This window comes from Phalacrocorax aristotelis, chromosome 4 (assembly GCF_949628215.1).
Source record: "Phalacrocorax aristotelis chromosome 4, bGulAri2.1, whole genome shotgun sequence".
Classification (NCBI taxonomy): Eukaryota; Metazoa; Chordata; class Aves; order Suliformes; family Phalacrocoracidae; genus Phalacrocorax; species Phalacrocorax aristotelis.
The window spans coordinates 18741744-19030101 of NC_134279.1; the positions used below are offsets into that span (position 1 = coordinate 18741744).

At 38.2% G+C, this 288358-nt stretch overlaps 4 protein-coding genes across 24 annotated transcripts; 2 read left to right on the top strand and 2 right to left on the bottom strand.

Moving 5' to 3' along the window:
• Window positions 1-4996: 4996 nt before the first annotated feature.
• Window positions 4997-37917, top strand: OTUD4 (OTU deubiquitinase 4). 6 transcript variants are annotated; one of them, XM_075090472.1, is made up of 22 exons: window positions 4997-5161; window positions 6638-6721; window positions 9794-9844; window positions 11744-11790; window positions 15688-15760; window positions 16250-16331; window positions 17110-17254; window positions 19217-19274; window positions 19660-19777; window positions 19998-20062; window positions 22690-22790; window positions 24224-24348; window positions 24452-24632; window positions 25830-25995; window positions 27369-27489; window positions 29533-29588; window positions 30137-30295; window positions 30876-31014; window positions 32091-32170; window positions 32246-32360; window positions 33153-33193; window positions 35224-37917. In XM_075090472.1, the coding sequence occupies exons 1-22, from the start codon at window positions 4997-4999 to the stop codon at window positions 36466-36468; spliced, it is 3417 nt and encodes a 1138-aa protein (XP_074946573.1). In that variant the 3' UTR covers window positions 36469-37917. The 6 variants fall into 6 exon arrangements, with proteins under 6 accessions (XP_074946573.1, XP_074946575.1, XP_074946570.1 ...); XM_075090474.1 differs by having other exon boundaries at window positions 30137-30220; XM_075090469.1 differs by having other exon boundaries at window positions 32091-32360.
• A 2094-nt stretch (window positions 37918-40011) lies between these two features.
• ABCE1 (ATP binding cassette subfamily E member 1) lies at window positions 40012-56589 on the bottom strand. Of its 4 annotated transcripts, XM_075090479.1 has the most exons (19): window positions 56260-56395; window positions 53666-53724; window positions 50430-50597; window positions 50035-50120; window positions 49419-49516; window positions 48916-49033; window positions 47383-47520; window positions 47158-47227; window positions 45985-46081; window positions 44932-45021; window positions 44209-44330; window positions 43343-43564; window positions 42797-42856; window positions 42654-42712; window positions 42372-42482; window positions 42135-42277; window positions 41921-42043; window positions 40558-40669; window positions 40012-40314 (listed from the first exon to the last, which is right to left on the bottom strand). In XM_075090479.1, the coding sequence occupies exons 3-19, from the start codon at window positions 50530-50532 to the stop codon at window positions 40267-40269; spliced, it is 1800 nt and encodes a 599-aa protein (XP_074946580.1). In that variant the 5' UTR covers window positions 50533-50597; window positions 53666-53724; window positions 56260-56395; the 3' UTR covers window positions 40012-40266. The 4 variants fall into 4 exon arrangements, with proteins under 4 accessions (XP_074946580.1, XP_074946581.1, XP_074946579.1 ...); XM_075090480.1 differs by lacking the exons at window positions 53666-53724; window positions 56260-56395 and adding an exon at window positions 56452-56589; XM_075090478.1 differs by lacking the exon at window positions 53666-53724 and having other exon boundaries at window positions 56260-56429.
• On the top strand, window positions 55816-171532 carry ANAPC10 (anaphase promoting complex subunit 10). Of its 11 annotated transcripts, none has more exons than XR_012660242.1 (6): window positions 56477-56617; window positions 62853-62969; window positions 64346-64436; window positions 65217-65337; window positions 83916-84047; window positions 168493-168548. XR_012660242.1 is itself a non-coding variant. In XM_075090487.1 (6 exons), exons 2-5 carry the CDS (start codon window positions 62855-62857, stop codon window positions 168553-168555), a joined length of 390 nt encoding a protein of 129 aa, XP_074946588.1. In that variant the 5' UTR covers window positions 56477-56617; window positions 62853-62854; the 3' UTR covers window positions 168556-168580; window positions 171251-171532. The 11 variants fall into 11 exon arrangements, 7 of the variants coding, with proteins under 7 accessions (XP_074946585.1, XP_074946588.1, XP_074946590.1 ...); XR_012660239.1 differs by lacking the exon at window positions 168493-168548 and adding an exon at window positions 93329-93716; XR_012660241.1 differs by lacking the exon at window positions 168493-168548 and adding an exon at window positions 86133-86686.
• HHIP (hedgehog interacting protein) lies at window positions 148688-227860 on the bottom strand. Of its 3 annotated transcripts, none has more exons than XM_075090477.1 (14): window positions 227013-227860; window positions 220019-220214; window positions 212688-212844; window positions 211718-211919; window positions 176614-176765; window positions 176017-176190; window positions 174475-174618; window positions 173441-173562; window positions 171270-171393; window positions 170459-170589; window positions 169779-169860; window positions 159128-159276; window positions 156684-156808; window positions 148688-155805 (listed from the first exon to the last, which is right to left on the bottom strand). In XM_075090477.1, the coding sequence occupies exons 1-14, from the start codon at window positions 227277-227279 to the stop codon at window positions 155791-155793; spliced, it is 2040 nt and encodes a 679-aa protein (XP_074946578.1). In that variant the 5' UTR covers window positions 227280-227860; the 3' UTR covers window positions 148688-155790. The 3 variants fall into 3 exon arrangements, with proteins under 3 accessions (XP_074946578.1, XP_074946577.1, XP_074946576.1); XM_075090476.1 differs by having other exon boundaries at window positions 156680-156808; XM_075090475.1 differs by having other exon boundaries at window positions 148688-156808.
• Between the last annotated feature and the right edge of the window lie 60498 nt (window positions 227861-288358).

Here is a 288358-nt window from a genome sequence, read left to right on the forward strand (position 1 = left end):
TACTCTTATCCTTCTATATTTAAGCCCGATCCATCACCCACTAATGGCAACAGAAATCTTCCTAGTGACTCAATTAACTGTTAGGCTTAACTATTTATGCTACCTCTGATGTCAGGAAAAGTGTATTTTTTCCTTTCAACAGGCAACATAATCTCTCACTATCTCACTGTTCAATTATTTTGTATATTTTTTAAAGCTTCTGCATGAGGGGCATAACTACTTGTAGATGTCAGTATGAACACAACCTGAATAAGAAACTGTAAACATTCATAAAAAGACTCTGAGTAATCGTGACTTGTCAGAATGCACACATCTATCTGATGGGGAACCATTTTTACCACAGAAGGTTTAAACTAAAACCTTGAACAGGCTGTTCAGATTTGTAAAAAGGGGTTTGCAACAACTCTGGCATCCTTGGTCTCTCAGGTTGAAGTTTGACAGGGATCTGGCCTGGTACTACACCAGTACCAAAACCTGTCATCTCTTCTTCATCTATTTTCTCTTTCACACCTTCTTCCTCTCTTGTGCTGGTGTTTGCGCAGCAAGTGCACAACAAAATGGTTCAAAGACCACTCAAAAAAGACGACTCTCAGAAGAAGACCACTTCTTAAAGAAGAACACTCTCATTGAAAGTTATTGCAGGGGAGCGCTTGGCTCTCAGCTGGGTTGGTTTTCTCAGTGAGCTTCACTGTCTGGCACAAACGGGCACCATCAGCTTAAATGTGTACTGTACTGTAACTTTGCAAACCTAGGGCCAGGTAGGGATAACCAACTTACACTGGATTGGTTTTTACCCTACTCAGTTCAGAAGTACTGTTCACGTGCTAACTTCTATTTAACATGCACAGAAAAGGTAGACTGAATTGCACCTTACCAGAATAGCCTAATGGTTTATATAACCTCATATTCTATTTCAATCAAAACCAGTCATTTCAAAAAAGACAATCTCATCATCGACTACTAAGCAAAGAGGCAACATAAAAAGAATTTTTTTAACTGTGTCTCCTTAAGTATCAGGCTCAAGCCTCACCACTACTAATATGCGCGCTAGCTAGCTTGATTTATTTATTTATTAATTTCCTCTAAACATTTTGGCTTGATCATGTGTTTGAGTGATGAGTTCCTCACCTGAATAAGCATTTCATTTTATTTCTTTTGTTTTCCAATTTGGATTTGCTACATATTTGCTTACTCATAACCTCCCCGCTACTGATCTGCAGATATTTTACGTATTACTTCACGCCTGTTACAGCATTTCTCTGCGCTGACTGTTTCTGTAGCTGCACGCACGTACCGAGGGCACAGTTTAAGAACTTCTCCCTTTGGGGGCGAGGCCGGCTGACTGCCAGCTCCCCCCTCTCCTGTCCCACACCTGTGCTTCTGGGCCGTTAACTCATTAAAAAAGAATTACCTGTCAGAAAAACTCTTAAAAATGTTTCCCGTCGCATCCCGCAGTCGGGGAGGGGGGCTTACACCTAGGCCGAACTGCTGGCGGGAGCGGTGCCACCTCAGCGCGACCGCGAGGGTGACCGCCACCTCCCGCCCGGCCTGCGCGGCGACAAACCCAGGCACTGGGCCCTACTGGGTAGGGGGGGTACACGTTCCCCGGGCTGTACCACTGCGTGCCCCCTGCGGGAGGGGACATGAGGCGACTACCGCTCGCCTCGGCACCGTCCGGCTCCTTAAAGCCGCTCACCGACGAAGCCCAGAGGGAACGACCTCGCGCTAAACGCCGCTCCCTCCTCCAGCACCTGGATTTTCTCCCCGGCCGCCTCCAACCTCCCCTGTGCGGCAAATGGTACGAGCCGCGGCAGCCCGCACAGGTGTGGTCGATGGGACAAACCAACAGCGGGCGGAGGGGGAGCGTGGGGAAGAGTGATGAGAGGCGGTGAGGCGGGCGGACGAGACCGGGACGGGGCTGGCAGCGGCCGCATCATCGGGGAGCGACGCGAGCGGAGCGGCCGCCGCGGGAGATTGAAGTGCCTGCGCCGCCGCTGGGGCCACGGCCAGGCCAGGCGGGGGAGGCGCCGCTACCGCCGTTGCCCGGGGGGAGGAGGAGGCGAGGAGGACGAGGGGGCCACCCGCCCCTGCGCTGGTAAGTGCGCCAGCCTGCGGGTGGGGGAAGGGTGCGGGCCCCGCGGCTCCTCAGGGCGGGGAGCCTGACCCCACAGCCCCGGCGGCGGCGGCTGCTCCTCGTGTGCCGGCGCCGGGAGGGCCGCCGAGCCTGAGGCAGGGCCCTCCTGGCTCCGCTCCTGCTCCAGGAGGCCGCAGGGCCGCCCCTGCCCGGCTGCCGGTCCCCGGCCTGTGCCGAGCCGCCCAGGCCAGGCTTGCGGGCCGGGAGAAGGCTCCTGGTGAGCCGGCGCTGTCAGGCGGGAAAGAAACTGGGCGAAAACTGGTCTCCTCTCCACAAGGTTGCGGCTCGATGAGTAAAGGCGGCCCTCCTTCTTTGCTGGCCCAGGTGTTGGCACCACGCTGTGGCAGGCCGTGAACTGAATCACAAAACTGGTCTTAGTTTAAAAATAAAGCTGGGGTTTTTTGGTTGTGGGTTTTTTTAAATTTATTTTTCAGCTTGAGTCAGCTTCCTGAGCTGATTCAGTGTATGGGCAGCAGGAGCACTTGTGTGAGCAGCAGAAGTTGGTGCAGAGGATGAGCTGGTGGCTGGGGCTGCTGCTTGTGGTAGAAGTGCTGCTTGAAAGTGTTAATAAAGCTACTTGCTAATTAGAACATCTGTAATAACTCATGAGTTGTAATTTGGCCATTCTTATCTTGATGGAGCATTTACTTTAACGTTGAGGTATTCCAGATGTGTTTCGGTTGATGCATTTCTCATTATGCCTTAGAAACCATGTGTGTACAGGCTAGATTTCAGCAAGAACTTCACCTTTTTAGAAGTAGGTTACTTCTTGTATAGCAGTACTTTGGGGATTAAAATCTGTGGGTCGCTGTTGCCTGATTGACTTCAGGAGTCAGTTGCAAAAAGAGCAGGCTTTTAGGCTGCTGACAGCTATATGACTTAATTATTTTTCTTCTGGTATTCACTTACCAGAACTGCATTTACGTTCTGCTACATACTGGATGACCTCGTGTGTACAGGCATTTGTGAGTCTAACAGATGTGATGAAAGGCATTTGCCCTTCCCCTAGCCGGCCTTTAGAATCACAGCGACAAAAGGCTCAAATATGAGGGAAGATAAACTTGTGAATATGTTAGAGGACAGTTCTGCCTCTAACTGTGACAAATAAGGGGAGGAAAAATGGAATATTCTTAAGGGACTCTGCAACTGGACACTACTTTGATAGGTCTCAAAAGCATCCTGTGAAATCACTTTTATCTAAGAAGAAGCACCTCTCATGTGCAGGACTCTGCTAGTCTGTGTTTCTTTGGTGAGTATGGTAGCAGAGTCAGTGGCAGCAACTGTTCATAGTTCAGTCTTGATAGATGACCTTTCTCAAACTTCTCACCAGAAGATGGGCTTTCCCTCCAGCCCCTCGCTGGTGTTTTTACCTCCCATTCCTCCTCTCAAACATCCCCACGCTGCCTCACCAGCTTTCTGTGTCTTGGAGGTTCAGATGCTACCAGGGCTTTGTTTTCACTTCTTTCAGTTTCTATTCTCCTTGCCTACAGAGATCCCTGGGTATTTGCTTTTGTTTCTAGGACACCAACTCCTTTCTGGCAAACTTGGGCTTCTGTTAGGAAAAAGGGGTTTGATGCTGCTTGCACAGAACTGCTAGAGGACTTTCTCCTAATTCAGCCTGGCTTGTAACTTCTGCTTATTCAATCAGTTGTTATATACAGATCTCAGCTCCAGTCACAGCCCTCCCTGGGCTTGTTGCTCTTGGCTGAAAGTGAAAATCATGGTTTTCGTTCCTTCTGTGTTCGCCTTTTTTTCCTGCATCTAAATTCATTCGAGCTAAGAAGTAACTGGTAGCATTTTTTTTATCGCTGGTGCTACTGAGAGCTTTGTCACTCTCCCTCCTAGGCAGGATGCATAACCATGGTAAAAAAGCCTTACAAGTTTGGAAAGCTTTCTTTTCTTGTCACAATTTGCGCACCAAAACCTTCTAAAGCCTGTTTACAATGCCAGGCAAAATTTGGTTGTGCAGTTATAGTAAAAACGTTTGCTGCTTCTGGCCTCTAAGAGTGGTATACGGGAAAAGTAGTATATTAAAAGTGTTGAATGGCTATGGCTTTATTTTAATCCCTTTTTAATGAAAGCCTCCTTTTACTATCCCACTTTTATTTCTGTCTTCCATCCAGCAGGTGGATGGATTTCAAACAGTCTTACAATCTCATCGGGGGGGGGGGAGATGGACCCCAAAACGAGAACCCCCGCCTAGGAGTGCATTAGGCGTCGGGCATCCCCGTGCTAGTTAGGAAGCTCCAGAAGCTGTTAGGGAATGAGTTGAGCCCGACGGGGTGCAGGGCTGGTAGCCTAGCACCGCCGGGGGGGGCTCCCGCGTCTTCCTCCTCCTCCGGGACTACCGCTCCCAGAAGCGCCCGGGCTGAAAGTGAAAATAAACGCCAGGTTACGATTCTTCCCCCCCCTCCTCTCGCCGGCGGCGGCCGCACATGTCCTTTCTCTTTTGTTTTCCGCCCGGCAGGCCAGCCGTGCGCCCGGGCTGCGGGAGACGCCGCCGCCGCCGGGAATCGCCGCCCCGGGGGAGCCCCGGGACCGGGACCCCGCCGCAGCCGTGCCCCGCAGCTGCCGCCCGGACCCTCGGAGAAGCGTAGAAGAGCCGTTTTTTATGGAGCTGGAAGCCCAGACCGCGGAGTAAAACTTTGCAGTTTCTCCCCGCGATTCCCACATGCAAGTTGATAACGTGAGACCGGCTGCTTTTCTCCTTGCTGCTGCTACCTCGAGTGCTGAGGGGCCAACGCTCTCCTCTCCCACCTGCTGCTGCTTCCTTTGCCCGGCCCCAGAGCCGCTCGGCGGGCTTACCTTGCCATGTGGGGCTAGGGGAGGTGCGGCCACTCTCCCGAGCCTGAAGCGGTGAACATGGAGGCGGCGTGCAAACCCGACGGCGGGGAGCAGAGTCATCGGGGCGGCGGCAGGGACGCCCCCGGGGACGCCGCTATGGACTGCTACTTGCGATCTCAGGGCTTGTACAGAAAGAGGGTCGCCAAGGACGGATCTTGTCTCTTCAGGGCTGTGGCCGAGCAGGTAACCGCTTACACAAAGCTACTTCCCGTGAAAGTGGGGGAAGCGGATCTCGTTAGTGCCTGGTAAATGCAGGCGAGCGTAGGGTGAGGTTACACAGTCGTGTGCCAGGGGAAAAAAATAGTTCCAGTCTTGCGGGTTGAGGGGGAGTTCTGTGTGCACGGCCGCCTTCTGTCACCAAGAAATTGTGACCTGTTTTGACCTCCCACTGCTGCCTCAGAGCTTTTTTCAGTCTAAGATCTCAGCATTTGCGTACAGCTGCTTTGTACGAGACTATTTAGGAAATGGAATTTAGTGGAAAGAACTGAAAGGCCCTGTTCTTAGTTTTCTTAGTTAGTTTACTATAAAACTGGAAAATTTATTTTCAGTTCTTCCTGTTGAATTCCCCTCCCCCATTTCAGTGTTACTGTTAAAGGAAAAAAGTGACAGCGTCATCTTGCCTTAAATACAAACAAACAGCAGTGGGAGCTCTGGTGCTTCTGATTGTGGGAGCCCAGATTCCTGTGCTAATTATACACAGTTCACTTTTTTTTTTTTTTAAAAAATTGCTTTCCCTGCTGAATTTACAAGTTCAGGCAAGCAAACACTATTGATCTGAAGTAAGTGGGATTTTCTATTTCAAGGGAATAATCGATGAATAAACACTGATACTCTGATGTTTTTAATTAACACATATAGAAGGTTTCTCCCACACTCCAGTGTACACAGAACTTTTTTCAACTATTATATTTTTAAAATCCCATTTTTATTTTTTTAAAGGGAAGGTCTTTAATTCAAATTTCGCCTAATCTCTGTGCTCTTCATACAGAAAAAACGGAACTGAATTTTGAACTGTTTTAAATTGAGGGTAGTGCGTAAGGGTTGCAAGAGAGGCTGCAGCTTAAATTGGCTGGAACATACCTATGTTGTACTGAGGATGCAAAGACACGTTAGAGGTAACTCTGAACCTATGATGAAAGTAGTATTTTTCCAGTAGAGGTTTGAACAGGAGGTAGAATGCAGGTGGTGTGTTGGGATCTGAATTCCTGGTTTCCAAATCAGTGTTTGGGCAACAGACCTATACCTCTTAACTTTAAGAGAAAGTAACTCTGCGCTGTCTTAGATTTCATTGGGTTTCATTTGAACAAGTACACATTGGTAGTTGATTTCCTCGTACGCTCCTGCGGTAACTTCTTCGATCAATTGGAGTCCTTTACAAAGGAGTTGGTTAAAGAATGACAGTAAATGCTATTCCTTTAGCTCAGTAAATCCTTATAAAATTGAATACTAGTAAATATGTGAATCCTGCAGTTACTTAATTTTTGATTAAGTAATTGGTTTCACCTGCATATTGTTACCGAATGAATATGCATTTTAAATATTCTTAAAAATAAAACTAGAGTATTTCCAAGCCTGTATTTAGACAACAGTCATTAATTATTTGTGTCATCAAAAGTCCTAAGAACCAGTGTAAATTTTCTTCTGTTTCTCCTTTTGTAGGTGTTACACTCTCAGTCGCGGCATATGGATGTTAGGATGGCTTGTGTAGACTATCTTCGGAAGAATAGGGAGAAATTTGAAGCAGTAAGTATTTTTTGTTTTCTTTGTGAGCATTTAAAAAAAATGTTACTTTGTTCCTTCTGCTTTTCTAAGGCATATTCTCTAGTTTGTGACGGTATTTGTCATAGCTATATGCTACTTGATGCTTTTTAAAGTGAGTGCTCTTTAAATTAATCAGCACGTATGTGGTAGTAACTCATTTCATATGCCTGGAGAAAGACCTGTATATTGCTGGGACTGGAGGGATATGAGGTGGGAGGAGTTTTTAGTGCTTATTAAAAAACACAACAAACTTTCTTAGCCTTTAATAGTCTGTAGTGGAGCTACTAAAATCTGGATTTTATTTTAGTATAATGCCTATTTTAATAAAGGTCATAAAATGTTTTTATTGTGCTATCTAATTGCTTTCACAGTATATAAGGGATTTGACTGATGAGATAGGTGAAATTTGGTTCAGGGTCTGCAATTCATTATACAGTGCCACTGTGTTTTTTTTCTAAATATCTGTAATGAAGTTCTTCATCAGCCGTGGGCATCAAGTATTTCAATATTGATCAATATTTGGCCAAAGTTGTTCAGTGTTAACATTATAAAATCCTTTTTTGTCTTCTTCCTTTTAAAAGAACACAAATAATGGCACTCCTGTTTGCATGTCTTCTAGTATGCATACCATTTAACCCATTTCCAGAATAGCCAAAACAGGAGTGTGTGAAAGCATTTTTAACTAGAGGATTCGTACTCAGCTCTCTTCTGTTCCAAATTTACCCAGACCCCCCCCAAAAAAGGCAGTTTTAGATGCACATTGGCACAGGGAAGGGAAGGAAAGCAGGAATAAAAGGGTGTGTATTTCTGACAAAGTGCTCTATGCGCAAATGTGACTGATCGCTGTTAATGTGGATGTTGTCACAAATGAATGACATAAAATACAGTGAATCTGTTGGGAGAATGTAGCTCTTACTTGGCTATTTCCATCTGCCAGTACTGTTTGTTTCTAGAGCATCTGAGGACTTACCAACTCTTAGATCTCTCTCTCTCTTATTTTATTTTTTCACTGCTGACTTTTTCATCCCTTTCTTTCCAGAATTATCCCACTCACTCCAATATTTACTTCTGTTTTCTTGTTGCATTGTGTAGTTTTTGGAAATACCATGACCCTTCTTGACTGTAAATGTGTGGTGTTTCCCCTCGCCAGTTCTGACACCTTCTTGGCCTGGTAACTGCTTTGTCAACCCAAGCTGGTTTTATTATCTTCGTTTCTCTCCTCCAAACTCCCAGTCTCACTGTTCTTTTCCCCTCAGACATGATCCAAATGATATGACCTCTCCTCTATCTATATTTACTGTCCTTCTGAAAAGTCTCTTCTGAAAAATTACATGAAATTTTTTAGGTGTTTCATGTACGAGGTTGAAGTGTTCCGTATCTGTTCTCATTTCCTAGTGTTCCTACTCCCTTAGGTACTGCTGATCTCCTTTGCTCCCCATATCTCTTACACTACTGTGTGTTTTCCATCTGGAATATAGCATTGTTGCCTTCTCTCTCTCTTAAAAAAACCCAGACAAAAAAAAAAAACCCAAAAAACAGCCAAACCACAAACCAAAAAAGCCCCAACAAAAACCCCAACATCCCCCCCCGCCCCCCCCAAAAACTCAACAACAAACAAACAAACAAAAAAAACCCTAAACAACAAATGCCTCTTTCCCTAACCTCTTACTTCAATTATCTACTCATCTGCTTTCTTGGTAGTTACGCTCTGTTGACGTGTACTGGTGGTACTCATTGAAGTTCCTCTTCTCTCTGTCTATTGTAACCACTTCAGCTTGAATTTCTGTCTCTTTTGTTCCACTGATACTGCTATAACCAAAGTTTCAGGTGACTGTGTGTAACCATCACCTTCATTTTCACCCTCATCCTTTCCTGAAGTGTTATCTTTGATTGCTGCTGTCTTACATTTATTCTCTTCAGTTTCTTATGAGAACTTTCTGGTGCCCTTCCTTTCTTTGTCCGTGCATTACCTTTAGGTCATTTAATTTTGACACACAAAACAACTGCTGTCTATGATTGTGTTTTACTGATCCATCTTTTAACTTCATACCTGATTGCTTCTGTCTAAATTAAAAATTTTGGCCAGACTTTTTGATTCTTCTTATTAACCACACTGTCCAGCCAGGTTCAGAATGGCTAAAGCAGAACTTTTAATCTTGCTACTCTGCTCAGTTTTCTTTATTACTTTGGTTCTTAATCACTGTGGGGAAAGAGGCCATCCAGATTATAGCGTAAGTTAATAATGGGAATTATTTCTTTGTTTGGACCTCTGTGGATCTGTATTTTAACTAAACCAAGCAGATTATGTCTAAATAGTGCTTTTAAAATACAGCCTTTCTGTTGGCCATCATGGCTGAAACACTTAGAAGTTAACACCTCTCAATTACTGCAGCATCCTTCTCTGGCCTTGACAAATTGTGAATTTAGCCTCTTGGTGTGTGTTAAGGAGTGCAGCTGAAGGATTGCTTTCTTAGCTTGGTGCTTACAGTGTAGCCTGATTGTTTGCATCCTTTCACTGAAAGTAAAAGTTTGAAGTGGTACAGAAAAGAGGAAAAAATGCTTTATGACTTGCCTATACTACGTCTTATCGCTACTTGGGTACCACAGAAACGACACTCCCGATTTCTGATTGTCCTTTGCTGGCTATTTCTTTTAACAAGATGCTTGAATAAGCCCACACATGCTCTGTCCAGTGATGCCGTGCACACCTGGGACTAATTGTACATAAACATATACACATACTTAACAGCATCTTTGCTTTCTCTCGGATATCCTGTTTGGCTGCTGGATTTCTTTTTGCGTGTTTTTTTTTCCCTGTTTTTGGATTGTGTAATGACTCCAAAAGCTGTGTATGTGGTTGTGTTCTGGAATGCAGACCATTTATTCCCTCATCTCTACATCACTTTATACTTAGATTGTAAGCTCTTTGAGAGCAGGATAGTCTTAAATTTCCACAGGTACGTTCCCATTGGTACAGTGGGTCATAGACTGGGGATTCCATATGCTACGCGAATAAAAATAACTAATCGTTACTATTTTTTTCTTTAAACACAGTTCATTGAGGGGCCATTTGAAGAGTATTTAAAATGTTTGGAAAACCCACAGGTATGTTAAGTTTGATTTGTAATAGAAAGCAGTACTTTTATTGAAGTTGATGGGTAATGAGATTTTTTTTTTCCCCCTCACAAATGTCTTTGAACTTAAGAGGTCTCTGAATTATGTGAATATGTACTTTTATGCAGGTACTCTCTATTGTAAGATGATTTGAGGAATTTTTTTCTGTCTTGATTTTAAACCTGTTATTCCTCAAAATTGTGTCCAAACCTTTCTAGTCCCTGCTAATGCCAGGAAACATAGAGTGGCTAGCTTTTTCTTGAAGACAACCTTGAATAAAGGTCTCGAAGTTTAGGTGATGAAAAGACAGTTACTCGTGTAAGGGATATTATGAACAGTAGCTACAGGCTCATATGACGATACTGATTTGAAGCAAAAAAAATTATTTTTTCACCCTAATTTAATTCTAGTGTTCTTACTAGGGAGTTAACAGTTTGCATAAAATGAGGCGGGGGGAAAGCGGACAATCTAGTACAATATTGCAAAATCTGTCATTTTTTTTAAGCTTTTGTACATAAAGTTTATTAAATTTTCCTCTCCTAGAAATCAAAGCATGGCTTTTGCCCCCCTGCTCCCACCACGCCTACAGCATCCCTAAGTAGAATGGCTAACCTGATGGTTGTTTATTTCAGTTTCCAAAATGAATGGTGGAAGAAGGAAAAAAGTGGATGTTATCCTGTTCTGCTTCTGTGTTGCTTTGTTTATTCCAGGATTTTTAATTGCAAAGCTTTGTTAGTCAGATCCTGAGGTTATATGCTCTGCTAAATGGCAAATCATGTTCTTTTCCACTACAACTTATTCTGCACTGAACTATGCCAACATGAATGGTTTACAGCACTGCAGTGTGTATAGCAAAATGTCTTTTTCATACGTGTCTACTAATGTTTAAAAAATATTTTTGAAGAATAAAACATACAGTAGCTTTTTGACAGATCAGATGAATTAATATTATTCTGTATTTGAAAATTCCCATGACAATTTGAAAAATGATTAAAAAACTTGAACTGCTACAAATTCCTGCCCCAAACTTAATTTCAGTCACTTTTAATTTCAGTAAGAATTTAAAAAAGAAAAAAAAAGAGAGAAATCTAGTCACATCATACTGGAAACACAGTACAGGGGTTAGGCTGTAACAGAAGAAACAACTACTTTTCTATGATTTGAGTCTGGGTTATGGCGTTACTGACATTTCACTGTTTAACAGCTTTAAAGGGCAGATTTTTGGTCTTTCTTCAGGTATTGATATACAGCTGCTTGCTTGAGAATGCAACTAACTGTTACAAGTTTATTTTGGCTGTTGGGAAGTGGTCTGTCCACTTTGTGTTGGAGCACTTCCCAAGACTGTGTCAAGACATTTGTATGGAAGTTATCTGAGGCATGAGAGTTAAGCCTCAGGGTTCTTTTTAGAGTTCATCATGGCTAAAGGCCCACAAAATGAGGCAGTTTTGAAGTTAGAGGGTAACATTTTTAAAAGCACTTGATAAATCTGACATTCGCTTTTGTCAAAAGCCACTTTTGAAAAGCCAGACTGCTGGTTGTTTAACAGAAGAAGAAGAATAAAAACACTGTATTACCTTTCAAAATCATATTCTTTAATGGTAGATCTGTATTCATGTGATTGTTTTTAGTTCTCTCAGTTTTCATACAGATCAGTTTCTACTTTGGGAAAAAAGCCCTCTAGCTTGTACCCCTTAACCTTACTGGAATAGTTACTGTTATTTCAAACAACCTTCAAATACAATCAAAGTGTCTCAGTTGAACTCTAGACTCAGTGGTGATATTTTTCTTTTTTTGAAATGATTTCTTGCTTCTCTTGATCTACATACACATGAGGAAGTATAATAACTGTATGTTTGACTGAACTTAATTTTCTGATTTTTTTCAACACAGGAATGGGTTGGACAAGTAGAAATAAGTGCCCTTTCTCTAATGTACAAGTAAGAAAGCCTTTTAATATGTTCTATTGACATCAGTTTAGTTGTCTTGTTAGTTAATCAGTTGGAATAGCAAAGATGGAACTGTATGTTATACCATAGTTCTCCAGAAAATTATAAATATGCTTTGAAAATTGCAGCTGTCAAGGTATTCAATAAAAATAGAAAAGTGAGCTTTGAAAATGACATTTAATTTGTGATTTGAATACGGGTTTGCAATAGTGTCATATATCTCATCTGCACAACTTACTGTGGGTAGAATCGTACTGTTTGTGTATTGTTAATTTTCATGCTACAATTTTTCTGTTAAAATGGCTTTTCTTCCTATTTCTCACCAAGGCTTTACTATCAACCCTATTGCGAAGCTGTGCGCTGTACCCATTTCTTTATTACCTCTGTACAAATGCTGTGGTGTAGCTTAGTGATACGAGTATTGTGGGCTGTATGCCAGAAAGTCGTTCTCACACCTCCCCTGGTATGAAGTTGTATGTACTGGTATAAGACTACCTGGTGTACTGCTCTAGCTTATTCTCATTTCTGTATAAATCTTCTGTTTTCCCCTGTATCAGTATATATGAAACAGTATGAGTTTGTCAAGGGCCGTAGCTTGCGCTGTGCCTAAGGAATGTTTTGGTATTTGTGTAGAGACAAACACTCCTCTTACTGATGAACAGTTTTGCTGATGTGTTTTTACTAAATATAAACCTATATATTAATCTTTTCTTCACAAAGTGGTATGAAACAATGTGCTGAATATTTTTAACCGCTTTCCAATCACTGTGTAAGGGAATGAGCAATGTACAGCATCTTCTTTCTGCTGTTTGTAAACCAGTTAAAGTCCATATTTCAAAATACTTACTGTAAACTAATGACTTCTTTTGTACTTTGATGCAGTTGATAAGAGGGGAAAAAACCTAGTTAAATTACTTTCAGGTACTTAGATGACCGCTAAGTGTGGGAAATTGCATGAAATTCTGTCTTTGCATTTTCTGTGGTTAATGGGGCAATTCAGAGTTTCATGTGCTGCATGGGTGGAAGAGGACTGAACTGAAAGTCAGTAAGGTTTGGCTCAAGAGACTTAGAGAGAAGGTCTGACGGATTGAGCTGGGGTGTAGAAAGACATAACTCAGTTTAAGTCAACAAAATTGCATGCTTGATTGGAACTGGGTGGTCGTGACCTTCTGTTTGTTGTATTTCTGGCCATGAGAAATGCATTCTTATGACATAGAAGCATTTAATTAATGATACACCTGTATCATGGACCACAGCTGATAAATGAATACAGAGACAAATCCTGGCTGATAATAGTATTTTTTTAGTTTCCCTTGGAAGTGTGAGGAGGCTTATGGCATAGTTAAAATTATAGGAAGTGTTTCACTGTAGAGTTGAACACATGGCAATTGTTTTCGGAAGACTGACTTCCATTAAAAAGGCTATTTAAGGGCTTTGGGAAAGTAGGAATGGTGATGGAGATTAGGGGAAAGAGTTGCTTCCCTTCCTGAATGCTGGCAGACTGAAGGAAAGTAGAAGTATGACTTTCCTGTTTGTGCCAAGTGGATGGTTGAGAGAGTTTCAGACTTTTCAGGCACAGGATAGAAGTGTAGTGTGAGTAGGTTTGTTTTCATTTCCACTCCTCAGATCTGTCAGAAGTGTAACTTAGTTATCTGGTAAATTTTCCTTGCCTCCCTAAAGCGGTTGCGTCCCTGAGCTATAACATTCTTTTCCTCTCAGAATTGCTTTTTCTGAGCTGTTCTAGAAAGTTGTGTTTGTTTTTAGTCCAAAAGCTGCACCTGTGAATATATTCAATAATTTTGCAAGACTAATTAAACTTTTGCTTGTGTGAGAGAGGAGGAAGGAAGTGATAAGCTGCTGAGCAAAGAATTCAAAGGGAGGATTACAGATAAAAGAGAGAGAAAATAATTAAATTTAAAATCATGACAGAGATTGATTATAGCAGAAAAACAAGTAGCAAAGATCAATAGTCTTTCAGTTTTTAGAAAAGAAAAAACCAAATAGCATGTCATGTCAGTATCCGTTGTGGATTTTCGTGTATTTGTCACTGTCGTGGTTTTAGCTGGGATAGAGTTAATTTTCTTCACTGCAGCTGGCACAGTGCTGTGCTTTGGACTTAGTATGAAAACAATGTTGATAACACACATGTTTTAGTTGTTGCTGGGTAGTGCTTATACTAGTCAAGGACTTTTCTAGCTTCCCAGGCTCTGCTGGGTACACAGGAAGCCGTGAGGGGAGGGGGCACAGCTAAGAGTGGATCCAAACTGGCCAAAGGGCATGACATTACATGATATGGAATATCCCAATATATTAACTAGGGGGAGCTGGCCGGGGGTGGGCAGCAATTGCGGCTCAGGGATGGGCAGCGTCAGTGGGCTGGTGGTGAGTGGTTGCATCGCTTATGGGTTTTTTCCTTTTTTTCTGGGCTTCATTTCTCTCTCTCGTTATTTTCCTTTTTTTTTATATTATTATTATTAACATTATTATTGCTACTATTTTATTTTAATTATTAAGCTGTTCTTATCTCAACCCACAAGACTTCTTGCTTTTGCTCTTCAGATTCTTTCCACTGTCCCACTGGGGTGGGGGGAGTGAGCAAGCATCTGTGTGGTGTTTAGTTGCTGACTGGGGCTAAACCACTACAGTCGCTTTATATCCAGTTCAACTTTTTAGGCTTTTTTATCTCACAAGATGAAAAAAGAATTATAAGTATGGAGTGTAAATTCTAAATTTGCTTAGAGCTTGTAGTAGCTCAACTCTTCATTTATGGTATTTTTAATTCTCTTAAATGTAATGAAGTACCAGAACATAGTTTGCAGTGATAAAAATTTACCTAAACCTGTTTTTAAAAACTATGCTGGACTGATACCCTTGATGATGAGTATCTGCCACCATTGCAACAGCATGCTATCTGCTGGTTGGGTCCAAGCTTCCCAAAAAGTTTGTTTCCATTCTTTTAGTCGAAGAGACAACAAAGGGGTTTCTTTGCCATTTTAAATCCAGCAATTTGAGTCTAATGAATACAACATGGTGTTCGACTCCACACTTGCCGGAGTCTTTATCCAAAGAGAAGGAGAAACTGAGCTTTCTGAATGTTCTCTTTTTTTTTTTTTTCCCTCCGGTGTATTATTCATTTTTAAAAAGGAGGAAAAGATTCTTCTTGCTGCACATGAAAAAAACCTGAGACACATGGAAGGCATGAGGTTTTCAGAGGTGCTGGAGGCTTGCTTGCAATATCTGATCCTCAGGCAATCCCCACTGATGATCTGTTGGGCTTTCAGTGTGCTCCTTAGCATGCCGTGGCAGCTGGACCACCATTTGGGAGCAGAAACATTGTGTGGACCCTTCTGAGCATGAGAACTTGGCTTGGTAGGCAAGAAGAGTTTCTGAGCACAGATGTGGGCTGCTCTGTTAACTGGCCTCTGTGCCCAAAAGGGTTCTAACACACATGTAATAAATCTGCTAGTGCAGGTCTCGCATAAGTCATTGCTCACCTTCTGGAAACTTATCACTGTGTCCTGTCTCTGTTCATAAAACCAGCTTTCTCTTTGTTCTGGTAGGTTTCCAAATGGCAAAGTGTAATGAATTTCTCCAGGACTGGGGAGCCGTCATCCTTCTAGACACAGCTCCAGAAAGCAGTGTCTGGAAATTTGTTTTACTTGTCATTAGCCCTGTGCACATTGTGCCAGCACATCTTATTCTAGTATTTTCTTTCATAAAAGTAAGCCTTTTTTTTTTGACCAGTGGTAGTTGTACTCATCATCTTAAGTGTTGTTTTCTACTAGGTGTTTTCTGTAGTTATTTATGTTCCTTGAACTTGACTGGAATATTCCAACTTTTCTTGATACTGACTTTTAAATGAATTATTCACTGCTACTTTTTTCTCAGGAAAGATTTCATAATATACCAGGAACCAAATGCTTCTCCTTCACATGTAACTGAAAATGGGTTTTCTGATAAGGTAAAAAAATTTTATGGCTATTGTGAAAGGCTGAATTAAGACTACTTTATAAATAGCAAGTAGTTTCATATAAGTTTTATTACTCAACACAAATAAATATTCTGAGAATTCGGTTCTAACAATTTATTTTGTACATATTTAAGGCACCTATTCTGTTAATACATGTAGGGCTTCTTTTTAAATAGATGGTCCATATTTGGGGTGGCGTATATCTTCCTAGTAATCTAAAATTCTGTAAAAATCAGTGTTACAAGCACTAACTCGCATAGCTACCTCTGTCTTAAATTCTTTTTTTATTTTCCGTCAAATTCTTTTTTTTGTTTTAAAGGACATCCACTAAATATTTTTATTTTTTTATTGATACTCTGAGATCCTGAGAGATAACAAAGCACATTGGTACATTAAAAAAACCTGAATTTAAAAGGTAGTGCTCCTATGGAAAATCAAGTGAGGTGCAAAACCTAAAATATCTGTGTGGTTTTTTAACAGGTATTGCTGTGCTTCTCAAATGGAAACCACTATGATATTGTTTATCCCATGGAGTATTCAGAAAAGGCTGCTCTGTGCCAGTGTAAGTATTATATCGGTTAGTTAAAAGCATGTATTTTTACCAAAAATCTTAAAATTATCACTATCAGGTTTCAGGAGAAGGCTCTGTATGACAGTTTATTATAGTCATTCTTTAGCAGCTTAGTTTTCCATTTGAATTGTCAAGGACTGTATGATTTTGAGAGCTGATTATATACCAAGAGGAGAAGACTTACCTGCCTTTTTGAATCTGGGTGGTCTAATATAAACAGAAAATGTTGGTGCACTAATTTATAATCTGTTCCGTTGTCTTTGGTAAGCATTCTAGTGTTAATTTTGTGTTTCAGACTATGTTAGCAAACTAGTTGTTTATATTAAAATTATCTTTACATGTGTAACTTGTCACAGAAATCATGGGGGTTACCTGTGCAAAAAAACCCCCATCTTCATGGATAATTGTTTTCTTTACTGGATTGCAGAAATGCCCAAAAGTCCTCATCAGGTTTGATGGGTCACTGTGACACTCCCTACAAGGATTCTTGTTCTTCATGAAAACTCTGTGAATGTGCAGAGTTACAAGGCTAAGGCCAAATTTGCCTGTCAGAAGACCTGATTTCTAGTAGTCTCGTGCATACCCATAGTGGCTGCAGCTGGTTTTGCTTCTAATGCCTTCACTGTTTCAGTTAATACATCAAAACAATACATCAAAAAGCTTGCTTGCTTTGATTGAAATAACTTGAAATGCATCTGTAATGGTGGTGTAAAATCTGATTTACCTTGTAACTGATTTTGCCCTTCCACTTTCTCCTCCCCTTCCCCAGCTCTGCTGTATGAGTTGCTGTATGAGAAAGTATTTGATACAGATGTAAAGAAAATCATAGCAGAACTTAGTGCTGTTGGTGTAACAGAGGAAAGTAATGGTAGCAGTGAAGTATCTGCTTCAGATTCAGATGACGACAACTACAGGTAAATGCAATTTAAAAGTTAACGTAAAATGCCTGAGTAATACATGTTAAATGAGTTTTCTGAATTTCTGGTGGGTAGTAGAATCTAACGGTTAGAGTTCAAAACCTTTACAAATTACTAAGAAGAGAAACACAAAGAGGTAAGGTTAGAACTGTGAAAGAATGAGATATGTTATCTTCGCTGTACCTAAATATGTTATCTTTGCTGGTTCCTCTGTTTTTCCTGCGGTCTAGCTTTGGGACTCTTTATGTAATGGAATATTGCCATTGCAACATGTCCCTCTTCCTGTTTAGAACAGCAGAATCCCCCGGGGGAATTGTCAGTGTGCCAGTCGGGCATGGTAAACTCTATGAGAATTACTTGGCTCACTCTTGCAACTGAGTAGAGTCACAGGAATCTAATCCCCGTTGTGTTGCTTCCACATCTGGGGGCTGAAATGGCTGCTTGAGGTGTAGCTAATGGAGAAATACAGGTGCATCTAGCTCCGTTTTGTTCCTTGATCTTTATGAAGTCATTATATTTGTGGGTTTATATTCCTTCTGCTGGACCTGGATGCTCTAGCTAGCTTTGAAATTTTGACCTGCTGATTCCTTTTGCACAGTAAGTCTTTGACAGTGCCATTTTTGCATTTACATATCGGCAGTTTTTCTTCTGTTTAATACTGTTCTTAAACCCCTGGCTTGTGTGAAATTCCATTGAAGCCACGGAGATTATGCTGTATTAGTGCATCATGTCACCTCTTCCCGCTGAACGTTGTTAAAGTCCTTTCTGGGGGCTCTGCTGTAGTCTGTGTGGCATGTGGCAGAAGAAATTCTTTGAGATGTTGGGAGCTGATTTTTTTTTTTTTAGTCAAGCTGAAAACAACAGAAAGGAAGATGATGGAAATCACCACTGAAAGAAAACCAAGTTCTGGGAAAGGGATTAAGCTTCCTTTCTTGTTTGGGGGAAAAAAAATACTAGGGAACATTTCCAATTAAAATACAAAGTATTTCTGCCTTGGGGAACAATTATTGTAGTTGAATGTCAAGAAAGTGGAAACCTTCTCTGTTCCTTTCTGTTCTTGGAGCTTTCCTGGGCTTCATATGCAGTAGCATTATTCTGTATCTTTGGGATTCATAAGAAAATATACTGCTAACCTCCACAGTACCTTTGTAAATGAAGGTCATATACTCACTTGAGACTATCAAACTCAATGCTTTTGATTTAAACCATATGTCTTATGATGCAAGAGGTAGTGTGTGTGACTCTTGACCTAGTTAACCCAAATTACAAACACTTTGCTGTGTTATGAAGTCTTAAATTTTTTGCTTGTCTTAAAGTTGACTTCAGCTTATTTCATTACCTAGCTTTCCAGAAGATCTTGTTTTATAAGTGTGAACTTTTCAATTATATTGTTATTAAATGTAATACTTTATTTTGGTTTTGGGAGAAGTTAATGCTGACAGTTGCCTACAACTGCTGTAGGGGAAAAAATACTTGTTTTTTCTCTGTGGAAAGTGATTTTCCAGCAATGTCAGGTGTAGAAAATAAGTGCAAATTAGAGTGCCTGATGCCATTTAACTAACAGTGGGTTTTGGTTTTGATTTTTTTTTTCTTTTAATGTCTGCTTTTGCTATATTTTCCTTGCAAAAATTTTCCAGGAATTTTGTTTCCGTTGCCTGTGGCTCCCCCCTTTTTTTTCTTAAGCAAAGGCTAAGCCAGTATACGTAAGTTAGACTTCCTAAAACTTGTACTTAGAAACAAATCTTACTTTTAGCCTTATATGATACAGAAATGTAGTTATTGTTTTAGACTTAGCTTTGTTATTTTAAGAGATGAAGATGTTCTGTGGTATGTTTATTGTGGAAAGATATGTAGGGAGTGGTGGTTTTAGTATTGTTATCTGCTTCCAAGATGTTTCTTACCTGATTTCCAGGCCTTATTAATACCATATTACCACAGCTCGTTTCTGTCCTTTTGCAGAAGTAAAGCTACAACAGTTAGTGATATGAATGGATTGAAGTCTCTTTCTGGCAACAAGGTATTTGTATTTTAAGATTTATTTTCTTCCTAATAACTTGTACTCTGCTATTTTTTTCCATGTTTAGTGTCCATGAGAGAATACCAAACTTCTGGTTTTCCTAACATGTAATACCTTAAAAACTATTTATTTCTTTAAAAAGCAATGTTTGCTTTGGATGTGCCAAAAAGTGGATAGTGTCCTCTTTAATGCTGTTTAGTTCTTAATTTTGTTCTATTATGGTTAAAAAAAACCCTAATGAATTATTTTTTCAAAACTCTTTATGCTTTATGTATTTTCAGCTTCTTTATATTTCAGTTTAAAGCTTGAGCACTGTGACTGAAAAATGGAAGACTGCACATCTTTGTGTAGTTGACCATTTACCACTTTGTTTTGTTTTGTACAGCACCTTAAGAGCAACGGGAATCCTGCTTTGTTGGTCCTACCTAAAAAAGTTCTTAAATCGCTCAATCCATCAGTTTACAGAAATGTTGAATATGATGTTTGGCTCCAATCCAAATGGGGTAAGTAACCAAATACTTAAGTTCCACCTCTTGCGAGCTGATGTATAAAGTGAAGCTCTCTTAAAGAACAGTAATGCAGATGGCAGCGTGGGTTTAGGCAGCGGTCGTCTTCACATGGGTCAGTTCAAGAAGGGCGTGAAATCCTGGTTTTCATTTTATCAAGAAAGTAACTCTTTTGGTATTTTAAACTAACAGCGTATTTCTGCTAATGTATTTACAGATCAGCAAAAACAAGATTTTTCTATTGCTGCTGGCATGCAATACTCAGTTGGAGATAAATGTAAAGTAAGTAGTATTGAATTGTAGTGTATAGAGACATTACATTTTGCTCAAGATGCCCATTTTCCCTCTTTGTTAATTGTTCTGATGCAAAACTACTACTTTATAAATATTCTTTGCTTGTGTCTTCCAACTGTGCATATGCTCATTATTTAATTGGTGGTGGTGTTCATGACTTAGATGTAAAAAAGACATGTAATTGAACTGATCAGATGTTCTGTTTTACTGCATTAAAAAGACACAAGGTTAACTTCAAGAGTATGTTTGATAAGATGACAGTGGGCCTTAATGTTAGGTATGCAAATACGTTTGTGCAGGCTTGCCTCCGTGGTGAGTCCTTGCTCAGTGTGGTAGATTGCTACCCTCTGTGTGAGGAGTCCGTTTAGGGCAGTTTACTTGGTTCAGGCTAAGCTCTGTTCTCTTCGTGGGCTCTGTAAGCTCGCTAGTTATACCTGTGATGTGCAAAAGTGTGGGGTACTTCTGTTTTATAAAACTCATCGTTATCTCCGCTGCACCTTTTGCTGATGGCTGCGCTTCCTTTATACTGCTGCTTGACAAAGGGTTTGCCTGCGTACAGTTGCATGCTGAAGAACAAAATTTGAGTGTTTTCTGTCATACAGGCTTTTCTTTGGAGAGACCAAAACCAACATCACAGTTCTATATATTAGTGTTCAACTCTGGAGATAATTACTACTGTTTGTCAATTGGCTTTGTTCTAATAGTGTTAGTTTTAAGTAATGGAATACAGCTCGCTTTAGTTATCATAGAATCATAGAATGTCCGAAGTTGGAAGGCACCCACAAGGATCATCAAGTCCAACTCCTGACCCTGCACAGGACAACCGCAAAATTCACACCATATCTCTGAGGGTGTTGAGTAACTGTGTAGTTACTACAGTTTGGAAGTTTTGGGTGATTTCTTTCTCTTGACATATTCAAAGTGTGTGACACAATTGGTCTTTAAGTTCTGTTAAAATTTGAGTATGTATTGCTGCTTAAGAAGAAATAACATTTGCCATTCAGTTCCATAGTAATCAAAATTTAGATTAATCTACTTAGGTGTGTTCACTAAGTTGGTGGTCCTTGGCTAAATACTGTCCTTTCTAGGACATTTGACCATCTACTAAGATTATTAGCGTGAAAATACTCAGTTAGGTCTGTGATGCAGCATGGGGGCTGCTCCAGTTTGTACTTTTTCTGTTTGTGCAATGGAATTAAGCATAGTGAATAAATTGCAGGAAAAACATCTCTAAACTTGAAAAAACAAGCAAACAAACAAAAAATACAAAAAAAACCCACCCCACCCCAAACAAAAAACCCCATATGTGTTATTGATTATTTATTGCTTGATAGTACAGGCTTAAAATTTGTTTTTCGGACTCTAAGGCTGTCTTGTGTACTATTTACAGTAGTAATATATATACAACTGGCATTGTGTGTGTATATATATTATATAACAACTGGGCTTGTTTAGACTGGAGAAGAGAAGGCTGAGGGGAGACCTTATTGCTCTCTACACCTAACTGAAAGGAGGTTGTAGGGAGGTGGGGCTTGGTTCCTTCTCCCAAGTAACAAGGGATAGGATGAGAGGAAATGGCCTCAAGCTGCATCAGGGGAGGTTTAGGTTGGCTATTAGGAAAAATGTCTTTACTGAAGGAGTGGTCAGGCACTGGAACAGGCTGCCCAGAGAGGTGGTGGAGTCACCATCCCTGGAGATGTTCAAAATATGTGTAGATGTGGCACTTCAGGGCATGGCTCAGGAAGCATCGGGGTGTTGAGTTGATGGTTGGACTTGATGATCCTACAGGTCTTTTCCAACCTTAATGATTCTATGGTTGTACGGTTTACTAAAGGGTACAGATATTATTAGTAGAAAAACTCTGGTAATTGACAGACTCTCTGTGAAATTTTACATGTATGTGGCAAGACAGTAAATATATGGGATAAAAACATGAGAAGGGGAGATGAAGTAAATAGTGAAAAGTGGAGTTGACCATAATACCACCACTGGAAAGCCAAATGTTGTAGCAGACATTATGAAATTTATTTTATATTTAACAGAGGAATGTTAACGACATGGAATGTCAGTCAGACAAGTAACCCTCTGCTCATGTCTGAACAACTTTTTGGTTTTAAAAAACTTTCCGAAGAATAAGTTCAGAAATAATTCGTGTTCATTATGTCCTTAAGCTAAATTTCACTGAAGTTAAAATCCACATAAAGAAAAGAAAAAATCATTACTAACAAGGAAAAGCTTTGTGTTTTATTTGAAGAGAAAGGGTTTTCAGTAGAGCTGAAAAGCCTTGATAGACTGATTACTTTTAACTTTCTCGTGTAGTTTTGAAAGCCATGTTTCATTAAGTAGTGTTACCTGGCAAGGTTACTGTTTGTGTGTGTGTGGTTTTTTGTGTTGTGTGGACTTTTTTTTAAACAGTATCTTATTTCTTTTTTTAAGAAGCAATATGGATTGAAGATTTGCTTTCGATATATTTACTGAAATACATTATGATTATTTCTTAGATTTTCTGTTGCCCAGAGGAAAATTTCTATTTTAACACTGCCAATATTTTAGTTACATCCTCTCATTGACATCTTTGAAGCTAATGCACCTTTTTTTTTTCTGTTTCCTTATAGGTGCGCTTAGACCCTAATGGGAAATTTTATAATGCCCATATTCAAGAAGTTTGTTCAGAGAATGGGCCAGTTGTTGTATTTGTAGAAGAGCTTGGAGCAAAGTAAGTGCTTAATCTCTTTTGGAACAGAGTGCCAAACTGAACCTTGGTAATGGCAGCATTACTTTAGGTCAGAGTTCATTTCAGCCCCTGAAGTGTATCTACTACTTTACTTGAAGCAGTACTGCCGCAAAATTGTTACGAAAACAGTATACTAAATAAAAAAGGGAAAAAGGGGTTCTGCATTCATTGTCACTTGAGACTTTTCTTTAGTGCTAGGTAGTCTGGATATTACTTGCAGAGTAAAACAGTAACTATATGAGTGGTCTTTTTTTTTTTTTGTTGCACAAGAGTCAATAAACAGATTGAGACTATCCTAGTTAAATGTTTTGTTGTGCTTAATAATTAGATGCTAGATTTGTGACAAACTTTTAGTATTAAAAGGTCCATCAAATCACCTAGTTTCTCTGTTGGTTGAGTAGCTCTGCCTGATTTCATACAGAGTGTGACAAGTTGCTGTTCAGATCAGTGTCATCTTTGCCCTACCTTGGGACAAACTAACTCTTTAAAGTTGTTGTTGGGGGTTGTGGGGTTTTTTGTGTGGTGTTGGTTGGCTGTTTTTGTTGGTTATTTTTTTATGGTGGTACTGGCGGTGGTTTTGGTTGTTTGGCGGGGGTGGGATTTTTTTGTTTGTTTGGGATTTTTGGAGGGGGAGGTGGTTTGAGATATCTTCTTGAGCTCTGCTATAAGTTCTCTAACTCTTCTGGGGCAAAAAAAACCCCACAGTTGAGTGTAGTTTGGGAAAAGTAAACACTTTCAGTCAAGGTAAAGGAGGGAAGGAAAAAGATGCCCATTAATCTCATGCAACCTCCTGCTGTTGAAAACCAAACCAAACAAAACCACCAAACTCAAAACAAATTAACCAACCAAACAAAAAAACCAAAAGAAAATGTTGTGAGATCTGAAGACTGTCTCACAGTTTGTTCCCTTTGTAAGTTGAGTTTTAACCTGATTTGAACAGTCTTATTATAGACTTGAATGTCTTCCTTTCAAATAATGTCAACAGTTGCTTGGATGTCCTACAGCATCCTCAGTTAAAAACAGTAATTGCTCTGGGATATAAACCATCAATATAATGTTTTTCAATCATGTCTGTTGCAGTGTTCGTGGTAAGTTTATCTGGGTATATTTTCTCTGATTATTCTCCTTTTCTGTCTGCCCTGAAGACCTTCTAATACCTACTTCACAAACGGCTGATGATTCTTTACTGGATAAGTTTGCATCAACTTATCAAAGAGAGTTTTATTTAAAAAAAAGAAAAAAAGAGAAAAGGTTTATTCTTCTACACATTGCTTGAGTTTAATCATAAAGAATAAAGGACTTCGAATGCAATGTTCTCAAAAATTGAAAGATCCATCAAACATGTGGTATTAATTTACGCAAGCCCAGTCTGGTCTTTAAGCTGTTTTTTCCCTCCATAATTCCTTGTTTTTTAGGCATGCTGTCTCACTGAAGAGCCTTAAACCTCTTCCACAGGCCTCTCCTATGGAGGGCTGGAACACTGTGCCAGGGAAGAAGATAAAAAAGTTTTTCCCAACATGGGGGCAGAATGCTCAGCCTGGTAGGATTGTACCTGTCTCTGTGTGGCAGAATGTTTATTGTCAGATGTTTTGTCCCAAAGAGCTTAAAATTATTAAAAAAAAAAAATCACATTGTTATCACAGATGCAGATTGCAGAGGGCCAAAGAATCAGAGCAAGTCAATAAAACCCCAGTCAGCACTACCTCCTCGTCTTCAGCATACTGTGGGAACCAGGCAGCATCAGTTCTTATGTTCTGGACCCCAACCTCATCAGACCTCAACTGAGCAAAAACCTCCAGGCAGGAATCCTTCCCAAACTGTAAGGTAAAACTGCAAATAACATCTTCCTTACCTTGAACTCTAGCTGAGCTTCTTGGAGCCCAGGTGCCTGTTTCAGATGCTTCCAACATGCTGTTTTGAAATTGCCATTGAATTCTTAAGAAGTGTTCCAAGTCTTGAATTATTTTTCCTATGCTTCTGTGTGTTCTTGTTTTAACCTTTTTCAAGATTGCTGCCATCATGAGCTCCCACTTTTTTTCTTGCATGGCAGCATCTCTCCTGGAAGCAGTGTACACAAAACTGTAGTGGTTCTTGGAAAGTGGATGTTGGGGTTTTTTTTTCTGGTTGGGGTTGAAGTAATGTTGCATGTAGAGCTTCCTGGGTGTGGCTAAGGTCATCCTCAGCTTCTGCAGAACTTAACATGAAGCAGACCTCTATGACATGACTGATCACTTGAAGGAGTATGAGAACAGCACTTTGCCTGCACCTGTTGGTAGTGATTTTTTTGATTCATTGTGCTGCTGCAACAGAGTTTTTTTGGCTTTAGCATTGCCACTCTTCTGTCCTAGCTAAAAGACCATTCTCTACTTTGCTACAAACCCAAACTCTTTATCGTCTGTTCTGTCACTCTTCTCTATCGTAACTCACTGTGGAATTAGCGGGGCTGGGGTGTCTCTGGAGTCAGCCACGTGCAACATTTTAAGGGCATTTTTCTTCCACCTTTAATCTAAATACTTGAGTATCCTAAAATGTTTAGTTAAGTAATCCAGAAAGGTGAAACACTGATGTTAATTATGTGTAGTGATGCTTCACACATTGAAAATTATAATGCATTTTACCTTTTGATGTTGTATTTACAGAAATCTTCTCCAGCTTTCTCTTGCATGTTCATAGATAGCAGATGGGGGGTGGTCAGTTTTCAGTTGGCACAGAAATGGATTGGGTCACTTGATGTAGGCATTTGGGTTTTAACTATGATCTAATAATTACCATTTGTTATAAAGTCTTTCAAAATTATATTGAACTGAATAAATCATGGACAAAATCCATTCTTACCTGTACGCATAAAATTTAAGGAAGGGAAACTTGCAACAGGCAAAGGATTTGGTGTATGTGGAATCACATAAGCAGTACTATATAATTATCTCCTTTCTCCCTTCTAAAACATGAGTTTGTATTGTGTTTGCTACTGGTGAATTTCTTCGTCAAAGTGATCCCATTTGATTTTTTTTACCTTCACAGAAAACCAGACCGGGAGAGAACCGAGGATCTGAACCACGGCAGCAGAGACTGTAACTACTTTGGCCTGTCTCCAGAGGAACGCAGGGAGAAACAGGCTATAGAAGAATCTCGTTCGCTTTATGAGATCCAGCAGAGGGATGAACAAGCTTTTCCTGCTCTTTCCAATGTATGCCTCTTTTCATTGTAATTAATAGTGCATTTTTCATACTTGTCCATGAACCTTTAATTAGCAATTGTTGTTTTGCTGTCCTTGCATTACGATACAATTCAAAAGTTAATGATATCTTCTTCACACTCACTTTCTACATAGAAATACATGCATCTACAATGCTTTATATAGTCAAGAGAAGACACATACATAGTAGTTTCCCTGGGAATAATTATGTCCACCATACACAGTTCTTTAGCCATGTAAATATGGTAGACCCGTGAGCTTTTGAAGCTATGGGCTGCTTTCTTCATGTTCCTTATTTCTTTGGAAGGCTTTGCACTCCCTTATAGTTACTCAGATGTCTTGTATGGTGGGATCAAACTTCGAGGTGAGGACAGAACTTGCTCTGAAGTACAGTTTAATTTCGCTGAGAAACAGCTCAGCAAAATGGCACTGTGGTGCTTTACTTAGTACCAGAGGTGACTAGGTGATTGTTTCTTATTTGGTTCACACAAAACCTGTTTTATTTATAAGTGAATTTTCTTACTAGCCTGAGAACTAACTTACTGGTGTGCAGACTTGCCTGGTGTCATAAGTAATGCAAATTCTTTGTCAGACTTGCTCTTTTACCATTGTGGAGCTGAGCTGGCTTCAGTGGGGTTGTCTATGTCTGAGGGAAGAATGTTGCCTTTAGATTTTAAGAGATTATTCTATTGATGCAATATTTAAAGAAAGTAGATTGGGCTCTCAGTACCTCCAGGGAGTGAGCAGCTTCTGTGGGTAAAGAGCTGCTGTCTACATACAAACGTATTCTAGAGAGGTGTGGGGCTTTTTGGATTTAAATCCTAGGGCAAACAGAAACAAGAACCAAGCTGGGAAGAATGAGTAGGTGAAGGATGGGCCTTAAATGTCTTGCTTTGTGGAAGTGACTTCCTTCTTTCAGTCTCGAGCAGTAAATACTTATATTGGTGTAATTGAGAAGAAATGTACGGCTCTTCTGTGCTGCAGAGAGCAGACTAAGACCGATGCCTAACGAACAGGGGTTGCTTGCTCTCTCTGAGCTGTGATTAACAGTACATGCTATTTGCTCACCTGCAGGAGGAGGATGTGATTTAAAAGTGGATATTGTCTGAGTGAAGCAGTTTTTGTTTATTATGTAAACCAATGACATAAATGCTTTTAAAGGACACTTTGCAAAATTTAGCAATGAATGGAGTGAGTGAATCTGAATTTATGATCAAGACTGCTTCTCCTCCCCCACCCCTCTTCTGCCTATCACGGAGACAAATATGTCTCGTGAAAGCATAATAGTATAGTATCAGGTGATGGCTAAGTGTCATCGGACTTCTTACATAAATTTATATTTCTGCTTTCGTAAACTTCTTTAGAATCAACCAGTCTGTCAGGCTGCTACACAGACTGTGGATAACTTAAACCAGAAAAAGTTCTCAAATAATGAAAGAAGAAATAGCAAGTGGACAGCAGAGGTAGAAGAGCAGAAGGATAAAGGTAAAAATAAAAATTTTTAGATCAATCTTTTTATTTGTTCGTTTGCTTGTTTTTTATTACAGCCTCAGAATTTTCAAGATGGGGCATCTGTTTATGCAGTGAGGGGAAAATTACCGTAAGTAATAGTGCCAAACTAAGCTAGGCTCAAGGTGGCAAAAATGTGGGTTGAGAAGAAAGTACATGTTTTCCTGCTTTGTGGATGTGGCTGAGGGAGCAGGATCCTTGCTGGGGTTTCTGTAGTAAATGGGAAGAGGAATGATAGAAATGAAAAGACTATCAGAGCTACCCTAAACTAGATCCTGTTGAAATTCTAGTGAGTGTGGCAGAAAGTGCCAGTGGGAGACCTATTAAGAGTGCTTACAGGAGTCAGTTAAGAGAAAAGCAGGTAAAAGTATTCAGTGTGGCACGGTTAAGAATTAGCATAGAGTGGTACAGAAAGAGGGAAGAAGATGGTGTACAGGAGAGTTGAACATACACTCACAAACACACACATCCCCCCCACACCCCAGGTTACAGTAGAAAGAGCTGTCACAGGTCAAAACTTTTTTGGGTTTTCTCCCTCCCCCCAATCTGCTATAACGCTCTTTAGCTTCTCTTTATTGACTCTTAAGTTTTTTCTCTTTTGTGAGGGAGTGGAACATGGCAGTAATAGATGAAACCTGTAGCTGTCAGGATGTAGTAAATATTTGCTAAATGCAACTGATACTATTTTTCAGTTAGTTATTTTTTGTCCCGTCGGCTCTGCCATAACTGAACACTGAATTTAATCTTGACTTTTTCCACTTTTTTCTGACTAAATAATACAAACTCTTTAGCTTCCTCTTAGAAGCTATTCCTTCCCTCTGTTTTTTGAATGTTTTTTGTTCCCTTATCTCTGGCAACAGCAAAGATGTTGCTGTTGTGTATTTATGGTACTTGTGCTCCTTAGTCCCTCTTACAACATGTAACGCCTTCTGGAATGTTGTCACAAGGGCTAATGTTACCTATTTTTCATTCTCCAAACATCTGAAAACTTGTTTCATTTGAAAACTTGTTTTATCAGCAATACAAAAAAGAATGTAGAGAAAATTCTTTATTACAGTGTCATGATCGATTTCACTGAAGTGGGTGGCATGTACAGCTGTCGGTGGTTTTTGTGACACTCTGGATTGTGTCCCCTCTTCTGAAACTAGGTTAAAAACGCTATGGGAATAAACTGTATTACCTTCTGACTATTTAGAGATTCCTGTTGGTACTTGGGGAATTGGCAGTAATTCTCATAATCAATATTGTTTTAATTTACATAGCTGTCTAGTTGTGATGGTACATATACTAAGCTTTTAAAAAATACATATCTGTCACGCAGCTACTATTAAACTTACGTGCATGAATTTGATTGACAAGCAACGGTGACCAGACTTGAACATAAGCTAGAGTGTGAAGAACTTGTACAGATCTTATTATATGAAAATTATGCCATAACTGTGTTTCAGCACCATCTTCCCCACTAGGTGTTTGCTGGTGCTCGAGAAATTAAACTTTCTGCATCAGTCTGAAAACTTTCTAGATCTTTTTAACCATTGAAATCTTCTAAACAGATCTGTCTTTTACTGACTCAAAAGTAGACAAGACTTGAAGCTTCTGTTTTCTTAAGACTTGAAATTGAATATGCAGATTAAAATATTTTCTCTTTAAGTGAAGTACAAACTTCATTCTTTTTCGCTAGGAGGGATTTAGGATGAATGATATGTGTGTTAATGAGACAGCTACACTTCTTTCCTGCTTCCCTCAAGCATCATGGAAATGGTTAACAAACATCAGTAAAGAACTGTAGAGCTTGAAAACCCAGGTTGAAGTAGCTGCTCTGTTACTGCTCTAACACTGTTTATTTTAGGATGCTTTGATCTTTGATTAAAAGTTGAAGTTTTTCTGAAGTAATCTATGCTGAGGTAGGTTTTGTTTTGAAGGTTTAACTTTGGAAAGACAAACTTGTAACTGGCTTAAGTTGTGATAGCCATAAATGGTGTAATGGTTCATTTACTAGGTTATGTCTTGGTGTTACAGAGTCAAATTCCAGACAGATCCACTTAAGTCAGAAGCTTGAGCCAAATTCATCTGAGGTAATCTTAAAGAAAAGACCAAAATCTTTTTTAATGTTATTGCTTCTCTGATACATGATTAGCAGAGCAATAGCTGCCTTTAGAGCTGTGATTGCTGCTGCTGCTTTACAGCTTTTAGTGAAATATTTCTAAGGTTGGAGGCTTGTATTGCTGTCAGCTTTCCTCAGCCCCTGTAACCTGTACTTACAGTCTATCTCCGCAATCTGAGTTCTCAAATCTGGGCTATCGAGAGCAATTAAGAATCTGGATTTGTAATTGCTTGTACAGTCTGTACTCTCGGTATAAGGGGACCACAGGAGATTTGATGTTTACTAATAGCTACTGTGCTAACAGACCATGATCTCTGAAGTTCGGTGAAGATTTATGGCCTCTTGTTGGCTTTTAACCTTTGCTGTCCTTTCAATGAGCAAAATGTTACACTACCATAATAGTGATTGGGTGTTTAGCCCACTTTGTATGTAGTGTGGTTTAATATCTTTGAATGCCTCTTTGAAAAGTAAATCTTACTATTAGACTAGCTGTGTCTGTTGTTTCTAACTTTGCTTTAGAAGAATAGTCAAGATGAGAGTTATCCAAAAGCATCATCTCCTTTGGAACAAGTAAAAACCGATTCTCCGATTCTTGCTGAGCAAGTAAGAAATGTTTGTTTGATTTCAAAGTTTTCCGGTCAGGAGACTTCAGACAAAGGGGAGCTTCATCACAGCCACGTATGTATTGTAATACTGGCTTTGAATTACATAGTAATTTCTATGGTGATAATGCTAAAATTTAATATTTACAGTTGGGAATCTTGTTATGTCCAACAGAAAGAATGTAAAAGGGGCAAACCTTGATAGAAAAGTGAAAGTATACCCTTTCTCAGAGAGAGGCGTTATTTAATATCTTTCTGCTAAGATAACCAGGCTTTTGACTTTAAATTCTTTACCTTTGCTTTTTCAGGTTTCTCCAAGGTTATTGGTAATTGTCGGTGAGGGTGGCTTTTCTTTTGGATGGGAGATAATTAAATTTAATGTTTGTGGAGGTGGTTATAACAGTGATGGCACTCTGTGGTACAGACACCTTCTGGACAGAGCTCAGTGCAGAGCTCTTCACACAGTGATGTAACATATCTCAAACCTCTCTTACGCATGCAGCCTGATATGTTACTAGTTGATATCTTGCTAAGATGATGGTGGTACTCTGATTTCTAACAAAAAAGGCTTGATGACTCAGTATTAGCCAGACACATTAAGGGTCACCAACAATGGAGATTTAAAGTAATTTCATGTGATATCTTTGTTTTTACAGAACCTGACAGAATGCTTACCAAGCATAACTCCAACACCTTCCCCAGTCTTTTCTGAGGTGCATTTACCTCCAGCAGTGCCTTCTGTACCAGCCATTGTGCCAGCTTGGCCAAGTGAGCCAACAACCTATGGACCAGCAGGTTTGAAGAAATATTAACATAAATCAGAAACTACTGACTCTGAAAGAATACTCCAACTGTCTTGCTAAATTGAAGATGCCTTCAGGAGACACGGTTTCATATAGCTTCACACTCCAGAGGCAGACATTTATAGGAATATAGTTTCTCACTGCTGAAAGCTAGTGAGAGTTCTAGTAGATCTCTGCCCATATGTATAGTTCGCTTTACTCCCTACCTGAAGGTGGGAGAGGAATGTGTATTTAATTCTCCTTTTCTCCTGAGTGGGATAGCATTGAGTTTTGAGGGGCTTATCCTGACGATCTGCTTAAGGTAGAACACATTGTCAGCATGTTGAAGCTTGGTACGCGTTTGTGCTCTGTCCCCCACGTAATTGGCTCCTTGATTCACCAAGGACTCAGCTTGGGTCTGGTATGTCTGGAACTAGTGAGGTCCATCTGGCCCTGAGCTGCAAAGCCAGTGTGATGTTTTTTCTGCGCTGTGCATATCTTCTGTTATGTGGAATTTGCTTAGATTCAGTATTGCTCATTAGATCAGGTGCTGTATTTTCTCTCCCACTGTTGTGTTTCTGTGCAAGAACTAGCTTTCAAGTCAGGTACTGTGTTCACATGATACAGTAATAATCCTGTCATACTTGCCCGCATCTGTGACAGAAGATGCATAGTCCAGGTAACCTGAGCTCAGAGTTGGAGTTGACTGTAAATGACTAGTCAGAATAAGAACTGCAGATTCACATAAAAGCTACAGTTCCTCCCTTTTTTCCCCTTCCTATTTCCTACTGGTATTCATAATTATAGAAGTAAATATTGGAAGGGTTTAGCTATTTCTGGAAGGTTCAACTGTTTCATTCTTTCTGAAAACTATTCTATACATTTAGCTAAATCTTCTTTTGTAACATCTCGACTCAAGAATTTCTTCCTGTGTCTTCCTGAATACCGTTTTTTTCCTTCTGTCTTTTGAAACTTGCTTTCCCACTGTCATTTTCTTCTGAGATTGCATATAGTTGAGATCTCCCTCCCTTCCTCCCTCCCTCCCTCCCTCCCTTCCTTCATTATATGTATATTTTTCCCTCCCCTTAGGTATTCCAGCCCAAATACCTGCTTCTTCACTGATGCCAGCCCCAGCAACGGGACCTGACTCTATTGTGTCACAGGCTCAGGTAACATCTGCTCCAGTTGCTGGAGTTCCTGTGTCGCTACAAGCAGTTAACCAGCCTTTAATGCCTTTGCCTCAGACTCTGAATCCTTATCAGGATCCGCTATACCCTGGATTCCCTTTTAGTGAAAAGGGAGAAAGAGCTGTTGCACCCTCTTACTCCCTGTGCAATACTGGGGAAGACTTACCTAAAGGTGAGAAGCTAGAAGAAACTCTGGATTTTATACCATTTTTCCTAATGGGTTGTCTTTATCTACATTTTAAGAAGAGAAAAATTCTTTGGTCCTGTTAGTCTGTGTCAAAAGGTCTAATTGCTGTCATTCCGTGATTCAAGATGTGGGAGGGAACATTGAATAGGGTTGTAACTCTTTAGTTTGTGTTGCTAACACTGTGATGATTTTAAGTGGTTACACCCGGAAATCTGATAGGATCATTTTGTGGTTCTTAGCTTGACCCACCATAACTTGAGGTTTTGTGAACGTAAAGGATTTTCTTTGGAGAACTGCTTCCTTTTACAGTACCAGGTTTTCTCTTGTAATGAAATGCCAGGAAGTTGTTGAACAGTTTGTTACTGGTCTGGGAAAATACAGGCTTTGACCTACTGCAAGTATGGACTATGCCCGTAAAGAACATATCATGTCTGACTGCACAGTGGTGTTTGTTTACTGAACTGTTTCTTTAAAAACTAGAAGTTCAGTTCCACAAACTGTGAAAACTGAAGTTTTAACTGCAGTTGACTCTAGATATCTTACTGTGGCAAAACCCCCCCCCCCCCCCCCCCCCCCCAAAAAAAAAACCAAAACCCACCAAAAAAAGCAAAACAAAACTCCCCAAAACCCCAAATAAATCAATCAAAGACATGCAAGCAGTAACCTGATGTCAGTGTTTCTCTACTCAAATGGCACTTTATGCAGGGACTAATTTTTGTATCAGATGAAGTGTAATATTTTAGGTCTTCACAGATCTCTGTTTTTTTTTTCCTCTAGATAAGAATATTCTTAGATTTTTCTTCAATCTTGGTGTGAAGGTAACTCTTCAAGCTTGCTTATGTTTTTGTTTGTTATGCTATAAAATTTGCCTGTATTTGGTAGTGCTTAGAGTGCAGAAGTTCAGTTGCTGCAGCTGTACACTTCAAGTTCATCTTTAAATTTGAAATACTTCCATACTTTGTCTGGGATCCCAACAGTGGTCCACATTGCAATTCAAGTCAATGACCTGTGACAGTGAGAACTATCGGCTTCCAACTGTGGCTTATGTGGTCAACACATTGTGCTGTACAAATTCACAGCATCTACAAACGTTGTGAGTTTGAAGATGCATTCTTTTGGAAGCAGTGTATAGTAAAAGATGGTCAAACTCGGAGGGCTTTTTCTGTCTGTGTACTGGCAAAGCCATTATGCTACAAATACCCTCTGTGTCTTTCCCTGTGGACACTCCCTTAAGCAGCCTGCACGTCTGTCCTTTCTGCTCAGGTTAAGGACAACAGTATTTTAATTTTAACCTTCTAAGCAGTTGTAGTAGTGGTTGATGTGTATATGTGGTGCAAATCTGTGTGTGTGGTTGGGGAAGAGGCTCATCCAAAAAGGCAATATTTTCCATTTCCTGGTAAGGACTAGTTGTTTGCTTTGTTTCTCCCCTCTGCACATAAAAACGTTCCTTTTTTACCTTCTCTGACTCATCCTGTCAGGCAAACTACTTTGAAAAAGGTGCTGAGCGGTCTCAGGCTTATTCCATGACTCTGGCCATATGTAATGATTTTCTTTTGTGTCTGTGTATGGAAAGGGGCAATGTTCAGCACAACTTACTAAGTAAATTTACTTTTAATAACTGTGTGCCCAATACCAGTCTCCTTGCTTAACAGAAGATCCTTAAGTCATTAGCAAGTGTAACTGCAGTATATTTAAACAGCATTTGTTTCATAAGCCTACATATATTTGGGACTTTCCTTCGTGGTACTTTGTATTATTTAGGATATAGTCTGTCATTTTGGTGCTTCGGCACCATCTACTGGTCAAGTACCATGTACTAGTAGTTGTGCTCCTCAGCTGGAGACCATATGGTATGGTAAGACTTGGGAACTACTTTCTGCATTACCCTGTCCACAGCTTTGGTCCCAGATCCTGCCATATGGGTATCCACACCCTTCCAGCTGCTTGCTGAGAGTGAACTGACCAGCTCCTGTTGAGAGGAGGTCTCCGGGGGTTCTCACTTCTCAGGATGGTTTGCTCTGGGGACTGTTTCTATAGGTGGCACAGACAAGACTATGCCAGGTTTTGGGTTCTGCCCTCGACCTACTCCAATGTGTTTTTTTTTTTTTTTTTAGACAGCCTTGTGCCTTTAGCAGCCTTGTGTGGTGTTCGATATGGCCTGAAATGTGTCTATTTGGCACACTGCATTACAAAAACATCCTACAGTGTTGCTCTTGGGCCTGTTGCTCTGTACCATAGCACAAACACAAAGCCTGTGTTTATGAACTTTAACTCTGAGCAATGTAACTGTAAGCCACTGTGTGCCAGTTAATTAACATGGAAGGAGAGGAAAGCGAAGCAGGTCGCCACCTCAGATGGGTGATCTCGGTGTTGTGAACATAGCTTGTGTTAATAACAGCACAGAAAAGGTTGTTGCTGAAAATAGTGTGTGTCCATTGTGTGAATCCCACTGGTAGCTGGAGGGTGTGTTGTATATTCTAATGAAACCTCTCCCCCTGCTTTATGAAAGGGCTTCTAAGAAAGCTGATCTGTGCGTTGTGTGTATGTATATGGATTTCAGTCTTTACAGATTGTCCTTGGAAATGATCTAACTTTGGGTCTCAGTGTAGTAGCGTTTTTTTGTTGTCTGTTGCCTATTGCAACTGCATTTGGAAGGAAAACAAAAAATGGGAACATCGTAATGGAGTCCTAGATATTTAGAATTGAGGGCAGTACCTGTAAATAGAATTAACCTTTACTTCCTGTAATTAACTGTTTCAAAATGGTAAATGATCTGTGTGCTATTACGTCTGTCTGAACATTCAAAAGACCAAATACTTATTTCTTCCCCCCCCTCCCTGTCTTGCAGGCATACAGTTGTCCCATGTGGGCACCCCATTCTTACTTGTACCCCCTACACCAGGCCTATTTAGCTGCTTGTAGAATGTACCCAAACGTGTCCCTTCCTGTGTATCCGCACAACCCCTGGTTCCAGGAGGCTCTGCCAACTCAGAATGAAAATGAAACTGCACGAACAAACAGGCACTTTCCTGTTCAGAGCGAGGCCAGATCCAACGGTCAGATTCCACAGGCTGATAGTAGATCACCATCACTCCCTCTCATTATACCTGCAGCTCCGGTGTCGGAAAGTCAAGGACAGGTCTGTGTAGAATCGGAGAATCCTGTGCAAGCTCTTCATGTAAACTATGAGGAGTCTATGAGAGGGAAAAGTATGTTCCCACAGCCACCCTTTGGACCCAATCACTTTCTGGGAGCTGTTCCGATAGCACCTCCTTTCTTTCCTCACTTTTGGTATGGGTACCCAGTTCAGGGTTTCATTGAAAACTCAGTAGCAAGACCTAATGTTGTTGTGTCGCCGGAAGACAAAGAGGCAACAGCTGGCACCTCTGCAAACGTGTATGTGGCTAAAGAATGCAGCCCTCCAGTTCCCGTAGTAAACTGTGCAGAACAGCTTCAGAAGACTAACAACAGCAGCAGCTCAAACACCACACCATTCCCTGTGGCTGGCGCCAGCAGTGAGTGCAGTGCCCCAAAAGAAACTTCAGCTAGGGCACCTTGGTTGGAGCAAACTTGTCCTTCGGCTTCTCCTGCTAAGCAAAAACCAGCTGGGCAGCAGAATCGTTCACCGCAACCGCAGGGGACCGAGAGGCAGACAGCAGTGCCCAACACTCTGCCACTGTTGGCAGAACCGCTGAAAAATGAACTGAAAAATAGCATTCCCAGTCGGAAGGAGAAGACTGATAAAGGTAGAGATTCCAAGGGAGCTGGTAACCCGCCGGCAGAGAGCAAGACACAGAAACCGAGGGAAGAGAGCTCGGAAGATGAGAGCGAAGTTTCCGACATGCTGAGAAGTGGTAGATCCAAGCAATTTTATAACCAGACTTACGGAGGAGGCAGAAGGCCTAGAGTTGAGTGGGGCTATTCCAGTAGGGGAGGATACCAGTTCCAGAGAAACGAGGAAGCCTGGAAAGGACCACCCAGCAGAAGCAGGGATGAGGGCTACCAGTATCAGCGGAACTTTAGAGGGAGGCCATATAGGAACGACAGGAGACGGGCAACGCTGGGAGATAATCAGAGGGGGCATCAAGCATAGAACTGAGAATTTAAAATGCAAAAAGTAATCTGAAGCAGCAGTTTAAGATCTTAATCTTTCTTTTTAGTAAAGTTCAAGGATATGCTTAACTTCGAGCGAGTAAAGACTAGGAGGATGTGAACTCCTACCATATGGGTTTTGGGGTGGAGGTGGATATTAGAGTTTGTTTGGCTTAGCATTTTTTCCTCAATGTCAGATTAGAAGAAAAACAGTATAGGTTTAGTGTTTGATAATTTTTCCCCCCACAAAGGTTTGGGATTGTGATAGAAGATGGATACGTACGTTTAAGATTGATATGTACGTTTACTAGAGTGACAAATTATAGCATTTGATGTGATCTAGATTCTAAAAATTGACAGTAACACTTCACCAAATATAAATGTATATTTTATCATACAATGCCTTAGTTCTGAACTGAGCTAAAGGAATTCTCAGCCTACTGCACTGTTGTCTTTGATATGCTTCCAACCCAAAGGCCTTTCATCTCAAAAAAAAAAAAAAAAAAAAAAAAAAAATCTGTCAGACTTGAATGTTTCTCTTTAGTGTTACACGTATGGCAGCCAGCTAACCCTGTGTCTTAGGTATGTTGTATATAGTTCTTTTCATATTCATAGGGTATATTTTTGAATTTTAAAAAGCATTTATTTCTTGAAATCAAAATCAAGACAAGCAGTCCAGAATAGCTGTGTATGAATTGATAGTAATGGCTGTTTCCACCAGGAATTCTTAATGCTGGTGTGACTAGAATGGTGCCTATGCCAACTGAATAATTACAAAGACAATAAAAATGTAGATGCTATGCATTTCCAAAATAATTCTGCATCTGTTATAATAGCAGAAGTTTTTTTAATGCCACTTTAACACTAATGCACTGACAAATCCTAGATATTTTGTGAGGAGAGACGCATAAAGTACATGTTACTTTTTTTTTTTTAAGTTTGTATGATTGAGCTACTGTTCAGTATTCTTTTGTTGTTGCACTGTTGATGCAAATTTATGTTTTGCATGTACAACTCCTTGCTGGAACTACTTTTAAAAGCAAGATGGAGAGTCTTGGTGTGCTCTGCTCTTCCCTACAATTCAGAAGAAAGTGGCTTCTGCCTTATATTTTTACACTGTGTGTCAGAGTTCTGATGCTGTTTCTTCTGACCCCGATAATGATCTCTGCAGTGTTCCTGTTGCCTTTGCAGTTTGGATGTTCAGCTGTCCAAACTCGGAGAGTGCAGTGTGCACAGTATTCACTCAGCTCCGTTGCTCTGTAAAAATTAACTGTTGTGTATATTTTTATATCTCTGTATATACTAATGTAGGTGATGGTACCCTTTCATTCATGTCTGAGGTTGTACACCCTTGATCAGGAAACTTGAGTGATAGTTATGTGATACAGAATTTCTTTTCAGATGCATGCCATGTATAAAACCCTACTTAAAATAAACGTTTGTCTTTTCACTTTCTTTCTAAATTATATTTACATATTTGAAACTGGCACCGTGACATCAAATGTATCGTTTTGTTCTGATGGAGCCACTTGTAGACAGCAGCAGAACTAGAGAGTTAATCCGTAGGCAAGCTGCAAACTAAGAGGGGACATAAACTGGATTTCTAGTTCTTATTCAAAATGGGAGTGGTAGGGGCTGTGCTGTGGGCTTTCTTGTGTTTTTCTGTCTGGTGGGTTTTTGTTTTTTTAAGTCTAAATACTTTTCAGGAATGTATTCAGTATTTTGAAAGGGATCATCTTCCATCTTTCAGGTTGAGAACTAAGCAAGCACTGAGGGATTTAACAGTTGATACCACTGAGGTCCTCTGTTAACTACTTAGAAAGATGTAAAAGAGGCTTCTTGTCACCTTTCCTGGGAGGCCCTAAAACATAACTCCAGTTGTAGCCCAAACCTGTCCAGCAGTTGCTGAAATAGCCATTCAGTACTAGAGCAGGCATTTAATCATAAGCTTTGTTGCCACGAACAAAGGCAGTACACTTTCTACAGCAACATTTTAGGAAACAATGGAAAAGGTGGGCATGGCAGTAACTGGTAGGGCTGTGCTTTTAGAATTTACTTTTAAAAATTGACTTAAACTATTTAAGCTGGGCCTAGGGCCTGCCTTGCTGCTGTAGGACAGATAAGGACTGAAATGTGCTGATGTGGTACCTTCTCCACCTTCACTGTTGACAAAGGAACGATGGTTTCCTCTCTTTTTGCTGAAAGACTTGTAGATTGATCGACCAAACCCTTAGGTCACAGGAACCTACTGGTTAGTAGGGGACTGTATGTAATATTTAACATGTAATGAACTGAGATATGCAGCTTCTGGTATTTGCTAAACCACCTCTTTACCTTACCCTAGTTAGGACTGATTAACAGAAGATGCAGAACCCAAGTCCAAAATGATTTGTACCCATCTGCATGACGTAACTGTAAGTTTTAGTTAGCCTTTGGAAGCCTTCGTCTGCACAGATGGTGGTGGTGTAAGGCTGTATCCATTACTTGTACTTCTTCATGGAGTGCCTCCGCTGGCATAACGTAGATGGATTTCTGTTGTCAGTTAGACATAATGTAGAGGGTATGTAACACCTGATACTGCCAAGGTTATAAAATACCCCAGTAACACACATAATGGCTTGGGGGTGGGAGACGAGACAAGCCACTACCTTATCCTGTAATTTTGAGGCAAAAATGTAAATAAATGTTTTCTTTTATCTCTTAAAACATTTTTCACATGCCAATGAAGGCAGAACAGACAACTGTTGCATGGAACATACCCTTCCTTACTATTAAGATCTATAGCTGAAAGTTATTCTTACATGTCTGCAAGACTTACATAAGTAACTAGGAACCCTTAAATAGAGGCACTTTTCCCTCTGGCTCCCTGAAGGGCCTTACTTCATATGGAAATTGATTTTTGACAAGCTATTTTTTATTTACCTTCATTTTTATCTATAGTAAGGATCTAGGCAAAAGTAATTCTTGCATCTTAACCTTGTAAAAACTTTAAATCTTTCCAGCACTTAGAGGTGGAGGAATGAGTTGGAAAAAACAGTCATTAGCCTTTCTTAAACCTACCTGGTAAAGTTACAGAAGATTGAAATGATTTTAGTTTTCTTTAAGACTTTAACTGATTATTCTCCTGTAACTAGGTCTGAGAAGATGCACAGGGACAGATGACTAAAAAAGGTGTAGGTATCTTCCTTTATATTGTTGTACTGTCTTTTGTGCGTTCTCTTCTACAGTATGAGAAAAGTTGTGCAAGACATCATCATATAAATATACATGCTTTTGAATTAGTAATTCAAGAATTTTTTGCACTGTATCACAGAAGAGCTGCATGTTAGGAAAAGATTTATTTATGAAACCCTCATCCAATGGGATTCAACCTTTTTAAGATAGGAGGTGCTTCTCTAGCTTGATGTTCTTGGTAAGCTTCCCTCTTATACAGAAAACAGCCTCAAAGATTTTTAAAATGAGGAAGTGCAGTCAGTACTTGGTATGTGACTACAATATATTGAATCGAAAACCTGCCTTAACTCTGAAAAATCAGGAAACTCACTTGCACAATTTCAAGGTGATCTATTTGGAAGTTATTACACTGAAAATAGGGCTGTGTCACCAAAATATAGAAAGTGGCAGTTTTACTCAGACTAGGATGTGCACTGCTACTGGTCTCAGATGTTACACGCAGCAAGAGATTTTTAAGCTCCAAAAGATTAAGTGTTCTAAAACGTGATTGAGCCTTCTCATCCACAAATGTTTAGATTCCAATATGCGTTGCTATATGCCAGTTAAAGATGCTCACATTCAATATTTAGTCATCCAGGAAAAAGTAGTTTCCACTCTTCTTTTGTTCCACATCCTTGGGAAAAGAGAAAAGGTCAGTGTTACTTGAAGTAGCTTTTGGCAGACTTCAGCACAGCTGAAATGAAAGATGCTTATCTAAACTCCTTTGCACTTTCTTTATACTCTTACTACTCACTTCATGTACTGTTTTCCAGCACACCAAAACTACCAGGTTAGTCTTCATTTTGCTCTTTATTTTAAAACCTGGCTTATATTGAACAGTCGTGGCTTCTTTGCAGTAAAGGTGCTTCTCTCTTACCTTGATTGAATTGAGTTTGTTTATTCTTGGTCTGTAATTGTTGGGGTCTCTTCTAAAAGTGATTTCAAGTTGAGATAAAAACTTATTCATTCCAGCCAAAAGAGTCTGTGGACTGTTAAGAGAGAAGAACATTCCAGCTAAATTTTCAGACGTTCTATACTGTGCTGATTAGAGGCAGCTTTGATCTCCCTCCTGAGCTCATTCAGGTCTGGTAACACAAATGGGAGCTGTATCTGACATACCAGGACGTGCATTTTCAGTCAAACCATGAGTCCAACAAAAAGTTTTAACTACTATGCCCACCTTCCAGCAGTATCTCAGCATGGCACTACACATCTTCAGACTGCTACCTTTACATTCTTTTTACTCTGTATCCTAATGTCTGTGAGTGAGGGCACACTTACAGTGAAAGAAACCAGAGTTGCACTACTAGCAAGACACAACAAAGATCGTAAGGTATACTGATGCTGAGAAACGGTTATCTGATAGTCATTTTTTAATTCAAATGAGTGTGTTTCTTAAGAGGAACACCATCAAAACCAGGCTAGCAGTGTGTTGTAAACGTGTTGCTAGATCAATGCATTTTACTTCATCTGACTCACATGAAGTATTTAGTAATTACTGTCTGAAAGCCTGGTTTCGAATGAAGCTGCTCATCAAAAAGTCTCTGTAATTTACATGTAATTATTTACAGGAACAAAAGTAGACATCTCAAAAGGGGCAGCTTTGAAAGAGTAAAAGTCATAGACAAGTACATTATATATTGCTGTCAAGACTTGTGCTTCATCCCTGGAGGTATTTAAAAGAAGGGTAGGCGTGGTGCTTGAGGACATGGTTTAGTGGTGGACTTGGCAGTGACAGGTTAGCGGTTGGACTCGATCTTAAGGGTTTTTTCCAACCTTAACGATTCTATGATTCACAAGATTTGCACACAGGTACCCTTAGTACGCTGCTTTCCTTTAACACATCTGAAAGTTACTTTCATAAGCTTAGTTTACAACTCATCCTTTCTTTCGTTCCTTAAAATCCATGCCACTTATTTGTTCTCCTCTGATTGTAATTTAATTGGTGTGCAGTTGCTTAAGGCTAGTTTAAGCCAGGAGCTGTCTAGTTTTTGAGAGCCTGGCTACATTCTCCAACTATGCCCCAACTCTGTGTGCCTCTAAGAGTGGTCAATCCCATTTTCTTTTCCTCGCTTCAAAACAAAAGTCAGAGCCCTCAGGACATGCCTGGATCACTTTAAATGCATCTTAAATTTCCATAGGCAGGGATGCTTCACCTCATTTTTGTTGATGCTTCTGATAAACAATTTATTCCTATGTTGTCCTCGGTTATCTTGCTTACTAATGCAAAAAAGTCTTACCTGTTCGCAACGGTGTTCTTGGAAGGAATACCATCAAAAACAATCACACGATCAGCAAGGTATGTAGCCATGATGAAGTCATGTTCTACTACAAAAGCTGTTTTTTTAGCATGCAGAATGAAACTGAAATAGGAAAAAAAAAAAAGAGCTAAATGTAAACTTACTGTAAAGCTACTGGAAGCTTCAGTTATTTCTCCCATCATGTATACTTTACCGTTTAATGACTCTAGCAGCCATTAGACGTTGTTCAGAGTCCAAATATGCTGAAGGTTCATCAATTAGGTAGACATCTGCAGGTTTACCAAGACAAAGAGCTAATGCAACGCGCTGCAACTCACCACCAGACAATGTTTGAACCTATTGGGGCGGGGGGAATAAGGCCATATTTAGTTCAGGTACAGGTAGAGAATCAAAGAAGGGAAGTGAGGGTGTTGTCTCAGGCAATTACTACCTCCTGGTCAATGATGTTTTCTATCTGAAGGGGTTTCATTACATCAGTTACAAACTGGGGGTGCGTATAGGCATCTCTGATCTTCTCATGCAGTAGCTGACGGACGCTTCCCTGTTAAAAGAAAAACATTGCCACTCAGTTTTGTGCACCACACCACAAGAAAACAAGAAGAAACAGAATTAATAGAGCTTTTTTTTCCAGGCATAAGGAAATTCTACCCGTGTACTATGAACATGCTTTTTGTAGCAAACACAGTATTTCATAAATAAGGCTTAAACATACTGTAGATTTAGGGCTGATCTTCTGTGGTTTGTAGCTGACATTTAGAACTGGAACCTCGCCTATAAGAAGATAAAATTTATAATGAAAAGAAGAACCTTTCCAGTATCTTCAAACTAGGTTTCAACTAAGGTATTAAGCAGTACCTCCTTCATCAGGTGTAAGTCTTCCTGCAAGCATTCGGATAAATGTAGTTTTGCCAGTTCCTAAAATAAAATGCAATTACATATTACTTCAGACTTTTTAGTAACTTGGGCCTCTACCAATTAAATCACTGACACAGAAAATAAAGACTTAATAAAGAATACATTTTAAAATTAGACTGCTTAGAGGATTCCTATATTCACTTCCAGCAAACAGCACTTGCTATTACTTGCTTTTTCAAATGCAAGAGACATCTGAAGCTACAATAGTCTAGACCTGTGGCTCAGCTCACCAGGTCAATCCTCCTCCTGCTGATCGATGGTCTTAAAATGGGGTAACAGACAAACACAATGGCATCATTAACATTCAATAACTTCAAGTTCCCGCTATTTAGACAGCAATCTCATGGCGTGACATCTTCACAAGAAAACAAGCAGTTCGACCTGATTCAGAATGAGTAATTTTGAAGCCTGGCTCTCAGACTGACAAAGGGCTTTATGAGTGTACTGAGGGCTGTACAAGCAGTTTCCAACAAGAACTGCACTTACCATTTTCCCCTAACATCACCATGATTTCAGAATCAGTAAATTCTCCAGCTACTATGGATAGTTCAAATTCTCCCATCTTTTTTTTCATTCCTGGATATTTGTACATACACATCTTTTTAACCTCTTCTTCATTAGCTGTCTCAGCCACTTTAAATACCAGAGATGCATCTCGAAACCTTAGGTTTTCTGTTGGAACATAGCCATCTAAGAAAATGTTTATGCCTATGGAAGGAGAAAAAAAGATCCATTAAAAAAGGTCTAAAACAAAGCAAGACAAGATGAATTTCAGTTCTCGGCTGTAAATTCCCATCAAATAAGGAGGACATTGGATTTGAAATGGCACATTAAAAGAGGCAACACCAGCTTGGATTTGAAAATGTGTATGTTACACAAGTTGAATAAAGAAAAATCTTACTAAAATTACAGAAAGGCTATAAAAGCTCTTTCTGAAAACCTAGTGTCAGTAATGCGGGCAGGGCTTAAAGAAACTGTGCTGTTGGACCCATTCACACAAAAACAGTTATTCCTGAGCCTCAGTGCTACAAGTGTGGTCAATTCAGTTGAACACTACATACCTCTGCACCGTGCAAACTGTCTCCTGCCCTTTCTCTACTATTTATAGGGTCTTTTGTGTAAATCCACTGTTTACAAGGGCATTTCATAATTAAGACATTGGGGTTGAGTTATAAATTTAGGATCATGTGAAACAGAAATTCTGCACAAAATCAAACAGTACTTTTTTAGTTACAGAACTGTAACAGGGAAAGGCGTGTTCACCTAACAGACAACTTGCATTTTGGTACCTTTTTTTCCTTCCATAACATTTTTTTTGGTAAGTTTAAAAAGAGAAATATGGCAAGAATTACCTTCTCTTACGCTGAAAGGCATAGTAACAACACCATAAGCGCTTGGCACACCATACAGGCAGCAGATAAAGTCAGAGAGATAATCTAACACGCTTAGATCATGCTCTACAACAATAATGTACCTGAAAAATAGAGCCAGAGAGACACCTTTATTTTGATACAAAACATTTTTTCTTTCTTACCTAGTCTTGCATAGCAAAAGTTATCAACATGATTTTCATTTAATATGGTTTCTTATCTTTGTACTAAAATAGGACAGAGTTCAAATCCCTGCCAGGCACTTTTTTCAGACTGTCCAATAAACAGACACTGTGAATGACAAGTTGAAAGTTCATCTTCAGTCTAAACTGGCAGCTTCTCTATGTACAGCAAGTGGAAGGATATTGATTGACTGGAGTGAAAAATACTTAGCATGTTTTAAGGAGGGGGGGAAGAAAACCAAACAACTTTGTGAGAAGGGAATGGAACAGCGATACTCTGGCGAAAATACAAGCACCCATATTTTCACATTCTTATTACAAAATGCTGAAATAGTACAGAAATTATAGGAAATAAGTTTCCGAAATGCAAAGGAATAGAGCATTACTGACTTGGAATATTTTAAACACCCATTAGCATACCACACTGCGAGGTCACCACTTCTAGGGAGATGGCCTCGATCTTCCCTCTGTAAACAGGCACCTATTACTATAGTCCAGCAAAACATGTAAAGTTTGTATTTACCTGTCAGGGTTTATTAGGGATCGAATAGTGATGGCAGCCTTCAACCGCTGCTTGACATCTAGGTAGCTAGAAGGTTCATCAAACATGAAGCTAGCCCCAAAAAAAGAATGAAGTCTTAATGAATGCAAGCTTTCTACATATTCAAACCTAATACTAACATTTTCACCATTAAATACACAGAAATAAAAAGTTATCATTATTTATATTGAGACACAAAAAATGAGAATTATGCACTGACATGTGCCTTGAATCTCTGATGACTGTCACGTGAAATTGTTAAACAGTTCGAGTTAAGTATTACTTTGCCAAAAGCTCTGACAATGTTATGAGAGAGCAGCAGTTAGGAAACCCATGCACTCAGTTCTGATTCAGCTTAAATGTAATGTGAACTGAAAAGTGCAAAAGTACTTTAGGAGACTGGAAGAAGGACATTTTCCAAAAGAGAAAAACAAAACAACAAAACAAACAAGAAAACCCACCTAAAACCTGCACCAACCAAAAAAACCCCAGCCAAAGAAAAGAACGACAACCCAAAGAAAAAATGTTTTTTTTTAAAAAAATCAAAACAAAACCCCCCAGACCCCATAACTCTTCTGATCTTGTTTTCTTGGTCATAAGGAGGCAGGAAACAGCAGAGACTAGACAGTAATTCCCTGGCTGCAAGACAGGAAGAGAGGGACACAAGTTCCCAGAGGTGGGGAAGCATCTGCCCATTTCTTACTCAGAGAGGCCAAGTGCGATGTGCTGTCAAACAGGATACATTTACGTGGGGGTGGGGAAAGGATATGAAGTTGTAATGCTGGAACTTAACATTGGCATCTGATATTACCTATTTCCAGTCAGATGAATTAAAGCATAAAAACCCCAGAGATTATATATGGAGTAAATATGGATCTCAGGTGCTGAGTTGGCAAAAACAATTTTTCTAAAAAAATCCTTTTGTTTAAACATTTCAAACAAAAGTATTAATTCTAACAATAAACATAAATTAGGGGACTATATTCTGAGACAGATTATTAGAAGCAATGTGTAACAGAAGTAAATCAAACATACATATCAGCCTTCTGAATGCAAACAACTGCACAAGCAAATCTCTGAAGTTCTCCTCCTGAAAGATCCTCAACATTTCTTTCTTTCAGATGGGTTAAGTCTGCAAATAAGTGGTTAATTTTAGATACGTTTTAACCGACACAACAATTCATATCTTTATTACCTACAGAAACATGTATAATCACAGCAGACATCCTACACAGAGGAAAAAACAGAAAGAAGTAAAGTAAGTGTTCAGTTTGTATAGAAGCATCATAATGCTATTCGTAAGTCACGCAAGTTACGGCTTCTCTACAGCATCAGCCGATTAATTTGTATCGCTGCTTCTTATCATGCAGAAGGATTACATTTCTATTTGGTTTTCCACCATATATTTGGTAAAGATTTCTGGTCCTAAAAAGAAACTCTACCAGTTTTAAAAGTGTTTCTTGTTAGACCTGGCTGAAGAGTTCTGATCTTCAGGCAAATCAAGTCCCCAAATGTTACAGCAAATGGGTGGAGCCGCTGTTTTCGCATCAGCTTTACGAACAGCAAATTTCATGAATATGCTGTTTCATTAATAAGTTAAGAGGGACTCAAAGGCTGTGCTCTTGGTGGTACAATGCAGCCCCACCTTTACCACCCAGATCTACCGAAAAGAACCCTGTTGTTAATCTAGTGACACCTAAATTAATGCCTACATTTAGTAACAACTGAATACAAAACACCTACAAAAAATTACCAGGGCTGGACTATGGAGATGTTCTTATTAACTGCATTATTCTCAGAAGTCAGTACTACTCCCATTATAATTAGCAACATACAGGGATTTTTTCTATATGCAATGGTTCTCACAAGAGGGTATGGTAAGATTCTGCCAGAGTTGTAAGCAAGCAAAAGCAGATGGTATCTGGAATTTTTCCAGATTTAAAAATAAACACTTTCTACCATGAAACAGAAACTGCATTAGATTCTGTTAAGTTGCACGTATCAATTAGTTTGCCTTTGCCACTAGAAAGTATTGTTTGCATTGGTTCAGATATGCTTACAGCAAGCCCCGGGCTTTAAGATAAAAAAGTAAAGATGCTTTCTCTTTTTTTATTGGTATAATTTAAATCTACTATCACATTAGTAACTTTTTTTTTTCAGTAAATATTAATTTCCCACTTTGAAGTCTGATGTCACAAAATTACTTACCAAGCTGCTGACATACAACAGTTTGTGTCTTAGTTTCATCCTTCCTATCCAGAATTGATCCCACTGTTCCCTGCGTGATAAATACCCCCCCCAACATCATTTCAACATTAAAAATTTAAGACAGTAGTGGATTTTTGACATTGAATTATGCTGCTCAATAAAATCTTTAAACACAGGAGAGCAGGAGAAGCTCCCAGCTTCCTATTAGCTCATGAAATTTCTCACCTTTGCAGCTTTAGGGATCTGGTCCACGTACTGAGGTTTAATGATAGCTTTCAAGTCATCTTCCAGGATCTTGGTAAAATAATTTTGTAATTCAGATCCTCGGAAATAAGTCAAAATTTCTTGCCAGTCAGGTGGATCCTGTGACAAAATTAAAGCTGGTGTTTACTTACACCATTCTAAAACCATCATAAAAACCATCTTACTTTAAAGTTCTGATCAATACAGCAAATAGAATATGCTTGCAAGATTTAAAAAAAAAAAAAGAAAAAAAAGCCTGGACAAAAGCTAGTTACGAAACTGTTATGTTGCCTCTGCAAAGTTTCTATTAAAGAAAAACAGAAAAATTACAAAACCGCAAAATGGAGGGCAGAAGTTCAGCTTTTTTTTTTCCCCAGGTGTCACTAGCCCTTTCAAGAGAAAGCATTTTAAATTTGCACCTAGGACATCCAAAACTATGTTTAGGCAGTTAAGAAGCTATGAGTGAAACTACTTCATGTGGAACATGATAGCATGGATTAGTGTAACTGCACTTACTAACTACCTGATCCAGCCAATCCAAAGCAAAACAGCTGGACTGATAAAAATCAAGTTGCACAAAAGACACAGTAAAATTTAACCATTTTCTCTGCTTCTAGCAAACATTTCCAAGGAGACAGAAGGAGATGACAAAGGGAAAATGACAAAAAAGAAACTGTTCAGAGCAATCACCCAGTAAAAAGTCCCAACTTGTACAGTTTCGTCTTACACAGCATACTACTCTGAATGGTGCAGTTAATTATTTTGATGGTAAACAGTACGGAAACAGAGTGACACAGCCATATTTCCAAAGGAAGCAAATACACAGAGGAGATGCTTCATAAGTTTTAGAGCAGAAGCAACATGGAAGGTTCAATTCATACCACGTGTTTCTGTGGTCATAATGATTTGGCTCTTCACAGGAAAGTCTGATTTTGGAAGCATGGTAATTCAATTAAGTACACATTCAGAAAGTCAAAAGTTTTGCTATTTCTGCAATACTATCACCTGAAACAAGAAGTCCACAAAATAATATAAACCAGACTTGAAAGACGATGGAAAAATGTAGCTGGGAAATGATTATTTCTTGGCAGTTTTCAGTGGCAGCCATGAAATTAATACTTTATTAAAATGTTACTCTTACAGGTAAAGAAACTGATGAAGAAGGTTTGAACACAATTGCTCCTACAAGTCCTTCCTGACGGACAAAAGTGAGCATCAGAATTCAACTGTCACCATGAAATTTGACTTAGGACAGAGACCTACCTCTGATATTTGTCTTTAGTGAGTTCCAATTATGATTAGTATCCTTATCTTTCTTGAAACATATACAGAATTTACAAAAAAAGCCTTTGTTAACAACATCCTTCTACTACTGTGCAGAGCAGGTCACTGGCTATTAACGGGAAGTGCCAACATCCTCACAAATTCTATCGTGTTCACAGATATGAAAATTCAGTGACAAAATATAGACACAGCTATCTATAATGCCAACTTGATTTTATTGCTGGTACATACATCATATTTTCCAAGATTTGGCTTCTGCTTTCCTGCTAAAATTTTCAAGGCAGTTGATTTTCCAATACCATTGGTTCCAACCAATCCCAGTACTTCACCTGGACGAGGGATAGGCAACCTGTACACAACATCGACAACTTCGGATTACATTAATGCCATCAGACACCAACATTTGGCGGTAAATGTTACAACCTGCATTCAGACTTTCTGATTATTTCAGTGTACTTTGTTAACGTGCCAATATTTAATTCAAATTAAATCCATATTCCTTAAAAACAGAAGATCATAACATTTAAGAGCACTCTGTTCTTTAGACAGGAGCTCTGTAAATCGAGCACCAAAATTTTATTTTATTACAATACTTTTTAACAGGGGAAAAAGTAATTAGCATTCAAAAAGGAAGCTACTGAGGCAATAACCAAGAACAGCTTGATACACACTATGTTTAGACTATCAAAAACTTAAATTTTGTCTCTTTTACGTTGATTTGAAAAATAAAATACCTGTGAAGTTTGAAGGCATTGGCACAATATCTATGTGTTGTTTCTTTCTCCAGGTTGCTAGGTAAGTTAACAATTGACAAGGCTCCGAAAGGACATTTCTGTAATTGAAATAAATTCAGAGATTACTAGTGCGCACAAACAATTTATTAGCAAAACGTTATGTTCTGTACTGCACCCAGCTGTGTATTTAAATATTTTTAAACGAACTTTTACCACATTACTTCACTTTCATTTACACAACTTCCCAAAGAAGTTTTATACCACATTTTTCAAATTAAGTAGTTAGCAATTTACACTGACAGTCTAAATTGCTAACAGGGCACACTGCATATATTCTCTAGCTCTTTTACAAAAACATTTTTCTACTGCTAGGTGTCAACAGCCACAAACACACAAGCATAACCAAAGCCGCAAACAAAAAGTTGCAGCCCACATCCTGCAACCCAAGCAGTTCAGCAAAGTGACACAGGACTTCACTTTCTATACACGATAACAGTTAACAAAGTCTGATTATTCAGGGAAACAAAATCAGTTCTGAAGTTACAGTATGCATTAATAAATATATTAGCATAATAAGGAAATTTTATCACTTCAAATAAAGCAGCCTAATGTTTACCTTGATACAAATACCACAACCAATACAAAGTGTTTCTGAGATCCATGCTATTTTGCTCTGTGATGTGACTTCTATGCAAAGTTTTCCTGGTGAAAAAGAATAAGATTAACTCAAGAAAGTTTCTGATGAATCAGAATTCCTGCCAGTACTACTAAACCCCACAGAGAGACATGTAACTGATTAACATTCACTGAAGCTTCAGATCATCTGAAGACCTGAAAAGTGGCCTTATTACTATGAATTGTTCATGTGTTCGGTGATACTTCTAAAGGCTTTATGAAACAAAGCATGAACGATAAAAAACTAGCAATTATAAAAAACTAGTTCTTTCTAGTAGAACATTATTTAAAACTTCTCCAACTGCTTAAATACTTGGTTAAAATTACATCTCTTACCCATTCGAACCACAGGACAACTCTTTTTGCATTCTTGACGGCATTTCTTTGGCTTACACTTGTCATGGTTGACAATAGCAATTCTTGTTAATTTGTCTGCCATAATGCACAATTGAGGGTTAAAAACATACACCAATTAGGAGGAAGAATAGCGGGAATCTTCCAGATCTTAAGGGAAAAAAAAATCCAAAAGAGAACATAATTACTGACAGCACAGAGAACACACACATCTGAAGTTACTTCTAGCAAAGTCAAGAGATGAAAAAAGCAAAATTATTTTTTTTCCCCCCTCTTTTAAGCAAGATGGCAAACTGAGTAAAGACTCAGATGCAAGTAGTATGGGTACTGACGTGTAAATAACTGCACAGATCTTTAACATCAGCTTTCCATTCCATTACTATTTCTCCACTGTAAAAACTGTGACTATTTTTGAGAATGTATTTGTTTCCAAGAAAAGCATGTTGTGGTAAGAACAGAAGAATCTATACTGCTGCAAATTTCAGTTTCAGAAGCTGCTTTGTATAAAGTAACCTTGTGCATGCTACAGCATCTGGTAAAATGAAATTGTGCCTGCAACTACTACTCCAAGAATCTGATTATAATATTCATTTTACAAACTGTATGCCAACGTTCTATATTAAATGACTAAAATACTGTAAAATTTAAACCAGTTTTCAAAGTGAAAATTTGTAGTTGCATATAGAAAAGTAATCTAGGCAATGTGAACAGACATACATGATGATGCTTGATTCTTATATCTTGAGTTTCATTAGTATTTGAATAACTACACTTACATGCTGCATTTCCTAATGTGGTATCAATAACTATAACATACTCCAATAAAAATAAGTAAGAGTCTTTATAGAATTATTTTTAGAAGAGAAAGCTCTCAGAGTACTAGGCTATTAAATACTCCTGAAATCACAAATAAATGCACTCGAAGTGAAATTACTACTTGTATTCCTCTACATAACTGTCTCTTTCCTCGCTTGCCTATTTATAAGGCACACTGACAAGCACTGGATTCTACTGGAAGTTTATGTGAACAATGTTAGCAGAAGGGAGGGAAGGACAAAGAATTTTAAATTTAACTCTTGATAGATAAAATAAGGTGTAAGGTATTTTAAAGTACATTTATATTTCCTTTACCATATTCACACATAGTACTGAGAATAACAATAATAACGACTTTATCTTCCTTTGAGCAACACACACCTAAGGACAACTGCCTCCACTTGCTCCTGCTCCAGAACAACAAAGACAGCTGCATTATGAGGCTCTCAGAAGTTTACAAGATATTACAGATTACAAAGAGTTGGTTTGGTGTTTTTTTTTTTTTTTTTTTAAGGCTAACGAAAGACCATAAATAAAGTAAAAAGCATCCCCCGCTCAATACTGCTAAATACAGTGATGGCAGCCCTACAGATGATGCCAATTCAAAGCCATTTCAATTCAGTGCAGTATGTATCAATAGTTCAAAGGCGTAACTGGGAAGGAGTCTTGAAATGCTTCAGTTTTCCACATAGTCCACACGTCCGCTTCCTTCCAAGAAAAGGATTCCAACATTTCTTATTAAAGAAAGTATTCTCTGTGGCATGTCCAGTTCATCTTTGCTCCACCAAACTAAAGTATCCTGCAGTGGTTTAGAGACTATTTACTACATACAGCTGTTATACGAAGAGAGGCTGTGACTTCCAATCTCCTGAGAGAAGCAAGAATACAACAGGTGTACGGCACATTTATCACTTTAAACTCCATCCTTCCCTAAACCCTCCTGTGAACTTTAGTCAGAAGGAATCCTACAGATACCACCATAATATGAAAGAAAGGAGGAGAATGGCATCTAACAGGGAGCAAAGGTCAGAAAGGGATATGTTATTGTATCTTTAAACCCATCATTACAATAGCTATTTTAAGTGGTTCCTTATAAAATCAGTAGTCTTATTCTGCTTTTCAATTTCCAAAGTATTTTTAAATTAATGTCTAAAGATATTCTTCACCAGATATAAAAGAATGTAATACTAGTCATGCTACCAACCTTACTGTGGCAAATTTTACTTTTAGTATTTCCATTTTTTTCCTTTAATCTTTTAACATATCCTAAGCCAAAACGTCCTAATAACATACTTATGTTTTCAAATAAATGACTGAATATTTACAAATATTTAATAAGTCATTTTATAGTTCTGTATCGTCAGAACAGATTGACAAAGTAGGGTTGAACACTGCAATTACATCCACAGACGAGGCCAAAGGCATGGAATATTGGGTCTGCAATTCTCACTTTAATACATTTTTCTTAGAAAAGAAATTAAGAAACTGAAAGCCTTATTCTTAAAAACTCTAAGGATGTTTGAGTCAGGGTAATTTTCTAGGAGACAGATACTACATTTTGCCAGTGCTTCAAATAAAGACACATTCTTTGCGAATACATCCCAGTGCTTTTCATAAAAGTCCTATAGTTTGTGGTGCATAGAGTATTTGGGGGTGAATCACTCAGTCTTTGGTCTCCCAAGGGCAGTGCCTAATCTGGGTCAGCCCTTTCTCCAACAACACTGGCCAGTGTGGCTAAGTACCCTGAGCACAGAGACCATACTATCTGCTGGGCAGGGCTCTCCCTGCTAGTTATCTTAGCTCTAACCAGCATGCAAACTATTTCTGTGGGTTACAAGAGCAAGCTCTAGAAGACGAAGCTGCCGTACTTCGGGAGGTTGCCTGCCCTATCCAACCTCCCAAACCTCTGTTGAAGGTTACTGCCTGAGCAGTACAGATAGACCAGACAATCTCTCCACTCAGACACCCACCCTTCCAGCCTGGTATTTAGCTTAAAGCAGCAATGCAGGAGAACGGGACGGGGGTTGCTCTAAAAGACCAAGTCAAATATGGCTTGGAACAATCAGTTTTTGCCACCTACCTTAGCAAGCTTTCCACCCAGTCCTGGTGGGATAATCAGACTAAAGTTTACACTACTACCCATTGGTATGTAAGAAAACAGCCTAAGATTTTTTTTCTTCTAACTTACTTATATGGGAAAATGCCCATCTGTGGTGAAGAGTTTTAAAGGGGCCACAAAGTATAAGTACGAAGCAGTTATAGAGTACTTGGTAGGGGAGAATAGGACTCATGAACCGACATGGAGACATAAACTCATGCTTCCCCGCTCCCATCTACATACTGGAAGCATCAGTTCAGCCAAAACTCTCCAGCACCTTTTAACCCATTTTCTGAAAAAATACCTGTGACTTCTGTCACTTCTGCAATATTTCCAGGACTGTCCTGATGCCTATGATGATAACTGTCCATGAGAAAAAAAAAATTCTACTTAGAGCTGACAACGTTAGAGCAAATTAAACAACACTGTCCATAACCAGACTGAACTCAAGTTACATATTTATATGCAGTTACTTCATTACTACATTTAACTTAACATACTGAACAGGATCATCTGATTTCAAGGTGCAGTCAGCAGAACTCTGAATACACTGAACACAGGTCAGCAACACATACAGTATAGCACACCAGTAATTGTTAAGTACAGTCAGCAGTTTAAGGGCAGGAGAAACTGGTATTCAGAAGCATTTAAGTTCATGACTATTTCTCTTTCCAAATCAAGAAGAACAGAACAAAAAACAATGTACGAAAATAATAATTGTTACTAACTACAAGAATAAAGCATTATTTTGAATTGATAAATTCTGATGGGGTGACAACAGAAAATCTTTCCAGAATGATGGACTGATGACACAGTTGAAAGAACGAGAGAAGGAATAACAACTGCTAGCAAAGAAGTTGTTCTAAAAAGCTCAACGGTATCATTTATTGAAGCCAAAAGCTGTCCATTAAGTCCAATTATGACACAATACAAACACTAAAACTTGTCTAAAAATAAGACACAAAACACGTTATCACAAGCATTTTAAGTTAGCATTCTTAGGCTGACACAGCTGCTGCTCCTTCTGACACACCAGAAGAAATTAGAAAAAAAAAGTACATAAGCAGACCTTGCTAACTTGCCACAAAAGGCAACAGTAACGGACAATCTATAGAACAAATACAATGTACTTGCATTAAGAATTTTTATTTCTTTCACAGGCATTAGAGTTATATTAGAGTTTACTAAGTCAAGTCAATTATGATCAAGAAGGATTTGTAATTGCAGTGAATTATTCAAACTTGAAGAAGGATTAAAAAAGAAGGTAAATGAAGACTGAAACAGCCAGAGTCAATTTAATTAAAGTATATGAAGGCAAGATTTATGTTCGCAATTGAGCCATACTTTAGTTACTTTGCAGAAAAACAGTTAACATTTTATTAAATCACACTGCATCAGACATCAAGATAAATGGATAAGTGGAAATAAGTGAGGATAAGCAATATTTGCACTTTCCTCTGAAAATAATTAACCCAAGAATTATCTCTGAATCCATTGCTAACAGACTGTAGTCACTCCATAACAAGAAAGCTAGGAACTAAAATACCCAAAGAAAATTGAAATGAAAGAAAAAAACCCCAGATTTTCAAACTGCATATGGGAGATCATTACAAGTGTCAAAGCAGAAATAACAGTAAATGCTACAAGACGAAACAAAATCTTCTAAGAATTAAGAACTGGTCTATGTTTAAGGTTTTGGCATTTATTTTAGAAGCTGAGACAACATACAAAAAGAAGTTTAAACGAGCCCCAAGTCTCCTTACAGTATTTAACTCATTATATTACTCATAAGGCACAACATGAATATGAAAATAAAGACAATGTTAACATGAAAAGCATATGGTCAAATATACTGACGCAGCATAACGAGTGGGTGTGTTTAGCTGGTTCTGAACAGTATTAATTATCACTCAATCTTTAACATTTCCTTTTAACACGAAGTGAAAGGCATGAGAATAAACCCATAAATTAGCAGTCTACCAGACGAAAATCAAAGAAGTATTTTAGGACTAGAGTTTAGGAAACCATAGGAGAGAAACTTAAATTAGAACTTGAAAACTGACACAGAAACTTGCAGGTGAAATAACTAAGCTCATTCCAGGGAGGAAAGGCTACCGCGGTCCTGGAGAAAAGCCCCGCCGAGTTTTTCTTTTCGTTTTACACATACCTCGTAAAAACCAGCCTTACCCTACTGCCTTATCAAACCTGCAAGAAGCCTTGATCTCCTCGCCCCACGAGCACGTACGTGGACGTTACCTTTCCCCAAAGTAAGGCAAAACGTGACTTTTTTCCCCCTCCAGAAGAGGAAGTCCCTGCTGTCCGAGGAGAGAAACACCGGCGCCCCTTCCCCGCACCCGGCAGGGCCCGCCCGGGGGCTCCGCGCCAAACCGGTTCCCGCGGCGGAACCCAGCGGCAGAAGGAAAGGTTTTCTCCTCGCCCCGCCGCCGCTGCACGACGCAGCAGGACTGACAAAAAAAGCCAAGCACTGAAAAATGACGTACAACCCGCCGGAGACAACGAAGCGCACGTGGGGGAGCGCCAGGCAGGGACGGGCCGCCCGCCCCACGCGGGACGATCGTTACGCCCGGGCCCTGCCCGCGCCGGGAGCCGGTCACCGGCCGAACGGAGCCACCGGCCCGGCGGGGGAACGGTAACAACTCCGGGCCCCGCAGCCCGCCCACCGGGCCCGGGCGAGAGGCGGTGGGCGGGGGCGAATCGCGGGCCCGGCGCCGCGGGAGGAGGCCGGCCCCCCGGCCAGCCCAGCGGCGGGGGCAGCACAGGGAGCCGCCGCGGGCTCCGGGAAGGGAGGGACCCTTTCCCTATTCCCCCCTCCCCCCCCCCCCCCCCGTACGAGGACGCCGGTACGTAATCCCACCCGCCCCATCAGAGGCCGCTTACCGGGAGACGGGGGAGGGAGCACGGCGCCCCCGCTCCCTGGCCGGGCCGCAGCAGGGAACGGCGTGCCCTGTCCGGCGGGCCAGCACCAACGTGCTCCCGCCGCCGCCGCCACCCGGCCAAGATGGCCGCCGCCCCCGCAGGGAGGGGCCTGGGTGCGCACCATAGAGAAGAGCGAAAGGAAGAGAGCCTCACCATAGAGAGAACGTCCGTTCAGAGAGAGAGCGGCACCTCCCGCCGCAGGGAGGGGCGGGGCGGGGCACGGCGCGGCGCGGGCGGCATCAAGCTGCGCGTTAGAAGCGCGACGGGTTGGTGACGCCATCTGCTAGTGACGCCGCCGGAGAAGCACGTTACGCTCGAGGTGGGTCTGCCTTCCCGCCTCCCCGCCCTCATCCCGAGGCGCTCTATGAAGTCGGGGAGGGGGCCGAGCTGTTAGGACCCCGCACCGCCTCGGCGCTGAGGGGAGCCCTGAGGGGGCGGCAAGCCCCGCCCCGCGCCCCCAGCGCGCGCTGGGCTCCGCCTCTCCTCACCGGGTGCACGCGGGCACCTGAGGGCAGGCTCCGCCCCCTCCCGCCCCTCTCGCCGTTCCCTTTTAAACCGAGCTCGCGCAGCGCGTGGGGTCGGGCTTGGGTGCGGCGGTGGCGACTTCAGCCTCTGGCAGCCTTTCGTCCGCGCTGAGGTGGTCCCCGCGGCCCCTTCGCCGCCCCCTCACCCGCTGCGGCGGCCCCGCGGATCAGGTGGGGACGTCGCTCCGCGCCCGCCGGGGGGCGGAGGGGAGGGGAGCGGGGGGCAGCGGCGGCCGCTCCTCCCGCGCATCGCTTCGCCTCCGGGCGCCCTGGCAGCCGTTGGGGCCGGGCTGGGCAGGCCTCCGCTGGCTGGCCCTGTGCGCCGGCTTGGGGCGGGGGTTGGGGCTGGGGCCGCCAAACCGGGAGGATCCCCCGGTCTCTCCCTTGGCGCGGTGCGGTGCGCTTGTACCGACCCCCAGCGGAGAGCGGGGCCTGGCCGTTAAGTACGGCCGATGCCTTCCGTGAGTTGGCGTTGCTGATTTATTTCCAATGTTTAAGTGTTTTGTAGGTCTGGGGGTGACCTAACATACTACAATGTTGTAAAACGAAGTCATTATACTTAAAACCGTAATTAAAAGTCCTACAGAGATGTTGTAGGGGAGGACTACTGAGGAGGCCTGGGTGAAAGCAGCTCGATTTGTCAGACTGGCTTCACCCTCTGGTTACTGTGTTTTCTAAAGACTGTTTTCAGTTAACACAAGCATTTATAAGTATGTGCTTGCATCTTTAAAGAACACCTTATATCCATACTGGGCTTGTGCAAAAATACATATTTTTTAAAAAAATATATTTATTTATATGTGTTAAGGATGCTTGTATAAAATTGCTAATGTAATTCTCTTGTGCAGTTGCTCTCATTACCTTATCTTTATCGTTTAGGTTTGTGTTCGTGACAATGAAAGATTGAAGTAATTTTCACTAGTAGGTTTAAAGCAGTATGCTGAAGGCAGAGGAAAAATAGTAGGTGTTTAAAATTGTACTAAGAGAATAATCTGAGGGATCAAATGTGCAGGTGAGCTAGTTGTTGAAATAGCTTGCTGCTGAACACTTACATCGTTATTAAAGATTAAGTAAAGGTTAGTAATTTGAACATTCAGTGTTACTGTTTAGTCTTCCATCTGAATAAAAAATGGGAAGCATAGTAAGACTAGTTTCTGGATGTATCTTGAGATCTTTAAAGGCCTTAAACCAATAACGGTCTATCCAAGGAAAATGAGAGCAGGGAAAAGAGCTCGTGAGGCAAAATGAGGAGTGCAAGTGTGAAAGTCAGGGAACCTAAGGTGTGCAATCCCCTTCTGTTAGGAAGAACAGGAAAAACAGTTATAAATCATGGATGTTGTGAAAATGCTGGAGTAGTCAATGTAGCCTTTGTTCAGTTTTTTTGGAGAAGTTGTAGTCAGATACTTGCTAAAACTTATTAAAATTATATGATGGGAATGTAATCAGAGTAATAATATATAAAAAAAAGAACAAAGCTAGCTGAGCTTTGTTTTTGATTGTCTTCTACTTACTGATGAATTCTCCTCCCAAACCACGTTTCCAGAATCTTTCAGAAGAACAATGTGCAAACAGAAGATTGCCTAGTTTGGTTTGTTAAAAGCAGTCTGGATCAAACTTTTTTGTTTGCAGTAGCCAATTCAGTTAATGAGGAAGGAATACAAGTGGTTTGTCTTGAGTTTTACAGAGTTTCTGCCATTGTCTGGGTTGACGTTAAAAACAAGATACTGAAATGTGGTCTAAAAATAATTTTTGTGAGATCTTGTACAGCTCGTTGAAAAACTGCTTTTGAAGCTGACTTGTAAATAATTCACTTTTAAACAGGGATGTCATGAAGTGTCTTCTGGGGAATTCTGTTTTGAATGTATTTTCAATTTTTTTTTTTGTAATGGTGAGCACAAAATAGGTATGTTGCAAATAGAAGGATTGCAAACACTGTACAGCTCGGGGTCAGAATTCAAAATGATCTTGAGGAGACTGATAGCATATTGGAAATCAGTGTAATTAAACTCAGTTAATAAGAACTGAGGAAAGAAAATGTAGGGAGGAAAAATCAGAGGCATAATTAGTGGCAAGGGTATTGCTGAATAGCAAACAGTATCCCAAAAAAGCATTTTTGCATAGTAAATAAATATTGATAATATGAAGTCCTTTCAACTAGTCAAATATTATTTTGACATGTTGACAGGTGTGATTAAATAGAAAGACAAGGAAAGTGATTACTTTGCTCTGGTGAATAAGGGTCTTAGCTAAAATGGTATGGCTGGTTTTTTTAACCATAGTATGTAGATCTCTAGACTCTACAGGAATGTTAGGTTTATAAAACTTGGTTTGTGAGGGGAAACTTGAAAGGCATGGGCACAGTAGAGAAGAAACTAAGAGCAAATTTGATAAGTGCCCTCCCATCTATAAATGAGTTGCTATGTAAAGGCTAGTGATTAACTAGTCTTTGAGTTCTCTGTAGAGCAGGAGAAGAAATCATGTTTGTTTTTTAGAAGGTAGTACTTGGGTTGGATGTTGATGTAAAACATTTGGCTTTTAGGTTGATGAAACACTGAAGCTGGCTATCCACAAAGATTGTGAAATATCTTTTGTTGGAGAAGAAAATGGCTGGACAGACATCTGTTGAGGACAGTCTGGTCTCTTAAAGGTCCTTACAGATGTGCATTCAAGAAGTTCTGTGCATACTAATGTGGTGTAGATAGACATTTTAATCCGAGAAAACTGCTGTGGAATCTGCAAAAGTTTCCTTGAGCCTGGAGTTTTTACAGAGCTTTAGTAGGAAAGGACAGTGATGTGTGTTTCTCTTCAGTGTGTTGCAGAAGACTATGTGTGTGCTTAGTGAAGGGTTTGCTTTCACTTTTTAAAGGTGTCTTTCACTGGTATACTGAGAATGACATGTCTGTTTTGATTGTGCAAGGTAGACTGTTGAACCATTTAAATCCCTTTCACTCTGTTTATAAACTGTATGTTTGTTAAAACATCTTTAATGGCTGCTGCTTCACAGGGATGTTCTCTGGAAAAGACCAAGGTTCTTTGAGGAAGATGCTGAGGGGTAGAGAGCTCAAGGAGTGAGGGGAAAAAAAGCTTAGCTGGCTTCTTTTGTTGATCAAAGGATGTGCATACCATATAGTGGCAATTGGCAAAATGAAAGTGTGATGTTGATCATGTCATTAAGACATTAATATATTAATGTTGTTAACAAGAAAACAGCAGCCTATTACTGATCTGTTGGAAAATTAGAGGTGTTTCCAGCCAGTACTTTTGTAGATGCAGTATGTCTTTCCATTTTTCAGCTCATGTCAAGGTGAAGGGCTTCTAGATGGATTACTTGGTTTTTATGCAGCCTGAAAAAAAAAGAAAAACCAATTCTCATTCCATTATCATCTTGAGCTAAGAAAATGTTTTGTGTTTTATTTGGTGACTTAAATTACTTTTAAGTGTTTGTGTCTTGTCCAAAATGAGGTGGTACGTACTTCTGGTAGTAAAATGTCCAAAAGTGTTACTTGAGTGAACTAGCTTGCTGCTGTACTATTTCTCCCTTCCTTTCAGCTTCCTGCTTTTAAAATTCTTAGCTTTGCTGAAGCTTCCCAATACTCTATCCAGAATGTATTGTTACTACACTTGTTTAAACAGTTCTGTCATGAAAAACTGACTTGATAAATGTTTGAACTAATGAGCTGAACTAAACATTTTCAGTCTTTCGCATCACTAATGTGCAATTAGTGACTGATTTGCCAGCAGTGGTTTAGAGTTGAAATCTGGATCTTGAGTAGCTTTGCCTGTTGGATAGAAGGAAATAAGCTCAGTTTAAGACAGTGGATGGTGTTTCTTGTGGTATATTTCAGACCCCCAAAGTATATACCTCAAACTCTTGTGAACCAGTGCAACACAAACCTTGGCAGTGTTAAGTTTTGTAGGACTTCCCTGTAGCGCAGAGTTTGGACTAGTGGTCAATTTTAGCTTTAAAAGTCACTAGTCCAGGAAAATAGTCTCCCCAATGCTTAATAAACATAATTTGAATTTTGATGTTGGAGAGCCTTTGGACTAGATTGTCTTTAAAGGTCCCTTCCACTCCAAACCATTCTGTGAAAAATGTTTTCTTTTTCCAGGAGCTGTGAACTAAGTGTGTTGTAATTTTTTCCACGACTGTTTCAAATTCTTAGAGGTTTAGAATACTTGTGACATTGTTTTAATGAAGTAGCTATCAATAAATCTAAAGTTGTATTAAGTAGCAACTGAAGTTAATTATTTTCTATTCTGGTCTACAATTTGTTCTGCATATTAAGTGGTCTGTGGTGTAGCCAGTTCAGTACAGAACAGCTACGTTTTAAAGAGCATATTGTAAATACCTGATAAAAATTTTAAAACAGACAATGCAATGTGTAAATACAGTGACTAGAGAAGTTTTATGTGCTAGTGTCTAGTTGTAGGAATGACTAAATGGATTGCCTGTTTAATTTTTTCAGTAGTTTGATTTTTTTCAACAAAATTTTTCAGCACAGGCAAGGACTTTAAAACATCTTGTTGCATGAGTCTTTTTTAATTGGATGGCATTAGGATCAGTATATCTGTGAATTATATGAATATATATGATATCTGTAGGGTTAGATGTGTAGTATTCAACCCAGTTTTCTGAGAGGATGGTGTTTGAACAAGTCTTTGTGGTCTTCTGTGACACTTGCTGTTGTCAGTACTTAGGTGTCACAGCACATGTAGTTATTTCTGTTTTCTGTTAGTTAGGACTCCAGTCTTGTATATGAGAAAGTAGTAAAAAACTCTGGAAGTCTATCTCAAACCTTTGTTTACAAAATGGGGGGGGAGGGGGGGGGAAGATTCAGGCAAGGGCCAATAGGAAAAAATTTGGTGTGGACAGCAATTTCCACAGATATCCTGTGTCTGACAGAGGTTTTAGCTGCAGAGTTATTCTTACATAAGAAGTCTTGTCTCTGCCTTGTATCACTTCTGTGGTGGGTGAGGTCTGGATCCTGTGTCTACCAGCTCAGTTCAGTACCTCATTTGCTATCTAGGAGAGATACTGGAAGACTTTCTCTGAGACTTAGCAGAGCATAATATGATGTCATGGATGTAAGCAAAGGATTAGAAGTTACTCTAATTCCCTGACTCTTGAGTGCTTTACATTTAATTTTTAAGCTTTAATGTAGTTCCTTGCATGGAACTTATGTTTCCTTGGAATATTTTTTTCTTTAATTGAAAAAAGTCTTTTAAGCTGCTTCCTAGGAAGTAGTAAGGTGCTGTATACTAAATGAAAATCAGCAAGATTATGTTGTAGTATATATGGCAGTAGTCTAGGTCTTGAGACTGAGTGCAGTTACTTAAGCAGTGCAAGTCATAGGTTAATGATTCTAGATGAAGTTGTAAAGTTAAGGAAATCGACCATGGATAAATGTGTCAATAACCAATCCTACCAAATTGGGAACTATATGATTTTTTTTAAACTCTCATTTCCTATGTTTAAGGAGAAGTATCTCCGGGAGAGGAGGACAGGCTTGCTTTAGCTTCTGAATGGACTTCTGGACTTGCAGATTAAGAAAACTTCTCAGTGTGTGTGCGGGGGAAGTGAAGTTGTGTTGCTAGCTTTTAAACCACCAGGGTCTGTTTTGTTTGTTTAAGAAATTAAAACCATAAAAAAACCCCCAAATCCTGAAACCATGACTAACTGATACTAATTAGAATAACTAATTAGAATGATACAAGCAAAATATATCTTATGAGTGTTCCAAGTGTGTATTGAATTTTTAAGGATGCAAAACTTACATGTATGTGGAACCTCTTATTTAAAGATATATTTTACTTTTTACATATTATTTGATATATATAAATAAAAAGTTCTACAGACGTGCAAAAATGTATGCATATGTCTATGTGTATATGTATAAACCATATATTCTTAGATTGTTAATATAAGGCTGAGGGCAAAGAATTAAAGTGTCTATATGAACACACACAACCCTTTAATTTTCCCATCAAGCTAAAAATGTATTGACTAACCCATTTGTTTTCTCTTGCTAGAAATGACTACCCCAAACAAGACACCACCTGGTGCTGATCCAAAGCAGTTAGAGAGGACTGGTACAGTTAGAGAAATAGGCTCACAAGCAGTTTGGTCTCTTTCATCCTGTAAGCCAGGTAAAATCACAACAAATGATATAAAAGCTGAATGTACATTTTCTTCTTAGAATATGTAATGTTTTATGTTTTGATAAGATGACATACAGAGTGTAGCAGTACAACTGCTGTAGTGTAAGCTGTGTAGGTGCCGCTACAAGTAATTTTCGCCTAGTCTATATTTGATGCACTATGAAAGTATATCAGAAATCCTACAATGAAGAAATCTCATATTAACAAAACAGATTATCTACTGATTTTATACTAACTTGGTGTTTTTTTTACTTGCACAGTGAACAAACTAAATGATGTGAGCAGAAACACTCAGCACTGTGTAATTGTATGCATTTTGCCTGAGTATGTTTGATTTTTAACATTAAAAAAACCACCCATGCAGCTGGGTGACCTAAATGTTTTGTCCAAACTTTGTGTGGACCTGGCAATTAGAGTGTAGCTCCCTAAAATTCTGCAAGTAAAATGAAGCTATTGCAAATGGTCCTGAGGTGCAGTTAATGCTAGCTTACACCTGCTCAAAATATCTGAAAATCTGTGTTCTTTTCATTTGAGGCAGTTGAGTTGCTATTTCGGAAGTATCTCTTGGGAATTACATTGCTGCAGCGTAGAGTCAGTGATCCCTTTATGTCAGAGTATTGTGCTCAGGCTGAATGTCTTTGGTCTGATATCCTGATACCTTACTTGGAGAAAAATATCTAAGGTTTAGTCGCTTCAAACAGAGTGAAGATTTATTTTTTTAATTGCAGATTAAAAATGTATTAAAAATGCAGCTAGTGTGGGCAATCAATAAACGGATTTGATTGTTAACAGGGCAGGTAATGAGGGAATGGAAGAATAAACATTTGGAGTTGTTTCTTTAAATATGACAGCATTAACTTTCAGGAATACTGTTTTTGGCATGTATTGTTTATTCTAGCTACTAACTTGAAAAAGTAGAAATATTTCAGGAGACCACTTGAAAAGAAAATGTTATATTTGGCTAAAATTTTATAATGAATGATCTAATGATTTTCCTTTAGTTCAGCAGTTAGAATAAGTGGAAAAGCCTAACCATTAGGTATTGTTCTTGCAATTAGTATGAATTACTACTTAACCATTTGAAATTCCAGGGCATGTTGAATGGCTTCAAACCCCACAGACTTACTTCAACAGGAGGTAAGAATGTAAAGACACTTGAGTACTGAGTTTTGATTGACAGATTCCCATTTCACTTTTGTGTCACAAAAGCATAGGCATAACTTGGATATCTAGAAATGTTAGGAATATATCCTTATAACTTAGGATAAATACTTCCGTTTGTAACAGCTGAAGAAGAGTTATGACTGTGATGTGTGCATCGTGGAAATGGAATATTTAAGACTACCACGTTTTATTTTTCTTAGGATTTGGAGTGGATCAGTTACGAGATGATAATCTAGAAACTTACTGGCAGTCAGATGGATCACAGCCTCATTTGGTGAACATCCAATTTAGGTATTAAAAAATCCCTCTTATACGGTTAGGGTCTTTTCTATAACTCTTTATTGATTAGTGTTTACCAAGATAGGATTTTTGGAAGTGCAAGGGCTCCTGGGTTAATCCTGTTAGCGAACTGGTAAGAAGCCAGTTAGATAGCATTTATAAAAGTGAGATTTTCAAATGTTATGGTTACTAAATGCCTAAGTAAGCAACAAAAAGGTATGTTTAATAGTATGTCATTTGTAACAGTTTCACATTTACCTACTGAAGGTGACATTTTTGTCCTGACTTTTTGTCTGAGTGTAATTTGAAGGGTAAAAGACTGTTTTTAAAGTAATCTTGTATGACTTAAAAACTCATTGAGAAACCTTTTCCTGTTCTGTGTAGGATGCTTTCAGCCCTTTTTCTTTTAACCAAACCCTTGAGGTTAGATGTTTTTCACCTTTTTTATTTGCTTTCTGGACAAATAGAGTATTAGAGCCCATATTTGATAAGCTCCATCACATACATGTGCTTATTTGGCCTCTTGGCCTTTTGTGGTTTTGTTGTGACACTTCTGAAGGCAGACAAAGGAGAACAGTGAAAATCAACTCTGTGTGCATAACTTAATGTGGAAAACCACGAAGTTTAACAGTGGGGTTCTTATAAATCAGTAGACATACTTGTATTAAGTTTTAGAACATTTAAATGCTCAGTTATTACAAACTACTCATCCTGAATATTTTTGTTTATTCTCAACTCATCCTGAATATTTTTCTTTATGATGTTTACATAGCTTTTTTTTGCTTCTTGCAGAAGAAAAACAACAGTGAAGACATTATGTATTTATGCAGACTACAAATCTGATGAAAGTTACACTCCAAGCAAGATCTCTGTCAGAGTAGGAAATAATTTTCATAATCTCCAAGAAATTCGGGTAGGTCAATGATGCTTTACTTTCTGTCTTAAAATAGTCCTCTCATTAGAACATCTGACATAGTAAAATTGTTTTTGCAGGTAAATATGGGATTGTGCTTTGTGAGGGTGTAAGTGGCTGGGTTTATTTTGATGTTTGCTTTTAGTTTTTATCTTGTAAATTTACTAGGCTGATTTCTGTTTTTATCAGGCTCTATTACCAACGTGGTTCTCATAGACTTGATATATAGATGCTGTAATGGAATAAAGAGTGGGGTTTTCAAGAACAGGGCTGTTTAAAATTTGTTAAAATTTGATCTCATTTAAAATATCTGTAAACCCTATGCATTGCACACGTCAAAGGGGAGACGTAGCTTTTAAATACTTGCATTTTTTTAGACTTTAAAAAAAAGACATGAATTCAAGTTTTCATGAATGGGTTGCTCAGCTATTGAGTCTCACTAGTAATCAGAATTTAAAACTACAGGTTTTAGTTATGGCTGTGTATGGTGCATAAATATCTTTGGAGTCTGGATTTCATTTTTGGGAGGCTGCAAGTACTCTTAATAACTAGTAGCATCTGATTCAAGGCTCACTTTGAGATGCTGGTAAAAAGAAATTGGGACACAAGGCCTGATCATCAGTTATGCAAAGGTTTCTTTGTATTCTGATGGTTAGAGAATCTTCATGTGAGACGTTGTTACACATTTGCTAATAGCTGACTAGCCACTACTGATGGTGAGAGCTGGGGGAATTGCAACACTAACTTTTCCAAAATCATATACAAAGCAAAAAAGATATCAATTTAAATTGGAAATCCGATCTGAGTTACTATCAGATGTATTAATAAATTATGTTTTACTTTTGAGTAGAGTTTCTAATCTTTTGGAATGCTTTTTTTACTACTGGACAGTCAGTGAGATGTAGAAATTTTGGAACGGATGCAGTATTTTTGTTTCTAACAATATGCAAAATCCAATTTCCATTTCTGTAGATATGGCATTTGATGCTTAAGACTTCGAATGAGGCCTAGATTTGTAGTGTTTTAATGTTTTCATTTACAAAAGTGTAATAATCAAACCCAGTATTTTTTCATGGTGACACTTCTAGCCAGAAAGTTTCTTTGAGCAACTGAAATCTCAAAACTGAATGAAATATTTGAGTTGCTTTAACTGCTTAGTTTTGCTAGCCTTTTGATAAATAGTAAGAGCAGATTTAAAATAATCCATGGTCTTTGTAGAAGTCCACTGTGTAAATTAATGAAGTTACTCATGAGCAGGTGTCTTTCTAATACTGAGCTATGATAGGCTCATGTTTCAGATTCCTCTTCTCTGGAGCTCAGCAGCTACTGGCTGATATATTAGGAAGGTTTAACTTACCTCCCATATAAGGGAGGTATTACAATAATAGAAGGATCAGAGTGAGGAGAAAAGGAAGGTGCTAAATAGTCGTTTGAATTATTGTTTCGGGTTTTTTATTGTTTTTCGCTTTGGTTTTTAGTGTTTGAAGCCCCAACAAGAGCACCTTACATGTAGAAGGTTGTAAATGCAGTGGGAATATAAAGTGTAGTAAGCATGTATGCCTGTATGTTGGTGCTATGTATCTATCTGTATCCTTTCAAAGATTTGTGATGTCTCTGAAGTTTTGACCTATACTTTTATTCTAAATCTTAAATGGAAGGGTCTTGACTCTTCTTTCAAAAGAATATTTAAAAATGAATCGCATTATTTTGACTTCCATCAGCTGCAAATTCTGTCTTTTAATCTTCTTAATTGCATCGTAGTAATTTGGGAGTTGGATGCTCTGTAACAGTAATAGCAGCTGGATCTTTTCCTTGTAGGCTGTGGGTCTGTTTTCCGAGTGTCCACTAGATGTCATCGTTGTCCTTAATTATCAGTTTGGTTTTGTGCTTGTAGTCTACTTGTCCAATAGCTAAACGATTATCCTTTTATAATAATGTTTAGTACAACATTATACATATAGCTGCAATAACTTTCTTACACAGTGGTAAATGTCCCCTTTTGAGGGTATATGTGTTATTAAAGATCTATAGAAACAATAAAATGTATAATAAGCTATTGGTCTTCTGCAGTTTCTCAGGCAATGTTTCTTCAGCTGTTTTCTTGCTAAACACAGGATTCTATACATAATGTATTTAGTTAGAAAAGGCACTTCTAAATGAACCAAGTTACTGGTGTCTCTTATAGTACAATAATATGACTGTAGTATGTTGCATGAGAGCAGTAATTCTTATGTGTGCCACATGCTCACATGCTTTTTTACTTCAAAACTGTGATGAAAACATGGCCAAGCTGCTTACTAATGAGGTACAACACTCTGATGCTGTAAAATACTAGTGACTTTGTCGCCACTGTGATGTTAAATATTGCTATAAATTTTCATATTTCCTAAACTACTTGATACTCAGCATGTGTTTCTTAAATTTTCCTTCAGTCCTGAGACTTTTGCTTTTCTTCAGCTTCTCTGACACATAGGCAGGTTATTAAAGCAGTGTGAACTGTTAGGAGCTCTTTAGAGAAATCTGCTTAATTATACAATGATTCCATTGGCTTCGGGACTGATTAACTGGGCGGAAAAATCCAGCTAAATCATTTTATATTTTTCCATGGATGCTTGCCCAGCTCATAGTGTCTAATGAAAGTCCTATGATGCCTCCATGTGTTCTCCTCCTGATGGTCTAAGTTTTGCAACAATGCAATGTGCTGTTAGGCTAGGTTTTATCACTGATATAAGATTAGCTTTAATTTGTGGTCTAGTATGTTGGCATGTCCTTTTTGGAACCTGGGATGAAATTATTTTCTGAATAAAAGTTAGTTGTGATTGGTTTTTTTTCTTCCTCTCTGAGAAATGAGTCACTTGTATCCCATCCTACGGGTGAGAACAGCCATCATAATCTGCAGTATTATTCCGTTGCTCAGCTGGAGGAACTACAGTTGTGTGCAGTAAGCCTTATCGTCTGACTTAAGTGTTTTTTTTATCATAGCTGTCAAGCTTGGAGAGCAAATATTTTCTCATTTCCAGTCTCAGAGTTCTCCCACATAATGGTGCAAACAGTCTGGATGGACAAGATAGTATATAGAGGCATTTTTGGAACAGTATCCAGACTCTTAGTATATGATTAAAGTTATTACTCTTTCTCACGATATGAAGCTAACCCACTGCAACAAATGTGAGTGAAATGTTGGCTGTGAGAGATTTCTGGTCTGTTCAAATAATGCTCACCTGCTTGTTGTCTTTGTACCTCTCCACGGCATTTAGGTCATCAGTAGTTCATCTTGCCATGAAAAGATTAAGTGTTATGATGCTAAGTGAAGGTAGGAATTCAGGTTATAGTCACTTAGTAGTTTCAGTGTCTTCTGCTGTCAGCCTGTAATGCAGCAACTTTACACAGCAAAGCAAGACACCTGTAAACTCTTGTATTAGCCAGTTCTACATCTTTGCATATAAAAGACACTCTGGGAAGGTGTGGGTGAGACTTTCTGAAAATAGTTATTCATGTGTTGCATTAGTTCACATCTGAGAAGCCACTGGTGTTTAATCCCAAAATTAAAGTTGCTTTAAGAGGCAAAACCCTCCTGAAAGAGACCAAGTCCTCTATTCTGCTGTGCCCTGCAGAGGACTCAACAAGAGAATATGGCATACATGTTGTGGCTGTATCTAGGTAAGATGCAACTAGACAGGTATAATTTGCTTCCTATTCCAGGAGGAGTTAGTTCTTCCAGCACCCATTTTGGACTTTCCCATGATTTTTGGTCTGGAGTAGGATGTATTTTTCATTTAGTTGTTTGTGTATTTCAGAGAAACTGGGAAGCTTTGTGACAGGACCAAATGATTGCTAGTGCATGGCATTGCTATATGTACTCTGCTTTTCAAATTGCTTAAGGCTAGTAATAATCCCTATGGCAGAATGGATGTACTAATGTTCAGGCCTAAAAGGGAATGATCAGAAATACCCCTTTGGAGGGGGATAGACAGACATGGGATGGGCCAGAGGCTTCTGACTGTGAATGTGCTATGTCTATGCAGTAGGGCAAATCTGCAGACAGAGAGCATCATGGCTTTGTGTAACCTCAGTAAGCAAGGTGTTTGCTCTGTGCTTCTTTTGGAAGCTGTTCAGTCTGAAACAATGCTGCTGGAGCAGGGTAACTTAACTTTCCTTGTTAACAGCCTTTATAGTATGGAATGATCTATCACTGGGCAGCAGTGGATAGCCGTAATGTAGGGAAAAGACACTTTGTTACTGGAGCTCCTATGTAGCAGCTTTGCATCAAAGAGTGATACTGACTATTGAAGGTTGCTTTGGAAGAGGCCTGCTTTAACTCAGTTGCTTGTACACTTTCCACCTGGAACAAAAGCCTGCTTCACCTTTTCAACAAGATGCAGTTCTCAAGGTGACTTTGAAGACACAGGTGAAAGCCGTGTTACCTTAAGTCTTTGGCAATGGTGTGAGTCCTTTGTTTTGACTTTTTGTTGTCTTTTGTTGAACTGCTGTCTGTTTGTTTTCAGTTTTTCTAGCCCTTTTGGTCTTGGTGCTTTGTAGCCAAGTGCTCCAGAGCTGTCAAGAGCAGAGCAGTCTCCCCGGTGGTGTGTCATTGTGGCCGAGCACCACGGACAGGGCCACTTCTTCACTGATTTGAGAGATTCTGCACTAGAGCAAGGAGCTGTCAACCAGAGGAATGCCCTAACTGGGGGGCTTCTCTGAGAGGCAGTTAAGGAAGTCTGATCCTCTTTACTCCTACACTGTCCAGTGGTTGTAATGAAGAGGCTGGACTTGTCTAGACATTTTCTGAAACTCAAGAGCCAGCAATCTCAACCTGTTTTCTGTAAGCGGAGTAAACTTAGATACCGAGGAACAAGAAGATACTAACTTGTCATAGGACTGTTGCAAGCTAATGAAACAAGAAAATGGACTGCTTCTGTGTCTCTGATCAGACATCTCTAAGGTGCATTTTAAACTTCTTTCCTTTGAAGATAGAGTACTGAGTTGTTATTGCTTTATTTAGATTCCTGACTAGGCTTCAAGTACTTTGGTTGGTAACTGTTCCTCTGTGTTCTTTCTACCATATAAGAAAAGATGCATTTCTGACCCCTAATTATTCCTTGGGTTCAAAATGTCCATTAAAAATATTCAGTCTGCTTTCTGCAAACTACACTTGATGCTAAGAAAAGACTGAGTAAGCTTTAGTTTTACAGAATTTCAAGCTGTAGTCTTTCTCATCTGTCTCTAGGATGCTCTGCAGGTGAGGTGGTCATATCAGCTTGTTCACTTTGATTTTTTATCTTGCTGCTATGCTAGTTGGACATGGATTTAGTTCATCAGGATGCAGACAGTACCTGTTCCTTACACCTAAAACTTACCAATACTGGCAATCTGCACAGCAGGGGAGTAGAGTGATCCCCTGGTATTGGTTAGTTATGTGTTGTGATGGATGTCAAGGGTAGGAGTCAAGTTTAGGAAGCAGGGTTATTTCCACTTGATGCAGTTGGTACTCCATAATTCCACTTTCCAGCAGAGAGGATATTTTTGTGAGTCACCAGCTGGGATGTTCACATGAACCCCACTTTACAAAAGAAAGGCTAATTTAATGACATAACATCACTGTTCCCTGCCAATGTCATCATCACTGTAGATTATATGACCTGCCCATGATTCCTATGCTTATGGAAATCAACTAATATATGCTTCAAACTGTGGAAATTATGAACAGGCTTGTGATTTCCACCACCCCCACCCCACCCCCTCACTTTTTGTGCTCTGGAATAGTAATACATTGAAATGGAGCTTACTATGTAACTATAAGAAATGCAGTTACTGCAATAGCCTTTTTTGCATACAAAGTACGCATGCACAAATCATGAGATCCACATCAGATCTAGAAGAATTCTGAAGAACAGAACATTATTTTGGTCCACACATCATCATAAAATTGTTAAACATTTTTCTTACCTTGCTCTGAAATGGTATTTTAAGAGAAATAAAATCTCTTCTGTTTGATCTTAGAAAAAAAGAGGCAAACTAAACGTTTTTATGCTGTGGCATGTGTTACATGTAGAAAGACAAAACAAGAAAAAAAATGTGTCCCAGCATTCAAAAATGAATCTATGAAGGAACCTTTTCTTTCCACAGAGGGGCTCAATTAGGCAAGGGTACATTAAAGAGGCCCTGTATTTTTAGTACTGTCAGTCTGACTTTACCTTCTGAAGCAAAGGAAAACCCATGTGAAAGAAAGTAACAGCAGTTCTGTGGAAGGCAGGAACTTGATGAAGCACAGAGCTTTCCTCGAGGGAGCTCAAGTATATAAAAGCTAGGAACTGATCGAAGCACAAAATTTTACACATATGTGAAAACCTCATCTGGAATTATAACCCTTTTCATGGTTATTTGATCTAAGTTCTACCACAGAAAAGAAATTAGAAAATGTGTATGACTTTTCTTGTAAAAATGAAAGAGCTTCTCTCTCCACTGCCAATGAGAAAAGGCAAGATAACTTACTAATCAGTTTGACACTAATAAGATGTGTTATGCTGTGTAATACCTGTTCTGTAGCAAGTGTTTGGTTACATGGTTTCATCTTTCTTCTGTGGATGAAGTTCTAGTAGGAGGATTTGATTAGATTTCTTAAAGCTTGTTCGTTATGTATTATACTTCTGAAAAATTTTTACAGGTATGGATGGTGTAAAACCTGAGGTTTAAAGAAAAAGTATGTTATCAATGCAGGGAAACTGTCCTCCAATATGATGGGGGAATTTTTCAGAGGCTTTGATGCAGACCTCCACTAGCATATCCTAATTACAATACTATCAACAAATTCCAGTCCTTTCTATGGCAAACAGGGGCAGATTGCAGATAATGCTTTGTATGTGAGAGGGGGAGCACCAAATACTTGAACTTTTTATATTAGTTTTTTTTTTAAAAAGTAGGGATAAAATTGTAGCCTTAAAGCAAGTATAGAACAGTATAGGAAACCAACTGCAAATTTAGATGAGCGTATTCTCCAATACTCTTTTGAAGTATGTAGGATGATAATGCTCTTGTAAAATGGTAATAGTATCAGTCGTCTTGTAAGAAGGTTAAGTGATTTGCTTGTAGTCTATGCAGTTTTTCTATGCTATTGAACCAATATCCCAGGTCAAAGTCAATATCGGGTTGTATCCAGTTTACACCTGACTGATTGAAACTTGTAACTGTGATGTTCGTTGGTACCAGGTTGTGAATGCTTGACACTTTTGTTCAAATGAATTAGTTCTGTGTAGATTGTATAATTTACATCTACCTAAAAAAAACCCCACAGAACCAAGGTAAATCACCATATACACACTTATGTATAAAGTTCCTTCTTCAGTTAAGCCAAAATAAAGCACTCCCCTTTGCAGTCATTCAAATCTATTTGTTCATGACTTTGTTATACTGACCCAATTTTTCTGGGTAACATTTTTCAGAAAAGTTATTTGTTTTCAGTGGTGCTTTAGTATTGATTAAATAGCTATTAGAGGTTCAATATATTGTGTATAGTCCTGTGTTGTTCACAAAGTTTATTGCTTGATGGAATCCATATTTCCTTATTGATTATCTCTGTCTCCTGTACTACAGACTTCCCAGGTGGTTTCAGTAGGCTTTTCAATTTTTGTAGTTTTGTATAATAGCCAAAGTGGTAGAATACAGCCGTGAAAGATTGCTGAGTTTCCATGATAGTTTTCTTACCTTCTTTATATCCCTGAAATCCTTCAGGGAACACTTGAATAACGAAGAGAAGTGTACTAATAGACAAACCCCTTTACCATTCTAATTAGGAATGGTAAAAATGAGGAATCTCTTCTTTGCAAGAAGATTTTGTATGAAGGGAGTACATGTGTGTGTTAAAGTTCAGTGAGACTATGATCTGTCATTTTTCCTCCACACACATTTTTGTCAGGGCCATGGCTGTGTTGCTGACCTACAAAAATTCTCATTAGAGCTGTGGAATAGTCTTTTTTTTAGCACTACCAATTCCTGCAGCTGATTTCTAGCCCCCCCCTTAGTCCTGTGCTTCTGGCTTTTGTGAAACCATTTTATGTAGCCTTTAACCCTTAGCACTACATATAGCATCTCTTTGTTTCTTTTAAACCATGGCTTTTTTTCTTTTTAATGCCTGGATAGAGCAGAGATGCTGATCTGTCTCTCTTTGATAGCATTACCAAATTTTTGGAGGTCCTAGGGAGATCAATTAAATGTCTGTGTTTTTCAGCTCCTAGGAATTGGTCCAAATATGTATATTTAGGTACAATAGATCATATATATTTAAAACAGTAGCGCCCCCGCCCTTTGCTCCCTGAAATTCAAGCTGTAATCAAACTTATGTGCTATCAGGCTGAGGGAAGGAAAAGCATGTTTTTCTTTTACATGCCCAGAATGTAGTGTAAATCCCTGTGGACGGTCGTGTTTACAAGGGTAACTGTCTGCATTCAATTGTGGGTTATAAAAGTGCTTGCTTGAATAAATACACTGAGCTATCAGACAGAACAACCAATCGTTCGTTGGACTAATTGACCTTGTCAGTAGAATAGAAACACTTGCAAATAAAATTCCCATTGCCAGCAAAGTTGCAACCGAAAACCCCTGAAGAAAGTGTGTATGTCCTCTAACTATCTTGGAATGCAATGATTCAAGCAGCAGACATGTGGGGTTGGGGGTGGGGGGAATCATTAACCAAAGAAGTTTTATATACCAGCATTTTTCAGTGATCTTTTTTTCATAGCATGAGGTTATATGCGTTCCTAAAATCATTAAGTAGTTCACTTTCCACACTGAGTTATGTTTTCTAACAATTGTTATTACTTTACAAGAGTACCTGAGATATTGTATTATTTGTTTTGCTGGTCTGCTTTTATTATAATGTACCCTTTTCAGAAAAGGCAAAGATGCTGTGGTTACTAGCCAAACATGTTGTAATGAGGGTGGAGTATGTTTGTCATTCTACAGTGATGGTTGACTTACATGAATGCCAGAGTCTATAACCACACATACTGTGGCAGTTTATCTTTTTGAATATATTAAAATTGTGTAACAATGGAAAAGAATCACAGTAAATAACAGAATATCTGGTCTTCTAATCAAAAGCATGATGGAACCATTTCTTTTACTTTACCAGTGATGAGTCATGTATCTCCTTATTAAAAAAAGGAAACTATTTCGCTCCAAAAATAAGTCTTCACAAATGAATTAGTCATATATCAGAGATTTCCTTTGAAAAAGTTGGATAATATCACACAGGTGGAAGTAGTATTTAAAAAAAAAAAAAAAAAACAAAAACAGTGAAAGACATAACAGGCTTCACTGTGTACTATAAAAACATGATTTTATTTTGGTTAGAAAACAAAACAGGAAAAATGGCATTTGGAAAAAAAAGTCTGAAAAACAGTCTAGTTAGCTGCTAAATAAACTTCAGAGATGAAGGTTTAAAAAAAGCACCAAGATTTGTAAAAAGGGGGGGACAGCGTATTTCACCTTAAGTAAGGGACAATGTGTAATAAGGGATTTTGTGGTTTTACAGCTCGGTGCATGTGTTTGAAAGCTGTTCTCTCAGCAACGTGGGTGGCAGGTTATGCTACCATATAATGTATTGTAGTTGGCTCTCCACACTTGTCAGGGTTAGCGTTCAACCATTCGGAAAATTTTCCCATTGTTCTATCATGTGAACCGAGGCTAGTGTTGAATTCCCAATAACCTTCTGCAGGAAAAAGAGGTTTAATTAGAAAGTTTGAAATTTGATTACTTCTGTTATTGTCTTAATGTACTTCTCTAAATTAGATACTTATCTGCAAATGCAGTCAATTTTTGCTCAGAAGGATGAAAACCAAACTTAACACTGTACTGCAGTTGCTTCAACACTTTTAAAAGAAAACTTGTATACTCAATTCTGTCTTTCTTCAGCATTAACACTCTATTTCCATCTTAAACATGTTTGCTTTAGATGGATCATAGCTTTTGGCAGCTACTGCATTTTTAGCAAATAATACTGTTTCTAGTAAGAGTTGCAAAAAAAAAAAAAACTTTGTGTGAGGTCCTTGTAAACTGAACCTTGGGAACGTTATGTTATTTCTGTATTTTCCCTTCTTTTGTGCTTCTTCTCTATTTGAGTCATGGTTATAAATTACATCGTTTGAACTAGAGAATTAAAAACATTTTATTTTGTGATTCCTGTAATTTAAAAAAGAATGTTTTATGTGTGTGTTTTTTTTTTTCTTTTTACCTGTTATTTCAGAGGCTGGCACACAGAGAAATAAGCAATTATGGTATTGAAATTCCATTGTGCCAGCACCTCCAGGGCATAATCCAAAAAAAACAGAAAAATCGCCTGCTGGGTTGTATGCAGTATGCTTGTGTGAACATCAGTGTCTGCTGTTCACACATCATTTTTTTTTTTACTGTAAGTTCCTGTTGGAATAAAGGTTCTGTGTTTGGGGAGTGCACTGGGGTATTTGTTGGTCAATGTTTTTTTGAAGTTTTTAGGGATTTCTAATTACAGTTTACCAACGTAGGCTCACTAGATTATTCTTGCAGATAATCATTAATGGCTTAGAATTAAGAGAAGGAAGCAGAGATCTGGTTTTGGCAAAATAAAACCCCTATCAAGAAAGAGCTTGATGCTCTTCCCTTCGTTTAAGCATTCTGCTTGAAGATGGAACATGGGAGTGAGGAATAAGGAGGGGGTGTGTGTGGAGGGGGAGATGATGGCCTGACAGAAGACACTCAAATACTTTGTTTCCCTGCTTCAATATTTTAACCCCTTCCCTTCATTCCCCCTCCGCCTGCCCTCCCTCCCTTTTTAGTGCAAACAAGTGGTCTAGTTTTCACTTTATAACAGCACAAGTGCATCTAGCATTACAGCCTATACTGGGTTTCAGTGTGCAGGCTCATCTAGAATGTCTTCATGGTGCTCAATCAGATCACCTCCCTCAGTTGATAAGAATTCATTTTAACTGTAGTTTATAAAATATGTGTAATACTATTCACTTGCAAACTGTAGCGTGTACTTTCTCTTATTTTTATTCTCTTCTCTATTTGGGCTTATAGTTGGAGACCTTGGTAAGCAAACTGTTTAATGCAGGGGCAGATGATTACAGTTTCTAGGCTTTTGCTAGATTCATAAAAGTGAAGAGAAAAGGAAGTGATTATAAACCAGATTATAAGGTTCATGCTAGGTAAAGTGTGATAGTTTACCTTGATACTTAAGATAGTTATCTATTTATCTGACTGAATAAACACTGCTGAAGTCCTTCTTCTAGTATGATTGCCAGTGGCAAATGATGTCACTGTGTGCCTGCCAGTATAGAAATTATGCTTTTGGTTATCTGTTTAAAAAAAAATTACAGACTGACTTCACTTGTGGTTTTTTTTTTTTGTTCCTGCCCCCCTCAGTTGTGGTTAAGATCATGTCATATGACCACAGAACTATATATGTGTGTCTCTCCTTCAGTGAAGTAATTGCAAAAGTATATGTCTCTCCTTCTTACTGTTATCATTATGGTAATGGGCTAGTTCTTACGTACAGGTTATCTTAATTTCTATTTCAGATTAAAGCATAATGCTTTTCCACGCAGGTGTGGTCCTCTGTTACACAGCAAATTATTTATGAATTTATATTACTGTTCTTGTAACTTCTCGTGAACAAATGTGCTAGAATCCATTGTAGAAATTAGGTCAACAGGTTGTTTGGGCACAAAATGAGATTTTTTTATTTTCTTAAATCTTTGACAAGGGAATGCCTGTGCTCTGAATTTCCATACAGTGTTAATGGCTGTAACAATGTCATGCATCTCTCTGTTTTCCATCCTAGTAAAGATTTGAAGGAAAGCTTCTGGCAACAATTTAATTGCGTGTGTCCCCAAGGGGAAATTGCTGTGTGGATTGTCAGTTAGGTTTTTTCTTGCCTGTTTGAAGATGCTCCTGGTCACACAGGCTTCAAGGTTTGACCTGAGGAAAGCCAAAAATGTTTGCTTTCTTTGTTTGCCTGGTGTATCATTTGTTGGATTTTGGGAAAGTGTGGGGGCAAATGAGGAGTATTCTGGGAGGAATCCAGACACCTGACTTTACCAGTTATTTAGCAGAGCAAAAAGGTAGGTACCATTGAAGAAACTGGAACAGGCTACTTCTTAATCTCTAGGGAGGAGCATGCTAGGGAGGAGGTCCTGGGGAAGTGCTTTCTGATATCAGAAGACCTGTATATGGAAGGAAAACCATGTTTTGCTGCAGCAAAGGGCCCTGCATACTGCATGGAAACTGTTAAACAGTGAGCTGTTTACCTATCTCCTCTTATTTTTCTTCCCTCCCAACACATTCTACGATCATGTTCTTTCCCATCCTTGAAGTTCCCCAGACCTGAGAAGTTATCTGCTCTGTTTTTGGATCCCATATGTAAAAGAACATTGTTGGAGTCCAATACTGAACTCCAGCATCTTCCTTGAAAGATTTTAAAAAGAGTTCTTCTGTGTCAGAGATGATAGTAAGATGTTGCTTGCCCGCTCCTGCTTTTCTCTTTCTGGAGAGGTTGCTAGCCAGTTGGATATACCTTGCAGTGGCATTTGAGGCCCCCGCCCAACTGTGGATCAGGATTGGGAGGATAAAGTCAGTGAATTATAAATAACCAGCTTTGATTTACCTGATTGTCTTCACAGACTTAATTGTGGAAAGTAATCCTTAGAGGGAGTACTAGATAATATCAAGCAGTGAGAAGTGCTCAGTATGTGCAGAAAGGTCAGATCAAAGACTGTTTCTGATCCCTCTGGGTGCTACTACTAACACACTATTAAAATCCTTCAAAGAGGAAAGCCAGCAATTGACATTTAATTTGGGTTAAGCATAAGAAGATATGAAAGGAATGAAGAAATGGGAACTTTCTAGGATACTTAAGAACTAAAAGCCTCGTGCTGTCTTGTCAACTGGTGCACCACGCCTTATTTTCTGTTTCACTTAAACAACTTGTAGGCAACAGCAGCGGGGAACATCTTATGATTATCGTAACCACTCTTCTTTAACAGCTTAGCAGCGGAGTGGGGCGAGGAAGTGGCCCCAGTATAGAAGAAATTAGCAGCCAATTGGTTCACCACTTACTATTTTCTGCCCTATGCATGGCTTCCATGTTGTAAGTATCTTTGAATTAGTTTGTACTGATGCAAATAGATTTAACTATTTGTAGTAGGTATTACCTTGTGGCAAAGTTATCAGGTGCTGCTACTAAGTAAGACTTTAAAAAAAACCAGTGCCTAATACAAAACCCCAAAACAAATCCATGAAACGCCCTGGGTATGCCATGCTTTGTCAGGCCAGCACCAAAACAAACAGCCAAAACTTTCCATAAATTTATAAGTAGTCTTAGCATTTATAAACAGTAGTAGGAATAAATTATTCTATATCTCCAAAAATGAAAAGACAGACTTTTTCTCCAGGTAAAAGTAGATGAACAAATGTATGTCATGTAGGTATATGAGGGGGTTTTATCATTACAATAATTTTTTTAATTCCTGAGACTTAAGATTTTAGTGGAAAACTGAGAATTCATTAAGAAAGTGGTTATGGAGAGGAATGTTCTTCACATGACAAGTTAAAGCAATCCTTGAGGTTCAGCAGAAAATACTACCAGGCAAGTGATAGAGATGTAGAACAAATACAAAGTTCTTGAGCAAGAGGTTCAGTTGTGTCAGAGGTACCATCATGACAGCCCTTCCTAGAGTTAGGTCTTGTTCCCTTGATGCTGAAATGTTGTTTTGGTCGGGGATCATGTGTCTGCTAGGAGCTTTGAGAACACTGCTAGACAGTGTCTCCATCTAATTCTTTCCTAAGTGGGGGCTGGGGGTGGACAGAAATCTAATGTGGTTTTATCCTGTTCCTTATCTCAAGTAATACATGGTAATGTTTCTATAGATCTGAAGTACAATTTATTTGTTTCTTAGGACTGTTCTCTGTCTTATTTTGTCATAAGATAACTGAGATCATGCATTTGAATCAGAAAAACCTTTCCCAGGTTTTTCCATTTTCTACAGGGACACACAAGAGAGGGTGGAATGTAATAATGTAGCATACGTGTGAGGGCCTGTGCCCTTCTTCATTCAATTCCTAGAGTAGGTTTATCTCACACTCCTATTTTATTTCAGAATGAATTCTGGAGTGTTTTATGTCTCATGTTAAAGGAATGTTAACAAATACAGCTTTACTGAGGTTTTTTATGAACACTGTTCTCGGTCATAGACTTTGAGTGACTCATGAGAGCCTAGCCCCTAACACTTACTATGCTTTTTAAATTTTTTTTTTTAAATTTTCCCCTCTCTTTATTTGTCAGAGGTCAAATTCAACTATGGGTATGAAGGATTTTTTGGATAATTTCTACTAGCAAATGCAGAAAATCCTAATCTGTTTCTCTTATGTTGAGATTCATTTGTTACTACTAAGCAAGATGATGTTACTGAGGATAATTAGTAAGGTTAAATCAAATCGTATTTTGTCGGAGTTTTTTGGTGTTGCGAAAAGAGTTGCAGTTCTGTATCAGGAGGAATTATTTAGTAAAATTTTCAAGTAGGCTTCCCTCTATTTGAACAGGTCTTTGTTGTGATTGTGATGGTCACTATGTTTAACAGAGGTTTTTATAAATTGGCTTTAGGTAAATCCAGGACTGCTGGGGTAAGAACTTCTATTGTGGAACTATTAGATTTTCTTCCTTTTATTTATACTGTCTGTCATGAGGAGATAAAGATTTACTTGCATAGCAGAATTAAATTAAGCAGAGGAGCATATGTAGCCACAGGACTTAAGATATACAGTAAGTCGCATACATTTGTAATCCAATTCCTTCAGCTTGTTACTGACTTCACGTCTCTAAGCAGTAAGATGGTATCTGACATGAGCTTTAGATTTAGGACTTAGTAGGCCTATTGGTAAGCAAGTTTTCAGTTATGTCATTCTTGTTTTGTTTCTTCCGCTGCCCCCTCATCCTTCAGGAGCATACGTGATGTGATTTTATTTTGAATCTCATACAGTTTATACTGAAGAGCTGATATTCTACATCTGTTGAATGTAGCATTAAGGCTATTCCAGAATGCTGTTTGTAGTAGACATGCTGTTGCAGTAAGGTGGTTATTAGCCCGGCACTGTATGGTTCCATCTGAATAACTTTTTGAACTATATATTCTTTGAGCGGATGGTGACTTGAGTAGTCTTTGACTCCTAGAGAGAAGTCAAGAAATAGAATTCATCTAGACTGAGAGAGGCAGACTCCAGAGTCTGACCCCCACATTAAACAATGAAAAATAGCCTTGCATTTTTCTGGACATTTTTACATACGGATTTGTAAGAAATCACAAGCAAAAGGTAAAAACTCTACTGCATATGTTCCAGGACGTTAAAGAAAAAGAAATTGTGTGTAGGTACAAAACTAAATGCTTCCATTGGGCAACAGTCCCGATTCCAGCTTTGCAAATTTATGAAAGTGTATTCTGGCTCGTATAAAACTACCCAGATGAACCTCTGACAGATATATTCATATTTCTTCTCTTTTAAAGTTCATTCTTACAAAAATATATCTCCAGTGAGACATGTTTATGAATTTGGGATCTTTCTCAGATGAGGCATTGCATTTTAAATTTACACAAATAGTTTTCACAACAGTCTTGCATTTGTTTCCAATGAGTAAATATTCCTTGAGTCGAGCATTACATCTGCTCTGGATCCTATGAAATGTTACTCTGCATTTGCTTATTGAAACCTGGCATGATATAATGAACTTGAGTAATGTTACAGTTTATCTGGTTTTGCCCCTCTCACCTTTAGAGTATCTGCATCCACAGAGTCCTTATCCAGATGCAAAAATGTTTTATTTGCTTATATACTATACATCTGCAGGATTATTTATATAGGTTTAGGATCTTCAGATTCCTTGATTTTAGGATAGGCAACCCTCCTTCATTCTCTGCTTCCTCAGAAACCAGTCTTTCCCATGGAACCAGGAGAAATGCTTTCACTTAACCCCAGTGGTTTTTTGTCTTACAAAGCAACAACTTGTTCTTTTGCTGGTAAAAAGCAAGTAGGATTTTTTAACTTGGTAGCACTCAAATATAATTCATTGCAGTCTTTTTCTAACAAAGTCATTCAGGAAGTAACGTTTTGTCTAACAGATAAGATGTTAGAGCCGTGCAGTTTTGTGGGTCTGTCTTCTGGTAGAAGATCAGAACTAGTTCTCTGCAGCAAGCCCTTTTCAGTGAGGGGAATGTTTTTCTTTTGTTTTAGATGGACTTTCTTCCCCTCACCTATAAAGGGTGCTTGAAAGTTAGCAGCTGTGTGCTACTGCTATTGACTTCTTTAAATCTTGTCATATTCCCATTTCCTTATATTTATTAATTTCCCATATTAATTTTCTGAAGCACTTCAGCATTCTCTGGGATGCAAAGTACAAGGCATGTGCAATCAGTAGGCTATCTCTGCTAAGTTAGTCAAGATTTGATACAGGATTAACTCAGTGTGGCTAGATTTCAGATGCTTAAATCTGTAATATTCATTGCATAATCTGATTTTTTTCAAATGCTTTGTTTGTATAATTTAACTGTAGCTATGTCTAGACATATTTCCTGGATATGGCTAAACAATTTTGAAGGTAAATTATGAGCTGACTTATTTTTGCACTTTCAGACAAACGTATTACATTCCATTATATACGTTAGAACGAATGGGAACTGCAGACATGGGAAGTACAGTTTTCATCCATTTTGCAAACCTCTGCACCTTTGTAAGATTAGTTATTTCCCAGTAGTGTTTTCAGTCATTTAGCTTCCATTTGCAACAAATTTGTGCAGTGCATCCATACAGTCCACTTATATTTGTTTCCACTTGTCCTCATCGGTTCTGGTTTGGAAGAATTGATGGGACACCTTCTTTTATGCTCTTCTCTCTCCTGGTTTCTGATGTCTTAATTCTATCTGCCTTAAGGTCATCTTGTATAAGGCCATCGCTTAACAAGTAAATATTGTAGGATTTCCTTTTAAAACACTTGTTTCTTCGCTTACAGGAAATTCTGCTTATTCTCTCCTTTCTTGTAAAATTCTGTAGTGTTCTTCTACCTTTCATAAAAGGCAGCTGCCAATATTAACTCCTTGTCCCATTCTTAGGTCAGTAGTCCCATTTAGTGTAAATTCACCTGAACTTCAGAGGGTTTTTTAATATATTTTTTTCAGATTTTATTGCTGTAGCATGTCCCAGTGCTCTTGTTCAATCTGTGTATTCTTCTCTTTGTATAGCTGTCTGCTCTTCACTTTCTGCTATCCTACTTCCTGATTTCTGCTACCTCTCCAGCAGATGGTTGAAGTGCTTCTATCTTCCCTGAGAGTAGCCTGATGCACCTGCAAGTAGTAGCAGATGATGTCCTTATTTTTGATGGATACCTCTTCGAAGAGGGACTAAGGCTTTTAGATCTTAGTGCAGGAATTTGAAAATCTTAGGGCTTTTCCATGCTTTTGGGGGAGGACAACAGACTTAGACTCATGACTAAGATAAGAGTTTAAATAAAAGGGCTAGTCATGTGTCATTTAAAGTAATTTTTAAGGAATTTGTGCACCATTTCCTTTGTTATGAAAACCTTATTCCACATACTTAACCAGATGGGGTTTTTTGGTATTGTGTCGCTATTTTGTGTTGTGACTTGAAACTTTGAATGCAGGTAGTGCCATTTGTTGGAATGTTGTTTTGTTGTGCTTAAAGCTTTTTTTTTTTTTCCTAAAGCAGTCTCCCTTTTTTTCTTCTTGTTTTCTGATCAGGTAAAAGTTACTTGAAGGGTTTTCAAAGGAACAGCTCTGAGTCACATTTGCCATGTTTATGCCATTGTTTGCTCCATTTTTTACAACAGTTTATCCTATGAACATAGAATTGTTAGAGAATCTTCTGGTTCTATTCTGTATTGTCACAGAGCATATAAAAATGGCTTGTATCAGTTGGTCATCAACTGCCAGACTCCTGCTTAGTAGGATGCTTACCCATTGCCTTGCATATATGGGACCTCCTCCTTATTTACTTGTCTGTAAAATGAAAAAACATTGCCGTGAGAAGCTTTTTATGATTTGAAGTGCTTCCTAAAAGGTACAAAATGTTTGATTTCACTAAATGAGATTTGCACTTCTTTCTAAATGCGCAGTGTTGGCTAGATATTTTCTAGCCATTTTCTTGTGGGACTCTTTTAAAATGTGCTGTTTCCTTTCTCCTGTCTACATCTATAATACTCTGAGCTACTGGTAATTTTAGTTGGATAGTACCCTGGGTTCTTTTTTTTTTTTTTAAATAAATAAAAAAAATTTCCTCATCCTTCTTTCAGAATGCTGGAGTCTTGGAAAGTTTAAAGACTGACAGCAAACCATGGCTTTTCTACCGTTCATTTTAGGACCAGACTGCCCAGATGCAGTCTGTTCCAGTATGTCTGCAACTTAGACTTTAAACAGCTTGGGTACCAGAAGTAGGCAAACTGAAGCAGAAAGTTTGTTTTGGGCTGCATTACCTATTTTTGACACTGTCAGCCAGGCCACCACTCTAGAGCATAAGCTCAAGAATTTTTTTTGTTGCTTTTTCAGCTTCAGCACACTATCTGCCAAGCTCAAGGGAAGTAACTGAGATTCACATTGGAGCCAAATCCCTGTAGGTCTGAAGGATTTCCCCTGATACCAGAAGTCTTCTCAAAGCTTAATAGCAGTGCACCTGCAAAGGTATGGCATTCCCGTCTATTGTGACAGCTGGTTAATGAGACATAGGTCCCAGCAGGAGAATGCTAATGAGCTTAGGATATGTTTGTCTTCCCTTCCTCCACCCTTGACTGATCCTTAAATGAATTATGAAAACCATTTTTCATTAAATCACAGATCCAAAATTTCACAGCTGTTATGACGGATTTCAGTTGGAGACAGTATTTCTTCTGGAGCAACAGGTTCCTGTTAAGATGGAATCTTGTTTTAGCTGAAACCAAACTAAACTTAGATGACTTCCTGCTGTGGGTTGAAGAAACCTTTGGAGTTTTAGGCCTTATTTCTTATGTGCACATATGAAACTCCATGCTAGACTGAGTTGTCACTCTATATTTGCTGATTTGATCACTCTGCTTTCCAAAGGGAGACAGGGAGAAGGTTTTTATATTTTTCTTAAGTTCTAGTGGATAGGTTGGCGGCCGCTTAAAAGATACACAGACAGGCAGTTCTTCTCTAGTGAGATTTAATTTATGGATGTGTCAAGCATAAACTCTGTTATCTAAAAGTTCAAGTGACCTCGCTCAACAAAAAAATTGGATTTTTAAAGATGTGGGACCTGAGGGAAAACTGTCCAAGCCTACTTAACATTTTTTGCCTTCTCTGAGTCATTATATATTGTCTTGAGACATATTTTTGTAATGAATTCTACGCTGCCTGTGAGTTTCGTCCCTCACAGAACGTATTAAAAGTGTATATGGCACAACAAATGTGAAAACAGCATTACTTTCTTTCCAGAGAGACTTTTAGCAAAGAATTTGTGACAAATTCCTGATGGTTTCTGCAGATGCAGTTTCTAGAATGAAGAGTTGTTTCCAGCCAAATTTTAGAGGATGAAGTATTCAAAGATTGTTGTCTATTTTTTTCTTTCCTTTTGCTTGTTCTTTTTCTCCCACCCAGAGTTAAGCAGACAATGTTTTCTGAATTTACAATTGAGTAAGACAGTCTTGGCTGACAATTCGATGGTAGCTGAGCATTTGGCAGGCTATTTATTTGTGTCTCCGGCTGCATGTACCTGAGTGTGCAAGTGTTGTCATCAAGTACTGTGAGCAGATGCGGTAGTGTGGGTGTGATGGGCAGGGTGGTGGTTGCTTAAGTACCACGGACAGGGGCCCCTCCACATGTCCCCAGACCATCTGTGTAACAACCTGTGGGACTTCCACCAAAGTGACTTCATCTGTCAGGATTTTTTTTTAAGTGGGCAGTTCAGCACGGCCTTGACCCTTTTGCAGGCACCAGTACTTATGATTCTTTGTAACTTGATACTTTTGAAACAGCTGGTTTTTCATGTGAGTCGGTGTCATGAAATTCTTGGTGCTCCACAGCATGTGTAATTGTACCCCATTTCTCCCATTTGACACCAGTCTTACGTGCATACTTACTCACCAGAGGCTCCCCTCATGTCTAAGACTTCAGAATGGATCAAGATTATTTTTTATGTAGGGGACCGCTAGGGAGTATAGGACTTATACATGATGCTGTTCTGAGAAATTCCAGTTCTTCAAACATATTTTTGTGTCCCTGAGGAGATGCCCAAAGGGGATGCCCCTGGTGATTCTGTATTACAGTATCTGTTGGATAGCCATGATAAACTCACACTGATGCTCAGGTTGGTAGTGATGGCAATGAGGTGGGGGAGAGAGGAGGGGCATGGTTTGAAAAAATTTTGGATCAGACTTCAGACAGGTTTGTCGATAGTGGCTATTTTGTGTTGTATCAGTGATCTGTCTGCAGATCTCCATCCATCCAGTTGCATGTGTCGTGGAAAAGCTACTTGAAAGTTTTCTGTGATACCTTTGTAGAAGCATTACAGTTTTAGTTCCAAGCATTATACTAGCTTCCAGTTCAATGGTTTTATGCTATTTACCAAGTATTGTTTAAAAAAAAATAAATAAAAATTCTGTGGATCGGATCCTTTTTGCACCTCAGTCTATTGCTCTTTCACAACTTGTCAAGTTATTTAAAACTTGGCCAATCATATTTTAAAGGATGAGGTCCTCATAGTGGAAGCTGATTCCTTCCCCATCAGAGGCTGTAAACTCCATTTTTCAGATGCCTGCCTTTTACCAGGAGTTCACAGTGCAAGATCCTCAAGATGCTGGTGAGCTGCTTTTGCTGGATGTAATAAAGCAGAAGTGTTGCTTTACAGGCCATTTTCTAAAGAATATTTAATTCTTGCCGGACTTCTCACCACTTCAGTCAGCAGTTCAGAAGTGAGTGAAATGAAGATAAGCTACAGGTGATTCTGGACATATATACACTGTCACTTACAAACAGCTTAACTGCATAAACTGAATTGGCACACTTGATGGGTTTAATTATTTATATGGGTGCAAATGATTCCGAGAGAAATTCAGCAAGATGTGTTGAAAACTGATCTGTACAAAATGAAGTCAAATTTAGTGCATTCATTAAAATTTTGCCTAATATATTTTGTCATGTTTTTCATAGTGTTTCCCTATTGAGCTGATTGAGCACTTCACTAGTATATTTTCATTTTTCTGTAGTCTAGTTGACTTCTATGCTACTTCTAGGTTCAGATACACATTCTGTGACAAATATTTATTTTGGTAATCTGTATCAGTAAACTTTACTTACTTTCTGGCTTGGCTTGTGTGTTTAGTTGTCTCTTTTAATCGGATACAACTTTCTAAGACCCTGGGCATTGGTTAATTTTTACTGTTTTAATCTGGAGCAGAATAGTCTGAAGAAGGAGACTCTCTAAAACTTTTTGCAAGGATCTTTCTGACCTTTCTCTTCAACCTTCCCAGAAGTTATTTTTCAGCTCATTTGAACAAAAAGCTTATATATGATAGGAATGTTTAGTATTTGCAGGTTTCATTGCCTAATATAGCTTATTCTGCAACTGGTCTCCTGTCTGCCCAAATCCGTAGTTGAATCTTCCTGACGGATGGACTCTGCTGCTCTAGACTCTTCAGGAACTGCTATTTGGAAGAATGGAAAACTTCTCTTACCTAATGGACTGAAGTTAGATTTCTTGACCGTTTAAGTAGGTGACTGATTAAGACCACAGAGCCACCTCCTTAGGTGGTCGTTGCTTCGTTAGAGCAAAGAAGTGTACTTTTCACAGTGGGTCCTTTGAGCATGTTTCTGTGTTTCTTGTTAGGCTGCTAATGTGGTGTCCCTCCTTTGACTCACTTGGAACTTGCAAAGTTTCTTTTGGACACGCTTCATTTTTCTGCTGGAACTGGTGCATCACTGCTATTAACTGGTTCTCTTCCTTCCTAAGTGAAGTGATGGCTGAAGCCCAAGCTCTGCTACTTCATGTGTTGACAGTTCCAATACTTGGAATTATGCAGAGATCTACTGATTCTGAATCCTGGTAGCTGTATGGTAGGACATGGCAGTTATGGAAAGAGAATTTTGGAAATTAAGCCAGCCTTCCTTCTTGTCAGTTGTTGTGAAAACATATTTGGATAGCTGGGGAAAAAAACAAAACAAAAAACCACACAAAAAAAGGCTAAACAGGGAAAAGCTTTTCCCATATTTCATAGCTGAGCTTGGAGAAAGTCAGTGTATTGATGAATACTTCATTTCTGAAAATAGCATTTATTTCCTCTGGAACTTAGTTTTATAATCTTCTGCTTGGAAGAATACATTATTTATTGAGAACACCTGCTTTGAAAAGCTTAGGATTTTGATGTGACTGTATGGTAAGAACTAGTTAAGCACATAGAAAGGCAAAATTGTATTTGTGAAGAAGAATCTAACCATGATTTTTATTTTCAAAGATGGCTAAAATAAAAAGAAGCAGCTTTAACAGTTTTATGACAAAAGTAGAAGGTGTAAAATCAAATGCTGTTTGGTTTCACAGCCTGTTTTAGAGGCACTAGAAATGTGTGTTACCATTTGGATCTAGTAGTACAGCTGATTAAATGAAAATGTGATGAGGTACCAACATCTCGGAACCACATTGTACCCCACTGAAGCTGTGGTGGCACCAGTAACTCTCAGCTTTCTGTCAGTGCACGTATACAGAAGAGGATTTTTTTTTTCTCCAGGGGAAAAAACAAACTGTTTTTTTCTGTGCATGTATATGAAGAAAACTTATTCCCCTGAACTCTGGGGGTCCTGTGCAGAGTGTATTTTGGGATGTGTTTGTAATGACCCTGAGTATGAAACTGCTTACAGTGGGGCTGTCCTTCCTTTCTGTGTCTTCACAAAAGATATTCATAGGGCAACAAAAATCATGTATTGTTTCAAGGATGTTAGTCTACTGTAAATATAGCAAACAACTTGGGTTGAGTTTATAAGCCTAGTTTGAGTTATATGCCACTTTGAAGACAACACAGAATTTAAGCCAAACATCACTGAGTATAGAAAACAGGCCAATATGCAGTTTTAAATAGGATTAAGTACAACAGAAAAGCCTTCTTTGGATAAATAATTTCCTGTCCTATATGGAGGCCAGCAATACCAGTGTAGAACAAGATTCCTTTTAAAAGCTTTGGTCTTGTGTTCAGTCATCTTTCTGAAGTGTAGCCTCAAGTTGCTTTGGCCTTGGTTTTTTTTTCCCCCAAGTTTTTTAACTTTGTTATGTGGTTTTCATCTTCTATAGTAGAACACCTGTTGGTTGCAATAGTAGCCTTGCCAAATGTGTATGGAATTCTGTAGAATCTCTGGACTATATAATAAAGGAAAGAAACAGGGCTATTAAATTGGCTGGGGAGATTTCCATTGAGAATGTTATTTCTGCTTTGACTTTCAAAAAACCATGGATTACTGGAGTGGGAGTGTATGTCCATAGATAAAGCTGTAGCATGCAGAGGACAGGAAAAATAAGAAAGCAGTGGAGAGAAAGCAGGAGAAGAGATAGATAAGAGTATGTAACAGCAGCAAAGGACAGGTGAGTGACTCTTCCATTTCAATTTTTATCCCTTTGTTCCTTTATTTTGACTCTCATGTTCCTCTTGTTTACAATGTCACAATTTCATAGGATTAGAAGCAAAAATTTTTTAAAAAAACCAACCAAACAAAAAAACCCAACAAAACCCTAGGCTTTTAGTCTATTTTATGTACAACCAGTTTAGAGCCACAGGAACTGTCCTGAGTTACTAATATTGAGCTTGCATTGAACTTTTCCTTTGTTTCCCTTTTTAAAAAAACCTTTTCTGGTAAAACACAGAACAGAAAAACCTTCCAATTTTTAATTTCACTCTGGTAATTAATACCATAGCTAATTTTTAAAACTTTCCTGGAAGCCAGTTAATAGTGACTGATTCTTAATGACCTACGTAGGAGGAAAAAATACAGGTGGAAACTTAATCTGGCATTTTCTCGTAGTGGATTTATGCTGTAGAGTTCGGGTGAAACATACGTATACACGTATAGAGATATATACATACACACAGTGGCTAGTGCTTTTAAAGAATAGGTTTGGCAGCTGAGTCAATTGAAATGGATTTAAAGTATAATATTTACTATAGGTAGAGCTGCTAGTGCCACCTGTACTATAAGGTTGTGTGACCCTTTGCATTTTAAGGCTTAACTCTTAGATACTTTATAACTTTTGCCAACGTTCAGTCCAGACAGATTTTTCCATGCCAGATGTCTGCTTTGGGCTGAATTTTTTTCAAAGTTTCAGCCAACACAGTTCTGTTCCAAGAATAAGGCTAGTGAAAAGTATGCTATTTTGCTTGTGTGAGAATATTCTGGTGTCCTTCTTTGATGCTCCAGTGCCCCCAAGCTCTGAAGCAAGGATTAAATTTGGCAATAGTTCAGCCTTTGTGTTGAGGATGTGCCTTTTGCCTCCCTGTAAAAATCCGCCCAAATTTCCAGACCGGTTTACAAGGCTTTGAAAGATTGCTATTTGCATGGGCTTAATAGGAATTTCTTAAAACTTCACAGTAAGTTTCCTTTAGATTCTGTTCACACTGGGAATGCTCCAGGCAGGGTAGAGCTGCATATTTCATTCCACTTCTGCTAGGAATTGTAATGGCTGGATCTGGGTGCTGACATTGAAATAAGAGTGGGCAGCATTTTCTTGTACCACACTGCCTCTTCCCATGTCCTGTTCCTTCTCCCTGGTGAAGGACGTGGGCCCTCTGGAAAAAAGAAACGGATTCATCTGACAGATGTGGAGGAGAATAATTTAGGAGCGTGTGTGCGCATCTGGCTTGTACCATTCCTTTGGTCACAGAAAATGTGCATATCATGCTGGCAAAATACTACTTCCTTTTCTAGTGCATGTTCAGATAATAGTCGTTAGGTTTTACAGTGTCTAAACTTGAGTAGTTGAGTGGGTCTTAAGCTTTTAATAATTTTAGTGAGCTATGTAGGCATCAATTAAAAGTCTCAAAATGTCACAGTACAATAATGTTATTTAGAGGCCAAAAATCAAGAGCTCACTTTTTTCAAACATTTAAGTTTAACTCTGACCTATTGCACTTAATACATTATAGTACAGCCTCTAACTCATCATAAGTGTCACGTGCTTTGCCTAAGAGGCAGCTATTTGATTGGAATAGGGAAAGGGATCTATTCTGAGTATGAGTCCAGGATTTGTACAGTACAGGATGTGTATTTGTCTGTTACAGAAGTTAGAACATGTGGAGTAAATGAAGCAGAGATTTCAGGGCTTAAAAAAAGGGGGGGCTTTGTGGCTAAGACAATTGAATGCTGCTTGATGAATTGTGTGGAATCTGTGCTTAGTCATGGTGATTTTACATGATGCACTCAAATAACTGTTCCTAGGTGGCTGTTCTTACTGTGTGTTCTAGTGACTGGCTTTGAGAACTCTTATCAATTTGCAGAAATGCAGACACTTACAACTGCAAGTGAACTCAGTGGGAGCTAAACCTCATGTAAAATACTGTATGTGACTAAGAACAGTAGAAATCAGGTTCAAAGTATGTGAAATTTGACATCACGAACTAGAATATTTTAATCTAATTAACCTAATGTCTCAGTTGCCTGTTCTACAGATGTAGAAATTACTTGTCTCATCTCTGCAGAAAGGCTTGTGAAGAAATTGGGTTGCCTTTGTAGCAGGACTGAAAACTAACATGCTATAAATAAAGCATATGACCATCTCCCACTGATCAGGGATGAAACAAAGCACTGATTTTATATATGTAATCAAAAATTTGTTTATGTAATAACACACACATATTATTACATTAGTAAAATTACCTATGTAACTCTCAACTTTCCTGTGCTTACATTTATGACCCTAGTAATTCCCTAAAATAAAAGGTGTGGTTTTTTCTTTGTAAATTTAATAAGCATCCAACTTCTTTTGTACAAAATAGTCCAGTTTTGCTAATCCCTTGGTAGCTCCCTTGGTTCTGGAGGTGGAGTCATTATTTCACTCTTTGCAATTTGTTTCACAATAAAAGCATGCAAACCTGAACTAGATTGGATCTGTCTGAAACCAGTGATGTCAACCTATAGAAGGTGGTAATTTCTTTTTTTTTTCTCTCATCCATTTCATACTGATCCAAGCATAAAGATCCCAATATAATAGCTCTGGAACTTAAATTATCCACGTTGAATCAGCAGTCAAAATTTGTAAACTGTGAGAGTAATATTAAAATGCAAGTTTAATTAGCAATAACCTTTTATCTTCTAACTCACAGCTGCTTTATCTTACTACTGATTGAATACAATATTACTGGGGTCCTCATCTTTCTGTTTCCTGTGGAGACAGAAAGCATACTTGTTCAAACAGCTGACTACTACCTCACTGTGATAAACTTCCTCTTTGTACAGCTGATTCAGCAGTACATAACTGTCATCACTTTGTAAAGCCAACTGTTACCTGAAGTTTCCTATGCAAAAAAATATTTTGTAGGTTTTTTGAAAGGGACAGGATTACAACAAATGAGTGAATGTGTATTTGTGGAAGTGTCTAGCTCCTGGAGTGAAAAGATTTGCTGCTAAGGTTTAGTGAATTATTGCTTTGGAAATTATTTGCTGGAGAGCCTGCAGCAGTGGAGAGTTTTGGGTTGTGGTGTTTTGGGTTTTTTGGTTTTGTTTTTCTTTTTAAGATGGAGGTGTGAGAGTTTGGTGTGTTTTTGTTTGTTTGTTTCTAAACTTAAAGTAGTCATCAAACTTTTTTACTTGTTTCTTGGGTTGTTCCCTCAAGGTGTTTGCTGCCTCTAAAACAGGAGATCTCAGATGGGTCTTTTGAAAGCTTCAGCAAAGGCAAAGCATTTGACAAGACGTTTGTCATGCACTATTTTCAGGAGAAAGATGGGAATTCTGAACTGCTCAAAGCATAGATCATCTTTAGAGGAATTCAGCTGCTACGAACAGCAGTCTTATTTGCTTAGCTGTGTGAAATCCGCTTGCTTGTGGACAACTGTTTTGGGTTTTGGATTTTCTTCCCACCCCCACCCCAAAACTTCCACTTGTGTGCTCCTCCATATGTGTTTTGAGCTGTGCTTTGAAGTTGGGCAACTAGCTTTAAACAAAAGCTGTTACCACACTTCTGCATAGCATCTAGCTTGATTTCAGCGTGCTGATGTGTCAGTGATGTGGTTTAGAGTTAACGAAATGCAATTCTTCGCTTTGACACTGGTTTCTGTAGGATTAAAATTAAAGAAGAAAAAATCATCATACTACACTTGGTTTGTTTTATAAAAGCCAAGTCAAAATGGACCTTAGAATGTGATTACATGGCTGTGCAGCAATTATTAATTGGCCAGGCATCTGTCTTGACACATAGGTGAGATGAAGTCCGTGAATTATCCTGTATTTTTTTCCTCTGTCACCTTCCTCTTTCTCCTCCCCATCCCCCTAATCTAAGGAATTTCTGAAAACCCAAACTTTGTGTGGATTTAGTTTCCTACATAGGTCATTCTAGCATATTGTAGTTCAGAGTGCCTAGATAAACCAATATAACTTTAAGGTACATATTTTCTGTCATCTTTGAGCGGTGTACTTCAGTAACAAGATCCAAATAGTACTGCTTTGACTTTCTTGAATTTATACTTATCTGTATTTTTTTTTATATTGACTTTTAAAGTTAAGGCACAAAATAAGGGGTAGATTCTGAAAGGCAAAAGCAAACACAACTGTAGTCAACTGTATGAATTTGTATTGAATTACACCAGCAGTCAATTAGCTATGAGTATTCAACTGTACTATTTCAAATTCATTTGAAAAAGTAACTAAAACCTGATTTGCAAGACTCTGCTCGATTTAGCAGGTTTAATGTGTGATCATTTATATTAAGTATGTTAACTGTTTCTGAACGTCTTGCTTTTTTGCCTTGTTTTCGGCAGCAACTTGAATTAGTGGAACCAAGCGGCTGGATTCATGTTCCTTTAACAGATTCACATAAGAAGCCTATTCGCACGTTTATGATTCAGATTGCTGTTCTAGCTAATCACCAAAATGGAAGAGACACTCACATGAGACAAATCAAAGTGTACACCCCGGTGGAAGAGAGCTCTATTGGTAAATTTCCTAGATGTACAACAATTGATTTCATGATGTATCGCTCCATAAGATAAAATTTCTTAATGAGAAATAATAAAGGCATTTTTTTTATGGCAGTATTATTGCTTAAGTATACAAATACTTAAAGAGCAGGGCTTAGTTCAGTGTAATTATATATTTATGTTTATACTCTGTACAATTTTGAAATAAAGATAATCTTGTGTTACAGTATATTGTAGTCTGTAATTTTGCATTACTTTGCTTGGAGTCTTTGAGTGCTTTTGTACTATCTGAGAGGGGGAAGAAAAACCTCAGCAGTTTAAAAGAACGTATTTATGACCTGGAATCAATAATTGATTTGATATAATACAAGGTTGGTTGGGTGTTTTGGGGAGTGATTTCTTTCCCCTAATGATCATGCGTGGAAATTGTTCTATAGCGTTACCGTTCATTCCTTTACCCAGAAGTTTTTAAAGAGCATTCTTTTTGAACAGGTATGGTTTAAAGGCATTACTCATCGTATTTTCCTGTCATTGCCTATGTTTGTGTTGTAACCTCTTCTGTACATTTTTTTCCTGCCTAATGACTGGATTTAACCTTCTTTGTAACTGTGAAATAGATCATAGAGTCTTAGAATATCTCAAGTTGGAAGGGACCCATAAGGACCATCAAGTCCAAATTTCTGCTCCTTGCAGGACTACCTAACGCTAAACCATATGACTAAGAGCGTTGTTCAGATGTTCCTTGAACTCTGACAGGCTTGGTGCTGTGACGACTTCCCTGGGGTGTGTGTTCCAGTCATTGATAATGAAATGAAGGTGACAATGACATGAGGAAAAACAAACTGTTCCAAATTACTCAATATAGTATATACATTAATATAGATCTACTGAGTGTAGATTGCCTAAATGTGATAGCTGTTCAAAACAGGAAGAGAGGTAGGAATCGTACAAGAACAGTACGAATGAATCTGAAGGTCAATGTACCTTCAAAAGTATTGAGAGCTCAAGTGTATAACACAAGGTAACCTCAGACTCATAGCATGGAGTTTCTTTAACGTGTGTGTTAAAGTAAAGAACATTGCAAGGAAAATGTATGCTTTGTCTCCTTTCTCTGAGTAGGAATATTTAACACCTCTATTAATGTCTCATAATCTAATTACTAGTTATTTCACCTTTTAAAAAAATTGAGCAGACTTTAGAAAGAGAGGCTGTTGAAGTACAAGGGTTTCTTTTAAAATGTTCAGTACTGATCAAACCCATTCTTCCTGCTAGCACCATAAAAAATGATGGTAAATCCAGACTAACCTCAGCCAAGGAAAACTTTTGACACTTCTCTGTGTTGTGAACAAGGAAGGGCTAATAATAGTGGAGCCTCATCAAACAATGATACAGCATCCTCCAGAGGAGGAGAAAGAAGGTGAAATACAAGAAAATGGGAAGGTTGTCAATGAAGGATAAAGATTCAGCTGTTGAAATCCTTTATACACTTAATGAAGTAAGCTGTTGTTTACTGAACGCTTTTGTCTTCTGGCTGAATTCCACAATCTTCAGGAGGGTAATTAAAATGGGCATTTCCTGATAATGAACCTTGTAGAGAAGTCCATGACTACCCTGAGTTCTCTATTTAAATGTGGATTCAGTCATTTCAGGAGGACCTTAATGTTACTTTACCTTTCCATGTAAAGGATGTATCAACAGCTGAATTCCTGTTCAGCAGAAGCTGGTTGAACTTGTGCTTTTCACCAAGTCTGTCAGTGCAGTGGATTTTATTATATGGTGTCAAGGAGTTGTACATTCTTATTCATTTATTTGAAGCAGAGTTTATACTTCTGTTGTACCACTTAATATTTTTTCTGTCAAAAGAAACCAACCCAAACAAAAAACAAAACAAAAAAACCTACAAAACCCTGGATTTATCTGGTTACTTTGCTGATAACAATCTCCTTTCTTTAACATCGATCAGTAAGTTAGGTGAGCAATTTTCCTGTTTTCCCTCAAGAAGATAAGATTGCAGTTATCCATCCTAGCTTTGTGTTGTCAAGCCACTGTTTCCTACTTGGTTCTACCATGAAAAACTGTGATAATTTGGAACCCTGCTCGGTAATACTTAAAATATTTTGATTCAAAGAAACTTTGAAGTATTCCTTTCTCTTACATGTCAGTCTACAGTATTTATTACATACTTTGATAATATATGCATTTATTTTCTCATCAGTTCACAAAAGACCAGTCCTGGAAATGGACATGAATACATTCTGCATGAACCATCCCCAAGAATGGTTCAGGTAGGAGCTCAAGGATTCCATAAACAATTAAATGTGTCCAAGTTAAGGGTACTTATTTCAAAGCAGCACTCATTATCTTTAGGCTAATGAAGTCAAAGTAGTATTGCTCTATGGTGAACATTATCCAGTAATCTAGGAACAAGCCTGTCAGCGCAGCCTTGTTTTGCTTATTTCTGCCCTGCCTCAGTAGGCATAATTTTTGGATTTTTAGGGAGCTATTTCTGCTTTAATTGATTTATTTTTTTTTTAATTTTATTTTTTTTTTCTTCAGGGCTCCTATGTCCATGCAGGTTAGGTGCTAGTATTTGTCTTTGAAATTTGGAATTGTTATTCCTGATACTGTAGTTGAATAAGCTGAAACCTAGTTTGACTACTTATCCTGCTACTCTGAAATCACAGGTGGTGTTCAAGTAGCTTTAAGATCCTGTGATGCCTATGTTAAACTGGACGATGTTAAGCTTTACTGTTGTGGAGGGAAACTGTACCTAAAAATTAAATTTAATATAGTCTTTTAGTAGAGATTAAAGTGCACAAAGCTCTTTAAAGTTTAAGGCTGTAGTTACACTTTTTTCTTCTATCAATAGCAGATCCAGTCTGAAGCTGCATATTCCAATATTTTGTTTCTACTTTATTGCCAGTAATTACTACCTCCATGGTTGAGCCTCTTCAGATGCTTCCATGGCTGTTTGCTAAACTGCATCTGTGAAACAGATCCTTGGTCCTTCCTTGGCCCTTTAAAATAAGTATATTCTTAGTATTGGGTTGGAAGCAAGTAACCTGTGGTAAGACTGTGGGAGTGGACAGTGAGTCATGATGATGAGGATGGGAGTAGATTAAAAGGGAGAGTACAACTAGTAACTCCTTCAACTGCTGCTGACAAAATAATATATGACCATGCCTGAAAGGCAGTATAAAAATGCAAGCTCGTTAATACTGTTCGCGTCTTGCTCTTTGATATTGTGTTACTTGAAAACAAGTGCAGTGACCATTCTAAATCCATCTTCAATCTCTTCTGGGTTGTTTTGTAACAGTTGTAGGTACATTTCATTGATATTTAACATCTGTGCAACTATGTTTATTTTAACATTTTTGGTGCTTATTCACTTAAGGCTGCAGATTCTTAAATGATATCCTAGAGGATTGTGTCTGAAAATAAAGCAAGTTACTGCACTTGTGTATTAATATAGTACTTGGTATTTGAATTGGGATAAACAAACTAGCCTGCCAAACCATTGCAGGAAGTTACTACACATACGTTGTGTTTAGTTGCTACTTTTTTTCTTGCTCATTTGGCTTTTTTCAGGCACACGGTGGTCTGGGATCTTATCACTTGAAAGGCGATTCTATGTGACTAAGCATCAAAATCGTTGAGCGTACAGGTTTTTCCAAAGACTGAGTTTGAGGAGAGAAAGTTCTTGTAACGTTAACTTAGTTAAAACTTATATATTGCCTAGCCACGTGCTCCTTTGGAAGGTGTCAACAAGTGCTGTAAATTACAGGTAACTGCTAATGTGTGCTAGAGATCCAAAATTGCAGACCTAAAGAAAAGCCAGAATGAGTTACCTTTGCAGTAAAAGCTCACAAAAATAAATGTTCTTAGACTCATGTATAAGTAGTGCTGATGGAATACTAGAACCATTTTGATGTTGATCATGAATTTGCAGATTTTGAGTGAAAGTGGGAATAATGTTCTAGCTCGCTACTCTTGCCTCTCATATTCACTTCCCACTCACCCTGAAAAAGAAATTTCCTTTGCATCCTTTAACAATATTTTACATTCATAACTATTTTATTTTTCCCCACATGCACACTTTGGCAGCTGTTTGGAAGGAGACAAGTCCTGGGAATCTGAAGTCAGCTTCTGAGTAGAAATGAATACAGAGCTATATCTCTAAAAACTATGAAGTCAACAATTGACCTATTTGCCCTACGAGGTGGTTTTACAAATGTTAACTTCAGGGGAGGCTAAGAGGAGACAGGTTGTCAACTTGTTGCCAGCTTAAAGGGTACTTTTTTTTTTAAAAATGAGCAAACAAGACTGCTTCTTCAAAGAGGTGAGGAAAAAATAATCAGATATTCATAAACATGGCTTGCTAAGCATTATAACTCTGTGCCTAAACCTTAGGGTAGTTATGTGAGTATTCTGGCTTGCTTCTCCAAATATGAAAGAGTAAGGTGTACTGGTTACAAGGACAACTGATGTTAAATAATTTTGATCCATGGAAAAAAGAGAGCTTTTATAAAACTTTAAAAATTTTACAAGGTGTATGCCCAGAAAATACTTTTTGCTATTTGTCAAATAGAAACATACAATTTTAGTATTGTTTTTGGGAAGTTGACTACTAGCTAAAGATATTCAAAGTTTAGAATTGAATTCATATCAGTGATGTGTCCTATCTAAAGGTTTTAGAGAGGGGAAGAGGGGTGTATATTTGTGTTCAGTAATGGCCAGTACTTCAGGCTAATAAAGGTTAAATGCTTCCTGAGTAACTGTTTGTACTAAAATAATGCTCTGAGCAGTATACTCTAGGTATATCCCTATGTGAAAGATGTTTCAGTGGCTTTGGCTGTTTTCCCCTCCCTGAAATCACAAGACTTTCCCAGCAGACCCATAAGTAATTTCCCCATTGGTTTTTTTCAAACCTTGTCTATAAAGACAGGTACCTTCTTTCCAGCTGGAGAAGAGCACCAGTGTAGACCTGAGATTATAGTGGATGGTTTTGTGTTACTGCTGTAGCAGTATCAAAATTGGCTAGTTTATCAAGTAGCAACTATCCAGGAAACTGAACCAAGGGAGCTCGGAGTTGTTTGCTTCTCAAGCATTATAAAACTTCCTAGAGCTGTACACCGAGAGTAATGCTGTCAGGGAGAGGAGAGGTAGCTGGGAGGCCACCTTTATTCTGCAATGGCCTATTGTGTCCATACTTTAAAATGTTTGATAATTTATAGTCCCTTTTGACTACTGTGAAAAATGGAGGGAACTACAGAGATATTTATAATAGCTAGTAAGGTATAAACTTTCTCTTTTGTTTAACAATGAATTACAGAAAGATTCCAAGTTAAGACTCAGAGCACCATTTCTAAAGCCTGCTTTGCTTTTTTGAAAATGCATTCTGGTATGTGGATGAGCACTTAATTTACTTCTTTTCTATTAAAGTTGATGGAATGGTGCTCACTAATTTCAACAGAGTATTGGGTTAGATCCTTTTGCTTATTGAATAACAGTTACTTTTAAGTCTCAGGCTTTCAAATTTTTCTTGTAGTCTAACTAATTGTGTTATCTCATGATGACTTTACCTCAATCTTAAATTTTGCATTTTTTTTTACTTGCTAATATTAAGGAAAAAGAGGATTGTAAGTTGCACCATGGCTGAAAAGTTGGCAGTTTTTTAACTTCAGGCAAGGTATAAAAGTATATCCTGAACTTTTATGTTTAATTACAGTATCAAAAGCAGAATTATAGGGTAGATGAGAAATGAAAGGTAGGAATAATCTTGTTTTAACTTGTGCAGCGTGGTAGGTTTTGGGTTTATTTGGCATTTTTTTGGTTGGTTTTTATTTATTTGTTTTCTTTATTCCCCCTGTAGCTGGAGCATTGTCCCTCACTGTCGAAGTAGGCAGCAGTTTATAATCCTAAATGGAATCACTGGAAAACTAGAGTACCATAAGAAGGGGTAAATAACAACAGACTATTAGTATATTATGTGTGAAGATATTATATAGCAAATAATCACTCCTTGATGACCGGATTGTGTTTTCTATACCGTTTGTTTTGTCATCTGAGATGTAATTGACATGTATTCTTCCTCCTCTTCTCTTGTATGAGAAACATCTGATAAATATTAGGTAATATAAGAGTAAGGTAATATTAAAATAAATGGGAGACAAAATGAAAGATGTATTTTTTCTAAGAAATCATGACTTGGCAGTGATCTGAATTAACACTTAAAATAGTAGTAGTTTAGGGTTTCTAAAACTTTTTTTTGGAAGATACCACACTAGGCCTTTCTGCCTCACAGAACAGAAATTTGATTCCTACCATAAGTGAAAAAGCCTTTCTTTCATTTAAACCTTGGCTTAACTCTCTCTGTAGACACTAAGAAGAGGGAGGTAACTGAGTGACCAGGATCTTGAGGAACTCTATTGAAATGAATGGGAGTAACTGTGTTTTGACAAAGTCATGTCTGTGTGTCTTCTCAGTACTGTAGTGTAAACAAAAAAAAGGCAGATGACAGGAGAGGGAGAAAAGAGGTATTTGCTGCTCCTGGTTTCTAAAATGGAGAACAGTAAAACATTTATGTTTTGCTTAAGCTTGCATAGGGAGTTTTTGGCAGAGCTGGAAGTTGAAGCTGTATCTCCTTTGTCTATCTTCTCTTTCGCTGTGAATCAGATTTTCAGTTAATGATACTGTTTTAAAGACAAATTTTGCAGTAATGCAATTTCTGTATGTAATTCCACTAAAGTTTAAACTACATTTTGGGTTTTGCTCTTCTAGGTCAATCTGTCGGGGAAATACTTTTGCAACACTGTGTCTTTAGGTGCACAACTGAAGCTGCTCATTTGCTGCCTTGGCACTTGCTCTTACCTTACCAAAAAGGCATAGCATACTAGTTAGTGAAAAAGGGATAAGCTATGTTACATTTTATATGGGATACTTGACATGAGATTCATACTAGCTTGCAGTTTGGCTTGAAGATCTGTATCTATGTCATTTTCCACACTTTGTTTGGTGTAAATATAGAATATTGGACTTCTGTGGATTATTAAATATTTTCTGTGTAGCTACTCTGTATGTTAGACTTCAGATGGTTTTTGCCCAGACCCTCAGTTCCTTAGACATGAGTGACCTGCTTAAAGCATCACTTGCTACCTAATTCTGTAGTTGTCCTAGCCTTCACAAATAGATGTGCTACTAGGCTGTGGGGTGCTTGGAGATCTAATTCAAGCTCAAGTTGTTGATAACCCAACATGAAGACTGTCAGACGGGGTGTTTACTGAACAGTTGGTGTGTAGGTAGTTTTCTGAGATTCAGAGGCTTAATCTGATACAAATGAAGTATGAAGGATCAAGAACTGAAGTGAGTCTTACTCTTAAAACTTGTTTTTCTTAATCTATGTTATAACAGTTTAAGGAAAGTAATTGAAACGTGATTGAAATCTGTTTATACATTGGCGAGTGCCAGATGTCCAGATCACCAGTACTGCTGGCAGCAAAAATGCATGAACCTGTGTGTAATAAATGAAGTGATCGAAGAGACTGAAGGACCATGGAGAGCTACCGGTTATTGGGAAGGCAAATCATTGCTTCACCTAATACAAAGTGAGCCACATCTCTAGGCAGCAGGACATTCCTTGAAAGATCCACACCTCTCACAAGCGATAGCCAGCAATAATTGTAATTGTTCTGAGTCAAGAACTCCAAGTGAAACAAGTGCTTGGGCAATTTATATCACCACCTTGTGAAGCAAGTTGGGGTAGCTACAGAGCAGAGTGCCACTTGCAGTAAGTCAGGGTGACAAGACTGGACCTAGTAATTACAGCTGAATCACATTACGTCCTATAAAGAGAGAAGGAGAGTCAGAAGCTAATGTGGGAAATCCTGAAGACTTTGTCAACCATAAGTATGTGTCTTTGTTTCAAAATGACGAGTGGGTTTTTCTATAACTCCTATTTTCAGGATGGATTTGGATTAGTAATACAAAAAGTGGAAGTTTGTTGCTGTGTCAGGCAGAAAGAATAATTGGTCATCATTGCTGTTACTGTGTTTTGGTATGTGAATGAATAATGGAGATAACTTTTAGTGGATATTTTTCTTGAATTTACCCTCTAGCTCTGTATCTTAAGTAGAATGCATCAGAATTCTTTGGGACTATTGGAGTGGCCCCAGATTGCACATGCTTGCCTACATGGGGGAAACGCAAGTTTGGGGCTCTGAAGAGTATGTGGTTATAATGTGCAGTAGAATGCTATGCTTGGAGAGCCTGACCTGTTTAATCAGTGGTAACCTTTGGGCTCTTATTCCTAAATTTTGTCATTATATTTAAATGGTTATTAAACACTGATTACAAGAATGCTTTGCATTCCTTTGCATGTATACATGAAAATAGCTGTTTACTTAATATCTGACTACCACATTATTTTACTTCTTTAATTAAATGCATTAGGTTTTTGCTGGAGCATGAGATAATAATCTAAATGCAATTAAAATGTTCATAGTATTTGCACTGCCCTCCAAAGACAGGACTTCTAAGACTTCCAGGCAAAGGTATTGGGTGGTCTGCTGGTGGTTTGGAATACTTCAGTGTTCTGTTTTAGATCAGAAAGGTGTTAAGGTGCTTTTAATAAAACTATATAAACCATCATTAAACATTGTTCATTGAAGTAAATTTTAAGTAATCCTTCATGTGACATATTTGCTGTAGTTCTAGGCTGACGTTTCAACAAGCTGTTTTACGTCAGCCTAACAATTACCTGTGACAGTTTCTCCATTTGCACCAAAGAATAAACATTTCTTGCAGCCAGTCAACAGTATTAGCGTGGTTTAGTTTAATGGAAGGGGGTGGGGGGGAAAGATGGAAATGGGAGAGGGAAAAAGTAATGAAAATGATGCTAATACTGGATGCAGCTAGAGGATATAATCCAGACATAATTATGTATTAAATGAGAAGGTAGGTTTGGGATCACTGAAAGCATTAAATATCTGAACTCTGATCCCGCTGAGGTGAATTACCACTGTTAATTATAGTAGGGAACAGTTAAGCCAATATTTAATATTTTAATTCAAGTAAATTAAAGGGGATCAGTGACTTCCCAGTTATGTGGATAAGAACGGGCTGACCTGGAGCAGTTTTGAGAATTTCTGTCTCAAATGCTTCTTTCAATGTACAAAACTTCTCTAGACGTAAATTCCAGAGACATGCAATGTAGCATTGAACATGTAATTTGTTGAATCTTTTAAAATCAGAATGTAAAAAATTCCTTGTGTAAGATGAGAGCATCAGAGCTCTGCAACACTTAAGTTTTGAGATGGTTTATGGCTATAGATTTAGTTCCAGCGTTGACTGAAGATACCTGCCATTGTCACACTGTTGACTGGTTGTTGTCTCCCATCTTCAGAAAAGCACGGTGATGACTTAGATATGGCAATTGAGCTAACAGTGTGATTTCCAACCCCCAGGCAAGAAAGGCTGATTTACAAACATGATTTATATAAACTGTCACTTGCTTTTGATTGAGTTAGGAATCGATCTCCAATGTAGGGGTGATTCACTCATGTAATTGGTATGCCTGAGGCGTAGTAACTGCTGGTGGGATGGCTTGTGATGTGTGACTTGGCTTACAGGTGAGGTAGGGCATGGATGCAGTGGTCTTCCTGTTGCTGCATATATAGCTAGGAGGTGTCTTTTTTAGCATTAGTAGTGATTAAATGTTTCACTGCTACTTGTTTGAACTGAAGTTTGGCAGTGGAACTAACAAGTTGAGAAGGAAAAGCGCTGCGTTTGGGCTCCTCAGGGAGCCTGATATGTAATATCAGTAAAAAGCTCACTGAGAGAACTATGGAATTTAATGCATTTCCTTGAATTGATTTTGGTTACTGAAACTAAGCTAGTAAGAACAATTTAATTCTTTCATTTTCATCAATTTATTCTTTAATAATTAAGGGAAATAATCCCCCCCCAAATTAAAGCTAGTATAAGTTTAGCTAATTAATCAATTCAAGCAAAATGAGATTTGTGATGAAAAACTCATGCCCTTCTAACTGAAGCTGCTGCTAAACTAAAAGGAATATTTAACAAAAGGAGTTACCTAGGTTTCTTAAGACTGTAATAGTGCCTGGGGGGCAATATCTAGCTTACAGAATTGACCAAGCAAAATAGTTAATGGCTGTTTCATTTCAATATTTGCCATATTTTTGTACTGAAGTTTCACATAATCTGTAATCTGAAGCAGCAGAGGAGAAAGCAGTCCATAAAACTGATTCTTATACGCCCTAGAACAAGCACTATCATGACAAGCAATGAATTTATGGAAAAGTAATGTCTTGGCATTTTAATTAGAAAACCTCATGAAAGGAATTGTCTTGTTTTCTGCATATGTGCATTTCCTTTAAAAATGTGTTTCTCTGTTTAAACTGATTAGAAGTTTCAGGTAAAAGGTGAACTACAAACTCTTACTGCTCTTTCACAAAGGAATTTCTTGTCTGTTTTTCTGTACAACTGCTTCAGGTTGCAGTCCTGCTGCCATTGAAAATCAGTTGTAAAATATATAGGTGTCCATTCTGGTGCTTCAGGGTAGAATCTTTAATCCTGCACCACACATCTCTGAAGAGAATTTCTGCTCGTGGGAACAAATAAGCCCACCCGATCTAATCCTTCAGTTGTCTTTAAATTAATCCTCATGTTCTGTTTGGTGTGATTTTATTTTATTTTTTTAAAATTTTATCTTTAAACCTAATGTCTTATTTAATATAATACTGCTAGGCCAGGATCTTGTGATAGCTTGTATTTGGTATTAAAGCTTATTCTCCTGCTTTTAATTAAGACTAGTCTTAAATATTCCAAACGTTATGCTTTCTGTTCTTTCTGTTGCAGATGTTATTTCCCGTTATTTAGCAGGTGACAGTAGAAATTACAGCACTTTCTAAAGGTACATTTTTCCATTGGAAAATCACCAATGTGATCAGTAGTTTAAAGGGGCAAAGATTTAAACCAAAATCTGTGCATGGAAATACTTACGGGCTATTGTTAATCTTCTAGCAGAGCTAGCGAATCTTTCAATACGAGTTATGTATACGTTCATTATGTTTGGTTTTTCTGTCCTTCAACATATTGGAAAAACCAGGAGAGAATCTTTATTTTGTGTTGCTTCTCAAGTCTCCAGTTATTCTACATTTTCCTAGTATATAGATATGTAAAGCTCAGTGGAAGTGCATGTACCACATCTTCTTGCCATACCCTACATACCCAATCCTACTGTATTTTTATACTTTTATTCAATGTGGGTTTTTTAACCCCACAATAAAGCAGTGATGTAGGTAATAAAAAAAATAATTTTCTAATAGTTTTTGTCTTCTTCCCTAACCTCCCTTTTCTACCCCAGTAGCAATTTGCTTTTGATTCTTCCCTGTCTGTGATTTTTTTTTTCTCCAGTTTTTATGAAGGCTTGTTATCAAGCAGTGGTACTTCTAAAAGGAGATAGTTTATCTGGGTATACCTGAAAAAACAGCACATGATTTGTCTTTGGTATTTACCAACAAAGTGTTTGTGTCATTCCTGGATCTCTCAGAAGTACTGAGTTATATCATTCCCATTGAATATCTGTTTAGACTACTTTCTTCCAGACACTGTAGTTTTCATTTCTTCCAGATAGAAGAATTCATTGTGCTCTCATGTTAACATAAAGCAAGGGCAATCTCATTAAACCAGTAGATCAGTGTGAGAGGAGAAAGTCAGGCCTTGCATATTAAATGACAAAGATTGATACAGATGTCTTGCAAAGGTTGCAATGACAATTCGGTTTATCTCTGTTGTCAAATATAAGGATATCTATATTGTCCAATCCTCTTGTTCCCATAAATTATGATGTGTTCTTTATTTAATTATGTATTCTTTTTTCCCCACCTTGTGTTAGGAATGAATCAAAATAGCGGAGTGAAAGGAGTCTGTTACCTCTGCTCATCTGGAAATTTGAAAAGTGTAGAGTGGATGAGGTGAAGTCTTGCAGAAAGGGAGGACATGGTTTTTTGATTAAGACAGATTGCTCTTCTGGAAAGTTGGAATCAGTCTTTAGTTTCTCACACAATTATTCTAATAAAGTCACTTGAATATTTTCATAGGTGATCACTAATTGTCTGTTTCTTGGAGGATTTATTCTGAAACCCCTGGTTCAGATCTTCTAAAATACTTAGTGTTCTCAGATGTTGCTGAAGGCAGAGGATTGCTTTCATCATCATTCTATTCCACTACAGAGTTGGTCTGTTTTTAAAAAAAAAAAAAACAAAAAAAAAACCAAACCCAAAACACAACAAAAAGCCAACTTTGAATTAAAACCAATGTAATTCACTCATATTAGGGACAAAAGCTTCTGTTCTCTGGCTTCTGGTGGCAGCCCTAAATTTCTTGTTCTAGAAGTCATCACCTCTGGACCCTGCGTCACTCATTTGCAGTGCTTGTTTCCTCCCCAGCCTTCAAACTGGGCCTAGACTTCTCTCCAGGACTGAGTGCTTTCCCACCTTTAGTTATCCCCTTGCTCCCGTTCTCTTTTCCCAGAGCTCTTATCTTTCTCTGTCCCTTTCCCACATTCGCTGTTGTAGCATTTTGTACCCTGTTTAGTCATATTTTTTCTCGCCCTGTACCCATTTCCTCAGTTTTCCTCCCAAATCCCCTATTCTTCCCCTTTCCCCCCACCCCGCAATCATGAAGATGTTCCTTCTTTTCCCAGCTAGTCCCAACTAATACCACATGCTTCCTCACCATGTTACATAATACATGTTCTGCCTGTCAGCTCTCTTCCCATCCTGCTGAAGAAGTAGCAAGATAATGAGATTATTGAGAGCACAGGGGAGAGATTTTTTTTTCTGCTTTTGATTGTAATAGTCAACCCAGCCCAAGGATCCAATGCCTGGAAGCAGCTATTATAGCAAAAGGTTGACTTTACCCTATAGCTTCATACAGGATAGAGTTTATATTGTTCTGTGGGGTGTGCACATTTTTAGGCTTGGCCAAAATTGGGCAGACTTTCATAAATGGTTATAGGTATATCTTCTATTCTCTCTCCCATCTAATTTCAGAAACTCTACTGTAAAGCATTAGAGTGCTAAAAGTTTCCAAATAAAAGATTGTGAGAGTGTTTCTCTGAAATAGCTGAATAGTTTTGGCTGGAGTTTTCTAAAATAAATTCAGCCTGAGGCAGACAGCTGGTGTGGGAAATTTCAGCTAAAAGATTTGCAATTTGGCTAAGTTTTGGGAAACTCAGAAGAGATTTGTGAGGGAATTAACCCTGGGTAATGCTTCATGTTTCACCAAATGTCGTCATCTGGGCAATATGCTTTGTCACTTTCTGTGGACCTTCCCATTTAGTTTAATATTTGTTCTCTATAGTAACTAGGTAAGCTTCAGTACAGTAGAAGAGCTATTTTTATTTGGAGTTTATAGAGTCAAAGAGTTTTTAAAATAATTTATTTGCTTACCCAGACTAGCTGAAGTAGCTTTCTATATAGGTATAGTCTGTCAGGAGCACTTGTATTGGAAACACCCCAGTTCTTTTATACTTGTTTATGGCTTACAACAGGGATTTGTGCTAGAGTAGCACTGTCACGGCTAGCTCTCCTAGTTAACCTACCACCGTCTGTAGCACCATGCTGTAAATCCGCTTCCCTAGCGTGCAGTCTGTATGGTAATAAAAGAAGCAAAGTATACTCCTCCTGCCCAGTTCTCCTTAACTACTTGTGTGAGCCAGACTTACTCACTCTTGTTTTTCAAGCTCTGTTATTACACTTTTCTGTCTTCTTTCTCTCTGTGTCATGTTGTTCCCGCCCTGGCCCCCCTCAAGCTTTTCAGTGGGTTTCAACCCAGGCTTACCTTCATTACTGCAGGCCTTTTTGGGCTAATTGATGGTTCTTGATTCCTGTCTATGGCTGTGACCTGCCCAGTCTATTCAAAACTTCTAAAAAGCCAGTGTCTTCTGCCACGCAAAGTTCTTTGCCAGACGGATGTTCCAACCATCTTTATTGTCTCAAAGTACAAACCTCATGAACTTCATCTGTCTGGCCTTCAAGTACAAGACTTAATGCTGGACATGAGGACTATCTCTAAACTCTGAGTCTCCTAAAGCCAAAAGCTTTGCTGAAGGCAAGGAAGTACATGTCAAAGACAAATCTGATCATATGGAGTTTTTCTGTACTGGGGTGGTCCTGGAGCACTAAAAACCTCTCCCCCTCTGCCCCCCTGCCCCAGATGTTGGTTCACCCTGGAAGATAATTAAGGCATTGAAAGTCTTTCCCCTTCTATTTCACGTATTTCATGTCAGCTCCTATCACCATCTGGATGGGTGAGTTGGGGTAGAGGAGTGCTACCTCAAGACAATCTCTCCATTGAATGTAAGTTATTGTTTCACACAGCTGTCAAGCAGTCTGCTAAAAAATGAGCACTGTCAAATTAATTGATTAAAATCATTAATGCCATGGAGTAGAGATTGATTTTATTTCCCCCCAATGTCTCTCTCCAGTACAAGAATGAGGGAATACCAAGTTATGTCAGCAGATGTGAAGTTCAAAAATAAAAGAATGTTGTTCTCAAAGCTGTATTTAAGCTGTGTATCTCCTGACTGCAGCAGGTGGTAGACATTTAAAGCTTGCATGGTTTCTAAACATGACCAAACAAATTTGTGAGAGAAAAATCCATTGCAGATTATGAAATATAAAATACATAGGCCATACATTGTTGGAGACTTCCCTAGTACTGGGTGAAATACCATTACATGCTTGTCCTCTTATGCTGTTCCCTAGGCATTTACTTGCTGGCATTGGTTTGTACCAGCTCTTTCTTAGAAACAGGATGGTGTCAAACCCTAGCAAGACCAAAGAACTTTTGCTTGAAAAAGGAGGAAAGGATAAGGGAAACAAAAACTCGGAGAGATGAAGTGACTGCAGGGGACAAGAAATGTGATAAAAGGAAGGGCGATGTTATGTTCAAAATATCAAAGATGGAAGAACAAGGAAGTGGAGGGGATGCTATTCAGAGCACCCTCCAAAGCACTAGAAAGTGCTTGAAAATATTTAAGGACCCCATGGACACTTCCCAGGGTCTCCTATCAGGGGCAGATTTTTGAATTAAATGGACTTTGTGGTTTTACTTGATGCTGCCATTCATACATTGTTCAGCAGTTTAAGCTCTTGAACGTTTGGCTGTTGGCAAAATTTGCTTAGAATGCGAAGCCAACTGAGAGTAGAAATGTTATTATTTGAGAATTAAGCAGTGCCTTTCTCTAACCCCCCAAAACAAACTTCTGAGGGAGGAGTATGTTTAAGAAAGGGCGGGGGGAAGACCCTAACTGTTTTCTCATCACAGTACACTGAGAAAATGTTTAGACTGATACATAACCTTCATAGTGTTATGTTCTATAAAATTGGCAAGAGCTTAGTTCTTAGTCTGAATGCTATGCTTGTTTTGAAATTTAAATAATAAACAATTTATATATGTATATATTTTAGCTTAAAATCACATTTTGTCGGATTTGGCTGTTAATAAAAGCTTAGGGTGGAATCTACACTCTGTCCATCCAGTGAAAATATGAACAGGACCACACAAAATGCTTCCACTGTGTCATTTCTTTTACTGCTGTTCCATTAAAATAAACTCCTTGCCACAGAACGTACTTGTCATTTCCCACTTCTCAAAAATATCACAAGTAGTGTAGTTTCTAAAGCTTTTACACTTCTAGCTTTGGTATCTACTTGACTGTATTTGCAGAAGATCCCTTTATATTCTTCTCTGCCATTCCTTTTCAACCACATACGTTAATGGGTCTTAAATATACTGTATTAAATGCAGTTTTTGGCCAGCGCTGCTTACAACTAAACCTAGCCTAGTTGGATAGTGTCATATTCATGTTGGTTTCTGTCATCACTGAATGCAGAAAGAAAGTGCTTTTGATCTTAATGTATGTATTCTTCTGTCCACGTCTACTTTAGCATTTACTGAGATATAGTCTTCTTGCATCTTTGGTTATAGTATGCATTTTCTTCTGGATTTTACAGCTTACTGAGCTTCACTGAAGTAAACAGAAGAAAGAGTTTAACTTTATGGGCATTTGTTGGATTGGATAATTAGCTTATCTTGCTTGTATATTTGTGCTATCTCCTGGAACGTGGCCCTATGTCATTATCATGTCTGCTGGGCTTTCTTAAATCATAAAAACCATTGGTGTATTCTTATTCAACTTCCTTGATTCAAAACTCCTTTTTGTTTCATCTGACAATGGTATTTCCCCCCCTTTTTTACAAAGTATGAGAATAATTCTTTAATGCGTGTTTTCGGTACTCCTGAGGTTTTTCTGAGTTACTTTTCTGAAGGCAAGTGTATAACTAGGATTTGTTTAGAAAGCAGAGGAACTGGTTTAGTAGAGAAATACTTTGATTTCGGCATCATATGCCCAAATGAAAATTCAGAAAATTCCTTTGAATGTCATCTTAAAACCCAAAAATTTAGATAGTGACACATTGAAATCACTAATATCCAGCAAGTAGTGAACTGGGACTCTGGAAGTTTAGGACGAGTTGTTGTCATATGAATTTATTATTCAGTACCACCAACTTTGGTATTTCCTTTGGCATTATAACACCTTCAAAGTAGGTAGGTGGAATTGTAAAGATTGTCTCCGTAAGACTCAACTGTAGCATCATGATTCAAAGATGGTCTCCCAAATAATAAGAATACATGAGATTGGTGTCTTAATAGGCCTATAATTCTATTCTGGTAACAATACGCTGTAAAACATTAGGTGTGCAGTTAACATTCTTAACAAAAGTTTTTAAGTGTGATTCAGGATCCGTTTTAGTTTGCAAATCAGCTTACTTCATGTCTTCAAATCCTGCGATCAAGTAACAGTGCTTGCTTGCTCCTACGGTTGATGAATACTCACAACATTTTGTTACATTTCTCTATGCAGTTAGTTTCCAACACCTTCTCTTAGTTTACAAGGGTGTGAATAATCTGCATTTACGTGCACTGCCAGTAGTGTTCACAAGCTGGCAGGCAGGTAATACTAACTCTCAGGGCTGTGCTTGAATGCATCACTTCTGCTATGCTCTTACCCTCCACTGTGCCAACAGCTGAGAGCGCCGTGAGTTTTCCCTACACTCACATCTTTCTGGCTCATTGTCAGTCAAGCCATGCCAACTGCACCAGCCAGTAAAAGCATATAGGAAAAATAAATTTGTCATAGGAAAAGTACAGAAAAGTGATTACTTTCATGCAAGACTACAGTAAAGGCACTGTTAGGCTACACTTTGCTAATGCTGAAAACATAGCTTTCAAAATCTAGGGGTTTTGTCAGTGATAGTGTGCTTGAGGACACTTCCCTTCAAAGGGTTAGGTCAAAAACTTGGTGTTCTTTTTTTTTAAATTGCTATAATGTAAACATTTTTAATAACTCTGAGTGGATGAGACAATGCAACGTGATATCATTGTGCTGTATCATTCTCAAAGAATTCTGTGTAACGACTAGTAAAAGGATGTGCTGGAGGATATGCAAGAAGATACAAGAGATGTATGTAACAAAAATTACGGTTGATGAACTGCACTTTCTACAGTGTTTTATTCATTACGTCTCCAAACATAGGGTTTTTCAGGTTATTTATATTCTAATACAAAATCATACAAAGTAAAATAGTTGTTGAAGTACATTTGTGACTGTTGAAGCTCAACAGACTTTGGGTTTTTTGTCTTCCCTAAATACACACTTACCATTTCCTCTTGTTATTACAGGGAGGCTGCCGTGGTTCAGCCTCAGTTGGCAACTAAATACCATGCAGCTGCTCACTTGTTCCCCCCCATGCCCCTCTGGGATGGGGGGAGAGAATTGGAAGAGCAACAGAAAAAAAACAACAACTTGTGGGTTAAGAACAGTTTAATAATTAAAATATGATAATGATGATGAATATAGTAATAACAGTAATGATAATGTAAAGAAAAGGGAAAAAAACAGAAACACAAACGATAAAACCACTCACCACCCGCTGACCGACGCTGCTGGTCCCCGAGCCGCGATTGCTGCTTCTCTGCCCCGGCCAGCCCCTCCCAGGTAACATACTGGGCATGACGTTACATGATCTGGAATATCCCTTTGGCCAGTTTGAATCAGCTCTCTTGGCTGTGCCCCCTCACCTCACGGCTTCTTGTGCACCCAGCAGAGCATTCAAAGCTAGAGCAGCCTTGACTAGTACAAGCACCACCCAGCAACAACTAAAATGTTGGTGTGTTATCAACATTCGCTTTCATACTCAGTCCAAAGCAGTCAGCTGTTGTTCCATTAACTGAATGTGCATAGCACATGTGAAGCTATATACCACTTATGGAAAGTTACATATGGGAACTAAGAAGACAAGAGAAAAAAATTAAAACTATTTCTGCAATACCAAAATATAATTAATTACAGAAGTAAGATGAAAAGTAATATTAACATATTTAATGTAAGGTACTCTGCAGGCTAGGCTATTACCAATGTAGTTTATGACAGTCTTTCTTGAGGAAAGGAGACAACGTTCTTTTTGGCTTCAGAATATAGGAAAAAAACCGTGTTTCTATTAACGACAAATCAATTTTGTTCAGCTGATCAGAGGGTCTTGTCTCTGTGTGCTTATCATGCATGGGAGGTGAACCTGAGAATGCTAGAAAGATGCTGTTTTGCTAGATGGCCCTTCACATACTTTAAAGTTATTTTTTCTTCTGTGATAATTTAGAACTTGGCAGAAATGCTATATAAAGTGGGTATAACAAGAGCGGATCAATTTCTCCATCTTTTGGAACATAGTTTAGGTGAGCAAAATTCCAAGAGACACATGTACCAGATAACCTGCAATGGTTTTCACTGGGCTTATCTGAGCCTTGTGAATTCTCAGGAACTTAAGTTATTCCCATATCTATGTGAAAGCTCTGGCCTAGATCACAAAGTCAATTTAGAGGCTTAAATCCTATCTAAGAGCCATCCTCTCTTTCGTAATACACTTTTTTGATCTCCAGAAGGCTCACTCTGTTATCTGGCTCTATGAAGAAAAATGTAGGACCTGTATTTTCACTGGTTCATTTCCTGTGGATATCTGTGGAATCACCCACATCTGATTTTAATTAGCAATTATTATGAGTCACAGGTGTGTGTATTGAAAAAGAGCAGAGGAAAACACTCTAGTCTAGTTGTTTGGACTTGTCTCTAGGAATGGGGAAAAATTGTGTTCTCTTCCCTGTGCTAGCCCAATGAGTGTTTCCTTCAAGTGGGTCAGTTTAACACAAGAAGTCAATAAACTATTTTCCTTCCTCTGCTTTCCTCATTCTTGCATCCTCTCTGACCTGCCATGCAAGTGATAGATGTGGATTTGAATCATTCTGGATCAGAAAGGTTAGTGAACTCTGGCCCTGCACATTGGTGGTGGGTAAGGGTGAAAGGCGAGGGAATTCCACTGTCCAGCCAAAGCCCAGGGCAGGCCCCTTCTCAAGGAGTGCCCCTTCCTGTAGCCCAGAGTTAGGTGTTGAAGACCATAACTACACCACCATCTCAGGCTCTGGGCTGGCTCTGTCTGCACACCAATCCTGAAGCTATCAGTACTGGAAACCACAGCACAGACACTGGTGATGTAGATTTACTGTCTGGATTTCTGTTTGCATTGCGTAAACATACCCTAGTTCCAGGAGAACAGCAAATTCACCTCTAATGCATTTGCTGTAGTCAAGTCTTACACAGCCCCAAGCTCAACTTGCTCCTTTTGAGGAATCTCTTCTGAAGTGCCTGTCTCTCACCAAACGTTGCCAAGGGAACTGAGATAGCCAGCTTGGGACTGTGGTTTTCACTGAGCGGCAAAACAACAAAGTTTTGAACTATTTCAGTGAGTACCTCTGTGATATAACTCTGTTTCTCTGTGAAAGCTCTGCGTTGTTGCATCTTTATGTTTATTGTGACTGAGGCTCAATGTCATTGTCTTGCTAGCTCTAGTAAGCTGGGAAAGGGAGAACAATTTGAATGTTCTTGACCCTTTTTTGATTTAGAGCCCTGAGGAAAGGTGATGCTACTACAGTGGCCCGTGAAACCTCATCTATAAATGAGCAGCATACTAAGCACAGAAGGTCCTTCTCAAAGATGGATCTTGGGCATGGTCTCCACAGCTCTATTTGCAGGAGAAAGATCTGCCAAAAGGGAAGCAGGAAAGCCCCATCACAATGACACTGCAATTTGTGGGCCATGCCAAAATGACTTAATAGAGTTCATGTATTTCCGAGATTACTGTAATGATGGCTGCTTCTCCTGAAAGGTAAACAACATGTTCCTCAACGTGAAATCCCACTCAAATGGATTGAGCACAGATTGTGACTTTCACTTATGTTCTCTTTTTTTTTGCAAATAATTCTAATTTTTCCTTTGAATTGGCATAAACTGTTTTTGAGCAGCTAACTTCTTTTCAGCTTACTCCACCCTCTTTTTCTGGATTTCTCATGCTTCTAAAGGGCAGTGGGAATGCAGTTAGCCATTTAATCAAGTAAGAGCCTTTTAAGTCCCTGGCTCTATGAGTTTTTGATGCAGATAGGTTTTCTTCTTGGGCTAAATAAGCTTGAACTTACCAAGTTATCATCTGTCCTGGCTTTTTTATGTACAAATAGAACAAGTCTCTCAATAATTAAAAAGAACCCACTTTCTTGCTGCAGAAGACCCAGATGACTGAGATTATACACTTGAATCAGTGGGGATTTAGCTGCGTCACTCATACAGAATTTGGTGCATCAATACTACTTAGTCTAATTGATATCAATGAAGAATTCAGAACATGGACTTACATTTGCTTCATTCACAAGTTTATTTAATATCACTAAAATTTTAGGTATAATTGATATTCAGGTGAGCTTCTGCAGTTGTAGACTCTTCTCGTTCCCACTTTCAACACAATTGTTCCAAAGCTCTAGTCAGGTTCTCATTTTATAGAGGAGTAATATTACTAATAGGTGGTGAATTTTTAAACGTTAATTTCCTTACATACTCAGCAGACATTAGGCCTGCTGATAAGCTGCTGGACACTACCGTGACATGCTTTATGCAGGTGTAAAAGCTAGACAGATGTTCTCCTACATAGGTGCCAGAGTGGCCCCTCCATCACCTCATCACAAATCCTGCTAAGACTTGTTGCTGGTGAAAAGAGAGGTGGTATGGCATTCAAGCACAACTGTCACCAGCTGCCAAAAACGGCTTCAATTACTGGTGGTAGGTGGAGTGAGATTGAATACTTTCTATTTAAAACTAGATTTGCTTCCTTTCTTCAGTTGTGTGAAGTGCTGTTCTCTAGCAGTTCAGAGTTTGGGATCTGGGTTAACTGGAGTAATGAAACATTGTTGAAACTGCAAGACTGAGCTGGTGATGCTACAGCAATTATTCAAGCTGTAATTTAATAGACGAATACATTATTCTATTGGGTGTTTATTCTTCTTTCATACTCTCTGAAAGAATGGCGTTCTCCATTTTAATGTAATCTCAAAGATGCTTTTGTAGAATCCTTCTAATTGGCTGGTTCTCAACGAAGCAGATAGAACCTAAATTAGAATTAATAATTCTTTTTGTTCCTATCGTTTGTCATTTTTTGCTAACTCACAAACCAACATCATTAAATATTAATTTAGAATTTCATTTCACAATCATAGTCATATAAGCTTTTTATTGTAATGATAGAGATACAGCATTGAAGACACCTTTTAAGTCATCAACTCTAGTCCTCATTTCTGTCTTCTATATGCCTATAGAAGTATGTTAATATTATATATACTAATAATATCAATTTACAGTTGCTTGAAGGAGTTTTAAGCTAGACTAATCTTCTCACAGTTGATACCAGGTTTACATTGGTCTAATTATATCGGTTGAAGTGGCTTCGCTGACTACAGCAGAATAACTATAACTTTCAGCAGCCAAGGAGATCAGGTACAACAGTCACATATTGTAGTGCTGCTTATTGCACATCAATGGAACAAAATTGGTTACTGAGAATGGTGATTTATTTCCTTCAGGAATGCTGTAAAATGTATTTTAAACTACACTGTGTGATTTCTAGAATTAGTAAAATACAGTTTTGTAAATGACATTTATTTTGATAGTAAGACTGATATTTGTGCATGGTCTCTCTTTGCTCTTGAATACACAATAAAAAAACATTGCTGACCAATTTTCTAGCTGTAGCTTATGTTATTTAGCTTGAAAGAAATCTACACATAGTCTGCGCTCGGAAGTTAGGAGTTCTGCAATCTTAATAGGGTGCAAAATCTCTCACTTAAAGGAGATTAAACCCTTTAAGGCAAAATGTATTTTTCCTGAATATCTAAGTGTTTTTATTTTTGATGTTACATTACTTTTCAGATTTTTTTCTGGCAGCTCTCATGGTGTTTCATGATTAGTATTACAAATGCTATTCATAAATTTTTCAGTACAGAAATGATAATGTATTCTGTGCTACTATGAAACATTGGAGTATGCATTGCTCTAAGAAGCAACTCACTGATATTCTGTCTTAGAAAAATGAGCCCATACTTTTGTTGCTACATATATGTTAATCATATATTAGAGCATACCTGAACATAAAATTATTTGTACTCTTTCACTCTTGAGAAAATGTTAAGTTAGAGCTGAAAAAAGGTTTCTTTTTTATGACATTTGATCCATCTTTCTAATGAGTGGGCATTTGCATCATATGCCTGTACGTTGGTACTTGACAGCAGGTAGAAAAAATTCTGGAAACATTTTGAAGTGTGCTCTAAGTGGCAACTAGTGAGAACGATTCTGAAACGCAGTATTCAAGTCTGAGCCAGGAAGTGGGATAAAACATAACAATAATGAAAAGAAAAATTCATCTAAGCAGCTTGTTTCTACATTAGATAAATATATAAAGGGTTCCAGGAACCCTTTATAAAAACCCTTTATAAAGCTTTACTGAAGATGCCGTTTTACTTATATGGGATATAAAGAACTTACTGAGCTTGCACTGAAAGTTTTAAAAAGTGGCCTCTCCAACAGAAAGTGGAAGTCAATGGCTAATTACTTTTAACCTCATTTTAATGAAATGAAAAATACCAGTTTATCCACAGATAAGAAAACACTGTGATTGTTGCCTATTAGGAAAGTTAGCAATTTTTCCAGATAACTTGAACTTACATGACTATAGAATTAATTAAGATGTAATAGTTGTGTTGTGCATCAGCCACCCAAATCTTTAGAGCCTGATCTGGCTCACACTGAAGCTAACACAAGGCTTCTCAGCTGACATTACATTTTAAATTAAGTTGCTGTGAGTTAAAAGTTGTGAACTATACCTCTCCTTTACAGGACCATAATACCTTCACAATTTCCACTGAATAGAGGGGGAATTTTTGTATTGTATTATCTGTTGACTTTGATTTTATATATATATATATAATAATGAAGTGTAAATCTCCTATTTCCAGTCAGGAAATGGATCACTGTAAGTTGTTCTATACAATTCTTAGTAGTATACGAGCTGCAAATTGGTTTTAATGGTCCTTTAGGAAGGGAAGGAGGATGACATTAATAGCCCAGAAGCTGACTAACACGTGACTAGATGTTGGAGAGTGTGTCTGAGAAGTATCACTTATGCTTGCCTGTTTCTTTTTTTTTTCCACAAACATTCACCATGACTGCTTTCAGGTAGGGTACTGGGCTATATATATGTGCATTTGTATATGTCTAATGACTTGTTTTGTTCTGTACACTAGAAGGTTAGCCATGATGTATTTAAAATAATCAGTATAGAAAAATTATATGGACCCTAGAAAATCCATATAATTCCTCACTGGCATTTCAAATCTTTTAATGTCAACAAATGTAATTTAAAGCTATTGTATATGTAGCCTTTGTCTTGAACAGAAGCTTACCTTGGAACTGCTGGTCTATGAGAGACAATAATAACATGTTGACATAAATCATTCTCTTAGCAGCCATACCAAGAAGTGATTAGGAAAGAAGGCGTGATGGCAACGGTACTGCTAAGCTTTTGTACTCCCAAACCAGCATACTGGTTCCTTGAATGTCTTTATAAACTGGTGAAGCTATGAATAGTCCAGAACTATTTAAATCCTTGTGAGAACCATACTGGCAGTGATCTGCCTAAGGGACTGAGCCGAGATAACACATTCACTACGGAGTCCAGCTAGGGTAGCTCCCAAAATCCTAAGACCCAGAGCTTATTTTATGGGGTCTTATACTGTAATTTTGAAGTGTGCATTATCTTTCAAAACCACTGAAGGAGAAATCGGGCTTTACCAATCACAGGCATTGAAAAGTCTTCAGTCAGAACTCCCAAAAGTAGATGTTGTGAATGTCCCTCATACTCAAACGCTATTGCACCCAGGTCTCTCTGTTACTCTATAAGGTGTAATGGAGAGCTGTTCAGTGAAGCACAGAGCTCACTTGACTTTGGGAAGCACAAACTACTGGCTGTTTAAGAGGAAGAGTCTCAAAGAAGAGCTAATCCTGCTTCATTAGATTTTTCAGTAGATTTGTAAACAAGAAATACTGTGTAAGTTTATCCTTTCATATATTATTCAAATTGATCTGGTAGCTGGGAGAGACATAGCTAAGTTATTTAGAGTTTAGATGTCTTCAGCACGTTTTTTAATACATGCCTTGTTTTATCTCATGACAGCTCTGAAAAATGTTTTCAAAATTGGGAAGAGATTGCTGTGTTTGAATTGTTCTTCAGGAATGAGTTAGCAGCCTAGAAATCAGCATTACATGCAGAATTTTTCAGGCATTCATCCCCTCCTCTTTACCCTGTGCTAGAATACTCTTACTAACAAGATGTTGCTAGGAGAGGAAGAATAAGCATATAATGACACTTAGAGACTGGCATTACTGCTTAGAGAGTTTGGGCTATTGCTGCTGTTGGTCTGCACCTTTGTAAGGAAAATGTGATTTTTAAGTTAGAAGATAAAAGCTGGAGAGAAAAGAAGTGAATTAACAACAAAGCGCATGGAAGTTTTCAGTATTCTAAGATAGTATCTGTTCACATAAACCACCGGGCTACAAAGGATTTCAGAGTTTTACAAAGCTTCTGCTCAGCTTCCAGCTGGCAAAAATAACCATATTTTCAACGGAAAGGTGGTGGTGGTTACGCTGTTTTGCATTGCAGAGTGTTCCCTATCCCATGTTGTGTCATGTCTCAGAGTAGGTCAGTATGAAATCAAGAATGAAAGAAATGAAACTTTGAAGATATTTGGTTTTTCCAGCTCAGTAACTTAATATTTCATCAGGGGCCTTCTGGGAGCTGATCTGAATATTGTGAAGTGAAGAGAGCAGTCAGGGAGGAACTCTAATGAGTCCTCAGCATACATTCCTGACTGCCTTCAAACAGTTTGGCGGCCATAATTTTTTAAAACATTCCAAGTGCTCATCTCTCATTGTCTTTTGTGGTTTGGATGGAGGATTGTTGATTGTTGGACTGGTTTTGAGGTAGTCCCTTGAGTGAAATTGTGGATCCTACCTCACACATTATCATCTACATTTGCATATAATTGAGACATAAGTTTTCTGGCAATCTGCAAAAGGAATGCTGTAGAGCTGTTGTTAAATTTTCTAAGAACAAACACAATAGGCATGCCAGCCTAGGATGTAGGTCAAGAATTTGTCCGTGGAATATTCTTTATTAAATCCAGTGAAATCCTCTGGAGGTTGTTAGATACAAGTTAACGGAAAGACCTGTATCCAAGACTTCCTTACTATGGGGAATAAGATAAAATGAGAATTTGATCTCCTTTGCCTCTACACTTGTTTGTTTGAAACTAAAATCATTCCAGGCTTGTTAATTTTTTATTTTTGACCTCCACCCCCCCAAAAAAAAAAAAGCACCAAACCACCCCCAAAACTGGGGTGTCACTTTTGTAAATAACATCCATGCATAAGAGTGTGTGGGTGTTGGGGGTGGGGGGTCAGTGAGACAGAGAGTGAGAAACCACAGAGGAACTTTATACTGAACATTGCTCCTGCAGCAGCTAGTAGGGTGAGAGGTGACTTTAGCAATGACTTACATTACATAATACCTCCCATCTCTCTGCAGATGTGTGAGTTTGTTTAAATGTTTTATGAGGTTTTTATTACACTGTAATATAGTCCCAACCCCTCTGCAGTTGCCAGTTTGGTCACAAAATATAATAAATTTTCAAATACCTAATGCTTCAGCTATTCAATAATTTTCTGACAGGGCCCCTGCTGCAATTATGGTACCACTGTGTCACTGAGCTACTTTTGTTTGGGATGTGAGAATAGCAGTTTTAATTCTCTGTTCCTATTATACAAAATCCCTGTGTTTAGGCAGATTTGAATGCTCTGTACTCTTGTAAAAAATTACTGTTCTCTGTCCCTATCTTTCATGTCCTGTGATATAATAGCAGGCTGTGTAACGATAACCAGTGCTTTCATATGTTTTTGGGGTTGCCATGCCTTGGTGATTTGTGGTGTAAGCAGCACTCTCAGCTATGATGTTTTTCAAGGTTCTGAAACAAACTGAATTCATGGGAAGCATCTGTACTGTATGCAGATATGCTGCTTTTCACCCGTACGATAAAGTTTACATAGGAGGCCACTGAAGATTAAACACCAATTCATGAGAGGTCCGAGTACAGGCTGGTGTAATCTTTACTTTATAGTAGAGCATTACTCCTCAGTATCCCCTTCCCACGGGAGAAATTCAATTTCTGAAAGGAAAAAGCCCAACCCTACACTTAAAAAATATACTTAATTTATAAGCAGATGATAATTTTTAACTATTTCAAAGAATACTAAGGGAAGAAATATACGCATAAGGAAAGTGATTCCCTCTTTCCAGTTTCTAGTCCAGTGAGGCAGCTTTCTGCTAGGCTGTGAATTGCTTATGGAGGGCCAATGGTCAGATCTTGAAATCCCTCTCAAGAAGGAATGCCTCCTGAGATGCAGAAGCTGGCAAATAGAGCCTGAGTACTTCAGCAGAGTTCTACTCCAAAGGAACTTGTGTCGCTAAGTGGCAGATAGTGCGTTGGAAAACAGCAGCCTTAACTTTTGTGTGAAGTCTCTGAATTTGGGAAGATGGAAAGTGGCTGCATTTACAGAACTGTGAGGAATATGAAAATTCTGTACAATTTCTTTGTATGATTACATCTTTAGGGATGACAGGTAGGAGTAGAAACCTTTTGTTTCTGGCATTCAGACCCAAATGGAGGCCCAAAATTCCAGAAGAGGAAAGATCTGTGGTTTTCCGTAGTTACTCTTCAGTGGGCTTTCAGTAGATAAATGACTGTCTTCCATACTAAACTAGATTCTGTACGCTTCCCTGTTAAGACAACTTCTATTAAAAGTACATTGACAAGATGCAATTAAAAATTGAATTATATCTGTGAAGTGCCCAATTGTCAGAGACATCTGCCATGTAGAACAAATGGTCTTACTTTGGCCTACAGATTTCTGAAGGGTCTTTGTAATAACAGGTTCCTCAAAGAACGGATTTGGGTCTCAATATATCTAATCTATTTCCTCTAGATAGATATCTGTCTATCTGTGTATTGTTTAGAGATATAAAAGTTGTTTCCCTAACATAGCTCTGTCAATTTTAAACTTAATTGTAAATTCCTCAGGTCACCTCAGCAATAACAGTATCTTACATTTCATTCCGAGGTCACAAAAAGTAGTTTTTTACTAATAGGGATTATTACAGGGATTGATAGACTTTGCTGATTTCACACAATTAGCCAGTGACTCAGTAGGGATAAAATAAATCCCTAGACCAAGCTGTATCATCTGAGCTGTTAAAAATTACAAAATAAAAACCTACCGTTTATTATGGTGCACTATTTCATATGTCAGATACCTCAAATTCAACAGGGTACTGTCAGATCGGTAGCAGGATGGGATGTTCTGAAGAACTACAAGAGTTAATGTGAAATAATGCAGCGCGTTTTTTTCCTCTGGATTAATAATCCCATGCCTGTGGCCCTTTCATGGTATTAGTAAAATATGAAAGCATTGCCCACATTTCAAACATTTTATAAATATTGTGTGTATGCATGTGTGCCAACTAAAATTTTACTTTGAATAATTAGATTATGCTTTTGATAACTTAGGTATGATATATTTCCATTTTTGTTCTGGTCCTCCGAGGTGTCTTTTGTGTGTGTAAATAGTTATTCTCTATTGGTTTGTAGCTACCTGTGTTGATTGAATACCTGCATATTTGTACAGTGCCCTACTTTGGGGGTATAAGATGGCATATACTTACACTTTTTTAATGTTAGTGGATAAAACACAATTATTCTTACGTGGAAAGGAGTCAGTGAGATGTTCAGTTCATCGGAGAGTGTAACATAATATGAAACACTTTGGTAATTTGCTGTTTTTTCCCCCCTCCGGAGATGAAATATTAGAAATATCGATCTAAGCTGAGAAGAAAGAATTTTAACTTAATTTTAGCCAGATGGAAACAGTTTATAAGCAAGGGTGAGGTAGGAGAGATTTTTCTCTAATTATGGCTTTTGTGACCTGGGTGAAGAGCGAGTGTGCTACCTACAGGGAAAACAGCTAAAGCCTACAAACCTCACTTCCAAGGTGTCAGGATTGAAGGTACTGAAAGCAGGTTGTGAAGGCGCAGTCAGTACCTTGGGGTGGATGCTGGTTTGTGAAACAAATGTGAACAGAGTGAGATATTCCTGTCCTTAGCTGGTATAGTTCAGTGGGAGTTAACTGCAGCTGACACAGGGGTTGGGAGGAAGCAAGGGCAGCGAGTTTTGGCTGGTGCTTTATTTTCTTCTGTGTAGCTTTGTGAAGAAAGGAGCCTAATTTTCTTAGAAGCTTTACTCAATTCAGAAAAAGCCAGCCATCTCCTGTGCTGCTTTCCACCATCTGAATAGGAATCGGGCAGAGGGCCCAGGAGCCACATTCTCTACCTTAACCCAGTGACACCTGAAGAAGCCAAGAGTCCTCTTCCAAGCATTTGCAGTGGGAAAGCGCCAGCAGCTACTTAAGAGTGCCCCTTACTCACTTCCGAGATGCTTTGGGGGTTAGAAGGGAAGTAGTAGAAGGCAGCTAGGAGAGCTGCCAGGTGTCACACTTTTGGCAGCTTTGTCACACATTCCTTTAATTTAGGATTTGGCTCTGCCGCAGGAAGACTTGCAGGTCTCTGCTTGAAGTTTTTCTTATTTACCACGTGGGGCCACTGCGGCACTCCTGAGCAGGAAACACAGAGTGTCTCCTCCCTGTAGGATCCCAGGCAGGAAGGAGATCTTGGGAGGTAGAAGTTGCAGTAGCATATAGGCAGGACCATTTCCCATTGTCCTTGTTGCCTTTGCTTTGCTCCAGGGGACTGAAACAACCTCGAGCATCCCAGGAACTTCTTATCGCTCCTCAACTAAGAAGGTTCCCTGGCAGTCCTGGCCTGGCGCTGATGGATTCCCATTCCAGTTCCCCATCCATCTGGGAGCACCTGTTCCAGGTGCCAGGGCTGTGTAGTTCTTTACTTTGCCCTTACCCCTCTTCAGGGAGGGTGTGCTGACAAAAGGATTAGGTATTTGATCATCAAAAATTACACTGGGTGGCAAACTGAAGGCAAGATAATATGGAACAGAATTGTTAAACAGGGAGAAAAAGCTAGGACAGTGGAACAAGTTAAAAAAGTCATATAATCACTGTTGAAAATACACACGTGTTATCTTGAGGTAGTGAAGTTCTCTGATGCTGGCAAAAACACTGGAGTTTTAAATTTGAAATATGATTGGAACAGCATGTTAGCTCTTACTTTGTTAGGCAAATGCTTCACTATTAAATTCGGTACAGTTAAACTATTGGTTTTTTCTATAGCAGTACCTGAAAGAAAGTATCACTTTATTTCTGCCTTACTACATTACTCTCTAAATCTGTAGTTAGGTCCGTAATTTCCTTGTTCACTTGCATTTGAAATATTGTGGAGTTCAAGCTAAATAACATTCCTTTTTCTGGTTGGATCAATGCTCATAGAGTGTTTTTTATAATTTTGCGTATTATTAGAGTAGCACTAAATTGGAATGCTGGGAGTTTTTGTACAGATCTCTATACATTTCATAAAAATTAAAAGGTAATTCAGGAGTCTTCACATTGATTCTCACTGCTTTCAGCTTCCTTCAGAGAGAACAGGCAGTGGAGATCGCTTCTTTGAAGGGTTTGAAGGAAAAGATAAGCTTGCCATTCTCTCGTTTTAATGATAGTGAGTGACCTGCTTAGTCCGGAGCAGCAAGTCCCTTGGGCCCAGGCATCCACTGGAAGCAAAACTGACCACAGTGACCCACCGCAGCTCTGCTCCTCTGTTGCGGGGGTGTGGATTAGTATTGGTTTTCAATTTAGACAAGATGTTGTGTGAGTCACCCTGCCCCCTGCCCTCCCACCAGTGCTATGAATAATAAACTCGGTGAGAAGTTGCAAGCCAACTGATGTGCTGCCAGGGCACGGCTCCTTCTCCCTGCGGTCCTTTCCCTCTCTGCACTTTGCTGGACCTGCAGGGCCTGTTGTGGGTGGAGGTGAAACACATCTGGAAGGGGCTGATTCAAATAGGACTCGTAAGTAAAGAAGGAGGTTCTAAATCCGACCCACCCTGGGGAAAAGGAGCTGAGGTCATAGGAGGGCAGAATGCAGAGTATTATTATGATGAAAAAGTGAAAAAAAATTACATCAAATGTTTGTTTAAGGATCAGGAGTCCTGTCCCAGCCCCTTCAGTTTGCCAAATATTACATGAAGCTTACATAAAAACCAACTCTAAACTCTTACAGCTCTCCCATAAGGTCACATTAAGCTTTGGCAGGGAGGATGGTCCTACTTGGTGGTTTTCTGATTTGTGGTTTGAATTTGGCCAACCTTACTTATTTAAATTTATTTTATTTTGTAAACGCTCAATGATAGAGTAAAACTCTAGAGTAAACTTGTTCTGGCCAACATGTATTGTGGAAACATTCTGTATTATCAAGAGATCTTTGCAGAACAGCGAACAAATTAAAACAAAGCCTTTCAAGCACATATTGAAGTTCTTTTTGTAAATGAAGGAAATGTACTGATGGCTTCAAGCCATCCTTTTGGTTCTTATCCACTTCTAGCCCTCTGGGCTTTTATAAAACTGGTGTCTTTACTCTCCCCATGAGGACAGCAGTCGCTTTGACTGTGGTGCCACCAGGGGAATGAATCAAAATATGTTCTCCTCCTTTTAACTTTGTTAACTTTTTAACAAGTTTGTCTTTACTTCCTTTATGAATACGTGGGTGAGCCTGTTAGGTCACATGGAGGCTCAGTTAGACTGTTGCCATTGAACTATGAAGAGCTGATTCCAAGTAGGAATTTTCCTAATCTGAGATAATGTCAAGTACGCTGTAAGCAAGCTATATTTTGCCCACTGAAAAAGGGAATTTAAAGTATGTGGAGAAATACCTACTCTTCTTTTTGTCTTCTGAATGAAAAATTTGGTTTCTCTATCAGTAATGTTTTCTTTACAGAAAATACCTTAACAAGAAATGAAAAAAAAAAAATTCAGTTGCATTTTCCTTAACAGGACATTTCTGATTTGTTAAAAATAATGGAAATGCTTTAGTTTGCCATGAGGTTCATAGGTGACTACCTGTGTAGAGTAATAGTCCTATTCTTTCTGAGGACTATGATCTTGTGACATACCTTCTCACCTTTAGAGCTTTTTCTAGTGTGGTTGCCAAGCTGTGTCATTGAAATATAATCTTGCCACAGATAAAAATTTGTACTGCGTGGAACCCACATAGCTAGAGCTGTGAAGCACTTGAAGTAGCCTTGCTTATGAACCTACTGCCTTCTAACTTTTAGAATTTGGGATCTTGAAAATTTCATTTAGATTAAAAATATGCAAAGAAACCATTTGAAATGTTTGTAATATTTTTTCAGATCTTCAGGATTTGTGAACTTGCTCGATCTGAGGGGTAAAAATGGCACACTACTTTTCTCTTTGAAAAGAAATTTGCAATGATTTTAAAAATAAGCGATAGTGGTGCAAAGGGAGCAATTATAATTTTGAGTATAATATATAATCTATATACATAATATATATAATATATATCATTTTATAGGGAGCCTAATTATAATTTTACATACAAGCTATATGTCAGAAATATGTCTCTTAAAGCTTTTTAAGAAGTATGACTACAGTTTTGACTCAGCAATTACAATTCTGTACCTTGTGTAGACCAGCTTTTCCATTGTTTTGCATATGAGTTTAGGCTCTGCACGTAGCAGATTGACAGCCCTGTAATCTGGTGATTGTCCAGAACAGGTTCAATACACATAGCAGTGTTTGTACAATGTTTCCCATATTGGCAGGATAATTAACCAAATGCCATGCTCACTGATACCTCAGTGGAATTGTTTCTTGTCCTGGAGTTAGCTTGTTGAAACAAGTTTAAATGTTCTTATACTTAAACTGTAGTGCTGTCAGCAGTGTAAATTTAAAATATATTACAAAAGTAATTTGAAGAAATATATTCTCTGGGGTTTTTTTATGCCCATGCAGTCTTTGAACTCTTGGCTGGCTGTTTCACAAATGCTGGCAACTATAGCAATAGTTTTATTGGTATGGCCGATTATCTGCTTGTTACGGTTAAAACACCAATCTGTTCTACAGGAGTCACTGTCACACCAGCTAGCGATGGCTTGGCTGGAGGTGAAGAGTGACCTAAAGATGAAAAACTCCTGTATTCTCTGAAACTCTTGAAACATTTTGTTCACCGTAACACTTTTTTCTCTTGATAGTGAAAACATCTTTACATACCAAAGCCATATTGTCATAGCTATCACTGACTCTACAATACAGAGCTGGAGACACTTTTTCACAAGGAGACATGTCAATAGCATTTGTATTGTTGTTGAGAAGGATATCGAATTATTAAAAAATTGCAAAGCTCGAGAATGTTGCAGGGAGAGTTTTCCAAGTCTGTTCATTTGCTGTACAAATTGGCTGCCATACAAAGACATTATTTCCAGTTGTTTTTAAAGTATCTAGATAAATTTGACGATGAAAAGACCTGTGCAAAATCTCAATAATTTGTTGGATGCAAAACATCTGTCTTGGTCATTAACAGTAATCTTCTATTATAGTTGATTATTCTGCATTTATGAGTTTGTAGAGCTTCAAAAGTGACAGCAGAGATAGTATGTGTTGTTTCTTATTGCAGGGTCAGCCTGTGAATATATCAGTTCCTCCAATTTGTGATTAGCTATGCTTACTAGCTTGCCAGAGGTCCAGATTAAATTCTTAACCACCATTAAGCTAAAGCTGAGAAGAGGTCATTACTTCCAGTTGTATGAATGAGTAAAACCAAGGAATCTAAATAGAGGTTTTTGGATCAGTACTGGCGACTGCTCCCAAGAACTGCTACAAAATAAGTATCATGTCAATCTGCTTATGTCTGGTGTGTTTTTGGCATAGAAAGCTGTATACTTAGCTCCCTCAAAAATCTAAATAGATATCAACTAGGGAATTGTGCAGTTTTTCCTCACAGAACACACTACCCCATTTGCATTATTACACTGTATTTTGATTTCTCAACAAGCTTCTACGACAATAGTGTTTATACTCATCTTGGCTTTTTTTTGTGCTCTGGTCAGATTTAGACACTTTTGCTTTATTTAGTATAGACTGGCTGATCTCACAAACAGCAGAGTATAATGGCAGTATCCTAAATTTAGATCTATTGCCACTCTTCGTCTAGGGAGAGCTGCTGTGTCTTTGCCTCGTCCCTTAAAATTCTCTTTAGCTAACCTCTGTGTTACAGTTGCTTATTGGTGTGTAGGCATATATGTAAGCTATTATAGGGGTAAATGTATCCAATAGTAAGTTGCAATGCCAGAGCTCCCTTTTGTTATTTGACTCCAGATTGGTTAACAATACTCAATTTATACTGATATAAACATGTAGTATGTATGTTTAAGTTCATAATGCTGAATACAGTATAAATAATTCACTGAAAGAAGCTAACAGAAGAAAGAGGTCTTCCTAAATTATAATTAATGTAAAAAACACAAACAGCATTTGGTAGAACTGGTTGAATAACGTTGGGAAAAAAGGACTTGAGAAGTTAACCAAAAAAAAAAGAAAAAGTAAATGCCACTTATTCAAGCAAATGTCAAATATTGCATTGGCATTAAGATAGGCACAGAAGTATTCATCCCATTGCATGGATACATTGCTGTGATGATATACATCCATGATTTGAGAATTATCATAATAGGTGCTGGTTTATTTGCCCTGGAACACTTTTTCATGCTTTTCAACCTCTGGTACATGTATATTGCAGTTCAGATCATGAGTACGCTTTTGAAACAAACCTCACAGTGGCCTCCACTTGCTGCATTTTTGGTTTGTATCACAGCGAAGCCCCAGAGGACAAAAGTTAGATTCCTTTCAAGCAAATTTTGTGCTCCAGGAGCGCACCTAATACACACCAGACGCTACTGGTGTTCTATCCACAACCCCAAATTCGAGCAATTTTAAAACAGAAACCTTCAAAAGGCATATATATGCAGGGATGTCAGGTCCTCAATGCTGTCAGTATAGTAATTGCTACTTCAGTAGATACTTCAATGTTAGTTGCTTCAGTAGACCCATTTCTGTTGTACCACACTCCTAATGCAGACGTAGTTATAGTATCTCTTACCTTTCCCTCATGGTGTATCTAGTTTATTCAGGGTATGCTCAGTGAGGCAGATAAGCTGACAAATGCACTTTCCTGTGTAATCATTCTCAAGCAACGATGAGATACCTGCACAACGCTAAGAAATAGCCTGAAATTCCACTGAGAAACATTCTGCTCTTACATGAGTTATGTATGGTAGTATTTGCTTTTTCTTTGAATGTTGGAGCTACCACTTTTCCCTTTTAAGACTCCCCTGTGGTGACAGTAAGCATTGCCAGTCACATGGCTAAGATTCAGCGCTGGGAGAACTGCCATAGTAAACTGAATTTGAACTCTGGTCTTCCCATGCCTCCACTGGGATCTATAACTGTCTAAAAGGCAGGTCTGGCCAGAAAATTTTTGTGTTGCAAAATTACTTTTGATGTGCAGCTGGCTATGTGAAATGCTTCTTATTTGTTTGTCCAAATCCCAAAGCTGATTTAAACCACACAGTCTAATCGATAATGCAGGTTCTTTTTTAAAAAAAAAGATATTTTTTATTAGTTGATTTGATGATAATTGAACGCAAGCTGTTTTGAACACTGGATGCAACCAAAAGCTCTCTTAATTTATTATAGATCGGCTAGCAGGCTACTGAATCACTGTAAAGCCATGTTGGGACAATGACAAGCCTTAGATAAGTTGCCCTTGTCAGGGTTTTGTATGTATTCCTAAAAAATGCATATCATTTCTGTATTGTTACATGTTAAGTTAATGGTAACAACATTACTTTTTAAAGCACAATGTTCTGTGCACAACATCTCAGATCTGCTGGTGTAAAACAGTGGAGCTTCATTGTATTCAAGCATTTGTCAATTTAAACTGAATACCCTGTCCAAACTCCTTAATTTCAAGAACTTTGGTTTAGAAAACTGGTAACACAGGAAGTGAAAGAAAGAGTGCATAGGAAAATTTAAATCAATGACACATGTACTCATTTTGATGGTGCATTGGTTGGCCTAATTTTATAATATATATTCTTGGAGGAAATGTGAATAAAATCTCATGTTAGACCAGACGAAAACAATTGAGATTAACATATTTTTATTCTGGATGCATTTTAGCATTCAACTATAAATTGCTTAGTGTACTGTTCTTTAAAAGTTGTGAAAAGGGTGCCCATAGAGTCCCACAGCTCAAAGAGCTGTAAGAATTGGAGTAAGTGGCATCATTCTTCTACCAGATATGAAAAGAAGGCTACTTGTCAGCCTGTTTACTTTCAAATGTATAGTAAAGACTACCAGAATGTAAAATGCAGCCAGAGTGTGTATGAAATGTATTTTTCTATGCATGGACACAACCATTTGTACATACTACATTTTTCACTATTTCCACAATTTAACAAATGTATTTTTTTTTTAAACAGTAACATTTAAAATCAATTTGGCAGAAAGATAGAGGTTTGGAGGATACTAGGTTCCTATGATCTTTGTGGAAATTGCTAACTGGATGGAGACCACTATTAGTGCTCTCACTGAAAGAAAAGCATTTGTTTGAGCTTGACAGTCATTTGTATTATTTGCTCCAGTGGTTGATCAGTCAGCAAACATGTACTGACTGGCCAGGCAGCACATCCGTACCTCCAAGCCAGCCGTAGCATGTGCTGCTGTTCAACCAGCTACTAATGGAAGTTGGCGTGGGAGGTGTGATGTGTCTCCAGTTACGGGGGTGAGAGGGATAGGAGAGAAAATTTTAAAAATGCTATGAAAAATGTTCTGAAATGTTTAGGAGAATAAGAAATCCAGGGAGGAGATCAGAAGAGGGAAAGTGATGAATGAGAGAGGAGAAAGGGTATAGGAGAGACCGAGAGCCCTGCACAGGAGAGGAGAATGGAAGCGGGGTCAGGGGGCACAGACCTTGCAACGATCAAAGCTTGCTTTGCTTCGCCAATCACTGAAGACAGTAGGCTATGTTGGGACTGGGACCTCAGATATGTCTGTCACTGGGTTTATTCTCTACGTCTATCAGTATGACCCTTAGCTTCTCCATATCTTTTACTTCCTCGTCTTCAGCTATTTCAGGTTTGGGGACATAGGACAAGAGAAGGCTGCAACTGTTTTTACTCTGGGAAGAAATTCTTGGAAAATATGTGGGGAAAAGAGCAGGTGGAGGCAATTCTAGTTTCCCTGCATGACTACGGATGTCTCTTGGCCTTGCAATCTAGATTTTAGATGGGTCAAATATACTGGGGAAAATTAATCAGGGGTCAGAGTAAATGGGCCTCTATAGTCAACCTTACTAGTTACAGACATTCTGCCACAGTGGTTTTGAGCTTTCTGGTTCTGGTTTCTGCTATTTATAAATGACAATCCTTTGATGGCACTTTATAATTTTCCAACAAAGCAAGGGTTCTCTTCTAGTTTCAAATGGAAAATGTCACTATAATACCTAAGCTGAAAAGTATCATCCTCTTACTTTCCTTTCCCAGTTACTTTCTTACTGATTTTGTAGGACAAATATAAAGAAATGGAGTATCTTTTCTTGAATTTTTTTGTTAGAGCTCAAAGATATTGGACAGATTCAGGATTTTATTTTGGCCTGCTCCAATGCTATGGTCTGACTGCTGGGCTTTAGTCATATTTTCTTTGAATATTTTCAGGATTTTCTTTTTAATTTATGAGGCCATATTAAAAAAAGGGAACTGTGGAAATTAAGACTGTAATTTTAAGGTAACCTAAATTATTTTCTAAATAATTATTTTCTAAACTGTGTAGGCTGAGTTGATTCTAAATAAAAAGAGAAACTTTCCCGCAGGGCTAAAAAAACCCTTTGCCCATGCTCATGCAGCCTCACTTTTTTTTCCAGACAACCTCGTGACTCACATTTTTTAAAGCTCTTTATTCATTGATGTATTTTTGCATTTACCAAGTAGGAAATAATTGGTGAGCTACCCATGATAGCATGAAGTATTCAAGCGTGTTATGCATAAACCAGTTTTCCTTTTAAGTTTCCAGTGGATCTCTCTTCCACTTGAATACTGTACAAAATAATTATAAACCTGACCTTGCTAGGACCCCTGAAAGGTACCAGCATGACTCTTCAGCTGCTGGTGGAACCAGATGCAGTTTGATTTAGTATAAATTTTGTCCAAAGAAGGTAAAAAAGACACACCCCCCGAGCCCTGTAAGTATGTGGTCTTAAGAAATGCACACAGCTGCAGGAAAGAACGGCCAATTAATGTAATTTACAACAGGTTTCAAAATCTTGACTTAGATTGTGAGTTGAATAGTGGGGGCAAACACAGAAGGGAACAGTGTAGAAGTTCAGGCAAAGGGTGCAGTGTGGCAGGGAAAAAATGGGTAAGCAACGACATCTGGAAACTAACTTGAAAGAGGAAATGACCAAAAGTGCAACTAGTAAGAGAGAATCCAGACTACAAAAGATTGGAAAAGATCAGAAGTAGCCAAGAGGAGAGCTCTGCGGTAATGTGGCACACAGCAGGACGCAAACATGATTGTTCCTTTTGACTTGGAAAGTTCTGTCACTTTCTTTAAGTATGATACCTGCGTAATTAGGTTGGCATGTTGCAAGGTCTGGGATTTACAGACATTTGTTTTCAAAGGTGGGAACTGAGTAAACTCCACTACTTTCTTCACAGTTCTGCTATCTGTGATTGCATTGTGGCTGTAAAAGTTCTTTCCTTACATGAGTATTGAGGTGATTTTATAATCACCTTACTAAACTATGTGTTTAACTACCGTGTGATGTGCCTCTAGAGGAGCATCTTTGGTTGTGTACACGTAATATATCGCTAGATAAATACTTTTTTTGGCAGGTTTCTCATAAGTCATGTTATCATCACCTTTGCCAGTCATATGGAGCCAATCACAGCTTTCCCTGTTCATTGCGAAAGAATGCGGAGCAACCCATTCACAGCAGGCCATGAACACTTGCTTTAGCTGTTACCAGTTGCTTTGCTCATCCCTGGTTAATTAGCGATGGATGCTCTGCTCCACGTTCACTGCAATGTACCTGCACATGTCTCTCAAAGCACATGCTGACTGTGGAGACTGACAGTAATGGACAACTCAGGGCAAATGTGTATGGGGAAACCATTAGAGATGTGATGATTAATTTGGTAATTCTTTCTCATTAAAATTGCCTCTACATTTTAGATTAGACGTCTTTTCCAGTTCCCACAAACTTGTGGAATGCGTCACTTCTCATGGGAGAAAACTGAGATCCATGAAGTTCCAAAAGGCTGTGGATCTGGTTATACTTAATGCAACACTGAATATTCTTATAAGAAGAGGAAATCACCACTTGATGACCCGGAAGCAAAGGAAATTAATCTTCCTGAGACTAGTTGGGTAATTTTGCCGCTGCCATAGTATTACAGAATATCTTACTCATATTTGCATCTGCCTAAAGTGAAAGCATTTTACCTTTCCAATCTACCGGTTAGGGTCCTGGCAACAAAAGTGCATAAGCTTTTGAACACAGAAGAAAAAAATAACCATCTGAATTTAATTTTTTACAAAAAATTACAAAGATAGCCTATTTTTGTTCCCCAGAACATGCTGTATCTTGGAGGTGGAGTGAGGGGTGTCACCAAACAAAACCAACCTTCTTTTGCAGGGGTTTTCTTTTTACATCAGAGTGTGAAAGTATTCTCCCGCTTTTCACCCAATGGAGCCTTCTAGGCTATCTGGCTGCATGGCAAGGTTCTTTTTTTTTTTTTTTCTTCCTTCTGTTCATTTGAAATAACTCAGCTGCAAATCAAATTGAGTGTTTGGGCTCTACCATAGTATAGATGGCATGATGATAAAAATCTAACTTATGTTAATATTCCTCAGCAGATGCTTAATATCCATCCCTGTGATCCTAACACATGGATGTTTTCGCAAGTGCCTGGTTTTCCCTGTTATCATCAAACGTAGTCTGTTTTCTCTGAACAAACTACTCCTTCTCAAAGCATAAACAAGAAGAGTTTAACAGACCACTGACGGGGCCTGTCTTGGATCTGTGTTAAAAACCTGTGCACTGCCATAAATCTCTGACTGGTAAAGCGAATGTCTATACTTACGTGAATGTATAGAAGCACGTGAGAATGCACATCCACACACTCCCGTATACATACACACCTCTTCTGAAAAGACAGAATGATAACAGTAATTTGTTGGACTGGGGTCCCAAATCACTTCATGCAGTGCTTTGTGGAGGGTAGGTTATGTTCCTTTGCTTCTTCACTGCTACTTTTACTTACAACTAATTGCAAAGAAGAGGGGGAATATGGCCTATAAGTGATTCTTGTAAAGTCTGTATGGCTCTTGTATTGCTAAAAATGCAAGGTGGAACACCTGTCAGAGAATCTCAATATGTAACTATATTTTATATTTCTCGGGACTTTCTTTTCTACTTCTGTTAAAGTTTCTTAGGTTTATTGTGTACTGTACCTTCTACTACACAAAGATACTTCAACTCAGAAAATTTTGTGTGAAAGAAAAGTCTATGGTGAAATTACACCTCACTATCAGTTATTTTTAGCACCTTCAAGTTCTGTTGCAGTTAGAAAAGACGTAAGGGCCTGTAACAACTTTCTAAGTCTTTTAGGATCTATGAACATGCCTTATATGTATGCTTCTAAGAAAGATTCAGCAATGAGGACTTTATAATTTTAACTGAATATTGTTTACAACTCATAACTTGCATATTTTTGAAGTCGTATAATTTTTGTTTGTTCCTATAGTGCCTTCTATGCTGGACTATTCATATAACTTAATACAATTACACTTTATTACAAAAATTCCACTCTGAAATTATAATGTAAGATTAAAAGGATCCATATATTTTGGTATTCAAATGCAAGAAAAAAAAATCAAATAGTTTTTGATGAAAGGTGAAGGTGCTTGGGTTTGTGGTGTATATTTATAGGAGTAATTAGCTAGTACTTCTATCTGAAGTGCTGTTTTTTTAAAAAAATAAAGTAATCCTTTGGAAAATTGCATGTTAAAGTAGTCTTTAGACTCAGAGGTTACTCTTTTCTAGATAGCTGAAATTGGTTGTTATTTGGTCTCGCTTCTCTTCTTCAATCTCCAAATTATTTTTCCTGACTGTTTCCTAAGGCATATGAGTTATCTGTGTATCTGTCTTGTTGTTTAGCAGTGGGTAGCTCTTTTCTCATCTTCTCAGCTGTATACTTCTGCTGGTTAGGGGGAAAAAATCAAGAATATATTGGAGTAACATCTCATGCAGATTCCTTTCTTAGCTAGACAGAGGAGAAAGTGCTGTATCTGTTTACGTATTTTCTGTGCTCAACTCATTTCTGTCTTGGTTTAGGGTACATGTTTTTAGTAATGAGTATTAGGTATTTTAGAAGACTTTTGGTTCAATTCTAATTCTAAGCAGAGCAAAGTTTGCAGGGTGGGCTAAGGCGAATGGGTGATGTGCAGTGTGAGAAATGGTAACTGCAAAGCTGTTCTTCCAGACAGGAGCTGGAAGGTTAGCAGAAGGCTTTACTGGACTGCAAAGCTTGTGCAGGTACAGAGCCTGCTGCTTCTGTATTGTAGAATTTATTTATGTGCTCCACTAGGTGGCACATTTTAGGAGACTTGGTGTTGTCAATACATCAATAAAATGGTATGGAAAATTTTTACTTTAATCAATGTACAGCATGCATTGTATGCCTTTACAAGTCGTAAATTTTGCTCTGGAGATAACGTTATTAATCCTGTGTTTTCTTCCGTGCAATGGAGGCTACGGTTTCAGAGCAGTAATACATTCAGAATGTGTTCATATGCTTTAGACTGTCGTACGCTGTCCAAATTGAAATGTTAGCTGTTTTCATACCTGATCTTTAAAGTGAATCCCCTTTTCTTTACAATCTTCTGAGGCTCCACAGAACTTTAGCAATGCTCCATTTTAGCTTTCCTTCATTTGGAATTTGTTTGAAACAAATAGTATATGCAACGTAGGATAAAGAGATACAACACTTGTTTTTTTTCCCTCAGGATTTTAGAAAATAGAATCATAGAATCACTTAGGTTGGAAAAGACCCTTAAGATCATCAAGATCAACCATTAACGTAACACTACCAAGTCCACCACAGATAGTCCTCTGTCACTCCTTTAGCTTTAAATAATTCACTAAATCGTGTGTATTGCGTAGGAATTTTTTTTTTAATCACATCAAGTTAAGTTTTCAAATTTTAGAGAGGGTGACTTTTAATATTAGTTCTAAGGGTAAGAAATTTGAGGATTACTACTTGCAAATTAATTTGACTAGAACTACTTGGCATTAAATACCTTGTTAAACCCCATCTCAGTGCTAAGTGTCACAGCATCTTAAATGTGAACTTATTATATACATTATATTGTTTTGAGTATTTATACGAAAAAGTCCAATATAATGATCCATGATATAAGAATGTAATTAAATAATTACCTTTAAATGCATGCATCTTTTTAGGAAGTTATACCCAACTGCAATTGCTGATCAGATAATTGGGGAGTAAGTTTTGTTGAGCAGGTTAGCTGATGGGTGGTCTTAAGAATGTTAATGTTAAAAGATAAAATCAAAGAATAGAAGCAGATAGAATGAAAATGGTTAACCTCCCACTCTGTTCAGAAAAGTATTCTGTTTCAGTAGAAGCTCGCTTATTTAAGACCATTTAAGACAGCGTTTGGGTATCTCACCAGGCAAATAGTTTGTGGGCATAGGTATGACAAACTTCCACAGATGTTTAGAAAAGCCTTCTGGTTCACCTGAGGTCTCATATTAAACTTATTGTGAAGAGCAGTGAGGAATGCAAGCACAAATTAATAAATATCTCAAACCTTTTTCCATAAATCATGCCGCTGTGCTTAGGGGAACCTTCAGTGTGGAGTGGGACAGGCTTCTGCAGAGAAAACAGATTCTTTTCAGATAAAGAGGGGTTGCTCCACAAAATCTGTCTGTGAGTGGTGGAAGCTCATACAGAACTGAGTATAACGTAATGATTAAGATAACACAGAGAAAGAAAAAGTTACTGGACAATGCAAATCATGTTTTTTTCTGGATCTGTTGGGCACCATTTTAGTGTATATTTTTCAAAGGTGGAGGTTTTTATTCAGTATCTATATTCATATTCTTCCAGTAACAGAAATGGTGTGTTTTCAGAGGTTTGAGTAGTCAGCATTGAAAATCAGGTTCAAATTTCTTGTGCCAGCCTTCTTTTTGGTTCCTTTTCTGTAAGATATGACTAATATTTATTATATATTTAGAGGATTAATTAGCCATTTCAAAGTTACCTGAAACTTTGGGGGGAAGGTAATATGAAAGTACAAATTGTGAGTGTAAATATTTAATTTTAGAACATAAAAATTGGCCCAGAATTTTTTGGTAGCCAAGTGCAAAGGAGAAGCAGAAGAGAGAGGGCAGTCTTAATGGCCATGCTCTTGAGGAATATTGTTTCTTTCTGATATTAATGGTAGTTTTTATGTGCAGGAGGCAGTGATGACTTGCTATTAATTTATCTCAATAAAGCATCTGTACAGTAGCTGTGGAGGCTATTGAGAGGTAATTAGTTAAATCTTAAATTCTGCCCATGGCTAAGATTTGGGTTTGTTGGCCAGTGATACTGGAAACACTGTAGCCTTGAAAAGATTTTGACAGAGCTCTGTCACTAACAGTTGCAAGAGACCTGGAATTCATTGGGGTTTTGTCTTTTTCCATCTGGGGTCTGGGGCAGCAGTCACATTTTTAAGAGATGAAGGGTATTTTTGACAGTCTCCAAGACCATCAAGAGTGAATCCCTTTCCTGACTACTAGCATAAATGGTTCCAGTAATCTATCGTATTCTGAGTTATTGCCTAATGCTTTATTTTTAGGTAGTTGATGTTAAATACCCAATCATCAGAACATCATTTTGCTGCAGGGGAAACATAAAGACTGTGGAAATACATACATAATACAAGAATGCAAGAGGTAGATTTCATTTACCATGAATCAGTGAACTTTTGAGTGTAAAGCTTGGCTCAGAATAACTCTTGCATTACTTCTTATGTGTGCAATTTGATATTCGATTAGGGTCTCAGAAAACCAAATAAATCTTAATGCTTTAAAAATATTAAAAAGACTGTAAATAGTAATATCTAAGCTTTCAAATTTCTGCAGTATCATTTGATAATGGTGATTTAAAGTAAATGGAAATGTACTAAATCCCTTCTAAGAGATATGAACACCTATGAACAATTACAAAACCCTGTGTATGCAATTAACATGAACTTCATAGGCTTCTGTTATCATTTTACTGGAAATCAGGTTAATGTTTGAAGGATAACAGATTCATATGAGCTTAAAAAACCTCTACAGTCTATCAAATAAAACCTGGTAAAATGCAATAAGTGGTTCCTGATTATTTTAAGTAAGGCTACAGCCAGTTTCTGTAATTTTCATTTTTATGGACAAAGTTTTCACTTTAATATTTTCCTGATGGAGAGTATAAGTATGTATCTTTGAATCTAAGAACCTAAAGATTTATTCTACCCGTTATTTTCATGCTGGATTGAAGTTCCTACAGTGCCTGGAATTAATTAACTAATTCTCTAATGGTTTGGGGTCTACCTTTACCTGAAATCATTCACCACGTATTTCATGTCATGCTTTGGTCTAATTAGTTCTTTAATTAATGTAGCATTAGTATAGACAAAGACTTACAAGTTTCAGTAGTTTAATGAAGGTTGTTGGCTGGGCATCAAGAGAATTTAAATTTCATCCTTAGTCTTGAAGTGTGATAACTCTGGCTGACATTGCAAAAAACGGATATGACAAAATATGGTGAATACTTTGTCAGTTTTGGAGTACTTTTTTTACACAATTACTGCTTTCTCAAATATTTAGCTAACAAGACATATTTCTTTCTTTGCCAAATGCCTCTTCTGTAATGGAAAACACGTTGGTGAAAGACTGAGATGGCTCTGCATAAAGTGTTGTGGGATAATGTCACGTGACTGATATACTCTAGCCAAAGCAAGAACTCTTGTGCCATGTGATCTTACAAGGCAGGAACTGGTCCAGAATGGATGTAATGTTAACTGAGGGCAAGGATGTAAAGTTAACTCGGGAACTTGCAACAGTACCTTGACCATTGCCGAGTGATTTCTTATTAGGGGGTTTGTATTTGGTATACATCACCTTTTTGTCTATTTGTGAATGAGTTCAAAGTAATTCTCAAAATTTAGACGTTCTCAAGCTTAGTGGTTGAAGTGAGTCATTTAATATTATTTATTCATTTAATTCAATGTAATTAAATAAGAGATGTGTAATTAAATAAGAGGTGTGTAGTTAAATAAGAGATGTGTAATTAAAGACAATAAACCAACAAATCAGTGCAGTACTTATTTGATATATTCAAACTTAGTTCTGATAGATAACATAACCAATAAGAGAAGTTTCTAATCTAATGGATGAATACAATTCTGAGAATCTAGTTTTGTGTTAAATACATGATTCAGTTTCTGTGAATGTTCATCAGTATCTGCTTAATTTTCTTTCTCCAAATCACTTCTGCAAGTCAAATGCCAGTATATTGCAAAAAAATAGTTCAAAGTCCTGAGCATAGATACAGTAAATCCATTAGACATTTAATATTTTAGGAATTATATTCTTCTGCACACTAATTCCAGTATATTCTTATCTATTTACGCACATAATTTCTTTTTTAATGATAATGTTCAATGATTGGGGGCATGCATGGTAGAATAGAAACAGGTGAGAGAGCAAGGCATACATTCTAATAATTGGCATAGAAGAGTCATATTTTACGAAGATTTGGATTCTGATAAGAGGGAATAGATAAACTTAGCTAAGGGCCTGGATAGCTCTGTGCAAACTAGGTAAGGAACTCACAGTTGCTGCTACTACAGCAACACAGTACTCTACAAACTGGCTTCGAGTAGTACGTAGTTGACACAGGTGGAAACTGCCACTGCCAGTGATCCTCACTGCTGTTCTACTACTGGTACTACCCAGTGCGATGGCCAGCAGTGATAGCAGCAAAATAACTTCGTAAAACACCTGGGTCGAGATAGGTATTAAAAAGTATTTACATGTATCATTATTCACAGATAATTCGCAGCAATGAATTATAAGGAAGACTGTTATTGCTCATATCCCTAACTTTCTCTTCAGGGCTCATTATCCTATCTGTCCTTCTTTCTTTATAATCCTTCGTTCCACTTCACATCTCTGCCATTTTTCAGACCCCTAATCTTTTCCCATCAGCCTGTCTGCTTCCAGTTCCACAGTCTTTTTACTATTCTATCCTGTCTTTTTTACTTTGTCCATGAATGAGGAGCTCAGGAGCTCAGGAGCAGTACCCTTTCCTGGAATAAATAGGAGAGATTTTAATATAATAACAACAACAACAACAAAACAGAAATAGAAGTTAGAAAGAGGAGCCTTCTCATTGTAACTTCTCCATGGTCAGAAGAAAATGCAAAGGCTAGTCTTGCTCTGCATTCTTTCCTAGAAATTTTGGAAGGTAGTACAAAGGTTACCCAAACCCTATTTTTCCGAGAAGAGTTCTTTTGTTCCCAGGTTGGATGTAGTGTAGGAACTATGTTCATTGTACTTAAAAGCTATCGTCTGTAGCTGGATTAAATTGATCACATCAAGTGATCTGTGAAAATCAATCAGTTCTGTGCTGCTGCAATAGCCAGCTTGGTGATGATTTGCAGAGAGCAAAGCTATTTAACGGCCATGACTTGTTTTAGGGTGTGGACCTCAATGCTGCATGGACACAAAATGCTAAGTCATGGAGTGTATAAAAACTTAGTTTCACATTTTATTTCCATTTTTGGAAAAATGTCTGTTTCTTTTTCAGCTCAGGAATACAAGCTTTGTTCACAAAGTTTCTTCTGTTACTGTGGCAAGGATGAGTTTCAAGGTATTATTTTTATTCAATACATATTCCACACACACTGTTGAAGAAGTAAAAATAAGCAATAACATTTATCGATTTATCTTGAGGTTTGAATCTATAATGTGGAAATGTTGAGCTTTTCCTTATATTTGGTCTCTTCTGATTTTGCCCCGTTTCTGTTGAAACAGTACAACTATTCATTAAAAAAAAAAAGTCTACAACTGTCACAACCAAATTAAAGCTGTGTTTTGATCAAGTTAAAATGCATGTGTAAATTGCAGCACTTGCCGTTCTGTGTTCTGAGCGTGCCATTGCTTTCTCCACTAGTTGAGACTCCAGTACTTAAAATGCTCCTATTTTTCATGCATAAAAATGTGCCTCCAGCCCATCAAACTATTTCCTTGGGAAGTTGTGGTTCACTACAGTACGCCCAAGTTAGTGTTCTAACCTGGAAATGAAATGAAAGCAGAAGCTGAGCTGTTTGAGAAGCATTGGCACGGCAAAGGATTACCCTGTCTCATTTTCCCCAAACCTCATTTTTCTGAAATTACGCTTCCAGCGAGAGTCCCCACCCAGGCAGTGCTTCTCCCAGATGAGGTAAAGGAAGCCACCATCAAGCTGAGCTAGGAGCTGTGTTAGGCTTCTCTGAGTTGGAAGCCTCTCTTCATTACATCACACCTGGCCGTATTTCAGAGATTAATGAACAGCATCTTGTCAGTTTTAATATATCGCAGTGCTTTAGTTTACATTGACGATGTAATCATAAATTCCCTGAGCTGTGAACTACACCTTAAGGACTCGCACAGAGTTCTAAGAAGGCAAGAAAAAGAAATAACTATAAACTAGAGAGTGTGCCAGTTTTGAGAAAAACCTGCAGATTTTCTAGGACATTAGGTTTCAAAAGAAGGATTACACACAGACTAAACAGAGTAGAAGTCATAAAAATTTAAAGACATCACAAAAATAAGATCCTTTTTAGGTATGACAGAATACTACAGGAAATTTATATTGAATTATACCACCCAAGCAGAGCCATTAATTAACGTAATGAGAAAATATGTTCCATTTCCATGGACCTAAGCGTGTCAGCAAGCATCTGACACTTTTAAAAGGGGGAGAGGTGAAAGCATGCACTTCGCCACTCCTGAAATTCTCAGATTTTAGCTTATCTATTCACGTTCATGTTTGCGCTGCTGAGGCATTTGGATATGTACTAATTGAGAGGAAGAAAAAATTACTGTAAGTGACCAATATGCCTAAAGAAATGTAAACACATTTTGTGCCCTGCAACTTTTAAATTTGCATCTTATATCTTGAACATTGGAGAGGTTATGATATCACACGAGGAGATCATGAGTGAAAAGAAGCTTTTTATTGTCAAGATATGATTCTGAAAATTATATACATGTGAAACTTAAATCCACAAGCAGATGCTGTGCGTTCATTCCAACTGCTTATACTTCTAAAGCTGGCAAGTAGGGCAATGTGAAGGGTCAGGAAATAAACCCCACACTTTCAAGGTTGTTCAGACATCAGTTTTTCTGTGCAAATGATTTTAAGAACCTGAGAAAAGGAATTATAACCTGAGTTTGATTCCATTCCTGTTATTAAAATATTCCCCTCTGTATTGCTTGGAAATTCTTTTGGTCATTCCTTGATGGAAGCAAACTGGAAGAATCAGTTTGATCCTTAATTTTTTTATCATGCAAAAAAGCCCTGGGACATGTTCTTTCATTTTGTATTGTGACGTAATGGCCATTTGATCTTAAGAATAGGATATTGTATGTTCTGCAACGTGTCATGTAATGTTTCGATTTGGGCAGCACCTCCCAGATGTTTCCATCCCTGTTGATTTGAAGAATTTTTGATAGATGTGACTACCCTCTGCAGATATGTTCTTAGACTTAATAAGTTGATCTGTCTGTATTCGAGTGAGGCACCACTTTAGTGTATTTTTATAAATGTATGTTTTATGCGTATATAGCTGATGCTGAAGGATTTTCTAGATTACAAATAAGGACAATTTTCACGCATGCAAAATTTTAAGTGAATTACACCTGTGTTCGTAAGTGTGCACATCTGATACAGTTTAGTAAATTCTTTGATTTTTCAGATTAAACTTTATGTGTCTTTTCACTTGTTAATGGCAGGAAATGGGCCTGCAGATCCCTTTTCACTTTTGTACTAAGCAGTTTACATGCTGTGTGTGCAATACTGCGCTCTAGCCAAAATAATATTTTAAATATTTGGTCATCATGAATCAACAGAAAGAAGGCCAAGACTCATGCTTTTATGACCACATTAAAAAGCAGGAGGTAAGTAATAATAGCTAACCTATCTGTGCTGTTGAAGTGCAAGGTAGCAGTTGTTTTATAATAGTAGAAAATATAGGATATTTGTTAAGGCAGAAAATGCAGGTGAATGCTATGTTTAATTGAAATCTGTGAAATATTTTACAGAGGCGAAATCCAGTTTATTTACTTTAAGCATTATCATATATTGCACTGCCATTTTATAGGAGTGCTAATTACTACCCTGATTATTTTAATAGGAATGTTTGCAATGCAGTGAAAATTCACTTGTTTAAACTCTTTTGTCTCTTATAGTTGTTGTGCGAAGTTTATCAGCATTACCTATTTCTGATGAGGAACTTACTGGGGAAAATGTGCTAATAATCCCATTACAGATAATTGCTAGAAAGCTCCTTCTGAGCAGGTAGCTTTCAAAATAGGCAGAGGAAGGGATCTGATTTGCATGGGTATACTCTTTATAAAAGGGTTAACATTAATTGTAAATTAATCCCTGTTAATTTGCGTGGTCATTTTCTGATCTGTGGAAGGTTTTACTTATGTCAGTAATGACACTAAAGATGAGTCGTTGGCCGTGGCTGTACTGCAGTTAATAGTGACTGCAGCAAATAGCGCAAATTTCTGAATGAGGTGTCAGTAAGCACTTTAGGAGACTGGCTGCAGTTAAAAATAGTCCTTCAGAGCTTCACAGGCTTACCTGAGATGTGTCTTTGCTTCCCTAGACTTCCTGATGACACTACTAGACTGCTGCTCATACTCAAGCTGACTTGCTCAAGCTATCTCCCAGATCTCTGTACAACTCGGTAGTCACTAAAAACTTCAGCCAAGATATGTCTTCGCTTCCATTTGCTTTTATAAGATAGAAAACACTTCAGTGCTTTCTGTTACCTGTTCAAAGGATGCTTGAAAGGATTCATTTAATCTTGTGGTTTTTTCAATGTCTCGGTGCCATAATCTGAGAAATCTTTCGTTTTGAGCTTTTTTAGGGGTATTCATTTGTCAGGGAGCAGAAGCTCGAAACTCACAATGATAGCCACACGCTTCACTGAAGCCCATTGCTGTCTGAACTTGCCTTCCTAAAGACTCTGTTAAACTTCATCAGATTTTAATCTCTCTGTGGGTTGGTATGCTGGCACCACTGAAATCACAGGCAGAAATCACAGGCTCCTATGGACATCAACAGATCTGGATCTACTCTGTGATCTTTTTTGGCAGGTGGATTTTGAAAAACAAAAGGGATAACTTCTAGCTCTCAGATGATAATTTTTACGTTGGGGCTGTTTTCTTAGCAGTTTGTGTGATGGCTTTTTTGCTTTTTTTGTTTAGTCTTTTCTTCCCTGTGAATCTATGCCTGAGATATGAACTGGGGGTTTTATCATTTTTAGAATAATAATAATTCAAAAATCCCTGATTATTCCCTCTAAACAAACACTTTGGGTCTTGTCCCTAAATTCTTTTACAAAACTTCTCGGAGATTTCAGAGATGCTCTGCCACAGGGAGAGGTAAGTGAAGAAGTGCAGAAGAAGAGGCATTCTCAGTACTGCCTGTTGAAAACACCAGTCAGAAAAGTAGAACATAGAGGCAGAAAAGGGAGTTTGACTCACCTGGAAGGAGGAAGAACTGAGGTACTGGGTCCTGCTTCCTGGACTGTGTATAACTAAATTGGTAAGCAGAACTAATTTAGTGTGCCTTTCCACTTTCAAATAAGCTTTCTAGGCCAGAAGGTTCTGACTCCATTCTTTTCTCTCTTATTCTGTCCCACTGATTTTTATCATTTCTGGCTGCTTTGTAGCTTGGATTCAACCAGAAGGACTCAGTCAAAGCAATTTCTTGGGAAGTAACCAGAAGAGTTAGATCCACCTCTTTCTGAATTGTAGTAGTGTTCTTATCATTAAACTGGCACCACCACCCATGAAGTTAATTGAGGTGCTGACTATGACTAACTTTTCAGGATTCTCCAAGGTCTCAAGCAAGCTTTGGCAGTTGTATGTCTTATCCTGGGTTGCTTTTAGAAGGAGATAAATATCTATCCTCACATTGTTCGGGTACTTCAGAGGACGTATGCCAGCCAGAAAAATTTCTAGCCAGATTAAAAGGAACGTAGTGAGTTCAGGTGCCAGGAAATTTTAGTAGTACTGGAAATTGGGTAGACAGGATTGCTATTTGGGACTCAGAAGGATTTATGTGCCTGGGACACACTTTGGGTAGACATCAGCAGCATGTAGTTTTTCAAACTTCCATCTTCTTGGAAGAAAAAGTGGCCCAAAACAAAACAAAACAGTCCAATCCATGTATGACAGACATTAAAAGTGAGATATCAAGAGTGTAATTTCAGATGAATTCCACACTAGGTCAATCTGCAGTGTCAGCTACCTGAGTATTATGTGATGTGTTTTATTTCCAGGCTAATAAAAGAAGTGAAGAATTTTCAAGGCAATAATAAGTTTAGAAAATATTAAAATGACAGTTCACCTGCATCCTGTAAACCTGATAATTCCATAGAAGTTCCATCATTAACAAAAAGCTGTAATTATAAATGCAAAGTAAATGTGATTCTAGAAATTCACAGAGGGCCTCTTAGACACAAATTCATCTTACTACTAAGGAATTTAAATAAGAAAACCCAGAAAATGTCAGACAGCTGTACTCTTTGGAATAATTTTAATAAGCTAACATGATAATGAGTATACTGGTTGCAACCTGTTGCCTATATGCAAGTCTCTGTGCAACTCGGTCACTTCACTATATTTTTCCTCTTGCATAACCATCTTAAAAACTATCTAATCTATTGTGTACCTTTTCATCCCTTGTTTGCATTGATCTAGAAGCAAATAGCTTTGAATAAGTGCACAAATGATGCATGAGGTATTACGCATGTGTGCGTAGCTGCAGGTTTCTGTTACAGATATAATAAGCAACAGGTATATGTAGACTGTACGGTTATACATCTTGGAAACCTCAGGCTTAGGCTGACATAAGTGCCTTCTGATGGCTTGCTAGGTAAGAACTAGCACGAGGCTCTCTAGGGATGAATTTCTTAAAAAAATAAAAGTGTGTTTGACCACATTTATTTGATATTACATTCATAGGTGTAAAATAGCAGTTTATAGTTTCACTTGTCCATTTCCCTTGCCTCCCTGATCAAGAAATTCAATAGCTATTAAAAGCTGCAGCTGTACTAACAGTCTTATGCTTTATAGGAGGCATTTTGCAGCTATTACTTTAGAACAGGCACTCCGTGCCAGTACAGATGTTGTGTCCACCTTTTTCATAAGCACTTTATCTGCACCATGGGCATTGCATTTCTAATGTTTGCTTGAAATTGCTAAACATGCTCCATAGCTGTAATTTATTTGGGCTGGTGTAGTTTAAAGACCTGAAAGCTATATCTGCACCTGTTCTATTCATCTGACCAGAAAAGCCCTAATTTCGCTGCATGGGAGTTTGTAGAGTTTGGATCTTGTCTGTATAAATCTCCTGAACCAAATGCAGCCCTTTGATTCACATGTATGTACCCTTCCCTGAAGTGGAAATAGTTTGCATGTATCTATCACAAAGTTTCAATTTTCTAACACTGAAAGGAGAACACACCTCTTGATCTAATGGAGGACCGGCATGCACTCCTACATTCCCTCCCTCAGTCAGTCCATCTCTGAGTAATCAAACATACGTAGTGAAAGGTGAAACATGTAGAACGGTGGGTATAACTGGAGCAAACTCCACTAGCTTGATGACACTGGTTTCACTGTGGAATGATATGACAAACGCTTCTGAGTGTAGTGTATTAAAGTGATATAAAATGAGTGAGAAGGAAAAACAACTACTTAACATAACCTGATTCACCTCCTGATGGCACTGATATCAGTGAATCTGTACTAATGTAAGATAAGCAACAGTTAAAGAAGGCTGCAACATTGGCAATAGCCTCAGTAATAAATGATAAATTTTAAATATTGAATGTTGAACGAGTATAACATTCATTCAATTGTTTCAGCCCCAAATTTTGGAATTCAGACAAAATCCAGGAGCAGTCCTAGCTTTGAAAGACAAAAAAACTAAAAAACAAACCAAAAAATCTTTAAAAAAACCCAGAAACCACCCCAAACCAAGCAAACAAGAAAGCCAGTGTTCAGTGAGGTTTTTCAAAACCAAAGCTATGTCCCACTGCCCAATTCTGCCAGAGGTGTATGTCATCCGTAGACATGTCATCAAATATGACTCAAACCAACCCTTCCCCCAAAATAAATAAATGCAACCACATAGACCGAAATGATTCTTTGGCATTTTAAAGATTCTACCCTACTTACTTGTGGTGCATTTCTAATTTAGAGTTAAACCAGGGGCTGATCCCTTACTTAGTGTTTTTGTTAAAATAAAATAGAAAAAAGCACACTTGTGCCCAATCAATCTTGTTAGAAACTTGCAAATATGTAGTAAATTTAGTGCAATAGAATGGAGAAGCAGCATCTCTCTAAGAAAGCAAATAAAGAAAAGACTTAAAGCACTGAGCTATATGTGGAAGTAAAGAGAAGGCAATAAAAGGACATAAGCTTGTTTGAAGTATACATTTTGGGAATAGTGATTAAATACTGAAGCACAGGCATTATTAGTAACTATATTACTAAAATGAAATGCTCCAGAATTGTGCATTTATGCTTTGAATTCCTTCTGAAAGTGCTGATGACTTTGACAAACCACACAAGCCTCGTTCAAGAGGCCAGGGATACCGCCTTTCATTCATCTAAAGGCAGAGCAGAATCTGGCCCCTCAGTTTAGGATGCCACCAGAAGCTCTAGAAAGAATTACAGTCTTGCTGTACACAGCTCAGTGTATATAATTCTTTAACTAAAATTCATGTCTTATGTGTTGTAAAAGAAATGAAAGGTAGCTGTTAATTCCAAGGCTTATAAATATGTCAGTGGGTTTTCATAATGTCTTAATAAATTACAAGAACAAACTCAATGACTCATGGTGTGACCAGAACTACACGCTGCACTGTATTTATTGTAATTATGTACTATACCCCACAGAGTTCTTTTACTTTCTACATGAATAGATGGGTCCCACTAAAAAATCAAAACAATCCTCATTGATTTCTTCATTCATTTTTATTTGCTATCTTTCAGCTGTTTTCTTGTTCTGAGTCCTTCAAATGAAGATCTTTTTTTAAGAAAATGTAATTAAAGGAACATTGCTGCAACTGCTATATTTATTCATTGAAAAGCTGAAGTAAAATACAGTTTTCAAATATCCTCAAATTTGGGTGAAGTTCAAATTTTCTTTGGATCCCAGTTCTCTGGCTGGCCACCAGCCCATATCACTAATGGTATAACTAGCTGAAAAATGGAAAAACAATTTCATGAGAATTTCAAGATTATTTTGGCTGAGATCTGAAATGTAGAGATACCATCAATATTGTAGTGTCAGTAATGCTTCATTCTTTAGTCTAAAAAATAAACACAGGACGAGCTAAACACTTTAGGTAAGTTAAATGTGCAAGACTAATTTAACAGCATTTCAAAACCACTAAGGTAAACTTAGTGTGTGAAGAAGCCTTGGCTCTTTAGTGCTCCCTGTCCAAACTGGTTTTTACTCTCACAGATGTAAGCTGCAAGTGTAGTTTGCATATAAGTGTCATGATTAAATCTTCTTTTGTATCAAAAAAATATAGTGAGTTGATATATGGCATTGGCCCTGCTCCCACATATATGCTTAGGTGTTGATTTCAGTGGAACAGAACCTGTTACTTAAGATGGGGAGAAATGGAAAGAATTCCACACCGCATTCATTTTTTATGGCCCTTACTTAAATCACTGGAAATGGTACATCTGAATTTAACACACGTTGAGTTGATGACATGCTTCTCTGAAGATATTAAGTAAACAAAACAAAGAAATTACTCCCCAATGTTTCTCCCATCGTTACTGAACTAATTCTCCAAGATATCTGTACTTGGAAAGCCTGTACATGAAATCCCCTTGTTCAAGCTGTATATGCATTCACGTATTGCTTGCAAAAAGCCAGGTATCTTTTCAATATGGAGGTCTTAATTTTCACTCTCATTTATCCAGAAGCAAACAGGAAACCCCATACCAAACTTCCCATTCCAAAAATAATAGCAGTGTTCAGTCACATTTTATGAAAGCATCTTAGAATTTATATAAATAAAACTAGTGTACATTTCAAAGAATATATAAAATGCTGGCGTTCTGCTTTTACTGCAGAGATCAAAGAGCTGATTAAAATTAAAATTTCATTAATTTTAAATTATGCATTTAGTCATAACAGAAATATTTAAAAAATTAAAGCAGCAGGTGTACCTTATATAGTAAGATAAAGTTTAATATATTTTATTAGCTTAAGGGACACAGAATAACTACCTATCCAGAACTTCAGGCATGCATTTACATAAATATATTAAATTAAGGAAAGCAATTATACACTTAAACGTCCTTTTGTCTAGAAAAATCATTAAATCCACAGATTAACAATAAATCCAACTCTATGCATTTATCACTTCCAGATACAACTGTTCCATTTCTCAGATATTACACAAATACATTTGTTAGAATTTATATGCATTATACATATATTATATATTACATAATAGTGTGTATACATACATGGTGTTCAATAATATAATAATAATTTGTACTTTTATAGCACTTTTCATTTGAAGAGCTCAAAGCGCTTTACAAGGATTGATTTCACTAATTTTCAGATGGAAAGTAGAGGCACAAAGACGCAATTATTTCAGGTTATATAGAACTTGTGACAGACAGTAACTGAATTATCTTCTCATGAACTTCAGCCATGCTGTCCCCCCTAAAAAGAAATACACATGTAGCATATGTAGTCTACATAGGTAGACTTGCAAGGACTTGTAAGGTCTCAAACCAAGAAAGCACTTAATTATATTAATAACGTTAAGCACATGACTTCAGTGAGACTCATATGCTTAAAATTACTCGTGCGCTCCAGTGCTCTGCTAGATTGGTGCCTGCGTATCTTTAGTAGTACAGTACAATTTATAGAAGATACTTAACCATATTTTGAATGATACTCTCTAAGCTATTTTCCCACATTTCAAATGTACATACAGTACCTGAAAGCTACTATAAAATAAAACTAATTGAACAGAGGAATATCACAACAGTAATGTTCTCAAGTGAAGAATGTTATTTCTTTTTCCCTTTCTGCTTGGCTCCCATTACAATCTAATTGTTCTCAAAAGGGAATTGAAGTTTTAATTCTGCAGTATATTTTGTGGGGGACAGCTAATAGCATTTCTGGATAATTCACAGGGTAGGGTTACTGCTTCTGGTATTAATGGAGATCGCTGCAAGATACATCTGGTGACTGAATACCAGATGGTTTCTGGTCTCAGTATATCTTGATACAAATTAAGTTCATTCTGCACACTAGTTTGACTCTGCCGAGAACATTTTCCTTTTAGCAGCTCCTCCTAGGAACATTCAGAAAATGGGGTTTGTTTGTTACTGCCTTGTGATGCAAACTACCTTTTTGTCCTACAGCAAAATGTGTCCTACATAAAAAAAAACCAAAAAACCCCAAACAAACCCCAAAACCCCCCTCCAAAACAGCCACCTCTCTCTGCCTTCTTTCCACCCAAGAATATTGTGAACACAGCCACTGAGTATATTCACGTGCTTTAGCGGTGCCTTCTTTCTGAAATTTCCTGGGAATTTAAGCAACTTTTAATTTAAATATTTTTTCACTTGTGTTCTCATTGCAAAATGAAAATAGATGGGAAAATCTCATGCACAGTAAAAGGAACTTAGCTATTTGAAATGTGGGACCCTATTGATCATCTATAACAGATGGACAGTTGTTTTTTATCAGTAGAAATAAAACTCTTCTCCCATAATGCAACTTGCTATTTGTGCAGATTCTTAGCAATAATTTCTGCCATTTTTGGTTGTGGAAGCCAGCATGTATACAGTAGACAATAGGTAGAGACATTAAATGTATATAACCCAGAATATTATTTTTTTGTGAATTCCTGTAGCATGATATATTTTCAATACTGATTGCTCTGGGAAGCAGGTGTGTCACTTGGTTTTCAAATCAAACTGCAGAGTGTAATGTCAGGAAAAGTTTCCTGTGGGAGTTTTCTTTGGGTTATGGGACAACATGATAATCCTTTGCTAATATAAAGACCGAATTAGTAATTATTAATAACTCGTGAGTGAACTGAAGGAAAAAGGCTGATGCGTCAGTTGAACCACTTGTACAGTGCCATAAAATAGTAATGTTTCTCTTTTCCCAGATAAGGCATTAGTAACACTGGCTGATTAGTCAGCCTGCCCAGTGTAAATCTATGCAGAATTAATTGCTGTGCTAAGGTTGTTTGGATGTTGTGCATTTTATAGCATGATTAATTCTGTGTGCAGAGTTGTAATTGAAATCAACGAGTACAAAGGCGAGTGGCTACTCCTTTGCCTAGCATGTGTCTACAGCATGCCTGCTTGTGTCCCACCTTGTAACGGCTTATGCCTTTTGTTTCAGTACTGAGGATTCTTATTGCTTTCGGTCTTACTAGTCTTATTAGTACGAGTGACAACAATATTTTTTGTTTAGGATATAGTCTTGATTGAAATATTACACCATCCCAATTTAATACAGGAAGAAAGGTTTGAAAATGTGCCTAATGCTGCTGAATTCAGCCTTTGTAATACTGGACTCAAAAAAGTTGAGGAAGCTTTTGTAGATGTTTGTAAGCATCTGTGGGGGCAACTTTGGGCCCTGTCTTACTAACGCTGTTTCATAAAATGGAGCCACAGACTTGGTATTTTAATTACTTTCCTGCTTAATGGCATATGCTTACATATTTAAAATAAGCGTATATAAGTGTGAAGGAGAAAAAATGTGAGCTCACTCCTCAACATCTTTAAAGAAGTATCAAGAAGCCTGGCAGATTTACTAGACCCCTTTTGTAACTGTTGGCAATACCTATAAGGACCCCCAAGAGGACCGGATACAGCTTTAAGCAGGGCTGAATCTGCAGTCTTATTGCAGAAGACCTTGGTGTGTCTAATGACTGCAGATGCAGACACAGAGAGGTCATGTGTGCACTGATGTCTGAAGTTAAGATCTTCTGCCAGCTAAGTGGATATCTTTTAAGGACTTAATCCTATAACTAATGAAGTCAATAGGAGATTTTCAGTTGACATCAATGGACTTGAAGTCAGGCCCTCAAAGATTAAAGTAATCCCTTACTAAGCTTTCAGGTGGCTTCTGCTGTTTCACACCTACATCCTAAAAAGTACATGTGTCATATTTCACTGATTTTCTCTGCTGTTGAAAACAATGAGCATATTAGCAAAACAGTCTTTTTTTTTTCCCAATGTTTCTAACAACAGTTTGCCCTGAAACTACTTATGGAAATATTTATTGTGTTTTTGTAGCCAGAACTGAGATTTTTTGGTACATATTTTCTGCAAATTTGGATTAGAATAAATTTAAAGGGTTGGTTCCCTTTTCGGTGAGATTCTTAGTTAATTTTTTTTTAATGACAAAAAAAATTATTGGTCGATTTTTAATATTGCAAGATGGGAAGAATTAGATTTTATTTACTTCATGGCTTCCTTCTATTTGTTCAGAGACAAAGATCACCTTTTAAGTTGGACAGAAGATCAACAAGGTAGCATTCCTAATTAAACTGTTAAACTAAAGGATAGTAAATGAAAATGCATTAATGTCTTTTAAAGGATTTCCAAAATTAAGGAAAAATAAGCAAAGCGGGATGTCCTCGGAGTTGTTTTTTCCATGTAGACCCAATCTTATAAATGCCTATTTCATGGATGCAAGTATAATTGCATGTATGAATATTTATTTTCACCTTAATGGGACTTTACACTTGTGAGAAATTACTTGTTTGTGTTTTCAGAATCTCCATTTTTGATATTTTACATTAAAAGATCCTAATTTCTAACCCCAAATTAGAGAAAAGTGCATACCAGAAAGCAAATTTTCATAATCCCAGGAATATAATTCTGCTTTTTACTTGAGGCATCTGATTATTGGATTGAAATCAGTAACTTTCTGATAAGCATAGTGACCGTATAGTGACCAAGTGCTTTCTCCCTTCCTCCAGCTTCAATCTGTCTGTGGCTGAGCTTCACAGCCGGAGGCTGAGCTGCTCGGGGCTGGTACTCCTGAACTGTAAATGTCCAGCTAAATTACAGTATTAGAAGTCACTATAAAATAACAAAGATCTGTGGAATGATCAAAAGATAAAAACCTCAGCCTGCTGGGAAGCCACTTTGATACACACTTCTGTTAGGCAGTTTCAAAAATAATAAGCATCACCTGCAGCAACCAGAGGTTACTGACGTTTGCTGTGGTTCAAGAAAGGAAGGAGCTGCAAAGCCAAAATGTCAAGAAGTGAATGAAAGAAGGAGATAAACAGACGTGTCATGTTGGTGATATAGAATTTACACTCTTATTTATACCTAACTTAGCACTTTGCATGGAATAGAACAACCTGTGAGGATTTAAAGGTACAGAGGGTTTGCATCTTTGTCCCTAACTGTTAATGGAAGAAATTTATTTTCTTGAGGGGGAGGGTTTGAGTTAATCTTTCTTACTGGATGCATTAGAAAAATGAGTTTACTGTTTTTCTGAAATGGTGCGCAACAATTTGGAGCTGATTTTACATAACATCTTTTTGTCTCCCTACTTATCTATGGAGTAAAGACGTTTCTCCCTATATTGCAATAATATGCTTTCTTTCTGATCAGTGGCATTTAAAAAGAGAAAGATGAAGTTTTTCTGTCCCAAAATAATAAAATGAGGGTTGAAAACTAGCAGACATCAGGAACAGAGTTATGTTTCTTGCAACAGGTATGTTTGTTCTCTTTTAACAGTAGAAAGCCTCAAAGAATGCTTGAAATGTACAATGTGTTGGGAACAGAGAGGCAGTATCTCTGAATAAAGGAAGAAATGAATGGAATAAAAGATTAGGAGAGAGAGAGACAGAGACAGAGACAACTTGAACACATACATAAAATCCCTTCTGGAGGCCCTTATCTAATTGCCTCATTTATCTAGTTTCATTTATAAGCTCAGTTTTATTCTGGGACACTCTCAGAGGTTGTGTGAGAATGGCTGCAGAATGACCTAACTGGCAACGGGCTTTCTACAGACCCCTTTTTTTTTTTTTTTTTGTATGCCAATTCTCAGGGCAATTACTGCAGTTGCCCTTTTTATATTAGCATCTTGGGTGGCTAGGTCTAGGGTTTGCTCACTCTTTTTAATAGTATAATTTCTTTTGATAAATAAGCAGCTAGGATTTTTTGTGTCCTTTTTTTTTTTTTTTTTGAGAATACTTCTTTTCCACTGGGACATCCTATGTACCCATGTGGGCTTAATGCAGACGCTTGCTTTCACATGATAGAAAAGATGATTTAAAAATGAAGCAAAAACACTTTCCACAAACTATCTCCACTCTCCCTCTAATCTTCACCTAGATTATTTCTTAGTTTTGATGGAATGACTCAAACAGAAATTTTTTTTTTAAATAAAATAAACTCAAGTATTTTGCTTAAATTTTAAAAGTGATTTTCTGGGTGCAGCACAGCTGATGTGAGTTTTTTGCCAATGATTTGAATGAGACCTGGATTTCATTCTTAGATTTTACTAGAGTTTTATTTTCTGATTTCACTAGTAAACTAAATTGTCTTTATTATTAAGGTCAAGACTCTAAAATCGTTGTTTTCCTTCCTCTACATGACTGTGGCATATATATTACTGGGGATCTTCAATTTAGGTACCATCTGCGGTATATTTTGTCTCCAGGAACTAAGCAGTAAGAAAAGAACTATCACATCTCCCCAGCTGGTTGTTGAAAATAATGCATCACAGTGGAGTTCAAGTTGGGTTTGTTTTTAAATATATTTCCTTAAAGAAAGTGTTAAAGCTGTTATCTCTGTCAGATATTTAAATGTTGCTAAAACACTTCAGCGACTTTCTTGCTTTGCTGATTATGAAGAGTGTAATAAAACTGCGCTATTTGACAGATTTAGACAGCTGGCTCATTCATGAGAAGTTCACGTTTTTGTCACCCACGTTGAATAAGGAAAGATTAGATGCTAAGGTCAATTTACAAAAATGGTTGTCAGGACATTTTTTAATTGTAAAACTTTTTGTGATGGAATTCAGGGAAAAGACTAAAGGCAGAAAGCAGCGGAGACAAAGAGCTGCTATTAACCTACAGATGCTACCGCAGGGTTCATTTTAAGATTGGTCACACTGCTTAGCCAATGAAGTGTTCGTGTGACTATAAGGGACCACCCTTTTCTGGGGTGAGAGGGCAATTTGGTCTTCATGCTCATTTAATCCCGAGATGTCTTTCAATGGACTGTCAGTTGAATCTACATTGTGCAAAATTATGCAGGCACTTTTTAATGCAGACCATTGTTAGCTGAGCACTTAACCAAGATTTCTCAACCAATTTCCATTTTGCGTGAGGTCACTTGAAACCCAGGCAAACATATATGGAAGGCAAATGTAATTTTCTGTTCCTCTGAATTGGAATGCATAAGACAGAGAAATGCAAGTATCAGTCATGCTGTACTTTCAGATTTTATACTTAGTAAATGAAGACTGACAACTTTCTGTGAAGAAAAATTTTGTTGCATGTCACTGCCCCGGAGAGGTAATTTTGCTACTGGAGAGTAGTATGGCTAAAGTATTTTGGATCTTATTGCCTAAAGTGTTGTAAATCGTTCACCAGGAGGAGCTGCTTCTAAGAACCGCAGGATGTGCACACTGTGGCTACTCTGCTTTCTTTTCATAGGCAAGATTTTATAAAAGCCAGGTAGTGCAAAGGAAATCTGATAGTCCGTAAGTAGTGAGCAAAGAAACGGCCAATAACGTCCTAAAGCTGAAGGTAAGAGGGCACCAGTTCTGAAGATACATCTAATTAGACTATTAATACTTTAGAAAACCTGACTATAGCATGTACACCATATTTATTGATACATTTACAAAGACTCAATTTTATGTTAGCTCTTCAAGGAATATTTACATTTAGAACCGCATTTGGCGAGAATCGTTATATGTTTTGTACAAGTGACATCTTACACAGCCAACACGTGCTCATGTGAGCTCTCGTCCAGGGACGTTCCGTTCAGTGTGAAATCGGCAGCAGTCTACTCGTGTATAATCTGGCCCGTCCTGTTACAGTGAAAATCACTTTATGAACACTTTTAACATATGCTGGAATTTTATTATGATTGGTTGGCAGTTGGTTTTTTCATCCGTCGTAAATGAATACAAGTTGACACAAGGATACATTTCTAGATTAGATCCACAACACATTAGAGAGTGTGTTTGGTCTCTCTTTCCCCGTCTTTCCAATTAAGATGGTGAAAAATGTAACTTTAGTATTTTACAGGACATGGTAAAGCTGTCTCATCTAGGTGATGTCTATATTATAAAAATAAAATAAAATAATATAAATATGTATCATGAACCCAGTGCCCATCGTTAAATAAAATATATGATAAAAAGCAGACCTTCTAGGATGACTGGTTTTGAAATATGCGAATATAATTTAATTATTAAACACTTGAAACAATCTTGATATTAAGCTGCAATAACCAGATTTTTGCATCTATGCTAGATAAAGAAATGCATAACATTCTGTAATAGAGTTACATTGATGAAGGTGAAGGTTACAGTCTTACAATGAATTGCCTAGATAGGAATGCATTAAGGAGTTCTGAAATACTGTCTCATGATGTAGTTCAGTTCACCTTAGAAACTGTTACAACTGGATTTTATTAAGTCCAGCAGTTTATACGGCGATGTTTGAAAACTGCTCTCTTATTGCTATAGTCAGATAGGTATAGTCACGAGATTTCTGGGATGTCAAAGAATCCATTAAGACATCTCGAAAGTCCTTTGACGAAGAGGTGGTTTACAGTGGAATTACTTTGTAAACTATTTCTCATGACGAAATAAATATAAAAAAAATTCCACTAGCTGTACAACCGTATTTGTGATAGTGCGTGCATGTGTGTGTGCGCACGTATTGGATATTGGTACGTCTGTGGGGACGTACAGAAATATTTACACACACACAAAGAATTTATCTGCACATTTGTGGATATTATACTTAAATTAATAAAGTAAATCGAATCACCGGTATTTGATGCAGGATAACAGTCTTTTGAAAATGACAGGATTGAAAACAAATGCCCGTTGAAAGTGTAGTTTCCAAATAGTCCCAGAAACTATACAATATAGCTGGTTAGATCCAGCAAATAGGATGTCATGTCTAGGATCTGATCAAGAATACCTGCCCTTGTCACTCTTCGGATGTTTCTATCCACTTGTTCACACTGGGGGCCGAGATAGCCTTTTTTACATAAGCATTTATTAGGCCTTACGCAGACACCTCCATGTCGACAGGCTGGGTCACATTTTGCTGTGGGGAGAAAAACAGCGATTTTCTAATTTGTTTAGAACATCACAAACCAAAAAGATACAGTACCCATTCATTAAGAGCTTTTCTAAACTTATATCGATAAAGCACATAAAGTAAAAACAAAATAGAAAGGACAAAATATTCGAAGTTTTGAAACTGTATTTCTTAAAGTTTTTGGATGTTAGGGAGAGGAAGTAATTTTGTGTGCCTGAGAGGACGTCACCCAGGACAGACTGCGAATATCAAATAGCAGATTTTTGAAAATGTCCAATTCCCATATTCATGCTTGATTTCAGAGTGCACAGAAGACCCATCTCAAAAGACTTTAGGCTCCCCATTACTTATCACTTGAAAACAAGACACACAGCACATCTAAATCTTTAAATGGTGGTCTACCTCATCCCATTCCTTATGCTAGCAACCCAAAAAAGTCCTGAAGTTGGTGAGACATTTTAGCACCCACCCATCTCCAAGCTAGCAAGAATCTCAGGTAAACTCCTCTGTACATGCAGAGTTCTGCACTACACGCTTTCCTTAGCAGAGCAGACTACAGCTGACCACAGAGATGTACTCCTTTGGCTCTTAAGTCACTTATGCTTGGAACAAAATTGAATTCCCTTTAGAAAAAAAAGAACCAGAGTATTTTTTTCAACAGCTTTTATCAGTTAGTTAAGTTTCAAAAGTCTTTCCCTCTCTCTTTAGCAGATGCCTGAGGATTTACTTACAGAGTTCTGGTTTAATCAGCTTCTTGATTTTATTTGTGAGTTTCTTATGCCTCGTGAGGTAATTTTTCTAATTTAAATTATAACAGTAGCTTGAGGTCCAGCCTAGAACATCTCTGTTAAGTGCTGCATGGGATACAGGGAAGAAAGATCCTGGGTCTACATATTTTCTGTAGCTTTCTTGTATGTTGCATCTATCACATTATCACCTATCACAGAGCTGTAGTTTTTTAAACAAAACAGATTATTCAAGACCTGTTTATGTTTACACTGGAGATGCTTTTTACTTTAAGTTCCACTTGAAGAAGGGCTGTAGAATGGGCCTCATTCTCTAAATGTAGGAAATCTCTGACTGACAAGTGCGGACAGTTGAAGTTGGGTTATTTACCCAGATAACCTTATCCATTTCTCCCACTTGATTTTTTTGCACAGCTGTGATGGTCAGCTCATGAATCTTGCCAGTAAGATATATTATTAGTGATTTCATTAATTTCATTTCAGTCCAAATTAAGTCACTCCTGCTTATCGTTAAAATCCTGGAGGTTGCTGAAATTCACACCCCAGGCTATAACGACCTCGTAGCTGACCCTGCTTCAGCAGGGCCCTCCGGAGTGCAGTTCCAGCCTGAATTATCCCTTGACCATCATGTGATGCTTGCTATGTCTTACTCTGTGATTCTTTTCCTCTTTTGGGTTCTACTGCCATTACGTTAACCTTATCTCTTTGTATAGGCATCTGGTCAAACTCGCTGAGCAAATACACTCAGTCAGAAGACCACGCTGATAGACCGATAACACCTCCTGGTACCCAGGCTTGCTCTGGAAGGTCTGCATAGGCCAGAGTTATATAGCTCAGACATAACCACAGCCTCTGTGAGACAGCGATAGCACGGCTGTGGCACTCCAAGTTCACTCATCTCACGCCTTTGGTGGCATACCCAACATCTAGTTTGATCAAAGACACTTTTTCAAGTGACTTAAAAGATGATACACTATGGCAACAAGATAGGACTCAATAAAAGCACTGTCATTAATAATGGATTACAATGATGTTCTGATTATTAGGGGCTTTCTGATAAGCTGTACAGAGAATTCTCTTTAACAAATGAGCCATTTTATTTTGTGGGATCAAAAGTAAGAATCTACCAAAACTAAAGTATTTGCATTACATTAGCAAAGTGCAAAATATGCAATAGTGACCTGCAGGTCTGATTTATCATCTTTCCTGACAAGGTACTACTGTTTGACACTCACAATGATAATACTGCAGGTGGAAGCTGAATGTCCAAACAGAGAACATGTATTGATTGCACTTCCTTTCATTTTACAATTTTGGTGAAAAATAAGAACACTGTTGTCTGTCATATTTATGCTATGAATTGCATTCTATAATGGTTCCCATTGCATTAGATGTACTAACTGTTGCACTCATCTAAAGACTTATTGTCCTCCCACATTTGTGAGATCAGTACTTCTTTAACGTTGTCTTAGAACAGATGGTCAATGCCATATATTGAAAACTTCTCTCAGCAAATAATGAAAAGCAAATGATGACATCACTGCTTTTTTCACTTGGTGCTATGAATCTATATACAAACCCGTTCTGCAGAACTCTCCTTCCCAGCCTTGATTACAGCAGCATTTTCCTGTGGGAGTGCAGTGCCCGTTCCGACAATGCCTTGAGCATTCAGATGTCAGTATCTGTGCAGACTGAGCTGTTCTTTTGCATTCTTCAGGGATTAAAGGCCTGAAAAATAAAAACAACAAACCAAGCAGTTAAAAATTGGGGTCGAGGAGAAAAATTTTGGTTTTTTATTAAAGGCCTGATTCTCTTTTATGGTATTATCAGTGGGAGAAATCTGTGTTCTAAGGGGATTGCTTTTTTTTTTTTTCTCAAAAACACCAGTAAACATAGAGATGATATGTTACATTACAGAAAAATACAGTGTGCTTTGCTATTCTTTCATATAACTGCCTTCAGAGATCTTCTACAAGATTAAATAATAGTCCTTGAGAATTCTTGAAGCTTGAACCTGGCAAAACCAGCTTGCTGAAGAGCTTATCGCAGGCTGCACATATCTCTAGGTAATATCATTATTAGATGTGCTAAATTGTACTGATTGTGTGGCTTCTCTTCATAGAGTGCAAACAGTCGTATAATTCAGTCCAGAATCTGATGGTGTCTTTTTGCTTTTCTAGATGATTTATATTTCCAATTGTATGCTGGGAAGAGTAATCTGAACAGCACGTTTTATGTCACACATTATGACATGCGTAATAATTTTGCAAACGTATTACCTCTATGTATTCAGTTTGACATTGCAGATTTTTTATTTCCAAATTTTCATGAAATCATATTTGGATTATGTATCCCAGATGCTTATTTAAGCATGTGAACACCAGGATATGAGAGTGACCAAGCCCTGGCGCAGGTTGCCCAGAGAGGCCGTGGAGTCTCCATTTTAGAGAGGGTCAACCACTGTCTGGACATGGTCGTGGGCAACTGGCTCTAGGTGACCCAGCTTGAGCAGGGGTGTTTGGACCAGATGCCCTCCAGAGGTCCCTTCCAGCCTCAGCCATTCTGTGGGTGATTCTGCAAAATGTATGCACGAAGGAAATTCTAGCTCAGCTGACTTAAAATATTTCTGATACTGTTTTTTTGTTGGGCTTTTTGGTGTCAAGTCTTACCTAATGCAATTTTTTCCTGTCAGTTTCAACAAAATATTTTGGATGTCCAGTAGCCTTTTTTATTTACATAAGCGCAGCATTATCTTCCTTAACAAAGAAGGAACTGTAGTGTTCCTTCTGTAGTGTTAAGTGTGTAAAACACTTAAGTGTTTTAACTTAAGCATGTCCTAACTGTTGATACGACTTCCAACATTTTTTTAGATGTTTATTGTTTTGGGTTTTTTTTTAATATAGCTGGATGTCGTCGTGCTGACCGCTTATTTTATTTGCTGTCTGAGTTCAGCAGCTAGAGACTGATAGGATCATCACAAGGCTACAGGTTCCCAGTATAGACACCATGTTTTGTCTCTGCTGTGGGTTTGATTGCACAGGAATAAGTTGAGAAAAGAATGTCAGGATCTCCCAAGAGATCTGAACAAGTAATTGCATGGGAGCATAATGGTAAATTAATGACAAATACATAATTATTCATTCTCAAGGAAATAATTTGAACTACTGCCATACATTCCTAGGGTTGAAATTTGCAGGACAAAGATTCTAGTAGTTTTGTGGAGAGCTCAGAGGAACCTTGGCTAAGTGTCCAGCTAGATTCCAAACAGACCAAACCAAAATTATATGCGATAGACTAGAATAGAAAATAACATTGTTCATTATACTGACATCAGTATTAAACCCCCGATTATTTGCAAATCGCTGGAATAGCAACTTGTGCTCTGATTCCCTGTCAAATATTAAAATCCTAGATTGATACCCCTGTGTGGAGAAAAGGATAGTCTTCGTAGCCTGAGAAAGAAGGGGTATGATGGAGGTGCAGAGAACAGTGAAGAAAAAAAGGGGAGGAAAATTGGGCATTCTTGTTTATCTCCCATGTCAATATCAGAAGACAAAATTAAGCTAAAGAAAACAAAATTAACTAGCTGAACTCATGGCTTCTAAGATATCAATGAAGCCCATGTTCTGGTTGGATTTTAAAAAGATATTTCTATGCACAATGGGGCCATTCAAAGTAATATTAGATAGGGTAAAAAATTTTTAAGAAAAATAAGCCCTCATACCTAATGTCATAGAAGTCCCTCACTAGCTGACTGGACTTACATTCCTCCCCCCGCCCCCCATTCTGGCACGCAGCTTGTTAATGGTACATTACAGGGCTTCTTGCATTTTTCTTTGAAACAGTAATAGAGCACAGGCTCACTGGTTTGTTTCACCACAGCACTTTCTCTGCTACGTCTTAATTGCTACCATGATTATTTAAACATCCGTACAGAAGAACTGGTTCCCCAAAGATGTTAAAGACAGAAAGAATGCGTAGATGCGTCTTTAGTGTAGCACCAAGTTCTGATTTTAAAAGCACTCCCGAGAATCAGACTTGAGGTCCTGTATTATTTAAGGGCTTTGAAACATGTTTTGACACCTTTCGTGCAGCATATTTGAAACCCTTTCAGGTTTTGTGTTTACATATTTCCACAGCTGTCTTTTAAATATAAGGCATCATTTTTTTGACCTGTAAGGAATTCCAGTTCTGTAGTAATGAACGCATTACATATGATCTGGTTAAGAAAGTTCCTACACTTAAAAATTATGTGTGAGATTCACAGGCAATGCTGTTCTGGAAACAGTTCTACAAAATGGTATGATTTGCAGTGGAGACTTGTTCAGATTTAAAGTAAAAAGATCTGTGTTCTAATTCCTACCCCTGGAAAAAAAAAAATCTAAATTTGAGTTGATTTCTTTATAGCCAATGCATAGGAGACCACATTCTTTCTTCATCTATCTCTGTTAAAGCCCATTTCTTTTAAGTTACTTTAAATAGGAGTCTTCTCTTTTTCTTGCTCAAACACAAGTACAGTACTGCGTTTAGCAGGAAGCATAACCTCAGGCTCCTGGAGCATCTCTTGGAAAAGAGCTCCAGTGGCATATCTTCAGCAAAGAATGACCTTGTAAGTCACAGAGATATGTTATTTGTGAAGATATTGATTTCTTTTATTAATAGATGTATTTATCTGTGATAGCCCTTGAATATAAGGTTCTTTTTTTAGTTGCATTTAATTAGGGAGGTAGTCATCATAGGGTTTTGTATCCAGCAAAGCATGGCAGGTCTCTTTTATGATTTAAAAGTTTCTAGTGCTCTTGGTACTTGTGACTATAACCTTGCCTTTTATTCTACCATCAATCAATAACTTGTGCTCATCAGCCTTGGATAATATTTATTAATGGTGGGGTGGAGTAGAAACAAAGATGGAAAAAATTCTGGTTGGCAGCATGCCTTAGGGGAAGAGGAATACAAATGCAGCTGCAGCAGAATCCTTCTTGCGTGTGAGAAGAATTACTGGATTTCCTTAGTTGTACTATGGGAAAAGCTGCACTTCTTTCTCAGGATTTGATATGGTACTGACACGTATCAAGAGAAAGTGTCTGCCCCACAATACTTACGCTTTGCATTCTTAAGGCTTTAAAGGGGTGGAAATTTTCAGGCTCAGCATAAGTTGAACTGAATCTCACAAAGATAACATAAGTCTTGAAACTGACTATTGGGACTTGATCTTTCCAGCACTTAGACAAGCTTATGATTTTGTTTATATAACTAGTGCTTCGCCGTGTCTCTTGATGTGGAAAATGGAGGGGAATTGATGGAGCCACGCTGTGGGCCGGAGAGATTTTTTTTCCCTTGTCTCCCTCAATCTATAAAACTCTAAAGGGTACAGCTTGATTACTCTTACAGTACGCACTATTTGGTCCACAGAAAGTCAGCCAAAAATGTAGCTGATAATGACTATTTATATGGTCTGTAGAATTCTAGTTATCTTAAAGAGCTGTTCATATATACAGTACAGTACAGTATATCTTGCTTGTTAAAACATGCTTTCATGGAACTGTGTAACAACTCTAAATGTATGGAACATGGAGGAAAAGTTGTACTGGGGGCTGGGGCCCTCGCTAGGTCCCTTCACTGACGTGTGCAGTGAGCTGGGAATTCCTGACTCTACGATGTGTAAAATAATTTTTGCTGCATTGCTGTAGCTGGTATGAGAAAGTAGCCTCTACTGTTAGTTTAGAGGCATATAAAAGTCTAACATGCTTTAATAGATTAAAACTCATCCTGGAACTGCTTAGGGTTTCATGCTTTCTGTAGTGCATCTCATCACAGTTTCACTAAGCACACAGAGTGATTTAGTTGCTCTATGCACTAGCTGGTAACTCAGACATACCTAAATCAATGCAGCTGGAGAGTCATATTCAGCAGTAATACAGTGATACTGAACAGAAAGCAAGACTGCCATCGTGCCTTTGACACAATATCAAAAATCTTTACTTTCCCACTAAAGTGAGAAAAAACCCAGGTCAAATTCGAACAGGAGATGCGGCTGTAGAAATCCTGATTGTGGTACAAAATATATAGAAAGAATATTATGCTTCAATTAACTGCACACAAGATATTAGATATTAGAATGATGCTTAAGGATATCACCAAAATTTCAGCGTTAGCTGTTTGGTTTTTTCCCTTAATAAGGGAAAATGTCAAGAAAAAATAATTTTGTTTCACTACTTGTCATAGACTAGATTTACTGTTTGTCATAGAATAAATATAGCATCTCTTCAGGTACAGCTTCTAAAATTAAAAAGTATACCTTTAGTCCTGGGAGAGATGCCAAAAGCTCGTTACTTGTCTCCAGATTTACTACATGAGAATAATGTGGAAAAAACTCACGGCTTTTAAGATTTAAACTCAGCAGCATATCAAATTTATTCTTATATGGTATACTTGTTCATGACCTCTAGTCTTAAGAAATTCTGTCATGTTTGAAAACTAGTCCCTAGTGAAGCCTGTATCAATGTTAATAGCTAAGAGGTCAATGCAACTGCTAAACAGTTTGTATTACTGTCAGGGTGGTCATGAAAACAACACCTGCTGCATGAGCACTTGGCAGCTGGGTCAACAGGCACTGTGGGAATTTATCAATTTAGGGGGCCACTTGCATAACACTTTGACTGATGAATTGGGAAAGACTGGCTTACTGGGCTAAAGCTGCTCGATTATGTATGACTTTCTTTCGGATGGCAGAGGCTTCCTGCAGGCTCGAGAAAATAAGCAAAAGATAAACTGAGCTGTTTTTTCCTTATAAAGCGATAAAAAGTGAGAACTCCTTAATGGCCAATGCTAGAAAGGCTAAGAAAAAGGGGAAAAAATCCCAAACCAAAACAAAAACTTTTACAGTCAGCAAGCTGTGATGTGATTGAAAAAAATCCTCAGGTTTTTCCATCGTGGTTACAAAGGAGTTTTTGTGAAGTACTTCTGTAAAGTGAAACTCTCTAGACTGGTATTCGCAAAGAGCTCTAATTTCTCTTTAGTGTCTCTTATGGGAATAGTAACTGCATGTGGGTTGGTAAATGAGATAAGAATTTTGCATGCTCTGGCTAAACTAAACATAATTAGACATTAATTCTGGCTTTCCATTCCCTTGAACGACTTAAGGGATAGTAACTTTCTGAACAGAAAGAAATCGTATGGCCCACCTGGGTTGGTGAGAGCATGCACCAACAAAATTGGCTTATTCTACAGAGAGTTTCCAGTAGTAGCTGCAGAGTATATCTATAACCCATCAGAACTGAGTATCTCGATGCAGATTAGTCTAATATTGTATGTTTCCGAGTTTCCATTTCAATAGTAATAAAAGTCTTCAAAAGGGCTAGGCTTTCATAAATGCTATTCTTCTATCATACCATCAAACACTCTTGACTCATACTAGAAAATAAAATCATCAATTTTTTTTTTAAAGAGGCCAAACAATGTCAAAATGCGGTAAGATCTAGATCTTTGCCTTAGCATTTGGAATCGGTCTGTTTGGAAATACTCTCGGGTAGCAGAAATCCCAGAAGGTGATGATGGAAAGGATGATAAGTGGAATTACACACTCTGGAGGGGCATGAAAGAGGAGTGAGATGGTTTGAATCAAGTTCAAGTTTCAATCCAACGGAAAGTGGCTATTCTGGCTGTTGATACAAAACATATTGAAATCCAGATCTAGAAGGTGTTAGAAGGAGAGGAACAGGAAGTCTTACGTGTGCAAGGACACTTACTTAAGCTCTGCCCTCTTTCGTAGATATCACCTGCTGGCTCCAGTGAGCCATCCTGGTCAAAAGAATAATTCATCCCCTTTGGAACTGTGGCATTCATTTGGAATCACCGACAGTGGCAAACACTTGAAATTTCACAGGGGATACAGCACTGCATGACCGCCCTATGAAGTGTTCTGGGTTTAGTCTCACCTTTTAAATGGAAATCTTTTGCATTGTTGGTCAGTTTGAGTACTTTTCTCTGAGTCTCTTTCATTTTGTCTATAATTTGCTTAGAGATAAAAGTGCTCATAATAGAAGTGTTCTAAAAGAAGACTTACAAAGCCACAGTATGGCTGTTCTGGCACCTTTCAAAGTTTATTTTCTTACTTCTTGATGTGTCCCTGTCTAGTTTGCAAAGAACAGCTGGTAATGATGTTTAAATTCCAGCTGATATGGACCTATCAACAGATATTTCATATTTAAGTATACATTTTTAATATTGCCTACAGCTGATTTTCTCCTCTCATCGTGCTAGATAATGACTACTTTTTCTTTTCTAATGGGCTTGTCTCCTTTTTTCTCTGTTATTGACTAACAGGAATATTTGGACCTATGCACATTTTCTATATCACTGTTTACCTAGTTATTTTTCCTACGCATTCATGAATGGTTTTGTCATTGATATTAGTGGGTATTGGTAGAAACAGAAAGAGAGACAGAATTATAATTCAGAAAGTAGAAAAGTAGAAAAGAAAAAGGTTTTCGTTTTTGGTCAGAAAGACAATTTATAAAATGCTAGTATTTGGGCTGGTCTTCAGGGCATCTGACTAACCCTACCTTCTAGTTAAGACGTATGTAAGTCTCTCTCCCTATTTTTTCTCATTAGTTCCTAACCTTGGAAAGTAGTTTACTTGTGATAACATCTTTTTTATAACCATTACAGAATAACTATATTTTTCAGAGACACAGTTTTAACTTCAGCAATTCTTCTTTTGTCTGTTATTTTAACTAATTTACCTAATTCTGGTTTTATGTGCGTGTAATCTTTAGGGTTTCCCACATCTCCTCCAGTCTCAAAGCAAAACATGCTATTAGCTGTCCTCTTCACTCCACTTGATTTTGGCAACAGATAGAATATCTGTATTTTGCAGCATCTCACATACTTGGGTTTACATTCATTTTTAACTTTCCTGTTTCTGATTTATCACTTCATTATCTAAGAGCTCCCAAGTACTAATGTATCATTATAACAAGCTTGTTACAAAGAGAAGGATTATTTAATTCTGTGCTTTTGATGTGAGGCTATTTAGTTATTGAATCAAGTATTTGGAGGAACTGAACAGAAGTTTCCTGTGGTACCTTGAAGTCTATGTTTCAAACTGCCTTAATGATAGAGGGATTCAGAACATCTGTGCTGATCATATTTATCAATTCGTCATACATCACCTCAGTTTAACACCTCATTTTTATTACATGTGAAGGACTGTTTTAGGATAGGACTTTCCCATTGCTGATTATTGAAGACTAATGCAGAAGGTTCTCCGGATTACCCTCATCCTCTGATATACTTAGGTTTTAACTTGCCCACTTCTTTTGAATTTTGTTTTACTACTAGCAATATCAAAGTAGTAGGTTTCTTTCTTAAGCTATATTTAAGACAGGGAAATCAGGGCCATGGTTGTGTTCAATAACAGCTTTGATTATGCAGTAGTTTTCTACAAGGATTGAAAGAAACTAAATTCTGCATCTTCGTGTAACATTTATTATTTAGAATAAAAGAATAATTTCACAATCTTGCAGCAGCTTACGAATGACCACTAGCAGAGGAAGACTGTTTTTTTTCTTTAAGTTATTAATTTCCAGCAAGGGGCTAGCACAAGGAATGATAATTTTGTTCTTTTACATGGCCCCATGCATGGAAGGCTCTCTCTGCATATTGGTGAGTCTTCCAGGGGCCACCGTCACAGGGTTTTGTTAGTAAGTAATGAATGTCTAAGACATGACAAATCAATACTTTGATGACTTTATTTATATCTGATGCTCATAGCCCACCTGTAGCATCTTTATTTTGTGTTCTAGAAAGCTTACTGTGCTAGGGTTTACAGCTATATTTGATGTATTTGTATGGCGCGTACCATGGGGAAGACATTAAAATGAGCAACAAAATATTAGCATGCAAAGAAATATTAGCATGTGAATAAATATTAATACTTTGTTGATAAAGCTTAACACAAACATTTGCCAAAGCCATGAAACTTTTAAATTGCTTACATGTGTGACGTGAAATTAGCGTGAAATGGTAAATAGAGCTGCAATGCTCTATTGTGGAAGTAACGCATTATCTTTCACTTAAAAGCCTGCAATGGTGTGAAACTGAAAAACAACAAAACTTAAAACTTTGCCTGAATGAAAGTTATCCCATGTTTCTAAAAAGTGTTACCAAAAACTATATCCCTTTGCCACAGCCTGTTTAATTTCAGCTGTGTGCCAATTTACAGAAGTATTTTATAGTTTTCTGGTTACTTTCACCAGTAACCAAACACAGTCTTGACCCTTTTCCATACATGAAAACAGCCAACCGTGAGTGCAGCAATGGGAGGTCTGGCCTTTCAGGTATGTCAGCTGAAGACCACCCTACTGGAAGAGGTAACAAGAACAAAAAGACGAGGTCAAACAAGGCAGCCCCATGTAATTAGATACTAATAGTGGATTTAGGGTGTAAAATTCACTTAAACCCATACACCAACAGACTAAACAATCCCAGTAAGAAAGGCAAGTTTTGTTCTAAAAAAATGTTTTTAATACCAGAAAGCATAAATAAAGCATACATAATAACCTTGACTGACAGGCTGCACTAACCTGCAGTAACACCTGCTTTCAAATTATTTGCAATAGGTTTGGGGTGGTGTAATTACAAAACACTGAAACTCTACTGTAACTTACAGTACAGCGTGCATCCAATCTGATGAAGTTGCTATTGAATTAACTTGTTGTCCCAATAACAATTTTTAGAATTTCAATTCTGCCAAGAAAACAAATTCCTCTCTTAAGCAGCAAGCTTAACTGTTTGTGATGCTAAGGGGGAAACACACTGAAGTAGATGCTGAACAAACAGGCAGTTGCTTGTGTAGGGTATGATGGGGTCAAAGTAATTAATACAACAAACTTCATTTCTGTTGGCCATTTCATTCTGTGTTAATTGCTGATTTTTTCGCAGGGTGGGTGTGGTACCTTTACATGCCACAGACTTGGTCTGATAGAGCAGCAAGATCTGTCGTGAAGAAAATTATATTTCTCCAGTTAAAGTGAGTATCTGCTAGTCACCTTCTCTTATGGTTGGTGGGGTCCCTTGGTCATGTTGGGGACTGGCTTTTTGCAGTCTTTCCAGATTCCCTAATATTTTCACAGCTCTAGCTGTTCTGCAAAGAACCTGAAAGTGATCACATCTCAAGAAACTCTGGTTTGATAGTTTTCATTTATCCTCATTTTACAGCTGCTAAATTAGTCTAAATAGTTAAATCAATCATATTAATTCTGTGTCGTATAAATCATTTGAGTGGGATTTATAAGCCTTTTGGAACTGCTTTAAGAACTGTTAAAAAATTTAGTGTGTTTTTGGCACACAGTCCAAGGACAGAAGGTTTCCTTCCTTGGTGCTCCCAACCTCCACAGGGAGAGACAGGGAAATGTAGGGGCATGGAAGGATGTTGAAAACTAGTAAGCAGTGAAAATTCACACCCACTGAGGATTCAGTCCTCCGTATTCTCCTTCATTGGTTGCATCTCCTATACAACAGAAGAGATGTTTGGGAAAGACTGAATTTGTCCTTCAGAGATTATGGCAAAACTGAAATTGAGGAAGTGAGACTAGAACTGACCAGGGATGGCTTGTCCGCTAGCTAGTACTGTCGAATTATTGTCTGTAGTAGCTTTTCAGTACACAGAGTAGGTATTGTCAGCCAGTACTAACTTTTTCAGCCAGCTCCCGTTGGCACTGTCCCACCGCAGTGGCAGGTAAGGAAGCAGTAGCGCTGGGGAGAATTCCAGCATCTTCCTTCTACTGATGCTGGCATAACCTCTGTGGTACCTACAAGTCATTCGGCTTCAGAACTACGAGGAGCATCTTTTACCTGTACTGGTCCATGTGGTTCCACATTAAGTATGTCTACACTTCTATGAAAACATGCAAAGAATGTGAACCTAGGTGGGAAAGTGGGCAGCATTTAGCGTGACGTCGAAGAGCAAAAATTTCCAGAAGTTAGTGTTGGTTACACCTCTGTGGCTCTGCATTCACTTTCTATGAGACAGTGATTCCTTTTAGTATATCTATTCTGATGGCTGCTGATGGTACATTTGTTTTTAGGAAGCCCCCTGCACTTTGGATTTTTCTTCTTATTGGATGTCAGTATTGCATAATTCAGCTACCTGGAAAGAACTACGTTTACCTTTTGTTTTTTAACCTGATGAAGGAAAGACTGATCTTAGTGAGAAATGTGGTGCTCACCTTTTTGGGTCAATGATCTTGTAGAGCTTTCCACTGTGAGGCTGTGTCATACTTTTACTGCTTGATAATATGTAAATCTCACCTGTTAAAGAAACCAATGCTATAAATGAGTTCTCCTTTTCTAAGATATCAAATACATGACTTTTGTGATCTAGCTGTATTTGCAAGATGAGATTAAAAAAGCTTCAGCAGAAACACTCGTCAGTGAAATATACCACAGAATCGTTGCTATTTAAAAACTTAAATAACCACTATCCCCAAATTGATGGTAAAATATGAAAGATACTTTGTCACGAATGTTTTTTGTTTCATATTGTATAGAATTGGTCAAAAAAAATTGGAGAGGAATGGAGAGGAGGGGGATCATCGGTCTGCTCATGCAATATCTTTGCCCCTTAAGTCTGTAATGTTGGGAATAAAAGTGAGTATATGACACATTGTGTCATAGCGAGTGACACAGTTCACAGAATGTGAGAGCCAGTAAGGAACTTTGCCCCTTCCAACAACCCATTCTCTTCTCGGTTCTTCTTACAAGGCTGCTAAGGTGTAGCTGAGAGCAGTGTAGACAGCTTTTGAAAAGGAAAGATAGCCTTTTGATTTCTTGTTTTTAAACATTTATGATAATTTTGAATAGTTTAGCAGGCATTATGATTTAATAACATATATATTTTTCTATTTACCTAATTCGTCTTCACCAAATCCCAAGACAGGGCCTGAAAAGAAACCTCTACATGAACCAGTGTTGCCAAGACAGAGGGGCTTCTCTTGCCACTGTTTGGTTGCAGGACTCTGTTGCAGTGTTAAAAAGTTTCTATATTCAAAAACACATAAAGCAGATTGTTACATTACATTTTGAATAGAGAGCTTTCACTGTCCAGATAAATAGGAACACTTGCCGCAAGTAGCTCCATAGATACATCTGTGCAGTTCATCATCTTATGATTTCCTGCCTGTTATTTTTCAGATGCTCTTAAAAGCACAGCATTTCCCTTCCTGTCATTCAAACATTGCAAAATTGGGTCCAAGCTATACTATATAGCCATTTGTGAATACTGAGCTATTTGGCATGGGAAAACTATGGGTATTCATTAAAAAAACATTCATTTTGCTCCATCAGTGATGCTTCCACAACACCGCAAAAGTTGTCAATGTCTTACCAGTTAGACCTGTTTGGGAACAGTTCCACGATTAACATTTATTCCCATCATAATGTAAATGATGCATGTGTTTGTAGAACCAAAATCTTAAGAGTGCCGTGATGCGAGTGTCTTTGTCTGTACCTTTTCCCAAGCATCAGATACGTTACATATGTCGTCATTCAGTAGAATGCTGTGCTATTTTGTTTCCAAATCTAGAACTTAATCTGAGTTGTCACACCACTAAATGGGCAAAGTGACACAATATGCAAGACTGTTGGTGTCTTACACAGAAAGCTCAATAACTAAATATACTTCTATGCATTTTTGTTTCAGTGAGTTATAAGAAACTTACCCATTGCGGTCTCCAAACACGTAACTTCCATAGAGTCTTTCAGACTGGCAGCCTCGATAGACAAATCCACCAACCAAGGATCCACTGCTGAACGGTTTGAATTCTAAAAGTGAAGGCTCACTCTCTAAAAAGGAACTACCGTAGCATTAGATCATATGCAGTTTCATATTTTGATTCACATTAATGAAAATGTTATTACTTCAAGAAAAGAGGTTAATTCCATTTAAACATTCGTCAAAATTCAAGATGTGTTGCTGGAAATGAAACATGAAAAAAAATCAGAAAATTACAACAAAGGCTGTTTGTGAAACAATCGGTTAGGGATTTAGATAGGAGAGGCTATAATTACTTTCTTCCGTGTGCACAGGCTGGGAGAATAAAACTATATAAGGATTAGGTCGGACTTTCCTTGAAGTTGATGTGATTACTGCTATTAACTTTTAAGTGTCAATACAGTCTGCAGAATGGACCTCTTGAACTTCAGGAATACAATTAACCTCCCTTCACTGTAAAGTCCTTCCAGCATCTAAAAGCAGAAATTCGAGTGATTTTCAGCAGAACTTGTTTTCAAGGCCATCCAACGGTTTGAGAAACTGAAAATCAGAGTTTTAAACATGGTACGTGTGGTACGTCCCATAAAACACCAGTATTGCTGGCCATAGCTTCTTGTGGTAATTTATTTTATGCTGCTGTTATAGTTGCAGTTCCTACACATACTTCTTTCTTTTTTTACAAAACTGCAGAGGTTAGCCATATCAAATAATGTTTTCAAGGAAGTTTCAGTGTAGATGTTAATATTCATGCAATCAGGTGATGCTCAGGGTAAAAGTAGGCCCATCGTGACCTGCTAATGGCATTATTTTAAATTAAAGCCACAGCCAATAGGCCTTTTTCTTTTATAGGAACTTTTTCTTAGTTGGAGGGCTATCTGCAAATCTTTGATAAGTGAATTTCCCAGATTATTCTACAAGAGTAAGAGCTGAAATTTTATGTGGGAGAAAAGGAAGATGAGCTCTTTTCACTGAAGCGATTGACCCACAGCCTAGTATTAATACTGGCAAGCTGTTCTGGATAGACACAATATTGCTTAGTTTACTCTGCAATAAAGATGCAGTCAAAATTCCATTGGAGCAGTGGTTTACCAAATATTATTCTTTGGTTTGCCTTTTATAAAATGAACACAGAAAATACATGCAATAACTGAAGCAGAACAATTGCATTACACCATTGTGTACTATCGTACTAGGCAGCACAGCTGCTTTGGTTTTAAGCGAAGTACAGGTGGGAGAACTAGGGATGTGAATAAAACCCGAAAGTGCTACGTTCCAGGAGATAGACCAGTTCTTGATGCCTTTACACACCTTTGGCATTTATCACCTTTTACCACCATGAATTTACAAGCTGCTAAATGGTCAACCAAGGTAGATGATAGCTCAGAGCAACCGTCACCTGGATTGCCTGAACTAGTGAGCGATCTTAGTGAGTGTCGTTATATATTATAGTATAGCATGAGTTAAACATTAAACAGAAATTGTGACTGACATTCATGCTGATTCAGAGAGCACATAAAACACTTCAAAATTTCAAGGCCCTAGTTGAGTACGTTTATCTTTTTGTAATCTAATCTAAACTAGTTGTTTATTATGAAGTAGTAGCATAGTGCATTTTTCTAAGTTTTTCATTTTTAGTAACATCTAAACAGAGCTTAGTCATTTCCCTGTTTAGTTGTGGTCTGTTGTTGTCTATCTCACTTTTTCCATTATAGGAAGCACATTACATGAGGTTTCCATTCTGTGTCTTAAAAGGTTATTCGTGAATGTCTAAGAATACATTTCATATTTCAAAATCTTTATGAGCCATCATATGCAGAACAGTGAGATCTCTGACAGACTAGCAACTCGCATATTTCTTAAATCTTATTTACATTAGATTCTACACCAACAACAACAAAGTTGAGTCATTTAAATTTTGTTTTGCCTTGCATCTTCTGTCTTCTCGTACCATACTTTTCATAAGTTCTGTCTTTTGTAGGCTGCCTATACTGTCTATGCAGTAAGTTACCTATCATGGCTATACAGTGCTTTATCTATTTTTTTTCCTGCTTTCTATTTATTTTTCCATGGGCATGGAAACAGACTGCTCCCAGTAGCTTTACCCTGGCTGGAACTTACCATAGTCTTTACCCTTTACTATTTGTAAGATTCGTGCTGAAGATCTGTTCTTTCCATTTGAATCTGAGCAAAGTATAGTTAAATTGATGTTTACATCTGTTGGGTGGCGGTCCACAGCACACCTGTAAAACAAAAAAAGATAAGAAGGTCCATGAGATAGATGAGGTTATAATGTATAATTCTCTATCAATAGTGTGAACCATCCCATTTTGAAGGATTATTGTTTCTTTGTGGTGCCTATTCATTTGAGGGACCTACTTCATGCTGACCCAAAATACCTGAGAAGTGCGTCAGATTTGTATACAAGAGGTAATATAACTTTCCCATCCCTGCACCATTTTTCATATAATGTAAAGTAAAACTATTTTTTTCCTACTGCTAAAACGTACACTGCTCAATAGCACCTGAAACGAACAGTGCTTTAACCACGCTAAATGAGTTGACTTATATGGTGTAGGAATTTTGGACTGTTAAGTCCAAGAATCAACTCCTTATCTGAACAACTTGACTTTCTGAATTTTTTCAAACCATGACTTTAAACGTCACTTCAGTACTACCACCCACCTAATTTGTTGAATTATGCGTTGTTTAGTTAAAGCATTGTTCTCCTTGTTATTGTTTAGATATCACCAGATGTTCTCATTTGTTTTCCACGTGCCTTTTCTTCTCAGTCAAGATTCTACTCCTCTAATTTCTCAGATTCCCATCTCAGCTGTACTTTACCAGCTCTCTGCTTTAAGTTCTCTTCTTTCATAATGGTGATGATTTTATTATTCATTAAAACCAAAAATCATGTACTTTGTTTCTGTCATTTAGGGTCTTGACTTGTAAGAGTTGCTCATTCCTTTCTCCTTCCTCTCTGCCAATGTACATTTGTTTCTGTGACATATGTGTGGAGGTGGAGGAGTGGAAGTTTTTAAAAGTTCACAAGTGCCTTTCTTATTAAAATTTTTGTTACCCGACTACATAAAAGATCTCTGGTTGAAAACCAGTATCTCCTCCAGAGTAATTCAGTTTAATTGTAACTTACTTACCGTCCTGGATTGTGGAGTCCATGTGCAAAAATCTCAGGAGGTTGGTTTGTGCTATTAAAATGTGGGTTGCTCCGTGGTATGGAATAAGGGACATGGCACAGGTCAGTATTTACATCGAGGCGCAATACAGAACCTGTAAAATCACTGAGGAAGTTGGAGCATAAAATAATTGGGTTTTAGAAGTATTTTACAGGTAGATTTAATGCATATAACACTACAGTGAACCAGCAAAATAAATCACCCACTTTACTGAATAATCACATCTAAGTTGGCTTTATGGTACATGCAATTCCAAAGAATAGTAGCAGAACCTATCAAAGAGTCAGTTTGGCCAATATGTTGCCTTATTATGTGCGTACTAGAACACCTCTGACCACGCTGTTGGGAAGCAACTTGATAGCAAGAGCAACTTTCCATACATCAACATTGTCTTATGGCTTCAAACATAAGGCTATTAACTCTTTTATACCATATCTCCTCTAGAGTAACTATGGATATAATCACTGTGTAGTTGCATAATGCTTTTTGCTAACACTTTGAATCCCACTCTTGAATTCAGTGATTTCTAGTCACAGTGCAATCCAAAGATTAGTTATACATTGATCAAAAAGAAAAAAAGAAGTAATTGTATTGGTTGCATGAAGATGTTGTTATTTTTGGTAAAGAATCAGAACTTTCTTGTTACATGAAACAGGACAGAGTAAAATGTTTCATCTTACATTCATGATTGGGATGGAGGAAGGGAGAAGGACAAGCACGTAGGATTGGAAAAGCATCAAAACGCTTTCTACAGACATTAATAGATGTGATATTTAAATTGATTCCTTTCTGTCTTTCTTGATCATGAATCTGTTTCAGTCTCCCCTTGTTTTACATTAATTTAAAATCAAGTATTAGAATTGCTCTCTGGTCTTGCTTTTAAGTATATCCTCACTGCGAAGAGCAGGACCACCTGCTATTCTGCTGAGCCAAAGAGGCCTTCGAGCATGGCAACTCCTTTTAGGTCTGCAGAGGCTCAGTCCACACTTTCTCTGAATTAAGGCAAATGTTGTAACTCTAACAGAGCATAATGAAATGAGGGAAAAAGCAGGCTGAGAAAATTGTATAGGTAGAACCAAAGTAGGATTCCTTCATATGTTCTCTAGACATTTTCCTAAGTGATACAGTTTTGTTATTGGCTCTGGTATGTGTTTGTAGACACTTTTTTAGAATGTTTGCTCAATAAAGTTGTCCTCTTTGTAGAGTAATAGTTTGAAAAAAAGTCTAGCCTGTGCTTAAATACAATTGCATCTACTAGTGAGGGCTCCAATATTTAAATGGTTTGACAGCACACAACTACAAGAAGATGTATTTAAGTAGTAAGACTGTTCTGAAAATCAGCAGTTTGGTAAACCCAGGCACTGAAAATAGTGGCATTATGTTGTAAAGGAAGGGTTAGTAAGATTTGTCTTGACAACTGCTAGTATCTTTTCATTCTGACCCCAAATACTGTGCAAACCCAGAAGACAATAACAGAAGTCTATCTGTTGGTAGTTTTTGTACCTTAAACCATCCATCTCCTCCATATCATCTAGAGTGATCATGCCATCTCCAAGAAAAATGTATAGGAAACCATCCGGGCCAAACAGAAGCTGTCCTCCTAGGTGTTTTCGATGTAGTTCTGCTACTTCTAAAAACACTCTTGCTGTTCTCATATCAACTTGGTGAGGATTTTTCCTGCAAGATAAAGATATGAAAACAGTTTTCACAGTTCACTATCATTATTTTTCTTTCTAAAAATGAACTTGAGTCATTCAAATTATACTTTAAGATGTGGATGTTGTATATAAAATCGTTATTTCTGAGAAATTTCAATTTTCCAGCATTCACAAAAATCCTTTGCTGCTTATGCACAGTAAGCAGGGAATAACTATAATTAAAAAATGACAGAATAACTAAAAAAAGTCTTAAAAAGAATAAACCAGTGTACTTACTGGCATTCCAAAACTACTGTTTGAAATAAAATCAGCAATAATTTTTCTGCAAGTGCCCAAGTATACACATTATAAATCTAATAGTTCATTTTAGAAATGGGAAATACTAAAATGAAATGGTTGCTGAGAAATACAGAAGCTGTGAATTTTAGACTTGTACTGATACCTGGATACTGTGTATTCTACGACCCTAAGGATGTGGTCATGAGGTCCAATAGCCCACCGTTCTTGGTTGGTGGTATAAGACACGTACAGCTTTCCATTTTTCTTGTAATTGGGATGGAATGCAAGGCTTAACAGTCCTCTTTCATCTCCTCCCTGCAGTCAAATGAAAAACACAAAGAATTGTGAAGTTAATTATGTTCTTTATTGTGTTTCAGCTGGAACCCCCCAAAAAAAAAAGAGTTTCTTTCTTGTGGATAATCTTTGCCCAAACTCTTTTATTTCTTTCCTGACTACTGCACAAAAAGGATTATAAAACATTTCACTTTGGGGAACTCTTTAAGAGTTAGAACAAGACAATTGTCTAATGTAGTTATCTATGCGCAAGACTCTTACGCCACTTTTTTGGAGTGATTTGTGTATGTAATCTTTGGGAAGCCATGAAGACAAGTTTAAGTGCTGTGAAGGATTCTTTGCTGGGTTACTAGGTTGCTTGTAATTCGTGGAAGACAAATAAAAAGGTCTATAATCAGCAGTCACTTCTAATCCAAGTATCCAAAACCTAAAACACAGTGCTGGCTGCCAACTCCCACTGTCTTGGCAATATGTTTAGAAAACAGTTAAATTGCTTGTGTAATATGTAAACCTTTGTTTTACCCTGGAGGCAGCAACATCAGTTGTCACAACTATGGTGGTCTGTTCATCATAGCTAGTATACTGTAGGTAATAAGCGGCCTTGCCTCTGTGCAGAGAAACCAGAGTTTTACATGTGGTCCTTCAGTGGAAAGGTTTTTGTTATTTTTTAAAATAAAAATAGAAAAATTTCCAAACAACTTTCTTTTGTTATTATGTTTGCCATGAAGAGTAGTACAGTTATATGTTAAGCATCAAATCCATGTAATGTACTGTGACAATGCAAATACCCTGTGTACTTAAATAGAAAGCAATTTTGTCTTTGGCTTCTAAAAATGGATGTACTATTACTGTGCTTAAAATTGTATTTGTATAAATGAATAAAACCTAGATTCATTTGTTGCTCTTGAGGTTATACAGGGGAGAGAAACTAAGGCATAGAAATAAACAGAGTACATAATTAACAATTCAAGTTCAGTTCATAGAAGTGGTTATTCACACAAGCTGATAGTTGCTTTGCAGTTTAACTCAGCCTTTCAAAACTAGTGACTCTTGTAGATTCAAATGCTCCAGCTCTGCAGCCATAAGGAGACGTTTTGTAACTCTAACCACACCCATGATAACTAATGATGAAATTTGAAATTATAAGAGAGAATGAAGCTTTTAAAATGTATTTGCAATTCAGAGTGATGGATGGGCCTGTCTTCCTGTTGAAAGACATCCCACAAAAGGCCTAACTGGGAAAGTGCACAGCTTCAATTTATTTTAATTCAACATGATTGCCATACTTCCTTTTTAATCACAACCACCAAAGTGAAACCTGAGTCAGAAATGGAGATGTAAATGGGTCAAGAGATTTCCATACAAAGAGATTTATACAGTGAAATCTGGATCCTACTAATTCAGAGGCGCCCAGAATTTGCTAGTTTGTTTGCTAGAAAAGTTTAGTTTCAGGGGGTTATTAGAGAGGTTAGTTTTGAAAGTCTACTTAGAGCTGCCAAATCAGTTGCAGTCATCATGGGTGAAAGGACTGGTAATCTAGCTCTTTCTCCTTTCCCCAAAAATAACTCTGCAGCTGACTGAACTGATTGTAGATATTATTGTATGAGTGTCTTAAGAGTTTCGACCAAGTTGCTCTGATAAAGTCTGAAGCGAAGGGAGGCAAACCAGTTGCTTTGGGAACGGTAAGGCATATTCCAAAGATTCCTGATGAATGATTCTATCTGTTGTGCCCAGACAAAGATAGTCCTATTTCTTCTCCTGAGAGATGAGTTCAACTCATTTAAGGGCCCAGGAATGTCAATGACTCATGCTAGGCCTGCCGTTCAAGGTGAGTTATTGAAAGTATTAGTAAGAAAAGATCTTTCTGTTACTAAGCTGAAGATTTTGTTTAGCACTTGATGTCATGGGAGCAGTCTCAGTGTGCAAGTGAAGTTGTTGAAAGCATAAACAGGTGAAAATTAAGAGGTTTTAAAGAAGTACATGTGAAGCAAGAATTTGACAAATGAATGAAACACGGGACCTGCAAGGTAGTAAGTATGGCGAGTTGTATTCATAGGATCAGGCCAGTATTTCTACTAATTGCTGTCTTGCGCGATTCTATTAGACTGCAATGTATTACTTACTTTGTAGAGTGTATCTCTTGCTTCCTGAAAAGTCACGCTGCTGTTTTTCAAAGTGAGCCAGACACACTAATGTTCTAAAAAGTCTATTTACTCTTGCATTTAATAAAAACTTGGGGAATGTCCCTCTAAGATATAGAAATCAATGCAGCATCAAGCCATCAGTTGGCTTATGGTCAACTAGAAATCCAGCTGAGTTTTTCCAAACTTCTATTTTCTGGTTTTGGAAAGCAATTGTTCATGTGTACATTCAGCTTCATCACTAACCAGCAAACCTGTTGTTTCCAATTAAATCACTGCCACAACTTCCATAGCTTTTGAAATTATCTCTATGCTGCTGGAAAGTATATAGTTTTCTGTAGTGTTATATCTCTTATGTTGTGGGGTAAAATGAGAAATATCCAGCAAAATCCCTTATAAGCAGTCATTTTGGTACTGTGTACTGTCAAACTGAATAATTATATACCAAATTTCAAAATTTCTGATTTTCCCTATAGAATAATCCTCACTTTTATTTTTCATTAATGGACTTTTGATGTCTATTGTGAAACCAGCATCCCAGGCTTTATTGTCTTGTAGCTACCATGCGTCAGGTATCTATATCTTTCTCGTGGCAGCTTAGTAACTTCTTGACATCCTTTCCTTTTTAAGTTTCCCCTAAGATGAAACCAGCACCAACAAACTGTAGATGACATAGTAGCTTGTATGAGATTCTGCACTACACAATTTGATGGAATAACCATTAACGTTTGTCAGTTGTGTAAGGAAGGGTGAGAAGAATGAGACAAATCTTTGTCTTCCATTGGGAAGTCTGTTGAAGACAAAGAATGACAGTTGGTTAAAACAAGTGTTAATTATGTAAACATACTGTGGACTAGGGCCAGTGTGAAATCCCTGTCGTAACTAAACCTGGAAGTTCACACTTCCTATGCAGCTCTTTAGCTGGAACGCTCCTATCTTCTACTCGCAGTAATTGCACGTTTTGCACCAATGCTACGCTTGTTTCAAAACTGCTTTTCCTTGGGCCAGATCATAAGCTTCAGCTAAGATGTTCTGCAAAAGGAAAAACATTCCTTTAAAGACCAGTTTGGTCTAGTTTAGGACCACAAGCATGAAAATAATTTAATCAGAATTATATTAAGTCAGTTCGACACCAAGTAAAGATTAATTGTATGCGTTAAACTTAAAGTGTTTCTTTACTTTTGATTTTTAAATGGTTGGTTAGGTACATCATGTCAGTTCTAAAAGTATATTACACCAGTAAGTGTTCTCAACTGCAGTATATTTTCAGTATTTCTTTTTGCATTGTAACTTCTGTCATAATATATTTATACTTGTAAAAATCTGAAACAACTGCACAACATGATCTACTTTGTATTTTGACTTCCACTAAGAACAGTAATTGTTGCACGTGAATGCTGAATTTTTATAGAAAGGTGCTATTTTCATGTAAGCACTCCTTAGAAGTGGGCTCTACTTTCAATCTCTGTTTCCAAATGTACTCCGCTGTATCTCTGATATTATATACAGATATATTATTATATTATTAAGGCATTATACCTCTTCTATAATACAGAAACATATGCTGCAGTTATTTTTAAGACATGCTGCCATTTCATTAGGTCAATATATGGATTATTTCCCTTAGTAAATATAGAGAAATACATGGGAATGCCTTAACTGGTATTGTTAACTATTTCATTTAAAATAGATCATATTGTAAGCATGACTCTTAATTATGTGACCTTCATAGTAATTAATTTTAGCACGAAAAGCCAGACATGGCCATTTATTTCCATTGCTCTGTGTGGCTTAATAGTAAACAATATAGGTAGCAGACTGTGAGTTTTCCTTAAAAAATTATTTCACAATTCACTTGCATAAAATAGTGGGATTTATGCTTAACAGCTTTTGCATCTGGACAATTCCACTCTTATGTTGGAAATGGGCAGCAACTTTTTTTAAAAGGGGTTGTGCTTAAAATACATATATTCAGCAATCATTTGTGACTCAAAATATTAAATCTAATGTAGTGTCTTTACATCATTTGTTTTCATCTAATATTATAGAGTAAATGCTGGGTAACTCGTTGAGGTAGTATGATCACCCTTAATTTAGTTTCTTTCCTATCTAATAAATACCATAACTAATATGCATTACCATGTGTTTGATCTTAAGGAATTTTATTTGTAAAAAACCTAGGGGAAGGGGTCATGGAACATCTAAAAATCTCTTATCAGGCAGTACCATATGAACTCTTCAGAAAGGGATTTCTAATTAGGAGATCCCAAAAGAATCTCGGCTTATTTGAACCTTCCATTACCGGATCTTACTGTAGGGCTGAAGATTAATGTCAGGTATTTTTCTCAGCAGGAAGTGTTTGCTGAATCGACATGTTTTGGAAATTTGGTCCCAGCACAGGATAGAAACTTGACTACAGCAGAAGCAGAAACCAGCAAAAGGTCTGCTGCAAGGGCACACCTTGCCTTTCAAAGCTGCATCGACTATTTTGAGAAACAGAGGGGGGAAGTGCCTCCGACAGGTGAAAGGGGACGACAAATACAGAATGAGAAAAACAGAAATTGATTGGGCTGTAGGTATGGTATAGGAATAGAGCTCCTATAGACCTCTTGGGTGTTGAGAATTCAAGTGCTTTGCTATCTGAACATCTGTGGGGCCTGAGGCCTCTGGCAAGGGAAGAATTTGTAACATAAGACATTTACCTTAGGGAAAAATAATTACACTGATGTCATGGCTCAGTATAGTATGCATACTAGACCCTATCTCCAAAGCATTTCCTTTTTGCTGTTGTGGCGCAAAGCTTCAGTGTTTTTTCTCATTTATAAAGGGCTTTGCAGTTATCTAAGGATTTTCTTAAACATTTTCAACATTTTTTACTGATTTTAACAAATGCACTATTTTAATACTTCATTTTAAAATAACCTTAGATACAGCAATGCTTTACATTTATACCTATAAATTTTATAACTATAAAATCTGTTTTTTAAAATTTATATTTATATATTTATAAATTTTTGTTTATATTATATAAATTTATACAGGAAAAATACTTAGAGGGCCACACTCTCACTTGGAATTTAAGCACAAATCCTACTGAAGTTAGAGGTGTGTTTTGTTCAGTGAGGCGCAGGGCAGGATTTGGCTGAAAATCATTGATGGGTAAAGTAAAAGCACATCACAAAGTTTTCTGCTCTGATGTTTGCAGTGACATTTAAATGCTCATTTTTTACAGGACAACTGAACTCACAATGAAGTAATGATGTCCCACTCCTTTAGTGCTCAGTGGGTCCAAAAGTCAGACCTATTGAAGGGTAGTAATAAGGTGATTCATAAGACCAGTTCTGCATGGATTTCAAAGGGGGCTTCTCTGCACTTGGCAAAAAGTCAGAGTACCTATTCACAGGAATTACGCACACATATTTACTATGCAAAAGTTTTCCAGCAAAAGAACTCTGTGGTGGCCGTAACTTGAACAGAAATAAATAAAAATGGTTTGAGATCTAAAGATAGCACTGGAACTTGAAACCTAATTCTTTTTTTCTTCTTACTTCTGTTGCAGCAAAGACAAAATTTTGACATGGCCTCAATCACTTTTTCTTTTCCTTGCCTTCATAGTCCTTTGAAGATACCAGTCACTAAATGCAGGACCTTTCACTGCTAGTCCTAGTCCTCTGTACTTATGTTTTTTAATTCCTCAACTCCAGATTTTGCTGTTCTGCTGGGCAAGTCTTTAGTTTAATCCAAATGACAATCCTCATCCCCTGATAATACAATTCATTCTTCCCGTCCTCCTAAAGAAAGTATATGAAACTTATAAATGCAGATGCCAACCCAGCATAAACCCACAGCTTGCCTCCTTCACACTCTCCTAGTAAGCCATGAATCCTGCTTTGACAACCCTCCCAATTATTGGTTAGAAGGAGCTAAAAGCTTTGAGGCTGCCAAGAGCCAGCCAATAATTGAGAGGTTTTGGGCAGAGTGACATACGACTGTGAGTGTGCTTGCAAGGAGGTGGCCATGAGCCCATGTGAGGTCCGCATCTGGCCTGGGAAACTTTATGTACTGCACCACTTTAGGAGAATTGGAATAACAGAAGACAGTGGAAATCAGTCCCGGAAGAGGGAGATTCAAATAAAGACCAGATGATTATTGCATTCAGTAAAGCTGGCTCAAGAAGGTGTGAATTACACACTTTCCTGCACCACAGAGGCCTCTTGAGCTGTAAGCAGCATTTGTCCCCTGGGAACACAGGTGGTGATTCCACCTCTGTCCCCAGCTGGATTTATTTTCAAGGAAGCTTTACATTCCACCAGCAATTCAGTGAGTGGTTCACCAGCGGAGGCCACTAAGGGAAGGTAAAAAATAAGCATGTTCCTTCTTATTTCCCTGGCATGCCTCCACTTTCTGGTATTTATTTGTTTGTTTGTTTATGTGGCATATCTGCTCTCCTATACTTTTCCTCTTCAGCATTCTTCCACTAGAGACTGTCTTCCCCTGACAGCTTTTCAGCTGCATTGGTTTGAGGTCTATTGTGTTGTAGAATTAGCCTTCTAGGAAAGCGAAAAAGCTTCCTTCGAGTGAATGAGAATGCAGTTAAGTGCTAAGAAATTTACTGACCATGAAAATCCTTCATTAACAGGGAGAATAGACTTGATGACCTTTGTATTTTTTCTCCTACTTTCTGTTGCTTTTAAGCTTTACGCACCTTTCCATGCCATTTCTGTAATGAAGGCAAATTTTACAACTCTCTTTCAATGGGCAGTCCAACAAAATTGGCTCAGATGATACCCCAGAGAGAACAGACTACATTACATTAACGTTCACAAATACATGACATGATGACAAGGGACTAATAATCCCTTTTTCATTCACTAAAACCATGACTTTGCCTCTTCCAATCGAGAATGATTTTTTTTTTTACTTAGACCCTATTTTAATGCTACCTAACATTATTTTTCTGTACACGCACAAACAATACAAATTAATCTTATTAGTGATTACTGTTCTAGCAACGCTCTAATTTGACCATGGTCCCCTCAGTCAGCTACTGTGGTTTTCTCATGTTCTCATTCCTTAACTATGTATATAAAACGTACCTTTATTTTTCATAGCATGTTTTGTAAAATTTTTCTTTTTGGTTAAAATACAGATCTAATGGCAGAGATTTGTTAAGAGTTTAAGAATTATAATTCTATATGTAAGTTGCTTTTACATGGCATGACATTTCAGCAAATATCTGCTGCATTTGTCATTGCTAAAGATAAAAATATGCTATGGAAAACCAAAAATCTTACTATGGTGCAAAGATCTGCCTGGGCTGCTAAATTAAGACTTTTCATAAATGTCCACCAAAAAAAAAGTCTACAGCACTTTAAAATGACTTTTTTTTTTTGTGCTGAGGGAGGGGAAAAAAAGACGACGTATGGTGACACATAGCAAATTTGACAGTGCTTATGTAAAATGAACCAACCTACAACAAATTCTATACTCCGATAATTGAAAACAAATTCATGCTGTTTTACCGTGACCACTTTATATGGAAATTTAGGGATATAATTCAGAACAGAATAACAGTAATTATCATATTCTCTGCATTAAATTAAAACCAGAAATGTTGATCTGTCTAATTGTAGGCATTAAAAAATCACTAGTTTCTAAAAAAGAGAGATGCAAATGGAAAGATGCCCTGATGACATTACTCTGTCTTACCCACAATTCTGCCTTTCTCCTTTGACTCTGAGGAGTGAACAGTTGTCTATCAAAGCAGATACTTGCTGCTTCTGGTTGCAAGGGGAATGTTACATTCACTCGAGCTATGTATTTAAATGTTGTGGGGCAGGGGGAGACAGCATCAAATCACACCCAGCTTGAAGGAAAAAAGCTACAGAATTCTTCTTAGATTGGTCCCCATGTCTTTGCTGGTGGCTGTATGCTAATGGACATTAAAACTTGCTCAGCAAGTGCTAAAAGTAAGTGACTAGCAGTCTGCATCTTGGGGGAAAAAAAAAAGCACGCCTTAAACAGGATACCTTTTGCCAGAGACTAATAAAGGACTAGAGGCACTTCATTCAGTCGACACCGTTTGTATTTGCAACATAACCTAGATTAAACTGTGGGCCTTATGAGCCTGGCTCTGTCACTGCTTTAAGAGAAGAGTGGGTTCAGTGGCTTATCAAAACGATACTAATCTTCACTGTAAAACATAGAGGTACTCTTCTCTACTGAAGGTTATTTCTTTAGCAGATTTCTAGCTTTAGTCATTAAGGCTCTGAAGGTACTTAGCAAAGGTTGTAAAGTGTTTTCAGCAAGATATTTCAAATCACCTTTTCTTATTTTAAGAAACTGGAAAATCGTATTATCTGAATAGTTGTTGGCAGGGGAGTAGGAGACAATCTGAAGGATAGGAGTGCAGATGACATAAAAACACAGGACAGAGACAGGAAGCATATGAAAGGTTAACGGTAATTGATGCTTATATTCCACCTATCATCTTGTCTGGGATTCTCTCCTGAAGGCAGAACCACCATGTAGAGTGTGAGGCTTGCCTGCAGGCACCAAAAAATGGGAACACATCACCATTTTTCAGTTGTCAAAGAACGTGCGTGCAAATTCTAGAGATAAAGCAAATGCTGTTCTGTTCCCTGATATCCAAAGAACCTTCGGACTCTGAAACCTGGAAGCATGAAGAGGCATATTTTAGCCTATTTTTAGCAACAGCATTCAGCATAGTTTTGATAATGATGTGTCATATCTTCAAAGCAAATGCTGGTTGCATGTGTTGGTGGTTTTCTCGGTAGATGATTTTGCTAAACGTAATAGGCAAAATCAGAATTTGTATTCTTAGAAGTTCTGAAAGTATTCTTCAACATTTCACAAGTACACATACAACAGTTCTCCTGGATGAAGGCTAGACAACTATGTTATGTCTATTTACTCCAATTTTAAAATTGTTTGTACCTATGTTCTTTGTCCATTCAGTTGTTCCAAACAGTAAACAGTCTTGTCCTATTGGCACAAATGCAAACAGAAAATCAATTTAGGGGTTCAGCATCTGCTACTGGGTTTTAAGCTTCCACATGTGAGCACAAGCATTGGAAGTGTGTTTGTTATCCAAAATCAAACTGTTTGAAATCTAAGGACTGCCCTTGTTGGAGTCCTGATACAAAGGCAGCTAGAAAAAAACAGAAAATGCTATTATTGCGCTTTTTTTCAACAAAAACTGTGCATGTGCATCATGTTTTGTACCTGGGTCAGAAACATATTTAAGCACCAGCAACCTCACATTTCTGAAAAAGCACTGAATGGGAGCTGGGAAGAAAATAATGTTTGAATTCTCTGATACTGCCCAAGCGTTTTTCTCACTGGTGCTTTGCCAATCCCTTCAGCCTCACGGTGCCTCAGGAGCTGTGCAGCCCGAGGGCAGAAAGGCTAGCGTGCAACTTACCTGCACTGCTGCAGTTACACAACAGCTTGGATTTCAAATACTGATTTGAGTAATCAAATAATTTGAGTTCTTTCAGTCAGTCTTAAAAAATATATGTAATTTTCCAGCTACCTGAAAACAAGGAGTAAATAAATCCAGAGAAATGCAGATTTTTCCACAGGCATTTTGCAAACACCAGAGGAAGCTAAAATAATCAAGCATTTTTGTGCTTGATCTCATCTTTACCTCTCAACTAAAATAGTGAAAAAATATTAATAATTTGAAGAGAGACATGAATATTTTTATGAAATGTGCCAAGTGGAAAAACCAGGGTGGTGGAGGATATACGGTTTGCTCTTCATGACTAGAATCTGTATATAAGAGGAGAATGATGGCAATCCGCAGCCGTGTTGACAATTCAGACATACAGGAAATACCCTTGTAGGAAACTAATACCATCTGGGTTTGGCCCAAGATGTGTGAATGAGAAATATGTTTCTTGTTGAGAATGCAAAGATAGTTTTGGACATTGCAAAGAAGGAATGCGTTAAGCATGCACAGTTATAAAAATGAAATAGGGTGAGGCATTGCATGCACATGGAATAATTAGAGGAATATGTTTGTGTGCGTCAATAGCTGATGCAGACTTAGAACTTCAGTATTCATTTGTCCTAAGACAACCAGTAAATTACTATGAAAAATGTCTTCATCATAAATGGCCAGGAGCTTTCTGAATAAAGACAGTATTTGAAAATGCTGATTTGTCTAAGCCACTGCGTTCCCTGATAGAAAGGGGGTTTTGCTTGTGACACGTTGTATTTTGGGGGAAAAAAGTAAAACAGTTTTGAAATTGTTGAAACATCCAGTTCTAATATTTGTAAAATTGGGAATTTGGATTATTTCAGTGAGTTGTTTTCAGTTTAGAAATTAGTTTTAGTTAAAAGAATGTCAACACTGAAATGGAATATTTCATTTGGCCCTTCCTGAGAACCTTTCAGTCCACACTTGGTAAGAGTATGTTTTCAAAATCTCAGAATATTCTCACTCCTCTCTATATCCTGTTCTTGCATTAACTGTCTGAGATTTTAGTGTCTGTTCTTGGCATAGAAAGGCTCTTTGGTTTCTAACGAAGCCATTGCCAGCATTCTGAGGTTCCTGAGACTCGCTGCCTGCGGGATGGATTTTTGCCTCTCCCTTGACACCCTCATCTACTTGTGAAAGCCCCAGCAGTGCTGATTTTTCTGTTATTTGTGAGGCTAATGAATGCCTTGCATGGACAGGAAAAAGTTCCAGGCTCTCTTTTTGGTGCATATTTGACGACTTCTCCAGACTAGTCTTTAGTACTATCGTCCTTTCTAAGTTCAGGCTCTAAATGCTCTTTTTAACCAAAATTATTGAGAAGATAAAAGGTTTGCTAGTCCTTCATGTCTGTCAAGATCCTGGATTACCCCTCTTCCAGGTTCAAAGACACTCATTAGACAAATTTCCTGTTCCTTTACTAAGCAACACTCATATGATGACAGTAAACTGCCTGTTACGTATCTTGGTCTTCATTCGTTTTTCAGCAGATTTTTGACATACCTGAACAGAATTATTCTTATCACTGCTAAACGCTGTCGGAGACGTTTACTTAACATGCATTAATTGTTTTAGTGCTTACCCAGAAAGCACGATGCAAAACAAGATGGAAAATTAAAGTGGCCATTTTGATTCTTTTAGTTTCCATTCTTTTTTAGTACGCGTTGAACATGCATGGCACCCGAGATCTTTGGACAGGATGATCGAAGCCTATTGAATCAAATGTTATTAATACACTAATGGCACGCCATCGCATATTTTTGATTGATGGATTACATTCAGCTTGACACGGGCTATCTGAAGAAGCAGGCAGGCTAGAGGTGTGAACAGCAGCCCATTACAGAGTCCATTGCAACTGCAAGTTTGAGCAGATCATCAGGGGTCTGTGTTTGCTAGCTAATAGACTATGAATATATGATTTGATGGTAAATCCATTCCTTGTTCTTTGAAAATGAATTATTAGTACCTCTTTCAGCTTTATTATAGAACTGTGTTATATTAGTTCCTCCTTTGCTAGGCTGTACACAGAGCATTGCTTTCATTTGCATCTACTGTGGAGCGTGCACATCTGCCTTTCAGGTGAGAATTTATGATTGTGCAAGACTTGAATTTTCCAAGCTGTTTATGCTTGTGTGTTATGCTTATAATCAGTACCTACACATATAAACATACACATGCATCCAGCATTTAGATGAACACAGATTTCCTTGTCCCTGTAGTTTAAATTCTCATCAAACTTAATTCTTTTTTGTAGCCCCAAAAGCAGAACGAGTGGATATAAATGGTGCACGCCTGCTTGATTTGCATATCTTAAGGCTTCAATAAATGGTGTTTGAACTACCTAAAAGAATTTATTTTACAGTATAGAGTAAGTTAATATTGTTACGCCTACACTGTTCAGTTCCAGTGTTGGGGAAAAAGGGTTTTGAAAAATGTGCATTTCATGTATGTGCCTGTGTTTTTTAAAGAACTCATTAAATTATGGTTCTACTACGTATTTTAAATATTGACATTTCTGAGTGGGGTTTAATTTTTATTCTGCCAAGCGCTGTAAATTCCTGTTTTGGATCCTGAGGATTTTGGTGGAGGTGGAAAACCACTAATAATTTCTTCTTGTTCACGCAACTTGTATTCACTTGCACGTTTTAACTTCAAGCAGACCTTTTCTGTTGACGCTGATAACACTGTTCTGAGTATAAACCAAGCTCCTTTGGAGCAGGAAAGAGTAAAATTTTCCCTAAGTAATGGCAATGATAACCGCCTTAATATAAAATTTTGTTTCATAAGGCCCTAATTCAGCAAGTATTTAGGCACGTGCCCAAACTCCAATGATTTTTCTTCCTAGTGCAAATGAGGATACCACGAGGCTGCTGATTCTCTCCACATCAGAGTTTACATGGCTTTTGGTGTCAGTAAATGAGATCTGATACAATGGTTATGAGGGAATTTATCAAAAATGGTTCTGATTGAGGGGGGGAAAAATTACTGAAAAACATGGAGACTTTTCTCTTAATGAATCTGACCCTGAGATTTCATAAAGATTTTTTTATGGCCTGTAGCTAATGTGGTGGTTATGCAGCTAAAGGCATTATCTTCACATCATTATAATGAAACATAACACTGGTAGCCTTGACTTTATTAGCCAGGCTTCACTGGTGTCTGACGTTACATATTTCCTTTTATAAATCTAAATAAGAACTTACACTGACCTGCATTAGACCAAACATTAAACAATTTACTAAGATTACGACTTTGAAAGGGAACTTGAAAAAAAAAAAAAAGAAAGTCTTTTAGACCACCAAGAAACAACCATAAATTTAAGGAAATATGAGGTTTCCACCATGTGACTTCCCCTGCAGAGTTATGCAACAGACTGCTGTTACTTAAAGGTCATACATAAAAAATTTATGGTACATTTTAAAAGAGATTTATAGTGTTGCTATTTATACAACTTATATGTCAACAATTTAAAGGTATAGTGTACTAAAATAACAAATTAAAGCCTAATCCCTTAGAATCCTTGATAAAATAGAATGCTCTAATATGTCATATATAAAAGAGGTTTAATAAATGTATCCGTATTAATTGATGTGGTACCTGTGATGTAATAATTAGCTGTTTATTATCTATTACAGATCATCTGTTCATTTTTATCCTGAAAATAATTTGCAAGTGGTGTTGATTAGGGGAGCATTCTTTGTCACATAGGCCCATTACGTGGTGGTGCAACTCTCTTTAGAAGAGCTTTGCAAATCAGTCTCAGAACTAACGTTCTTTCAGCGATGAGAGGAATGATGCCATTGATACTATCTAGACTCACCCAAGATGTTAGTGGGTTCCCTGGAAGTAAAAATTTGTAGCTCTATATGAAGGCACCACCTCTTAGTTATTTGCTGAACTTTATTTGCTTTGCACTGACATGAAGTGGGAGCAGTTACAGTTACTCAGCCTTAGCTGAGGCAAGAGAATGACAAAGACGACTGAGAGAGGATAATTTCTCAAATCGCTAGAGCTGCTTTACCAGTACGGTTTGAACTCAGCCATAGGAATCACATTCTCAACCTTGCCTTTGCACACTTAACGCGTATACTTATTTACGTGGGAGCTGAGACCACAAATGCATCATTTTCTGCCAGGAGTTGGAGCCGTATGTGCAGGTCTGGCAGTGATTATTGATGCTAAATTAATCCCTGAATTTTGCATATTAAAATAATGCATGAATACAAAGACTCCATTAGGGTACAGTATTTAAGAACCGTAATGTGTGTAAGCACTTTGACACCATAAATATTAATTTCTTATGAAAACAAGTCTTCATAGATAAACAAAAGTCCTAGCACACGAAACGCCTATGAACATGCTCAACCATAAGTGGTTCGATAATTTGATTGCCTTTGAGGTCAAATATGAACACAGTACAGAATGGGACAATAGCATTTGGACAAAGATATTAACATAGTGATGGTGATTTGTCTCTACCTGGTATTGTGGCCTAATCTTGTCCTCAGTAAAGAACCTAAGAATGCAGTCTGGTGGTGGTGAGTTCCTAAAAATAGGGAGGGGACTTCTCCACTAGAGACAGTCTTTTGGGTTGCTGTGCCGCCCACCACGGAGTCTCCAGTGACTTGAATTGTCATATGTAGTCCTTTAATGTTTCTCACAGTATTCTTATAGGGATGCCCTTTGTCTGGGCCTGAAAAATGTTTCTTGCCTTGCTGTGGGAGATAGTGCTCTATTGGTCTCCCTGGCTACTGCTATCTCTAGCTCTGAAGATAACATACAATGCCTGAGTGGCCCTTCAGAGCTGGAGCTGGTACAGTACTTCTCGGTAAGAGGTCCTCAGCAAAATTACCCAACATACCTTTGCAAAAAGTACTTGTGCAATCCTGGATTACTGCGGTTTTTGCTGTAAAATAGACTTATACTGTTTCTGCGGATCTTGGATGTTTCCAAAGTTGAGGCACCTTGTGATTTGCCTTTGCTGACTGAAGAAACATATCACTATTCCTAAGCTGGTCATCACCCCTTCATCAGCATAATTCATTTCCATAGTAAGAAACTGTTGTAAAGAAATTTGGCTGCAACTGTTCCAGCAGAGTTTATAGGTTCATAGGCCAACCCAAGCAGCAATTAATTTAAAAGATGTGATCATTTCCTATCTTTTATGAGCATTAAATAATACTTTTTTTTTTCTTCTGGACAAAAATATTTGACATGTCAAATGACTAGAATAAGAGTTGATAGTATTTATGGTATTTTAAAATATTAATATATTTTACAAATAAGAAAATCACAAAGTGTTAGAAAAGAATAACAGGTATGGCATTTTAAAAGCTGTTTCTCTTTATAACTCAAAGTCTAGAGTTTCAGAGAGAAAACACTAATAAAAATTAGTCAGTCATCATTATGATGTCATTCTCATAATTTCCCTTGAAGTAAACTAGCAAGTACAAATAATATTTGTAATGTCTGACATCATCTATGTAGCTTTCCATTGCTCAGACTTTGGGTTAAATTTAGTGATGTTTCCCGTTTGTTAGAGAACACCTTCTGGGCGGAATGGATTCCATTAAGAAAATCTCTCTGAAGTTAAGCCATCTTTGTAACTTGTTCAAAACAAAGCAAAACAAAACAACTCCAAACAGGCCAGGAGTGATAGGAATACAGCAGTAGCAATTTGTAAAACATGTGATCATCTGTAAGAACCAAAGCTTCGGTCCTGAGTCTGAGTGCTCGCATGAAAAAAGGAACCTCGCTTTTCAGTGATGCTCTCTTTAGCATCATCATAATTGTTTTACTCAGGGAATGCTATTCGCTTCTGTGTGATATATGCCCATTTATCATAGTTTGACCTGCAAAGGCTACTTAGAATCACTCAACCTTTAAAAAAATGTTTCAGAATAGCCATGGACTCATTTTTTGTTGCTTGTGCTTTGAGATGTTAAAGCATCAAAGGGCATTTCTAAAAGTGATTCCTTGTTTCTAAGATTTAACCTAAAACAGCTAAAAAATGTATAGGAATCACAGAAAGAGCAGTCAGTATTTCCTCAAAACTAGTCTCGGGTTGACCACAAGCACCAACTCACATTTGAAAATCTTAGTCTTTTATTTACATTAATTAGAATACTGACTATTAGGTGCTAATTTATGCATATAGAATAGCCAGCCACTGCCTTTCATCTTCCTTTTTCTTTTCACTCTGAAGTTTTCTACAATTTTAAAAATGGGAATTTCATTTCATTATTACTCTTTTATTAGCGACAGGAGATATGTCAGTACCACGACATAATCACAATTCTATGCAATAGCATATGCTAATAACATATGTAGAAGATGAGAAAATTGTATTTCACATGAAACAAGTCTTGTTCCACTTGTGGAATAGAGAGTCTTGCTTTTTCTGTCTCTTGCCCACTGTGTCCTTTCCCAGATACAGGCCAATGATGTCTGAGCCATCCCTCCACTCCCAGAAAGGAGCAAAGGAGCAGGAGAGGTGGTGGTGAGACATGATCCCCATTGCCTTCCTCAAAGCATCGGTGCTGTTCTGCTCCACAGCATGACCGGCTCATCAGCATCTTTGTCCTTAACATACTTTTGATCTAGACAAATATGTACCAATTGAGTTAATTTTTAATTAAATCAAGTGGAATTATAGTTTTCATTTCTAGTCATCTTTCAAAGATAGGCAGTACACAGATGATTTGGGCCAATTTAATCCTAAAACCCCTGATAAATTTTCAGATCGTACGTTGCATTACTTAATATAAACTTGAAATGTAAGTAAATATTATTCATTATTCCTGATTTTTTGCTGTTGTTGGAAGACTTGGGCACCTGTTTTAAATGGTACTATTATTTACACATGGCGACTTCTGCTTTTGAATGGTCATTAGCTAAATGTGACAGCTATTCAAATTCAAAGTAGAAGAAATTACTAGAGTTGTCAGAATGTTGTGACACACTGATTCATTAGTCCTTGATAAATACCAACATTTTCTATTACCCTCCCTCCCCAGAAAAGGAACAAGGAATTCACTCATTTACAATCTATACTTAAGTACTGCATGGAACATTTCCTTAAAGAAAAATAGCTAACATAAACATAATTTCTTCTTTAGAAATACGAGGTATGTAATAATTAGCAGAGCCTCACGGAGCTACAAAAACCATATTCCCTTAGGAGAAAAAGAACAATAACTACTGAAAAAAGTGACAGGCGATACACAATTTGTTGTATCTTAAGAATACAAATATAACTGCTTAAACATATTTAAAAAGTGGTAAATTCACTTCCTCTACAAATTCATAAACTCACAAATGTTTCCTTGCAATTGTTCTTGGAACCAATAGAGGAAAATGTCCCAGGGACACATGAAATATAATAAGTGCAATATGAAAATTGCCCTTTCTCATATGAAGATTAAAACAAAAACAGATATTCTCCAGAAAACCAGCAGGTTCCCTGATTCTCTGCTCATATGGGCTCTTCCCACAGTCTCACTGCATGAAGGACTTACAAACTTCGTCAGAGCTGACTGTATGGAAGGAATGTGGACTCGAACATTTGAAGGCATGCCACAGAACCTCAGCAATCCAGTTTCTTGTTAATTACAACTAATATTTCATTATATTGTGGAATTTTCAGCTACAGAGATGTGCGTACACATCTTTGTAGTGTAGCCAGTGCTCACAATTGTATTACAAGACTTGTAAAGTATAAGAGGTGTATTGAAAGCTGAAATTCGTAGAATAAAACATTGCAGTAGGTTTTCAGCTTTTGGATTTGAAACCTTTAGACTTTGTGATTGCAGGAGGAAGTTTGAGAACACAAATCAAGCTAAAAAGTAAAGAGGCAGTGAATTTCCACTCCTCCTGTTTCCAAATGGATTTTTTTAAGCACATGGCTTTTAAGCCAATTTCATGATTTTGGAGTCTGCCTCACGAGTGTCTGAATGGACAGGATTGAAGGTACTTCATATGGCTTATTTAAAAATAACATCCTAACCCAAGCTATAAATCATGATAAGTATTTAATGCCTTATGTATATAATAAATATTCAAGTCCAAGTATCTGGTTACAGCAGTGATTAAGAGTCCTGAAAATCAACCCCTTAAAAGACGCTCTTCAGTGGAAATGCTGTTAGTGGTGAGGCTTCTTTCACACCCTTCTGTGCACACGTACAGTTCACAGCCATTTAGTCAACAGCATGACAGCATCTGTTATTTCTGAAGTGTTGTATATATCTATACACTTGCAAATCTTATTTGAATATTGTTTATTGAGAAATTTTAAAAATTCTTAAGAGAGGGAAGGGAGCCAGCCTGATACGAAGCTCTATACCTTATAGCGGGCAAAGCAACTGGATGGGTTTTGTGGTAGGAAGAGGGACAGAAGGATAAGAAAGATACCTCAGGGGAGGCTATCTCTAGATTAAGGTTTTAATGAGACCTTGATCTTCATTGAGTTGGGGATGAACTACCTCTGGCTGGATAGCCACAGTCAGAAGGGATGAATTGGAACTACAGCTAGAGATTACGGCACTTCCTCTTTTTCAAATCCTATCACATTTGTGCCAATATAGGCAGGGGACCTACCTGCTGGGTGGGGACAGCTCTGCTGAAAGGAACTTTGGGGTCTCGGTAGACAGCAAAGTGAACGTGAGCCAGCAGTGTGCCCTGGCAGCAGAAAAGACCAACAGCATCCTGGGCTGTATTAACCAGAGCAGAGCCAGCAGAGCAAGTGATCATCCTCCCTTTACTCTGCACTCACAAGGCTGCACCTAGAACACGGTGCCTGGTTTTATAGGCCCCTCAGTACCAGAATGATATCGATACACCAGAATGAGTTCAGTTAAGGGTGGTTGGCGACTGCAGCCCTTTCCCCGTGTGGAAAGGCCAAGAGAGTGGGACTTCTTCAGCCCGGAGAAGAGGAGGCTTTGGGAGCTTGTTCAGCAAGTGAGGCAGTTAAGCGGGGCAATGAATACAGAGAATTACATCACTAATGCTAGTCTAGGATTTCTGGCAAAATATTTCTGTGGCAGTTATTGTTGGAAAAGCCTAATCACTAAAAAAAAAATCAGTTCACACATCCCATGTAAAGGTCTAACCTATCAAGCTATTGCTGATCTTGTTAATGAATTTCTCTCATTTTGTTTTTCTGTTTTTACTAGAACTTCCAGTCTTGACCTGAAAAGGTTTCCAAACAACAGTTTCCTTAAAATCAGAAGGGAAATTCTGCACTTGATTCATGGCAGGGACTGCAATCTCTAACTTGCTTATCCTGAATAACTTCCCTCATCATCTGTATAGAGCAATGGGTCTCTTTTACCAAACAATATTGAACTACACACAGTAGCGTAGCAGGTCTCTTTATGAGTACCATTGACTTTATACGTGCCTTTGGAGCTGTTTCTCTGAGTTTCGTCTGTCTAATCGTATATTGTGTCCAATATTTTACGATTTTATAACCGTCCCCTGAAGTATATCTTGACAACCGTTTGTCACTGTCAATAGCCTTGGAAATGCTTATTATTGCATCCAGCCCTTACATAAAGCAGAATTTACATGTGAGTCTGATAGCCTAAATGAGTTCCCAAGTCACCTAGCTTTGCAGCATATTCAGAGTTTCACATAAAAGATAATTTTGAGATGTCTTGGTTCAGCGCCACACAGAAAAGAAACAAACAAAATTAACACTAGGATATTTCTGGAAAAGGAATCTGAAGCAAAGATTAAAGGTGATCTTTGTATAGACTACAACACCAGCAGGGCTAGGACCTACCTGCCCCCAGTTCTATTGACACATGGCCTGCTTCCCTATCAGGAAAGCTACATGGCTGCTGTAATTTTTGTAAACAATTGGATAATAAATTATAGTAATAGGAAAGCTACAGGCGAATCCTTCATTAATTGGTGTTGAATCGAAACTATCAAAGCAGCAGCATGTAACAGACAAGTGATTATGTTGCTCAAATGTCATTCTTTTTATGTGAGACAATTCAAGTTGTTAAACTTTTTCATCAAAGAAAAAAGAGAATGAAAAGGCAATATTGCCTCCTCTGAAATGTATTACTTCACCTATTTCTGCTAGATCTTTTTTTTTTTAAGTTAAACATAATTTTAGATGCCACCAAACAAAAACCCTTTTCAACAGTATTTACTCCAATTGTGTCTTGCTGAACTTCTGAGAATGCTGCTGGGTTATATAGTGACGGTGTTTGTTCACCAAAGTAATTCAAACCCTCTTTTAGACACTGCTTAATACTTGCTTTTTTATAGTTGGATACCTACTCAGACTGGTCACTGAGGCTTCTTAAATATTTTTCAGGACAGAATAGAATAAGGTGAGAGCTCTCTGTGTTTAAAGATTCTTCCTGAGGTACGTTATATTGAAGTGTGCTGTTTCATTACCTAGATTTAGAAAATTTCTCTTGACTTCCTACCCATGCACTCTCATCTCGTATCACCAGCAAATTCTGCCATTTAGTTATAATGAACTCTTCAAAGTAACAGCTGATTTTCTAGAAGCAATACTAGATAACACATATTAAAAGGATTTTCAAGATGTCGGTTATTTACTACTTCTATTTGGTTTTCACCTCCTAATGTAGCAGTAGTATGCCAGAGGTATGTCCAGAGGCACTGGTACAGAGCGGTTCTTCCCTGAGTGCATTCTGAACCACAACAGGGGTTTTTTTATTATCTTAAGACTAGCAATCTCTCATACTACTTTTTTCAGAGACACTATATAAAAACTTTTTAGAAATGTAAACTCTTTTTTCTTCATTATCTTACTAATTCTTTGACAGCATTCTGTTTGTGGCAGCAAATTAACACTTATACAAGATTCTTTTTTGAGCTAATTTTACAGTTCTCTTCATTTTTCTCACCTAGGATTTTTCTAGGTTCTCACTTCTCTGTAACGTGCAAGATTCAGAGCCCTTTTATAGCCAGTCTCACAGATAATAGTTCATTTTTTTAAAAATAAATAGTACAACTTCATTATCTCAACTACTTCAATTTTCAGTTCTTTCAGCGCACTTATTTTTAGGGCAATTTATGCTGATGCTTTCCACCACTTCTCCCTCTCTTTTTTTTTCCCTCAGCCTACAGGTGGAGAAACGGAAAACGTTAAACACCAACTACAGGGTGTGTCTCTCCCAGTCTCTTTCATGCAAAGGAATCAAACTTGCTTTTATACTCTGTTGGTCTTGCTAACCGGCCTCTGCCAAAGACCATCACCTACCTTGAGGAATTTCTTTTTATCACAATGTATTAAAAACTTCTCTGTATTTTTCCCTATTTGTTCTTTAAATTTCCTCTCAAACCTCAGAATGTTGTTCTACCATAAATGCTTCTGGGAGACTCCTACTTACTTTGCCAGTGAAACAATGGCAGGATATAACCCTTACTCTGGTGTTCTGAATTTATATTCCGCTCTATTACTGTCACTTGAATTAGATTTCCATTTTATTATAGGATTATTGTTTTTGGGGGCCTGAACATTCCCTCGTACCTTGCTATATTTCTCACCTTCTTGATTCCTAATTGTTCCAGTATATACATACTTTCTCTGAGTCTAATAAGGTACTTTTAAAGAACCTCCATGCTGCTTCTATGGATTTTAATTTCCTAACTTTCCCCTTCAGGCTATTTCTAACTTCCTCAATATAAAAATCTTCCTTTTTTGAAAAGTACTGTAATTTTATTACCTCATGGTAGGATCCCATGGGAGGATGTTGAACTTAATTATATTACGGTCACTTTTATTTAGTGGCTCAACCACGTTAACTTCCTGAATCAACTCACATATTTCACTCAAGACCTGCATCAAGGCTAGATTCGCCCTTTCAGTATTCCGGAATTCTTGTAACAAATTCTTGTCTTTGGTGTCCACACACTATTCCAGTATTATACTGAGGGCTTAAAAATATGTGCCTCTGATATACATGAAAAAGTAACCAGGAAATACTTGTTTATTCAATACACTTTTAAGTGTGCCTAAAGTCTAAAGGGCCTAATTGTCAGTGAAACCACATGGAGTTTTCTGAATTCAAATGTTCCTTCTCTGTGCATGAATCGAACTGTATGTTCAGGAGGTCAGTTACACATCTAACTCTGCGTGTGTTGAAATTCATGTTTGTGCAGCACGAATTCTTGCAGGTTAAATATCCTATGGTTATTTAAAATCGGCAAATGCAAATTACTGGTTCTCCTATGGCTTAAGAGCCTCAGCCCATTGAAACAGCAGTTCGTTCCTTACGTTACCAAAAAAATCCCCTGAAACCCAAACTGTAAATTAATGACTTTGTGTCCTGACGTAAAGAGAAATTGTGACATCTTACAAGTGAAAGCACATGATGATGTACAGTAATATACCTCAAGTAATCAGTTGTTAGGCTAAGATTCAGCTGAAAACAAACTTTAGTAATGAACTATATGGTAGTTTTGGAAAGCAGATTGAAATGTGGTTTGTCTTTGAACTAGATCCACTGCTTCTCTGAACTTATAAACATGACTTTGAAAGAATGTACACTGTTTTCCTGATTAGAAGTCCCTTTTTTTCCATTACTCATTTATTTCAATCCCAATTTTAAAATGTAGCTCATTAGAAAAGCATTCTCAGTAACAAAAGCCGAAACAGACGTGTGTATCCTTGTTCAGCAGTGCAAGACAGCTACTACTATTACATGTTATAAGAACACTAATATTTGTCTGTACTAGACTAAATTTCTGTATTATTTTTAATCCTAAAGTGATTACACTTAAATCTAACTTTCTTCTTAAACTTGCCAAATGAGAAATGTTTGCTTCGTTAATTTTATAATTTGTCGTTCACATTTCGAAAGAAAGCTAAAAATAATTTCTGAAATAGCGTGCCTTGCTGACAGAAACACAGTTAACTTATAGTTTTGCAGTTTCCAGGATTGTTTCACTTGTATAAAGCAGTGAAAGTATTCTGCTCTTTCCATTTTTCTCGTACTATAAGAACTAAGAAAGCAGGAATTTGTTTAGCTCATTGGCTCCATTTATCCCGAGCCAAGACTATGATCTTGGAAACCCTTTAACTTGGCTGAATCCAGTACAAAGTTCTTTTCAAAAAGCCAGTGCAATTAGAACAACACAGTGTATGTTCAGTCTCAAAATTAAGACGAAAAAGTTTCAAACAGCTAGAACTGAAACATGGAGTATCACGGACTCAGACCTTTAATCAGGATTTAAACACAAATCCTAATTCCACCAGTTTTTGATCAAATGAAGAACTGTGTAGTTGAGGACAGCCGTAAGAAAACGCTACTCTACCTTTTTGCAAATGAGCAGCATTAACACAGAAAACAAGGGAACATAATGGAAGAAGTGTGCTTTACACAGTCCAGCCTCGGGAGCTTCTCTAAGGACTCCAGACAGAGCGATACTATAGCACAAGCAATACCTTACGCACTTTCTATTTTATCACTGCTTACGGCTCAGTGATAATACACATTTGCTAACCAAACTGGCACATTGCAGAGTCTGTTTGGAAATCCAGTACTTCATTTTTGAAGCTGTTTTTTTCTAAAAACCTCTCCTTCACTGAATATCTAGTACATCAAACACTTCAGTAAGATATTCTCTTCATTTTCTATGAAAACATCTATAATTGGTATTTTGATGAATTACAGCACTTAAGAAATTAAAGAAATCAAATTCAGTACTAAGGATTCTAGTTCACTTTGTTTCATTTCACCTTCTAAACCATTCACTGGTTGTTGAAGGTACATTTTTATTTTAGTGAACAAAGGTAGGAGTCTCAGGCCTTATTAAAAGATTATTTTAGCAGTGCTCAGATTGAGAGCAGAGTAGTAGTTTCTTTCATGCATTTCGTTGGGGCTTTTTTTTTTGACCATTCATATAAAGTGATCTCAGAAGTTACTAGTTAGTGAGTAGCTAATTAAGTTCATTTCCCTTAGTGATTTGCCACTGTTTTTTCCTTAGAATACTTACTCCTGGAATTTGAAATATTTATGCAGATAGTAAAATATAATAAAATTTATACACATTGATAAAACGTATATAAAATCTGTACAAAATAGAGGATTATAAGAATTGCATTGAACTATGTTCCTTTTGTTCTTTTATTTGTGCCACATATATACTTAACATACTATTTCAGAAGAGAAATTATTAAAAGGCCCATACAATTTGTAAGGAGAATGTATCTCTACAAGAAGTGCAAAATGTTGCAAATTGCAAAATACTGACTCATTAAACTACAGCAAAACCAGAGTTTTCAATGCTTCTGCTTCAAGAACTGAAATTACTTTTAAATTAAGTAACCAGTTACACTATTTTTTACCAAGCATTTGTAAAGAAATGGTTTGATCCAATTTTATCTGTGGCCTTCCCAGCCCCACAGGCCTTTGGAGAAATATGGATACTGTCTGTGAAATAGTTTTGATTTGTCCCAGTGAGGGGCAACCTGACAGAGGCTAGTTTCTATTAGGCAGATCCCTAATAGTCTCTACATTTGGATTTGTCTGTTGCTTCAAATATTTGACACGACACTTGGAACTTCACTCTCTTTGGCATGGCTGTGACTTGTAAGTAACTGTAGGGGCATATCTGAGTAATCTCATAGGAGGCTTGTTAAGTTTTAGATGATCTTAGTGACTTATCTACACACGCTTGTTAGACAAGGCCACTGACTTCTCGCTCTTTCCCTTAAAAAGTCACTGTAGTCTCCTGACAGTATTGTCCTCTCATATCCTGTAAGGCAATTATGGGGGAAGAAAACAGCAGTCATGGAAGCTGCCAACATTTTGCACTGCCTTTCTTCTAATCTGAAATTCTATTTAGTGTTCAAGGTTTAGTGCGTGCCTTAACATACCTAAACATTGTCTGATACTTGATAAGGAGAGTCAATAGTGCTTAGTCACATCTTCAGCTAGGCCCCTATGAGGTGTACAATATTATTTTACATTCATTAGTCACAATTAAGCATTCCATTTGTAACTGAAAGGTATGTGTTTTCTTTAAGAACGAGCTTGAAATGATGTCCTGAAGGAAGTTAACTTCCTTCTAATGTGGTTCCTCATGAAAACTGACCACCCTTCCAAAAAATGATACGGATACTTCAAGTTTAAGTAAGTACTTTTCTTACGTAGTTTGATATAAAAAAGATTTCTCTTTCACACTACAGTGTGACTCAGATCCATTCATCTACTAGCACTCTGTTACACTGTCTCTAGGCTGTGACAGTGATTGAGAATCACAGAATTTTTAGGAGTGTCAAAAATATTGAAGCTTTTGGTGATTTACTCCCTGTTTTGTTTCTTTTCAAGGCACCAGTTAGCATAAAAATAATGATTTTTACATAAATTGAAGTTGTTGCAATTCAGCTGTAGGGATTGCGATTCAATGCCAGTGACGATAGATCAAGGTTTTAAAAAGTATCTGCTGTAAATTAAAAACAAATGGTTGAAAGTATTTTGCAGACCTCTCTCCCACAGATTGTATATTCCATTTTCCAAATTAAATCTAAGAGAGAATATTACTTTATTGAGATTTATGGAATAATTTCTTTAAAAATTCCAGCAATATGAGAATGCAGGCAAACACTGACAGTGAACAAAAATAAGTGTCAGTTATTAAGTGGTTTCATCTTTTGGAGGGGTTTCTTTTGGGTAATGGGAAAAATTAGTTCTGACTGGTTTATAAAACTAAAATTATATATAAACCATTAAATTAGGGATAGATCATTTGTCCAATTTTAACTGCAATGGGGATAAAATGGGTGGAAAACATGATAATATACCAGTGCTCTGTTGGAGGAAGTGTTCCTCCCTCAATCCAACTTGCTGATCCTGTCTAAGGAATAGGACTTAAGAGCTTGTGAGAAAATGTGTGTAAGAGGATATAGAGGAAAATTGTTCTGTGGCATCTAGGGGGAAGTATATATAGGAATAGCAGTTGGGATGCATTGACTATGGAAGTATATAAGTTATTAGATTTTTAATCTCTTTCAAGACAAAGACATGACCCATTTTGTGTATGGCATAGTACAAGGGATACAACACCAGAGGAAATCACGTAGCTGTGATAGACAGGAAAGTACATAGAAGTCCCAAGGATACCGGTACTGTTTTTGAGAGCTCCAGCACTTCATGGGTTCCCTGAAGTGTTCTAGGACCTCATTACAGATTTTGGGGTGTCCAAGAGCTTAAAGAGATGATGAATCTTGGAGCTTTAGTGGACTGTTAAACCTCCTCCCATTAAAGAAAAACATGTGGTTGAAACTGTGTTGGCTAAAAACCATGGAATTTTCTGCGTAACTTTATTCCTTCTTTGCCATTTTGTGTTGGATATCATGATCTGCCTGTTATATTTCAGCAAACGCAATAATTTCCTTTTAATTAGATAATTACCATGTTATTCATTGGTTTTGATCACTTCTAAATTCAGCTTTTGGTTTTAACAAATGCAGTTTGAGAAGATGATGGATTTTTACATTTTTAAAACCGCTAAATGTTCAAAAAGGATTTGTACACATAACAAAATTAAAGTAGGGATTATCTAGCACTGTGTGTGGGATACAGCTATAATCTATACAGTGCATGGAAAAGAAACTGGCATTCTCAATTGCACTGCACACATCTCAGTAATAACAGGGTATGAGGCATACAATTTCATGGAACACCCACAATGAAAATTATTCTTTCCAAACAGAGAATTGTTTTGGAATAAGTTAGGTTAATTGGCACCATGGGATTCCTTTCAAGGAAACACAGAACATTAAAATCTACACATGTGCATGTAAAATGATAAAGTATTATCTTCTTTCCCCTCTCAGCTCCTCAAATCTAAGACACGCTACCCAAAATCAACAGAAACGATTACGTTTTGTTGATTCAAATTTCCTTAGAATAAACTGGCAATTCTTCATCTGGTCAGCTTACAACCTGAGAGTCACTGTACTGTTCCACAATTGCTAGCTGGGGTATGGTTATCTAGTGCAGTCTCTCACACAAAAATAGAGGTCTTTAGAGCTTTTGGCACATGCTTTTCAGAATTTTAAGAATCTTTATTTTCTGTGCAAGCAACAAAGCTATATGTTGGTAAGATACAGCCTCTTTCAACAGACTCTTGTGCCCCTATTAGGATTAGAAACAAAATCTGCAAATGGTTAATGGGAAATCCAGGCTTATTTCACTGTCATCATATAGTCCTCGCTTAAAACACTGATTGTATTTTCAGTTTCTGAATACAGTTGAAGCATATTACGTCTTCACAAAAGTATTGTCACCCTCTCAAAAATCATAGAGAACTTATCGCTAATAAAGAAAAAAAAAATCTTCCTTTTCAAGAAGAAGGCTGAATTCTCGTGCAGGCTGTTGCGCTGTGTGCATTGTGTCCATTTCATTAATGTTTAAGGACAAGGACATTCTACTTGGTTTACCTTTAAAATGTCCTGTATTTTCACATTTGGCCATTTGCACACCTTAACCATTATTTCTTTCCTAGTTTTCTGCCCCAATTATGTCAAGATATTTAAAACCAACTAATTGTGATTCCTAGTGGGCAGGTCACAGGTGAGGCGTGGCCTCGGAAATGATGTCTGTTGTGCTGCAAGTCTGACTGCAGCTCTTCTGACCTCTTGAATGAGTGAGAAACCCCCGTGTCCTGTGACCCCCACATGACTTCACATGTAAGTCCTGTGCTGAAGAATAGTCTTCATCACGTCCCTCTCTGCAGTCTCCAGTGGAAAGCTGAGGTGTGTATTGGCAACCCTTGTCATTTTTGCAACAACATAGACAACACAGCATTTCAGCTTCTCACCAAAGACATCCTAGAGCCTCCCCTTTCACACTCTGAAAGGTGAGTTCCAGGACACCACAGCATACCGCAAAATGTATCACTGTTTTATGCCAATAGTTTTATTTCCCTTGCTACTCTGGCTGGGCCTATGCACATATCTGAAATGGACTTACCATTTAATTAGTCTTAGTTAGAAGTACAGGAGCAAGACAGCAAATACAATTTGCACTCAGCTTTGGTGGAATTAATCATAGAATGAAATGAAAATGAAATCTTACACTGTCCATAATAGAGCATATGCCATATTTATATTCTGTACTCTAACATTTTCGTTTTAGAGGACTATCCCTATTCTTCATAGACAGATGAGAACTTGGTCTGGTAGAACTAAGAGGCTTTACTTTCCAGTTTTTGTAGACAATGTTTCTTAATAACGCTGAAGAGTTACAGGGTGTTAGGTTGAAGAAGGAAGAAATTTAGATAGGATTCTCCCAATTCTCCTTCCAGTCCTAAAGCCTGGAGAGAAGGACATCCTTCCACTGCTCCCCCTTCTCTCCATGCATCAAAAGAATCGCCTGTTTGGGAGTAATTGGCCATAAATTTAGTAGCCATTCTAAGTTTAGCTTTCTAGAGAGCAGAGACCAGAAGATAACCTTTGCTGAGGAGAGCCCAGCTTGCTCTGTGATGTCAAGGCAAAGAAGTTGTTCAAGAAAGGTTCATTGATTTCACCCTCATCCACATAAGAATTCAGAGGAAAATAAGATCACTGAAATTACTGGACTTGGATGAAGGATTAGCACGAGCTGTGTGAATTGTGGATCTTTTGTCAGTAACATAAATCCTGCGGGTATCGATGGTCAGTTTATGTGTTAACTTAGGTCTGTACATCAACATGATAAAAAACAAATGTAGATATCCGCTGTCAAGAGGAATATGTGAAAAGTTTTAACAGTGATAGAACTGAGCATACAATTCAGCAGAGAACACAAACAATCTGATTCTATTCGCCCACTAAGTTTTACATAGATTTTATCACTGGTTTATTGTAGTTTTCCGTAGCAGCACTCCTTACTGCAAAGGCTGCGCAACCTATTCTAAGCTCCTTGAAACATGCTGTGCTAGTGCCAGAGGTAGTGGTATTTCAACAGTTTTTAAATTTGTATTTTATAGTGAATGATTGGAGTCATATGTATTCATACGATTACATGTTATGTTGTGATCCAAAAAGGAAGGCATAGAAGTTTCACTACTAAGTCTGCATTCCTGCAAAAAGGTGCCTATCTGACCCTGAGAAGCTCTGGAATAATTGGCTCGTAGCAGCAGAGTTAGCATATTTAATACCTGACAGTCTACTTTCACAGTCTTATACTGAATATATAAATTGCTGTGTTCCACAGCACTCTTCACGGCATCACAGGAGATCCCTACCTGACTCACTGGATCACTCATGAATAAGACTTTGCAGGACTAAAAGTATTTGTGTTCTGATATAAAAACTAGCTAACATACAGTAAGGAATATATCTAACTTTTAACTCTTCTTAAGACAATTATTTGGCAATTTGCTGAGCATACACTTAAAATAATTGTTGTCAGATATTTCTGTATTTTTTCATGGCAAAGAGAATTGGCTGTTAAAATATTTACAAGGAATTATATAGGAATATAGCATTTAAAAATTTTGGGGAATTAAAAAAATATATATTAAAAAGTCTTACTGATTAATTTGAAAGTAAGATGAAATAAAAAGGTGATTATGGCTTAGGGGAAGTTTCTGTTAAAATGTAAGTGTTTCTGACACGGAAAACCATACTGTCAGACTAGAGATGAAAACGACACAGGTTAACAGTGATGTCCAATACCTTTTCATTGAGATTTTCTGTCCCTTTTCCCTTTCTTCCCCTGCCTTGCCCTTTCCTTCCTCCGAGGCTTTGGCCTTTATCACAGTATTTCAATGAGATGTACTGAGAAGATTTTATTACTAGCTAAGAAAAACAAAAAGATCGCTACACAAGTACAAGTGGTAACTCCATAACAGCAGTTTTAAGGATACCCGTTTTGTAGGGGTTTCTACTCTCGGCACTGTGTGAGGCAAAGTGCAACAGAACGCAGCCATTCTTGCTGGCTGCACAATTTATGACCCTGTAGTCAGCAGATACACACCAGAACTTGGTCACAACCAAAAAAAGTAGCAATAAACTGAAAATAACTTAAGGATCAGAGATGACAAGCAACTGAACATGAAGCCCAGCTGCAATGCCATACCTAAAGAGCTAATTCAGTTGATGGATTTGTAAGTAGAAGACTACCATGTAACTACAGGGACTTGTTTTTACCATTGGCAGTAGTAAGATGTAAACTCAGCTACTTTGTACAGTTCTGAGTTCCTTCATCTTAAAAGGATGTTGAGAAGTTGAATGTTTTTAGGGAAGGACCGCAAAAACGATTTAAGGACTCACAGTTGCAGCCATAGAGCTACTTAGCTTTTTAGAAAGTATTCTGAAAGGTGATTATAGCATTTAACTCCCAAGAGAAGTTGTAGGCTCTTCCTTTTTTGCTCTTGCCAAGTCATACCTTGATGCCTTCCCTTCTGAACAATATATTTTAGACCAATATATTTTAGACCCGTACATGTTTGGGGGCTTAGGAGACAAGAAAGTGAGTGGAAAATTGATGTAATAGGTTGTGCTACATTTCATGGCGGCTGCTACTCATCTAAAGGTTTCCAAATCTTAGGAAATAATACAGTTAATAAGATAAAATACAGCCACGGGAGTACGGAAATCTGGACAACTGCTAGAGCATTCAGCATTTTTCTGTAAGTTAGATACACTCTTGAATACAAGGTGACTGGTCTTGTAATAACATATTCAGCGCTGCTACATCTCACGAAATAAATTCAAGTATTTAGAGTGTTTCAATCCTTTTTTTTTCTGCTGAGTGCATTATGGAATAAACTCATATTTGCCCAATTCTTTTAAAGCATTTAATTATTTTGCCTAACTTTTTGACAATAGATTCAGATACATTTAACAAAAAGGTAAATAAAACAAAAAGAAAATAGCGGTAGTGAGAATCAGTCCGAAAGAAAAAATGGGTACTAATATTTTCATTAAAAAATTGGCTTTGCTACATAACTTTGAAGGCACAACTGTAAAATGTTGCTCTGTAACTAACAACTCTTTTCACCACCACATAATGGAGCAGTACATCACCAGAACAGGGAAGCAGACCCGCAGAGGTTTTTTTCTGGTAAATGCTTATTCTTTTCTTCTACATACATGACACATACTCAGGGTACTTTGTAATATTAATGGGCACAGGCGGTGGAATCAGTATTTTCCCACTACACTGGTCTATATCTTCCTAAATAATTGAAATAAATAATTGAGCCCAGGTGCATGTCCTAGCTTCGAGTTACAGATGCATGTCTCACTCATGTCCTTACTCAACTTTGGGCAGGACTGAGGTGCACAGCTTCCTTCTTTTCACCACCTCTTGAGACAGGGAAAGCTAAGGGTGACAGGAGGGACTTGGCCAAGTGTCCAATCCACCCACACATACTACAATACTTATGTAGCCAGTGTGACATAAAATACATTGGAGAAGGCCACAGATGTTGAATTAGCAACATCTTCTTTAAGATCCATTCATGGCTTCCAACAACTAGGTTGAAAAACAGAAGATCAAAAAAGCATTGCTGCTAACTGTGCTATCAAAGAGGATTAGAAATTGGGAAATGTGCAGAGAAAAATTGTTTCTTAAGCTATTCAGAGCTCTTTTTTTTTTTTTTTAATCTTCAGGAATCCTGCATCTGATTTTCTCTTGAGTAGGGCCTCCAGGAAGCACAAGATATCATCATCCATTTGTGTCATCTCTCTCTGTTATGAAATACTTCTACATGCTTGCGCTAATTCCTTCTGAGATACTGGCAGCATATAAAATTACCACTATCTTCTCTTTCATTTGAACTCCTTAAAATTAAATCATATATCTGTCGGTAGATTTTACTGCAGCAACAATTTTCAAGCAGAGACCTCAATGACTTCAATGAACGTTAAAAGCCAATGGACCAGTAAAACATATGCATCAGGTTGTACAACTCTTCTTACTTAATTTCCCTGTATACCCAGAGACCTTCACGATCAGTTGGGAGTCACCAACAAGAAGCAACTCCAGATAATTGTACTTATGTGCTTAGGTTCGCAGGACCAGTGAAGAAGTCCTACAAACTCACTCACAGCAACGTTAGGGGCTCCAAATGAATTTCACCAACACAGGGACCGTTAGTTCCATTAGAGGAAGAAAACAGCATCTTTTTAGGAGGGTATAATGGCTGATCGCTACACAATGCAGTCAGCTCTCTTCCTCTGTTTTTGTATATTGTTTTCCTCTTTATCTGACTGCCAGTGCTGTGATGAGCGAAATGATGTTAATGAGATCAAAACTGAGGTGCAGGATTATTTTTATGAAGGAAATACGTCATTTCTGTTTCTTGGTTATATCAGTCTCGAGAGAGTTTTAAGTATATTCTTTGGAAAATCATCATGCAACAGATTTCCTGCTTTGTGACAATATAAAAATTTTATCACTCCTAAATTTCCTCTTTACATTAGAAAATGAAGAGAAAACCATCCACCATTTTACTCCATCTATCAACTTTAAAAATATCTTATTGGGATAGCTGCCCAAAACACTTTTCAGAGACATCAGTTTAGATTACCTTTCCTTCAATCACAGCTGTGTTGTTATTGTTGTTATTATATTATTATTATTATTATTATATTACTATTACTATTATTTACTGGATACAACATGTATCTATAAAAGCTTGAAAAAATATTTTTATCATTGTCATTAGAGTTAAGTATTTGTTTGTATTTCAGATACAGACAAAAATTTAACAGAAACTGCTATTTTCAGACACGGGTATAAAAGAGAAAATTTTTACACTTCTTTTTGGTGAAAAAGAATTGTTTGCCTTTTCTTGCTACCATTGCTCCAAGGCTGGAACAGAGGTGAACAGCTTTTGTTCACTTCAATTAAAAGTCTCTATGTTAATTCAAGAATAACATTTTGTGGATGATATTATACAGGAAATTACTAGATATTTGGGTTAACATCTATGAATCTGTGTAAATGAACAGAAGACTCAAAAAAGGCAACACGTTACCTTGGCAAAACACTTCACTGGAACATATGGGCCTTATTTTGATCAGGGACGACTAAAAATTCATTGATTTCATTTTACTTTTTCACTTACACCACTATATGAAAAGAATCAGGCACATCGAGCAAAATGTATACATACAAATTCATCTACCTGACACTACAAGCAATTCTTGAGTAAGCACAGAGGACACATTCAGCAGTTCTCACACACAGCATGTGAATGCAGTGTTTTAGATAGTTTTTTAATTGGCTGTACACTACCTGCACTTCCTGCTGGAAAATTATCTATCCACATAGTATTCTCCATTCCTGATTTCTAATTTTAAAGTGTGTAACAGGTAAGTAAAATCAAATACCCTTCAGGTACTCTATTTTAATGGAATAATTGCTACCATTGTCACAGTGATCTTGCATCCTTGTAGGTAAACAACCATGGACAATGATTATAGGAATCAGACTGCAGGGGATAACCATAAAAACGTTTAAGAACCCTTATTTTAAAACTACCATTTGGATTATGTGGGTTTTGTTTTATTATATTTATTTATTATTTTATATAATGTACTCATTCCTCAAATTCCTTCCCCTTTCTATTTAAGAGCTGGAGTATTGCTTCTAGGCACATGCCCTTTCTCCTTACCTGTAAAGTACATAAAGCGTCTGTTCTTGCCAGCCTGCATTAAACACTGCAATACAATTATCCTCAGTCACTGGACTGTTATCTCAGGGAATTGAATTAGACTTTCTAGCTTAGAGAACATCAAATTATTTACACAAAATGTTATAGCTGAAACAGATCCAGGTTAGAGTATTATATGATGGTTAGGCTAGTAGACTAAAAAGATCAGGTCACTGATTTAAAACAGAACTAGAAGTTGAATCTGAATCTAAGGGTAGCTGTTGAGAGTCTTATCAAGCAGGCTATTGCGTATTCAGAAGCGTGGAAGACGTTTTCCATTTAGCCTTGTCTCTAAGTTCCAGCTGTCAAAGTTTCCTCAAGGAAGGTTTGTTTGGGACCGATAGCAGTTCTTTGGAAAGTTTCAGTGTCAATTTTTCACAAGTACAAACTATCAGAATTTTTGGTTAAGAAATACAAAACAGCCTTAAATTGATGTTCAAAAATACCCCCGATAAGTCCCTTCTGTTTTGGTATCTTGAACATGATGGTTACCTACAGAGGCAGAAAGGGAAGTGTTCAGGAAATCTCAGAATCATATAAATTGGTTCTTTTCCTGAAAAAGGTGTAATATATTTAATTTCTCTCCCTCTTTCAACACAAACCAAAAAACTCTGAAATTTCCTCTCAGAAAAGACTACCTTAAATTGGCTTACTGGCCTTATAGCTGAAACATAAAATGATTAGTTAGCATGTGCTATTCATTTTAAATCAATATAGTTTGTCACAATTATTATTTAAGATTACCCTGTCAAGAGAATGTCAATATATTTTTCATCCATGAAGACTTTATGATATATAGTCCTGACTGTTCTAGGCAAAATCTGATTACAATTTAAATTTGCTTTATATAGCTGTGTTTTACTCGCATTACCAATCTGAAATGTGACAAGAAATCAACATGGAACAATACTTCTGACGTTTCAAAGTAAAATATTCCCCACTAGACTTATGAGTTTTCCACCAGTACTTACCCCATACCTAGATGTAACTTCTTACCACCACCCTCCAATGTATTCCCATCAGTGCCCATTCACCATTCACCCCCGACCATGAAAGTCTTCCCAAAAAACACGGTGAAAGCTGTTGCACCAACCCGCCCACATGTCTGAATTTAGAGGGTCGGTCACTTTTTATGTGCATCTCAAGGATATGCCATTTTAAAGCAGCCTCCCACCAAGGGCAGCTTGTGCCACATTAGAGGTTGAGCCAAGAGGGAGCGAGCAGCACTGCCCCTCTCCCGGGGGTCCCTGAGCACTCCCGGGCCCCCTCCTGTGTCTGGCTCCTGGGGCATCACTGAGCACCCGCAGGTCAGGGGAGGCCCTGAGCCAAACTTGCTCCCACTGGAATCACAGCAACACTCGGCTGAATTCGGTGGGATGGAAGCGAGCCCAAAGGATGAAAATCCAAAGATAATGCTGTGGGATGTTGGTGTTGGATAGTTTCTTCTGAATGTAAAGTGAGGAAAAAATGAAGGGAAATAGAAAAATGTGATGACAGTTATAAGATGCTATGTTTTCCCTTCCCGAAACAAGGAAGTTTTCACTTCTTTGCCAGACAGAACTATAGTGTCTGTTGTCATTACTCTTTTATTATATAAATTAAAGTAATTTCTGAAAAAAATGTTTCTTCCCTTGTTCCCCATAGACAGGCTAAAGTATAAACGGGTAGAGATAAGTATAAAATCCAACCTTTATTCCACTTTGAACAAGCTTGTGTATATCCAAAAAAGGTTCCTTGAGTATGTCTCCTTCAGGACTGAAAATCTTCACATATCCTTCTTTCTCAAGAATAAAGAGGCGATGGGATCCATCCCCACAATGTACTGCTCCAACAGGCTGCCTTAGTCCACTCACAACCTCCTGAATACAGAAGCAGTTGTGCTTGTGTTTTCTAAAAAAATAAAAAAAAAAAAAGTGAGAAATTTCTTCTTTCTCCTAACCATGACAAAACAATGTCCCTAAAAGATAAAATGTTTGTTCTGCAGTGGTATTAAAAACACAGTTATACAGTCCAGAAAAAAATACTTCCTGGAATGCACGCAAGGAGATAATCCTGAAAATAAATTTGAATTTCGTTTGAGCAAAATTTGGTTTGTGTACAAGAAAGAGAAAATGAATTCATCTTAGATCTGAAATGTAGAGGAATAGGAGAGAAAAAAATTGATAAAAAAAGAGAACAAATGATAAATACAGAATTTCTACTGTACAATAAACACAGTAAATTCCAGCAATTTCACAAAATTTGGCTTCTCAGACCCACTTAAATATAATGTTTTATGGTGGGACAATCTAATGTAGTTATTTTCACAAAGAAAAAATACATGATGAAATAAATGAAAAGTCAAAAAATAAATATTTTACTAATAAGCTTATTGTAGTTTTTTAGTAATATTCAGGTAGAAATTACTTTCTAGAACTATGTATGATCCACAGAGTGGATCAAACCAGGATTCTAACACCTTTCCAGCAACTCAAATGGTACTGAAATATTGAAGCTAATGTAACTTTCTCTTTTGACACACACTAGCAGCAGCAAAAGAAAGTAACATCTGGAAAACACAGCTGCTGAGCATGAGCACACAGTGAGCTGTTTCCCTGTGGAAACCACAGGCTTTGCTAGGGTTTTTTTTCAGATTAAACAGCATTTATCTTTATGAACCTGCTGATCTCTTCCTCTTTGTCATATTCTTCCATGTGGTCCAGGGAGTTAGAAGCTGGCCCTCGCACTTGTTTTCTTGGAAAATCTGGAAAGCATACACCACCATCTTTTCTTGCATAGTAAAAGCAAAACTCATCAGCTGTAGTTTGGAGAAAACCTTAAAAATGCAAAAGAGCATACAAATATTTAGTGTGCAGTCATGTCTGCAGTTTTGTGCCATCAAACTAATATTTAAATAGATTATATATCGAGTGGAAAAAGAAGTCATTTTAAACAAAGTGCTATCTGCAAAAAAAGGCCTGCTCTAAATAAATACAATCCGAGTATTACCTTTTATGGTTTAATTATCTGTATTTGTATGAAACCTTATTTTCAGTGTGCTTAAATAAAAATACCAATTCATTCAAAATGACACTACAGGTACTCTTTAAAATATTAAGAGACACAGTTCAGAGGTGAGGCTGCGATATACTTTTCCCTGATTTTAACCCTGTTAATGAAGTGTAGCATCTGCTGTAAAATAGCTTGAGCAGCTTTCATTTAACTTTATTTCTTTTAAGTGGCTTGTAAAAATTTCAGGAAAGACTTTGGTAAAAGACGTGCAGTAAAGGCTTTGTGGAATGCTGGCAGCAAAGGACATTAGTCGGAGAGGTGAATAATTAGTTGCCTCACAAAGCAAGAAGTACTGCTGAAAACTGCACCGTGTTGACGTGCAGTTGGCCTCTGGTTGACTCCCAGCATTAGAGTGGGTGAACACAGTGTTCCATCGGGAGGTCTGCTTCCTCAGCCCCCGTCCCCTGAAAAGGAGGATATGCCTCATGCTGCATTGGAGCTGGCTTTAAGCTGGCTTGGATGAAAGGTGGTCTTCAGGTTTCAGGTTAAAATGGGAAGACGCAGGGAAACAAGAAGTTGGTAAAATGAGAGCCTTTAAGGAAAACCCTTGCCACTGCTGATATTACACAATGTTTAATGACAGCAAAGGTATCTATTTCTGTCCACAAACCTACCTCTAGCAATTTCTAACCGATTTTTAATCACTGGTATTAAATCTAAGAAGGTAGAATTTGGCTAGTTATGTACGTACTGTTTTAATAAAACATTGTTAAGGTAATATGTCTTAAGTTACCTTCATTCCCCTTTGCATTATTGGCATACTGTGTTAGGATGTACTACGGTCCAGGCCATAACTCATAGGATACACAGTATTAGCACTTAATTGGAATTAGAGGCCTAATTTATGCATGGCTTTACCACTTGTGAATAATGCAGTAATCCATAGATCTTGGCCATAAAACCTCTGGCTTACAACATACAATAAGAGCTGATCAGGGACAGCTGTGTTTCATTGGAAAATGCCAATTTCTTAAAAGCAAAGCTTTTTCAGGAACATTATCAGTTTTGACAAAATTTTAGTTATGTTTCTGGTCCAAACTAAAACTTCTGGTCTAAATGGAAAAGAGAGAAACAGACAGCAAACCTCGTATCACTATACTCCAATGTTTTGTAATTAGAGTGTTTCATTAGGAAGAGGAATATTCAGGTCAATGCCCCTCATCTGTCAGGCAAGAGTTTGACCCTAAGTCTCCCATTTCCCAAGTAAATGTCCTAACGACGACTTTATTAGCTATCCTGGGGTGGTCTCTCTGTGGCTTTCTTCATGGAAAATTTCGAAAGAGTTCAATTTCTTCCGTATGTGGAATAGGAAAATTTTTTAGATCCCAGAATTTTTGTGGAGTGGAAAGCCTTTCCCACCCAACTATACTTCTTTTCATATGCATCTTCCTTCAAAAATATTGGAAAAATAACATGACAAAGCCTGCCTTTGGTTTCTGTAAAATACTATCTGGAAACACATGGTAGTGTGTTGTGGTGTAAAAGTTTAATTGCCATGATTTGGAGCTTCAGTAAATATCATCTCTGAGGACCTGGTTTTAATTTATAGTAGTTATTTGGAGAAAATGGGAGATATAATTTCAAGTGGAACAACTGAAGAGGAACTCCGATATAATCACGGAGTAGTATTCCAAGGCTTGTAGATACAGTGCCAAAATCAAAGGTAATCTAAAATCTTGCTGTTAAATTATTTGACTTAAGAATAAATACACGAATTTGTCTTTAACAAATTATTTCTCTAGGCACAGTGGGTCATTCAAGAAAATGCAATAGCAAATTAGAGGTGTACAATTTCTAAGAATTTCTAGAATTTTCCGAGTATATCATCTACTATTTACTGAAGATAAACTACTCTTGGTTTGAATGTTATCTTTAGTCAGAAAAACTGAGAGCATATTATGATCATATACATATACATTACTCGGTACGCGTTCATTTCAAATAACAATCAGATGCAAACTCCCTTGACTACTGCCTAATGCAATCCCTTTTCTCATATGCAAGACTAATCCCATTTCCTTATGAAATATTTTATCATGCCCTTAGGTACATGTTGCACTGCAGTTGCGTTTTGCTATTTAGCAAACCCATCAGCAGGTTCTACCAAAGGATAAGGCTTATGTTCCATTTTCCTTAGAAATGCTCGTGAAGTGTGGGGTTTGAATTAACTATGAACATCAGTCAGTAAACTGGTAAAATGCTGCGTTACTGGAAGGAGTGTAACCTCTGTAAATACAGTGTCACCTGTGTATTAGGGATGGAATTTTGTTCTATAAAAAGCCCAGTAATTTACAAAAAAACAATACGCTTGTGTTCTATATGCTAGATTCAACATACTGACAGTTAGAAGAACATTTGTTTCTACTCTCCTATCTGTGTGTACCATTTAATGTTTTCTTTCTCATACTTAGACTGTAAGGTCTTTAGTGTAGAGTTTGCCATTGTGCTCAGTGTTTGTACAGTGCCCAGAAGAACGGTCCCTGACAAGTGCCCCAAAGCACTAGAATTGTTTGGAGAAAAAAAAAAAACGACCATTTTGCTCAGGCTGAGTTTATTCAAATTCAGCTCTGTCACTGTCCTCTGTGAGAACTATGCCTAATAAGGACTGCAAGATTTGGTCCTGTGTGAATTTGTGTACTTATTACTTTATTTTAAAAGACTCGTACATACCATTACAAATTTCCTACCAGCTGCGTATGTGTTGACAGAGCAGTGCCCGTGTTAACAAAGAAAACTCAAATCACAAAGGAAGATTAAACATAATGTTTAAGTATTGTACATGTCAGATTTTGCACAGGCTTGCATTTCTATGCTTTTAAAACTTTCTGTCTTGCAAACAAGAATCAAACTACAGACTTTTCACTTAAGGCAGTTACAGTGAAGGTTTTCTGTGTTTGCCTTTATAAAAAACTGTGGGAATAAGTTGCATGATTTCAAGCCTTTCCAAAGGAAAACTTCTGCTCTCAGCAGACCCTCACCTCCTCTCTCCACTCGTGTTTGCGGTCAGTTGTTCCTCACACTGTATCTTCCTTTCTGTCCTACCTTCACCAAATTCCACTCTGCTGGATTCCCTGCTTACCCATCCCCCTGCCTCTTTTCTGAAAGACAACTCAAATGTCGTGGTAGCATTTGTCCCGGTCTTTACAGCAAGTCAAGTTCCTATTCGCTCCCTTCCTTCTTTGCACTGCACACAGGATTGAATATCATCCACTCATCTGAGTAGACCCACACTGGCTTAGAGAGCATCTGGAAATCAGGCTGATCTGCTTTATTCCTGCTATGACCATAAGCATACAGTTCAGTATTGTGTGAAACAAGCATTTTCCTGGGCTTTTGTTTTTGTTTTGTTTGGTTTTTTTCTGATCTGCACTTTTGACAGCTAAATGTGAATTTGTTCTCAAAAACCACATTCTCCTCTCAGTGGTAGCTCACATCATTTGCTACTGCTTTCCAAGTGACGTGGGGCCCTCTTCTCACACCCACACATTGCACATACCTGAACGCAGGCAGTGCCAGGGTTTTATCCCCCTGATGCTCTTGTTAGCAGCAGCAAAATTATGAGCCGCTACTGTTTTTCTGCAGGTTGACTATGTTGACTGTGACTATTAGTCGACTGTGTTAGAACTTCTGGAAGCGTCGTGTGAGTTGCAGAATTTCTTAGTTTTCCAGCATTTTGGGCTGGGGTGCCCCTGTTTGGAGTTAAAAAATTTCTATCAAACATCTGTTCTGGTGATGCCTGGATTCAGATCTGGGCCTGGATCTGAATTCACCCACAGTCATCTGGAACCCATTTCTTCAAACGAAAATAATAGAGAGCATGTCGTTCAAAATCTGTCTGATGTCCCTGGATGGCAGAATGCACTGCGGCTGTGGCACAGGTGGTTTCTTAGATTATGTCACTTCCAGCGGCATGGATCAAGTTTCTGCCCATGCCTAAAGGAAGAATCAGCCATGCCTTTCTTTACTAGATATATTAATAATAAATATTAGACACTTATGACCTTGGAAAAATTAAAATTCATATTGATTGAAGATGCTTCATTAAGTCACTTAGCGCCAGTGTCTCCATCAGTAACCACTTAAACTGAGGCTTACAGTAAAGATCAGATGAGAAATAACGAGAAGAGTCATCTGGGATGAAGCAGGGAAGCTCTAATCTCATAGACGTTGTGAAACATTACACCCTGCTGTATTAACATATCCATACAATCCTAACAGCTATTGTTATTATTGTTTGAATAAAGAATCGGGTCCACTTTTTCTTTGGATATTCCTAAAGAAGTCAATGGAAGTTCTGATACAGTCATAACTGGTGGGCAAAGTGCTGTCTTCAAAAGAGTTAATCAAGGATCAACTAGAGTTTTCATCTTCGCAAAGAGACAGAACAATAAATGAATTACTGGAGCTAACTCATGACAAAAACTGATGTATAATTTCTCAGTCTTCTTGGTTACTTAATATGTACTGCTAAAATTTCAATCCCAGAAAAGATGCTTACTCTCTTAAATTGCTAATAATATTTCCCATTTGTGCAGGACTTAAGGGATAAAATTATTTTTGTAGTCAGCAATTTCCTTGAACTCCTTTGTATTGGTGTTCAGAAACAATTAGCACTCCCTAATGGAGGAAGAGTAATGATTTGACTTTTTAACAAATGCACAGTGAATCATTGTCAGAGACCTTGGGTTTGGGGGCCTGTTAATTTCCAGCTCTTTGTTTAATCCTCCAGGCTAAGTTGAAAACACAGCTTCCACATTTTCTGGTTTTTTTTCTTTCTTTTGCAATAAATATTATTATGGATATTACAGGTCTCACAAGTAAAACAGAAAACTCAAATAAGTTGTTATTTTCATTATTTATATTTTAGAATGCATAAGACTATTAAACTATATTGAAATCCTAGAGGCCATCTTCTCAAAAAGATAGACCTGAATCTTACTTAATACCTTCAGGAAATCCTAGTAGAGGTATCAACAACCACACGTACCAGTCAAGTAACCAAATTAACCCTGTTGGTGGATGTAAGTATGCACCAACTTTTTGTTAGTACAACCCACTTTCAGAACAAGTATTTAGAATGATTATTAGCATCTGATTGATGTAGGAAAAATCCTATTTTAACTGACGCTAAAGTATGTAAGCTCTTCCCTGCAAAGCACAGTGCTCTGTCCAGTGCTAAAGTTATGCTTTCATCTGGTTATCTTTCAAGGCAACCTGGGTGGTCACAAAAAGCACTTGACATCTTGATGCACTTCAGCAGTTTTACATATACACAGACTTTGTAGAAAAATAAATTTGTCATTCGTCACCACATATGTTGATCTGAGGAGTGAGGTTCCTGTAGCTATAGCTCCTGTGCTGCTCAGCCCTTTCTCATTCTATCTCCCTCCCTCCGCCTTCTCCTCCTTTCTCCCTTTTCCCTCTTTCACTTTTTCAAATTAAACAAATTGTTTCCTCAAAAAGACAAAATTTCACAAAACAACTACGAGGGACTTGCTCTGCAGAATATGCTAATTGTTTGCACTAGCTACAAACTCACGTCAGAAAAAGTCTTTGTGCTGACTTCTTATATGGGCCAAACATTTAGAATATCTAATCTGTTATCGCTGTTCAGCAGGCAGTCTTGGCAACAGTGATCTATTCTGCTTTGCTTTGGGGAATGTGATAAAGAGCAAGAAACAGCTGCTTTAAGAAAGCCTTAGAAACATCTCTTAGTTTACAAAGACAATAATAATATTTTCATATTTGAATGGTTTGAGATACATGTTAAACCACAGTAAAGAGGAAAAGTAAGTAAATTCAAAATGTTTTCTCAAGTCAATAAAAGAACACTGCAAAAAATCCCTGTGCTCTTGGGATTTCAGAGAAAACAAGTACACGCTGTACACACGCAATTAAAAAACCCTCCTCCAAATCTCATCCACTTCAATTATCCCCTTTATTCAAATGTTTATATTCTATCACAAAGCTGTGTTCATACGTCAAATATGACTACTCGCAAATACATTTTTCATAACGTTATCAACTCTTTTCCAGTCTGTGTTGCTAGTTTGAAAAAAAAAAATCGTAACCACTTTAATTATTTTCTCTTGTGTGGCATTATTTATAAGTAGTGTTTGGACAAGGAAAAAAGCATAGTTTAAAAATGAGAGTCTTAAACATATAAATAATTTACTACTGAGAATACCAAAGATGTTATTTAACATAATAGTGTATTAAGACAGTATTTCTAGAAGAGCCATCTTCTGTGGTTATTTTGTTGATATAGTTACAAGTGAGAGCACACATTTCATGACTGCCTTAGACAACACAGGTCAAATTCTGGTTTTGGTTATGTCCAGCTAACTCTACTGACTACAGCGAGGAAGTGTTAGGTTAGTTAAGAATTTGGTTGTTAACAGCATGTTGGAAGTGATTCAGAGATCATACAAGTCTATCAAATAGCTCCCTTTGATTTCAGTGGGCTTTAAACCCTGTGGAAAAAAACATCAGTTTCTAGGGTAACAAAACCAGAAAAGAACACTTTACTCATCAGCTTTTTAGGGTCAACAGCAAACAGACAGCATCCTTTATTTCTTGCATTTTAAAGCTATCTATCATTTAGAATAGCTATTTGGGTGGCCAACTGCTTGTTTACATGGTTTGAATGAACACGCTAATATTTCAGCAAAGGTAATAGTTTCAGGTGCCTCTGACAACAAACAGTCCCGTTTCATGGAGAGTTTAATAAGACGGTGGCGAGAAAGTGCTCAAATTATTTGCCTCACTACGTAAGATGCGCTGTGAAGACCCTGAGATATTCTGTCTTTGCTTGGACAGAATCCCCTGGGTATCAATAGGGAGTTTACCCAGTGAAGAGCTGGATCTAGAACCGCTCAAGCAACATCAGCATTTCAAAACAAACGTCCTTTAGCCCCATATTTTGTTATAGGATTTACCTGGTATGTGACCTCTGCAAGTATAATAGAATTCTTTACAATAGTCTTTGCACAGGTAGGGAAGAGTTAGTTCTCTTTCAGGTGTTTCCCCTTTCTCAGGTGAGCGGAATAGGTTCTGAGCGTGAGGTGAGCAGTGTGCACATTTGATTTCCTCCAGTAGCTTCGCACATTCTGTGTTGTTGGTAACAGAAAGGATCTGCAAGCCACAAAGCAGAGACACATAAACATATGACCTGTTTCCCCATCTTACACAAAAAAATATCGCATGATCTAATGTAATAAATAATCCTAGCGGAACCAATACAGTTAGTATAAATGCATCGTGTTTCATGTCACCGTTCCAGAAGTGCAAAAATTACTACTATGAAATGGCAATATGTCATCAGTACAGTTCAGAATAATAGTACTCAAGTTATTTTGTGGACTTATGCCTGCAAACTCTTAATCGCATAGGCAATCTCTGAACTAGAGGGATCAGTTATATAAGGAGGAGCTACAGCAGCAGGCCTTCTACCCACTTCCCTTACGAGAAATACTTAAAAAACCTAACTTGTAAGGGGACCTAGCCAAGTATTTAGAGACTAAAAATTAAAATTCTACCATGAAAATGCATCAGGAAAAACATATCTAAGTAGTTGTTAAATGGGTGTATCTTGGACGATACCGCAGTCCGGCTACTGAAATTGCTGTGGAGTTCGGCACGTGCTGTGGATTTTTCATGCTTTAAAGGCTGCTCTGCTTTTTGCTCTCTCTAATGCAAACTACTTGGAGTTGGGAAAAGCTGTATGCTTTCAGACATTTCTTTTTAAAAGTGAAAAAGGAGAATTTGTTCGTAACATCTTGTTTGTCTCAATAGTGAAACTGTAACTTTGTCCTGAAAAAAAGAGCATATATTATGCATAGTACTTGAAGAAGCACGAAACCACGATTGATGATGTGTTTAAGTAAACACAGGAGCCTAAGGAGCACAATGTCATCAAATCATGAAAAATAATGGAAAACAGCATAGTCGTCTTTATTAGTCTTTGAATGCAGCGCACTTTGTTAATCTATTGTTAACCACATGGATTGTTTTTTGATCATTCATCCCAATGGTGGGTAGTGGGAAATGTGTTCTTAGTTGAGAGGGACTGAATCTGATCCAATGCAAAAACAAAGTTCAGGTTCTTTCTGCTATTTGTTGAATGCAGTTATAAACAAAGACCGTGAGGCACATATATTAAGAAATATTAATGCGGTAAATATTTGTAGTCAGTAAAATTTGTAAATATTTGTAAAAAGCGCCTTTGAAAATATTGACACAGTTTTGCTATAGCTCGTATCTCTGAGTTAATTTGTAGAAGGACTTTCCAATATAACCCTTGCAACATAACATTGAGGGAATTATCTAAATTACTTTCTATAAAATAAGTTATTCAATGCATGCAGACTCTTGATGTGTTTGAGAATGCTGTCTCATAGATCGGCTCTCTTCTAGGATGCAGTACTTTGATAACAGTTCTGAACTCAACATTTTATTTGCAGGTCATAATTACATAAACCTCAAACGCTTAAGAGAAATGTACTCTCCATTGTTTTAAACAGATACATATTTAAAATATTACACAATATATGGCCTGTACAGTTACACAAAATCCTATTTAAAGGAACCTTAATTTAGAAGACAAACTCTTTCCAGGAAAATTTAGTCTTACCATACGTATATTGTCAAAGGGCCATGTGAAATGTGTAGTAAAGATTAGTGGTGTAAGTTGGACCATTGATTAGAAGAACACCGTTTGGATTCTACCCTTATTCTGGAAGAGCTGCCATTGGCTTCAAAAAGAACTCCAGATTTGCCAAGATCGCTAAATGCTTTAAATGTTCCATTCTTTAGACTAGCTGTTCTCAGACTATCCTCGCCTTCACAGCACCTGCAACTAAGTAATGTGACTAACATCTGCCACATCTGGTTTATTATCTCCTTCAGACCCTTCTAGGGAATATAATTTTCTCATCTTCTTTTGGAAAGGGTTTGTTTGGTTGTTGGTTTTTTTTTTTAAACCTCAGAGACAGTAGTCAATTAATTAATTTGCATGCATGGCAAACTGTTAACCTTAGTTTTCTTTTTGAGTTTCAGATGTTCTAGATACAGTAGATCTGGGAAAAAACACCTTGAAGACAAGAACTAGAAATATAATGTTAACTATAATAAACTATAACCAGAATACATGATAACTAAAACTTCGAACTTGACTTAATACTGCCTAGGATTGCAATCCAGGTAGTAGAGAACAGACTTGATATGCTTGCAGTAATCCACACTGCTGAGGCAATCTTCTGCATTAGCTGGACTTTCTTAAGGGATGATAGCATCCTGACCTTGGTACTTTGCAGTGCTGTGGTTCTGATGGGAAGTGCCCTGTATAATTCAGCCAAATAATTGCCTGCCAAATAGCACAAAGTCTGAAGCCAATAGGGGGTGATCGAAAGCTCTATCCTTAAATGCTTATTTTAAGAATGGTTTGTCACCAAGAAGCTGGGAGATCTCCGAAAGTAAGGATGAAATTACCTACTCTGGTGTTTCCACCAAAGGAAAGTGCATCATGACTACAGACTCTTCAAAGTACTTGCCTACATTCAGTAGTATCACCTGCTTTGCAAAAGTCTCAGATGTTCTCATCAAGGCGTTGATCTCAGGCGGTAGGCTTTCTTGTGGTAGCAGTATGATGGTGTGTTTAGAAGTACAAGTAAACATAAAGTATTACTAGGTAAATATTCAGTGTGTTTATTGAATTAACTCCACAGTGATGCAGATAGAAAACTGTACTTCTACTGGAAGACTCCAGAACACATTGTGAATGGGGCGGGGGGGGAAAGCAAAACAGGATAGCAAAGCTAATTTACTGTTTCTTGTGGAAAACGTAATTGACGTTGCCTGGTGATACAGGAGAAGTAAAGCTTGCCAACATTTTAGTCCTCAAAGTTAAGACAAAAGGATCCTAATCCCCCTGAGCAGCTGCTATCCAGGAATTAACCACAAGAATTCACCCCCTCATGTCATTTCTGGAATGAATCTTGGTCATATAATAGCAAATCGGAAGATTAAGGAATGAGAGTCAATCAATTATCTGAAAATCAAGTACAATGTTATTTAACTTTTAGACTGCTCAAGGAAAATAGAGTGGTAACATTTGCTCTGTGTGAGGTCTGACGTGTAACTCTGTCCTGCTTAGGAGATAGGACAACCGTTCTATTCTGAATTTCAGTAAATCAATAATGTATTTATCCTCGGGTATATTAAACCAGTTCTAAGCAAAAAGCTGAAATACTTATTTGAATGAAGCTTTTTCTGTTGGATTTCTACTTTGAAAACGACCTTAAAGATGACAGTGGCTTTGGTCTTTTGAAGAAATGTAAACTGATTTCCTGCTTCAATTTTTAAAGTCGTATGTGAAGCCATCAAACTGCAGTGGTTTAAACTAACTGTGCTCTGGAAAATATGTAAAACTTCCAAACATTTATTGCAACATGCCTAATAATGATTATGCCTGCTGCTGACTAATTTACAACATCTGTAAGATCATCCTTTAATCTCTAGCCACATGAAAGTAAACCGGGTAGACTAAAGGTAAGATAAATCCTGGAATGCACAGGAAAGCATAGCATACTAAATTGGTGTATCAACAAAAGGAATAGTGCAAAGAAGAAGAAACAGAAGACGACACAATAGACAGAAGTTCTTTACGTTGAATATTGTCATCTGTTTTGTGTACTCTGTCATATCTAGTTTGAGACAGGCAGTATAATTTTGATGTTAACAGAAAAAAGCCACTGAAGTAAGTCATTGCATTAAGCTGTATTTGATATACAAGCATTTATGTCTAAAAATCATATGCTTACGAGATTGTTCAGCTGTTGGGTTGAACATATGCTTCTTCTGTATTATAGTGCTGGATTATGTCATTAAAGAGTTCGGTTTCAATTTTAGAGTAATATGTAAATAGATCATTGTACTAAGGCAGCTGTTAAAGGGACCCCAAGATGAGTTATTTGTTTAGTTGGATGTGTTCAACAATAGCCTTTGTTCGTGAAAGAGCCAGAGCAAACAAATGATTGTAAAAGGGCACACTTGAAAACAATTACTTTTCACCCATTCCTTGACAGCCTTGGCTGTGAAACCATCCAAGGTAGAGAGGACTTCTTTGCCTGTCAGGCTGTAAGAAGACTTTTAGAAAAATTGATATTACAGTGTTTCACTGGGCTGTAGTAGCCCTTCATAAGCCAGGGGGTGTTGCAGAAAGCTAGAAGACAAAGAGTTAAACATCAGCAACAGGATGCAGAAAGCTTACTTGAGGCAGTGCAGCGTTGTATCTGCTCAACATGGCAGCTCCATTTTTGTTCCCAAAACCGCAGGCAATGGTAGTGTTTTCATTATAAACACAGATCAATAAATTTGGTCAAAAAGTCTCAAAGACCTGGCATCTTAACCAAGAAGCTGTTATGAAAATGTCTACTGAGCATGCTCAATTTTTTTTTTTTTTTTTAAAAGAAGCTAGCGTTCAGATGTCTCTGAACGTCATAGCCACTCCATCGTGTAGGTATATGGTGGTGTTTAAAAAAGCTGGTTGTGGAACTGTAGGAGAACACGTTTTTTTTAAAAAGTCCTTTTAGAAAATTCCATTCAAATGCATTCCATAATAGTTTGCCATGTCTTTTATGGAATGACCACCTCGTTCTGTCAAGTGTAAATGACATATATTTTGGCATTTTTTCTAAATGTTATATTGATACGATAAAGCAGATTTGTGAGTTTCATAAATGTCTGATTTTAAAACCCTGTAGAACAGTATTCCTTAAGAAGTGTAATTTATATTCAAAAAAACAGGTTCAACACCTCAGAAATAGCTACTGTAGCATATATGGTCAATTCCTCATGTTTGTATCAGGTTCTTAGTACCGTTAGTGAGAAAAAAAACAAACCAAAGGGAATTAAAAGATATCTTCAAGGAATAGTAAGACTAGAATAAACCCTTCAACTGCCTGGAGATTGAAAACTAACCAAAATTCAAGTTCCAGTTCCCTGCATTCAACCGATTACTATCAGGGTCTCCAAGCACTGAATAATCTCAGTAGCGTGTATGCCACCGAGACATTGCAAACAGGGTGAATTAAGGACATATATTCCAGTCCTTTTTCTTTTTTTCTTTTCCCCAGCTAGATCTTTCAGGTTATCTGTGTGTAGTTAGTTTATAGTTTAATTCAATTATCACACAGGAGCTTAATGACACTGTCTCTAGACAACCCGAAGAAATATATCTGCCTTGAATCTCAAACTGCTGCTGCATATGGTATGAATAAAGAGAGATCTGCAGCTGAAAACCTGCAGTAAGACAGTTCTCACTCATCTGGGAATAGAGGGGTAGGACAAATGCTCCCTCAAAAGGCATGAACATTTGGACAGAGCTGGGGACTGAAGGAGAATGATGTTCTCCAGTTTCACCCATTAGTGAACCAACTAACAAACACAATGGTGTTGTTGTTATTCTTTTGCCATAAGCAACAGGACTCTGTGTGTGGGCAGCAGTTTAGTGGGGAGGAGGATAAGTCGACCCCTTTTTGTCCTATTGATTTTTTCCTATTTGCATGACTTGAGCAAATTAAATGATGCAATATGGCTTTTTGTTACAAAACAAAGTGAGAGATACCACCCAGACACATATGTTGATTCGTAGAAGCTGTTTACATGAGAATGGAGTGAAATCTACCGTGAACTGAGCATAAAAATTCGATTCAGGCTGGGTATTTTTTTTTTATTATGCTTGGGCCAGCACGACTGAAACACAAGTTTTCCAAGAGTCTCTCAGACCTTGACAACTACAGAGTTGTAACTGAGGAATTCTTAATTAAACCTAAACCAGGATGAAAAAAGGGAAAAAAAAAAAAGGCAAAATAAAAAGACACCTGATTGTTTATTTCACGTGCACTGATTCTTAATGACATTATTCAGGAACTTCCCTCCCTGCGCGTACCCCTGGATGCAACACCGGTCGTCACAGCAGAGCTTATCACACACGGTCCTGCAGGGTTAGGTACCAACGCTGTCGAAAAATCTGAGCAACAGGCTGATAAGCAGAATTTAACTTGCTAAAGGGCGCGGAGAGCTGACAATTTTAAGAAATCGGTGAAGCAGAGGAGGTGTTTCCCTTCACATGACCGCAGCTTGGAACTGGGCTGCCAGGTAACGTGCAAAGGAAGCCCGTCTCACCGCACCTCGGGGAGAAACCGGTCATGAGCGAGAGCTGTGGGACCGGGGGTCCTAAGGCGCAAACTTCGGGGGTCTTTTGCAGCCGATCCACGTAATCGTGAGCAATGCGGCGGCCCCGAGGAGGCTGGAGATCACCGAGTTTCGGTACACCGGCACCACCGACTCTCCAAACCCCGTCCCGACTAAGCACGTGGGGCAAATTGGACAAGGTTTTTCACCCCAGAAAAACAAACCGGAAACCGCCGCCAAGGGAAGGGACGGCCCCGGCGCTGCCACCCCCCGCCAGCGCCCAAAGCCCCTCCGGCTCCTCCGCCTTCCCCGGGGCAGCGGTACCTGCGGGCGGCCCGGCCCCGCCGCACCGGCCCACCGCGGCGCCCCGGGCCGGGGGCTGCAGCCACCGCCACCAACTCTGGCGCTGCGGCCAAAAAGTAACTTCCCCGCAGCCCCGTGCGCTTGCAAAGCGCGCTCCCCGCGGAGCGCCCGTCCCCTCCGGGGCAGCGGGTCTGCAGCCGGGCTCCCCGCGACTCCCGGGGAAATAAATCAGCACCAGTGTCATGTTTCTGCTTCGCCCGCACCTCCCAGGCAGAAACGGTCGCCCCCCGCCGCTGCATCCCCCCCGCAGGGGAACGCGGCAGGTTAGCGGCTGGTGCGCGGCTCCCCGGAAAGAAAAAAAAAAAAAAAAGAAAAAAAAAAAACACCACCCCAAACCTCACCCCAACCCCCAAAGCAGCCTTAGGAGGTGCCTACCTTAGCCTCGGCGTGCAGCAGCCCCTGCGCGTCCGTGCGGGAGCAGCAGGACAGGCGGGGGTAGAGGCCGCGGCACATCGCCTCCCCGCCGGCCGGGGCCTCCGGGGACAGCACCCGCCGGTCCCGCTTCTTCAGCCGCCTCGGCGGGGTCCCGTTGAGGCACCTTCTCCTCCGGGCGCCGCTTTCCCCAAACTTGGCATCCCCCTCGAAGAAGCACAGAACCACGGCCACCAGCAGCAGCTTAAACGGCAGCATCTTGAGCATCATGCCTGAGGGAGCGTGTGAATGCACCCAAAAAAGGGGGGGTGGGGGGAGAAGGAGGGGAATCCCACTGACTTTTCTTTGCACTTCAGATCAGGAAACCACCTCCCTCCCCCAGAAGGGGGGAAAGTCTGGAGGAGAATAATAACAGTAGCAATTAAAAAGCCCGGGGAGGAGAAGCGCTTCGTTCACCCCCGCTTCCGAAACAGGCGGACGCCGAAAAGGCAGGAGCGGGGGAAGCAAGCCCCCGCGCCCCGGCTCGCCGGGAGGATGCTCGGAGCCGGCGAAGTTGTGCAAGTGGCACAGGTTTAGCAGCTGCCGCTGCCGCGCCGAGGCGCCGAGGCTCGGGGCGGGCCGGGCAGCGGGCAGCGGCGGCGGCGGCAGCCCTTCACTTGTCGTCCCATAGGAAGGGTGTCCCCGAGGTGGGGCGGCGGCGGCGGCCGGGCCGGGCGATGCCCCCTCGGCTGCTGCCGGCGGCGGCGGCTGCGGCTCACTAGGGCTCTCATGTTTCGCTCCCTCTTTTCTTCTTCTTTTTAAGCCGCGCGCGGGGAGGTGCTGCCACCGCGCGCCCTTGCACGTCACCCGGCGGCACCGGCCGCGCGCGCCGCCGCGGGGGCCCAGGCCTCCCTCACACACCCCCCCTCCTCCCCCCGCGAAGGGCCGGCCGGGCGGCAGCGGCGCGGGGCGCGCCCGGCGCGAGGCGAGGCGCGGGGCAGGCGGCGGCGCCCCGCCCTGCAGCGGTCTGCCGGCGGCGGCCCGGGGGTCGCCACCCCCCCTCCCCCCGGTGAAACGGGAGCCGGGGGTCCCGGAGGGTGCCGTCCCGCTGCTGGCCGGCCCTGCCTCGGCGGGAAGCGGCGAAGCCGCGCCGGTGCCCGGTGGAAGGCGAGCGCTGTAGGTGGGCGCCGCTTGCCTGAGGGCTGAGGCGCCCGCCCCGCGGGCCCGGAGGGAGAGCCCCTCGGCCTGACGCAGCCACCCTCTCAGGGCGGCTCCCCTCGGTCTGCCTGGCTGTGCCCGCCTGTTGCCCCCCACGGCTCACCCCCAAACGCCACGGAAGGTTCCAGACACGCAGAGCGGGCACCGACGGCCGCAGGCGAGGGCGGTGGTAGGTGCCTTCAAGCTCCCAGTGGATTTTTAGCGGAGCTCCGGCATCGTTGCTTGCAGCAAAGGTGCAGTGGGCTGGCTCCTTGGTATCTGTCAGCGCAGCGACCCTCGCACCTGTGTTCTGAGACTGCTCACCAAGGTCCAAGTATGACCCGTTGGCAATTGCGGCGGTTGACATGGTGGCTGTTGCGTGTGGTAGGAAGGAGCCGGGTGTAGAGGGGTGAGTGTCCTCCCGCTGTGCTGGGAATGGGGGACCCATATGTGGGAAGAGTGCCCTTGTACTCTGCACTGGTGAGGCCTCACCTTGAATACTGTGTTCAGTTTTGGGCCTCTCAGTGCAATAAGGACATTGAGGTACTGGAGCGTGTCCAGAGAAGGGCAACGAAGCTGGTAAGGGTCTGGAGAACAAATCTTATGAGGAACAGCTGAGGGAGCTGGGGTTGTTTAGCCTGGAGGAGGCTGAGGGGAGACCTTATTGTTCCCTACAACTACCTGAAAGGAGGTGGCAGTGAGGTGGGTGTTGGTCTCTTCTCCCAAGTTACTGGTGATAGGATGAGAGGAAATGGCCTCAAGCTGCATCAGGGGAGCTTTAGATTGGATATTAGGAAAAATTTCTTTACTGAGGGAGTGGTCAGGCATTGGGACAGGCTGCCCAGAGAGGTGGTGGAGTCGCCATCCCTGGAGGTATTTAGAAGATGCGTAGATGTGGCACTTCAGGACACGGTTTAAGAGACATGGTAGCGATGGATTGGTGGTTGGACTTGATGATCCTAGAGGTCTTTTCCAACCTTAATGATTCTAGGAACCGAGTATCTGGCACCTGGTGGCAAGAAGGCACCTGGGAGACCAGGAGCCAGCTGGAAAGGGAAAGGCCAACCCAGTGTGAACAGGCGTGAAGTGAATTTCAGAAGGAGAAAGATGCAAGCCCAGAGAACACCAGCCCAGGGTGGAAGCTGAGCCCTGCAGGTGGGAAGAAGGAGCTAGTGCATAGCAAGGAGGTGTTGGCTTCTTCCCATAAGGGAGAAAAGGGAGTAGAAGTCCTCAGAGGCAGCTGTAGCGTGGGTGCAGCTACAGTCACTGACTTGGGGTTAACGGGCAGCTGGACAAATAGAGCCCTGAGGTCTGTTTACCAGGGACTTGCTGCTAATCCCTGAAATAGAGGAGAAAATGCCTTGCCCCCAAAGAGCCCCCTTGGGAGGGAGAGAGGGAAAGAAGTATTGCATGGAGTTCCTGATGTGTGGTAGTGTTGTTACTAAAGCAACTCGGGCCTGTTACTGTTCTCCTCTCGTTTATTTTTACCAAAGAAAATGAGTATCTTCAGATTTACGCTTGAGCTTTTATCCTTAAACAGTCTGCATGGAACTAAATAGGAGCGTGGCATGGACAAACAGTGTCTCAGATAAATCATTGAGTAGACATAAAGACTGTTTCCTCTACCTTTAAGTGCATTTCTTGAAGGCTAGTGGTTCCTAAGCTCATGATCACCACTTGTCTTACAGCTGACTCTCATTTGGCTGAAAGTGTTCCCAGCCAAGGCTTGAGCTGTATCAGCATGAATGAGGGAGGCTCCTGGTAACAGCATGGGCCCCAGCACTCGTGTTGATGAGTGAAATAAGGATGGCACCCTTAGGATATCAATGGCTCAAGATACAACACACTTGCTTTGTAATTTTAGAAAAAAGTACAGCATTGCAATACATGAACTTGCGTCATGAGCAACCTGACTGGCAGAACTGTAGCAGTGTAGTTATACTACAACAGCTATGCCACTTTTATTGCTCTGGATTATTGCATGGATTATTCCAGAATAAAAGTGATTCTGGTATAAAACAGAATAACAGTGCCAGAATAAAGTCACTTTTATTGCCAACAGACTACTTACAGAGGCTTACGCTGGCAGAATTGTAGTGGCAAAAGGACGAAGCTGCAGGTCTGTGTGCCTCTTTGCCTTTGTAGGCAGGTGCTCATACTTTTCAAGTAGATTGCATACTTCTGCATTGCATCTCCCTTACAGGGGAGGGAAACTGGAATGCAGTGGAAAGAAGTGACTGTGGGACAGATACCCTCTTGAAAAAAAACAAATATTCAGTGCAAATGTCTGTTGAGCAGTTGTGGCCGCCGGTCCTTGCAGTTCCCGTCTTGCTGAAGGAGAGAGGAAGTGAGGAATATAAATCTATATGATCAAAGTAATACAGCTATTAGTAAATAACCTTTCTTCCTCCTTCAAGTGCTGCCTGCATAAATATCCCTTTCTATGTATACCTGTACCAGTTCTCAGAGGATGTGAGTTTGAGGTGTATTAATTAAATAGAGAATGATTTCCTGAAATGGGATTTAGATCAAGTTGCCAAACGAAGAAAGAGCTGACAGTTTGTGAAGGTCAGTTTCTACACAGAAATTTTACACAGATCTATGATGGAGACATTTCCCAGAAATTCTGTGGAATGTACTGTTGACCTTGTATAATATAAAGTGCTCAAAACTTCAAGCTCTGTAGTGATAGAGTGACATAAAGATGTATAAGCAAGACTTGAAGAAGGTTGAATGTTCTTTAAAACCTCCAAATAGAAATTGCTGATTCTTGGGGTTTTGTGCGACAAGACCTGATTTAATCTTGTGTTCCTTTCCACACTTTAAAAGTACATGATGGCTTCTTTAGCAAAGTATTTTTTTTTCAAGCTGGTTGATTATATTTATAAACCTTTTTAATAATGCAAAGTTAAGGTCAGTAGTATTATATGTCAGCTCAGAATGTCAACCTCAGGTGAATTCCAGCCTCTGATAAACGGAGGTAAGGGAATACTTGTGAAGTAAAAACATATACATAGGAAATATGGTTAATAAACACATTAGCTTTTTAAGGCAACCTGGATTCTGTCATATGAAGCTCATTACTGGAAATGATTAAACATGGTAATGCCGTAAGTGAGCTGAATAAATTCTGTAATTTGTTCCACGTATGTAAGATGTAGACGAGAATCTTTGGGTTACAATGCAATTAAGTGTCAAAGGGCTAGAAAGTTTTAAAAAAGGAAGCTATTGCTGCCACGGTGCTTGAACATGGGTGGATAGGTTTTCTTCTAGTTTTGCCTAGGAGATAAGCACACTGTGCTTATTTATGCCATTACCTTCATTATCTATGTTGTTATCTATATCATGATAAATAATGGTACCTGTATTGTGTGAATTAAATGTGTCAGAATACCCTTCAAAGAGTGTAAGGCTGATTGTGGCACGCACTTGAACTTATTATTTCTCAGATTATTTTATGTTTGTTCTCAGACAGTCATATATCTTTTGCAAGGGAACTTAATTGCACCAAGAAACCTGCTTTAAGGTTTAAAGTTAGTGAATTCCTTGGTAGTTTGCACAGAAGAGGAAATGTGTACTTCTGTGTAGCAGCTAGCATCGAGTTTGGGAAATACAGTTATTGTACGAGTTTGCAGATAGAAGCAGAAGCTGGGCAAAGTGATCTCTTGGCATCAGGTTTGACAGAAGCAAACAGTAGCATCAAATCATTCCAAAACTCCCAGCAGAGGTTGTCTGACAGCACACCTTTACGTATTCTTGTGATTCACAGAAGAACTTCGTGTGCAGTCGCCTCACTTTTACAGCTAAGCTCATGCACTATGAGATGTGTCTTCTCAGCAGTGGTATCAGGGCTAAATTCCATCCTTCCACACTGCTGGCAAATACCTGGCATGCCATGAGGAGGAATGCTGCAGTGTTGGAGCAGGCTAGGAGACAAACCAATGCTTGCCTCAGTCTGCATTTGAGACATTGTGGTATTTAAGTTGTAGTATGGGAAGATCACCCCTTTGTATCAGGAATGCTTTACTAGGTGAAGCAGGTGGACTTCAGGTCTTGGAGAGTGGCTCTGCTTTTGTTTTAGCTGGCATTTGAGTTGAATTTTGGAAATGCACTTTTGCCATTTATTTTGTTAAGAGAAAAAAGCTTTTTTTTTGTTGTTTTTTTTTAGAACCAGTTCCTTGTCAGATTAAATGAGGCTGGAATCTCTCCATATCTCATCACTATTACACTTTTCACTGAGTCCATTGTGACATTATACTTGTTACTTCAAGCACTCTCCCTCAACTGTGCAATGTGTTATGAAGCCAATGATTCTACTTTTTTAGTTTTGGGTAGTCATGCGAGGAGCAGGGTGTTGGACTTGATGATCCTTATGGGTCCCTTCCAGCTTGAGATATTCTACAATTCTTTGGTTCTGTGTTCTTGTTGGGGCCACTCTGTGTCATCAACTAGTGAGGAACACTCAATCATGGATCCTCTGCTGTAGATAATAAGAATTGGAGTTCCATTTCAAGATGCAATTCTGAAAAAAGGCCTTTAATTTTGAATTTAATATGTTTTATTTAGAAAGGAAAGTAGAAAAATATTTCTAGATCAGTCACATAGTTCATTTAAATTACTTTGAAACAAAACCGAGCTTGAGAGTCCGAGCTCTGAGGCTTCTGCCTCAGCTGTGGCTCCTGAAACTTAAAAAGTCCCATCTCATTTTCTGTCAGCTAGATAGACAGAGACCCAGGAATCTGGGCATTTGGAATGAGGACTTGCACAGGAATCTCAAGGTTTGGCAGTCTGGGCTCCTGTCCTTCTGGCTTTTTTTGGGTGAAAGCCCAACTGTCCTGAGAGTCCCATTAGAAGTGAAGTTGAGAGTTTTTTCTGGCTCTCTGCTGCATCACTGGGGCTAGGGTTCCTGTGGCTTCAGGGCAGAGAGCTGGAATATCAGGAAACCCTGACTCCCGGACAGTCTTTATGGCAGGAGTTCCCCACAGCTGTGAACTCTGCAAGTCCATTTGCTGTAGCAGCTCCTCTCGTAATTAAGAAGGAAAACTGCTGGAATGGTTTCATTAAAGCATCTTGTGGTTAGTCAGAAGTTTATAAAACCATTATATTTTTGCTTATATTTCTGTTTGTGATGTAACAGATTTTTTTTAAGTTTGGTCAGAACATTTCTGGTTGGTTCTATCCACCATATACTATAGCCCACATCATTTCATGGGGTTGAGAATAACATGTTGCTTGTCTTTGCATACCACAAATACGAGGTGTGAAAGCTGGTATAACATGAATGAACAGGACTTGTTAGGATATTTTTTATGGGAAAATAGGTGCCCAGACAGTCACAGACAGGTTTTTAGGGTATGTCTTTACCACAGATTTCCCCATGGCTCTTAGAAATCCTCTAAACCAGCTGAAGCCACCTGGACCATTTGGGACTGTAAACTAATGTGTCTACTCTCTAAACATGACTTCAAAAAAACCTAAGTCCCGTCTGGGTACAAAAGCGGTATTGGGCTGATGTCAACTCCACTTGATTGGCCCATCAGGGAATATGAACTACAGATTATTTTAGCACATCACGTCAGCTGCTAACACAAACCGTCAATTACGTGTGTTCAATTTTGCAACATAGGCTAGGCTAACTAGAAGGCAGATAAAGCAAGCCATTTTGTGAGGGAATGAAGACTCAAGAGGCCCTCTTGCCTATGGTCTGCATACTTTCACTACCTGCTGTAATTCACCTCAACAGTGGGTCTCTATTTATGTGTGTTACAAAGACACAAAGGAAGCTGCTGTGGGAAAGTCTGTCTTTCCTGCCAGGGACTGTAGTAATCCCACTGCCTACTGCAGTTTACCAGCCATGTGTATGCTATCCCTTGCTCTGGCATTTGAAGTATCCTTGACTTGCTGTAGGAACAATTTGTATGAGATGTCATCAAGGAAACTCTTAAATGCTTGTAGTAGTTATCGCAGGAATAAAGGTCTTTCTGATGCCAGAACTAAAGAATGGCCCTAAATATTTGTGCCTAGTATCCTTTGTTGCCTGCTAAGTGTGGGGATGAAAACTGTAGCCCGGGAGTGTTAAAACTAAGTGGTCACAAAGCTCTGTGCTGAGCTGCTCAGTGACTGGGATGTTGGATAGGATTCCACAGATTTTTCTCTCTGTTGATGCAGTGCATGTGCATTTCATTCTGTTATATAAGTCAGCATGAGCCAGTTCATATTTGATATGGGAGCTTTTGGAAATTCTTCATAGTAGCTTTCATATAATACATGCTAAGGCACCACGTACAACATTGCTGCATATAGAGCATATATGCTATATTAACTGTGCTATTCGACGCTAGTTTCCAAACACTAACAAAACATTTTTCCCACAGGTGGAAAATAATGATGGAGTCAGTGACCTTTGTCATATATTTTCGTAGAACAGCAAGTGTCTAATTAATACATGTACCATAGCTTTCAGAGAGATGTTTCTAATTCAGTAGCATAATTTATCTTTCAGAAAGTAGGGAGTTCATCTCAAATATATATGCTTCTTGATCTGTCGTTCTTAGAACTACCAAGTGCCCTGGCATACAGAGGAAAGTACCAGTGTACCTAACAATCATTCTCAAACACATGCGAACAGCATGCTCAAAATCAGTCATTTTGGCTTGTGTTAAATGACTTCAGAATGGTGCCGAAAGCTGCCTCACGTTTCTGGCATCACATGTGCTTCTCCAGGCTCATGTGGACTTCTAGGCTGTCTTCTCTGTGCCAGTGTAATGCATACATAGTGCCATCTTTTTGAAGTGTCTGTTTAGCCTCCACTGACCTGCAGTTACAAATTTTACCCTTAGCAGGTTTTTCTGTCTTGCTTCCCTGAAGGGGTGTTGGGAGCACTGCGTTATCAGCCTAAATCCTGACCGAATGAGATAGGTCTGGAGAGGATTAAAGCTGCAGTCTGAGGTCCCAGTCATGCAAAGAAAAAGTTGGAAGAAGCAGGTGATTTTGTAAACAGCTAACTCTTACACAGACTGTTCTTTGGGAACCCATCATTGAAGTGACAGAGTTTGGCCTGCTCGCCTTCCCTCGTGCTCCTGTGATGCACAGCAAATTTCAAGCATGAGGTTCTTAGATAATTTACAATAGTCAGCCTTTAACTAAAAAACAGTGTTCAACTTCACTGTAATTAAAATGGAATGTAGACACCAGTTTGGCTAGGAGTTCAGGATGTGGTCATAAAGCTACTTTATCTGTATGGAGCACTATTGAACCATGAGGTGTTGGGACTCCCTGGCTCTGCAAGCTGATACTATTTTGTCAGGAATGTGGTCTTCAAAGACAGATTGGACCGTGTACGTTGAGGTGAAGAGTCCATTAACTTTGGTGAGAAATAAATCTAAGTAGGTGGTAGGTTCACACACAGGTGGCAATGTGTGAATAATTTCTTTCATTTGACTGTAAGATGTATGAACAAAGAAGATCCTTGGATAAAGATGTAAACTGATGTGGATGCCAGATGAACTTTGACTGAACTTAAGGCCGAACCATATTTTAAAAAACAAATAAATAACCCGAGATAAGGAGACACAATAGCAGATGCTGGAACCATCTGTTCCTGGACAGCTCTAATAGAAAACTTCTTCTAGTCTATTGTATGTTTCCCCATTAGGTAGTGGTATTCTCTGTATGAATGTGGCCTGCCTGTGGTGAGATGTGAACAATAACGGCCCTGATCTCCAGGTGAGTTGTCCTCAATCCCAGAACTTATATGTGCAGCCTGACTTCTACAGCATTTGAAATTCTGTGTGTAATCAAGTGATTGAGTTAAGCACTCCATCCTAACCTTAAGGCATGTATTACAATCACTATCAAATGAACTTTAAGGATGAGCTGTACTGCTCCACGTAATTTGTTGCAGATGTGAGGGAATCCCTAATTTCCCAAGGAATGGTCACTGCAGACTAGATGCTGTTTGAATGAGGTAAACAGACTGCACTTAACCCTTAGTGTAGAGGTTCAGTTCTGATTCTGGCAAAAACATGATTTATAGTAGTCATGATTCCAGCATTTTAACCTTTCCTACTCCCCATATAATTTTTTAGGGCAGGACCTAAATGGTTATTTAAAACAGCAATCATAGCATTCCAGGGACGGTACAAAGTTACAGACTACTTTCTATGTCTGGGACAAGATTAGCAGGTATAGGTCACCACTCAGATATGATATAGCAATCAATGGATTAAGTGTTGACTTCCATAAAGGATGATAATCGGGATCAATTTTTCAGACCCATTTACTGGAATAACGATATTTAATGATTTTTAATATGGAAATACATTGTTTGCAGGACAGTGTGTGTATCATGGACTAGGTGAATTTTGCTAGCAAATCAGTAGTGTATGGGTGGGAGTCAACTGAGTTTCTACTGCCATTCAACATTTGTTGGAAACTCAAGGGTCAGTTGGTTGTTCACAAGGGAATACTTTGTTCCATCAGTCATTTTTCCTAATATAAAGCCTGGGATGCTAGCACTGTAGTTTCAGTGGAACTGTTTATGATAAAGTTATCGGAATATATGTAATGGAGGAAGGCCCTGAGGACATTCGAATCTTCTGGCTCTGGCAGCTTGAAGGAGCAGAGGGACTGTGTGGGCTGTTCTTTCTGGACCCATGTGTTTTTTTTTTTATATAACCTCACACCGAATGTTTAGTTCTTCTGGGAGGCTTGTGTACCGCTCCACCAAGCATGGCTTTCCAAAGGGTTTGAACCTTAACACCAAGGGCACCTGTATGTCTCAGGAGTAGATAATCTGTACAGACGAAACTTTGGGAAACACTTCTAAGTGACAGCTGTATGTTCCCTGAGAGTGTTGTTGTACCAAGAAATCGATGAACTAGTCCAGAAATCTGCAGAATTAAATTGTTTTGACAGAGCTGAGTGGACAGGTAATAATTCTAAAGTTTCCAGTATTTTTGGGTAGGAGACAGTTTAAAAAGTTTTAGTAATAATTTCTAACACAGTGTTAAAAATGTAATTTTAAGGAGATAACATAGTAATTATGAGTTATTTATCTTTCTGGTTTCCTACAGGGAGGGAGGCATACAGGACACAAATAGGACACTTCTGGAAAAATAACTTGATGGGGAAACAGTCCTGTGCTTCTCTTCTTTCTTACTGATCCTTAATTTAGAGATTTCCTGAAGAAGATTCCACACTGTATCCTGAGATCCACCTATGTACAGCCATTAGGATGAGATGGAATTCTGAAAAGATGTAACATATAAATGGGTTAATTATGATTTTTTTGCATCCTTTCTCAAAGTAGGCAGCAATTCACCCATTGATGGGTAGACCTAAGTAAAGATTCTTTTATTTGAAGAAAACAACAATTTATGACTAAAAGGAAAATAAGGCTAGCACTGAAAAATGGGGGGAAAATGGATAACAATTAATGATAAAATAGAGAAGGAAGATTGAACAATGAAATCAAGGTTCTTTCAGATATGCTTTACCCTCTCTGTTGTGGCTTGATTTAGAGCCCATTGAACAGGATCCCCTAAATTTATCAGTTCTCTATTGATCATCCCCTTATTATGTACATCCTTCTGGCCTGGGCCTGAACTTCAGCATTACACCACCTTGATACTTTATTTCTTATGAGCACAAAGATGTTAGCTAGCTACAAACACCATATCTGTTTACTTACATACTTATGTTTATACTTATTAATATTACATTAATATGGAATGTTTTCAGTCATGCATTGATAGGACAATAAAATTGGTTCAAGTACCACTTAGCTTTTGAACAATTGAGGAAGCCATGATTTCTGGTGAGCTCTGAAACAGAAACCATTGCAATGTATTCTGATCCTTCTTTGAGAAAACATTTCTTCTTAAATCTTTCTTAGAGAAAGGTGCCCATCTCAGTGACCTTGCCTGTACAATACACAATACTTACATGCTTGTTTGAGGAGTGTGGTGAAAATGCAAAGCACTTCGTAAGTGCCAAGTACTGTTTATAGTAGGAAATTTTTCTTGCATTGCCAGACTACCTAAGATCATCTTGGTAAATTATTTAACCAGGCTATGCTGGAGCTTTTTGTAGTGTGTAAATGAGGAAAATATTTCATTGCTTCATTTGCTATGTAAGATATAGTAATTGTATATGGCAATCCACAAACTAGAACTGTACCACTGCAGTTTGCGTTATTAAAATATTATATGTGATAAACATTCATTTTTCATTGGTATCAAGTGCTCTGAATAACTGTTTCAATATAAAGCAACAAAAATGGAGAGATCTTATGCTTTGTCATACAGGTTTAATGATTTATGAGTCTGCATATTCATAAACATTGTGGAATATTTATTATTGACCTGATGGAAAAGAACTGAGCTTTTGTTGGATCGATATGTCAGAAGCACGTGAATACACTAATATTCCTGTTCAAGTGAATGATAAAAATTCCTCTTTTTTTCATAGTTATAGTTTTACATTTTCAAAACATGTAAAATACTCTGGAGCTGCAATTTCTTGAATTTGCTTTGCTTGTGGAAATACAGCTTTGCAAAGAGCCATATTGGTTGATACTATGATTTTGTATGACATATCTTTAGAAAGGAGACAACTGGAAATGATGATATCACTGTTTTACAGGTAGCCAACACCCTTGGCTGTGTGAATTTTGGCTGAGATGGTGAGGAGTGCTGCAACCCAAGTATGATTCTACCGCCAACTCCATCCATGTTTCATACTGAGAATGGGTAATTAATTTTCACTAAAAAACTTTAGTTGATACTAGAAAATACAAGTATTGCTACAGAACACTATTTGCAGGACCTGTATTGGGTTTGTGGTACAACGTGCATCAAAATTAATTTTATTTTCACATGGTGGCATGGGTAAAACAGTGCCTGAACCCCCTAGCTTTTGGAAATTTACTGACCACAATGATGATATGGAATGAGACACATAATGAAATAGAAAGCTGAATACAATTATTTTCAGAACCTGTATTATTTAAGTTGCTTTAATATATCTCTAGTCTTTTGTTTTAAGCCCCTTGGAAGTTACTCTTCCATGTGTATTTTATATGTATTTATACATTGCCCTGCACAGTGGCAATCTACATTTGATTTTGTCATCTAATTCATGTTACAGTAGTCTACAGAGAAATATTAGAGTAAATTATAAGAAACTATGGAAGTGTAGAGATTGTAGAAAGAATGTTTATTAGAGTAGTGTTGTATATGGAGAAAATACATGCTTTCTTCTATTAAGTTAAATATCTGTAGGTAGTAGTTGAGACTTGTTGAACTCTGGTGTGAACTCTGAGCTATAGGTAATATTCAAAACAGTGATTTTCTGGTTTTGTCCTATTATTAATTCTAGGTAAATGAGTAAGGATTGCATGTTTAAAAAAAAAAAAGGGGGGGAAATTAGATTAATAGGTTGATTCTTTTACAAACTGGTTGTCTAGGCCTTCAGGTATATTTTAAATTTGGGAAAGGAAAACATAGCCCATTACTTCTCTAAGAGAAGATTTCTAAGTTACAGAAAAAATGAAAAATTCAAAGCTTTTGAAGTGTCCATGCTCTAACAATTAAAGAAGTAAAAATAGCTGATCTTCATTAAAACAAGTAGCACATTTGCCAAAACCTGTAGCGGAGGCAGATTTTTGTCCTTGATGTCTGAGGCATGGAAATTCTGTGATGGGATTTTCTGTGATCCTTTTCTGGCCACATTCAAGACCCACTCATAAAAGAGAAGAGGAGGCTGTTTGAAAGTGTTATGTCTCTGTTGATTTCAGTTACAATAATTTCTACTACCTAAGAATCTGCCCCAAGGTCTTACTGTAAAGACCCTTCTGTGTTATTTTCTTTGGAAGGCAAAAAAACATATCCATGAAACAACAACAAAATACTTTGTGCTCTATCTTGTGTATTACGGTTTTAGAATATTAAAGTGTAGTGGCACTTCAGTAGCAAAAGAAAGGAAGGTGGCCTGCCAGCTAAAGTAGGATGCAGTTTTTACCCACCATCTTAGATGGTCTTATGATGTCCTCTTTGCTAACCAGCCTCTCCTGTATTGAATTACTGTCTTCTCCTCATTACTTTAAATTCCAAATATAGAAATATAGTTAGTTCTAGTAAGGCAGAATGAACCTGAAAAATATAGTATCATTTTCAGGTTATACCTGTAGCATTAGGTCTTAAAAAAACCCCAAGAAACCTAGTGCTGTTTCATCTGCAAACTTAAGAGCTTTGGTACACTAGCACAAGCACTGAGAGATTGTTTCTGTGGTGCGACTTCAGAGACAGCTGCCTAAAAAACTGTCTTCGAGATGCTATGGAAATACCTAAGATTCTGACTGTGTTGCTGGCCTTAACTGTAGGGAGAGTTCACCAAATCCAAAGAACTCCGCAGCGATACTTCTGCAGTTTGCTGTCCTGGATGCTTCACTTTCCATTTGTTCTGCAGGAAAGGAATATCTCTTTTTTTGATGTTGTTTTGTTGTTGTTGTTTCCTTCCTCTGTCCCCACCTCCCCCCCACCGCCCCACCCCAAACCAAGTGTTCTTCAGTGGAATTCACCTTGCAGAACAGGACGACTTTTTAAGGCTCCCAGTCTGCTGCACAGACATGTGCTGCATATGTTGTTTCAGTTAGCAGTTCAAGTATCCTCGCAAGTCTTACTTAATAATCTATCTGATAAGGCTTGATTGTGCTTCACTGTGTTTAAATTTTTTGGGGAACTGTTTAGATAACGAAAGTGCTCCAGTGCCTGCATTTGTGTAAAACTCAAAAATTAGAAAATACAGCCTTTAGTGTTCCAAGGTCTCAGATGAGTGAAGTACCGAAAGGAATTCCATATTGCAGTATTTTAGTCAATGTCTCAACATTAGCATACACAATATATTGTGTAAATAATATCTGTTTATACTTTATTTTCTGTATTACATTTTGTTAGTATGAGTGTTAAATGGAATTGTCAGAAAGCAGTTTCATAGCTCTTTGCAGTAACGGAACCTGCAGAAGGAAAAGGTCATGTATAGATCATCTAGGTTTTATCTTGGCAATAGAGGATTGTGCCCTGTATTTTTTGAGAGATTCTTCTGACTTTTCCAGCTTTAAACGGTACTATCAAATTGTAGGTGGTGTTATTTCTCTTTGGCATTATGTTTCCATTAAATAACATGTATTGAAAATAATGTGTCCTCACAGACTGACAGCCATCTGGAAAAAAAATCTGCGTTAAACCTTAAGAACTGATCCTGACTAACTAGTAAAGTGTTGTTGTTATTATGCAGTAACTTTCTCCTATCTAATTGCTTGTGCTTATGCAGTACAAGTGATAAATACAAACTTCCATTATGTACTTGGCCTGAGTCTTAATATCTCAAAGCTATTACTTAATGGAAAGAAAATTTCTAGCTACAGACCATGGCTGCTGTGACAAATAAGGAATTCCAAAGGAAGCTACGGGAACCTTGTTAAAGTTAACATGTTTCAGACCTTCAGAATCCCGTACTACTGGACACGTTCCTGTACCTCACATCAAGGATATCCATGTGCAGTGATAGTGATAGTGTTATTGTAGCTGTGGTTGTTTAGGTTTTTTTGTTTAAATGTAACTCTTCCTTTCCCTTCTGCCCTGGCATTATTTTCATTATTCCCAGTGTTTTTATTTAAATTCATCATTTAGATAATTTTAACTGGACAATTCTATTTCATGTACTTATGGCACTTCACATGAAACAGTTCTGCCTTCATTTCCTGTTTATTTTTAGTCACTAATTTTCGGGCTTTTTCCATCCCCTTGGGTTTTTTAAAATCCTGTTTGGTACAAACCAGGGTGGTCCAACTGGCAGCCCAAGGAACAGTTCCATCTGGCCTGCTGCATTTGCCAAGGAGGAGCTAGGAAATGCCTGTGAGGGCATGCACTGCCCTCACAAGCAAATGTTACCTATTGCTCAGATACATAACCATGATTAAAGCCCAACTGTTGTGCCATGTCCACCCAGAAAAGGTGATTGGCACTAGACATCCCTTTTCCCAAGCACAGCCAGGTGTCTAGCGGGGCTAGCTGCCCTTTCAAATCAGTCTTCAGAGAGGATGCTACAAGTGGAAGCTAGCACCTGTCCCTAAAAAATACTAGGCTACTGTTGTTTTTCCTGGCTAGGTTGATAAATTACTAGAGTGGCAGGAAAATTGTGCTTAAGCCCTGGGACAGTTGGAGCAAATTAGAATTTTAATATCAACTTTAACAAAGCTCATGTTATTAATTCATGGTGACGTTGCTGGCTTTCCATCTGTCTTCCATAAGCACCCTCTGTCAAGTCACTATATCTTTTTTCCTTACAGAAGGTGAGCATGATGATAGTAACCAAGCACCAACCAAGCACTGAAAGCACCATAAGAACCAAGTATATTTTGTCGAATTGACCATGTAATTTCAAAGGATTTAATTTGTTTACTTTGCACTTTCCTTTTTGTTGTAGAATATTCTACCTTCAGATGGACATGGGTGCCTCACTTGAAATCAGTGCATCTGCCAACTTGCAATTCCTTGTAAGAAATTATCTCAAATGCTGAATTTATCATGTGTACTCCATTATGTTGTACAGTAATAGCCTTCCTATAGCAAAATGAGCCCAACTAAGCATGAGGTCTCATAAAACAATAATATCACATCTTTTGATGTATATTCAATTTCCATTAAAATATTTATAATGTTTAACAGGAATGGGGCAGGCTACAGCTTGGGAAAAGGCTGAAATAATCAGGAGCAATACACCCAAATGTACGTTTACTTTTACCATGTGTTGTTGTGTGATCACAGCAGAGCTCTGCTAGTTTCAGTATCCTTATTGAATATACTGTAGCACATAGAGTTATCAAAGGAAAAAACCTACCATAATACATCTTGGTGTTATGCTGATGCCTTTTAGCATCCTGCTTACCTTTTAAATTGTAGAGAAACACCAGATTAATGTTCACAACTTATAACCCCTTTCCTGTTTAGCGTGTACAGCAGCGCAACTGCTCTATTCACTCTGTGCTCATTTATTTTAAAATATTTCTTCTGTTTATTGTCCTAGGCCCTCTACTCTGGTGTGTAGTCTTCCCCATTATATTGTGCATCTCCAATTTTGGTTAAAAACACCCCTTACTTCTGATACAGCTCATCTCTCCAGGGCTTTTTTTTTTTGGTCTTGATTAATCATCTTTGTTTTCTGTCTCCTCTTTGTCTGTTCTTTCTTATTGTCTACTCTTTATGCTATCTATAACTATGGTGTTTTCACCAAGTCTTTCTTTCCTTTTCCTTCTTCTCCCCTTTCATGCTCAGATTTTTTTCCCCCACACTGATTATCCTATCTTCCTTTGCTGTTCCTCCTCCCTCCGCAGTTTTCTCCCCGTATCCTTCAGTCTGTCTTTTTGTTCTGTTCACTTTACTGCACTATCCTACACCCCTCTTTGTTTTTCTTTCTCTTCTGTAATGTTGTCTTACATCTGGGAGATGACTGATGATGACAGAAAAGAGGAAGGGAAGACAACAGCTGAAGGAATTAAGACATAGGCTAACTTTCAGAGAAAACTTTTGTTCAGGAATAAATAGTTGAATGGGAGCATCAAACAGGAACAGCAACAAAAAAGCCTGATTATGTATGACTAATTGTTCATTAGTGAAAGTGAATTTTACTTGAAAATTACAGTCAGCAAAGTTGTAGGAGGACTATGTGACAGCATACTTAAAAATAGATAAAGCTTAAGTAGAGGCAAAACATAGTTACAGTTATTAAATATACTTATTAAACAGCTGTAGGGTGCATGTCTCTGGGAATGTTTATGGAGAAAGAAATGGCACTGGAGGGTAAGGAGAGGCTAGTGAAAGAAATATATACAGAAATAAGATGAGGAAACTACGCAGTCATACATGAAGTATGAAAATATGGTGAATCAGAGGCAATAAAGACCTGCATCAAATATTTGGAGCAGGTTGAAAACCAGAAGTAGCAGCACAGAGCTGAGAACAAGCAGTGATTATTCTGTTACACAAGACGGAAAAAACAGGAGCAGTGGAAATGGCAGCAGAACCAGCTTACCGAGGGTACCAGACACACTATTCATTAAAGTAATTTCAAGCAGGACGCAAAACTTTCTGGATAAGACAATGAAGTGGTAGGAAGCAGACGATTTCAAAGAGGATATGGTTCATACTAATTAAATTCTTCCTTGTTTGGACGGCATAAAGTGCTCAACTAGAGGAATTTAGGTCATAGTTATTCATTGGACAGTGGTTTGTCAAAATTTTTACATTTTATTGGTGATATTATCCAAAGTTTTTTCTAGATTTTGCTACTTGCATTCATGTTTTCTAACAGATATTTAGTCTCAGAGTTCTTACCCTGATTTAGTGAAATCACAGCCACAGGCAGAATCTAGTCGGTCACAGGCATAACTGGAGTTAACAGTCCTATAAAAATGTCACAAGCTTTTCAATTGCAGTATGTGCAGGGACTCAGTTTCCAAAATAAAAGATCACTTCAGTAGCTTTGTCAGCATTTCTAAAATACTAGTCACCCCTCATTGTCTATCAAAGGTTATGATTAGGTGGTGTGTATTATAACAGTATATTGCTTGTTGAAAACCTGATAGTAATACCAGTGAATCCTCTGAGGTTTGCCAGCACAGTGAGCAATTGGATAGCATAATCTTTGTAGCCAGAACATTTTTCTGCTTGAAAGTTACATTTCCTGGAAGTATTATGCTAGGAAATGGTATCACACACTGGAGTGCCAGGAGTTGTGTTAAATTAAGGTGAAGGAAGCATATCCTTAACTAAAATATCAACAAGGTATTCAACATTTTATAGAAATTAGGTTAGGGATGGCTAACATGGCTTCACCAAGGACAAATCTTCACCAAGGGCAAATTGTGCATGACTAATGTTGTGGCCTTCAGTGATGGCGTAACTGCATCAGTGGACAAGGGAAGAGCTATCAGTGCCATCTGTCTGGACTTCTGTAAGGCCCACAACATTCTTGCCTCTAAATCAGAGATATGGATTTAATGGATGGACTATTAGGTGAATGAGGAATTGGCTGGCTGCATTCAGAGAGTTACGGTCAGTGGCTCAATGTCCAAATGGAAACCAGCAACAAGTGGTATCCCTCAAGGGTCTGTACTGGGACCAATACTGTTTGGTATCTTCATTAATGACATAGATAGGGGGATTGAGTGTGCCCTCAGCAAGTTTGTGGATGATACCAAGCTGAGTGGTGCAGTTGACGTGTTAGAGGGAAAGGATGCCCTCCAGAGGGACCTGGTCATACTTGAGGGTTGGGCCCATATAAACCTAATGAAGTTTAACAAAGCCAGTCCCCAGCATCAGTACAGACTGGGTGATGAACTGATTGAGAGCAGCCCTACAAAAAAGGACTTGGTGGAGGGAAAATGAGGTAAGAGCCGGCCATGTGCGCTTGCCAGTCCTCCAAGCTGATTGTTTTCTGGGCTGCATGAAGAGAAGCATGGCCAGTAGGTTGAGTGAGGTGACTCTCTCCCTCTACTCCCATGAGACCGCACCTGGAGTACTGCATCCAGATCTGGGGTCCCCAGTACAAGGAGGACATGTTAGAGCAGGTCCAGAGGAGGGGCGCAAAAATTATCAAAGGGCTGGAATACTACTTCTATGAAGAAGGGCTGAGAGAGTTGGGATTGTTCAGCCTGGGGAAGAGAAGGCTCCAGGGAGATCTTATTGTGGCCTTTCAACACTTTAAGGGGCTTATAAGACAGAGAGAAACTTTTTACTAGGGCCTGTAGTGATGGGGCAAGGGGTAATGGCTTTAAACTGAAATAGGGTAGCTTATGATTGGACATAAGGAAGAAATTATTTACCATGTGGGTGGTGAGACTCTGGAACAGGTTGCTTAGAAAAGTCATGGATGTCCCATCCCTGGAAGTGTTCAAGGTTAGGTTGGTTGGGGCTTTGAGCAAACTGATCTAGTGAAAGATGTCCCTGCCCATGGCGTGGGGGGTTGGACTAGATATTCTACAAAAGGTCCCTTCAAATGCAGATCATTCTGTGATTCTCTGAAAATCCAACTTACAAAGACAGGTAGAAAGGAAGACAACACAAAATACTGTAGCCTGTGCTCATTGTATCTATGGGGTTTGCACCTAAAGAATGAAGAGTAAAAAATGTTTTATATGGTAATTGTTTTCAATTATTGTCTCAAGGAAGAGAAAAATTAGATTAAAATGTTTTCTTTATTAGAAAACAAAACATTTTATTTGGGAAAAGATTGCTTATTACAGGTTCATTACAGTAGTTTTATTTTAACATGTGAATGATTAATTTTTATAGCAATTTAGAGACAATAAGGGAAACGAACAGGCAGTACTGTACTTTGAATGGATATGGGCACTCAGTCTCCAGTCTTGTCAGTTGCAGTAGGCATAAATTGTCTCAGTATCTGATTGAGCCATGCATGTATGTCCCTTATAACTATAATGTATATACCTAAACAATTTTCATGCCAAGCTAATCTGTTCAAGTCAATAGCCCCTTGGCAGAAAAGAAAAAACCTTTCTTAGCTTCCAAGCCACAAAGTGACTGGGGCAAGTAGAACCAAGAATGGTTACAACAGCCTTTGGATGTCCATGCTAGTCTGTCCCCTTCCTTGCTGTGCATTAACTTGTCTTTGACAGTGTGCAGGGAGTGGAAATTGCTCCAGCATGGCATTGAAATCTTTTTTACACATATAAATGAAGACAGAGAAGATGAGCAAAATGTAGACTCATCCTTTAGATTTGCCTTTTTTAATATTGTTTCTGTTACATAGTCATAGTTTTAGGAAAGAAAGGAAGGGGATTCTCTCCCCCAAGGGAAGCAGATGCTTTACTGAGCCAAGTCTGAGATTTGTTCTTTGCAAGGAAGCAGAGGGAATGCCTATTTATGGTGTTTTGCAGCTGCACTGAAGGAAATATTCTGTTCAGATTATGTTGAGTGGCTCCATAGTATACAACGTTTGTGGTCCCTCAGTTGAGCCAAGAGCCATGTAAGCAACTTTTACGCAGACTGGACCTTAAGAATCTGATCCTCAGACACAAAGACAGTCCTTCATAAGTTTAATGTTCCGTGAATTCATGTCTCTTTGCAATAAGCAGAATTTACTCCTGTCTGAGTAACATGGGTTACTAAATCAATTGCTGGTTGTGCTTTTCAAGTGTGACTCCTGTGAGGAAATTACATGTAATTGCAGCTCTCCAAAAGAGATAGAAACCTATACTGTACCTCCAAGTTATTCAAGGCATAAGTAACACATGTTGCAGTTTTATGTTCTGGTGCAGCAGGTTATAGTGGAGGGCAGAGAGTGAAGGGTTTATCTGCTTCCCAACTAAATGTTCAGAAGAGCAACAGGACACTATTGAGGACGCTATTCTCCTGGCTACTTTTGAATTGACATGGGATTTGGGGATGTTTTAGTCCTTTTGGATTCCTGTAGCCCTACATCCTGGTTCCTGGCATGCACCTGTTATTTACAGGAATATCAATAATTTCTGGACAATAAGTTAATTTAAATTCATTCAGGAATCTTTTATCTTCATAGCCCTTTTGAGCAGTAGGGTGTTTTGGCCCAGAGGGAGCAGTGTCTGTCATTCAGAGCAAGCTTGTCTATCCGTATATGGTACTGTGTTGCTCCAGTTAAATATACCTCAATTGAGTTGACAACACAGCATAGCTTCGTGGTTGCATAATCAATGTTTTCCCCTTTTGCTTTGTTTGTGACCTCTAGCCAAACCCTGCTTTGAGTAACTAATTTCCATGTGGGATTTTATGTGTAATTATTGCTATATTAAATTAGTTCCCTGCAAGCAAGAAATAATTTATTTTGTGAAATGAGCTGCTTTCTGTGCCCCCACAGAAATATCAGTGTACTTGAAACACTGAGAGAGCAAATCCTGTTTTGTCAAAGATGCCTAATCCTCAGAATGTAAGAGACTTGAGGCCTGACTGCTCAATATGCTTTGGAGCTGCTTATAGAGCTTGAAGTGTTAAAAATAGAGCTGCTCTTGACCTATGCTGCTGTTGTAAGAATTCAGGTCTTTTGGCAGACTTCAGAGGCAGGACACACTTCCAGTAAAGCAGCCTTCCATTGCATTAGTGAGACCTCGTTTTCTCTTCCCTCACCTTTCTCTTGACACAGTCTACTCCCTCAAGGGCTGTAGTGCTGAGCCTTCCATCTGGATTCCTCCTGTTCAGCTCAACATCAACTTTTAAATTCACATTCAGAAGAGAAGACCCATCTTTGACTTTGCTTGGTCTGTCCAGGGTACTGCCTGCCTCCTGGAGCAAATGAAGCAGAAGTCTAACGACAACATCCTTATTCAAAACCTTAACCATTCCTTAACCAAAGCCTTAACCATTCCCTAAACACTGTACTTCCTGACTACTCAATGAACTAGGGAACCGGGACAGATTATATTCACCTAAAAAAACCTGAAATAGAATCATTATGCATGCAATTAAAGATTGCACAGGTGAACTTAATACTGATATGTTCTAAATTTTGAATAAGACTTTGCAGCATGTATCATATTTAATCCAGATTTTAATGTACCATCCTATCTTACAAGGTAGGATACAGTAAACAAAATAAGAGTTTCCTGAAAAAGAGAATTGTCCTTAGGTGGAACTACATAGACTACATTGCTATTAAATAGAGATTTTAGGGACCGGTAGCACAGACTCTTGCATGTCTCCAAATGAAGTACTTGGCAACAGCCATAAGATATCATCTCTTTTGTGGGTTGGCCACAGCGTGAAGAAGATGCATGTAGTTTAGCAGTGACTTTCCTAACCGTATACCTACAGCTGAGGAATCAAAATTTGAGAACTGTCTGTCCTATTCCAGGTTCTTGTGGGAAGTAGTTGTACTTAGTACTATAAAGTTGTAATTAGTAGTACTAATTATTTTTTTGCACACTCTTCCCACCAGTTTGTGCCCTCTGCTCTTATCCATTAGCATATCTCACACAGCCAGCAGTATTTTCTGGTAGTCCTTTTTTTCCTGTCAAGTCTTCCCATCCACTTTCCAGTCATTTTTTTGTGAGCACTGCATATTCCAACCCAAGTGATTCTTTCTCCGAGCTGCGTGTATAACAAGAAGAACACTGAGAACACAGGAAGACTGTTTGCCTCTTTTCTGTTCCAGTGCCCAGTGCCATAATTGTTTCTGGCAGCCATGAGGAGCTGTTGCAAGGAAAAGCTCTGCTCAGTTCTGGAAGACAAAATGTGAAAACAGACTCAGTAAAGAATGTTGCTTGATACCCTCTAACGAGCTTTCATCAAGCACGTGCAAACTCTTGATTTTTGTCAGAAGTTTATAGCTTGTCCAAACAGGGTGATGTTGCATAGTGACAGTGAAAAGCATGCTGCCAAATTTTAAGTCATTTCTTCAAAGAAAGAAGGTTAAATACCCTCTCAGTGAAACAGCTATTAGAATTTTTTAACATGAGCAGAAGTGCATAATTAAGCTTCTTTATTTGTTCTTTTACAGAAATGGGGTTAAATCCATAAAATCAAAGCATGTAATCACACAAAAGTTTAGAAGACTCCTAGAGACAACATTATTTGTCTAACATTACAGAAAGTTCCAGATTCATCTGTAGAACAGGAATTTCTAGAAAAAAACCTTTTTTTTGGAGGGGGGGGAATCAGTGGGAGTGTTAAACATGTGTATCTGACTCTCTACATGAAAAAAAGGTTGTCAGGCCAGCTGTCCATCTGATGTAAAAATAACATAGTTTCACTAAATACTAGCTGACACTTGGTCTCATTTCAAGAAAGAAATCGAAAAGGAATTACTTACTCTGCTGTTCAATAAATACAACTGTAAATTAATTCTTACATAGAAATGGGACCACTTTGCATTCCTTGAAAACTCTTTGCTGATTCATAGTGTGATCAGCTTCAGTATCTGCAGAGAATGTATTGGATCTTGAGTATTAAGCCCCTCTTTCCTCAAAAGAGCCACGCAGCACTTGAATGATTTGTTAATCCCTTCCGTGGTTGGCCACTGTTCTGAGAGCTCTCTTTGATAGCTAGGTTTATTGGTACGAAAGAACTTCAGAGGGAATAGAAGAGCAAGTCCCTGCCTATCTGATTAATAGCTGGGGAGAATGAAAAGACAAATTGAATGATCTAACATCTTCTGCTGGCCATTCTGAAACCAAACTGGCATTCGAGAAGAGACAACAAACAAGAACCCTGCCTAACGGAGCCTGAAATGGCAAGACCACTACGTCATCTTCTATTTCTTCTGGGAACAGCGCAACATTACAGTAGCCCTAAAATGTAGGAAGGGTGGGAAATGAAGATTACTGAATTCTGCCACAGTATGACCCTGTTTTTCCTCACACCCAGTTAAATTGCATCCAAATGTTTATTATTACCTCCTTTTGCTTGGACTATTTCCTTTTCCCTATAGTGTCATATTCTTTGCTCTCTAGGCTCCAGGTTCAGTCAGCTCAGTGTGCAAATGGTTCAGGAAGTCATGTGAAAGCTATGTGCTCATTACTACCATGTAAATTAGCTCACAGTTTGCCCTCCAGATAATTTGGATAATCAGGTACCTCCCTTTCTCAGGTCCTAAAGGAAATGTATCATTTTAGATTGTCTATCATTAAGAAGATTATTTATTCTCTGTTTGACTTTGAGATGTTTTTAGTAGGTTAAACACTCTTGATTTGAAGAGAAATTTTAACTGGGTGGAATTAAAGCCAGATTCTGATGACTAGCAGCAGCAGCAATCTGTGAATTACTGACGTATATGCTTAATACCTCCCCTGAGAGTAGGAAAGTTCTTCAAATGTTGAAACTGGCTTAAATAATTTAATTCATATGAGTGGTGAAAATTATTTGGCTAATAATGTTAGCCTGATTTTTTCACTTCCAATTTAATCTAGAATATTTTGTTGTTAGTTGTTAATAGTATGTTGATTTGTTTGAATATCTTATTCAACAGAATGGTTTACATCCTTATACTCACACCTTAGAACTTAGATTAATGTTCTTACGTTGCTTAAAACAAATACATTTTTATCAGCAGATTATTCTATTTCTTGACATACCTGGTTTTGCTTGGTGCAGTTAGAGCAAGCAAAATGCCTGGTTATTTTCCTCTTTGTTTCCATGAAAGCTGTAGGGAGTGATAAAATTTTTTGGTTTTTGGTTTTGTTTGGGGGTGGTGGTGGAAATGCTAATTTATGAACACTTTTAGGAGGAATGAAGAAGAAAGAAAAAAATGAATTAAAAATATGAAAAAGGAAGGGGGCACTGCGACTGGATTGCAGAAGGCTGTTTCAAATCCCAGCTCTGACTTCAAAATAAAGGCACTGACAGTGATGCCTTTTTGCTGTTCTGGAGTATCTCTTCTTTGCTTTTACGTGGAAAAACTTTGAAACTTCTGGGGTTAATCCTAATGTGGGGAAGAAATATTTTTGAGATTTTGAAGTTTCACAGGAAAGGAGCTATTTACCACCCAGCTACAATGTCAAGAAAAAGCATGAAACGAAACAATTGTCAGCAGCAATCATTCAAATAATTTCTTGTCCAGGTTTGAAATTCCAAGTTCTTACCCACAAAATACTCAGGTTATTAATAGGAGGGTGCTTCTGATTGCTTTATAGCAATGGAGCTATTTGGTCTAATGTTAATGGAGTCTTTAGGAATAAGAAATGGAATTTAACATGAAAACTGTTAGGTAGTACAGACAGTATATTAAGCTTTCATCTTTTTTTTCCCTTAGACCCATCTCTTCTTTCTACATAATTTGAAGACCTCATATCTGTATACTTCAATATGTGTGAAACATTGCTATCCACCTCCTTGCAGAGAGAAATAAGCAGCACTGTATCTCACAGCCATTTGATTCTGGTGGTTTATATTAATTTCAAGTTCTGCAACAGCTTGTTTTAGGACTTTACTTCAGCCTCTGCACTACCTGTCAGCCCTCCTTCACTTTCTTCATATACTCCTCCTTTAGCCAAGCAGAGATCAGGTCTTTCTGATCTATGTCAGGCCACATAGCTGCAAGTTTGCTTTACTGGAAATATTGTAAGGAGGACTTCTACAGTGTTTCTTCTTCACTTGCTGTTTTCTTATGCAGCCAAAACCAACTTTTCCTTTCTTTACAAAGTAATTGTTCAGCTTCCTTACGAACACAATCATGTTTAATGTTTAGCATCATAAAGTATTCTGAATTATACTGTTAAAGGGACACTACAAAATAAAAGACATCATCTTGTATTTGACTGTTCAAAGGAAGAGATGTGAGAAACCTGCCCCAATTTTAATCGTGATAAACCAGTAATGCACCAGTGTTAGGTAAAGTAGGGGAAAAGTAATGCTTAGTGTATTTATACACTTTAATTGTGTATATGATCCAGCTATCAGGATTGCATACTAGGTATCTCCAAGATAAAAGGGAATCCACTTCCCAAGTTTATAGTAGCAGCAACATGGCAAGTGCTGCCAAATTAAGAAGTCTTGTTAAATTCAGATGGGACCAGAGATGTGTAAATGTAACCTGCACATTCAGTACAATGTAGAGGTACCCAAATACCTGTATGAATAAGAAAGTTTAACCACTGGAAGAAGTCTTGCTGGGGAAACATGGAATTTTTCTGAAGAAAATAAGCCGATACATTCCTCCATGACCATACAGCAGGATGGCTTCTTATAGCTGGTTAAAAGTAAGCTTGGACATCTCTGCGCTCCGGCCTTTTATACAGCCTTTCCTGTGATGTAAATTAGCGGAGGCATACCAGTCTTACATGTTACTTTATTGCTGTGTAAAAAATAATGCATTAGAAGATTACCTCCAGAAAAGGCAGTAAATAAGTACTACTAAAACAAAGCATAATTTATTGCATGTTTTGATCAGCAGTCAGGAACCCTTTAAAAAGCAGAGTTAATCAGATGCAGAAACTGTTAGATAAAACAGTTCTTATGAGTCCCTCAAAAAGCATAGCTAGCAGAAAGCTTCTAGCTTGTAAGATTCTATACCTTTTCAGTTATCAAAGAGAGGCAAAATCGAATACAACTCCTGGGAAGGATGGCTTTTGACATTCAAAAATTTTGAAGCTCCTGCCCTGTAAGTCAATATTTTTCTGCTCGTTTTGTGTTGCTAAAGATATTGTACAGTAGGGTCACTGGTTGTTAACTACTTTGCGAACCATTGTTCATGTCTTATAATGTCATACATGATTTATGTTACAGTCTTTAGTTAGCTACTTAAGGCTGCTTAGTACCAAAATGGCTTTAATAAATATGACAGAGACTATCACCTTCTGACAGGCAGCATGTGTCATTGAAATGAAGGCAGTCATCCAATAGCTTTAAAAGAGGAGTGCCACAGCTGAACAAGCAGCTTTTATGTCCTTTTTTTGTTGGACCCCCTCTGGGCGCAGGGGTAAGTTTAGTTCATTGCCTGAGTTTAGCTTTCAGTTTAGCGCTAAACTGAAATTTTCTGGCAGAAAGCTTGAATAGGATCTTAGTAGGATAATCTTCCAGAAAACACAATAGAACAAATGTAGTCAAACATGGCCCATACACAAAACATAGTAGGCTTAAATTGCTTTGTACGCTCTCCTCGTTATAAGGTTTGAGTATGAGGTAACGTGAATATGAGTACATCTACATGTATGACTGCATGTATAAAACCTGATATATGTGTGTGGGTATTTATCTGTATGAAAAGAAAGCAATAATATAGCATCAGATTAATATGCATCAGAAATAACTTCACTGAAATCAGAGTAGTTTTGCAGTGTAAAGCAGCGTAAGAAGAGAATCAAGCCTCCTGTGTATCAAGGGCATGGATCAAATTCAATTTTACTGTAAACTGAATCACATGCAAACACAGGCACATGCACGCACAGCCTGTATTAAAAGATCACTGTTAGTGTTGTCAAGTTCAGCAATCAAATAATAGTGCTTCATATATTTGCATGACCTGTGCCGCTCGTTTTGAGCTTTTGTGTATGCACCATGTTTAATTACATGAACTCACACATTTTATTCTACAGTGCTCAGAACAGACAAAAACACACACTAAGGCATGACTTGTGCGGTTGCAGGCAAGCTGATATTGCATATTCCTGAAGTTGCTCAGTTCAACCTATGACAAAATCCAGTTTTCAGTTATGTTCTTCTTTAGATACGATAACCTTGAACTGAACTCTTGCTTTGCACATGTATGTTCCTGCAGTTTTAAACTGGATTGGATCTAGGTCCACTCATTGGAATAGATCAGGGAATCTGTTTTGCATGTGGTCTTTGTTACCCCCATGGAAACATAGAGGAGGAATTGCCTTTGTGGAATGTAGAGGAGAAAAAGGCAAACATATATAAATAAAAGGAACAAATTGGAACATGAACAAGAGAGGGATGAACAGTGGGGATAACAGAGCTGCGATAATAGCGGAAGGAAGGAGAAAGTCTGTGAGGTTTTGATGGAGTAAACTTGGTCCCTCATATGTTTACATTTAATTATGAGATTACACTATTTTTCCACAGGATTTCTACCTCGCGCAGGATGAACTTAATGAGCACCTATTAAATATATTGCTTTTCCCATATCACGCATGGCCTCGTCTCGTACCTATTGTAGACATTTCATATCCTTGTCCAAAGGCAGAATTATTAATTTTTTTCAGAGATTTTTGTAAGGCCTCTGTCACTCTTAACATTTTAGGTAGCGTTGTACCAACAACACTACTTCCAGTATTTCCTAACTTTTCAGTTCTTAAAGTTGTGGTCTTAATATTCTTTTAAATTTTTCATCTGTATAATTACACATATGTATTCATGTATATACAATATAGTGTGAGCAAACAAATTGATGTGTAAGTGTTACTGAAGAACATAAAGCTGCTTAAAATTTTATTGTATAAGGACAGAAAGTTATGTGAGGGCATGAAGAACTCTAGAAATGACTGACAATGAAAGCAAGCAAAGATACTCCTTACTATTTTTAACCATTGTGTTACATCATGTAGTTCTGCAGCAGATTAGTCATCACATCAAAATGTTGATGGAAATAATAGTGAAAAGGACTTGGCGGACTTTGAACATATGTGAGGTAATTCAGTAAGAGTGACAAATGACTTCTGGCATTTTAAGGTGAAATGGAAAAACTACAGCCAGAATACCAGACTCTTTTCTGATTTTTTTTTTTTTTACTTGGCTTTTCTTTTAATGCCTAATTGCAATATGCTGATATCAGTGCTGGTTTTGTGGGTCTGTCCAGGTAGAATAGAAGGATATCAGTTACAGTGAAATAGTTTTGTGGTTTTAAGTATTTTAGGTAGCGTGGTGTAGAGGGTCCACGCGGGGAATAAACAAGACAAAGTTCTTGCTGGAATAGCTAGTAATATGTTATTTGAGAAAACGAAGCCAGTGATTTCTTAATCTCATCATTATATTGGGACAAATTTCTCCCTAGCGGTATATAATAGCTGACAATAGTCTTTAATATTCTTTGAGAAAACTCACTTTGCTTTTTCAACAAAGCTCTGCAATAGCATTATGCAGTGCTTACTTAAAATTATTGAATGGCTGAAATTGATGGTCCAGAGCTGAGCTGAGGGTCATTAACAACAGCCACTAGTGCATCCCAGGAAATGCTTTATGTCGAACATCATATACTTAAGACAAATAAAGGCAGTTTGAACCAACTTTTTTTCTTTTAGAAGCAAAATAGTTTTAAAAGATATGAGTAGCACATTTCTGGAAAATGACTGCCATGTATCCTAGTCAATTACATTACTTGATTTGTCTTTCTTGTTTCACTTAGGCAACATCCATTTATGTTTACCTGTTAGGATCTTCAGTGGGGCTAAAAAGTATAGAAACAAATAAAGCAAAACAAATGAACAGTGAGGAGGCAGGTGAAACTTGTTCATGAACATATGAATTATTATTGGACTGATCAAAACTATATCAATTTTTTAAAAAGATATAGCTGGTATGTGTATAGTAATGGTGGCAGTTATTTTTACGGGAATTAACGTGACATAAGGTGAGGATAAAATTTATTTAACATTTCCATTGTGTGATGAAAGGGCAATCCTGGAGTTTTTGTTAGTTAAGTATTAATACGAAGGTATAAATGTTAATGTTTGTGAAGCAGAAAAAATAGCTGAGGAGCAAAAATGTATCTAAAAGGTCCCTTTTCAGGAAGATGCTAAAGTAAAGATGAGTATAGAATAGTATGCATTTTTATAAACAAGTGATATGGTGCTTTCTAGTGTCATATGTTAGTATCTAGTTTATATAGATCGTCCTGTCACATTAACCACTATTTAATCAACTATTTAGTATTCAGTGTTTGCTCCAGTTTTATTTATTAGCCCTCTGTATTGAAGATGATGGTGATCTGTATGTTCATGTGATTTTAAGGCTGCAGTTTCACAATTGGTGTAAACCATTTTAAGTCTATTCTGCTACTGTCCCACCACTTTTCTGCTCCAGGCAATGGGTTATAATGCCTTTCTTCTGCTGGCATGAACATTCATGCAGCTGTGTAATTGGTTGGATCAGAGAGCTGATCTGCCTGAAAACTAATTAATTAATTTTGGTAGTTTTCAGCTGAATAGACTCAATCATCTGATCCCAGCAATCCAGTGCTGGCACAAAGGAGGGGCCAAGGGCTTAAGGAATTAGGGAGAACTTTCCCTTTTGGTGGCAACGTGGATGTGGGTTGTGAAACTGCGCCTGAATTGTGATGAACAGCATGCTCTAGAGAGGATGGAGAAATAAAAAATGAACTAACAAGTTGTAAATGGGTACTGCATAATCAGTAGAAGTGCTTGTAGGAAACAGAAAATTCAGTTCTGAAGTTTGTAAACTGTATCATGGAGTGAAGAGGGAATATTTCTTCTCTGTGGGCCTAATCCACTTCTTTTAAGAGTCCATAGAAAAACTCATGTTTTCAGTGTAAGATGGATCAATTCCTTTTTGATGCTAACATGATTCAAATTGAATGGCTGAAAGAAAAATAGTAGTGAAAAGTTTGCCAAGGAAAAAAAAGCTTCACTGCATATCCATAATCCAGTGAAATGATCTTAAATATAGCTATTTGAAACCAAAACTGTTAACAAAACATTTCATAAATATGGAGTATAATATGGCTTGCTGTTTGAAAAAAAGATTTTAAAAGTTTATTTTATTCGACTACTAGTAGTCAGAAAACTCATACAGTATTACTACTGTGTCTTGGTCAAAGACATGGTATAATTCTCTTAAATTCCACTTTCTGATGCAAATGCTTAAAATTAGTGGTACTTAAGTTTAAAATTAGTTTCTTGGTCATAATGGCAGTACTTGCTGAGGTGAATGCAATATGAATGTTATCACAAATAGTCAATTTCTACATTAACTGTATCTTCATGGAGGTAGGGAGATTACAGTATTTATTTATCACGGAAAACTGCAGCTTACTTCTAAGCACCAAATTCCCAGAAACCTTGGAAGGTGCAGTAAAGAGACTAGGCTACAGAAATATTTTGAAAGATGAGATTATTATATTTTCAGTTTTCAGAAATAGTAATTTGTTTTCCTGGCAAAGATTCTCGAAATTAATGTTAGGATTCTCTTTCCCATTTAGCTAGGTAGGTGAAGGTCAGTAGCTAAGTCTTGCTGTCCGTGTCATCTGCCTTCTTTTCACCTCTTTTCCTTAACCCCACCTCCCAAGGATGCACTACTCAGATGAGTGAGATAGCTATCCAGAATTAGATTTATAAAGTTTTCTGGCCTTCTAAGTTGCTTTTCCCACATTCATCTGATTCTCTCCTGCCAACTTAGCCTTCTGTCCTCCACCCATCCCTGTTTTGATTCATTTCCCTCATGCCGCGTGCCTAAATATTGCCCAACCCATGTGGAAAGTCCTTAATTCTTGTCAAGACAGGGTCATGACTAGCCCACCCAGGAAGATCAGAACCAAGGCTCCCAAACTGGGAACAAGGCTTGCCCACCAGTATAAAAGCCATTATTCCCTCATGCTCATCCAGGCCTTTGGGTTAGCAGACAGTTTGAGCAGAGGCACAGAAGGTATGTGTTAGGAGAGATGGGATAGACTGGGAAATAGCAACAGATTTATAAGGGACATGAGAAGGCCCATGCAAGGGACAAGTGGGGTGGTAAGACTGACTGTGAGACTGGATACAAGAGCAGCTAAACTGAGGTTAAAGGTAGGGGACAGGGAGGGTCAGTGGGTGAACAGTGTAGGGGGAAGCAGACTTGGTAAGTTAGCCGGTATGTTTTCCCTTAATTATGTCTGGACATTTGAAGGAGCTGGGGAAACAAGCTTGGCAGAGGACTAGCAGGCCACCTACTCCAGCTTTCTCAGCCCCATGGGGGAGGCTTGAATTGAAAATTACTGAGCAGACTGAGGCTATGCAGTGCTTAGTTGTGGAAGAGGCCCACCCTCAGTTCTGTGATGCCTTTGGCCACCTCCATTCAAGCCTTTGATGAGTATTGCCCTTGGTCCACTGGCTTCTTTAACTGCACAGCCTATCAGTCCATTGACCAATCATGGCCCGTAGGATACTTGGAGTATTTTAAAAGCTAATAAATAGTAAGAGGAACAAATCAAGTTCCTTGGGGATTTGGAAAACTTAATACTGACCATACAAGAATTTTCAGGAAAGGCAACATTTTGAGAGTGATATGGACATATAGCAGGACCTGAATAAATATAAGAAAGCTCCATTAATCCCAGCTGTGCCTTCATCAGATGATAGTGGACATATGTTATGAATATAATTACCATCTCTGATACCAGCCTCTATTTTTTATATCTGTGTCAGGTTTCTGGGATCTGTGTACAATCTGGTTCCAGCCCAGCCTTGAGATATGCTTGAGCCAAGGACAACTATCTGATAGCTGACATCTTTGTTAGTGCTCTCCAGGCAGCTACCCTATTTATCTGCTCTCAGGTAGCAAAAATGTGTTATGCATAGTGGTGTCATTTCATAGGCACATTTTACTAGACGGTAGCTTCTGTAGCTTGACTTGAACATATCTGAACATATCATTCACCAGAAGTAGTATTCTCAATACGCTTTCCTGGAAATGAATGGGAGGAGGCTGGGGAAGCAGTCGTCATTTGTTAACTTAAATCTTTTTGGTTTACATAAAGTAGGCCAAACGATGTAGCTACCTGTACCCATGGTGGTTTGCAGATGCTCCTGTTGTTACCTGAGAGAAAGGCCATCTAAAACATGGGAAACCCCAAGATCTGTAGCTTCCATCTTTCTTCTTATGCAGTCTTCAACTCTGTGCTATGAAGAGTTGCATTTCCAGAGTCTAGTTGTCACAGTGGGCTTTACAAAGGGCTGCAAATTTCTGGTTCAAAGGCAGTTACCTCATTCCAGTCAGGCTATGCTATTTACTCCTTTCTAGAGTACTATATCCTATGGCACCGGGCCAAGTAGCATAAGTTCCTGTGACACTTTTTTAAGTCCTTGACCTTTCTGATGATTGCTATAGAGTGTGTAATTAACTGGACCAGCTGGCCCTAAATATTTGGCTCTCCTACATGCCTTTGTGACCTGGAGTAATCAGCAAAGTGGCTTATTTAGCTATGAAGTGACTAATCTCAATTTGCTGTTGTTGCTATTGGACAGGCTCCTATATAGACCTTCATTTTGGTCATCTTTTCAGTGGTGTTTGTGGAGGAGGTTCTTAGGAGTTTGTATATTTGGAAATTTATTTCAAGAAATGTCTTAGGAGAATGGCTCCATGTACACCAGAGATCCTCTTGCTTCCTCTCAGAGCTCGCTGCCTAATCCCCCAGTTCATGTGGAATTAATACAGGGAATGAACCGCAGAAACCAGAGCAAGACAAGGATGTATATAAGAACTGTGCATTGTATAGACGTAAAGAACAGCTATGGAGAAGAAAGAGTGTCCACGGCTCTGCTCAGAAGCAGTGGTGGGCTATGGCTTTCTGAGTTGACTAGTGAAACAGCCTGGGAATCAGACTCTCGTGGTAATTCGTCTTGGAACTGGAAGACTGGGAAAGAAATTGTGGGTGGAGAAAATAGGGCAGTTAAGAAGTGGCCTGCTGTCTTATCTCAAAAGGCTGTCTTGAGTACATAAATAATTCATTCAAATCATCTCGAATCCTCGAATCCTAACTGTACATTTAGAATGCAGGATAATTTTCAGTTACGGTATTTTAGGCACAGTGGCCTAAGATGAAGGACAGCCCATTACCTCTCCTATATAACAAGCAGTTGTAACTTGTTTGATGCAGTCTGGGGTACTGATGAGGCAAATACTTGGTAGAGTTCATAAGGTCATCGCTCTTGTTCTAGGCTATATGTGTGAAGTGTAGTAAGAGAGGTATAGAGAGAGTTGTACCTACTTGCTTCCCTAACACCTAACACCCTGATCATCAAGAGAGAGAATCCTAATGTGGTTGCGTTCAGTAGAATTTGCATGCAATGCAAAGTAACTGTCTTAAAACATGGACACATATTTAGAGAAAATGTCTTGTAGCACTTGAAACAAAATTAATAATTAAACATAGAAGTTAATCATAACACACAATGCCATAATGATGAGCAGAATCTTAAGAAGAATGAACAGGAAGTTGATGCGGCATCTGATAGAACAGAAGGCATGAAAGGTGAAAATATCAAGGAAAAAAGAAAATGCTTCCTAGGAGCCTATAGAATAAATTTCTGTAGGAATTAGGAGAAATCCTATTGCTTCAGTCTGTTCATGGCAGAGTATAAGTGAAAGGGAAAAAGGAATTCTGAACAGACAAGGGCTGGATGAAGTGAACTTGTAACTCTGCCAGCGTTAATATCTCATAACACGCAGTGCAACAATGCTGGTAGGAACTGAAGTAAGAAGAAAGCTCACTACAGCCATTCATGACTGGCTCACCCCTGTTAAATGTTGGAACAGAAACACATGTAGAGTAAAAGCTAATGTGCTTGACCAATATTTCTGGCACACTCACTGAAAGTATCAAAAGAATGTTGCTCTCCTTCATTGCAGTTATCTGTAGTATGTTTGGGTTTTTTTTCTGCTTATGATGTATTTATCATGGAATTGAACGTCCCATATGGTTTATTTGGAACTAGGGTGTGAAAAATATTTTAAGTCATATTTTAGGCATGATACTTCTCCCAGTTAAGCTGTTGACTAGCAAAGTTGACTCAGTCCTATTAGGCTGGGCTCTGAGATGGGAACTAAGAACTGTAAAGGGCTTATTTTGTTCAGAATTAGTTTTGAGACATGAATGTAATGTCTTCCATCCTTTGGCATACGCCTGGAGCTTCTCTGTTTATATCATAGGACACACTGGTACTGTTTTGATTTTTTTCTGGAAAAGTAATTTCTGTTCCTTTTGGCGGAAATTGAACTGATGGAAATTACTGCTTGTAATGTCATGCAATTATTAATGGTGTAGATGATGAGACAACATTTCTCCAGTGTTCAGGAGCTTGACGTACAGTCATGTCAAACAGTAAGTAATACTTCTTGTAGCCTGTTTCTCTGTTCATGCTAGGAGATTTGATTACTTTGAGTAAAACACTTGCTGCAGCAATAGCATTACAACATCCAGGAGTTTTTAACCTTTTACTCTAAATCTTCATGTTATGATTTTTAAGTAAATTGGAGTAACAGAAAATCGCTTAGTATTTGTGTTTCTTTCATTTCACTGAGAATGCTATTTTAATGTGAACGTTAAAATCGTTAATACTTGCTTTCAGAAAGAGTATTATATGATAAGCCAAATTATTTAAGATAGTTGGAGACACTATTTCAATTGACAAAAACTGAGACAAATATTTATTTGGCTACGTTATAAACAAATGGGCTCCTTGCTCTACAAACTGTGGGTAGGCATAAGCTGATAATACCATGTCTTTGACATCAGTAAATGCTGCAATTCTATTTTAGTCCTGTTGCTGAAAACTTGCCATTACTTTCTAGAACATTGGTGTTTAAACACAAAGGATGAGATTTCTTTGTAATACAACATGTACTTTTGTGGATGGCAGTTGGAAGTAAAATCAGTTGTTTCTGTGAATGATGACATTCAGCAGTGTAATTTTCTGATTGTCCTTGTACAGTTTTGGTCTTTAGTCCAAATAGACTCGTTTGCACCCAGGTGTTTCCAGTATGCAACATGGTGCTAACTTAAACAAATTTAATTGAAAAACATAAGGAAAAAAATGAGAAGATTCTGATCACCTTAACTTTGATCATGTTGTCAAGCCTCCTACTGAAGTCAATACAATTGTTCAAAGGAAGCAGAATATTAAAGCTATAGAATCAAATTGCTTTATCACAAAGAATGAAGGGATGTCATCACAGGATCAGAAATGGCCACTTTGTTTTGTTATGTTCTGTGACCCACATGGGAATCACTGTTACTTCTGAAAGTCACCTCTAGATGTGTACAGATGTAGTTACACAGGAGACTGAAATTGCTTCCCCCCCCCCCCCAGGGTGTACAGTAGTTGTGCCAGTAAGCGTAGCATTGAGCTGTGAATTGATAGCCAGAGACACAACTGCCAAAAAGCAAATGTATTTTATGTCCAAAATAAGTATGTACATACACAATATATGCCTATGTATATCTTCAAACATATTTCTGCAACTCTGCTGAGTATTTTCTATGATCTGCTAAAGCTATAAACCAGCTATATATGGCCATAGGAATGGTTCTTTGTGTAAATTATAATTCTGTAAGCTATTGTCTTAGCCTCTTTGTATCTGCTAGCGTTTTGGAGCTGTCTATGAGGGAGCTAGGAATAGTTTCCTGAAAGTGCTGAACATCTTTAATTCACTTTTCTAAGTTGGCCCAAAAGAATATGCAACCTCTGAGCTCAAATAGAAGTGTATATGCAACTTCAAATGTTCAAATAAAATATATATATAGGCCTACCAGAGTAGATAAAGGGTAGACTTCAGCAGCACATGCTGTATGTCTCAAAACATGGAAGAAATCCAGTGGCAAGTTAGTGTTCTTTGTTTTGGGGAAGAAGTGACTTGAATGTTTCCTAAAGAAGGACAAATTTATATTTTAAGATGGATTTCCTGCACCAAATGGTTGCCAGTAACAAGTGAGACTCATTTGCAAATTTAATGGCGGCAGTTATTAAATATGTTTACTCGACATAAGAAGAGGTATTAGTATATCTCAGCTGTTATCAGTACACTTGCAGTGCAATTGTATATGGAGAGGCCAATCAAATGTAATTTTTATTGTATTGATGTTTTCCGGTGAGAGGAAAACATTCAACAAATTTGTAAATATTGTACTGGAAGAAAGTGGGGAGGTTGACTTTTGATATCTACCTCTGTGACAAATATGAAGTATGTAAGGTATTTAGAAACATCACAACTCATGTGAAACCCATCATGTTTGCTCAAAAACATTTTCATGGAATGTAATGTTGCATTTTAAGAGAAGCTGGAAAAATCTTGTGATTTTCATTTGCATTTAAACACTAAACCGTATTTCCTGTATTCTGGTGTCTTGAATTTTCTAGTTTGATTCCTTATGTGTGTTCTTTTCCTAGGTGATGCTGGACTGAAAAAAAGTTTTGATGGTTTTTTCTCATTGTTTACGTTAATGGTTTGAATGTTTCATAGTATCCTGTAATAGCTTATTTTTGAAAAAAAAGTCATATTAGCTTAGAAGTATCATTGAAAGAATGTATGTTAGGAGAAAAATTAAAGGATATATCAGCTGAACTATTTCTTATAGCCACATTTAAGGATTTTTTATAGACTGTTGGAAATACAGTACTAAAATACATAAACAATTAATAAAATGTGGAACATCCTATGAATGCACATCAGTGAAACTCTGGAAAACGTTAGAATGAATTATTTTTGTGCAGCTTGGTGTGGCTTTTGCTTTGGAAATCAAGCATCAATTTTCTAGTTTTGACTGAAATAAGGACCACCCTGAAGCCAAGCTTAATTGAAATAAATCCCTTAGGAGGCTCTATTTATCACTTTGTTATAAATTTGGCAGCTAAAAAGACATAACAAAATATGCAAATTAGATATTAAATAACTTTTACATTAAAACAAGCACATAATTTTGGGTATTGAATTCAACACTGACAGCTGATTCTTTGGGGAGACAGAAAATTACTTAAAAGTAGTTCTGAAAAATTGTCAGTCTTAACCAACATACTAGGAGATACAGGGCTATACTAAATTTTAGTCATTTTTTCGTAATGACACACTTCTGGAGAGACATAAATATAACTAGAAGCCTAAATCCATTAATATTTACCCACATGCACAACTCTCTTCATCTGTTTCCTTGTGTTGATAAAGGAGATACTCTATGAATAATTACCTTGTAGGAAAAATATGAATAATTATCTTGTAGGAAAAAAAATCATGACCTCAGTATGTTTAGTATTAGCTATTAGAAGAGTTTTGAAATACTGAGCCAATCACTGTCAGCCAATCTTTAGATTAGCAATTGATATGGAGTGTGATGTTAATCTCTGTTGGAATGCCTTTATAATGAATAATTGGAGTTTGGAACTGAAGGAAAATGTTATTAAAAGTATGATATCACTCTGACTAAATATCAATGCGATGTTAGTAATAAATCGTTCCAACTTTTGTATCAGTTTATCTAATGGATGACCACAGGACAAAAAGGGTTCTTGCTGTTGCTGATACATAATGTTTTCAGAAGCAAGTTCTCAGAGCACTGAATGTTAGTAGGAAAGTATTTTTAAAAATGAAACTATACATTTTGTTTCCTTGTGTCAGCATGATTTGGTAGATCCGAATATCTTTTACTGATCACACATGCATTTTGTACTTGGCTTTTGTCACATCAGGGAGATGAAACAAAGTTTTCCCCCTCTTCACTACTCACAAAGCAGTAATGTAACAGGTAACTTGAAAGAACACATGCAAATGAGGAAAAGCACACAGCTCAGGTGCTCTGATCTTGTTCTGATCCTCAGAAAGGTACAGAAGATGTGGAAATTCTTGTTCTTCATTGCTCAGTAGCTACATCCTGAGCTACGTTGCTCAGGTGCTACATCCGTGCTGCTTTCAGCTTGCAATGTGGACATATTGTAGTTTCTTCTTCCTTTCCTCGCTCGTCTTTCCAAAGTGTATCACTATTCATGACAGCATTCTTTCCTCTTATCTGATAGTTAATAGAATAATTTTCCTTTGATTCTCCACCAACCTCTTTTCAAAAACGTGTGAAATATTTAAATGCGTGGTCCATGTAAAAGTACTTAAGGTAGGCATTTCAGAGTACTTTCAGTGATTCTTGGCTCTGCCTGGGTGCTGTGTTTTTCTCCATGTGCTTTGTTATATATTGTCATGTTTTGCACCAATTTACCAGCAATATGTACCTGTACATTTGCTTGCATGCAAAGCACAAGTTTTGCTTAATGTTTTGATCTATTGACCGCATGGTTACCAAGTAAAAAACAGATCCTGTATACGATTACTCCTATAAAATATTAAAGGATTTAGTAGCTCAAGAAACAGGAACTAAAGTTGGAAGAAACACAGAAAATCAGTTGAATTTACATGGTTGCTGCATCCATATCTGATATAAGTGCATTATAAATGTAATTTGATGAAATATCTTCTGAAGTGCCACACACAATAAGAACAGTCATAGGAACATGCGGCTTCAACAGACACAGTCACAGTCAATGTGGTAATGGTCCTGGGTGTGGAGAATTGAGAACAAATAAGGTTCTAGCCCTATAAAGTGACAAGCTGCTGCTTGCTTGTTAAAGACAGGTAGATAGAAGCGGCCAGCTTCACAACGTCCCTAAGAGACATACATAGCATGGTTTAGGAGTTTGATTTATAAAACTCCCTTGAATTCTGTGATGAATACATTCAGTACATGTCCCTTTTGATGCAAACTCTCCTATTAACTCTAGTGGCTTCACGTTAAAGTACAGGACTATCTAATTCTGAATCACCTCACAGAAAGAAATAGCAATTGCATTTCATCAGACATTGCTCTGGAGGAAGGAGTGCTATAAGGAGGGTGTACTGCTAGGGGCAGGTTATTGTGAGTATAATGCATCTCCTGAGATGTGTGGTAAATAGCATGGTGAGATGACAGACTTTTTACGGCCCACTCTTGCAACAGCTTGCAGTCGTCATTTTTTGTGATATTTCATGGCCTTAATAAAATGGCAGGATTAAGCCCTCCTGTGCCTTTCATTTCTTGCCGTATTTTAAAAGCAAAGTGCTACACATAGTACTATGTTCAAATTACTCACCCGGACAACATCAGTCCCGTCAGTTAAAATTCTGTGCAATGAAATAACAACCCTAACTCTTGTCTATTTTTAATATGTAAGAGCATGAGAACTGGTAATTATTTATTCTTACATATAAACTTATGCTTGGGGAAAAAAAAATTTAGAATTGTACTACAGTGATTTTAAAATTGTTTCAAGATTTATGTTCACTGAAATTATAGAAGCATTTTCAAGGAAGTCATTAGTTTTTAGAATTTGCCGTCAGTTTATCCCTGGAGTACCCTGCATATATCACTTTTTATTCTAGTGACAAAACATTATTTGATAGTTTATATCAGCAATAAGTTAAGTTCCTATATAGTTGCGCTGCATTGACTGACAGCTGTTGTCCAGATCAACCAAGCAAAGTGTGAGGGTGGGCTCTACTCCTCAGCCAAGTTAAAGCACAAAGTCAATTTATATTTGTAAACTTTTATCATTATTTTCCATTCCTACAATTCCACTAGAACTTTAATTTATTAAAGTGCAGACTTAGAAATAAAACTAAAAGCAATTTAATTAATCCATTTGTTACCAGCTTCTTAAGGATGATCCTGGTTCATTGCCAATGGTAAAATAGTGAGATTAGTCAGATCAAACAAATCCTGAAGTACCATCTTGCTATAGCTCAGCTGAGTGAAAACCAGCACTGAGGTAGACAAAGATTCTCAGGGAGAGAATGCAACTCAAAAAATAGTGAGGAAGCCTGAACTGTTTCTATATATGACACCATGTAGCATATAGTATTCTTCAACTCCAGGTTTCTGATTCAGTTGAGCGTGCTGAGTTTGGGCTTGCATGATCAGACCAGGAAGAGTGTATCTGTGTTTTACAGAGGTAGAACATAAAAGTGAGTGGTTTATGCTAATATATAATGAGAATTAGTTGAAAAATGTTCTATACCTCCGTGCTTAACCACCTGTACTTGTTACTTTGTGCAGCAGGTAGTTCCACAGTATTTTGTTCATTTCATACTATTTTAAAACTTCATCTTAATAGCCTGATTTTCATAGTCTACTGGTTTTTGATAAAGCAAATGGAATCACAGACTAAGAAATATTAATTTAGAAAAGTCATAAAATGTTGGATCCATGTCAGTTGGATCTGTGTTAACAGACTTGTATTTATTGGGAAGCGATTACATGAACAATCCCATTATTTATTATTTCTGCATATTTAAAATGCTGACTAGCCTGCAAGCTGCCTTCTTGGAAATCCTAATTATACAGTAATTCAGTCTGTTTATAACATGTTTTCAATTTTCACTACATATTCTACTGTCAGAAAATCCTCTGACATTTGGTTTTATGGAAATATTTAAATCGTAACAGCAAGCTACTGCACTGGAACTCTGGCTTTTGGAGACAAGGATGGGCTGGTGAAATTGTTCTCTTGTAAGCAGGACATTCAGAAGAATTCCCAACTGATTTCCATAACAGATGAGTTAAGTCAATGTGGAGAGCATCTGAAATTTCATTGTATTTTAGCAGCATTTGTAAAATGGAAGAACCATATAAAAATGCTGATGAGAAGTGTTCAAATACTGATCTAAATTGATGCTTTGATTTATTTATTCAGAACTGAAATATATTTTTATGACCCAAAATTTATTAAACAATTCCTGATGCTTCAACATAGCTGCTTTTCAAATATGTGTTATCAGATCAATCTTTGGTGTATTTTTTATATTTCTATTTAGAAGGCTAGTTTTTGCTCACACTAAGTTTCAATGGAAGCACCTAGAGAAGTCCTTTTGCGTTATATTGCAAATTGATCTGTCTTTTATAATCATGTATGGTTTCTTTCAAACTTCTTGCTAGTTAATAAATAAGCATGTGTGGCAGCAGCATGCAATATTGACAATGTCATTAAAATAAGGCCTTAAAAAAAGTACCTGTAGACAAGAGCTGGGCTTGAGTACTCTCCCAAAATCCATCGCTACTGTCACTGTTGAAGGCAGAACAGTGGGCTAGGTGGACCATTCTCTGACCCAGTAAGGCATTTATTTTCTTACGGTGTTATGGTGTTAGCAGCTCGCTTTTGTTAACTAGATGTGAAGTTTCTATAAGCAAAACCTTTAGCTTTTGCTACTGCTGACAGCATGTAATGCCCATAGCCACTTGAATTTTCCCTTCTAAAATCTTCTGAATATATGCTCTGTTCAAGTCTAGAATTGCCTTTGTCTTGACTGTCCTAAAGAAATAGCTACATTGTTCGTGCTAACATCCCATCAGGATTTGTAAAACAGGCATTGCTCTCTCTGTCCTGCTTGCAGGGCCTGAGAACTGACACAGTTGTAGGCACGGTAGGACTGGAATAATTTCCTTGGTGAGTTGCTCTTAGTCTCTAGGATTGTAGAAGTATTTTTTCCTGACTTTAATACATATTTAAATGTCAATGCAAGGTGGAACATTTTCAGTGCAAGAAAGCTGACAAACATTCAGACCTTAAAGGCTGGTAACTAAAAAATCTTAGGGGATGTAGATGCGTGGAGAGAGAGGGACATAAAGGACTGAAACTGGAATACTTTTGCTGTCTTTATTACATTTGTCAAAGTGTTTCTTTTCTTCCAAAGAGCTTCTGAATGAGAACATTTGTATGTATAGTCTAGGGCTACAGTCTCCAGTCTTTTCCGTTACTACTTGGAAGGAGTTGAACATTGCTGACCTGGTGTTAAATGAGCAGTATGCTACCATTTCTCAAAAGCTGATAGGGTGTGTACTTCAGAAAGTCCCTGGAGAGTCTCAGTAGTCTCTTGAATGACCAGACTTTGACTCCCAGTATCAGAATAATTCGTGTAAATAGCTTCCGCCTCATCTCTTAGTGATTTTTCGGTAACTTCCAAGGAGCAAGTAGAAGCCACTGCATTTCCTCAGTGTCCCTTGGTCCCTATTCCATTACATGACTAGAAATATATCCAAAATAACAATTTAACTTAGGATCCTTCCTGGCCTATTGCCCAAAAAGGGATGCCAGGAGTGAACTTTGTCCAACTGAACACTGCATAAGATGTGCAGGAGAAGGGTTGGGCATTCTGATCTATCGATAATAGTATGAACTTGGCACATGGTGCTGTGCTGTGCAGTGTATTTTACTTCATACAGAGGAAAATACAATTTTATTCCAAGATACTGCTTGAGTGAACTTGCAATATCAGAGGGGTTGCATATGAAATGGCAGGAAGCGATTAATTAGCTTTACATGACAAATAAGATATTTTCTTGAGTCTGTAGGTTTTGCATATTTTTCTGCTTCGGTGAGTTTACTCACATGCTTTACATGCTCTTCCTGTCCATAGTAATACTAACTCTTACTCTTCAGAAATTTCCAGTGAGATTCCTGTCTTAAATACACTATGGAAGCTAGACAACAAAACTACTTTTTGAGCTTACAACATACTTTCTATCCTGTGTTTATTGTTCCGCAATGCAAAATGCTAAATTGCTGTGATGTAAAGCATTACCATTTGTTTTGCTATTACGTAGCCAGGAAGATATGCAGTAGATCACTGTTATGCAACATTGTGAGACTCTAGCCAAAATTCTGAGAAGCCATACTTTGTGGACGTGACAATAATGATTTTCAGTGAGAACATTCAGTCATTTCCTCAGTCTAGAGCTCGTAATCTCAGCTGGTAGTTATATGGGTGATGTAGTGCTAGCTCAGGGGCACAGCAGGCAATATTTGCTTTTTCATTTTTTTACCTCTGAGATGGCCAGCATTGGGGATCTTATGGTGATAAGGACAATGTAAATTCACTGACAGACATGCAGACATCTCTATCTAAAATCCTGTTTTCATACTGTGCATTCCTTTGCGTTGTTAATCCACACAGATTTTTCCTCTGACCCTTTACTCCTTTCAGTTAATCTTGCAGGGCTGAAGCCACTGCCACCAAAATTGCCCTCTTCCAGGTTTTACTTCCTGACACTGTTCAGATAAATACATTTAAAAGACTTATACCTATGTAATAAACAAACAAAAATGCTCAAGTTGTATATGTGTAGTAGCTCATTAGTCCCATTTTCATCTGATTTTCTAATAGCCATGTACTTCCATAACTATGCCCTGTTCTCTTCAAATCTCTTAAAGCTTCAAAAATTTACTTTAGATCCATGATGTAACAGACCATCATTCAAACAGAAAGTCTCACTATTACTTCACAGAGTATTTTGGAGTAAGGGTTTTCTTCTTCCAAATAATTTACGTGATCAGGGCTTAGATCTATGAACTTTCCATAGCTGAAACATGTCCTTTTCTTGCAAAAACATCACACACCAGTTTTTTCCATGTTAAAGGTAATATTGATTTGGAGAAAGATAGGGACAGAGCTGAACTGAAGTTGCAATGAAAACCAAGTGTTCACAACACTATACTATATTAAAGTATTTTTTGAAATGTTGTCTTCTTTCAAGAGATATTTTAAGACTTTTCTCTAGTTTCTGATTTTTTCAAGCAATAAATAGGAATTACATCCACTGAAAGAGTCTTTGGCAGTCAGTTTAATATAACATGGTATACATAATTTCTTGTCATACTTTTTAGGACATTGATTTGTTCTCAGTAGAAGTTCTCGCTTTATGGAGCATCTAAGAATCTGGAAATCAGGAAACTAATTCAGATGGTTCTGTGTGATCTCAGAAGAATGCAAGTTTTCAATGTCATAACTCTGATATTTAGAATTTTTTCAGTGTCAGGATTTAACCCATTTTCTAAACATAGTAGAAAGCTTGCCAATAATAATAAATGCTAACAGGGCTATTATTTAAAAATAAGTAATGCGTTGGTTTATTTCCAATTTCAACTAACAAAAATCTTAGTATTAAAACAAAGCTGTTTGTAAGGTGGTGTAACACAAAACAATACTAGGCCAGGGATGTCAGTTCAGCTCTTTTGAGCACGTAAAATTAAACTACTGGGTTTATGTATTGCTAGCTTTCCGAGTTCTATATTTTCTGTTGTAACAGTAAGTACTGTTAAAGTGCTGTTGTTCTGGGGAGGGAGGATAAATCTATTGCTTTCTGTTATAACAAAAGAATTTTAACCCTGTTTGCAGTGCTAGGTCTGAATGCAACTTGAATCCAGTTTCTTCTTTCCCCCTCAGTGGGGTAGATGAGGCCCAAGCAGTAGAGGAAGAGCACTTCCACTATTCCTGCCCCTACCCCAAGATGTAATCAGAGTAATGCTGATTTCAGTGATGATTTCAGGTCTCACGTCTGAATCAATAGCAAGGTCAGTCCCCTAATACAGTGCTTTTGTAATCAAAAGGCCATATTCAGTTTCCACCTGAAAACGGCTGGAATTGCACCCCTTTAGATAACAGCTGATTCAGATTTCATCGGTACTGTAAACTGGTGGTTTTCATTATATGCAGTTATTAAACTGTATCTACAAAAGCAGGGGGATTAATTGTGGCCGAGCTCCAGGTTTGACTCGCCTGCCTGCATCCCCTTTTTAGTTTCAGTTAAGTTTGGTTCTTTACTCTGCTTCTTGTCTAAACTATAAAAGTGTTTCTGAAGCTAACCACTGTTTAACAATTGCCACGTTTCCTCCCACAGGCAGTGATGTTTCACTTGTGGTTTAAGTAATCCATAACATGTTATTGGTTACTATGAGTTTGTCAAAGCATTAGTATTTCTTTGAGTTACTAATATCATTGAGAGACAAAGAAAATCTCATTCATTTCCAAAACTGAGTACTACTGGCATAGAAACTCCCTAAATGCTAGTAGTTTCTCTATGGCAAGGGACTATTAAAAGAGAAGGATAGAGAAAAAGAAATATTGTTCTGGAACGAGATCCCGTACTGCGTCACTGTTCTGGTATACCATGAGAGAGAAACACAGCTAAAATACAAACAGAGACAGATTTTTTTGAGAACTTTTGGCCACAATAAATTTGGGTTTGGAACTAAAAAAAAGAGGTGGAAAGAGAAGACATGCATGCCTAATACTGAAGGAGAAATTGTTTGTATCTAACATATTGGAGAAATTGTTTGAGAACAGTTCATTCTAGTGAAAATATTACTTTTGTAACACTGCCAAGATCAGTGTTTTCTCATTCATGAATCAGAGTTCTTTGCTCATTTGTGGTTGCTTTCTTCTCATCCTCTTTCTTTTCCTACTGTCTTTTTACAGCAAAAAGCCATCAACAGTTGTCTAGCTAAGCACTTGCTCCCATATCAGTTGTGAGGGGTCTACAGAATGAGTTAGCTGGACCTCATCCATTCACACAAAAGCACTGATGTGCTCTTCTTATTTGTGCAGTCTACACAACCCTTCAATTTTGTGCAAACACGCTAGGATTCTTTTGCAGTTATTTAGCTCTACTGCAGAAGAACTTGTATGTCTTCTGGCAAGCAGTGTGAAAAAGGTGTTGAAAGGCTGTCCTTACTGCAGGTGGGGGGGGTCCAGCACCAGCAAAAGCGCAGTGTGGGCTTTAATTCCTGCCACCAACTGCGAATTAAGTGTGGGTTCAAAGAGCAAATGAGCATATACATTAAGATCTGGAGGAACTGGGCAAAAATATGGAGAACTATACAGCTAACAGGGGCATGGGTGTCTCTGTCTTAGAAACAGCTATGTAATGACTAAATGTCAGTATAGGTCTGTCACTACAGGTACCCAGGGCTTCCTTTTCTAAGATGGATTTGCTGGTTCTATCTAATTCTGTGCATATGAAACCTAGAGACTCCTGATGATTGCATAGTTGTCAGTGTTCTGTGCAGAAGAATATAGGCCGTTTCATTATAACAAATCCAACAAAAACAAAATGATAGTTGGGGAAGGAAGAAGGGAGGGAGGGAAGGGAGGGAAAGGAAGGCATTATTCCTTACCACAAAATGTTCCTCGCTTTCTCTTCATCCCCTAAGCAAATTAACAGAGTAGGTCCTTTGTGCATGCAGGCCTGTGCAGGAAAGTTACTGAAGTACTGACACAGAAGGAAATCGTACAAGATATTGTACCTGGCTCCAGTAAAATTTGAGTGTGTGGGTGGCAAGGAGCTTAGTTCCATGTGCTTTCCACCCCACAGGCAGCTCCACAACTTCCTGTTGTGGAGGTTTCTCCTCTTTCATATGTGGCTTTGTGCAGTAGGCTTGCCTTTCCCTTGGTTGACGTATTTGCAGCCTGTGTACAGTAAGTAGCCTTGTGCAGTTTGCTCATCCAGAAAGGCTGCTTATAAATTTGACTTATGTACTCTGTAGCATGGTGTTATGAAGAATTATCTCAACTAAGAATAATTTTTTATTAGTTAAACAGGAGATGACATAGTGCATTATTTTTTTTTCCAGACTTTCAATATGTCCCATTCAGGAATCAGGACCAACGACAATGTTATTTTAGTTCTTTTTGGAATATATTTACTCACTCCCAATGTGTTCTGTCCTTCTTAAAGTGACACATGTTTACTCAGAAAGGAGTATACCAATCACTGTAATTGTATCTTTTCTGCTTAAATATGAAGTGTTATCTGGCAGGCTGAAAGAAAATTCTGAGACTAAAATCGGAGCTCGCAGTCAAAAGTAGTAGGTCCAGGCTTTAATGATTTACAAGCAGAATTAAACACCTACTCCCTTTGCTTGTGAGTTTTCGAACTAAGGGTCAACATGAGGGCAAGCTGTATCTTGTGAAACATAGACAAGTGTGGCTGAACCATTAAATTTATTCCTTTTCTGAATCCTCTTGATTTATAACGGGAGAAGATAGCAGAATGAATGAAAGTGTAGATCAGGGCCAAGATTTTCATCTTCATTATGGATCAGATCTGGATAGCAAGGTATTTTGTGATTGAATGACTGTCAAGGAGTAGCTACAGCGATTTAGTAGCTCGATGTAATGTCAATGTCAGTAATTTTTTAATGATTGGAAGTCTAAGTGTTTTGTCCACTGAGATGAAGAGGTACAGAAGCCTGTTTGATGTAATAGGACATGGGTAAAGAGGATGGAGGGCTTACAACATTTTATATTGGAAATATTTATCTTTATCTGTCAGTCATCATCAACAGGCATCCAGATTCTGTTGACACAGCAGTATTAAAGTTGTTTCAGCTTCACTAATGTGAGTTTGTTTTACATTTCAAGGGGTTTAGCTAAAAATTAGTAATGAAAACATGATGCATATTTCCATTTACCATTTTGGTTTGACTGGTACAGGTCAAACAGATTTGTAGTTTATTGCCTAGAATGTGTAGAGTATACTATGGGTGTGATATTTCACAGTTAAGACAAAGTAACGTTTTCCAAATTGAAGGCAATCACATTAAATTTTTATAATGTAAGTAGCATCAATAAAGCTTGAATAGGTACAGATGTCAGTTGCTTCATATACCAGATAGTTTACCCAGGGTACTCAAGTTAAATAACAGTTTGGCAAACTTTGAGGAAACTATTTCATAGGTCTACAGGATAAGTATACAATCTTTCTGGGAAACTACAGATTTGATTTGAACATGTGAACAATATAGATTAAATACTCTTTTACCATTTATTTTATTAGCAGAGTTTTCACTTGTCTAACTGGAATCATATACAATTTAAATACAGAATATAAAAATTATCAACCTCTGGTTTAATAGTGATACTAACTGTATGCTACTAAGTCTATTTTTTTAGCCCATTAAGCCTTTATGTAATTCAAATAGGCTTTATACTAAAAAGTTTGGAATGAATGAGAAAGTTTACAGATTTTGATCCTCCATGCAAACCTGTTAGAACATTTTGTTTAGTCACAAACTAGACTGTATTTGGTGGGTCCAAGTACCAGGCACATGAATCCCAACTGGCTAATTTGTGTGGGAGTGTGGGTCTTTCATCTACACACCTCATTCCAGGCCACTATTTTTCCCCTTTATCCAGTTCTCAATGAGCAGCTGCATGCACATTAATTACTCTGACGCTTGGAGAGCAGACAAGTGGTCTTTTTTGTTTCTACCATAGATGCCACTCAGTGAACCAGCCACTAGGTCATGCTCAAGTGCAATGGAATCTTGTTTTTCCCTCCCAAACATCTAGCATCACCTCCACCGTGACTTCAGCTTCTGTCAGGCCAATGAGGTTGTTTCACAAATACACTCATTGTGGTTGGTATAAAGAAAATTTTTATAGATGTATATATATTAAACTTATAAACATTTACAGGAGCAGGATCTAGAGATAATTTCCCCTAAAACTTCTCTCATATTTTTTAAAATTGCTCATTTTATCATTGTGGAATTAAATAATACTGTAAAAAGCCTCCTAAGATTCAGCTTTTCTGAAACTACTGAAGGGGTTGTATCACCAATATCTTCTTCCTCAGGAGGAAAACAGCAATTGAAATATAATTTTTTTTTTGTCTTTCTTTGTAAACTTACATAAACAGAGATTAATGGATATCTTCAAATTTTGTTTAACTAGATTTTTATTTTTCAGGAGTATATTTCAGAGAAAAATGAAATAATATTTAATGAAAGTTGTTGTCTCTGAAAACAGATAAAAATGTTCATTTTCATACCTACAGAGTAAATATAAATTTTAATTTAAAAAGATGTAATCAATAAAGTAAGTTATTAAATTGATGCAAAACAAATAGCAGAAGCTTCTGGGAGATCTCCATGCAGAAGAAATTGTGGATTTTCTGGGAGGAGTTCCTGAGTCACTAGTATGAAGAGAGTCTTTTGTTTGGAGAAGATCAAGAGACATATCAAAGTGAAACATAAATCCATTTACTTCATATGTGTTTTTGTAGCTTTTCCTACAGCCTTTCTGGAAATTAGAGAAGGCATTTGCTTTTAAATAAGATTCTTTCTGATGGAAGACTGTTAAATCAGGAAAATGATGCCTTAACATTTTAACCTTATTTGAAGTATGCTGCACATCTAAAATGACTGAGAACCATTGGCTTAAACAGACATTACCTAACCCTGAGAAGTCTGTGTTTGTGGAATTTGATGAATATATGGACGAATACATTTAGTGCAACACTCTTTCCACTGGCTTAATCAGTCCTATGGAATTACCTCACCTTGATGATTCTTTCTCTAGCAGCTTCCCTTTGAAAAATTTCCTTGCTTTTGGGCAATAGATTGATTGTGACAGTACCAATATCTTCCAGCAACTTCTGCCTCATTTTGTAGCTTATGCCACTCATTTGTGACCTGTTCACACTATGGCACTTTGGATGCGATACTGGAAACTGTAGAAAAGTTGAAAAGCCAGTTAGATCAGTGTTATCTGTTTAAGGCATGGTACAGAATTTATGCTTTGGACCAATTGTGGAAGAGGGAGCCAAGAAACAAGAGCCACCTAGCAAATTGGGTATAGAGCTAGAGGGTTTTTTTGCTAGAATGTAAGTCTGCTGAATCATGATTTTAGGTTCTTTTTACTATATCATACTTCTTTTCTAAGTTCTGGCTAGTCTTTATCAAACGCTGTCACTGGCATGCAGCTACTTGGTCAATACATTGCTGAGCAATTAAACAAATGTACATTAGAAAGCAAGGTGAGAAAACTATTAAGTAGAGTGGTGAGTTAATCATATTTGTGTATAGGATTGTGGAAAATTAAACTTGTGGTTGGTATTTATCATAAAAAGCTTCCATACAGGCCGAGCTGGGTGCTAGGAGTCGCCATGGAATAAGTATTTGTCTGACTGCCAGCATTTGGTTGAGGAATGGCAGAATAGAGTTGCTACCCTTGGAAATTTTGCTGATCTTTATTGGAGGCTGCAGAAAGGGACTTTTAAGAACACTTGAGGCTCATCTGTTAAGGACTACCGGGAAGATTGTGCTGAGGAAAAGATCAAAGAGCATAAAACCGGGTAGCTTCTGAGAAGGAGGATTCAACTGAGATCTGCAATAAAACTTTTCTCTGCCTGAGAGGTTTAAAGGGAGGTCTGCTATGAAATTAATCTAGTCATTACTTCTTAGGTGTGAATAATTAGTAAAAATTTACTAAATCACTCTAAAGGCTATACACAATGACAAACTGTGACTGGAGACTGTCTTGAAATAAGGTACAGGATAACTTAAAAACTCTTATAAGCAGCAAATATTCTATAGGCATTCTTTCTATTCGCAGTTACACTGATTTCGTTCTGCTTAAGTTGGGGTCAGACCTTTGGACTGAAGCAAAATTTTGCCTGTGTTTTGAGTTTAATCATAGTCTCATGTAAGACCTCAAATTGAGGTAGGATAAATCACCCTGTGTAAGTGCCCATGTCTCTGAATCTACTAGAAATGGAGTTTAGCTTGTAAATTTAGTCTAGCTGCAGTTAGAGTTAGGTGAGGTGAATGCCATTCATAATGTAGTAACACATTTTTAATGGCCTTCAAAGGTTCATTGTTATCACTTACTGGATTAAAGTATACCAGATCATGTTCTGCTGATCTGAGACCTTAGAGGCAGGATTTTTTGTATTTTGTTGTACATTCGGTACTGAATGTGTATGTGGTATTTAATAAACACTGTCTGGGGCTGATGCCACACATTGGGTAATAGATTAGGTGTTTTTCTTAGATTTACACAAATCACCCATGAGCAGAATTAGGCAAATACATGTAATAATTGATAGAGCAGTTTGAGAAGTGAAGGTCACATGAAATTAGTTGAAAATTAGTGGTATTGTTCTGTGACACAGGAACTAACTGTGCGCACCCATAATTTGTTTCATGATAAAACAAAGTTGGCTTGCGTACTCCACCTTCAAAGCTTTTTCATCAGTTCATAACTTTAGCATGCAGTGATCCCTCCAGTGAGAGACTATGATATTGTTACTGTGTTTAAACTTCAGCCTACTGATGACATGTCACTGTTGTATTTTCTTCAGGTAAATTTATGGGACTTGTGGAGTAAATTGCTACTGTGTTACTAAGGCCTTCAGATTTTAGCTCAAACATATTTGGTTTGGAAAAAACACACACTTGCTCTTTCTACAGCATTTCTTTGAGCCAATTACTGTAAACATTTCAGATTCAGTATTTAACTACTAATTCCATTATTTTAACTGCCTTGCTTAATGTGCTTTTTTGCATTATAGCACCATCGAGGTTAATTATGTTAATTTTTGCATTCAGTGCTCTAAAGCAACATGCAGTAGGTTCTCTAGAAACAACAGATGTGTAGAGGTAACTCTTTTCACCACCCACATTACGTTATGGGTACAACAGGGTACTCTAAATGCTTTGGCAATGAACATGAAAAAAAAAAGCTGATCCTGAAAATACCATTAACATTATTTATTTTGAAATTGACACTGCTCAATTTTCAGGCTAACACCCAGATTTATCTGTGTATCTCAGATAATCCAACACATACACAAATCAGCCTAAAATGTCTTTTCCTTCATCTCTGTTCTATGCATTTAATTTTTGGAAAAGGTGAAGAAAACATAGATCGAGTAAAAGAAATCAACTAAGGAATTTTGTTTATTATGATTGGACAGCTGCAGTTGGTCCACTAAGGATCACTTTATGTTTTATTTTGATTGAGGAGATACCAGTCTGCCAACCATAATTTGTGAAATGCTGCTATTGCAGTTGAAAATAGATGACCTTTTGCAGCTGACAGTGGTACTAATTAAGGTGTCATTGCTTGGCAAAATTTTCCATCTGTGACATAATCAGTGGTGGGTTTTTTTGTTTTTATTTCTGCATATTGATATGTTGCCAGTTTAATCAGTTAGCCTTTGTCAAGAATTGTATTGTCCCCCCTAATTTGTGTGAGGTTTAATTCTAATCTTCTTATATTAAGTTAATCACATATTTAGTAAATGTTGCTGAATAACTTGCACACATGTTCAAAGTTAACAATTTTGCTGAATCAGGATTATAATTTCATTTTTCACAACCAGACTTAGTTGGAGAATTAATATTTGTCCAAACAATATTTTTAAACTTTCTTAGGAAAATGAAGGTGCTCTTTTTTCAAGTTTCCGCCTTCATATTCTTGGATCTGCAGTCTTTGCCCATGTGGCTATGCACCTTTTCTACCCTTTGTACTATCTTTTCATCCTGTAGGAAGGCATAGTCATCCTATTAGTCTTCAGTTTGTTTCTCATTTCATTGCCTGTTTTCCATCTCAGAAGACAGATACGGAACAAAATTATACTGTCTTGTCTAAGTCATAGCTACTGAATCCAGTGATCACCTTTTCCTTTGCCTGTAGCTCTACCACTGATTTTAAGTATAAAAAAGTGGAATGCCATTCTACAGCCATCACGTAGATTATGTCATGTGTCTGGATTATGCAAGTTTATTTTGTCCTGGGGAATGATTTCACTCAAACTAATGCCCATACATCTGTTTAATTTAAGAAAAAAGCAAGAAATACACCACTGGATTTCAATGAAGAAAGTAATATACTCGGTTTGATTTATAAAGGCCATGTTTGCCATTCCAGTACCTCTTATCCATTGCTGACTTTCTCCAAATCACAGGAGGATGTGAGATAGAAGTATTTCAATGTCCATTTGTTTTTCATCAGACAAGTCTCAGAGCTGAAAAAACAGCAGGATCTAGCCTTTCATGAAGGAGAAACAGTTAGCAACTTGAAGGATTCTGGTTCTGCAATTTGCCCAGATGGAGTTCAGATTTATTGGTTTCTTGGTCATGCTCCAAAAACCATTAAAACATACGTTATGCATATGAAAAGTAATTGTTATGGGGGAAAAAAGGACAGTAGGTTACAACAGGCATGGTGTAAGGTGCTCTCTAATGGGCTTTATTAATTGTCAGTTCTAAGGTAATATTCTGTTGCTATAAAACAATTATTTGAAAAGGCTATAAAACATTTACAGAGTAGCAGTATAGCCTCATTGCAATTGTATATCCAGGCCAATTGAGAGGTAAAGTGTTTCTGTAGGAAAATACATTTTAAAATATCAACTTTTAAGGTGTTAGTAAAGGCTGCTCATCTAATTTTTACTCCATTACTGAATTTAGTGGAACTTGTGCTTGTTTTTATAGGATTTAGACTTACTGTTTCATCAATAATTATTTCTTTTTAACTAAATCTTGGAGTACTTTTCAGTTTGTTTATTTTTTAAATTGCTGACTTCAGCAAAATTCACACAGAACTGTGAGTTTTGTATCGATGAATACTTAGCAAAACAGTAAGATTTCAAATTATTATTTTAAAGAATTATAGCATGCTCTTCTGCTTCTTTTGTAGGATACTAATTTTTTTTCTAAGTACTAGACTCATTCTTTACCTGAAATATTCACAATCAAACATAAACCAGGGATGCATATTTTGGAGAATGAAATAGGAAGGAAATACATGACTTACAAATCCCATAATACTTTTATTTCTAGTATCTCATACAGCAGGCACTGGACTATATGGATTTCAACACTGAAAAGTAATAAACGATTGAAGACCTAGAGGAGTACCTCCTCTTCGTTGCAGTATACAGCCTCTGCCTTTCCTACGACTCTGTCAAATAGTTGTATTTCAACCAAAGGTATCAAAGGTCAGAATTAAAACATCTAGCTTTAATACTTCCTGGAGAAATAACCAAGATCCTCTCTTCAGCATTGGCAAAGGCCATTTAATGAGGCATACTTAAGGATGGAAGTAGCTCCACTTATATCACTAAAATCAAGCCAATATTTACTTGCTTAACAGAGTGGGTTTCTGAGGTAATCTGATGTATTTAGATCTGGAATTTGGACAATTTAGATTTAGTCTAGTTTTGAGGTATTTGTACTGTGATACTGTGAAACAGCCTATTTCCGTGCAATTATTTAAAGTGTATAGCTTGTACAAATGGCTCACCTCTATCTCCCAGTTTTAGAGATAACTGAAACAGAACTACTGTCTCTCACTGTCGTCTGTGCAGAATTGCAATATATTGTAAATAATTTTACAATGCAAAATATTGATATGAGGAATTCTGTTTTTTATTGGCCATATGTTTATAATTCTTCAAGTGCTAGAACAACAAATCTCACTTGTCCTTATTTTGAGACATTATTTGATACGATGCAAATGGAGCTGACACAACAATTTAAAATCAGTGACATGGTAGCAGCTTTACACACACTGGGTCTAGGGCTGGCAAAAAAACAAAACAAAAACAAAAACAAAAAAAAAAAAAGAAAGAAAGAAATGCAGTGCAGTGGTGAGACTTTCAAAGAGGGAAAGGCAGCTGTAGCTGGAAGCTTGCTATAGTACTTTCTTCAAAGGTCTGCTTATGTCCTTGCATAGACTGTTGTCCATAGCTGCATCATGTTGCAGGGAGAGTGACTGACTTAGTAATCTATTTTCAGTTTATTGTCACGTCTTTGCAACCCATCAGTTTTCGAAACTGGCTGTGATTAAATGGGAGCAAGACCAGTCCCTATGCCTTTCTTTATATGTTTATTCAGTTCACTGCAACTGGTTCCAGTAGGTTTTTGATGCAAGACCTGTAATATAACAGGAAAACTATTCAAATTACAGCCTTCCTTGCTTTTTCTTAGGAACGTGCTGATTTCCTCCAATCGTGTGCTCTAGTGTAGTCTAGTTGTGTAATCGGTATTATGTTTATTAAGCTTTGATGAAAATATTGTGTAGTCTTGACTTCTGTATCAAATTACTGGGGGAAAAAAGGAGATGTCTCAGCAATCTAAAGGGATTATTTCATGCCATCACTGAATTCAGTCTTTGGCACTCAAAGAAATCTGCAGTGATGACCAGTTTGGACAAGAACTCTGAATTTTGTTTGCATAATTTTGAAGAGGGATCTTGTTGAAAATAGCACTTACAAAAGAAGGCAAGTTAGCTGTGATTGAGAGGGCAATGAAAATGAAATGATATATCAATAAGATATTGTTTACAGGAAATAATGGATTATATACTGCCCTGTTTCTGTGTGGGGAGAAAGATATAATGAGATTGACTACAGCTGTGGCTCACAAATTTGGCTGGAGACAAGGGGTAAAATTACCTGTTAGCAAGAGATTAATTGATTGGTTTTGCTTTCAAGCAACACCATGGTGATCTCTTCCCTTTCCTCTCTAATTATACCAACGTATCTCTTAAATGTTGGTTCTGTTCTGGCTGGATGCTGTCCCAGGTCATGTAGTTGAAAAGCCATGGTGTTACTGTGACAACTTGTTTCTTCATTGTGGATGGCAGATATTGTCGACGTACAGGTTATTTTCCTCCATATGAAGTAATAATGACTGCTACCAAGATATTTCATTGGAATTGTGAAAAATAAGTTTGATTCAGTGAGACAACACAAAAACAATAAAAAAGAGGTTAATGATGCCTAGAGTCAATCGAATTCATGTTCTGAATTTGATCGTCTTTAGTGCACAGAAACAGTCCCCCATGATGTGCTTCTGCTGTTCTGGGAGTACCTTCCATCATCTCTCTGACTGACCACCCCAACTGCACTGTGCATTTCCCCTTTTGGGACCACATCTGTCAGCCGGCAGAACACTGAGAATAACAGTAGTTGGTGGTGGTCAGAGAAAAAGAGACGTGTGTTAATGGACCCCTACCAACAACTCAAGGCAATGTACACACTGAAATATCTACACTTCTAAAACGTCAAATATGAGGAAAACCTGGGAATGAAGAGAGTGCTCCAGCTAGTTCCCGATTGCCATTAGATCTATTATCACTCGTTATTGCCCACCCAGTTTTCACTGTGCACTTGACAATTTCTTATTAGTATTCATAGAACTACATGCAAGAGTCAAAACCACAGATCACTAGGATATTTATTAGGAAATGAGACTCTTGAATAAGAAATGTGATTCAAACAATCTTCTAGCAATATATCATCCTGACCTCTGCAAATGCTTTTGCCAATTTTATGACAGATCAACGTTAAATTGAGTGGGTGGTGTAAGCTAGGAAGGATTATAGGGGCCAGAGGGAACAGATCCTGTTACTGTTGCGTTCCAGATATTTCTAATTTAAGGGTTTTCATAGGACAATAGTTTTGGAATAGTACACACAGTACTTGTTTACAGGAGTTAGTGAACTTCACTGAAACATATGTTCAACTTTCCCTCTTTTTTTTTAATAAACATTTTTGTTTCTTCATCCCAGTTTCTGTAAAGAGGCCCTAGATATGTGAAGTGAGTTACGCATAGGGTATGTGGGAAGACCCACAGAGGGTATGTGGGAAGTCCTCCATCTGAGGCCTTTCAAAGCAGGTTCTTCCACAGGAGAAGTGTGGTGGGTTGTGGGAACAGAGGATGGTGAAAGGGAGCTGGCAGACATATATTCACATGGAATATATTAAGCACATTCCAGTCGCTCCTCTGGGTTTCCCCAATAGCTTGAACCTCTGCATCTGACTTGCTTGGTTTTATGACCTCTTATTGCCCCTCCTTTTGTGCTCTTGATGTTCCTTCTCCTTCATCATGTCTTTGTCTGCCCACACAATTTGTTTCTGTAATGTGCTTCATCCTTCTAGTAGTTGAAAGCAATGTGCTTTCCATCCACTGTTCATATACCCTTAGTCCTTTCCCCTTGCTCTCTACTGTTTCCTCCACAGAATTTCAGCATATTCATATGTTAATGGATAGCTGTGCAGTGCTTTTATATTAAATGCCTTTCCACATGTGTGCCAGCTGATTCTTGAATTATCTTAGAGTGTGATTGTAAGTATTATAAACTCTACTGGGCTTCCCTTTCACATTCTGAGTTGAACTCGGATGTTCCCAGATTCCTTCCCTGTGTTTCTATTCCTCAGCTTTTCTAAGAATACTGAATAAACTCGTAATCCTGCTCCACATCGAAACTGTGAGATGCATTTCAGAATACCATTTGTAATTACGTTTGTCATTCCACAACATTTGGCATGCTGCTGCTGGTGGCCTACTTGTTGACAAGTAACAGATTTTGTGACAGGCCACACAATATACCATAAAATACTGAGTATCAACACTGGGCAATCAATCAAACTGGCTTAATAATACAAAGAGATTATTATTTGAGGAATACTAAGTATTCATAGGACCCTACCCAGGGATGAAGGTGGTTTTGCTAACTCACGCTGCCATTAGACCAACCAGGCCTACTGTTTTAATATGGGAGTATAAAAGAACTTCTGTGTTTCTGTCTTGTCAAGGTAGATAGGGGAAACCCTAAATAAGGGGACGACGGACAAAAGTGCCTGGTCTAGCAGTGAAAAAACACATTGAGCAGCCAAGCTCAGAAGAGAACTTGCACTTTGATTTATGCTTTGTAGCCACTGCTGTGTGTTTGCAAAAAAGGCAGGGCCCAGGGAGGGAAATGTTTGGACTATATTCACTGTAGAAGCAGTGTGGGAACTAAGCACTTCTTTTGTTAAACCGTTATTAAAGGAGGATAGAAATTAGTTGCAGTCTCTTAGCTAAGCTTCCATACAATTAATGTAGCCCCAAAAGATATAATTTTTCAGGCAGTTAGCCGACTTGAGAGCCAGCAAGACATTCATTTTAGTCAAAACTTTATTTTCAAAGATTGTGTATTTTATAATAATTATGTGCTAAGAAGAGCTTCTTACACTATGAAAGTTCACATGGCTCTTCTGAATAGAGTGTTTGAAAAGCTTGAATATGATGCTATACTTGGAGTTATGTATAAATTAACCTGCATTGATTCCTTTACTGCCATTTTTGGAGTGCTATCTGTTCTCACACTAGCTTGTTTTAAGGCAAGCTTATACTATCTGCAGTGCAGTCAATAGCCTTTTTGTAAGATGGCATATGATTTTTGCCTTTTCAAGCAGTAGGTATTCAAGAGAAAGTTTTAACCTGAAAGTTGATTTAAAAAAAAAACCACACAAAAAATGGTGGAGGGCACATCAATTTTAAGCTTGTGGATAGGGAGGCTGAATGATTCATTTTGTAGTAGCCTCTGTGGAGGGAAGAGAAGTGTTAGCTATGGAAGAAGATCACCATTAAAAAACAATGTCTGTCATTTAGTCTGAACTGCAAATGTCCACAATGTTTTCATGTTGGATCACACCCTGACTCACTTTAAAATGGAGAGAAATGTACGCGCTAATGGGGATCTAGTCCAAACTCTGCACTTAGCAGCAGTATGGAAATAAGCAACACCTAATTGGCATTGTTAGCTGCCTCGCCTTATTTTCCAAAATTATTAAGCAAGATCAACAGCTCCGAAGAAACAAGTTGGTCTTTGCTCATGCTACTGTGAACACCTACTAAGTCATAGTAGGTGCAGCCAAGCCTTCCCAGATGACCCAGAGGCAGTTGCATTCTCCAGCTTTGGTGAAAGGAACTGTCTCTTTCAGGAGGTACTAGAGGAAAAAAGCCACTGCTTATGGTAGCTGGAACAGAAGGAGAGAATGTTAGAAGTGAATGACTGAGGGAGAGAGAGAGGAAATGACTGAAGACTGGCAAGGAGCAATGCTTCAGGGCATGATGGCCTATGTGTTTTTTACCTAGGTACCTGTAACAGTTATCTGGGGCAATGTAGACAAGTTCATCCTCATAGAGTGTGCTCTCTTTGCAGCTAGACCGCTTCCTCCAATGGTGTTGACTACATGAGGGTAGCCCTAGGAATCTTTACTGCTGGTACTAGTTTTGGTGAAATGGCCTAGTGTGCTAGCGGAACATGAAACAGACTGTGTACAGTATTTTGAGATACCAGTGCCCAGGTGCACAACTATTACAGTTTTCCATTTTCCTCTAACAATCCAAAAGCCATATGACCACTTTGTAGGGACTAGAGTTAAAGAGCCTGTGAGAGTTACTCTTGTTTAGCCAGGAATGTGTGACAGTTTCCAGAAGAAGCATGTATATATTGGATCCAGTGCAAAATGCTACCCACTGACGTTGCTGTCTGTGCCAGTCTGGCCAAGGATGAAGAGGCCCAAATTGTCATTACAAGGCGATCTTTTATATACCCCATTGTACTGTCCACACAAGGCCCCAGTGGTTGACTAGAGCCTTTATTATGATGTAGTGTGGAGTCCCTTTCATTAATATCGTTATAGTCCTTTGGGAAATGGTAGACATATACAGGCACAAAGTTGATAGAAACAGGTGGTAAACCCAAATGGAGCCCTGCTCCATATGGATATAGCTGATACTGTAGACAAATAAAGCCTAGTGATATGGAAACTGTTGGTTCAAGCCAGTAAATTCGAGCCTGAATTCTGACACAGCTTCTTATAAGAAAGAGAACTGTAGCCAAGAAGACCCTTTAATGACTCTATTTAGACTCAGTCATAAACTTTGGACACAATTCCCTAGGTTATTTTTCTTCATAGTTCCCTTTAAAAGTATTCAAATAGAAATTTTGGAGAATTGGTACCTTATGTTGGTAGCTGTCTAGCTTAAGATCTATGGTTCAAACCAAGCCCAGATAAATAATTGTCAGTGCTAGTTTCTGCCTGGCAGTGTTTTAATTTTAAATTCATTTAGAGGTGACCAAGAAAGAGGACATTTGTACAAGAGGAAATTTTAATAGTTCAACATCTTTGTTCCAAATCTGATGGAAAAAATGAAGCACCAAGAATACAATTTTGGTTCCGTGGTTAACTACAATGAATTAGAGTTCTCAGTGAGAGGACCTTTATGAAATTTCGATTTTTATAAAAGCACTATGTGTTAAACGATTTGAAAACTCAGCTCCTTAATTTAAAATATCCCTTTCCTATATTTAAACTAAGCAAAATGACATATCCTCGTGGAATTTCTGCTACAGTTTTCAATTAAGTTAAAGCAATATCTCCTACGGGGCAAAACAAAGTCTGACTCATTTATGTGTACTTGTATGCTTGCCAAAATGTTGGGGTGTTACAAAATTTTCAAAGAATATTATTTATTTTATATTTTTTAAAGTAATTTTTATGCCAGTATGAACCTGACTTAATAAATGTTTGGCAGTTGGCATGGAAAAAAGTCTGTTCTATTGCAATTACATTCACACAATATTATTATTATGTGCTAGCTTTGAATAGAAGGACTCCTCATGTTTTGTAAAGAAAAAGTTCTAAAAGTATTTATTGGGATGCTAGCACTGAGGCAGGTGTGTGCTTACTGTGACCTTGATGACACATACATTTTAGAAAGCATAAAATCTGGCTATTAAAATATTGCTACTAGGCCATCAAGTTTTTAGTGAGTGGCTTAGATTCTCATCTTATTTACAGATTAGCACTGGATGCTAGTGTAATGGTGTTTACCTTTTCCTGAACTGCTGTGAAAAGTGGAACTGTATTTGTCCTTGGTGTTTCACTAGGCAGTCATCTGTTAGTAGAGAAAACAGAGGTCACCCGTGGGAAGGAACATAATAAAAGCCTGTAACAAGGACAAACTGGGAAGTTGGTGATGCTGAAAGATAATTCTTTTAGCTACACATTTGCATTTACATTGAAGCTTTATAAAATGATCAGCTAATGCAGGTTTCTTCCTATTATTTGATCTCAGGCTATAGGATTACTTTGTTTCTTAAAAGGTCAAATTTAGAATGTTTACTAAATACCCAGAGAACAGGCTTGCAAAGAATAAGTGCTATCATTTTATAAAGCATTTCTTAAGCAGGGAATTGGTTACTTTAAGAACAGAAATCAAATCAACACTATTGTAATCTCAATACACTATTCAAGAAGCCCTTGGCCAACGCCCTCAGTGATATGATGTAAATATGGGGTTGTCCTGTGCAGGGACAGGAGTTGGGCTTGATGATCCATGTGTGTCCCTTCCAACTCAGGACATTCTATGGTTCTATGATTCTATGAATAATTAAGGGTTGGTTTTTCTAGCCTGACTCTTGAAGGTTTGCACTTAGTTCTGTAAATGGCACAAATGAAACCAATAGGTCTGTCAACAAAAAATACAACTCTGAATAAGTCACAGTAGGAGATCTAAATTTTTTGTTTGCTAGTCATGCAATAAA

What these genes read in the sequence shown, in the direction of transcription:
- ABCE1 (XM_075090480.1), bottom strand. Translation starts at nt 50,532, where the DNA reads ATGGCAGACAAATTAACAAGAATTGCTATTGTCAACCATGACAAGTGT. An exon ending in GCCTTTCAGCGTAAGAGAAG is followed by an intron (nt 43,565 to 44,208) that starts GTAATTCTTGCC and finishes CTCCTTCCATAG; the next exon opens with GCATAAACATTTTCTTAGAT. An exon ending in ACTTACACCTGATGAAGGAG is followed by an intron (nt 42,713 to 42,796) that starts GTACTGCTTAAT and finishes ATCTTCTTATAG; the next exon opens with GCGAGGTTCCAGTTCTAAAT.
- HHIP (XM_075090475.1), bottom strand. Translation starts at nt 227,279, where the DNA reads ATGATGCTCAAGATGCTGCCGTTTAAGCTGCTGCTGGTGGCCGTGGTT. An exon ending in TGCTGCACGCCGAGGCTAAG is followed by an intron (nt 220,215 to 227,012) that starts GTAGGCACCTCC and finishes TGTGGCTTGCAG; the next exon opens with ATCCTTTCTGTTACCAACAA. An exon ending in TTGTTCAAAGTGGAATAAAG is followed by an intron (nt 176,766 to 211,717) that starts GTTGGATTTTAT and finishes ATTTGACTGCAG; the next exon opens with GGAGGAGATGAAAGAGGACT.
- ANAPC10 (XM_075090484.1), top strand. Translation starts at nt 62,855, where the DNA reads ATGACTACCCCAAACAAGACACCACCTGGTGCTGATCCAAAGCAGTTA. An exon ending in TCTTTCATCCTGTAAGCCAG is followed by an intron (nt 62,970 to 64,345) that starts GTAAAATCACAA and finishes TATTTTTCTTAG; the next exon opens with GATTTGGAGTGGATCAGTTA. An exon ending in TTGGTGAACATCCAATTTAG is followed by an intron (nt 64,437 to 65,216) that starts GTATTAAAAAAT and finishes TGCTTCTTGCAG; the next exon opens with AAGAAAAACAACAGTGAAGA.
- OTUD4 (XM_075090469.1), top strand. Translation starts at nt 4,997, where the DNA reads ATGGAGGCGGCGTGCAAACCCGACGGCGGGGAGCAGAGTCATCGGGGC. An exon ending in TCAGATGACGACAACTACAG is followed by an intron (nt 17,255 to 19,216) that starts GTAAATGCAATT and finishes GTCCTTTTGCAG; the next exon opens with AAGTAAAGCTACAACAGTTA. An exon ending in CTTTTCCTGCTCTTTCCAAT is followed by an intron (nt 25,996 to 27,368) that starts GTATGCCTCTTT and finishes AAACTTCTTTAG; the next exon opens with AATCAACCAGTCTGTCAGGC.